Here is a 288,358-nt window from a genome sequence, read left to right on the forward strand (position 1 = left end):
TGAAGCTCGGTTTACATATGTTTCCCCCCATTGTCAACCCCCTCGGTGGTGAACGTTTCGTTGCGGACCTCTCCCGGTTGTTTTATCTCCATTTCCTCCATACTCTTTGTTGATATCATGTATCGACGCTCACTTCTATCATTAGTCGGTGGCGTCACCTATCTTTCAAATAAAATATGTTTTTGTTTTTAATATCATCTGCTAACGCTAGTAGTAGATAGCGCCACTAGCTTAAATTATTCTCACCACTGGCTTGCGGTAGATGACGCCACCGACTAATGATAACTGTTTCGGTTCGTACGTGATTTCAGCCATCAAATACTAATTTGGCTCTAGAAGTACTATTTTCCAAACTCAATCAGGTATACTCCACGAATGTTTATTACTGGCGTCTAATACTAGATGGGGTAAGAGCTCCCACAGCTTCGCGCTGTATTGCTTTTTTAGAATGAAATAAATTATGTGCATCGAGAGGCAAATAAGAACCTGTACGTATCTAAAACCTCCAGTTTTAAATAATTCATCGTAAAGAAAGTAAATTAAAGAAAATTAATTGAACTTTTTTAGAAATATTAACGGCGTTATAATAATAAACCATTTTTCAGGTGATATACGCAACTAAAAATTCGCTAAAGTGTTCAGCATTTAACATTAATAAACTTCATTATCTGATCAATATATGGCCTTTGTAGTTTTCCGTTTTAGAAATTCGAAATTTTCAAAAAGGAGCACAGACTTCGAGTGTAGTGTATATCTAAATCTTCAATCTTAGACCAGTTTCTCAGAAAGTGTCCGAAAAATTCCAAAATATTTCGAGTGTTGCACCCATATTTAGAATTTTTAAACAAACGAATTAAAGACTTAACCAAACCTCAGCATCCACTGAAACCTAGAATGCATATTGTAATTCGCTTTCCAAAAAAAACCCATAAATTCTATCTCAGTTAAGCGCCTACAAAACTAAAATCGAAATGATTCGCCATATTGTTTTTAGGTGAGTGGCCATCTTGAATTCTTGCTCGAAAGCTCGATAACGGCGAAACCACTCGTTCTTAAAAAGTCGAGAAAAAGAGTAAAGTTGGCTAGAATTCTGATCAACTTGACGCGCCTTTGTTCACTTTTAAATTGCAGCCACACTTACGAGGCTTAAGCCTTGTCGTAAAACTCGTCCTAATCACAAGTTAGCTTAGGCTTTTGGCAACGCCCCACCCGCGCAAAGTATGGAATAACCGTATATACGACCGTACTTAAAAAGTCATTTTCTCAAAAACGAATTTGACATCACAAAATCCCGCTTCTTAAATCCCCAAAAAAACCTTCCTCCCCCAAAAGAAAAACAGATAAAGACAACCCCTCTAAGAACTAAGGCATCAGGGGGAAAACCAAAAAAAAATTGGATCCCAACGAAACGTATTATCATTAAATATATTTAAGACAGTCGGAAAGAAGAAATGTTTCTTTCGCGGGAATGAAAGCTTTTTTTCCTGACGCTGGTTCCCCGATAGAAAGTGCCGGACATTCATAGTTAAGGGCAAAATCTGGGCAATTTATGCTGGCTTAAGGCGAGTGTGCAGTTTAGGGTTCGACTCCGGGAACTTAAGGAGAAAAGCGCACTAGATTTAATGTCGTTTAAGGGCGATAGGCGGCGGTGGCGTCGCTCTCGGCCAGCTCAAAGACGCCATTCCAAGGAAACCGCTTTTAAGGGTCACCCTTTGATATTTATGTCAGGGAGTGGGAAACTACTATTTCGGTGGATGGTGTGCTGATATTGTACTAAGAAATGACTTTAGAACATTCGTGATTGAATTATCTTCTTAAAGAGCACTGTTTTTCAAATGGGGCTTGTGTATGGTCCAAGAATCTAAGAGGACCCCTTGCTCCAAAAAATGGGGAAATCAAGGCTAATTTTAGATCATTTCGAACAAACTTGATGTCACCTAGGAGCCACAAACACAACACCCCACACAAGGAGAACGCAACACGTCAAAAGTCGTGGATTTTCTCGCGTACATTTTTCATTGGCTAGACGCTTTTGCGCCTGCTGCCGTCGGAAGGGGAAAATTCGGAAATTGTCTTCCCCCGCCCGTAAAACGTTCAGCGTAAAGGCTCGTGACGCTCGTCCAATGAAATTCGTACTTAACCCTCCATTAGCGTGTTTAAAGGTTAGCTGCGTTCTCCTTGTGTTTGTTGCTCCTAGATGTCACTATCCATTTAGCGTTGCCATAGTTGAAAGGAAATCTTAAAGGGAGTATAAACTTAGTTGTTTATGGTGGATCAACGAATTTCTCATTTCTTCCACCAGGTTTTAACGTCATTAGGAATAAAAATCCTCCCTTTTCTTTTAAGATTTGTAAGAATTTCAGCAAGAAAGTATATGGAATTACTGGTAACTCACTAGTTTATACCTACCATGATCCCCTAAATAGGGCCCTCCCTAAAATGAAAACACTCCCCCTTTCCCATTGAATTTAACGCAATAATTTTTCTTTTATCAATATTCGTTGGATAGTTTAATTTGACTATTAATTCGTGAAACTTTAAATAAAACTCCATTTAATGATTTTAATATTAAACTATTCATAAACAGCCGAAGTGGTGAATAGCTTATTAACTACTGAGTCAAGAAAAATAATTTTAAAGCGCGATTCATATATTCCTCAACAGATGGCGATGCTGTTTCAAATATACGCTCTATAGTAAACTTTATAAGGTTGAACTATAGCACTATACCGGTAACAAAAATGCGTATACCACAACAAGTCATCTAGGTGAACGAGGGAATTTCAAGTTGATTTGTCAACAGCGACCTCTATAGAAACTCATTAAATTATTAAATTTTATTTGCTTTCGTAGGTTAACTCAAATATTTATTTAAAATTAGGTTTTATTTACTCAATGTAATTATGAAAGGTAGTAAATAGGTTATCTAGATGGCTATTAATATAAAATATTCTGACTTATGGACACCGTACGAAACCTTCAGTAATCAAACCTCCTAAAGTTGAATAACCCTGTTGATTTTGATCGTCGTTCTCGGGCGAAGTGGCTCACACGTACTTGCCCCTCTTGGTTTCTGTCTGAAAGACGGAGGCTCGTTTCTGGCGCGCATAAAATGAAGAGGGCGCCTCCGTCGCAGCGGTGGGACGAGGGGGGCGTCGGAAAGACGTTAGTTTTTAGTCTTCTTTTTCTCTCTGTGCGGGAAATATAGACGCCATCGAACAACGGCTGTTAAGATGATCCTCGTTCTCTGATTGGTTCCTTTCTCCGTGCCCCCCTTTGCTTACCCCTTCTTCCCTCTTTATCTCTGCCCTATAACCGCGCCCGAAGTGGGCTTCACCCGTTTACTCTACTTACAGCCATAGTCGCGGCTTTGTTCGCATTGAACGTCGCTATCTCGGATAATATTTTTAATAAAAATCAAATTAATAAAGTTTTATTTTATTTTATTTTATTTTATATTACTAAATTGATTGAATTTTAAATAACTAATGGCTAATTCACAGTCTAATCTTCTATTTATATAAACTAAAATTAAGTATAATCTTAATTAAATTTAATTGCTATTTAATATATTACTTGGCTCAAATTGGCTTTGTATAGACGCTTAAATAAAAACCTGTTCAGCGATTGCCTAGAAGTAGTAATACAGAGAGCCAGGACATACTTGTAAAAGCGTGATATTTTAAAGCGCGCGCTGCTTAATATTTTAATATAGAAGGGCGCGTTCAATTTCGCACGCGCCACCTGAAAGAACAAAATACGCGCGTGCTATCAATTTTAGCTTTACAAATAAAACTAACATAAACACGTACTATTTTATTCAGTGACTCGCGCATGCGCGTAGGGAAGGAAAGGAAAAGGAAGTGGCATTTTTTGAAGAGCCAATTGAAATTTTTACATTCCTTCATTGATTAAATTAAAATAAATTATTAAAAAAATTACTTGATTTTGATTATTTACGATAAGTGTTCAACTATGTACAGGAATTTTTTGAAAGGTAGGCTCCTAATTTTAATTTTTATGTACCCCTTAAAGGCCGACTACATAGTTATTCGGTTTACTCTGTCTTTCACTGGAAGGTGGCTCGCTGCAGCACACGTATGCTATGCAAGCAGCCGACTACCAGTGAGAAACAGAGTAAACCGAATAAATATGTAGTCGACCTTTAAGCCTGATTCACACGATACTAGAAAATAGATTTGGGGCGGCGGCGAAAATTACACGTCAGTGGCGTTGATTTCTTTGTGCGGCGGTGGTGCGAAGGGGCAAAAGTCTCTACCCCCTTTTGAAAATTTGGGAAAAAAATTCCAAAATGTTTTTGAAGGGAAATAAAGTTTGGCGGCGCGATAACTCGGCGGTGCCAGAAAAAATATCGACGACGGCGGCGTTGGATCGGCGACGCTAGGCTGTACACGATACCATTTCATCGCGGGCGACCAAAAGTAGGTACGAACCTATTTTATCGCGCGTGACTGGCAGATTCAGTATACAAAAAGTGGGTGTAAGTGGGAGGAACTCCTTTGAAATATTTCGAAGTTCATTCTGCGCGGCCAAAATCTATTATAACTCGCGGATGGGTTTATGGTTTAGGGGAGTTCGCTTCGCACACCGTGTACATAAGTTTATTGGTTTTATTTCTTCGTGGTTAACATGGCGAAACGCAAGCAAAATTCATCGGAAAACTCGAGCCAGCTTTCGGCACTCCGAACCAGGGCCGTCTTTACGTGATTGGGGGCCCCTGGGCAAAGCGATACGCGGGGCCCCTAATAACTCCAGACAATTTCTTAAAGGCCTAGGTTTTTTTCTGCCTGTCCCCCTTTAAATTAACTTATTGGAGCGCAAATACCCCGGTGGTAGGCCAACCGCTGAACATGTTGGCCTAATTTAAAGGGGGGCAGGCAGAAGAAAAACTAGGCTTTTAACCTCCAATGCAAAGTCCATCTTCGCCCGAATCTTCAAATATTGGTTCAAATAAAAAAAATGCGACGGTCTACACCGTCTATATCACGAAAAGACATGTTTTAGATAGGTTAAAAATTTGTAAAATGTAAATAGACAATACTACAATTTAAAAAATGTGAAAAACAATATTTGTAAGATTCATCTTTTTCACCTTACAAAAGTTGAAAATGGGGCCCTCCAGAATCTTGGGGCCCTAGGGCAGTGCCCTATTTGCCCAATGGGAAAGACGGCACTGCTCCGAACAAGAGGAACAACTAATTGATTTTTACGCGGAAAACGAAAGACCACCATCCGGTTTATAAAAATAAACGGATTAAATTTTCTTTCGATAAGGAATTTTAAGGCAAGTTCTTTAAAGAATGCCGGGAATCTCTTTGTTATTGGCTTTAGCAAACGCAATTAAACAACAAAATGGTATCGTGTGAACCCGGCTTTAGAAGCTAGCAAAATACAGGGTGTTTCAAACGTTATGCCAAATTTTAAGGACTTGTAGGGGGTGAGTTGAGAAGTATGCCTGTTTTTTATTCATTTATTTATTATTTTCCCATTTTCCTACGATGAGTTAAAAGAGCGCCAGAGAGCTTCAAAGTAGGCTGCAACAAACGCAAAACAAAGCAGCGGGGACTTTAAATACTGTTTAAGTTTACTTTTTTTACGCTGGTTACCTCGATTTGTTTACAAAGTCCTTTTTTACCTATCACACGAACCCAAACCTTAATGATCGCGTTTCCCCGCTGCTTGGTTTTGCGCTTGTTGCAGCCGACTTCCAGGGGCTTGTAGGCCACACTTTTAAGCTCTCTGGCGCTCTTTTAACTCATCGTAGGAAAATGGGACAAAAACTGGCATACTTCTCAACTCACCCAATACAACTCCTTAAACGTTTTGCATAACCTTTTGAAACACCCTGTATAGCGTTTCACCTGAAAATTAAAATTTTTTAAATCATATGTAATAAAAGCTACTAAAAATATTTTACGAAATATTTCGAAAAATGGGTTTGAATTCGAAACTCCACAGCAAAATACTAAAATAGCCTATCCCTAAAAAAGTTTCAGTTGAAAAAATCTGAGCTCATTTGTGCTGAAATTTTGAAGTTGGTTTTCCAAAACAATTTCAAAATTTGGAGAACAAATCTTAGATAAAAAATATAGCGTTGTCGGTCCAATTTTAGAGTCCTGGTTTTCAGATAGAATGTACGCTAGCAGTGGTTTCGACCAGAAGTTTATTCGGATAAGAGATAAATCTTTTGAAATTTCTGTGAATCAAACATTTAATTAAAAAACCACCCTCTTAATTTGTTGAACATAAATAAAATGGTCTGATCAGTAATTTCTCTGGGTTGTAAGTTGTAGTACCACTATCATCTGATATGATGTCACCCATGCTTATATCTATAGGTAAAAACGTTACTCTTAAAATGACTGCCATGGCCAAAGTGACGAAGTGGTACTACTCAATAAACAAACGAAAAGTAAATACTGATGCCAAAAGATACATACATATATATATATTACCTATTACTTGGGTATTAGCCTAGCTGATTATTATTATTATTATTATTGGTTGATGCTAAAAGTTACTACACTTTGATCTAAGCCAAGGCACGAAGTAGCTTATTACTAAATTAAAAAAGTTATACGAAAACATCTATTTCGTTGGTGTGAAAAGATAGTACACTTTGAACTCAGTCAAACAAGAAGTTTATAAGTGATGCAAAAATATTCTACACTTTGACTTTAGCTTACTGTTAAATAAAAAAAATTATTTTGAACGAAACAAAATATTTTTTAAGTGCTGATATTTTATTTAAGTTTTTCAAAACGTACGATACAGAATTACACCAAAATCTACACAGCAAAGAAAGTTGTATCAATTGATGCATTACTACAATTTCTAAAGTTCTAACGTTAGTTATCGCTTCATCACTAAACACGCCAAAAATAAATTGATTGATCAATCACTTTTTTGTCTTTTAAAGATTAAACTTTAAAAGTGAAATCCGAAGGTCGCGTCTGTCGTTTTGGCCGATTCAATTTCGTGAAAGGTTCCGCGGGCAGGGATGAATAAATTAAAGAGGGGATCATCCGGGATCGGATTAGCCGAGATCGTCGCCCGCCCGCACGTGACGTCACGTGTCTGATCCGATTATCCGAGCGACTTGGATCCCAACAACGCAATCAGGATCCCAGAGAGAACAGATTAAGATATTTCATTGATTAAAACTGACAGAGAGCTCGAAATCATCTCCTTATTGTAGAGCAGAACTTTCGATGCTACAATTAAGCGCTATTGATTGACTTTTAGGATGAAACGTCTGTAGGAAATTCTATTCCTACTGCTTTATGCCAAATTCCCCATTTGGGGGCAGATAATTTGTTAGAAGTAGATTCTGCTCAACAGGGAAAAAACTTCTATGTTAGTATACTTGAGTGCAGATTTGACTGAGGGTGAATTGGAAGATTTCAAGTTAAATTAATACCATCATTTTTCGACATTTTGTTTGCAAGTATAGTGCTAAGCCTTTTATCTGTCTATCATAAGTAATATAATAACAATAAGTGTGACAATTAGCAAATATTTTCACCAAACTGATTTTGAGAGCTTCTTAGGGTCAATAATAGGGTCTAAAATATACTAAATTTACCAAAGACGATAATATACTATTCAGTTCGGAAGTCCAGGTCGTAGCATAGCGAAAGTGTGAGTGCTAAAAATTTGCATTAAAACAATTCCAAGAGGAGTCATGCTAATTATGTTATTACGCATTTATTTACATAAATTTCATATCCTCTTAAAGGAGGCTTCATTTTGAATTATGGTTGAAAAATACGTTGAAATCATTCGTAGAGGTCGGGAACGGTTAATCATTATCCATGTTTAAATTGATATTTTTGGGGGGAAAATGTAAACAAAGAAATTTACCGCTTAACATTTCGGAAAATGATTAAAAATATGTATTTTTCGTAAAATTTGAGCATTTTATCCAGATTAATTTTACAAATTTATCAAAAAATTAAATGGATAATACAGAAATATAAATTACTTGATCAAAACATTTTTCGAATAATTTTGAGAGCTTTATCTATTGAATAAAAGTTAACCATCCCCGACTACTAATAATTCATTCGTACCAAATTACTAGAACAGCGAAACTATTATATAAAATTAGTTGAAGTTCTTTTAAAAGTCGCTAGATGGCGGGTCAAAATTTGAATTTGAAAATTGGAAAGGATCAGAAGGAATTGAAGAATCGTCTCAATGAGCGAATTCCAATCAAACTGAAAATCGCAAAGGGCAAGTCGGATGAGCCCGGGTGAGCCTATTAAAAAGCTGTCTAGCCAGGTTTGGATTTCAATCAGAAAGCAAGCGGCGAAATTCCATTTGCCAAATTGGCAAAATATTAGCATGGAAAACCGATAAAAACGGCAGTCGACGAAGCCGCCGCTAGTTCCGGCGCACGGTCATAGATGGCGCGCGGGGAGCTATAATTCTCCTAATCCCGTAAACGGGTCGCGCGGGTTAATCCCCGGCAAAAGCGAATTTAGAAGATAGTCGAGGCTAGCGGGGGATGGAAATTCCGGCCCCTTTTTAGTACGCTAACCGGCGGGAAGAGGGCGCCCGCTTCGTTGTCGTCAGGCGAGTCAAAGGCCAAGGGAGCCATCGCGGAGACGATGGGGCCATTACGCAAAATACCCCGCGAAAGGAGGGGGGGGGGATGAGGACTTAAGGTCGAAACTAAAAGTGCCCTTTCGACCATAAAGCGCTACCGCAATGTCGGGAATTGGAACTGTGTGGATAGCTAACGCGAAATTATGGACACGGCGCTCCAACTAGGGTTAAGCAATGATTTTAGGTGAGAAAGGGAATGCAAATTTTTAATTATCTACTTCCCAAATACGCCGCCAACGAACTTGGCGCTGCGTGTAGCTCTCGGACAACTATCTACATTTCAACAAAAGCTTACTGAATTTTCTGAATTATGGATTTTTAAATCCTTATTTGTCAGGGCTGTAAATATTTAAAATATTTCCGTAAAATTTTCCAACTAATGGTAATTAGGAAGATTTTTACTCCAGATGGCGCTACGCAACACTAGGTTTATTTTCTCGCTTATATTTAATAACGGCACGCGGTGAGTTCTAATTAACAAGTGCACAGTACATGAGTCGCGCGCCGTTACTAAAAACCACTCTAGTGTTGTGTAGCGCCATCTACAGCATAGTCGGGGAAAATTTTTCAATATAATAATAATAATAGTATTCTTAAGCAGTTAAGCTAATACCCAAGGCAGCACCATAGGCCTAAGTTAATTAGCAACTTGTATGGTAGGGAGATGTGCTGTAAAACAATTTGAACGCAACACCATACTAGCAAAGGGATAGTAGCCGCTAAGGGGGTCGACACCGCGTCGTCGTTTTTAACGCGTAATGACGTCAAAGGCCCTATTTACCCGTCTGCAATCCACATTTAGCATAAGAGAGCCTGCGTTTAGCTTTAACCTCATTTTATCCGCCCTATTTTCTGTGTGGCATCAATGTAACATTAAAATAGACTTACAATACGACTCCTTTCTTTTTCTCCATGCAGATTTACGCCGCAACATTGTTCCTTGTTACTTGGACCACTGCAAACGGGCGCCGAGTTTCTATCTGGCCGGGTGAAAGGTACTGCGCAACTATAGCGGTTAAAAGGCGAGCCCGTTAAAGCGAACTGCCCCCTGGCGGGAGGAGTGAGAAACCACCGCTAGGAGGCACTGAGGGAGTTAGTGGTGGGGGGGGAGTACGGCGGATTAGAGCGGAAAGTCCCTAAATTCTGGCCAGGATCAAAATCGTTAATTGATTTCGCCAATCTGGAGAAACCGAGGGTTAACTGCGTTTAGGCCTTGCCCGATGCAAAGCGCCGAGAGGGCTTCAACTTGCCATTGTATAATCGCCGAGGCCTTGGCGTTTTTGGCGGGAATGGAGAGGCCCCGAGTCGCTCCACGGGGCCAGGGAAGAAGCTTAGGCTTAGCGAGGGGCTCCTGGCGGGAGCGAAAGCGTAAATAAAATGATAAGTAAATGCCGCTGCAGGATCGAGTCAAGGCTTTTGTATTCCGATGTAGAGAACCTGTGGGTTGGAAAGTCGAAAATAAAACTCTACCAACGAATTTTATTTTAAGAATGAAGAGTTTAAGAGTAACGTGACCAATGGCCTTTCTGCTCAAAATGTCTAGAACGAGAATAATATTTTTATTTATAATAATAGTTATTTAGTTACGCATAGAGAAAATGATTATGTCTAGTTTTTCTCCGTGGCACGAGGGGGGGGGGAGCAGGGGGAGGAGCTTTTTTACTATTCTTTCCAATATTAACAGAATATTTAATTACAAACTTCCAGACAAAACTACCTGTAATAAGTAATAAAAAATGTCTATAGGTGGGGTGGCGGAGTGGTTAGCGCTTTCACCTTGCAGTTAGGGGAGCCGGGTTCGATCTCAGCTTGTGGCACTAGGTGAAAACTTGGAACCTCTCCTTCTGCGTTGAGTTTGCAAGTTATATACCCACTGTTACTTCGATTTCCCCTTCCATAAAAATTTGTAGAGGTTAACGCTAATAGTGAGTGTAGGGAGCTGTTGGCTAGCGTGGCACGAAGGGCTTGCCACTACCCTCCTACGCATTGTAACCCGGTCACTTGAATTAATAGCTTTAAAAGTTTCTAAATGACTTGGGCCAAATTTGTGCCTTGGGTATTAGCCTAGTTGATTATTATTATGGTATAAATTACAAAGAGTGGTAAATAATAGAGTACAGTCAATTATTTACAAAATTAAATTTAAATCTACATTTATCAGTTACACAAAGTAATTAATGTAAATGTTTTTTCTACTGTTTATGAATTTAACAAAATATTACTCACTACTATATACCATTATTGGCCATTATCTACCATCATTTGCCATTTTATTTCAATGTTTGCTATTTTTGGCAAATATTTATGATTATTTGCCGTTACTCGCCATAATTTACTGTTATTTACCAACATTTACCATTAATTGTCATCATTTACTGATATTTACCAACATTTCCCTTTAATTGTCATCATTTACTGATATTTACCAACATTTACCATTAATTATCATCATTTACTGATATTTACCAACATTTACCATTAATTGTCATCATTTACCGTTATAATAATAATAATAATAATAATCAGCTAGGCTAATACCCAAGGCACCACCTTAGGCCTAAGTCATCAAGTGACTTTTGAAGCCATTAATTCAGGTGGCCGGGTTACATTTGAAGTTATTTGCCATAATTTACCAGGTTTTACCACTGTTAACCTTTTTGTGCCATTATTTATCAATATATACCATTATGTACCAGATTTTACCATTGTTTACCATTTTTTGCCACTACTTATCAATATTTCCCAATAATAATAATAATAATTATCAGCTAAGCTAATACTAAAAGCACCACGTTAGGCCCAAGTCATCTAGCGACACTTAATATTTATCGTTGTTTACCATATTTCTCGCTAGCAGTTACCGTTATTTATTATGAACTAAAATACCGATACACCATTACTTACTAAAACATTTACCTTATTTACCTGTTCACAATGTTCTACAAAAAGTGGTGTCTGCGGAACATTAACGGCAGCAGTCTGTGTTTCCTCGAGGCGAGTCAAATTTAATCCGAGCTATCAGCCAAAGTTGGCAAAAGAGGGAGGATAGAATTTTAACTGGCATCTTTTAGCTCGCCACGAGAAGAATAACGAAGAGAATCGGGATGAAGATGCGAGCTTCCGAAAGAGCGATGGTTCAAAGGCGCAATTTCCTGAGGGCCCGGATTTGGGCCAACACTGGAAAAGAGAGTGCGGAACGGAAAGACTTTTGACAAGATGGATGGATCGTCAGCCGTGATTACCGCGCTCCCGAACGCCCTCCGCCGACGCTAGAAGGCGCCAGCGGCTATTAATTGTTTTCAGCTCGGATCAGAACGGACCGGTTAACCGACGGAGAAACCCACATCCCGACTAAGGTAAGACCCCGCCCCGACCATCCTTTCGCGAAGGATGCTTGCCCGATACGCAATACGTACAGGGTGTTCCGCCGAGTGCTGCCACCTGTAATCAGTTTTGGAACTTTCAAAATGGATGATATTCAATTAGGGGAAGAACACTTTTCTGTATTAAAACTCATTTTAAAATGGTCTTGTTATGCAGCTAGATGGTACTACATCCTTACATACTTCGTTAATTCTTCCGCTTTTTAGATATTTCACGACCGCGGGCCCGGGCCCTAGCAAAAAATAATTACAGGCCCCAAGAGAACCGTTTTAAAAGGCTTTAGTTAATTCCGATTTTTACTTACTTCATGACAGCGGGCTCGGGCCCTAGAAAAACCAAAATTCCAGGCCCCAAGAGAACCGTTTTAAAGGGCGCAAGTAAATTCTTATAATTTTTAGTTACTTAACGACAGTGAGCCCGGGAGATACGGAAAAGTAGAACTAGCTACTAGATTTCCATCAAAATTTTCCAAACGTCTTTTCTCATATTCTTAGGCACACGAATACAATCTTGTATCATTGGACTTAAAATTAACGATTTTCCCTTCGACAAAAATTAACGATTTTCCCTTCGACAAAATTAACGATTTTCCCTTCAACAAAAATTAACGATTTTTCCTTCGACAAAAATTAACGACTTTCCCTTCGACGAAAATTAACGATTTTCCCTTCAACAAAAAGTAACGATTTTGCGATCGACAAAAATTAACGATTTTGCCTTCGACCAAAATTAACGATTTTCCCTTCGACAAAAATTAACGATTTTCCCTTCGACCAAAATTAAAGATTTTCCCTTCGACCAAAATTAACGACTTTCCCTTCGACCAAAATTTACATTTTTCCCTTCAACAAAAAGTAACGATTTTGCGTTCGACAAAAATTAACGATTTTGCCTTTGACCAAAATTTACATTTTTCCCTTCAACAAAAAGTAACGATTTGGCATTCGACAATAATTAACGATTTTCCCTTCGACCAAAATTTAACGATTTTCTCTTCGACCAAAATTTACATTTTTCCCTTCAACAAAAAGTAACGATTTTGCCTTCGACTAAAATTAACGATTTTTCCTGCGACAAAAATTTAGGGATCTGAAAGTTAGAATTGAAAGGCAAGCCTAGATCATCTTATTATATAATATCAATATATTTTTCGAACTTTCTAACTAATTTTAGGAGCGAAATTAAAGAAACTTTCAGACCCGTTTATAAATTTTAGTGGATACTAAGACGGTTTATTATCGTTTTACGTGGTTTTAAGAGGGCCCTGATCGTTTCAGGGGCGTCATAAGTAACATAATACTAATAAGTATGGTAATTAGAAAAAATTATAACCGAACCGATTTTCAGAGTTATTGGATAATCAAGGTTTAGTTCAGCACAGAGCCCCTAGTGTCGAAATATGTCGTAGGAAAAATATACTATTACTAATGTCAGGAATCCATACCTCTACTTGGAATGCATATCGCGGCAGATTTTCGTCTCGATGTGGCTGACGGTTTTTGTGACGTCACAATGTTAACTTAACAAACAACAACGTGAGAGGAGAGCGCGCGCAGAGGGGAGATATTTTCTCTCGTAGGCGGGGCCAAAACCGTCAGATTGATCTTACCATACGCGATACGGCAGGGTAAGCATTCCAAGTAGAGGTATGGATTCCTGCAAATGTTGGAAAAGGTTCAGTCAGAAAATTAGCGGAGCAACAAACACAACACCCCACACAAGTAGAACGCAACCCGTCAAAAGTCGTGGATTTTTTTGTGTACGTTTTTCATTGGCTAGACGCTTTAGTGCCTGCTGCCGTCTTCCCCCCGCCCGTAAAACATTCAGCGTAAAGGCTCGTGACGCTCGTCCAATGAAATTCGTACACAACTAGAGGTCGGCGTTTGAATAAGAAATCAAGCTGGTTTCTCACTCGACCGAAAATATGACGGAAAGACGATAATAAACGCCGAGCTGAAAATTGATTCCCATTCGATATACCGCTAACGTTCAACTTTACGCTGCTCATTTTCCGTCGAGTGTGAAACCAGCTTTATACGATTGTTTATATGTATCCATAACCGAGAATTATTCAGAAATATTCGAAAAAAATGATTAATTTTGCATGTTAAATCGTTGTTTAATCGTATAATTTATTCGTATAAAACAAATAATACTAATTTTAATGATTAATTGAAATTTTTCCGGTTAATTTATTTGTTCCGCCGACCTCTATACACAACCCTTCGTTAGCGTGTTTAAAGGCTAGCTGCGTTCTCCTTGTGTTTGTTCCTCCTAGCTGATATTATGTTACTTATGTTGGTACGCGCTACCCTATAAAATTAGAGGGCACACATAGATACACCGAATAGCACCTTAGTGCAGTCCTTAATTTCCAGTAAAGAACTACAACTTTGAACTTTGTAAAATGCTTAATTCGAGACAAAGGTAACGCGATTGAAACACCCTGTGCAGGGTCTGTTCTCCGGAGCCAAAGAGAGAGGTCGTCTTTCCCGTGTCAGACGTTTCTTGATAGATGAAGACCCCTGAGAGACGCGTTTCGGCGAACGCTCGCCAGGCGGCGCCAGCGATGGGAGCTCCTCCCGTAATGGAAAAGTTATAACCGAAGCTATCGTTTACCGCCTATATATACATATATAATACTGGGATGAATTCATAAACTGGGGGAATGGAGGTATCCGCGGGGGATGAGGCGAGCAACCCCTGTTGGGGAGGAGGGCAAATGGGAAGCCGAGGAAACGATGCCAACTTGATAAACCTGGCCGAGCTTTCAATTCCCAAATGATGCGTTGCGTCTTTCGGAAAGAGAACATTTCCGCGAAAAAACCGGAAAGAATACTTTAGGGGAACTTTCAACGTATGAAGTTTATTTCGCGAGGATTTATAAAATGCCAGAAATATGCGTCCGTTATTTACATTCCATTTTGAAATAGCTTTAGGATTAAGCCTATTTACTTAATGGCTCGCTTTAAATATCGCGTTGAGAATTTTCTCGCCAACGCCGCCATCTCGCGCCGATCTTTACAAGCTTTTTTTTATTCATTTGGGACTGAATTTTCAAACCTATTCGCACTAATTTCACAGGTGAAGATATTAAATCAATAGATACATAACTATATATTATACAATAATAAAGTAATTTTTACAAATTATATTATATTTATTTTAAATTAATATATAAGTAAAGCAAAATTTACTAATTTAATAATGTAATAAACTACGCGTTAGCTTCACCCTGAGCACCGAAGCTTCGCGTGTAGAACACTTTTACAGGAGCTGGTAGGTGTAAAATAGGCCAATATATTTCGATGACCACGGTTAATTTAATTCACCCTCCGACACTTTTGAAAATAATAAAATATAAAATCTATAGAATAAACGTTCGAAAACATTTCCATAACAATATATATATTTTTCGTCAAGTGAAACTATGTAATCCCGCGCGCCATATAAAAAGGACAATGCTTTGAAGAAAAACTTGGGCCACACCACAAAGATCCTCGGCTTTTGGAGTCTTCCTACTGTCCAAACAGAGCCGCGAAATAGCGGGGTTCACCTCTCCGAAAACGCAAAGTGTCAGAGTAAACTGTACGCGAACGAGCCATCTGATCCTCTCAAATCTCTCTATGTAAATTCTTTCGATTTTACATCCATAATCCTACCGTCGTTCGATCCTTACCAACCAGAGGGCGCGCGAGGCTTAACCTATCTATACTCGATATGTTTCACCCTTAAAGCCAAAACTACGTATCTGCCAACTAACGTTTTATTGAATAATTGAGATAGTTGATTTCTTAAATAATAATAATCTGCTAGGCACCACCTTAGGCCCAAGTCATCTAGTCTAGCCACTTATAATGCCTTTAAACAGGGGGCCGGGTTTCAATGCGTAGGAGGGTGGTGGCAAGCCCTTCATGCCACGCCAGCCAACAGCTCCCTACACTAACTATTACCGTTAACCTCTACTAGTTTTTATGGGAAGGGGAAACCGAAGAACTCGTGGGAAAACCCCTTTAACCAGTGGGGAGAGAACTTGCAAACTCAACGCGGAAGGAGTTGTTCCAAGTTTTCACCTTGCGCGACAAGCTGGGATCGAACCCGGCTCCTCTTGCTGCGAGGCGAAAGCGCTAACCACTCCGCCACCCCACAGGTGATTTGTATGCTGACAACATTGATGATAATATAACCTTTTTTAAATTAAATTAAATTAAATTTTCTAGATCTTTATAAAAATCTATAGAAACTAGAATTTATAAATATTTCAGAAATTAATAAAAATTATGGATGGAATCTCATTTAAAAAAATTAATGTAAATAATAATTATTTTCATCTAAATAGGCTACACAGAAAAAGGCCAATAATCCTCGAATTGAGTTCGTTTTATAACGTATACATTATTTTAATTTCGAAGATAAAGATCATTTTTTAATCGTGGGAAAAATGGGTTTTTTCATACCGGAAAAAAATCTCTTTTTATTTTGGTCTGAAAAAATCATTTCACCTTTAATACTAGGTTTGATGGCTAAAAAATCATACAACAAATTTAAATAATATTTCTATGAGGATTAAACACTTGATATATTAATAATTTTATATCAGCAAATAATCTTTTCAGTTTACCTAAATCTACTTTTAATTTTGGTGGTCGTTCACCTAGTCATTAATTTTCGTCGAATTGTCCAAAACGAAGATAAAACCTTCTGGCATTGAGCCGAGTGGTATATAGGCTTGACTAGTAACACTTTTTGTCGCGGGCCAAAGCTTAGCATCCTCTCTCTCGGCATATTTTCCCCTTTTTGGCGTGATGCAAACTCCAACAGATGGGGCTACGATCGGAGAGCGGCTCGTCATCCCGAACGGGACAATCTCCGTTAATCCCCCGTCTCGATGCCACCACCTGAGTCTCTCCCCGCCTCCGCTAGGTGGCGCATACCCCGGAACTCCGGAGAGCTCCCACTCGCCTCGTTCCGCGTCCTAGACTGAAAATCCGCTTCCCCCGCGACTAACTTTCGCTGCATCCCGCCACCTAGCGACAATACAGTTTAATCGTCGCTGTCTCATCCTTCGAAGCAACCCTCCCCCCCTCCGAACAAAAATCCCCTTTTTGAGGTAGTATTATAACAGGGGGAGCGCTAGAATTAATAGTACTGGCTGGTGTGGATTTGATAATGTCAATATTGGAAACTGTTTGCGTAAATGTTTTTTGCAAGCTTACATGCCATAAATCGTTGTTTAAAATAATATTTAGAAGCCGGGAAAATATAAATCATAATATCGGAAACTATGAGAATAGGGATACTATGACGTCATGGAACGTCACACATGCTTTTTCCTATAGATAAAAATTATGTTATAATATGGCCGCCATGTCTAAATTTACGAAGGGCAATTATCTTTTACAGATTAGGAGATGTGTTTAGCGAACTATTTTGTCAGATAAATTTCTTTACAGGAAGCTAGGAGCCACAGCTTTAGACCCAATCGACCGAAATCCCATTCGACCGAAGGCGGTTTTTGAGGTGTCCCATTCGACCGAATTCCGCCGAAACGTGCGGTTTTTATGTGTCCCATTCGACCGAACGCTGCTATATAAATTGGCTTTTGCTATGTTTTCAAACCAAAACTGAAATAGTAAACTTAACCAACTCTAACCTAACCTAAACTAACCTAACCTAACCTAACCTAACCTAACCTAACCTAACCTAACCTAACCTAACCTAACCTAAACATGGATCTTCGATAGTACATACCTTATAAATAAAATACCAAATCACCCCGCCAATTGGGCTACATTTTAAAATTCTTTCGCTCGAATGGGATTCGGTCGAATGGGATTTCGGTCGAATGGGAATAAACGGGAGCCACAAACACAGCACCCCACACAAGGAGAACGCAACCCTTCAAAAGTCGTGGATTTTCTTGTATACATTTTTCATTGGCTAGACGCTTTAGCGCCTGCTGCCGTCGGAAGGGGAAAATTCGGAAATTGTCTTCCCCCCCCACCCGCAAAACGTTCAGCGTAAAGGCTCGTGACGCTCGTCCAATGAAATTCGAACACAACCCTTCGTTAGCGTGTCTAAAGGCTGGCTGCGTTCTCCTTGTGTTTGTTGCTCCTAGTTCAAAGGGTTCGAGGCAAAATCATTTGGTTGTTATTTAGTGGTTTAAAACTTGATACGATTCAGTATCATCCTTAGGCACTTTTTTGGTAAAGTTTCCCAAAAGCCCCCTTAGAATATTAAATAAAAAAAGCTTTTATCAAAGCAGTTGAAAGGTTGAATTAAGGGGGCGTAGTTGAGATCTATAAAGGCGCAGATATTGAAAATGTTTAAAGAGTTTTGTTTTTGGAATTTTCAAAAGCGAAATATATTTCTAAGATAATTTCCATCAATTTTCCTCACCTTTAATATATTTTAAAACCCTTCCCTTAAATTGTAGAAGGGGAATTAAAAACTGCTAAAAAAGATTAAAATATAAATGGAAAAGAAATTACTTTATTAGCAGAAACTAGCATTGATTTCAAAGCTTTCGGAAATACCTTCGCCAACCAATGGTAATTATAGTGTTTTCATCCGGTAAATTAGAAAAATGTTCTCAATGGTTTCGTGGACAAAAATAAAATCATAATGTTTGCCACAACTCGTAAGTAATACGCTAAGCCCGCCAAAGTTGAGAAACTACCTTCATGGTCCAAATAGCTCGAAACACTTTGCAACTTTTCTTAGAAGGCATTTTAAATTCAACTAGTGTTGTAAGTCGGAAAATTTTCCTCGGAAAATGACCGAGGCATTTTTTACGGAAAATTTTCCGAATTTTTCCGAAAAAAATAAAAAAAGTTTTCATTCCATGAATTGTCAAATATATTGTTTGCAAATTGAAATAAAGCGGTATTTTCGCCTCATTTTTTCGAATCTGGAAGTAAAACTAAACCTATAGACTAGTTTAAACTGATTAACAATGTATTAATGTTTTGTAGTATGTTTACTGATATTAGACTTTTTATATCGATAAAAAGTTAAAAACATTAAAAACCCTTAAAAGGTAATTTATGTTTCAAATTTGTATTTTTCCGATTTGCGGAAAATTTTCCGCAATTCGGAAAATTTTCCGCATTTTATTTTTCCGGAAAATTAACATCCCTAAATTCAACTAATATTATTTTTGATCGAAGTTGGCCAACGACGAGTATATTATTTCTACCGAGACGTTTTCCAATTGAGTTCATAGTTTAAAAAAATTAAGTCAGTAAGGTATGGAAAGAGTAGTACTAGTAACTTCTTTTAGAATAAAGAATGCACACGTTAGTTACTAGTACTTTTGTTAATTATTTTTTTAATTATTTATATTCTTACATTTTTAATGCTTACGCAAACACCACCGCTGATGAAATTACCCTAAAGCCGTCGCTGTAACAAAATTGTCACTGGTCATACATTCTAGTACTGGGCTCACTTACGGTGTAGCCGATGCCGCCGTATTCCATAAAACTCTCCTAGAATTAGGCTTAGAAGAGCCAGGGATATCTCAATCGAAAGGAAATAGCATGCCCTCGATAGCCCGAATTGAATTTGGAGATGGGGGGCCCCCAAGTTGGTCATTTGCCCATTTTAGTGCTATATGTTGAGCCTAGCGCCGCCGAGACATTTAGTTTTCGGCTGCCGATAACTTTTGATCCCACCGCCAAATTTTGTTTGAGATTTTCTATGTAACTTGATTTTTTTTAAATTTTTAAAATGGAGGAGATTAATATTTACCCCTTCGCGCCGCTGCCACTGAGAAAAATCAACCACAAACCAGGTAACTCGTAAAATTCGGTTTGTCTAGAAATTAATTAAAAATAACGTGTTCGCATTTGGCTACTTTATTTCTAAAACCAAGTAACTCTAAAAATTCATTTTCGGTAAAATTACTCTCGGGTTTATTAAGTTAGTGTGCAAGATGATTGGAAATTTGTTCAATTTAAATATAATATTTAAAATATAGTTAATACATTGGGAGATTGTGTGTACTGAAATGCCCGTGACATCTTGTTAATTCCGTAAACGCATTTTAAATAGGCGAGCCGCGATAGCATAAATTGCAAAGTATACTGGGTAAAATTTATTTCAGGAAACATTTGAGCGTCATCAAACGGTAGAAACCTTCAGAAATAGTCACGTGGTAATCAAATTGCTTTTAAGTTTCCCGTTGAACAACGACTTCCAGCTTCATTATATAAATCTTTAAAAGTTTAACTTTTAAAGAAAATCTTAATTAAAATTTTGTGGTAAGTTATGTTTTTAAATATTTATACTTTTTTAAAATAAAAAACGATTGATTTGTGAAACTTAATTTAAAGACGATTCGGACATTAGTATTATTATTGTGATAGTAATGTTAAGTCTCTGACTAGAAAATTGTAATGAAATGAAAGACTTAAGACTAGAACACGTTTTTAACCTAGGCTTAGTGACGCAGCCCCTATGTTTTGACCACGGGCAACCCCTATCGTGGAAGCGGGTCATACAAGTTGGCAGTGCTATGACGAATTTCCAGGAACATTTTAACAAGTTAGCTAAGACCAAAACAATTTATTATTTATTTATCTAAATATAAGTAGGATATTCCCGAGATCATACGTTATATAAAAAGGCCACAGAATCATTTATATTTTGACGGTGGAGCCACTAACGGAGGTTGAGGAGTCACCGAAAATTTAACCAAATGTTTTCCAAAGATTCTGGCGAAAAGGACTTTTCATAGACCAATAGCTCAAATTTTGTTATATTGTTGAGTTTATCAAGCAGTTATCTATTACGTTATTTTTTTTATAAAAAGTCATATTTTATAAAAAAAAAAAGGTCTACAAACTGAAAAATACAATTAATAATTAAGGTACAGATATAATTTTTATTTAAGTTACCTAACAAATACATTTAAATATATATTTATGTCATCAACCATGCAAGAAACATGTACCCACAAATAACATGGTTGACCATACAGGACCTAACATTTAATTTTACATAGTCAACACGAGAACAGGGGCGTAGTAACGTTCTAGAAGTTGGAGGGGGCAAAGAGAAACTAAAAGTGGTCTGGAGAATGGTTTTGAATTTTTAATGGGGTGTAGCTTCTCCGAATGCATGTGTACTGTTTACTACTATGTAAATTGGCGGGAAAAGACTGAAATTTAAACACAGTTGAGGTTCTTAAAACTGTTTATGCTTTTAAAATGATAATTTGAGCCTTTTGAAAATTTCAACTGACCAAAATGTTGGAGGGGGCAATAACATTAGTTGCCCCTCCCAACATAATTCTAGGGAGGGGCATTGCCCCCCCCTGCCCCTCCCGGTTCCTACGCCCCTGCACGAGAAGTTCATAAATTGGTGGATCCAGCTGTTTATTAACTTCTCAAGTTATCCATGTAAACTCCAAAGGCTAATAAGCCTTTCTATAAAATAAGCAACGCTTGTTGAACTGGTTTTTATGTAGCTCATTCGTCACGAAATACGTAGAAGTTCAGGTCAGTTCAGTTCACTTAATGTTTAAAGGGAATATAACCTCAAGTCTTTTTTAAGATTTTTGATGTTAACAATTTTGGCGGGAAATCACTAACCAGCGCCAAAAATATCTGAAGCCATAGGAGGGAGCGGGAAATGGTCGAAGTGTTGGTGTTCCACACCAAAAACCCTGAGGTTATATTCCCTTTAAAACGTAGAAGTTCAGGTCAGTTCAGTTCACTTAATGTTTAAAGGGAATATAACCTCAAGTCTTTTTTAAGATTTTTGATGTTAACAATTTTGGCGGGAAATCACTAACCAGCGCCAAAAATATCTGAAGCCATAGGAGGGAGCGGGAAATGGTCGAAGTGTTGGTGTTCCACACCAAAAACCCTGAGGTTATATTCCCTTTAAAACGTAGAAGTTCAGGTCAGTTCAGTTCACTTAATGTTTAAAGGGAATATAACCTCAAGTCTTTTTTAAGATTTTTGATGTTAACAATTTTGGCGGGAAATCACTAACCAGCGCCAAAAATATCTGAAGCCATAGGAGGGAGCGGGAAATGGTCGAAGTGTTGGTGTTCCACACCAAAAACCCTGAGGTTATATTCCCTTTAAAACGTAGAAGTTCAGGTCAGTTCAGTTCACTTAATGTTTAAAGGGAATATAACCTCAAGTCTTTTTTAATATTTTTGATGTTAACAATTTTGGCGGGAAATCACTAACCAGCGCCAAAAATATCTGAAGCCATAGGAGGGAGCGGGAAATGGTCGAAGTGTTGGTGTTCCACACCAAAAACCCTGAGGTTATATTCCCTTTAAAACGTAGAAGTTCAGGTCAGTTCAGTTCACTTAATGTTTAAAGGGAATATAACCTCAAGTCTTTTTTAAGATTTTTGATGTTAACAATTTTGGCGGGAAATCACTAACCAGCGCCAAAAATATCTGAGGCCATAGGAGGGAGCGGGAAATGGTCGAAGTGTTGGTGTTCCACACCAAAAACCCTGAGGTTATATTCCCTTTAAAACGTAGAAGTTCAGGTCAGTTCAGTTCACTTAATGTTTAAAGGGAATATAACCTCAAGTCTTTTTTAAGATTTTTGATGTTAACAATTTTGGCGGGAAATCACTAACCAGCGCCAAAAATATCTGAAGCCATAGGAGGGAGCGGGAAATGGTCGAAGTGTTGGTGTTCCACACCAAAAACCCTGAGGTTATATTCCCTTTAAAACGTAGAAGTTCAGGTCAGTTCAGTTCACTTAATGTTTAAAGGGAATATAACCTCAAGTCTTTTTTAAGATTTTTGATGTTAACAATTTTGGCGGGAAATCACTAACCAGCGCCAAAAATATCTGAAGCCATAGGAGGGAGCGGGAAATGGTCGAAGTGTTGGTGTTCCACACCAAAAACCCTGAGGTTATATTCCCTTTAAAACGTAGAAGTTCAGGTCAGTTCAGTTCACTTAATGTTTAAAGGGAATATAACCTCAAGTCTTTTTTAAGATTTTTGATGTTAACAATTTTGGCGGGAAATCACTAACCAGCGCCAAAAATATCTGAAGCCATAGGAGGGAGCGGGAAATGGTCGAAGTGTTGGTGTTCCACACCAAAAACCCTGAGGTTATATTCCCTTTAAAACGTAGAAGTTCAGGTCAGTTCAGTTCACTTAATGTTTAAAGGGAATATAACCTCAAGTCTTTTTTAAGATTTTTGATGTTAACAATTTTGGCGGGAAATCACTAACCAGCGCCAAAAATATCTGAAGCCATAGGAGGGAGCGGGAAATGGTCGAAGTGTTGGTGTTCCACACCAAAAACCCTGAGGTTATATTCCCTTTAAAACGTAGAAGTTCAGGTCAGTTCAGTTCACTTAATGTTTAAAGGGAATATAACCTCAAGTCTTTTTTAAGATTTTTGATGTTAACAATTTTGGCGGGAAATCACTAACCAGCGCCAAAAATATCTGAAGCCATAGGAGGGAGCGGGAAATGGTCGAAGTGTTGGTGTTCCACACCAAAAACCCTGAGGTTATATTCCCTTTAAAACGTTGAAGTTCAGGTCAGTTCAGTTCACTTAATGTTTAAAGGGAATATAACCTCAAGTCTTTTTTAAGATTTTTGATGTTAACAATTTTGGCGGGAAATCACTAACCAGCGCCAAAAATATCTGAAGCCATTGGAGGGAGCGGGAAATGGTCGAAGTGTTGGTGTTCCACACCAAAAACCCTGAGGTTATATTCCCTTTAAAACGTAGAAGTTCAGGTCAGTTCAGTTCACTTAATGTTTAAAGGGAATATAACCTCAAGTCTTTTTTAAGATTTTTGATGTTAACAATTTTGGCGGGAAATCACTAACCAGCGCCAAAAATATCTGAAGCCATAGGAGGGAGCGGGAAATGGTCGAAGTGTTGGTGTTCCACACCAAAAACCCTGAGGTTATATTCCCTTTAAAACGTAGAAGTTCAGGTCAGTTCAGTTCACTTAATGTTTAAAGGGAATATAACCTCAAGTCTTTTTTAAGATTTTTGATGTTAACAATTTTGGCGGGAAATCACTAACCAGCGCCAAAAATATCTGAAGCCATAGGAGGGAGCGGGAAATGGTCGAAGTGTTGGTGTTCCACACCAAAAACCCTGAGGTTATATTCCCTTTAAAACGTAGAAGTTCAGGTCAGTTCAGTTCACTTAATGTTTAAAGGGAATATAACCTCAAGTCTTTTTTAAGATTTTTGATGTTAACAATTTTGGCGGGAAATCACTAACCAGCGCCAAAAATATCTGAAGCCATAGGAGGGAGCGGGAAATGGTCGAAGTGTTGGTGTTCCACACCAAAAACCCTGAGGTTATATTCCCTTTAAAACGTAGAAGTTCAGGTCAGTTCAGTTCACTTAATGTTTAAAGGGAATATAACCTCAAGTCTTTTTTAAGATTTTTGATGTTAACAATTTTGGCGGGAAATCACTAACCAGCGCCAAAAATATCTGAAGCCATAGGAGGGAGCGGGAAATGGTCGAAGTGTTGGTGTTCCACACCAAAAAACCCTGAGGTTATATTCCCTTTAAAACGTAGAAGTTCAGGTCAGTTCAGTTCACTTAATGTTTAAAGGGAATATAACCTCAAGTCTTTTTTAAGATTTTTGATGTTAACAATTTTGGCGGGAAATCACTAACCAGCGCCAAAAATATCTGAAGCCATAGGAGGGAGCGGGAAATGGTCGAAGTGTTGGTGTTCCACACCAAAAACCCTGAGGTTATATTCCCTTTAAAACGTAGAAGTTCAGGTCAGTTCAGTTCACTTAATGTTTAAAGGGAATATAACCTCAAGTCTTTTTTAAGATTTTTGATGTTAACAATTTTGGCGGGAAATCACTAACCAGCGCCAAAAATATCTGAAGCCATAGGAGGGAGCGGGAAATGGTCGAAGTGTTGGTGTTCCACACCAAAAACCCTGAGGTTATATTCCCTTTAAAACGTTGAAGTTCAGGTCAGTTCAGTTCACTTAATGTTTAAAGGGAATATAACCTCAAGTCTTTTTTAAGATTTTTGATGTTAACAATTTTGGCGGGAAATCACTAACCAGCGCCAAAAATATCTGAAGCCATAGGAGGGAGCGGGAAATGGTCGAAGTGTTGGTGTTCCACACCAAAAACCCTGAGGTTATATTCCCTTTAAAACGTAGAAGTTCAGGTCAGTCCAGTTCACTTAATGTTTAAAGGGAATATAACCTCAAGTCTTTTTTAAGATTTTTGATGTTAACAATTTTGGCGGGAAATCACTAACCAGCGCCAAAAATATCTGAAGCCATAGGAGGGAGCGGGAAATGGTCGAAGTGTTGGTGTTCCACACCAAAAACCCTGAGGTTATATTCCCTTTAAAACGTAGAAGTTCAGGTCAGTTCAGTTCACTTAATGTTTAAAGGGAATATAACCTCAAGTCTTTTTTAAGATTTTTGATGTTAACAATTTTGGCGGGAAATCACTAACCAGCGCCAAAAATATCTGAAGCCATAGGAGGGAGCGGGAAATGGTCGAAGTGTTGGTGTTCCACACCAAAAACCCTGAGGTTATATTCCCTTTAAAACGTAGAAGTTCAGGTCAGTTCAGTTCACTTAATGTTTAAAGGGAATATAACCTCAAGTCTTTTTTAAGATTTTTGATGTTAACAATTTTGGCGGGAAATCACTAACCAGCGCCAAAAATATCTGAAGCCATAGGAGGGAGCGGGAAATGGTCGAAGTGTTGGTGTTCCACACCAAAAACCCTGAGGTTATATTCCCTTTAAAACGTAGAAGTTCAGGTCAGTTCAGTTCACTTAATGTTTAAAGGGAATATAACCTCAAGTCTTTTTTAATATTTTTGATGTTAACAATTTTGGCGGGAAATCACTAACCAGCGCCAAAAATATCTGAAGCCATAGGAGGGAGCGGGAAATGGTCGAAGTGTTGGTGTTCCACACCAAAAACCCTGAGGTTATATTCCCTTTAAAACGTAGAAGTTCAGGTCAGTTCAGTTCACTTAATGTTTAAAGGGAATATAACCTCAAGTCTTTTTTAAGATTTTTGATGTTAACAATTTTGGCGGGAAATCACTAACCAGCGCCAAAAATATCTGAGGCCATAGGAGGGAGCGGGAAATGGTCGAAGTGTTGGTGTTCCACACCAAAAACCCTGAGGTTATATTCCCTTTAAAACGTAGAAGTTCAGGTCAGTTCAGTTCACTTAATGTTTAAAGGGAATATAACCTCAAGTCTTTTTTAAGATTTTTGATGTTAACAATTTTGGCGGGAAATCACTAACCAGCGCCAAAAATATCTGAAGCCATAGGAGGGAGCGGGAAATGGTCGAAGTGTTGGTGTTCCACACCAAAAACCCTGAGGTTATATTCCCTTTAAAACGTAGAAGTTCAGGTCAGTTCAGTTCACTTAATGTTTAAAGGGAATATAACCTCAAGTCTTTTTTAAGATTTTTGATGTTAACAATTTTGGCGGGAAATCACTAACCAGCGCCAAAAATATCTGAAGCCATAGGAGGGAGCGGGAAATGGTCGAAGTGTTGGTGTTCCACACCAAAAACCCTGAGGTTATATTCCCTTTAAAACGTAGAAGTTCAGGTCAGTTCAGTTCACTTAATGTTTAAAGGGAATATAACCTCAAGTCTTTTTTAAGATTTTTGATGTTAACAATTTTGGCGGGAAATCACTAACCAGCGCCAAAAATATCTGAGGCCATAGGAGGGAGCGGGAAATGGTCGAAGTGTTGGTGTTCCACACCAAAAACCCTGAGGTTATATTCCCTTTAAAAACAGGATGCCTCGTCCAATTTTCTCTTATGTCCAGTGCGTTTCGTAGTACAACGTCATCGATACGTCACAAGAACGCCAATGCTACTTTATAGGCTTATTGGTTTTTACTCTTGGAATTTCGTCAAGCTCGCTTAGCAGCGCTATCAAACCATCTACAAGGATTTGCTTATGCCTTAATTGCGATCCTTCCTAAGATCGAGACCTCTAGTGACGGGTTTTAGAAGCTTCGAGCGAAGTGGAATTAATCAGGGACCGTATTGACTTCCTAATGCGTTACGGGCTTTTTGTAAATCTTTAAAAATAAATCTAAGGTAATTAAATTAAATTCAAATTAATAGCATTACGACTTCAAAAACGTTTGGAAAATGAGGGGCTGATCGCTATTGGTAATCGGTGGACAAGCCTGTAGCTTTTAATGTACTAAAGTGATTACGTAATCGATTACAAACTTTGCACTACCAAAGACTGTACTCGCTGTAATCGGTGTACAGAATTCAAGGAAGTTGCTAGCACCTCTATCTTATCCTTTTGGGCCACGTAAACGACTAATTTCTAGTGAAAATCACAGCAAAAATAGGACTGTATATTAAGCCTTGGTCGTCACAATTCGTAGTCTAAAATAACATAGACAAATACGTGAAAAGCACCAATTCTTTAGCGCGAGCCTTTCGGTACTACCATGGACCAAGAATCTATAAGGGGACTCACTGTTCGCGATATTTTGACACGGTAAGCGTGTCCTAAATCGGAAGGCTTACTGAGGTACGTCAGCCGCTTTGAAGAGCCTCAAGAATTCTGTTCAACTATCACTACGAGAGGCTTAGTGGGGGCATGGATTAAAAAAAACTAAGGATCTTCAGCAGAGCTAAAACATTAAAAATACCCGTCACAAACGCTATCTCGCGGGCGAAATCGTCAAAACGGATGCAATATTGTTTTTGCTGCGACACACGTGACCTAGGTTAGAGCGGAGGAGCAGACGAATGTTGATCAACGGTTACCACGTATGATTAAAATTGATGATGTTTTCGAATTATAATTATGAAACATTATATTTGTCTTCATCAAACGATGCCAAAGAAATTTCCTATTTAGATTTTTCATCGGGTAAACCTTTCAATTACAAAATTGGCATTTAATTTAGAAAATACATTAACCCTTGGCTGAGTTGGCTCGTCTGTAGTTATAAAATGAAAACCGTTACATTTCAAACACGCTAGGAGAGCACGAAGTGACTGCGTTAATTTGGTGCCGTGAATAAACGAAAGGTGGCGCCGTATTTAGAATTCTTTTTCCGTTTGCTGCAGTAAAGGGGGGGGGGGGTAGGAAGGGGATGACATATACAAGTTCGGGACACCTAGCTACACTTCTTTTAGTAGAGATTAGTTGATTAAATTTTTTAAGGTTAGAAATGAAATGGATTCCAGTTAGTTTGATCTTGGATTAATAATAAAAGCTAACGCTTACTGGATATTTCACTTTCGGTTTTCCGCGTCCACCAAACTTTGGGATTGCTTTCAGCGCCATCTGTTGATTTTTCGCGTTTTGGTGGGACAAGCTTTTAAGGAGGGCGCACGTGTTTCTCCAGTCTCCACGTGGTGGACTATTACCCTATGTTATTCTCTCTTGTATAGAAATTATTATTGCTTGGAATTTTCAAATAAGTACCACATATTATGGTTATTATTATTTACGTAAGTATTAATTATTTATTGTCTTAGATATGAGTTTCAGTGGCTGAAATCAACTTTCGGTGACAAATTGGGAAAACAATGAACATTTTGGGTTTAAACAATGTTTGACTCTTCCCATTTTATAACATTATTGTACCGCATTATACCGTTTAATTAATAAGTAATAACGATTTAACTATTAATAGCTTACAATGATTCCACACGAAGCCGAAAACAGGACTCAAATTTCAAACTGCCGTTAATTAACTTATTTTTGAAATCTCGTGCACGCTTGTCCCACTAAATTGTCAGCCATACGCTGCTCACTGGTTATTTTTACTTAACATAAAAGTTACTTACCATTATCTAAACTTTGAAATAACTAATTTCAAAAATAAAAGGTCTTTAACTTCCTAAGCCTAATCCTTGAACCGACAACAACGGCGCCATTTTGTCAAATTGAATGTGAACGTTCCAGCTTCCAGCTTCTCTACGAACCGACGTCGGAAATCAACTTCAGTGACGCCAAGTTTGTTCACATTGAACTAAAATTCCCAGTATTAACGCGTGCTTTTTAAAGCTTGAACATTGAATCCCCTCAGATTCTTCGTCCATGGTACTACGAACCCCGTCGTCATGACATTAAACACGTCACAGATAACGATCCTTCGAAATAATCACGGGCCATAGGCGTCTTAATGTCATGGCCGACCAATACGCCGTTACCATGGCAACGAACACTAACCACACCCACGACAAATCTACAAATATATCTCCTGGTATACTAAAAGCTTTGAATAGTGACGTAGACTTGACGTAGTAGCTAAACTCGTAGCGATAAAAATACTTAGTCACCAAAAATGTGTGGGCTCTCAGTAAACGTTTAACAGACACACTTTTGCGAAACTTAATTATAAAGTTAGTTAGATTACGCGATAAAAGTAGAGTGGATTATCGAAACATCTCAAACTAAATCTAACTAAAATCCGAGTCACTCAAAATATAGGCTCAAAAAAATTCCTTTTTCCCAAATTGAGAACTTGGATTGAAAGTAGTCTGATATGTCTTGAATAATGAAGTCATTTGAAATCCAAAGCCCCGAGTTCGATACATCGTAACGGGAAATATATTTTTTTCGCTCGACAAATTTTCGACTGAATTGTCAACCACGAAAGAAAAAATATAACTCTGTCTGGATGACTCCAAAAATTACTTTAACTAGAAAAAAAAACCCCGACGGGCAAACGTACAATAAATAAACAACTTCGATAGAAAAAAGCTAACGTTAGAAAAGTATAAAGTACATTAGAACGTCGCCGCGGGTTCCGTCAGGGTCACAAAGGACGCCAAGGCCCGACGGGACGCGAAAAAACTATTCTAATTCGCGTCAACTTGGAGCGATCGAGAGGACGCGTTTTGTAAGCGGCGAGGAAATGGCCGCCGCGTGGCGCTGACAGCTCCTGTCAGCCGCAATCGCCCGGAGACGCGTCGGGTAGGGGGCGCTGCCGCTGACTGCCGGGGCGCGTTCCAATTACTGACCCCTCAGAGGGAGGTCACACACTCTTTGGAAAAAGGCGAACGTCTCTGTATCGGCCGCTCGTGTTATTGTATGGCGAAAGGACGAACATTCGGGCTTTAAAAGATTTCGTAATCTATTATTGTACTTCGAGGAGAGAAGTCTGCGTGTGCGGACGCTAAACCCTAATCAGCCGCGTCAATGTATAGTCCGTATCGACACCTAGCGACGCCTTTCGTAATCCCTTCGAGCGACAATAAACAGACGTTTATTTTATATTTAACAAAAAGCCCATAATTTAAGGACTAGGAAGTCAAGCTCGATAAGGAAAATTTTAACTTAAATTGCTTAGTCGAACCATAAGTAACGTAATATTATAAGTATGATAATTAATAAACATTATCACCGAACCGATTTTCAGATCTATAGACTTATGGTAGTTACTTATGATCAAAGGTTTTTTAATTCCAATTTATAAATTTCACATAAAAATACATGGCAACCCTGTTTTATCGAAAAAGATATTAACATAATGTGAATTGGTTTTTTGTATAATAAATTAACCAATACCAGAAGTAATAATTTTCCACCAAGCAGCGGATATGCACGCAATTTGAGTACTTATCATATATGCTGATTACTAAAGATCAACACATTATTTATAAAGATAAATTATCCGTTTTTCTGTTCAATTTAAGGGTTGGGGTTGCGCATTTTCCAAGTAACAGGATTGTTCATCTACACAACAAATACTGTAAAATTGAACCGAAAAAACTTCTTTTTATTAAGTAACGTATAACCTTCTTGTTTAATTTGGCTTTTTTTTTATCGCGAAGTCATTTACAAATTTTAAATTTAAGTATAAAACTTAATTCTGGCTTCTGGTTTGAGGGAGTTATTTTGAAATTCGGAGACCCTAAAAACTCTAACGAGTTATAATTACTCTAGTCTGAAGCAGTTGTAAAAAGCAATACATAGTGGCGCTGTTGAGTACAACCAAGAATTATTTCAAGTGCCTAAGAATATGCCACCGCGATAATTCTAAGCCCCACGCTTATCAAAATAGTTTTATAAAATGTATTTACCTTCATAACTTCGAAAATAAATAAACAGTTTCGGTAAATATGTATTTAAAACTTAATGTAAGTTAGGAACAACAAACACAAGGAGAACTCAGTTAGCCTTTAAACACGCTAACGCGGTGTTGTGTGCAAATTTCATTGGTTTAGCCTTTACCCTGAACGTTTACGTGCAGGGGGGAAGTCAATTTCCGAATTTTCCCCCTTCCGACGGCAGCAGGCGCTAAAGCGTCTAACCAATGAAATCTGTACGCAACAAAATGTAAATGTGTGCGTTGCTGTTTATCGCTCCTAGATGGCGCTCCCCGAAGTTGAGGAAAACAAGTCTGACTTATATGAGTCTTCCGAAAGCTACCGTATTCCAACCTCCTCAAGCTAAATAAATCTGGATATTTGGTATCCGAATATTTTCTTAGATACAGCGTGATAATTTCCCGCACACAAGTGATAAAAAAGCGCCCAACCAGCCGGGAGGGAAGCGGGTCTGGCAGCTCGGTGAATAATTGAATGGAGAACGTCCATAAAGGAAAAACAACGCATCATCCATCCCCAGCGGCACTTTTTCGCGTCTTCTTCCATCTCATTTAGTTTCGCTGTCGTTAATCACACGCCCACCTCCGCCTATACAGAGGCCTTGAGGCGAGCGCAAAGGCCTCACCATCCCAGCCGCGATCGGACACAAGAGCCAGATAAAAACGAAAATTTCAAGTTGCTTAGGACCCAAATAAATTGCTCTTTCACGAGAAATATTTCACCGTTGAAAAAGTTAATCCAGCTGAAATAGGTTGACATGTAGGTACTGGGCCCCGTGCTGAGTTAAGATTTTTGGTGACACTAGTGACGCTAAGCGGGGGGAAATGTAACCAACCGCTCTTTTTTTATTTGCTCGATCAAACATGCTTGTTGATTTTTATATAAACATGACTTTTTACTTAATTTCATTTTATCTTAATTTATTTTTATTTTTAAATATTTTACGCTTTTTTTTCTAAAAAATTATTAATAATTTGCACGTAAATAGAAATTTTCATTAATGTTAATTCACTTATAATTGGTATTTGTAATTTAGTTGTCTCTGAATTGGCATTTCTACCGAAATTAATTTAGTACGTAATTTCATTGACATATCGGAAGTGATTTAAATCAATTGTTTTTTTTTAGAAAATACGTTTTTAAATTAGACGCTTCAATAAAACAACTTCAAGGATATCGCCAAGAAGTAATATTTCCGTGAGCCAGGACCTACGTAACTGTTTATATAGTGCTTGTTTAAATAATGGAAACTTTTCGCCTTTACGGCAGCAACAAGCGTTCCCCTTGGCGTTCCCTTTTAACCAGGTAGCTTTTTGGACATATTAAGGCTTGGCAAAAACACAACGTTCCGTTTACAGGTGAAAAATTTCCATTATTTCCACAAGCAATATATAAACAAAACCTTGCGGGTCCTGGCTCTCGGAAATATTGCTTCTTGGTGATTTCCTGGAAGGATGATTTATTTAAGCGCCTATTATGCCAAGAAAAAAATTAAATGCAAGACCAACACCGTGGTCGATAATTAAAAATAACGGTCGAAAAGCCGCCAATAAGCTTATAGGAATCCGTCATGTTCGTTATGAAGAACAGCGCTGCCAGGTAAAAACAATTCTCAGACGACAAAAAGAAAATATCAGTTTTGCCAGATTCAGATTATTTGGTTGGAAATACACTGAAAATGGCCAACTTTGGTTTTCCCGCCCAATAAGGAGGTAGGAAATTAATATTTTGTATCGACTACGACTATAGATGGCACCCGGGTATTTTCGTCCTTGTTAAAGGAAGTAGAACACTCCTTGTTTGGTAGGGGGCGCCATAGCTTCTCTCTTTCCTCGCTCATGGCGCTAGTCTAGAACGATAGTAGAAACACCCTATTCTTCTATACTTGAAAGCGTGCCCGTCCTGAAGAGGTTTTCTCACTTGAAACGTATATTGTTTCATATTTAGCGTTTATTTTATAAATGCACCCTTTATTAACATATAAACAACAATATCCGAGCTATAAATTAATTATTTTCATTATAGTTTGGATATTTATTCAAATATAATTTCTTAATAATGAGGTACGTGGTTTTAGATTCACGAAAGGCGTTGTATAGTAGAGAATTTAAAGCACTACCAAAGCGGGGATACTTTGAATGGGATAATTCCTCAAAAACCACTGTATTTCACACTACGTAAAACACGTGGTTAGAAAAATGAGGACAGGGAATTATATATTGCCCCAAATTCCTGAAAAGGATATACTCCCTTTAATTTAAAATAACTTTTGTATCAATGCGTAACTCCGGTGGAAAGTATTCTTACGCAGTCCCCAAACTGCGTCCTGGACGCGAAATGGCAGCTTGGGAGGCGGGCTCGAGATCGACGCCCATTGCGACGAGGCGCGTCACGCGTCAGGCTGACGTCAACCAATGGAGAGTCGAGAAGGCGTTGCATCCGGCGAATCGGCGGGAGCGACGCGTTTTCCTCCCAGCCGCGCGAAGAATCAACTTCGCAAAGGCCGAAAACTAGATCAACCCTCCTCGCCATTGCCCCTCCGCCTGCCTCCCCCTCCCCCCTCGAAACTACCTCTGCCTTCCCCACTCCGCCCCCCCCCCTCGTTCACAGTCGTTCCACCGAATCGGGTTGATCCTAAAAGACATACCGTTTCTGATATTTAACAGAAACATCCCAAGACTGGAAGGCTCAGTCACAGAGAAACTCCTGCTAGGGTCGGCTAACGGCCCGCGACAGTCACGCCAACAAAGCAGTCAAAGATCAAAGATATTTTTCTATTTAGTTTTAAAACGATTCAAGTTAAATATAAGATTTAAATTAAATTTGAAATGACCGAAAATCAGGATCAGCGGCCACCGAGACCGGAAAGTTTGGAGTCAACTTCGTCAATTGGTGGTAAGTACAATCATTTCTTCAAATATTCTAGTTCCACATTTTAATTGAAAATTTACAACGATAAACTATTTTTATTCGTATAAATCTTAATTTGTCTAGTTATTAAAACGGTTTGATCCGTTTTAAGTTTATTAGTTAATAAGATAACGTAACGATTTTACGCGAATCTGCCAGAAATATCTTATTTTCATCTCTGGAAGTTACTTTTTATTTTGTTAGAATTTATTATCATTTTTATAATTGTCAAAAGTTTCTTAAACGTTAGAGGGTTGTGAAAATTTACAAAGCATGTTACTAGAACTAGATTTGGTACCTTTTAATAGCAGTCAAGCTAGCGACATTTTAGTAACGGTAAAACGCCGATTTAAAATTTACATTCCAAGTATTTTTTACGCATTTCGTATTCTTTTAAACCTAATTTCAAAGATATGGATCTTGTAGTATCATACAACTTACAATTGTTAGCTGTATAGCAAAAACCGTAGAATGTTTTACAAATTCAACAATAATACAAGTGTTCGACATTTTCAAATTTGGCGTACGGGATTTTGAATCTCAAAGTGATTTCAAAAATCAGAAACTCATTTTGAGATTTCAGAGCGCCATTTTTGTGTTGATTTCTGGATTTTTAGACTGGTTTAGAAAGTTTGCAACTGATATTCGTCCTGATTCCGTAATTTTAAAGTTTATTTCAAGATTTCTAAAATAATTTATCTCTAGATTGTACGGGATTTATAATTTTGGACCCCTCAGTAATACTACATAATCAAAAGTAAATTAGGAGATAAAATATTTTGTTATCCGGTAATTTCGATTAAATTTGATTAAGCAGATAACGAAAAACGGCTTGAGTAGTTCGTTGTACAAATTATACCTAATTAAGATCATGTGTAAATAACGTAATATTAACATCAAAATATAAGCATGTGCGTTTGATTGGAAGGTCTAAGATTATGTCATAAAATGAACTTAATTCCTTGCGCCATTAACCCGAAAAAAGTTTGACTATGATGTCACATTTTACCGAACAAAAATTGGTTTTGCGTTACTATGAAATGAGCCTATCGTGTGTTTAAGCGTGAATAATTATTCAAAATAAGCCACTTCGGTATCTATAAAGCAACATATGGTCTAGTTTGGCCTACAGGCGCCTGTAGAAGTGTTCTACGTGTCGCACACGGATGTTCGGGAAAAAGCCAACATTTAGGTCACCATCACAAACTGTGTATATGTACCTAATAAGAATAAATTTATATTACTACCCTACGCCATTGATTGAAGAAAATATAAAACATCACGAATTATTGCGTAAGTTAAAACCATTTTATTTAAAATATAAAAATTTCGCCTAGTTTTGGCATTGTTAGTGCCACCATCAAGACTAAAATATTGTGTCTCTCTTACATCGTTTATAAAAACAAATCTGTAGGGTATATCTATATATTTTTTACTTTAAACATTAAAAAAAATTCCAAGTAAAAGTTTAAAACGTCAATTTATAAGTTTAAATTTACACTGTTTACTTGCTATATATAAAGTTTTAAAAGTGTATATATTTTTTTCCCTATATATATCTTGGAAAATTTCAGTGGTTTTCTAAGCTGAATATAAAGTTTAAATAATTTCAGTCGGATTGTTTAATTTAATTTAATTTTAATTTAACGTAACTTTGAAAACTCTAAAACAAGCACGTTTTCTATGTGATAGATTCTTTAGAATCAATAACGCAGTTTCAATAACGTCCAAATATTTCCTAGTAGTACAAATACGGACACCTACAATACTTTAGGCACCTGCTTTTATTTAATCTCAATTGGCCGTGGCGTTACTATTCATGAGACAAATTTGGAGTTTGTATTGATATTCGTTTTAATGTAAAATTATGTTAACGTTGATTATTGATAATGTACATCTCAATAGTAAATTTCAGATAAAAACTTTTACTTTAATTTAAGATTCTAATATTTTCTAGAATTTTAAGCACCATTTTTATCTAATATTTTAGGCACGAAGTTTTTCTAAAGTGTTAGGTACCAAATATATATAAAAAAAAATTTTAATTTTAAATACGAAATATTTTAGGTACGAAATCTATTTAAAATTTAGGTACAAAATGATTATACAATATTAAGTAAATTTTTTCATTTTATATATCAATTTGGTTTGGAAATTTTATAGTTTCAAATTTTTATACACTAAGCTACAAATTGGCATTTCTATAAAAAAAAAACGTGGCCTTCTTGTTTACTGTTTACTGTTTTTTCCCCACTTCTACAATGCTTTCCCAGCTCTCCCATTATACCGAGATAATGAATTCGTTCATAGGTTCAAGAAGTTCTTGAACCTATGGACGAATTCATTGACAAGAACGAGTTGGACTGTAGTAGCGAATTTATGGAAAGGCCTATTCCGCCGTTCACGTTGTAGAGGCATGGCTTAACCTCTCTAGTATAGCTATTAAGTGTAATAAATTATAGTTTTAAATACAAGTACGCAAACACGTGTTCAAAAGCGATCAATTTCAAATGAACACAATGGAGGCGACCCAGGCAGAACACCTTTTGAGGTTAAATCAAACGCGGCGAAATAATAACTTGACATTACACGACCAGGTTTAAGCGAAATATATGGCTTTCACAAACCAGCGTGTGTCGAAAGAAACCTAATTAATAAGCTTGTTTACCCCGCTCGGCGAATGCTCCTCGATGATATAGTCCCGCGCAGTATAGGTTGAAAAGCGCCATCTACTTGGCAAACCGTGAACAAGTGGCTCCTTCTTCTAGTCAATAAGGCTTCCGAGTTTCTAGGAAAATGCTAGAATATGATTCGTCAGACAGAAGGGCAGGTCCTACCTGTAACTCGAGCAGATTTTGGTACGCTTTCGAGGTCCTTTAATAGGTAACACCAATATTATATTTATTTCTACTTCGGGAGAGTGACCATTTTGAGATGATAGGGGGAAGGAAGAACGTTACCGGAGTGCCCTTCAATCGCGTCGGAAGCCTCCGACCTCCAAGAACGTAGACCTGCGATTTCTAAGGAGACGTTGGCCTCTTGTCGGGATGGAGACTGGAAGCGTGGAGACCGGAGGCCTCTAGCCGGGATGGTGTCCGGAGACCTGTAGTTGTGGAGGAGACTGGAGACTGGATTCAGGAAGACCGGAGGCCTCTAGTCGGTATGGTGCCTGGAGACCTGGAGATAGGAGGCCTCTAGTTGCGATGGAGACTGGAGACTAGAAGCGTGGAGACCGGAGACCTCTAGTCGGGATGGTGACTTGAGGACCGGTGACTGGAAACCCAACTTTTCAGTGGAGACTGGAGGATTGGAGACTGGAAACCCAACCTTCCAGTGGAGACTGGAGAACCGGAGACTGGAGGCCCAACCTTCCAATGGAGACTGGAGAACCGGAGACTGGAGACTGGAGACCCAACCTTCCAGTGGAGACTGGAGGACCGGAGACTGGAGACCAGAAGTGTTGCCGACCAATGTTTGGAAGATGTAATTTTTAAGGAACCAATGAGATACTGGGACGATTTGATTTGGTTGGGGGGGGGGGATGAAGCTTCATCTTCGTGCATGAGGGGGATTTTGGAGCAACACTAAAATACATTCTGTTCTGGAAGAAACCATTTTCGTGGCGTGTTATTTCTGTATTAAGTTTAACGATTAGAAAAATATCTGGGTCGAATTTTCTAATAATTACATTTCCTTTTTAGTCTTCACATAAAATTATATTTTAAAGGAACATTTGATATTTCTGAGTGATTTGAAAATTATTATAAACGATTGTAATCAAACCTTTGCTCAGATTTGAAATTTAATTTACACAGCAATGTATTCTAACTTTGATACTTCGTGTAATTTTTGGTTGTTACGAAATAATTTCAATTGGCAAATTAAATTTTTCCCGAAGATATTGTCTATACGGGAAATTATTCTGGTATTTGGAGCATTTTTAGTCGTTCAACGAGCGTAAAGGCTAACATTTGTTGGTGAACGTAGTTCACACGATCCACGAAAAGTTATCGCGATTTCGCGCCTTAACCAGCGGAAAAAAATACTCATAATTATCTAAAGAAAATGCATCTTCTACTGCAAAATATGTCAATTTACATTACAAAATTATTAACGGTTATATTATTATTTAGCTTGGCCACAGACCACCTACACCCAGAAGGACTCGCATCAACCTCGATACAGGGTGTCTCAAAAGTGATTCGGCTGTTTTTACAGCAAACAAAAACTAGCGCGTGAAAATTCTTTATTTTACGAAATTAAGATAAAAAAGTCGTGCGCGAGCCAGCTTCTAGAATACATTTTTTACCTTTAAAACTGCCTCTACTTTCCGTGAGATGGCGCTTTCTTAAAATAGCCGCATCACATTCGAGACATAAAAAAATAATTCCTACCAGCGATACATGTCCCTCTTGAAGTGGTCTGTGGTTTGGCGTAAGTACTTGATTTAAATATTTGGAGCAACTGGATTTGCGAGTCGTGACGATCAACAATATTTTGCACGTGATAATATAGGCCCTAACTTGCTTTGGTCAAAACTGGCAATCAAACCGACTTAAACTGGGTTTAAGGTTTACATTAGCCAATCCAATGTGACACTTAATTGTAGTTGACAGCATTTCAGACCAATCTGACCTTTCTTTTTTACTACCTCTCGAAGACTCGAACAACCCAAATGCATCGATTTCTACCAATGGTTTTGGTGAAGTGGAAATAAATAAATTTTGGAAGGGAACAATTAGAAGCCAAAATTTCATATTTCTAGTGATACCTTCATAAATGAAAATTTATCATTTATATTAACCCTGTCACCTTAGTATAAGCTAGGAGCAACAAACACAAGGAGAACGCAGCTAGCCTTTAAACACGCTAACGAAGGGTTGTGTACGAATTTCATTGGACGAGCGTCACGAGCCTTTACGATGAACGTTTTACGGGTGGGGGGGGGGAAGATAATTTCCGAATTTCCCCTTCCGACGGCAGCAGGCGCTAAAGCGTCTAGCCAATGAAAAACGTACACAAGAAAATCCACGACTTTTGACGGGTTGCGTTCTCCTTGTGTGGGGTGTTGTGTTTGTTGCTCCTAGGTATAAGTTACATTATGATGGTTTGACCACGGATGGATAAATTATTTAACAGAAACTGGGTTAATAAAGATATTGTATCTCAACCATGGCAATTCTATCTTAAAAGTTGGGATTTGTACTATGTACATGGCTTCAAAATTTTCTCAACCACTACAAAAATAACCCCTTTTTGTAATTCCTACGCTTGCAATTTGCATTTCAATCAGTTATATTTGAAATCATAAACGTTTCTTTAAACTACCATAAAATTTAATAGATGAGAAAAAGTAAAATTTATTTTCTTCAAATATTCAAAATAATTTTAAAAATGTCACCGTTTAAATTACTTTTAAAATATGGAAATAAATTACTTCATAATGCCTAATATTATTTACTATCTATACCTTTTTTTGAGTCGAAAGAATAACTTTTGGAACGTTTTATCCAACATTTTCTCATTTATGTTTGATTTTAACAAAGATAATCTAGACTAGATTTTAAGCCATCAATCGCCGGGTCGGGTTTTGATTAAAATTACGTAAAAAGGTGTTGGTGAAAGACAAAAATAATTTTTTTAGGGTGGAGTAAGTTAAACAGTGGTGTTGCTAAACATCTCGGAATTGCAAATTACGCCCCAAAAATATACCAAAACCCACCCCTCCAAAGATAATTATAACTTTCTTTGTATCAAGAATGAAAAACTGTGGTACGAAAGGTTGCGATATAAATTTAATAAAATCACAATAGACTTACAAGTTTGAAGAAATACCTTTTGAAGTTGGTACCACAACTATAGTGGTACCACACTTTTTAATAACAATAACAATTTCTATAAATTAATAATTGATTTTAGAGAGTAAAACGATGAAAAGTATAGCACAAACTTCGATAGATCTCCAAGGATCATCCACCTGTCATGAAAATATTTGACAAATTGAAAACTTAAAACATTTATAATTTTGCTATGACCTTTGTAACTTCCAAAGAGTGAATGTGCACATTGCAATTAGAAATCAAGATATTGTAATTATCGTGATTAGGTACCCGAAAGTTTGATACGATTAAACTCCCCAAAAAATGTTTTTGGACACAATTACACCTGTTCCTCAATTTTGGTAAAAATTCGTAACTTGAGTGTTTTTTGGACAGATTGATTGGACCTAGAATGCCGAATGCCGTATTTACGCGTGGCAGGACCCCTAGGCTTTGAGCCGTATTGGCCCCCCGACCTCTACATTTCACGCGTGGGCCCCTACTTGGCCCGTGCTCTTGGTGGCTAGCCTAATATAATCAATGTTACTGCAGTAACATTGATTATATTAGGGTCTTATGAGTATACAGACTTCAAAGATATTATTTTTGACTCCTATATAGTACAAACAAATGATCTTTGAAAGGACAGTTTTCGGTTACTAGAAGTATATGATTGAATAACATAATAACAATAGGTATTACTCTTCCTATTGTTTTAATGTTAATTATCTTAGCGAACATTATTTCGACAATGACTCTCACCCGGCTCCGACTTGGACTTGCAACCAAACCGAGTAGTATTTATTATCGTCCTTGGTAGTAGCATAAGTAACATAATTAATTATAAGTATGCCCCTGTACCTTTATTCCATTCAAAAAACTTCACTAACGGTTTGTTTCACCACGAACCAGTAAAAAGGTGGACTACGTTAGATTTTAACCTTTTTATTCATCCTAGTAATTTTGGGAGTCACACTATTGGCTAGTAACATATTTATTTAAGCCAATGGAAAACCTCTAAATTGAGAAGGAATTTTGGGTGTCGGAATTTTAGTCAGCCCAATGTAGCTTTATTGAAATTTATAAACTCGCTCGGTTTGTGCGGATGAAGTTAAATAATGAGTAGTTTAGAAAATTAAAAGGTTTGGGAAAATGACCGATACGGTTCGGTTCAGAGATCACTTTCCGAAAATGGAACTAGTCGTCGAAGTGGGATATTCCACGTGGTCAGCGTTTTTAAAACCCATATCAAGCCTAGAAGAGTTAGGCCTAGGCTCAAAAGAATCTGACCCAGGAAAACTCAACCTGAATTTCAACTATTTTTTTCAATAAACCCGCTTCTTTTAATTGACAATGGAAATTTATTTTAGAACCTGAGACTCTTTATTAATTGCATTAACAGAATTTGTAGTTTATTTTAGCTCCTAAGCCTTGGTTGCTCAAACCGGTTTGCTTACTAAAATAATGGCCGTCGGTTTATCAGAAGTAGAGCTAATTGAGCGATGGCATAATCGGCATTTGAGATTCGATGACGTCAAATATTACGTAGGGTACGGATGACGCAATATCTGTGAAACAAACTGTTAGTGAAGAAATAGAGCTAGTGGCATACTTATGAGTAATTATGTTACATATGGTAGTGGTATATTTCGCCTTGGGCAGTAACTCTAAAAATCAGATTGATGATAATTATTATTATAATTATGTGTTATAATTAAATTTATTTTTAAAATTTATTGTTCTTTAAATACTAAACATTTTTAGCGCAAAGTTAGTTTCGTATTTCTCGGTGGAATAAAACCAATTAAAAGAAGTTGTCAGACAACCCAAAGACAGTTTTTTGAATGGATGACGCTTTTGAAAGGAGGTTGAAAAGAGCCATTTTTGGCTCGTCATTTCAAGGCGACAAAGTAACTGTCAACTCGTTAGACGCGACATTTCAAAATCCAAACAAGATCAACCTTATTTCACACATCAATAACCCGAGGCGACAGACAAAACAGAACCGAAAGTGACAAATTGACATCGACTCGGTGTGCTCAGCTGCGCCACTTTCAAATCAGAATCCAAAAGCGCGGAGCTGCTACAGCGCCTCTTCCACAAAAAATCTGGGGTCACAGACGTCGTTGTAACTACCCATCAGCGAAAGTGAATTCACCTGTCGAACGTTTAACTCTAAAATTAAACAAGCCGAACAAGCTACAATACTATCGTTTCACATCCATTCAAAGCTCAGTGGAAGTACGAACTACCTATACTTTAAAGGATTGCCCCAGTATCTGGAAAAGTCGTTGAATTTGAATATGGGTCTAAAAGTCAGGGAATTTTAAAAATTACTCTTAAAATCAGGGAAATGTCAGGGAATTTAATTACGGCTGCCATTAGAAAACCTTTACTAAATTATAGGTTAAAAATTACAATATTTTGGCACATAATAAGTCAGGGAACACTTGGAAAAGTCAGGGAATTTGAATCGCAAAAACTGTGGCCACCCTATGGTTGATCAACTAATTTCATCTATCCACCACTAGGTTTAACAGAAACTAAAGGTTAAGAACAAGTCAGGGAATTTGAATCTTAAGAAACTGCATGTGGCAACCCTACTTATGGTTGATCCACGAATTTCATATTTCCACCACTAGGTTTAAAAGAAACTAAAGGTTAAGAACAAGTCGTAGCGACTAATAGCAGAGGATTTTCCGATTTAGTTCATACTCCCTTTAAATGTCAACGGATTAGTTTGAAAAGTTGTTGTCTAAAACAAGTAATTCTGTACACCCAAACTCTAAATTCAAAAGATTCTGTGCCACTTTAAAGGGACGCTTGATATTTCAAATAACCTTAAAGTGTACGTAACATTAGCGAATAATATCACCGAACTGATTTGAGTTGCTGCGTAATCAAGATTAAGATCAGTGTCTAAATATGTAGGAAGTTAAATAGACTACTAAAAAGAAAATTAGCGTTAATAGGAAGTGCCATTCGAATTGTCATTATAAATAATATACTTGATGTTTGAGAAATATGCTCCACCTGCTAGTTTGCATTTCAACAAAAACTTAATAGAGTAGTGTCAGTGCCACATCACGCAACGTCACCCATGCTTTTTCCTATTGAGAAAAAAACACGCCTAAAATGGCGGCCATGGCCAAAGCTACGAGATGATACTACTCTATAGTGTTACATTGTTAATCAGTTTAAACTAGTCTAGAGGTTTAGTTTTACGTTTAGATTCGAAAAAATTAGATGAAAATTCTGCTTTATTTAAATTTGCAAACCAATATATTAGACTAATCATGGAATGAAAACGTTTTTATTTTTTTCGGAAAAATACGGAAAATTTTCCGGAAAAAGGCTTCGGTCATTTTTCGAGCGGAAGATTTTCCGATTTACATCACTACTTCAACGTTTCATTTTATATTGGCTTAAATTATCTACGATTAAAAATAAAGAATTTATTTCAGACTTCTAAAGGGGTTAAGACTTTTTAAGGTATATACATAGAACAAATTTAAACCTTCCGCTCTCCAAATTCAGTCCTTTTGTGGAGTGGTTAAGCACTTAATTTACACTTTGTTTACTTCATAAACGGTAACAAGTTAGACCATTTAATTATTCAATACGACTCTATATATTAACCATTAACATGGCCAGCTTAAGCTGGTTTGCGCTCGAGGACAATAGTCGAAAAGGGAATTGCGAAACATAAAATGTCATTTAAGTATCTCGACTCCTCTATTTGAGTAATCGTATCTGGACGCCTTAATCGATAACCACTATATTTAAAATCTGTAACCACACTTTTAAAGACTTAACCTTAGTTAAATATTCCTGGTGATTGGAATTTCTTCGCATTATGTTATTTTAAAGAAAATATTAAAAAAAGAAATAACGTAGTATTCAAATACTAGTCTCGAAATTGGTCGATATCATTTTTTTCTTCGTTTAAGGGAATATCAAATGGGTATTCAAAAGGACTAAATGTTAGAACATAACATTTTTATACCTTTACCACCAGGACTGGAAAAGGTTTACTCTTAGGGCTCGTTCCTTTTCAATACCCCAAAAGGTATTGTATTCAACATGAAAGAGTAAAATGGGTCTAAAATAAATTATTAGACCGTTTTCAGTATCCAAATGGTTTGAAATAAATTAAAAGTCCAATTTTGGTCGTTTTATAAACCTTTATTTTTAACGTTGTATCATTAAGAAATTCGAGATAAATTTTTATATTTAGCGCGTTCATTAAAATATTTAACGATTAGCCAAGAAAGTATTTATTTGTACCTCGAATAACTAATTGGAGAATACTCGTCTATTACCGAGTAGCAAACAATTGAAAATTTGGGTACCCGATTAATCAGCTAGGCTAATACCCAAGGCACCACCTTAGGCCCAAGTCTTATATGCCTTTAAACAGGTGGCCCGGTTACAATGCGTAGGAGGGTGGTGGCAAGTCCTTCATGCCACGCGAGCCAACAGCTCCCTACACTAACTATTACCGTTAACCTAGAATAAGCTGATCTCTAAACTCGTCGAGTATTTGTTTTTTCTATCCTCGTTGCTTCAAAGTTCAAGGAGGGGTTTTTACAAATTGGGGGGGGGGAAATAAACGGTACCTACAAAGATATGGAAACTGTGGTTCATTTAAATTAAAGGAATATTTTTCAGCACTGAAACTTACTTTACACTCCTTTTAAATTTAATTTCATAATTACTTGAATAAAACCAGCTTCTAATCAAGTGCTCGATAACCCTACTAATTAAAAATATTACTAGACTCGAATAAGATAAAGTTTCCCCTTAATCAAGTACTAATTTTTTTTTAAATATAGCTAATACCCAAGGCACCACCTTCAACCACATAAGCAATGTTGCTTGCGCGTGATCAAGTAACAGGTGGCCGGGTTACAATGCGTAGGAGGGTGGTGGCAAGCCCTTCATGCCACGCGAGCCAACAGCTCCCTACACTTACTATTACCGTTAACCTCAAATATTATTCGACTCGAATACTCGATTAAAAAAAACTTGGTACTCGATAACCGACTCGATTGTATAAAACTACAGCCCTAAAATACATCCTTAATTGGCTTAACTAAATGTCTTGTAGGAAAATAGCGACCGAAGTAACGCTGAACACTTTTCTAATCAAAGTAACGTAAATGACACGCAGATGGCGACTTCAATCTGAGCCTCGAAATAAACGCCTACTACAAAAGTCGAGGGGTCGGACATTTACCAAAATGCCGTACATTTTGTCGAAAATCGCAAAAAATTTTAACTCACTCTATGGTAAATTAACATTAAAATCCCAAAATTACTTCAAAAAGTAATGATAAAATCGATATAATCTCTACGAAATCCCGATATCCCGCACAAAATAATGGCAAGTGTCCGACCCCTCGACAAAAGTCGAAAATTTGGTTTTCTAGTCTGGAACGAATTGTTTGTTCTCCGTGGAATAAACTAGTTCTTTGTCGAATGCATAAATTACGTTACGAACGGGAAAGGAAAACACTTGTCAAGCTACTTGATATAAGGCTTAATAAATAGACCGTTTTCCGCGGCGCCAAAGCCATTGTGTTTGTGGTTAGGCCTAACGTCGGGAGTGAAAGCTTCCAGCTTCCAAATCTGGGAGAAAGTTTCCAAACACCTGTCCCGTGGCTCAGCGGGCGTTGAATCGCGCGTATCTGCATGGAAATTATCAGCTAGTTTTGCCCACTGTCACCTCATTATATTGATATATTTTTTACCTTATTTCAAAACGAATAGAGTTAAAAAAAAGTTATAGTTGAATCGTAAATTTAAATAAGTAATGGCTTTTAACGCTGTATTTAGTAAGGACGTGTACTGAATCGTTTTATTATCATAAATTAGGAGCTTATTTTATGCAGTATTAGCCTTGAATTCAAGATGCATATTGCTCATTATGAACGAAATATTTGTACAGTGGAAGCATTGTTCCGAGATGGAAAATTGCAACTGGTTAATAGCATGAAAAACTATACAAGGTGTTTCAAAAGTTTATAAAAAAAACTTTTAAGGAGTTGTAGGCCCGTGAGTTGAGATTTCCCCCCATTTTCCTACGATGAGTTAAAAGAGCGCCAGAGAGCTTCAAAGTGTGGCCTACTAGCCCCTGGAAGTAGGCTGCAACAAGCGAAAATTCCAGCAGCAGGGAAATGCGAACATTAAGGTTTGGGTTCGTGTGATAGGTAGAAAAAAGACTTTGTAAACAAATCGAGGTAACCAGCGTAAAAAAGTAAACTTAAACAGTATTTAAAGTCCCTGCTGCTTGGTTTTGCGCTTGTTGCAGCCTACTTCCAGGTGCTAGTTGGCCACACTTTGAAGCTCTCTGGCGCTCTTTTAACTTAAAGTAGGAAAATGGGGAAAAAAACAGGCATATTTCTAAACTCACCCCTATACAACTCCTTCAAATTTTTGCCTAATCATTTGAAACCACCTGTAGATTTTTCAGGACTGGGCAATGTGACCAATAGAGAAAATTATTTTTTTATTAAAGGCATTGTGTTCAAACTTGTACTTTATTGGCTAATATTTTACGGTATTATGGCAAATTAAAGTATACGGTTACTACTCTAAAATAAATACTTAAAACATTTTAATCAAACTATAGTTTTTAGCTTTTTTCGGGCAATATTCCTTTATTATAAAATATTAGACACTTTTTGACATATTTCCCACTATTTTATTTGGTAACACTGACTTGTGAGTGGAAGCTACGAGTGTCAATAACCATACCTATTCAGTATAGCCAATGACTCATTTCTAAATTTAACAAATTTGTTTTCACTGAATTCTGTTTTTCGGAGAAAAGTCAGTTTCCATTGAACTCTAGCGCTTTCGGTGAAAGTTCTATGCTCCTTACAGGATGAAATCCCGTTCGGTTTCAACTAAACTGGAAATCCTGATAAAATTTATTTCCATTTCCACTGATACAATTTCATTCCGTTTCCACTGATTTGAAAAGTTCTATGCATACTAGGATATAATTTAATTCCGTTTCCACTGAATTGAAAAGTCCTAAGCAGGATACAATTCCGTTCCGTTTTTACCGGTTTGAAAATCCTATGCATACTAGGATACAATTCCGCTCCGTTTCTACTGATTTGAAAAGTCCTAAGCATACTAGGATACAATTCCGTTCCGTTTCTACTGATTTGAAAAGTCCTAAGCATACTAGGATACTATTCCGCTCCGTTTCTACTGATTTGAAAAGTCCTAAGCATACTAGGATACAATTCCGTTCCGTTTCCACTGATTTGAAAAGTCCTATGCATACTAGGATACAATTCCGTTCCATTTCCACTGATTTGAAAAGTCCTAAGCATACTAGGATACAATTCCGTTCCGTTTCCACTGATTTGAAAAGTCCTAAGCATACTAGGATACAATTCCGTTCCGTTTCTACTGATTTGAAAAGACCTAAGCATACTAGGATACAATTCCGTTCCGTTTCCACTTATTTGAAAAGTCCTAAGCATACTAGGATACCATTCCGTTCCATTTCCACTGATTTGAAAAGTCCTAAGCATACTAGGATACAATTCCGTTCCGTTTCTACTGATTTGAAAAGTCCTAAGCATACTAAGATACAATTCCGTTCCGTTTCTACTGATTTGAAAAGTCCTAAGCATACTAGGATACAATTCCGTTCCGTTTCCACTGATTTGAAAAGTCCTAAGCATACTAGGATACAATTCCGTTCCGTTTCCACTGAATTGAGAAGACCTGTGTATACTAGGAAAAGGCTTCGTTTGTGCTGAATTCTTAAGTCCTATACCCTTGCCCGATAAGACCCAATTCCGTTTTTTTTAAATACAAAGACCTAGCCTATACCGGATAAAACCCTGTTCCATTTCTACTTACAATTGTTAGTTATAAAGATGTTTCTTCATTTAAGGGTAAGAATCCGTACCAGTTCAAGAGAAAAATTAAAGTATTGACAACTGTCGTCATCGTTGAATTGTCAAAAGACGACGGGCTGGAAAAACGTCACCTGTGTGTTCTTTATATGAAATCTTCTATAGGAAATCTCCAAGAATTAGTATTTCCGATAGCCAGTACCTGAATGTTACTATTTATAAAGTGCTTATTGAAATAATGGAAACTTTTCACGTGTTAATAGAACGTCGTGTTTTTGCTAAGACTTATGATGTCTGGGTAAAGGAAACACTTGTTGCACACCGTACAGGTGAAAAGTTTCCATTATTTCAACAAGCACTATATGAACAGTAACATGCGGGTCCTGTCTCTCGGGAATATTACTCCTTGGCAATTTCCTTGAAGATGTTTTATTGAAGAGTCTATTCACGTCGGAAGACGGCAGTTTTAGGGAACCAATGAGATCCCAGGCTGATTTGATTTTGTTTAAGTGGAATGAGCTTAGTCTTCGACCATGAGAGAGATTCTGAGCAACGAGGAAATAGTCAATTACTTCATTGAACCCTGATAAAATACCCACGTTGACCTACACCTTTTTACTCCCGACAAAGTACCCGCCCCATCAAAGAAAAGCTCCGAAAAATATCGTACAAAGTGGGGACGCAAAGATTATCCCTTGGCTCCGGGGAGAGCGGCCGCCTGCAAATTAAGTAAATTTCCATACAGGAAATGATACAAACGGAAACCTAATTTCTGGAAGTGTTCTCGACCAAAGCTCGACTCTCTTTCCCTTCTCCCGCTTAATGTTTTGTCGCGCCCCCTTTTAGCCGTTTGTCGTTTGGCTCCCCAGGTGGCGTTGGCGCGAAAGGAAGACGCCGAGGCTTAACCGCAATCCGGCGACGCATTTTTGCCCCGCGCCAAATAACGCCGCTCGCGCCATCTCTTTTTCGATCGTCAAATTTAATTTCTCCCCGCCGACTGAAGGCGGCGTTGTTTAGCCAGACGCAATTATAGTTGGCGATGCGGTAGCGTCCGCTTTCGCATTCCCCGCTAAGCCTCGGCACCGCCAACTGCGGCTGACGCGATCGAGGAAGGCACTTTGACTGTCGTAAATGGGAAAATTCGTGAGGCGCGTTGCTCTTAATTCCTTATTAGCATACAGCCAGCGAGAATGAATATTTTTTCTTCCTCTCCGCGAGTCCTTCAGCTGGCGGTGTACCCGGGGAAGAGGCTCGTAAGAATACGAGACAAAAAATAGTTCGTCTTCGGTTTTTTATAAAAAGGGCCCCGGGAGCCTTACAAGCCCGGCTCGAAGGGTAAACTTTTTTCGGGTGGAGGTTCAAAGGGAGGCCTTCTTCGAAAGTTTTATCTTTTATCTTTTCCGACTAGTTTTTTTCGGAGTTTATGGAAATGGCAAAAACTGCGATAAAAATATATAAAGCTGTTTTGCATAAGCTCTGTTTGCCATAGAGCGCCATCTAGCCGTTTCTACTATCTTACACTTTTTTTTGTATTTCTTACTTTTCAAAATTTCTTTCAGTATTTTAGTAAGGTTCTTGTTAGTAACATAACCTCCTGTATATAAATTAGACCTGTTTTGTGCATATTTTTTAAATGGTAAGAACTGAACCTAGCCGCCGCCGCCGAGTTATTTACTTTTCGGTTCATGGCTGACGCCGCCGCCGATAAATTTTAATCCCGCCGCCGAGTTATTTACTTTTCGGTTCATGGCTGACGCCGCCGATAAATTTTAATCCCGCCGCCGAGTTATTTACTTTTCGGTTCATGGCTGACGCCGCCGCCGATAAATTTTAATCCCGCCGCCGAGTTATTTACTTTTCGGTTCATGGCTGACGCCGCCGATAAATTTTAATCCCGCCGCCGAGTTATTTACTTTTCGGTTCATGGCTGACGCCCCCGCCGATAAATTTTAATCCCGCCGCCGAGTTATTTACTTTTCGGTTCATGGCTGACGCCGCCGCCGATAAATTTTAATCCCGCCGCCGAGTTATTTACTTTTCGGTTCATGGCTGACGCCGCCGCCGATAAATTTTAATCCCGCCGCCGAGTTATTTACTTTTCGGTTCATGGCTGACGCCGCCGCCGATAAATTTTAATCCCGCCGCCGAGTTATTTACTTTTCGGTTCATGGCTGACGCCCCCGCCGATAAATTTTAATCCCGCCGCCGAGTTATTTACTTTTCGGTTCATGGCTGACGCCCCCGCCGATAAATTTTAATCCCGCCGCCGAGTTATTTACTTTTCGGTTCATGGCTGACGCCGCCGCCGATAAATTTTAATCCCGCCGCCGAGTTATTTACTTTTCGGTTCATGGCTGACGCCCCCGCCGATAAATTTTAATCCCGCCGCCGAGTTATTTACTTTTCGGTTCATGGCTCACACCGCCGCCGATAAATTTTAATCCCGCCGCCGAGTTATTTACTTTTCGGTTCATGGCTGACGCCCCCGCCGATAAATTTTAATCCCGCCGCCGAGTTATTTACTTTTCGGTTCATGGCTGACGCCGCCGCCGATAAATTTTAATCCCGCCGCCGAGTTATTTACTTTTCGGTTCATGGCTGACGCCGCCGCCGATAAATTTTAATCCCGCCGCCGAGTTATTTACTTTTCGGTTCATGGCTGACGCCGCTGCCGATAAATTTTAATCCCGCCGCCGAGTTATTTACTTTTCGGTTCATGGCTGACGCCGCCGCCGATAAATTTTAATCCCGCCGCCGAGTTATTTACTTTTCGGTTCATGGCTGACGCCGCCGCCGATAAATTTTAATCCCGCCGCCGAGTTATTTACTTTTCGGTTCATGGCTGACGCCGCCGCCGATAAATTTTAATCCCGCCGCCGAGTTATTTACTTTTCGGTTCATGGCTGACGCCCCCGCCGATAAATTTTAATCCCGCCGCCGAGTTATTTACTTTTCGGTTCATGGCTGACGCCGCCGCCGATAAATTTTAATCCCGCCGCCGAGTTATTTACTTTTCGGTTCATGGCTGACGCCCCCGCCGATAAATTTTAATCCCGCCGCCGAGTTATTTACTTTTCGGTTCACGGCTGACGCCGCCGCCGATAAATTTTAATCCCGCCGCCGAGTTATTTACTTTTCGGTTCATGGCTGACGCCCCCGCCGATAAATTTTAATCCCGCCGCCGAGTTATTTACTTTTCGGTTCACGGCTGACGCCGCCGCCGTTAAATTTTAATCCCGCCGCCGAGTTATTTACTTTTCGGTTCATGGCTGACGCCCCCGCCGATAAATTTTAATCCCGCCGCTTTTTTCCCCATCCAAAACACATTTTGGATTTTTTTCCCAAATTTTCAAAATTGAGAAAAAACTTTTGCCCCTTCACACCCAAATCAAATCGGCGCTATGCTCTAAGCTAGCTGCTCAAAAAAATTTACTTCTATAAGTTATCATATCATTAATAGACCCTCCTACGCATTGTAACCCGGCCACCTGAATTAATGGCTTTAAAAGTCGCTTGATGACTTAGGTGGTGCCTTGGGTATTAGCCTAGCTGATTATTATTATTATTATTATTATTATTATTATTATTATTATTATTATTATGTTTAGATATTTCTTCGTCTTTGGAATACTTTCGAAATTTTATTATTATGAAAATATTTTCACTATATTGTACTATCATGGGCTGCACGTAATTCATAACATAACAACCTATTCGCGACCGAAATGACTCTAGGTGGCGTAACGGCGCTAGCTTCTCCAAAAGGTAGCGCCTATGATCTAGCATCTGCTACAGAGAAATTAAGTCATAAGAACGTTTTTTCTTAAATAAACTTAACAAAATTTAAGCAAATGATGCAAAAATTTATAATAAAATGTAATTCACATTATTAAGTCGAATTTACGAATAACGATGAGGAAAAACTAATAGCGTCTGCTTTAGCCGCTACCAAGAATCCATACATCTACTTGGAATGCTATCCTGGCGTATCGCGTATGGTAAGATAACTCTGACGGCTTTGGCGCCACCTACGAGAGAAAAATCCCCTCTGCGCGCGCTCCCCTCTCACGTTGTTGTTTGTTAAGTTAACATAAATATGTCAAAAAAACCGTCAGCCACATCGAGACGAAAATTTGCCACGATAGGCATTCCAAGTAGAGGTATGAATTCCTGCCGATACCTATCTGGGTCACGAATTACATCGGGAAAATGATTTTTTAATTAGTACATATTCCTACGCAGCGTAATTTTAACATTTGACATGTTTATGAAAAGTAGTGCGCGCTATAAATTGTCGAGTCGTGATGAGCTGTACACATCCGCGATTGAGCGGGAAATTATCCCCAATGAAATATCCTAAGGTAAATTTTTCACTTTTTGTGGCCTAGAAATAGTTACTTCTTATGTAAATAATATATATTAAGCTTTTGGTTATACTTAAAGACAGTGACTATCTTGAGACTATCCGGAGGCATTCACAGCCGTGCAGAGGGGGGGGGCAGAGGGAAATCCCCGAGGCCCAGCGAAAAAAGGGCCCGGAAGCATGCCTTTTAGGGACCCCAGTACTATGGGGCCCCTTCACCAGTACTCCCTCTTGAAAATTTCAGTTAAAAGGCCAGCGATGACATCATTTGACACAGGGCCCGAAATGTCTCTGCAGTGCCCTGGGGTGAGGGGTAAGACACTCTCAGATGACTTGTACACCGAGTTCGAGTACTTAGTACTGTTAAAGTTACTGTTACTCTTATTAGCACAGTCAGAGGTACGACAGTGTACACCGAGTTCGCGGAGTGACCTACCCTGGGGACAGAATGGCACGTGAGGGGGGAGTGAAAACGTCACCGTCCTGAGTTTCAATGGCGTCGGAACACGTCAGTTTTAGAGAACCAATGAGAAACCGGGCTGTTTTGATTGCACTTAAAGGGGAGGAGCATGCTGTTAAAAATTCCCGGCCCAAGTAAACCTTTAAAATTCCCGGCCCAAGTTAACCTTTAAAAATTCCCGGCTCAAGTTAACCTTTAAAATTTCCCTGTCCAAGTAAACCTTTAAAAATTCCCAGCCAAAGTTAACCTTTAAAAATTCCCGGCCCAAGTAAACCTTTAAAATTTCAAGGCCCAAGTAAACCTTTAAAATTTCCCTGTCCAAGTAAACCTTTCAAATTTCAAGGCCCAAGTAAACCTTTCAAATTTCCCGGTCCAAGTAAACCTTTAAAATTTCCCAGCCCAAGTAAACCTTTAAAATTTCCCGGACCAAGTAAACCTTTAAAATTTCCCGGCCCGAGTTATAACCTTTAAAAATTCCCGGCCCAAGTAAACCTTTAAAAATTCCGGGCCAAAGTAAACCTTTAAAAATTCCCGGCCCAAGTAAACCTTTAAAAATTCCGGGCCAAAGTAAACCTTTATAAATCCCCGGCCCAAGTTAACCTTTAAAATTTCCCGGCCCAAGTAAACCTTTAAAATTCCCGGCCCAAGTAAACCTTTAAAAATTCCGGGCCAAAGTAAACCTTTAAAAATTCCGGGCCAAAGTAAACCTTTAAAAATTCCCGGCCCAAGTAAACCTTTAAAAATTCCCGGCCCAAGTAAACCTTTATAAATCCCCGGCCCAAGTTAACCTTTAAAATTTCCCGGCCCAAGTAAACCTTTAAAATTCCCGGCCCAAGTAAACCTTTAAAAATTCCCGGCCCAAGTAAACCTTTAAAAATTCCCGGCCCAAGTAAACCTTTAAAAATTCCCGGCCCAAGTAAACCTTTAAAATTCCCGGCCCAAGTAAACCTTTAAAAATTCCGGGCACAAGTAAACTGTTAAAAATAACAAACCCGTACCTGCTAGTATGAAAAAAATACTAGTATGTTCTCAGTTATTGAAATATGTTCCTTGTATCGTCAGTTCTCCAAATAGTAAAGAGCGTAATGCGAACAAAACCACGTGGCAAGTATTTAGTATAAATATATGGTCGGATTAATTGGAACGGGGGGGCGAAACGGATGACGAGGGGTCGAGGGTGGGGGATAGTGTTGGTTCCGGAGATCGGATTTAAGTTGGCCCGGATTAGGAGCCCCGGAAAAGAGCGAGACTCGAATTATCATCTTCCGGGGGAGTGAGCTTCGACAACCTCGCTCTCCGTCGCCGCCAGGGGTCGTTCGGGGCGAATCCCCTCTCCCTCAAATCTCGGAGACACACAATAGGGGGAAGGGGGGGGGGTGGCGATGGGTGCAGCGCGGGGAAAGTCATTGAAAGGGGCGCAGTTAACGTAATTAATTTTCGATTGCCTCCGATGAAGAGCGAACCTGGCGCACCGGAGTTTCGCGGGACGGCGGGCCAATCGCTTCTACTACAGAGACCCCTGGCGCCGCGATAATGCGGAGGGTGCGCCGGGAACGACCCGATATAAAGTTGGACATTGAAGCTAATGCCCGTAAACGATCGCGTTGTAAAGCTCCAATATTTACGGTGGATCACCTAATTTGTCATTTCTGCCACTAGGTGTAACAGAAGCTATAGGGGTAACTGGCGCTAGTTAGGTTAAAAACATGTTAGCATATATATATGTCCCTTTTTTAGTACTATAATTTAACAACACAAGATGGCACTTAAAATGTGCGGGGAGAAGACGTAATAAATCTTAAATAAATAAATACACTTGCATCACTGATACCGTCTGATACCGTTATCCAGTTAAATAATGTTTTTATTAGTCCGAATAGCTACCTAATTGGGGGGGGGGGCTAGAATAAAAAATAAAAATAATTAAAGCCAAAAATTAGTGGATTCAAATTACAGCTAGAGAATAGACAACTAGGTTTCAATGGCGAATCAAACGGGGCGTAGCGATAGTTTTCGGTCGCGAATAGCTTCTTTGTGCACCGACTGTTTAACCTATAGTGCTACCTATTAAAAATGAAGGTTTATAAAACGACTAAAATTGATCTTTTGATTAATTTGAACCATTTAGGTATTTTTAGAACTTTTAAATACCCATTTAATTCCCTTAAACGAAGAGACCAATTTTGAGACTAGTATTTGATACTACGTTATTTCCTTTTAGAATATTTTCTTTAAAATAAACAAGAAATTCCAATCAAGTGGAATAATTAACAACAGTTAAGTCTTTAAAAGTGTGGTTACAGATTTTAAATATAGGGGTTATCGATTAAGGCGTCAAGATACGCTTGCTCAAATAGGGGAGTCGAGATACTTAAATGACATTTTATGTTTCGCAATTACCTTTGCGGCTATTGTCCTCGAGCGCAAACCAGCTTAATCTGGCCATGTTAATGGTTAATATATAGAGTCGTATTGAATAATTAAATGGTCTCAAAATAGAGTTTAAAGGTCTAACTTGTTACCGTTTATGAAGTAAAATGGATTAAACAAAGTGTAAATTAAGTGCTTAAACACTCCACAAAAGGACTGAATTTGGAGAGCGGAAGGTTTAAATTTGTTCTATGGCTATACCTTGAAAAAGTCTTAACCACTTTAGAGGTCTGAAATAAAACCTTTATTTTTAATCGTGGTGAATTTAAGCCAATATAAAATGACCGAGGCCTTTTTCCGGAACATTTTCCGTATTTTTCCGAAAAAATAAAAAAAGTTTTCATTCCATGATTAGTCTAATATTGTTTGCAAATTTAAATAAAGCAGAATTTGCGTCACTTTTTTTTTCAAATCTAAAAGTAAAACTAAACCTCTAGACTAGTTTAAACTGATTAACAATGTAACACTATTAATGTTTTGTAGTATCTTCGATTAACAATAGTAGTGCCTACCTTTATATATCACTCTATAACGTTCCGCGTGCATTTCCTAAGTGTTTTTTACGGGTTCTGCCTTGAAGAAGGCTACGTGTTACGGGAGTTTCGGAAATTCTCCGTTAACTTCGCCGAAGCGGCGCTGCTGTCGCAAAATTTATTTGCTTGTCAGATTTAATCCAAGTGATATATGAAGGTAGGCACTACTATTGTTAATCCAAGGTAGTATGCTTACTGTGATTAGCCATTTTATATCGATAAAAAATTAAAAACATTAAAAACCCTTAAAATGTAATTTATGTTTCAATTTTTTATTTTTCCGATTTGCGAAAATTTTCCGCATTTATTTTTCTGGAAATTTAACAACACTGCTTTGAAGTAAAACCCATATTTCCCGTAAGAAAGTATAGCCTATTGCGTACGCGTCTATAGATGTTTTTCGTAGACGTATCTTGGTACTTGCTCAATCTCTGTATTGAAAGACACATTTTTTCGCGTATAGAGAATTCTGTCGTCGATTCAATGACGGAGGGTGATAAAAAGCAATCTACAAAATGCGTTTACGCTTTATTATTGATGAAGTTAAGCAACCCAAGTTAGAAACGGGAACGTCCACGCATTCCTAGCGCTTTGGTAGCGTTTCGTCAAGTGAACATGGCAGTGCTCTCAAAGCCGCCGAAGTTCCCGTTAAAACATTGCTGAATATCACTCTGTAAGGATGACAATATCTCTCCGGCGCCGCAGATTGGAAATGATTCTGATTTAAGGGGAGGATAACCAGCCTGGGACAGAATGGCAGATATGAGGGACGGAGATTAGATTGCCCTTTGTCCGGGTAAACCGATTGCCACTGACGGGGCATGCCCGGCCAACGTCCACTAGGGTCATGCGGGTAGACCATCTTTTATGAAGTAAATAAAATAAATATACAGAGACTTTCCCTTCAATATTACTAAATATTTAGTAGGGGACTACACTTTTAGCTATTGCGTTACGCTCTGCTGAGTGCTTTGGAATCAAGAAAGTACTGAAAAGGGTCGAAAAATATTTCTACGATTTTGTCAAAACTCCATTTCCCCAAAAGGGATAACCCAGTTTGACCAAAAGTAAATAGGGGGAGAAAGTCTATCACTGCCTTCAGATTTTACCTTCCACCATGCTTGACACCCTTTTTAAAGAGCTAGTGATCACGTGATATTTCTAACCAATAAGGATAGCGCAGTACGCGCGAAGCAGTGCATTTGTGGTATTCCGGTCCGCGCTCAAGATGAAAATTTTGAATTTTATTCCCTGGCAGCCATGTCACCGCCTCGCGATTTCAAATAGTCTCTCTGTCAAATGATGACCATTATTTCCTTCGATAACGGTTGATTTTAATTAATAATTACTATATCAATTGTAAAATAAACAAAAACAACTCGTAGCTATATCTATTATTTCAGTTAAACTTGCAAATTGTTAGGCCTTAACATCGTAGATATACCAATTAGTACCGATCTCTGCTCTTAGATGGCGCCACGCTCTCCACGATTTAAGTGAACGTTTTTCTAGTTACGGTTTATATCTTTTCAAAAGTCGTGTTATTATTTTTAAAAAGTCGCATTTTAGTTTCTATCATATATCTACTTTATTTAGGAACTAATTTAACCAAATTATCGAAAGCAAAAGTTTAATATTGACGTATTTTATAGAGAACTATTTTTCATCGTGGCGGAGTACAACCGATACCTTTGTGTCCCTGTAAAGAGGCTAGGGGGAAGTCATTTCCGAAGCCCAAAAATTTTACCCCTCAAATAAGACGTCGGGCGGTTGGACCCAAGTACCAGACTTTCTCCCCCTATTTACTTTTGGTTTGACTAACAAGGAGCCGACCCGAGGTGATTTTCACCGATTTGGTTTAAAGCAAGTGTTGGCTCTAGGTGAAGTAGCTCTTTTTTCAACAGATGTCGCTAGCGTCGAAATCAAAACCAAAGGCGGGACATAAAAATATGCTTCGCGTTGATTGGCTCGTTTGTAAATTTGTCAATAACTTCAATTATAGTAATCGTTTACAATATATATTATATGGGATATATAATTTGGGTTAAAGTTCACAAAGTAGAGTAAAAGTGGTCTAAATATAATACTCTATAATGGCTCTCTGACGACGTTATTGTTTCGCTATTTTGAATTTAAGCTTCCGTTCCCATTAATAGATGGCTCCACGCTCTCCGCGAAAGTAATTTTTTTCGAAGATTCGAATAGATTCATGGCCATCTCTAATAACAGGGGCCTTTTCATAATACAGGTGGCAATGATAGAGCCGACAGTTGCTTTAAATTCGGGGGATAGGTAGACCTTTCCCAAAAGGAAAAGTTTCGATGGGCTTTAGTTTTGCCATAGCATTGTCAAAAATGTTTTTGATTTCTTAAAATCTACTTTTCCCAATAGAAATTAACATGAAGAAATCGCTGATTTTGGGGGGGGGGGGGGAATATTTAAAAATAAATTGTACATTGGGTAAATTCAGGTTAATTTGGGTAAAATTTTGTCAATTTACACATTATACTAATATTTACCGAAATGTACATGCATATACCCATTTTTATTTTATTTTATTTTATTTTATTTTATTTTATTTTATTTTATTTTATTTTATTTTATTTTATTTTATTTTATTTTATTTTATTTTATTTTATTTTATTTTATTTTATTTTATTTTATTTTATTTTATTTTATTTTATTTTATTTTATTTTATTTTATTTTATTTTATTTTATTTTATTTTATTTTATTTTATTTTATTTTATTTTATTTTATTTTATTTTATTTTATTTTATTTTATTTTATTTTATTTTATTTTATTTTATTTTATTTTATTTTATTTTATTTTATTTTATTTTATTTTATTTTATTTTATTTTATTTTATTTTATTTTTTTTTTTTTCAGTTTAAGCTTACTCACTTTGGAGTAAGCGTTTATTTAAAAAAAAACCTTTTTAAAATTTACAAAGCATGAAATAAAAACAATTAACAAAAAGCAACAAACAACATTTTCAACAACTTTTTCATAACTCTAAAATTTACAGTTTAAGAAGGTGACGCCATTTTCTTCTTTAACTAAACCACTGGATATAAAATCTGGGTAGAGCGATATGTTATATTTTTTGAAACATTCCTTTTCCATGTGTGAGAATTTCAATAAACGCGATACAAAATGATTTTCAATAAGGCTTAAACAGTCATCTGTACAATTATTCATTTTTTTGTGATAACTAAAATAAATAGAAAGCTTACATATACCGAAAATTATTTTAGTAATGCTAGTAAATGGTTTAACACTTGGTCTATAAATCCAGTAATTTACTTCATTTAATTTAAAATCCTTATCGTAGTTTCTGATTAAAATTTCTATTTTGTTTAAAAAGGTTAAAATTATTGGACATTTAAGAAACATATGTTTAGTATCGCCTACAGTATAATTACAGAACGGGCACTCTGGTTTTAATCCGTATAATTTGGAAGCTAACTGAGGGGTTATTACAAAACTGTACAACAGACGCCAAAGAATATTGCTTTCATGATAAGTGAATGAACTACTCCAAATAATTTTACAGTTTATATTGCACAAGTCTGGATTTTCAAGATACTCATTTACTATCTCGAGTGGTTTTTGTTTGTAAAAGGTCGGCACTGGATTTAAAAAGGATTGTAATTTGGAGTTTTCACAGTTCACTATAAGTTCATTTTCACAATCATCAATATTTAGTTCTAAAAGAAAGTTTAGAGATATTGGCTCTCCCAGATTTTCTTTATCGAAAAACTCTGGCGGGAATTCACGAAAAAGATCCGTTTTGATCATAGTGGTTTGACGCGTCAACGCTCGTGTTGTTGCGGCACTGAGATTTTGTCCATTGTTTGAAAATTCAAAAGAGTTTTCCTCGGTGTTGAAAATGTTACGAAAAAATAGGAAACCATCTGATTTCCATTTAGGGTGGTATAATGGGAGGCTTAAGAAGGGGCACTTCCAGATCGGTAAATTTAGTAAACTTGAAAGATTAGAGGGCTTAGTCAGAACAATTGGTAGTGATTTCCAAAAGGTAAAAAGACTTTGATAGTAGCTCGGTAAGTTGTCCAGTAATGGGATATAATCCTTAAGACTAAGAATTGAAAAGTCAATATTCATGTTATTTGTTGATTTCAAATAATGTATTAGGAACTCGAGTTCAATAGTATGACCTCTAGATTCTAATGATTTTTTTATTTTGGTAAAGGCAAATTTCTTCCATTGAATGTTTAAGTTCAGTAGACCGAAACCTCCTTCGAATGTTCTTAGAGTTGTGAACTTGGCCTTACACCAGTGCTTATTTTCATTTTGCCAGATAACTTCTAAGCATTTTTTTTGAACCGACTCTGATAAATCATTAGGTATTTCCATGTGAGGTAGCAAATAATTAATTTTACTTTGAATACTGTTACATAATTGAGCTCTTGCTTTGTACGATAAGTTTTTTACGATGCGTTTAGCGTTTTCTAACGATATATAGATGTCACTGGATATTTTTTTTAAAGATTCGCACCAGAAATCTTTCCCTATTGAAAAAACTAAGCCGAGAATTTTAATTTTCTTGCTGCTCCATGAGATCCCCAGAGGAGAGTCGGTTCTGCCCTTCCATTTACCAAGCCAGAGGCCGCTGCTCTTTTCTAGATTGAAACTAGCATTGCTAGCTCTTCCGTATCTTAGACATTCCGTTTTAATAATACTAAATCCATTTTCTGCTGTCACGAAATTACTAGAGTCGTCAGCGAAAGATTGAAGAACTAGCGGTTTTGACAGGAACGGTAAATTTACTGATTCTTTTTGTAATTTGTCTCGGAGATGACATAAAAAAGGCTCCAACGATAGATTAAAGAGATAGGATGACAGGGGGTCGCCTTGTCTTATACCTTTTGAAATTTTAAATTTTGAGGTTATGACATTGTTTAATTTTACTCTTGCTTCGGCAGTTGAATAGGTTTTTTTTACGAAGTTAGAGATTAATAGGCCGAGCCCAGTGTGATCTAATATTTTATACAGGTAGTTATGGTTTACTCTATCGAACGCTTTCACCTGATCCAGGGAAACTATAGCCAGAGGAGAGTTGTGTTTTTCAAAATATTGTATTACATCTCTAACTATTGCTATGTTAGAAGAAATACTGCGACCTGGAATGCTAGACGTTTGATCTTCATTTATTAAGATGCCTATTACTTTACGAATACGGTTCGCTAGAACTTTGGATAGTATTTTATAGTCCGTGTTCAAAAGTGAAATTGGTTTTTATTTTATTTTATTTTATTTTATTTTATTTTATTTTATTTTATTTTATTTTATTTTATTTTATTTTATTTTATTTTATTTTATTTTATTTTATTTTATTTTATTTTATTTTATTTTATTTTATTTTATTTTATTTTATTTTATTTTATTTTATTTTATTTTATTTTATTTTATTTTATTTTATTTTATTTTATTTTATTTTATTTTATTTTATTTTATTTTATTTTATTTTATTTTATTTTATTTTATTTTATTTTATTTTATTTTATTTTATTTTATTTTATTTTATTTTATTTTATTTTATTTTATTTTATTTTATTTTATTTTATTTTATTTTATTTTATTTTATTTTATTTTATTTTATTTTATTTTATTTTATTTTATTTTATTTTATTTTATTTTATTTTATTTTATTTTATTTTATTTTATTTTATTTTATTTTATTTTATTTTATTTTATTTTATTTTATTTTATTTTATTTTATTTTATTTTATTTTATTTTATTTTATTTTATTTTATTTTATTTTATTTTATTTTATTTTATTTTATTTTATTTTATTTTATTTTATTTTATTTTATTTTATTTTATTTTATTTTATTTTATTTTATTTTATTTTATTTTATTTTATTTTATTTTATTTTATTTTATTTTATTTTATTTTATTTTATTTTATTTTATTTTATTTTATTTTATTTTATTTTATTTTATTTTATTTTATTTTATTTTATTTTATTTTATTTTATTTTATTTTATTTTATTTTATTTTATTTTATTTTATTTTATTTTATTTTATTTTATTTTATTTTATTTTATTTTATTTTATTTTATTTTATTTTATTTTATTTTATTTTATTTTATTTTATTTTATTTTATTTTATTTTATTTTATTTTATTTTATTTTATTTTATTTTATTTTATTTTATTTTATTTTATTTTATTTTATTTTATTTTATTTTATTTTATTTTATTTTATTTTATTTTATTTTATTTTATTTTATTTTATTTTATTTTATTTTATTTTATTTTATTTTATTTTATTTTATTTTATTTTATTTTATTTTATTTTATTTTATTTTATTTTATTTTATTTTATTTTATTTTATTTTATTTTATTTTATTTTATTTTATTTTATTTTATTTTATTTTATTTTATTTTATTTTATTTTATTTTATTTTATTTTATTTTATTTTATTTTATTTTATTTTATTTTATTTTATTTTATTTTATTTTATTTTATTTTATTTTATTTTATTTTATTTTATTTTATTTTATTTTATTTTATTTTATTTTATTTTATTTTATTTTATTTTATTTTATTTTATTTTATTTTATTTTATTTTATTTTATTTTATTTTATTTTATTTTATTTTATTTTATTTTATTTTATTTTATTTTATTTTATTTTATTTTATTTTATTTTATTTTATTTTATTTTATTTTATTTTATTTTATTTTATTTTATTTTATTTTATTTTATTTTATTTTATTTTATTTTATTTTATTTTATTTTATTTTATTTTATTTTATTTTATTTTATTTTATTTTATTTTATTTTATTTTATTTTATTTTATTTTATTTTATTTTATTTTATTTTATTTTATTTTATTTTATTTTATTTTATTTTATTTTATTTTATTTTATTTTATTTTATTTTATTTTATTTTATTTTATTTTATTTTATTTTATTTTATTTTATTTTATTTTATTTTATTTTATTTTATTTTATTTTATTTTATTTTATTTTATTTTATTTTATTTTATTTTATTTTATTTTATTTTATTTTATTTTATTTTATTTTATTTTATTTTATTTTATTTTATTTTATTTTATTTTATTTTATTTTATTTTATTTTATTTTATTTTATTTTATTTTATTTTATTTTATTTTATTTTATTTTATTTTATTTTATTTTATTTTATTTTATTTTATTTTATTTTATTTATTTATAACAAAATTTACAGCAAAATACCTTTTAATAACTTGATTATAGTTATATTTAAATTTATTTAATGGAATGAACTACACTGCAAATTCGAAAGATTCTTGCATCTTACATAAAACCATCCCGGTGAATTGCGTTTTCTCGAATGGAAATTAATAAAAATTAATCATTAATGATCTAAACAATATCCGCTTATCAAGTTTTCTAAAATTTTGTATAAATTTCTAAAGGTGATTCAAGTTTGAAGCTCTAAAATGTATTCTAAATTTATATTTCTAATTTTTCTATGTACTGCACAAGGTATAAAACTTTAAATAAATTTCTTTGGGTCTTTGGAGAAAAAAATTATATCGAAGATGCTATGACCGTGTGAAATAAAAGTTGTTTTCTCCCTGAACATCGGTGCCTGGCGTGTAGAACACTTTTACAGGTGCAAGTAGATAAAATATCGACCACATCCTTAGGAAGCTTTTTGTTTATTGTATATCCAAAAATAATCTTACAAAATTTCGTATGTTCTTGTGGAAAACGTTGGATAAAAAAAAATTGTGCTGATTTTATAATATATTTCATCGGCAAAATATGGTTTATCAATCTCTATAATTGTGGACATGTTTTATTATTATTAATGTACTAAATGTAATTCTCTCGTAGGCCTAAGATATATATTTACTACTGCTAAATTTCTTCATTTTACAAGCGTACATCAAACAAAATCTGAATACCCACATTTTTGAGTTAGCACATTTTCGCGATGAGTGTTTATCCTTAATTGAATTACAGTTTCAGTCTGACTTGGTTAAGAAGTTAGGGAATAAATTATGGGAAAACAATAGGGTCCGTTTAATTGCGTCAGGGATGAAAAACAAAAGATGAACAGCGGCTTGACGCGATAAAGTCGAAAAGCGCCAAGGCCCGATTCGAGCGAACGTAAACAAAGCGCTCAGCCGGATGCGGCCACTGAGCGGGCGGCGCCTGGGATTTCGCGTCGCCGGCCGAAAATCTTCTCGTTCGGTTCTTCACTCCGCATCGATTCGGGCCTTTGTCTCGCGTCGAGGCAGACAAGTTCATTTAATTAAGTTATTCTAATTTGTCGAATCTCGAGGGCTGCTGTCGGAGAGCTCATCTGGCGTCGGCCTCCTCAGACGGCCTTTTCAGGTGCTCAATACTCGAATATGCTAATTTGTACACGGCCCTGTTTCAAAAACAGAACTAACCAAAACTCAGGACCTAAATGCGGTACCTTCCGTTGTACACTATTCTTACTATTCTTACTTCTTAGATCAGTTTTCAGTAAGATTATTTATCTGAGTAGGAATTTTGGTTTCACATATAACCAAAAGTAAATAATATTCGTCTTAGATATTAGTATTTATTTTCTTATATTCCTAATATTGTTCGTTTGAGAAACGTACATTTGCAGTCTTACTCGGATTTTGCAAAATGTTTTGCTGGAAATTCTTTATTATAGAGATTTTTTAAAACTATTTTTCAGGAATAAGATGTTACAAATTCTGATATTTTCAGCTAGAGCGTTGTATATTTACTCTTGTTCAAAGTAGTTTTCAGTTCAGTGCTATTTTAAATACGGCTGTTATCTTCTTACCAATTGTTGCACTATAAATTGTTTTAAGTATGAATTTTTCAAATAATATAGATTTTGAATTTCGCTTAGGCCTACTAAGGCGTCTTCATCTTAGCTTAAAGTGCACTAAAGAATATTAATAGACTATTTTCCCCAAATTAAATAGTCTATTAATATTCTTAAAATAAATATATAAAGATATTCACTTAATTATTTTGGATTTACAATTTTCAAATATGGGTTTGCTCGAATATTTTTGGGTCTAATGATAAACCGTTGATAATTCACTACTTAGACGGCTTAGACCTAACAATGGATTCCGGATGCAAAACCCAAATTAGTAACACAATCACAAAAGTAAATATTTGTATAATGGGGGTAAAATATTTCACACAATAACTATATTTTAATATTAATACATTTGAAAAGTGAACGAATTTTGGAATACCATATATATATATATATATATATATATATATATATATATATATATATATATATATATATATATATATATATATATATATATATATATTTATGGTATTCCAAAATTCGTCCACTTTTTAGTATAATCTCAGTTTAAAATACTCTTTACAAAAAATCAAATACGCGTAAGTCGTTGGTTAGCTATGTTTTTAAATCTTTCATTTAATATTCAAATATCTTTAGGTTTGGCTCAATTCTAGGCACAGGCCAGCCCACAAAAATCGCGTCGGCACAGCGCAGTCTTGGAAATCCAGTTTCGAAAGTTAATCCCCCAATCGGCAGTCGAGGGAAGTCGGGAACCCTCTCTCTGGAACCAGAGAAACCAACAGCCGCAAAAAAGGCGGCGGAAAACAACCAAAGAAGACGCGTAAAAGAAATCAGATCAAACAACCTCATTCAACATCAAGGCTACTCGCTTACGCTCCCCGAGGTATACGCCGCTAAAGATATCTTTTCCCGCGAGAGGGGGCTTACTACTTGAACTCCCGATTTCTTATAGGCTGAGACTCGACTTATATCACCGCCAGGGGCCACCGCGATCGTGGCCTCCTATAGAGAGTATAAAGGTTTTTAGTAGCTGGCGGGGTTAGTGATTTACGCTAAGTCCGCTTCGCGAAATTGAACGCCAGGGGGCATGCGGAGGATACCGGGGGATCTTTACCAAAAGGCGCCATCTAACGGCGCGGGTGGAAGGTGGTTTTAAAAGAACTTCGCTGAAAGGACGCGAAGAGAAGTTTTTGGTGCGTGATCGGCCTAACTCGTATTATCTCGTAGGCCACCGGCGAGCTTTCCGATTTCTCAAATCATGGCCTACGTTATACTATCAGACTACACCCTACTTCGAACCCCGATTTAAAAAAAGACGTGACCGACTTAGGAAGAGGCTCTTATATCCAGGGGACGTTCGCAAAACGCCAGATGTCATATTTAGCCTTTAAAATTGTCACATTCGTTAATTTTAATACAAATTGTACAAACATCGACGCAAAAAATATATCTAGGTGACGCTGCGGTGCCACGTTCTTCCGAGGTAGCGCCTATGATATAGCGTCTGCTATTGTCAAATTACGCTACCTATATATGTCAAATTTAAGGAAAATGCTTAAATCTGGGAGTCATAATTAAATTGCGTACAATAAAAAGTCCTTACGCAACTGGCTGCCAAATAGCGTCTGCTCTAACGCTACCGATCTAGTTTTCGACTGTCGAGGATAGACTTGTGACCGATTTATGACTCCGGCGTTTAAATTTAACCAGTTTCCGGCACTTGTTTCCAGAATATGATTGGTCGTATCTGCTACCACGTAGTAAATCCGGACCGAATTTTTCCAAACATCAGTGTGGCCCTTTAAGTAGGTTATACAGCTATTTGTTTAAATTTACTCTAGTTACCATGATGGAGATATAGATGATTAAATATCATTGCAAAGTCTGATGGTGAACACAAAAACCGACAAAAACTTAAATAATTTTTTCACAGTGTTAATTTGCCGCAAAACTTATAAAATTGAAAGCGCAGGAAGTCCAAAGAGAAAACCAGTGGAAACTATTAACTACACTAGTGCTATCTGGTGTAGTACAAGTAATTTTTGCTAAAGCTTAGAACCAAATATTTCCTATAAAATAATCGTGATAAATCAGGTATCAGATTATCCTTATTTACGTTCAGGTAAAAATTTCCTTATTTTTCCGAAAAATAAGTTATCATTCCATGATTAGTCTAATATATTGTTTGCAAATTTAAATAAAGCTACGGTTTCGCCTCATTTTTTCGAATCTAAAAGTAAAACTAAACCTCCAGACTAGTTTCAACTGATTAACAATGTGGCACTATTAATGTCTTGCAGAATGTTTACTGTTATTAGACATTTTATATCGATAAAAAGTTAAAAACATTAAAAACCCTCCAAAAGTAATTTATGTTTCAATTTTTATTTTTCCGATTTGCGGAAAATTTTCTGGAAATTTTTTCACATTTTATTTTTCCGGAAAATTAATCACTCTAGGAAATTAACATTAAAACAATTGAAAGTGTCATACTTATTATTCGTTATGTTTCTTATGACATAAGTCAGATAACTGTTAGGGTAATGAATCAAATACAATTTGAAATCGAGTTGCTTTATTGAGAGGAATATCAATGATAAATCTGACCTGACTATCAGATTATCTTCAGAATTACGACCCGAATAATCTGATCAGTTATAAACACTATCTGCTTCGGATAAATCAGTATATAATTGTGTCTGTATGTCTGGTCCCTTTGGCGATTTGGTTCGGGACGGAGTGGAGTTTTCTAATCGGAAGAGGAGGGTGCAAATATAAGCCTGTCCCCCGACAAAAGGCGGGTGGCCAAGTTTCTGGCACTGTTATGTGATTGTTATACACCCAAAAGCGGACCCGGCTCTCGTGATGAAGCCGTTTGTATACATGGCCACATATCGACGAGTCAAAATATAGGACTTTACCAAAAAATCCTCGACTTCAAAAGGACGAATATCAATCTACGGAGCGAAGCTTCTAGCCCAGACTTAGAGCGGAAACGTGGTATGTCCCCAAAAACTAGATTTAGCGAAAATTGAGACATCGAGCTGCTCTTCAAAGGGCCTAACAGAGCGGGCCCGGGTCTTGTGTGAGCTTTATATTTTGGAGGTGAAACGCGGAATGAGGGTACTTAGCTGTGGCGTAAATTACGCGGGACGGGCGGGCCCCTGAAGATAACTTTAGATAACCAGTTTCTCGAACTGGCCTATAAGACATTATTTACGACACTGGTAGCTTTTCGAAATTCAGGCCCCCTCAGGCTGCACGGGCCCCGGTAAGTCGTACCGTCTTCCCACCTCTTTCTGGCCGGGTTGTTAGTGCATATATATTACATTCAGGGCCGTGCAGAGACATTTTGGGCCCGGGGGCAAATTATGTTATCGCGGGCCCTTTTAACTGAAATTTTCAAGTTTAAAGGGGGTGCTGGTGAAGGGGCCCCTATAGTACCGGGCCCCTAAATGGCCCATTACCGTTGTTTTTGGCCACCGGTTGATCTCAAAATTCTTCGCCGTGTTAGGGTAGAAAATCGGTGAAATAAGATTGGTAAAACTTCAATCTAAAATCGGTCTATTATTGAAACACGACCTTTTTCATGACCAAGGCTAAGCGCTAAATATTTATATTCATAATACTTTCAAACTAACTGAGCCTAATATAAATGATATTATTAATATTGAAAATTACATTACATTTAATATTTACTGTTAACAAAAATAAATAATAATAATAATAATAATTATCCGCTAGGCTAATACCCAAGGCACCACCTTAGACAATAGAGTAATGGCCGTGCTACGTCACACAACGTCACCCATGCTTTTTCCTATTCATAAAATATTCGCGCCCACAATGGCGGCCATGGCCAAAGCTACGGAGTGGTACTACTCTATAGTCTCGGCAAATAACGTTGCAATTGATTAGTGTATTAGATTAGTAGATTATTTTGCAATAACAAAATAAAAAATTAATAACTTGGTTGTAGTCCCATGTGTTTTGATATTTAAGAAAATAAACTTTGATATATATAGGCATCTTTTGTAAAAAAAACTGAAAAATGTCATATTTGGAGTTGCCATGTTTTCGTTTTAAACGTGCGACTTCATACCATGACCTGTGTAGAAAATTCTCTAGTCGGATTTGAGAGGGGAGGGGGGGGGAGGAGGTTCCGAATTGAAATTGAAAAGATCTCAAGGGTCGTTCAGGGTCTTTCTTAGTCGGTCAAGCGACAAATGAAATTTCAACAGGAGTTTGCGTAGATACAGGTATCAAGCGAATTACCTTATCGAGATAGGCGCTAGCATTTACTTCATATTCATTATTTGATGGAACTGTCTATTAAATTAATCCAAAAATTATTACTTTAAAATTAGAGAGCCAACAAATTAGGCCTTTCCATAAAATATTTCTACGTGCTTTCACTGTTTTTTCTACGTCACACACCACCAATTTCGCTAAGACTAAAGAATAAGTTGGCTGTACTTTTTGCATTTCCCGGTAAGATTTCCTAAACATTTTAGTCACGCAGCTCGGGTTAGACTTAATTTATTTTCGATACTAATTAAATTAATTATTATTGCAATACTCGTATCAACGCTGTGAAAGTATTGTTAATACTTAGATATTTATTAGTTAGTATTTTTGATAAACTACTGTGGCTGTCAACGAAATGTTAAAGTCCCAGGATTTCTTCTGCCAGTTTTCCTTTAAGTTTACTTCCCGCCACGCAAATATCCTGGTGGTAGGCCAACGTGTGCTGCGGGAAGAAAACTTAAAGGAAAACTGGCCGAAGATATCCTAGGCCTTTAAGCCTTAGTTCACAATGCTATAAACTGTTAAACATCATCGAAACCGTACTAAATTTTTCGTTATTTTAAATTTTTAAATCATCTTCTCTTTTGACTAGTTAAGTAAACGAAATACTTTTATACTTTAAAAATTTTATATAACCAATTTAACAATATCACTTGGATTAAATTTAATCCGCCGTGTTTTGTAAATACTTCCACTCGGTAGCAGACGACATACCGAGCTCAACAAGGAGTAATATATATAACGTTGATCTAAATCATCCTTGCAAAACAAATTTCCTTCCCCCTCTAGCATGGGCTAAGACGTCCAATTAATAATTATTGTTATTCCACACGCATTGCAAGCGCCATCTAGCACATTGAAACATAATGTTCGCGACCGAAACGAGTGTAGGTGGCGTAACGGAGCTAGCTTAATTCTCCGAGGTAGCGTCTATGATCTATAGCGTCTGCTATAGACAAATTAAAAAATCATAAGAAAATTTTTTCTTTAATAAACTTATCAAAATATAAGCAAACGATGCAAAAATTATATTAAAATGCAAGTATCATAATTTATAAAGTCCAATTTACGAATAACGACGAGGAAAAACTAATAGAGTCTGCTTTAGCCGCACCTATCTAGGTTTCAACGGCGAAGCAAAGGGGGCGTAGCGATAGTTTTCGGTAGCTAATAGTGCACGAGAAATTTGTTATACTTCTCTTAATTTCCATCGTCCGAAATACTTTAGTTTCGCCTTTACACGATAGGTAGCGCCATGCTAAAAGGGGGTATTTAATTCATATCTTTATAGATTTCATTTCGAGCACGACGAAAAAACATTTTAAGTTAATTTATTCAGTGGCTAGGTCGATGCCTACTTGAGTCTTAGAGGGGGGGGGGGGGCTTTAAATTAAATATTATACCATAAATGTATAATATTGTAACATAAGTGTGACACTTCCTATTCTTCACACGCAAATGTTTTACTGAGAGCTATTCACAAGACAGACTGCATTACGGGCTTCGTCGCCGTTTTGTGTCCGCCTCGCTAGGGGGAGATCATCTTCTTGTGATGACGTCACTTCGTTTCTAGCTCTCAGTAAAACATTCCCCAAAGTGACAAACTTATGGAACAATATTATAGACTTACGGTCATACTTATGTCATTTAACGTTTACTTCTGTCGATATTAATTGCAAAAATTTCCAAAATTTCAGGCTACTCGTCAGTGGCGGCGGACTCATCACGATCCCCGAGCTCGTCCTACGGCGGAGACAGATCCCCCGGGTCCGAGCGCGACACGGGGGCCCGCGCTGGGCCCTCGCCCCCCTCGACCCCCGCCCACTCCGGGTCGACCGGGCCGTCGACCACCGTCTCCGTGCACGGCTTCTTCCTGCCGCATCAGCACCATCCGCACCACGGAAGCCTGCTTCCGATCCAGCCCATGGCGCACCACGGCGGCTCCCCGCACTTCCACCCGGCGCAGATCGGGCCTTTGTCTCTGTGCACGACGTCGGGCGGCCGGGAGCCGAGTCCCCGGCGCGGGGCGTCGACGGGGCCCCCCAGCTCCTCCTCCTCGTCGGGGGGCCCTTCTGGAGGCGGGGCCGGGGGCGGTCCCTTGAAGCAGCGGCCCTCTCCCGGCCTGACCTGCGTCGTTTGCGGGGACACGTCGAGCGGGAAGCACTACGGCATTCTGGCCTGCAATGGCTGCAGTGGTTTCTTCAAACGCAGCGTCCGCAGGAAATTGATCTATCGGTAAATATCTCTTTCGATTTTCCCTACACAATTTTCTAGTTTAAATTAATGATGGAACCATCAAGAGTCATTCGTATACCAAAAAGATATCTATAAAGATATCCGTTTCCATGGCAATGTTAACTTTTGGAAATTATGATTATAATCCAAAATAATGGAGAGGTTAAGCCCTAGCTGCAAACGACTAGGAATGTAGACGTAGCTTCTACACTCTTTCACGTTCGGACCACGCGTTTTCTAGCGTGGACTTAACCTCTTTTTTATAACGCTTAGAACTAATTTTATTTCATTCATTGGTATTAGATATTACTTAATTACCCTTTATATGCCTTGCGCGGCTAGTGATGTAAGAATTATTGACGTAGCGTTACCTACTTAATTTTTACATCATTTACTTTTGATATTAAGAGAAATGGACAATAAGTAATATACGACCAGTGGTTATGTTTTAATTTAATTTAACATGAAATAATAATGGAAGACCGATTTTTTAAAATTCCGTGTTATAAAGGCGTTGTTCTTATCAGAAGCGTAGTTCGCCGTCTTGTATACGCCGCACTTCAGTATGTATGGCGCCATCTACGGCAAATACTATATAAGTAAAAACGGGAAAAATTAATTACAGACGAAGCATTTCTATTTTATGATAGTAGATGGCGCCTCAGTCACTGCGAATGAATATCACGTTCGCATTTTCCCGCGATACGAGATGGTTTTTGAAACGACGAATGCGTGCGCGCTCAAAATTCACTAGCGAGCTTTATACGCCTAGCCGGCTTTAGTGTCCTTAAACCGGGTTTCCACGAACGCTTGTAGCTTGTAAAATTCGGCTTGAGCGAGCAATATTTTGAAATACACGCTCCCGCTAGCCGCTACAATCATGCATGATCAGTTTCCACGATCGCTTGAGCTTGAGCTTGTAGCTCGCGCTTGCGAAACTGGACTGGTACAAGCTTCTAGCGCCGATCAAATACAACTATATATTTCCAGGCTCAAGCCAAAGTTTCGCGCGTCGGGTCTACTCACCCGACTGCAGTCAGCCAATGAATTGGAAATCGTAGTGCAATACCTCAATCCTAGATGTCACCACGAGTCCCGTAGAGAGTTTATTTAGACGCAACGATGATTAAAAATGTAAACAGAAATATATTCTTAAAATCTCTGAAGCCGAAACGAAACGAAATACTCTTAAAACATTCATTTGTTAAAGGGGAACGGCCAAGCTTTTCCAAATATGGCCTTATTTCCGTATCAAAAGATTAGCAAGACGTTCAACATACTACCACGTACCTTTTTTGTCTTGGAAAAATAGCTTTTGGCCCAAAAATAACGCCAGGTGTTTGGGTTTGAATTTTCGCCGCCATCTTAGGGGCTGCCGCCAGCGCCCCTAACCCCGTATGAGTGATTTGCGAACTATCCTTACTTTTAGAATCGCGCAATTTAGGCTTAGGTCACACTGGAACGCGCCGCGCGTGCAAAAAATATTTTTTGCGTCTTCAGCAGCGCCCGCTTTTACGTTGTTTTTCTGTCTCACCGACTTCTCACCGGGTGTCGCGGCGGACGCGCGCTTTTCGATTTCCCGAAATTTCTTTATTTTATTAAAAATTAACCACTCAATATTTTTTGATGCGGTTTTCGCCATAAATTTTAGTTTTGAACGGGCTATAGGGCTATCTAACTGGTTAAAGCTTGACCGTTCCCCTTTAAATAAAATTAATTTTACGCAAATATAAGCTTTAGTCTTTTAACTAGTCTATGGTTGTTCTGTTGTATATCTACTAAAAGGAATGCGTTTCTTCGCGCGTAGGTGCCAAGCGGGCACGGGCAGCTGTGTGGTGGACAAGGCTCACAGGAACCAGTGCCAGGCGTGCCGCCTCAAGAAGTGTCTTCAAATGGGCATGAATAAAGATGGTACGTGTAAGTGCACGTAGTTTCACCAAATACGCACCGATTTTAAATCATTTCTTTCCAAATATGTGATACGTTTCACCATAAGTCTATAATATTGTTCCATAAGTTTGTCACTTTGGGGAATATTTTAGTGACAGCTAGTAACGGAGTGACGTCCTCACAAGAAGAAAATCTCAAAAAAACTTTTGCGTGTGAAGAATAGGAAGTTTCACACTTATGTGACAATATTATACACTTATGGTTTCACTAGGAGCTCGTGTATCGCCATTCGTAGCTTGCTCGTATCGTCGTAGGCTAGAGCCTAGCGCCGCCGATCATTTACTTTTCGGCGCGCCGCCGCCGCCACCGATAATTGTTTTTACCGCCGCCGAAATTTTTTTAGTTTTGCTACGTAACTTTATTTTTTTTCATTCAAAAACATTTTGATTTTTTTTTTGATTTTTCAAAAGAAAGGGGGGGAGACATTTTACCCCCTTCACGCGCCGCCGGGTGTTTTTCGCCAAACGCCTCCGCCGACCGAAATTAAATCGGCGCTATGCTCTACATGAAACGGCCGCTGTGACATTATTTTAACGTCACAGATCACGCGGCAAAACGTTACACGATCCTGCGAGATAATCACGTGACCTTCATGGCGGTCATAATGTCATGACTGACCTATACGCGTTACCATGGCAACAAACACGAGTCACACCCACGAGCAAGCTACGAATAAAAACAGGATAGAGTTGGTTTAAAGGGAGTATAACCCTTGCAAGGAAGGTCAAGCTTTCGTGAATGCTCACTCGTGGCGCGACAGTCTAGAACGTAGTAGAAAATCCTAAATTCGCAAATACTGTTGCGAGGTTTATATAGAAGTATTTGTTGGGAGATATAAGCTTCACCTAAGATGCTTTGGTTATACTCTACTTAAAACATTTATTTATTTTTTGATATTTAATTATCAATCAATAAATCTTTTATATCTCATTCGTGTCCCTTCAAATGAATTGTGATATGAATATAGTCTCCATCTGTTGTTAAAAAAGAAAATGGCCTTTTATGCGAAATTTTGCTGTTTATATTTTCACTCTTGATCTTTAATTTTCATAGTCAATACAGAAACAGGCTAACATTTTAATGAAAGTGGATTCGAACACGGAAAACTAGAACGACAAACCGCCGTCCGTCCTTCCAGCAAACGCTATCAGATAATTACTTAGATTTCAATAGTAAAAACTGCAAAGTTATATATGTCTAATTGTAATATAGCTTATCACTTTAAGGTTAATTTTTGAGAATATTTAGTAATAGCGCCTTCCACTAGATGGAGTAATAGTTATAATCACCCAAAACATGCTCTCAGTTGCTAAATGTGTTTTCTCCAGAATTATTAAAATCAAGATCACGGATTGAAATTATATTAGCTTGCGAAAAATAAAATTTTAGTTAATAAATCATGGCCCATAATAAAAACCTCAGTAAAATAAATTTTCCTAAAAACATGTTCAATATTTCAATACGCCACTTTAGTTCCAAAAACAGGTATCTCAAAATTTTATTGTGAGTAAAAAATAATTTAAAGCAACTGTCGGCTCTATCAATGCCACCTGTATAATGATAGGGCCCTTGTTATTAGAGATGCCAATGATTCAATCCGATTCTTCGATAAAACGTTTTTACTGTAGAGCGTGGTGCCATCTAGGAGTAACAAACACAAGGAGAACGCAGCTAGCCTTTAAACACGCTAACGCAGTGTTGTGTACAAATTTCATTGGACGAGCCTTTATGCTGGACGTTTTACAGGCGGGGGGAAGACAATTTCCAAATTTTCCCCTTCCGACGGCAGCAGGCGATAATGCGTCTAACCAATGAAAAATGTACGCAAGAAAATCCACGACTTTTGACGGGTTGCGTTCTCCTTGTGTGGGCAGTGCTCTGTTTGTTGCTCCTAGGTGCCATCTATTAATGGAAAAGGAAGCTAAGATTCAAAACAACGAAACGATTACGTCGTCAGAGAAGCATTGTAGAGTATGGAAATTAGACAACTTTTACTCTACTTAATATATTCCATATAAAATATATTGTTAAAATTATTGTAATTTAAGTTACAAACGAGCTAATCAACGCGAGGGGTCAAAATGTAGCTTAAGCATCTTGTTTTGATTTCGACGCTAGCGACATCTGTTGAAAAAAGAGCCGACACTTGTTTTAAGTATTTACATAAGTTAACTTATGGTATTTATTAGAGCTTAAGGAAATTCTCTTTCGAAGAACGCAAAAAAGCAAATTAGCTTAAGTCGAGTTAAATGGTTTTGAAACGAAGGTCTTTCGAGTCATAACAAAACAAAATAGAAAATACAAAGTCGTCGTGATCTTTTGCAGCTGTGCAAAATGAACGGCAGCCGCGCAACACGGCGACGATCCGACCAGAATCTCTGTCGGAAATGGACAGCGAGAGGATGATCCGGGATGGAGTGGCAGCCACCGTCGGCGTCTTCCCGCAGAGTTCCGCGGCCGCCCTCGCCGCCGCCCAGCACCGCAGCCTGTTGCAGGCCAACATGCTGGCCGCCGCAGCCGCCGCCGCCGCCACTGACCGACCCAAACTCGAACGCGACGACAACCACAAAGAAGGTACGCCAATTCGGATATGATGAGAGATCTGAAGATATTCGTATTCAGATAGTCAGATCAGTTTAACATTTATATCAACTATTCAGATTATTTTAAGTCTGAAGATATTCGTATTCAGATAGTCAGATCAGTTTAACATTTATATCAACTATTCAGAATATTTTAAGTCTGAAGATATTCAGACAGTCAGATCAGGTTAACTTTTTATAAAACTATTCAGGTTATTCTAAGTCGTAGCTTTCAGTTATCTGAAGATAATTAATTAATCAGATCAGATTAACATTTTATAGAAACTGTTCAGGATATTCTAAGTCGTAGCTTTCAGTTATCTGAAGATAATTTATTAATCAGATCAGATTAACATTTTATAGAAACTGTTCAGGATATTCTAAGTCGTAGCTTTCAGTTATCTGAAGATATTCAGACAGTCAGATCAGGTTAACCTTTTATGAAAATTATTCAGGTTATTTTAGGTCGTAGCTTTTAGATATCTGAAGATATTCAGTTAATCAGATTAGATTTACCTTTTTTACCAATTGTTCAGGTTATTCAGGTAGTTAATTAGTCAATCAGATCAGGTTTATGTTTTATATTCCCGCGAATGACTTAGATAAATGCTTAAGGCTTTATTTGCATTTAAAATCCACCGTATTTAAATGAACATGTATTAAAACCACTGTCTAATTATAATATACATTTTAATCCAAGCTATAAAAGGAACGTGTTGAAAATGCGATATAAGTATTTATTGAAGTATTGCTGTAAATACGGTAAATTGCTCATTTGTTACAGCACTTCAGTATTACCAAAAGTAAATAGGGGGAGAAAGTCTGGTACTTGGGTCCAACCGCCCGACGTCTTATTTGAGGGGTAAAATTTTTGGGCTTCGGAAATGACTTTCCCCTAGCCTCTTTACAGGGACACAAAGGTATCGGTTGTACTCTATAAAATACGTCAATATTAAACTTTTGCTTTCGATAATTTGGTTAAATTAGTTCCTAAATAAAGTAGATATATGATAGAAACTAAAATGCGACTTTTTAAAAATAATAACACGACTTTTGAAAAGATATAAACCGTAACTAGAAAAACGCTCACTTAAATCGTGGAGAGCGTGGCGCCATCTAAGAGCAGAGATCGGTACTAATTGGTATATTTACGATGTTAAGGCCTAACAATTTGCAAGTTTAACTGAAATAATAGATATAGCTACGAGCTGTTTTTGTTTGTTTTACAATTGATATAGTAATTATTAATGAAAATCAACCGTTATCGAAGGAAATAATGGTCATCATTTGACAGAGAGACTATTTGAAATCGCGAGGCGGTGACATGGCTGCCAGGGAATAAAATTCAAAATTTTCATCTTGAGCGCGGACCGGAATACCACAAATGCACTGCTTCGCGCGTACTGCGCTATCTTTATTGGTTAGAAATATCACGTGATCACTAGCTCTTTAAAAAGGGTGTCAAGCATGGCGGAAGGTAAACTCTGAAGGCAGTGCTAGACTTTCTCCCCCTATTTACTTTTGGTATTACGGAGAATACTGTTTACTATCACTAGTACGTTCTCTTGTATTTAAATACTGCTATATTTACTGCTCCCTTAAATTACAAGGGTATCACGGGAAACTGCTACGATGAATACTAAAATACGAAACGCAAATATAGTCTACGCTCCTAATTAAACGAACATTGTTTTGATGAAATCCTTGCAGACGAATCCGGAGGCAGCCCGGTCGAGCAGGTGCGCGAAGAAGGAGAACGTCCCATCGCCGCCATCCACCCGGCCACCTCCATGGCCAACCACGTCGCCTCGTCCTCCTACCAGGACATCGCCCTCTACCCCTGCTCGCCGCACGGAGGACACCAGGAGACCATCTACGAATCTTCGGCGCGGCTACTCTTCATGGCGGTTAAGTGGGCCAAAAACCTCCCCTCTTTCGCCAACCTGCCCTTCCGCGACCAGGTAAGACATCGAACACAAATTTCAAACACACGTTTGAAGACTTTAGTCGGAGCGGAGCGAGCTATCTTTAGTACGAACGAAGCGAAGCGGGCTTTCTTTAGTACGAGTGAAGTCAGCTATCTTTGGTCGGACCGAAGCGAAGCGAGCTGTCTTTATTCGGAGCGAAGTCAGCTATCCTTAGTTGGACCGAAGTGTCATTTTTGGGCCCATATCTTTATACGGTTTTTTGCTTCGGTATTGAAAGCCAGTTAAGCCACTAGATGTCGCTTTCAATGTGGCAGCCGACATTTAAAAAGGTCGAGCGACCAGTTGTTTTAATTTAACCGGGATATTTTTATTGAGAGGTTGGCGTCTATTTCGTCTAGCTAAGCATTCGTCAGCTCCTAGTGAAGGGAAAGGAAGTTGACAGAAGTGGAAAATATTACTGCGTCTCTTCGCGCCATCCAACGACTAATATGGGCTATAGCGCGTACATTATGGTAGACTTAACATTGATTAATTGACTAGCTTAATTAATACACACGCCATCTATTGAATCCTAAATCTTTTATATTTTATATAACTTCTGTTTAAATATTAGGATATTATAAATAAATAAATAAATATAAATTATTTTATGGTTCCGATATATTTAAAATAATTTATAATTATTTATTTATTTATAATAATATCCTAATCTTCAAACAGAAGTTATATAATTATAAATTATTTTAAATAAATCGGTACCATAAAATAATTTGTTTTAAATAATTTCTGAAGTGTAGTTATGAGAACCAGTGTAGATGGCGCAAAAGAGCGCATTTAGATTTTTCAGCAGCCTCAAACACTGACGAACGAGTTGCGCAAAAAACCGAGAGTGCGCTGACCTCTCCGTGAAAAGATCTTGATTTAATCCACAAAGTTCAATGACACGTGAATATCTCCGTAAACGCAGGTGATTCTGTTGGAGGAAACGTGGTCGGAGTTGTTCCTGCTGTGCGCCATTCAGTGGTCGCTGCCCATGGAGTGCAGCCCCATCTTCACGCCGGCGGAGCACGTCAGCAGCGGCGGGCTGGCGTCCAACGGCAAGGCCGCGGCCTGCACCCTGGCCGACGTGCGCACCCTGCAAGAAGCCTTCTCTCGCTTCAAGAGCGTCGCCGTCGACCCGGCAGAGTTCGCCTGCCTCAAGGCCATCGTCCTCTTCAAATCCGGTAAGTCGAAAGCCGCCTTTCCACCAACGCTTGTAGCCTGTCTAATTCGGCTTGAGCGAGAAATATTTTAAAATTCACGCTCCCGCTACAATCGTGATCAGTTTCCACGAACGCTTGAGCTTTAGCTTCTAGCTCGCGCTTGCGAAACAGGATTGGTACGAGCTTCGAGCGCCGATCAGATATTTCCACCTAGGAGCAACAAACACAGCTGCACCCCACACAAGGAGAACGCAACCCGTCAAAAGTCGTGCATTTTCTTGTGGACATTTTTCATTGGTTGGACGCATTAGCGCCCGCTGCCGTCGCGTCGGAAGGGGAAAATTCGGAAATTGTCTTCCCCCCCGTAAAACGTGCAGCTTAAAGGCTCGTCCAATGAAATTTGTACACAACACTGCGTTAGCGTGTTTAAAGGCTAGCTGCGTTCTCCTTGCGTTTGATGCTCCTAGTCTCCACGCTCAAGCCAAAGTTTCGAGCATCGGGTCTACTCACCCATGGACACTGTTACCTCTAACCGGACGGGAAAATCAGCTTAAAAGACGTACCCCCTCACTGTCCGTTTGCGTCCTACTTCGTATTAGCTGAAATAGTCGGCCGTACTCGATTCGCAGGGCAGTCAAGGTTATTCGGAAGAATCTAAACCGCCATTTCCAAGGGAACATTTTGTTAATCACGTAACGAATTATATGGCCTTGACAGCCCGAAACTTTCAAAATTCTAGATCCTTCCCCCCCTTTACAGAGAGACGGCGGCGGCGACAGGTGATTTTGTAATGTGGAAGCTACAGCCTTTCTCGTCCGGTTAGAGATACAGTGTCCATGACTCACCTGTCTGCAGTCAGCCAATCGAGAACTATAGTTGGAAATCGTAGTGCAATACCTCAATCACAGATGTCGCCACGGGTCCCGTAGAGCGTTTATTTTGACTCAATGATGATTAAAAATGTAAACAGAAATATATTAGAAATATATAAATGAAGCGACATACGCTTAAAACGTTCCGTGGAAACACAAAGCTATTGGCTATTCATTTCACGAAAATAGAAATATCTCAAGCTATTCATTTTCAATTTAAATGCGTCCGTGGAAATCGGCCTTAAGGTAATAGCACCGACCGCACCGCCCTCTACTATCAAAGAAGTGAACATAGTAAATAAAGTATTGGGTACCTAAAATGCACGTTTGTGGGTTGATTTTCATCGACTCCGGTATTTGCAATTTGCCTGGGTATAATTAAGCCTCTTTTGGAGCCAAGAATGGTCATAGCTAGGCCCGCTAAATATTTTTTCTCATTCAACTATGCCAAAAGTATATGAACCAAAGTTATCAGACTGCTATACTCCCCATGTTCGAGGCGTTGTCCTTATGAAGGTACATTTTGACCTCGAATTTGAAATTTTGCGCGCTCCTAGACCAAAAACAAAATACGTTTTTGTTTTTATGAAACCATTTTTTATAAATAGAAATAGCTATACCCACAATTCCCAAGTGCAATTTATCGCGTCAAAAGACGGAGATGGAAATTAGCTTTTATTTGACTCAATTTCTCATCATTTTCATAAGGAAAACACCCTCCGATTCTGAGCACTATTTCGATAACTTCGGTTCATTTACTTCTGAATATGCGAAATTATTAATCTGTTCGTGACTATGTAGAGTCGATTAATAGCGATTTACTGACGGTCTAAAGAGTAGAAGGATATGGAGCTCGGTAGAAAACGCCCTAAAGGCCCTTAATATTCAAGACTATCGAAACGTATACAAATATTTACTTTTGTGTATACTTTCAAATTTAGATAAAAATTGGTCTTGGCTTCACAATTGACGCTTTGCGATTTAAAAATGTATTTCGTTGTTTGACACTTCTAATAATAATAATAATAATAATAATAATAATAATAATAATAATAATCAGCTAGGCTAATACCCAAGGACTGTGAGAAGGATGATAAAATACGCGAAAAAGTAGATTAGTCCATAATTAATAGGGATAATATAGCTAAATCCTAAACAAATTTGAAGAAATTAAAAAAACTTACTAATAACTCGTAACAATAGGTCTTCGAGCAAAAAACGCGAAACTCGGATCAAATAGATCTTCGAGTAATAAACTAAATTAAAATTAAATAAAATAAATAGCCAGAAATTCCAACGGTAGACCGGTTTCGTTCTATTTGGAACTCATCAGTACCGTGCGGGAAATCTGGCTGGCGACTGTCAAATCTAAAGGAGAAACTAAGCCTAAACATTAAAAATTTCAAATTTAGTTTATTACTCGAAGATCTATTTGATCCGAGTTTCGCGTTTTTTGCTCGAAGACCTATTGGTACGAGTTATTAGTAAGTTTTTTAATTTCTTCAAATTTGTTTAGGATTTAGCTATATTATCCCTATTAATTATGGACTAATCTACTTTTTCGCGTATTTTATCATAATACCCAAGGCACCACCTTAGGCCTAAGTCATCAAGCGACTTCTTTGGTTGCACTATCTCACGCACTTACGAAACTCAATTTAATCTGGAATTTTTGTGATTGATTTAGACGCGAGAGGCTTGAAAGACTGTCACCAAGTGGAGAACCTCCAGGATCAAGCGCAACTCATGTTACAACAGCACGTTAAAAACCAACACCCAACGCACCCAGTCAGGTAAATGCTCATTCCAGTTTATCGTCAAGAACTCATTTACGCAATGGAGAACGTGCAGTAGTCCCATCAACTGAACAAATGGTTGAGATAAATTAAAGCAAGTGTCGGCTCCTATTTTAAGGTTAGTATCATTGGAGAGCGAGAGATGTCACTAACGCCGAGTTTAGTCGAAATTGAAACCAATTGAGCAAGCAAATTATTCCCTCGACGTACCCCTTCCTTTGATTGGCTTTGCGTAATCACGTGCGCAGTCCACTTAGCTTGGATTGGCTTTTCTGCAATCACGTGTTTCAATCACGTCATCGTTGACTTTCAAATAATTGACAATACGTTTTTGAAAGTCGATAATAGATGGAAGCACCTTCCAGGCGATCTAAGCAATCATAGCCATCTTCGTTACATAGACCCAATCAAAAATACAGAGGGCAACGACAGAGCCGACACTTGCTTTAAGCATCCAACAATTTATGATTGGTTTTTCAAAAATTACGTTTTTTTCATCGAAATTAGTCAAATTTTAAAATTAAATTGCGTACTTAATTACTAGTTTTTTATCTTTAATAGCTTTTAAGATATTGAGACCAGAAGCAATGCCAAAATGAAAAACATTATTCGGATTAACAATAATGGGTGTATACCAGTGGCGTAGCCAGGGGGGCACAGGGGGCACAGGGGGCACAGGGGGCACATGCACCCCCTGAAACGTATGTTCGTACGAAAAAATATTTTTCTTATTTTACTTTTTTTTTCAATTGTGTGCCCCCCCCCCCCCCCCCAACAAAATCCTGGCTACGCCACTGCTGTATATGTGAGCTGAACTGAAGGCGTGGCTAAGTTGTGGGTGGAGACTAGAGCTCAAAAATAAGATCGAAGAAAATAAGTCAGCAAACAATATCAAAATAATGTAACGTTGTTGTAGAATGTGGCCGGAGATTCGGATGGTAGTACAATCCCCCAGAATAGAGAATACCATTCCCGTTGAGCTAATTTCCATTCCCATCCCATTTCCGTTCAAATAATTGTCCTCCAACCATTCCCTTTCCATTGGACGAATTTCTCAATCACGCCCATTCCCGCCCATTCCCATTCCCGCTTATTCCCATTCCTGCTCATTCCCATTCCCGTCCATTCCCATTCCCATTCCCGTCCATTCCCATTCCCGCTTATTCCCATTCCTGCTCATTCCCATTCCCGTCCATTCCCATTCCCATTCCCGTCCATTCCCATTCCCGCTCATTCCCATTCCCGTCCATTCCCATTCCCATTCCTGCTCATTCCCATTCCCGAACTCGAAATTACCTTTTCCACCCGTACCCTAACAGATAAATAAGATATTAATTCGATCCCCGCCCATTCTTGAATTGAATTTCTTTAACAAACGTGAAACACTGTTCTTCCTCGCCCCCTATCGGAGAAAAATAGGCGTAACAGCGACTGCGCGAGTGCGAAGGTATCTCAACGAGCGGCCATGATTAAAAAACAGTAGACGCTAGTCCCGTTTTTTAAACGACTCCTTGTGATACCTACGCGCATGCGCGCAGTGAGTTATTCCTTTTTTTGTCTGGGAGTATTAGGGGAGTCGAAACATAATGGTATTCATTAAGCTACGCTACACCAGAGCTAAAACAACAGACTAGCACGTTCTCATTTGCGAGAATAGGTTCTTCGCTCCGTCTAAAATGTTGCACCACTATATAAGAAATAGCTTCGGTGTTTCCCTCAGGTTTGGCCGCCTCCTGCTGATGCTGCCCTTGCTGCGTTACGTCCCCGCTGACCACATTGAAATGCTGTTTTTCCACCGAACCATCGGCAACACTCCCATGGAGAAACTACTCTGCGACATGTTCAAATGCTGAACCTCCTCTATTTCTTACAATACTTTCTCATTCTTGACACTTTAACTCCTCATTTTGTAAATAAATAAGCCCCCCCCCCAATTAAGCGTTTGATATTAATTCCGGTTTAAATTAATAAAATTTCATCCGTTTAAGTCCTACATACATAATAGACTATTACGATATATCGTTAGAATTCAAATTAGGATTTAAAATTTAAATACTATGTCAATGTAACAAGTTGTTTCAATGAAATTATTTAACTGTGTTTTGGTTGTCTTTTTCCACGGTCTTTTAACTTATAAAACTGAAGTTATATTTTCTACAGTCCTTTCTTGACGGGGTAAAACTAGACCATGGTGACCTTAGGACAGGGTTACCACAGTTCCTATATTTCCTATAATTTAAAGTATTTCATTTTTTCTCGTATAATTTCATTACATTTCCTATAATATCCTATATTTCAACTCAAAAGTCAGAAGAAATTAAAATTGTTGATATTTTACCCTTAGAAGTCTTTAAAACGTTACAGTTTTTAAAGATGCTTATTTCCACCTAGTGTTGTTAATTTTCCGAAAAAATAAAATGCGGAAAATTTTCCGCTATTCGGAAAAATAAAAAATTTAAACTGAAATTACCTTTCAAGGATATTTAATGTTTTTAACTTTTTATCGATATAAAATGTCTAATATCAGTAAACATACTACAAAACATTAATAGTGTTACATTGTTAATCAGTTTAAACTAGTCTAGATGTTTAATTTTACTTTCAGATTCGAAAAAATGAGGCGAAAAAGCCGCTTTATTTAAATTTGCAAACAATATTAAACTAATCATGGAATGAAACCTTTTTGTTTTATTTTTTTCGGAAAAATACGGAAAATTTTCCGACTTACAACTTTATTTCCAACACTGTTCGCCAATAGTTTTCGACTATTTCTATCGGTTATAGAATGTTATACCCCGTTTAAACAATTTTGACAAGCGTTTTAAAATATTCTGTGGTCCCCCTGCTTGAATTTTCTCCATCTGAAAATAAATAAATGCATCCTTGAAAATTCACAGGGTATTGGAATTTTGAAAATCGCTAATTTTCTCAAAACCTATAAAAGGCCGGATTTTGGTATTTGTAAGTTAGGGTTAAATTAAGAAATTTAATTTAAAAATTTTACCTAATTTGAGGAAAAACAGTTTGTAGAGCAAACGAAAACCACTCATTGGTGCCAGATCGCGAAACTGAAATTTTCCTTTTCAGACCAAACATTTCCTAGTTTTCCAAATCCTGGGATACATTCAAATTTACATAAACAAATTACATAAGTAACCAGGGAAAAGTGGGTTTTATTATATATATATATATATATATATTAAAATCATTTAAAGTCATGGTTACAATATTAGAAAAAAAATTATATGCAGAGACACGATAATACATGACCGGAAAATTTTAAAATTAGTATTAAAGTATGATATAAAACAAATCAAAAAACAACGTGAGTATAAAGAAATAAAATACAATTTTTTTTGACTTTATAGACTTTCAAACCGCGGAAATATATAGGTATTAAAAGAATTTGATAAATCAAAAGAAAATCTGAAAAACAAATATGATAGATTATTGTTAGATAAAATGAACAACAACGAAATAAGAAACATTAAAGGGAATATAACCTCAGGTATTTGGTGTGGAACACCAACGTTTGCAGCTCTGGCCGCTCTGGCCTTTGGCTTTAGAAATGTTTGACGCCACTGTACAGGGAAATTTGGAAGATTGAAGGGGTCTTCCATAAAGATTACTTTGCAGGTTATATTCCCTTTAATAAAAATAGATCTACCAATTCAGTCATTAATTTGTCAAAAATAAAATTTAACAAAATTGAATTATTGGAAAAAGGGTTTAGTTTTGCTCCCACGCATGATTCAGTGGTCTTAAAGGGAATATAACCTCAGGTATTTGGTGTGGAACACCAACGTTTGCAGCTCTGGCCGCTCTTGCCTTGACTTTAGAAATGTTTGGCGCCACTGTACAGGGAAATTTGGAAGATTGAAGGGGTCTTCCGTAAAGATTGCTTTGCAGGTTATATTCCCTTTAAAAGACGTATGTGCTGAAACAGAAATAATATTTTTTCGGTTTGACCTAAATGAAGATTAAAAACAGGATATTAGAATGGTAGTAAAAAATTATTTTAGATTAAAAAAAAACGTTAAATAATATACAGAAAAATAAAACAATTAAAATTATAAAAGCCGAAAAAGGTGGAAAGTTAGTAATAATAACCAAGCAACAGGGATTTTTAATACTGTTTAAGTTTACTTTTTTACGCTGGCTACCTCGATTTGTTTACAAAGTCCTTTTTTACCTATCACACGAACCCAAACCTTAACGTTCGCGTTTCCCTGCTGCTTGGTTTGGCGCTTGTTGCAGCCTACATCCAGGGGCTAATAGGCCACACTTTGAAGATCTCTTTTAACTCATCGTAGGAAAATGGGGAAAAACAGGCATACTTCTCAATTCACCCCCTACAACTCCTTAAAGTTTTGGCATAACCTTTTGAAACACCCTGTATACAAGCATTAATAGAACTTCATTACGATTAATTGTAGCGTCAATAAATAGTGTAACTAATAAAACCGAAAAAAAGACAACGAAGTGAAGATTTAAAAGTAGAGAAAAAGAACACAAAGATAATAAGCTATTCACAGCAACCTGCAACGCCGGTATCACAACCAATATATATCCACGGCCACACATAATTGTATTTACACTTAATTGTTACTTCTAGTCATACTTTGAAAACAACGAAAATTCTTTCGATCAGTGTCACTCTTATTTGTTACTTCAGGTCATACGTTGTAAGCATCGCGTATTTATCCGATAAGTGTCACACTTCTTTGTTACTTCAGGTCATACCTTGCAAGCATCACGTACTGCTCCGATAAGTGTCACACTTATTTGTTACTTTTGGTCATATTAGAACGGCCTCCGGTAAGTGTCACACTTATTTGTTACTTTGGGTCATAATAGAACGGCCTCCGGTAAGTGTCACACTTATTTGTTACTTTGGGTCATAATAGAACGGCCTCCGGTAAGTGTCACACTTATTTGTTACTTTGGGTCATAATAGAACGGCCTCCGGTAAGTGTCACACTTATTTGTTACTTTGGGTCATAATAGAACGGCCTTGAAAAATGCCAGAGAGAAATTCGCGTAAAGTCTCTATAACCACGCGTATTTCCAATGTTGGAAGTTGAGGGGGTCCGTATACGCTGCCCAAAAAACCTTACTTTGAATTAAAATTAAGCAACGTAATTGCAATTCTAGGATATATGGAAACCACAGCTATTCAAAAATATAACTTTCATGAAAATCGGACTTAAATTAAAGAACGTTATGTCGACTTTCAGGCGGAAATATAAAACCACGAACATTGGGGTTCCGTAAATAACCCCGAAAACTATACTTACATTTAATATTTACTGATATAACCGACGTTGTAGTTCCACTGAATCCTAACCTATCCAATAATATTTTTGTTAACGTCACTGGACTTAATTTTTAACACAATATCAACCACACAAAGCCAAACTACCGAAAACGATAAATCGGGCAATGCCCAACTTCTTGGGCTCCGATTTGAAAACTTTATGAAAGGCTATCAATGGTAATGTATGTACATTCGAACGAGATATCATTGACTCTTCTAGTTATAAACGTTGAAGAGGTATGCGCGACACGGCGGCATCGGCTACACTGTACGTGAGACTAATACACACAAATCCTTAGGATTGTGTGTAAAAACCGGGATAGCGGTTCTTCTCTCAGTGACGAATTTTTAATTGTGACCTGTACAACGAAGACCATTAAATACGATCCCGTTTATGAACTAACTTCATCAAGGAGGGGATAGGAAAAACACGTAGTCCCGGGAAAATTGTGCAAATTATTTTGTAGGCGGCATGGCTCTATTATTCGTTGCAAAACCTTTTCGAGGAGAGTGGAAACATAGCTATTCTGTGACAATGGCCGTGACTCTATCCCCACAGCACCGACTTTGATGACATCAATTCCGGGTGGGTACTTCTACCCACCATACCCACATTATCCGCCGGCCCTGATCCTAACCACCTTAAGCGCCTGAGCCTTTTGTCCCTTTCTGATCGCCGCCTTCGAACTGACCTCATTGAAACTTTTAAGATTGTACATGGTTTCTATGACTTGACCATAGATATAGGAAACGTATATAAAGGTCTAGATAAAATATTTCAAAGGGAGTGAATACGGAGGTGACAGCTAGCAGAAACGCGTAATTTCTGCAGGCTATCCTTATAAGGCGCTATCTATCGGTAAGAAAGCTCGTGCTATCGTCGCGAGAGCCATTGTCTCCGGCTTTAAAATTATACTAAAAGTCAACAACAGATGGTGTCTAAAGACTACGGCCTGCGGAAAGGTCAAGCACTTAGTACTAAAATGCTATGAGACGTTTGGACAAGTTTCGGGGCTGGACCTATTCTAGTCATTCCCCATTTCCCCCTTGTAAATATCGAATTAGTTTTATCAAGAATGTATTTATTTATACTCGGGGAGAATGAATATGTCGAGATTATTTTTAGCGTTTCTCCAATTCCACCCGTTGGGGCCATAAAAATCGGATAACAAACTAGAACGATTTTTGAAATTTTGTCGCGGGTTCCGATTAGAACTTTTAAAAAACCCTGCCTTTGGCCCATGCTTTTCGTTTGGCTGGCAACGAAAGTTACGCCATCGGTGCCAAACTGGTGAACTAACACTCTATTTCACCTAAGATTAAATGGCCGACTTTAGCTCGACGCTAACGCGGTTTTTTTTACATCTTTAAAGTAACTTATGTTTAATTAAAGTAATCAAATCGTGTAAGAGTACATACTCAAAAGAAAACATATCTTTTCACAGGTTAGTGTTAGAAATAGTTTTCTTTTTACCATAATTTCCAATCGCTAAGAACGCACTAGAAAACGCGTTTCTTTCAAATCATAGAAAGATTGTTTTTTAAATAAAAAATGAAGAATGGTTCAAAATTCCGTAAATAAATATTTAAGGAGTAATTACTCAAACAAAAACATATCTTTTCACAGGTTACTTTAAGAAATAGTTGTTTTACGAGCAATGGTTATGGGGAAAACCGGTGCACAGTAATGGTTTATCGCGAATATCTACGTTAGTATTGTATGTACGGCTATAAACCCAAGTATGTTGTGTTGTAATCGTGGTTTTAACGTTGTACCTGAAACGCGTCTTTCAATTTTGCGCCTTCGTTGACTTAAAACGCATCCGCCGCTCTTCATGTAACCGCGTTTAAAATTTACCACCCAGCTAACTCTAGTTATTTTTGCAATAAATCGCTTGAAAATGAGCCTATTGTGAAGGTTGTGTGAGACAAAATGATAGGAAAGTCGGAATAATGGGTCACTTCAATTTAAGTTCATATTGATTGCCGTAAAGAATAAATCCAAAAGACCAGTATCAATGCTTTGAAAAGAAAACACGACACCGATGAAACTGTTCGACATGTAGAACGCGAGCGAATCAACCTACCAAATGATATAAGAAATTTTCAACATACAAATTTTCACGTTTATATGAATTTAAATGTAATATAAAATCGTCTTGAAAAACCGTTTATTGCTTTATAACATTCAAAAATAATATTAAAATTATTAACATTAATAATATAATAAGTTTGCGTTGTCAACGCGCGTATTTTGAAACGGAAAAATCCGATTACTATTGTTAAATCAAATCTTGGATTAATAATATGATATTCTTAATACGAAACAAATAACAGAAATTTTTGGCCTTCAAATTTTCGTCTACTTTAAAGAATAATTCTGAACGAACCAATGGATGAAAAGTTATGAAACTAGCTTTTAAATAAACCTTGAAACTTATTTCAAGTCATATTATAATTCACCGATGACAAAATTCGTGAAAAGTATTAATATCGTTCCGAATTACAACCTACTTTCTAAAATCTCATTTTTCTTTCTAATACGCGCGTTGACAACACAAACTTTACCTAGACGAGCAGATGCTCGGTTATCTACATGGTGCGGGAAAAATATTATTTTTGAATGTTATAAAGCGATAAACGATTTTTCAAGACGATTTTATATTACATTTAAGTTCATATAAACGGGAAAAATTGTCAGTGGAATATTTCTTATATCATTTGGTAGGTTAATTAACGTTTAATTATCGCCAACTTTACATTAATTTCAATGGGGTGGGGGAAAACCTTTAACCAAGTTACGCGCGAGCGCACCTCTTTAGGCAGCGCAGATGGCGTTACTGTCGTTTTAGCCAAGAATCTAATCGGTACCTTGTCAGCCATTCGATTAAGCGTTCTAGTTTGTTATCCGATTTCTATGGTTGGGGCCCCCGGTATGCTCCTCTGCTTTAATCCAATAATACTGCAATCTCATTGGTTCTTAAAAATGACGTTTATCGACGCGATTAACGCTGCTGCGAGGACGCAAAAAATAAGACCCCCGTCCTTTTTTCCTCCCCCCCCTTAACGTGACGGCGTTAGGGCCTCAACGTGTCCGTCGATAGTCTCAACATATTCATTCTCCCTGAGTATAAATAAATACATTCTTGGTGCCACTATGATTGAAAATAAAGCGCCATCTTTATTTTCAATATCGAATTATTCATCTATAATATTGTTTGATTTTTCAGTTTAGATTTTTAAAGAAGGCTTAAAGGGAATATAACCTCAGGTATTTGGTGTGGAACACCAACGTTTGCAGGTTTGGCCACTCTAGCCTTTGACTTTAAAAATGTTTGGCGCCACTGTACAGGGAAATTTTAAAAATTGAAGGGGTCTTCCATAAAGATTGCTTTGCAGGTTATATTCCCTTTAAATAAAATACAAGGGTGCCAACTCAACCAAATTAAGTTTATAAATTTAATACATTTTTAATAACTTCGGTTTTGAAGTATTCCCACCTAGAATTTCCCTAGATTTTACGAATTTTCGGTCTGATTTACCTTTTACCTTTACCCAAGGTTCGTAAAATTAAAGCCCTCCTTTGCCGAATTTTCTAGGTCAAAATTTTCATTGATGTGGGAAATTTCACCCGATCTGGCATCCCTGAAACAAACTATTTTCCACGTAAATGTGCCCTACAGAAAAATGTATTTTATCCATGAAATACATCTATAACCAACCAAATATAAGATTCTATATTGCGCCCAGACCATTTGACCTAAAAAAACTCGTTATATTGGACATTGTAGAGACCATGAATAACTTTAACGTCTCAAACTCTCAATGAGATCATTTCTTGCACGCCTGTCCTTAAGGGAGAATAAATTTAATCGTTTAAGGCACTCTTCGTAAGAAAGAGTACGCATACCATTAACCAATTTCGTTGTTTTTTTTTGTACTCTCTCGATATGCTCAATATCTTTGACTAGATGGGGTGACCAAATACTCGAGCAGTATTCGAGATGAGGGCGAATATATACATTGTACAATATTGTAAACGCAGCGCCGGCCCTAGGGTAGAGCAAGCGGAGTTGTCACTCTAGGCGCCAGGACAGCGGCCAGGTGGAAAGGGGCGCCCAAATTCTTTTTGAGAAGCGCGGGGCGGCATGGCAACAATCGAAAAACAATCTCGCTCTACCCTGACCAAGGGCTAGGGCCGGCGCTGTGTAAACGACTTAACACTGAAATGCGAAAAGGAACGGCGTAGTAAATAAAGAGCGCGCATACCACGAGCAGCAGCAGCACGACTATGAGTAGCTCCAAACATACGGCCACTGAGCATAACCCCAAGATCACGGACTACAGTTCGAGGTTCGAGCCTCAATCAGCCTACCACCAAACGGTGCCCAAAACAGGGGTTTTTATCCCCACAATGCAGTACCATTGACTTAGAGGCGTTGAGTAAGTGTCGTCTGCTAGCAATAATTTATAAAACAAACTTTAAAAATATTATTGAATGAAAAAATTTCTATATCAAATGGTATTTTTCCGAAATTATTTCAAATTGTAATATTTGAATATGTACCCTCGAGTACAGAAACGTTAATTACTGCTTAATAATTTTTATATATGACCAAATAACATTGGTAACGTCACTTTTTTCTTCACCTTGGACACTTTATTAAAATATCATGAACATTTCAAAATTATCATTTTTATAGTTTTTGAAATAAGTATCCAGGTTGTCGTTGATATCATGATATGTTAAATCTAAACTTCCAGCTGACGGCCAAAATAACCATTCGGAAGAAGTGACGCCATCTATTTTCTTATGCGTGAAGAAAAATCATTATATTAGGTCAGAGGGCAACCCCTCCAGACTGCACACACGTGTTTTTGTTTACAGCATTTTACAATGGAGCCAAACATGGAAGTATTTCTATTCTCAGACTCCAACACTTTTCAGGATGAAGTTCTAATTAAAACAAATCGAATTACCAATTTGAAATCAAAAGGGAAAGGAATTAGAACTGTAAGGGAACAATATTTGAGGAAAGATGTTCACTGTCGAAGCTTATTATGTGCCCATATCAAGCGAGAACATGATGAAAACTGCTGGTCAAAAAATGAAAATACAAAACACCGTATGTACCTGTAAACGGGATATGACTAATAAAATAGTTATTCATCTATAAAATATAATTTCAGATGATAGGGGAGGAAGTCTGCCTATTGGCGCCACGCACTACCTCATTCCGTGTTATGATATTGTAAAAAATTATTTGGAAATATTAGAATTACCTGGTCTAACGTCTGTTGTATTTCTACAGTCAATAGCTAGCATGGTAGCACTAATTATATAAGAGTTTTAAAATTTTCCGTCTAAAATAATTGCAACATTTTCAGATGATTAATGATGTTGGTAAACGTCACTACACAAGAATTTTAAACATTGTGCGAGATGGAACCAAAAGTTCCGCAGTTTTTCTCAATGAAATTGGATTAGACACACATATTACACGGACCAATAGCCAGTCAGTTAAGGATTGGTTGATAAAGTTGGTGTTATTATTATATAAATTCATACATATTAAATATATTCATTTGGAATTTTAACCACTAATGTAGCATTACCTACAAAGCTGCACGGTGGTTAATGGAACATTTACATGGTTTGATGCCTTTGGTGCTAGTAACGGAAGACGATGAAGTTAGTACAACATTTATTGAAAATTTTAATTATTTTGTAACAATATTAACGTGGTAACATGTATAGATGATTAAAAAATTTGGAAACGAAACAAGTAACATCTTCGTTGTTCATTTAAAAAAGTACTTGGAAGACTTTTGGCCAGATTTTAAACAGGCTGAAGAACTGTATGAGTCCATTAAGATGAATTTGGAGGATGATTCGCCCAAAGAGTCGGAGAAAATCTATAGCAATTACCTTCCATCTGATTTGGTAAATGTGGGAGTTAAAAGTGGACGTTACTATGAAGGCAGGCTTCGTGTCAATAAATACAACTCTCAAGATGAAGCATTCATTTCCGTAACAAAGTATGATTCCATCATTGGTTAAGCTGAACTATTAATATTAATTAAATGTCTTCAAAAGAATTGGAACTAAGGAATCTGTTGATGTCATCATTCAAGGAATGAAACACAGAAACCGAGCTATTCATGGAGACGATGTTGTTGTAGAAATTATTCAAGATGCCGAAATCAAATACGCTTCTCCTTCAGCCAAAGGTTTGTTGATTTAGACTTTTAATTTATCAATTATAAATGTTGAAATATTGGTTCAAAATTTTGATTTTGGGTAAATATATTAGACTACGTCTTTACTCGAAGTGGGGAATAATCTACTCTGTTCTTTAACCTGAAAAGCTCAGTTTTAAAATACCAATATAACCCCTTTCTATGAAACAAAGGGCTCATTTCTATCTTCAATAGCCCAATTTGATTATCTCAAAGATCCCAATTTGATTATCTCAAAGATCCCAATTTGATCATCTCAAAGATCCCAATTTGATCATCTCAAAGATCCCAATTTGATCATCTCAAAGATCCCAATTTGATCATCTCAAAGATCCCAATTTGATCATCTCAAAGATCCCAATTTGATCATCTCAAAGATCCCAATTTGATCATCTCAAAGATCCCAATTTGATCATCTCAAAGATCCCAATTTGATCATCTCAAAGATCCCAATTTGATCATCTCAAAGATCCCAATTTGATCATCTCAAAGATCCCAATTTGATCAACTCAAAGATCCCAATTTGTTCATCTCAAAGATCCCAATTTGTTCATCTCAAAGATCCCAATTTGATCATCTCAAAGATCCCAATTTGATCATCTCAAAGATCCCAATTTGATCATCTCAAAGATCCGGAAGAAATTATCTCAAAAGATTCCGATTCTATTAACTCAAAACCAATTTTTCTGCTCAGTATGGTGACAGTATGATGTTTCTAGGTTGGAAACAATTACTTGTTGGACAAGTAGTTGCAATAATTCAACGACGGTGGAGAGATTATGTCACTGTTTTTCAAGATGATGATGTAAACTTATAATTTTGAAACATTAAAACATATTTATCATTCATGAATCTTACAGGATATAACGAATAGTAGAGCCAACCATGTTTTGGCTATACCGTATGATTACCGAATTCCCAAGATACGAATTCGAACAACACAAGCAAGAGAACTTCAAGACCACCGCATTGTAATACGAATTGATCGGTGGGAGATTGATTCCAATTATCCACAAGGGCATTTTGTAAAGTCTTTGGGTCCAATTGGAAATCTTGAAACGGAAATTAGTGCTCTGTTAATTGAACATGGTGTCTCAGTATCATCGTTCTCCAAAGGACTGGTTAGTTGTAATAAACGAAGAAATCAAGATATGGAAGTAACTTTAATGTCTTTTTTAGCTCGCTGAACTTCCCGTTGTAACACCTGACAAACCATGGTCTATTGATGAAGAAGAAACCGTGAAACGCAGAGATTTGAGGGCTAGTCATTTACTTTTCAGTATTGATCCGAAAGGTTGCGAAGATGTAGATGATACATTGTCAATTCGGTTAGTTGAATTAAAATGTTACTATTTATAAACACATTTCAAATGATCTTTCGATTAGTGAGCTTCCAAACGGTAATGTTGAACTTGGAGTTCATATTGCTGATGTAACACATTTTGTTCGGATGGATTCCTTGGTTGATTCAGAAGCAAAAGCCAGATCAACTACCGTTTATCTCGCTGACCGACGATATGACATGTTGCCTGCTGTCTTGAGTGCAAATTTATGCTCTTTACTTAGTGGAGTTGATCGGTAAATGTAACAGGAGAAAGCGGTTTATCAAAGAAGTAACTTTTAATATTTTTTTAGATACGCTGTTAGTGTTCTATGGGAATTAAATGATAGATTTGAAGTTGAAAATGTCTGGTTCGGACGCACAGTGATTCGATCTTCTTATAAGTTGTTTTATGAGGTTGGTAAATTTGAATGGTACCCTTTGTTTTGAAATTGAAATACAAGCATAAAATACGATAATTTACGCTAAAATCAACAAGTTAATTAATTGTGACATAAATGAGGTACTGAACTAGCAAATTAGTTAAGATATACTTCAGTATCGGACAATGGACTTGAAATCACAATGTCTACAACAATATGGTATTAGTATATCATCGTGTCTAAAACACGGCATTTATAACTTAGGTTGCCCAATTGATTTTGGAAGGTAAGACGTTTGTTGAAGTAAGAGAAAGTATCAAAGAATTGAAAGTACTGACTTACGAGGAAGGAAGGAAGAAGTAATTTCATTACCAAATAAATTTCAAATTGTACATTATAAAACTTTAATTACTTGGAAACAGATTTAAACAACTCAAAGGGACACTTGAGTGCTTAACGGTAATCGCCCGAACTCTAAAAGAAAGGCGACACCAAAGTGGAGCAGTTGAACTGGATAGTTTGGAAGTTCAATTTGAATTTGATGATGTTAGACAGAACCAAACCGACACGCCTAAGCCTAAAGAGGTTCGTATTCTGTCTTCAGTAAACTATTTTTATAATGTCAACTGCCTTAATTCTAATTAATTTATTACAGCATCTTGAAATTCACGAAACAGTTGCTGAATGCATGATATTTGCTAACCATTGGGTTGCTAAGAAAATCTCTGAAGTGTTCTCTCACGAAGCTATTGTACTTACATTTTCTATTTTTGGTTTTCATGATTGCTTAAATCTATTTAAAAATAATTAACGGTAATTTTTTTCTTAAAGCTGAGGCATCACCCTAATCCAAGAATGAGTGATCTAGAAGAACTTAAAATGATCGTCTCCATGTTGGGGCTAGATTTCAATATCTCATCGAATAAACAACTGAACGAGTCTCTGAATAAAGTTGCCAGTTCAACAGATCCGCATTTAAATTTGGTAAATTAAGCATTACATTTTCAGAAAAACAGCTAAAAATAGCAACACGAACTAAGAAATAGCACAATTAGTACTAGTTAAGAAATACACAACCTAGTACTAACTTTATAAGGCACAATCAATTATGGCAATTTTGGAAAAACTCAGTGAAAGTATAAAGTAACAAAATTTTTGTTATAACAATTGAGTAACTCTTGAGCAGGCTTAAATTTTTCTTAAAATTAAAAAGGAAGCTTAAAGGGTCACAGAATCATTCAAAAATTCAGACGGAATTTTAGCTGGCTCGTCCTTTTCCATACCTTGTGATACAGCCAATCAAGTTTTGGCCTTTTTTCAGGCCTATTTCCGAAATTTAAACAATTCTGTGAGAAAGTTATATTTAAAAAATTAATGAGATAATTTTTTTATGGTAGATTTGTTAAAGGGAGTATGAACTAAATTGAAAAATTGTTTGCTAACACGTAATAAGACTTATTTTTAGACAATCACCCCTTAGCTTCCATTAAACCTGGTGGCCCCTGTAGCTAAGGTCTCCGCCCCCCTCTGAGAAACCCTTTTGGGGGCCCCTATAATCAGTGGTGTTTATAAGGGACGAGTGGAGGCCCTAACATTATGGGGCGGTTTGCGGGGGCCCTATTTATGCCACTGCTGATGGAATTGATGTAAAATTTGTTGATCCACTGAGCATGGTTTTTTCGGACCGTTTTGTGCTACAATTTTTATTTCAAAACCAAAATGGTTTTAAAAAATCAGAATTGATCCAGTCTGGCTGGTTCCAGCCAATTTTGATCTTGGGACTCATTTTACAATTATCAGACCTAGTACATAATCAAACCCTTTCACTCATTAAAAATTAATATTTTGAATGATATTCAGATACTTCGAATTATGACAACACGGGCTATGTCTGAAGCCAACTACATTTCAACTGGCTCATTTCCAAGCAACGAATATTACCATTACGGATTAGGATTGGAAAAATACAGTAATAATTATTATAATTTTACAATATAGTACCCATGCCCCAGTAGCCAAAACTATTTGGGCCAATTTTGGTATTTGACGTGGGCTAACACGCTTAAACCTAGGAGCAACAAACACAACACCCCACACAAGGAGAACGCAACCCGTCAAAAGTCGTGGATTTTCTTGTGTACATTTTTCATTGGCTAGACGCTTTAGCGCCTGCTGCCGTCGGAAGGGGAAAATTCGGAAATTGTCTTTCCCCCGCCCGTAAAACGTTTAGCGTAAAGGCTCGTGACGCTCGTCCAATGAAATTCGTACACAACCCTTCGTTAGCGTGTTTAAAGGCTAGCTGCGTTCTCCTTGTGTTTGTTGCTCCTAGCTTAAACGTCGCGCCTTTCTTGTTCCACTATTACGCCAAACCATTAAAATATTCCTTTCAACCATGAATATCTTATACAATTAGGTAATCTGCCCTGAGTCGCTAGGATGGTAGGGGCTTTGTTATTATAACGTCGGTCATGCGCCCGAGGATAGATACCGACACCGCGAAATTTTGAACGGCGCCGGCGATCCGGTCATTTACCACATAGAAATCTCATAGGTAACTAGAATGCTGCCGCCTACGGCCGAGCTTGACGCCAGTTCGCCTTGAACCTTCAGCCAATGAGAGGCCGTAGAGTGGTTCCGCCAAGGAGGATTATTCAAGGAGGATAATAATCCTCCTTGGATCCGCTACTATAGCGGGAGATAGGTGACGTCATTCTCTCTGGTGACATTAAATTCTTGGCAGAACCACTCTTTGAGCTCTGATTGGCTGAGATCTGGCTATCGTCTGCCACGGCGTTTGGCCCATTTGCCAGTTACACGGCAGCATTCTAGTTACCTATGAGATTTCTATGATTTACCATCGATGGCGGCGCCGCTATCGTCGTGCGCTGACTTTTTTGTCGGCGGCGCATTGAACCAAAATTTAATGGCGGCGGCGGCGGCGTTTATATGAAATCTCGTTTTCATTGTAGGAGGTTTTAGCAATCCCTTTTCTAGGAGTTTAAGACGTTCGCGGTAACAAGTAGAAAATAAACTGTCTTTTATTGGCACTAGCAAAGTAATACTTGAAATGTGATAAAGAAAGAACTACATTTTTGTTAAAGCTGCAAAGAGACTGATTTCAACGGAAAATCTGGTAGCCCTGCTAAAAAATACTATAAACCGTCGGCGGCGGCGCAAAAAAACAATCGGGGTCTAACCAATGAGATAGAATAAATAGAGGTCCAAAGAAATCTGGGATTCGCTTGACGTTTTATTTGAGTAGGAGAATTAGGCTTAAGTTTCAATTTTATTCAATCGTGTTGGCGCCATCTGTTTCTATAAGCAGACACTTTTGCCAAATATATTAAGGTTTAATTTTCCAATAACACGATAGATGGCGCCAACACAATTTGATTAAGTTCATTTACTAGGCCTAACTCTCCAACTCAACGAATACTGTCCCGCGAAACGGTAGGTCCTGGAAGGCGGATTTGAATCTCTATTTATTCTACCTCATTGGGTCTATCATGGGCAACGTTTTGAAACTTGGCTAGTTTCATTGACAAGTCTTAGCGCGAAATTTATTTATAAAATTTTTAATAATCATCTTTTCTATAGGACGAAGATATCTAAAATTATTAACAGCAAATACCTTTATTTATTATAATCAACTAATTTTGTAGTAATATCGGTATTTTTCTGAAAATGACAAGTAATTTTCAAGGCCGGCTAAAACGCGTAATCCCAGAAACGTTGGGTTCATGGAGTCAACGACAAACTTCTGTCTCCTGATTGGCCAAAGTGATTACGTAAAATCATACCCGTTCTTCGTCTATAGAGTGTTGTCGTCTGAAACCCTGCGACGTCACCATTGTAATTTGCCTATTGATAAAAAACGTTAACTATCATGGCGGCCACTATTAACACTACAGCTGTGACGTTACAAAGTTTCAAAATCGTATCAGAAGACAACACTCTATTTTAAAATGCAGAAAGGCACTGCCCATCCTAACCCCAGATGGTGAAAAGGCTAAGTTATAGTTAGACATTCATGATAGATATGAATACATTCGCTCACATAATTAAAACCGACACATTACCATTCGGTGTAGCCATGAATGTATTCATTTCAACCATGAATATCGAACTATATCATTACCCTTACTACCATCTGGGGCTAAGATGGCCGGTTCCTTCCTGCGTTTTACGTAATCACTTGAGCCAATCAGGAGACAGACATTTGTCATTGACTCGATTCACAAAACGTTTCCGGGATTGCGCGATTTAACCGGCGAAGAAAATGACTAGTGATTCTTAGGAAAATACCTCTACTACTACAAAATCAATTGATAATCATAAATAAAGGAATTTGTTATTCATATTCTTACCTATTTTCGTTCAATCAAAAAGATGTGTATTAACATTTTAGAAACATAATTTAACGCTAAGCCTTGGCACTGAAAGTTAGTCAAGTTTCAAAACTTTGCCCTTCAATACAATTTTTGAGCGGCGGCGCGTGACCGACGTCATTATAGCTAAGCCCCTCCCACTAGCGACTGAGGTCCGACTACCTAATGCAGTTCGATATTCATGGTTGAAATGAATACATTCATGGTGTAGCTTATTGACAATCGTGAACGCGTTAGATTGCATTACGTTTTAGACAGCTTAACCCTAGGTAAAAATATATAGGCGTATGTAAATCTCAATTGATGCCAGCTCGCTCACCCGACCTCTCCATGTCGAAGAATTAAATCATCGATTCGAAAGCGCCGTCAAAAATTGCAGTGACAATGCTGTCTTCTCGTTTCCCAAACCACGTTATTATGTAGCCCCGTTCGTAAAATTCCATGCAAGTACCAACGGTTTCAACGTTAAACAAACTTGTTGGCAAACAGCCTGTGCTACTGGGGGCAAAGATGATATAATAAGTGTAAAATATTGTAACAATATTATAGACTTATGATAATATAGACCTCCGTACCCTAGATACGAATTCTGAGAGCTTTCTGATTTCAACGAAGCGTTTACCCACTTACGGCACTTGACCTCCGAAAAATCGGTCTCCATCGGTCGCTGCCAACTTTGATGACGCGCTGTTGCGCGAACAGCTCGTCATTTAAGTTGGCCGTGGTCTTTGGTGCTTTCTCGTAGCTTCGTACGCATACGCCGTAGCTAAGCCCTGCCTGCCTTGAAACGGCCGCCATGACTGTAGTTTCACGTCACAGATCACTCGGTTAAACGCCACACGATCCTGCAAAATAATCACGTAACCAACATTGGCGTCTTAATGTCATGGCTGACCTATACGCGTTACCATGACAACGAACACAAGCCACGCCCACGAGCAAGCCACGAATAGTTCGTAACTATAGAGTGTTGTCGTCTGATACGATTTCGAAAACTTGTAACGTCACAGCTGTAGCGTTAATAGTGGCCGCCATGACAGTTACCGTTTTTATCAATAGGCAAATTACAATGGTGACGGCGCAGGGTTTCGGACGACAACACTCTATTGAGTAAAGTTTTTCGGAGTTCCTGCAGGATGTCGGTAAACGCTACTGACTACGCGAGAGGCAGTTATTTCGAATCTAGGGTACGAGGCTTATATTATCTTTGCTGGGGGTTATGTCCAAAATGGAAATGAGAAACATTGCGAATTTCCTTTCCAGCCCATTTTACGTCCCCAATTCGTCGATACGCCGACATAATTGTGCATCGCCTTCTGCTTCTGGCTGTTAGTGAAGAAAGCAAAGATTTAGAAACGGATGTTTTATCGAACGAAGAGCTTGAAGATCTCTGCCATCATATTAACAACAAACACAAGGTCAATTTAAAACATTTAAATTTGTATAAAATTTGGTTTTAATTATTTTATCAACATTAGGCAGCTAAAAATATTCAGAAGGATTCTGCCAATCTATTTCAAATTTTATTTTTTAAAAATCTGGAAGAAAATGACGAACGGCGACAAGCCGAAGGGGTAATTTACAACCTGAAAAATAACGGCGTTGGTGTGGTCGTGCCCGAGTACGGGATGAAGGGTCACGTGCCATTACGTAATAAAGAGAACAAAGTAGCGGTGATCGTGGATGGTGAGGTCTTGTGGAAAGACGGACAACTGGTACAGTCCGAAGGGAAGATTTCTGTTCAAAGTGACGGCTATTACCAAAGTTACAAGCACTTCGACAAGCTAATGGTAAGTTGATTCAAGGATCCTATATGTTAGAAGGATAGGTAGCCCTCCGGCCAGCCCGTGTTTTCAAAACGCCGGCAGCGCCGTCGATATTACGAGAACCTCTAAACGTGGAACGTTTTGTTTCTATTCCCTCAATGACAAATTTGGCGGTGCTTCCTCTATGTTTTGTCCTTGACGGAATCTAAAGACGGATTCTCTATAGCGCATGACCCACCGACGGCGCTGCCATTTTTCGTCCCTCGCCTCATATCCTTCTAACATATAGGATCCTTGGTTGATTGTTTCACCGTAAGACTATAATTTTATTTGATACTTGCTGGGTTCCCGGGTAAAAATGCCTATTTGTATAACCAAGGAAAAAGTGCCAGTGACGAAACTCCGACACATTCAAACCAAAATAGAACGCTGCAATAACTGTCTCCACGCATGGCACCGTACTCAATATAACCAACTGGTTAATGACAATATTAACCAATTATACGTTGACTACATAATAATTTGCCTTTTATTATACGGCCTAGTGTCTATAGAAGAGACTTAAAAAAAATTGCAATAGATACCTAATTATTAAATTAATTCAATTATTTAAAGTTGTTTGGCCGTCCGTAATCGTCGAAAACCACAGTCAGGGTACCATGAGATAGTACACCGAATGTGGTCGACCTAAGTTGAAAACTGTAGATTCCTATAGCGGACAAACATATATACAAACAATCTTTTTATATTAGATGTATAATAGTAATTATAATCAGCTAGGCTAATACCTTACTGACTTTTAAATACATTAATTGAAGTATCTGGGTTATACCACGACCAACTTTGATCACGCGCTGTTCGCGCTACAGCGGCCAACCCAATCGCCTTATTTTCATGAACAAGAATTTTTCCAACCTCACAGATTTTTTATGTTGGCTTCAATGCAAAACGGGTTTTATTAACGCGTCTTATACGCTTAATTTAAAATATCACATGTATATCGGCAACTTTTGCAATTGAATGGTAATAATACATGTTACTTTATTAATATTTACAAGTTTTGTCCAAGGACTAATTACGTAAAAATTACAATAATACAATTTTAATATGAATAAGTTTGAGTTCCCCGCCTTTGGTCTGTATAAAAAACTATTCTAAACAAAATATTCCACTTTATGCGAAATTTATAAATTGGAATTATAAAACTTTTGATCATAAGTAAATACCATAAGTCTATAATATTGTTCCATAAGTTTGTCACTTTGGGGAATATTTTACTGAGACCTAGTAACGGAGTGACATCATCACAAGAAGAAAATCACCCCCTAGCGAGGCGCTGTCAAAGGCTACGTGTGACGCGTTAGCAAGCGGACGCTAAACTGCGATGAAGCCCGTAATGCAGTCTGTCTTGTGAATAGCTCTCAGTAAAACCTTTGCATGTGAATGGGCGTAAATGGGCTCGAGCGATTTCGCGCGTGCTGTCTGAAATAAAAAAAAATGCGCGAGCCTTTAACGCTAAAATATTAAAGAGCGCGTGGAACATTTTAACAAGTTGAATAAGACATGAATTAAAATTCGACGAGTCACTCTTTTTATAAAGATCTAACCTTCAAAACTGAACTGAACTCCTACGTGTCACGTGACGAAAGCGATACATTAAAACAAGTTCGGCAAGCGTAATGACTTTATAGTAAGGCTTATTACGCCGCCATGTTAGGGTGTAAAATCATGTAAATATGTCGGCTATACCTCACAATGTGAAGGTACTGTCACGTGCAAAATAGACGTTTCAATAAAACCTGTTCAGCGATTTTCCCTAGAAATAGCAATACATAGCCAGAACATACTTATAGACGCGTGATATTTTATAGCACGCGCTGCTTAATATTTCTATACAGGAGAGCTTGTTCAATTTGGCACGCGCCTCCTGAAATAAAAAAATGCGTGAGTTCTATTAACTTTTTCCTTACAAATAAAACTTGCATAATCACGTGAATTTTTTATTCAGTAGGGGGGACAAAAAGAGAGAAGCATTTATTGAAACGACTATTGGCTCGTGTGAATACGCCTTTAGTTTTTATTAAGTTTGTCCTTTTCGCCACCAGGTAGCGTTCGCAGCTTTATCGCATTTCATTTTTTACTTTCGTCTATTTCCAGATGAAAATAGATATTCAAGAATCGCGAGCTCACGCGCCAAAGTTTCAATTTCAATTGATGGGTCTCAAATCTGAAACCACACCCAATTCCATCAAGAAAGTTGATGTAGTTACGGAAGTTAAGAGCAAATTAATGGACAGTCAAGACAAAACAGCATCGCAAATCCGGCCCATCAATTCCAAAAAGACTTTGTATGAACTTATTTTAGAAATGAAACAAATGTCCCTAGCTATACGTAACAAACCGGTCTCTACATAATGTATTTGAATGTTTTTGTAAATATGCAGCTTTACTAAAATTAAATTTTTATTCTCGAGATGGCGCGGCTCTCATTTTATTATGTAGTCGGTTTAATCCATTGAGTTGGGAATATTAATCTAGAGATCCAATCAAATCTGTTCCCCGCGAAACAAGTTTTTGAAAATCACGAATGTGCCGTCTCCTCTAAAATGACGAGAAAACATTATCATATGACCCATGGCGCCATCCATTATTTTTGCCGGAAAACGCGTCTTAGTTGAACGAACCATTGAGAGATAGACGGCGCCACGGGTAGAATGATAAAGTTTTCTCGTCATTTGGGAGCAGACGGCAGTATTCTTATTTTTAAAAACTTGTTTCGCGAAATACTGAAATCCGACGTTTTGATTGGACCTATAGATTAATATTCCCAACTCAATGGTTTAATCCCAGGTACAGAACACTGCTCCAGATGGCGCTGCTCTCAGCAGAAATCTAAGGCAACGCAACGCCATCCTCAGCGGCAATTGAAAACTTGAGGTGTTGAGTATAACATTGTTGACAAGCTCTTGCCATTCTTTGGAAATTGGAACAGAAAGGTAACGATGGTCGGGAAATCTTAGCCTCCAACCTTTTTTTACGAAGTAGCCAAGGCCTAATGAAAATAGGCGCTTACATAAAACAACTTCCAGAAAATTGCCAAGAATAAATATTTCCGAGAGCCAGGACCTGCAAGTTACTGTTTATACAGTGCTTGTTGAAATAATAGAAATTTTTCACCCGCAAATAGAACGTCGTGGTTTTGCTAAGCCTTAATACGTCAAAAAAAGCTACCTGGTTGAAAGGAAACACTTGTTGCGCACCGTAAAGATGAAAAGTCTCTATTATTTCAACAAGCACTATATAAACAGTAACACGCAGGTCCTGACTCTCGGAAATAATACTTCTTGGCAATTTCCGTTAAGATGAATTATTGAAAGGTCTTATTGAAACGCCTTCAAAAGCAAACAAGATGTCATGGACATTTAGGTACACACAATCCCCTCGATGTATTAAATATTTTTAATATTAAAGTTATATTTTCAATCATCTGAAACATTAACTTAATAAACGTACTATAATACCATAAGATGAATTTAGTCGAAAATGGGCGTAATAATAATCAGCTAGTCTAATACCCAAGGCAATCACAATCTCGTTTAACACAACTAAAGGCCCGTTTCTAAAGACTCCATTAATAATAAACCATATTTCAATCACCCTGTACATAAAACTAGTAAGTGCACTATAACAACCGAGGTGTAAATTTCACCAAAATATCAACCGCCCTGTACAATAACTTAATTACCCTGTCTTTGAACATAATCAGGATAATAATTCTTAACAACCAAATATTCACAACGCTTTATCAATCACCCTGTTCATTAGGAAAATTATTTCAATCACCGTCTACATCAATTTGATTTGCACACTATAACCACCTATAAGGAATTGTTACCAAAAACACCAATTTCTCAACAACCTAGTGCATTAACAACGATCCTAATAACCTCATTGGTGTATTAAAAAACACCATGTATAAGAAAATGAACTCCTAAAGTACCCAATATATCATAGCCAAAACCTGTATAGCAATACCCAAAATGTCACAACATAGCATAGCTAACACCTTATCTAACAATCCGAAAGTATCCAAGCCCTGTACAGGGTGTAAACAAAAAACGATCCAGTGCTAATAACTCAAAATGTGTCTAACAACGAATTTGAAATTTTCAGGACATACAGAACATGCAGGGGGTAACTTGACCACGGGAATTTTCATTACCTTGAACCATGTCTTCAAGGTCATTCAAAATTTATTCCGAGAACCATTTCACTAAATCATTGGTTCTCGAGATAAACTTTGAATGACCTTGAACCATGATTTGAAGGTCATCTGAGTTTTTAAATTCAGAAAGACCCTTACCAGATGAGATTGTCTAGCAAATTTTGATACTCTAGCACGAGTACTTTTTGAGTTATTAGCCCTTCAACCTGGTCTCTAGCTGGTACATTATTTTCATCACAACCTTATGGTTTTGTCTAAAATCCCTCGACTTGTTATTGGTGTAATTAGGTATGACCTTGATCACGTGGTTCAAGGTCAATTTTTTTTTGTTTCAAATGCCCCCCTGCACGAGTTACGTGACCTGAAAATTTCAAATCCGTACTAAAATTAAATTTTGACTTGTTAACACCCTGTAGAAGACAATGAGCCTATGGGGCCACTCCGTAGAAACTTCCAAGGTCGAAGATCAAATATTTGGAGACAGATGCCGCTTGTATTCTGAATATTGAATTGCTACGAAATTCAAATATCACAATAGTGCGTACGCGGGTTGTGAGGTCCCGCGAATTGGCAAGAAAGCTCACTTAAAATTAAAATTTCTTAATGCAAATGATCAGCACTGACTTAATTAATAATGACAGCGACGGTTGGATATTTTCTGTCGATTGATGTATGATTTACTTTTTTACTACAAACTGTTTCGTTAGTCATGTCTCGAACACCGGCGGCGGCGGCGGCGGCGGTGGCGGCGGCTACGTACCAGGTGAAAATAGAACATTTTACTTTGGCCAAATAACGATGAAATACATAGAATTGGGAGATGAAATTGAGTATACGTGTTGTAATGATGCCAACGAATTTCCTGTTCCTAAACTACGCAATCGCTTTGCAACAGACTATCATTAACGGATATCTTTCAGTGTCGTACTTACATTTCCTATGTTACTTATGTTAATAGTAATCTAATTTTTCATTAGTTACTGTCAAGGGGATTTTAATTATTGTTAGTAAATTTAGAAGATAATATTGTATAAAGACAACTCTTGAATCTGCGATAGTGAGCTGACCGATGCTTGTTCAGACTAGTGCGTCCAAGATTATTTTCGAGACGCTCTAGTCCAGTCGACGATATACCAAATCCTGAAATATGTTTAAACAGCTTTTTTTTTCAAGTATAAGTTCGACAGTGATTGAGTAACTCGTGAAACTTTCAACAAGATTGCTCTTGGCCACGTCAAAATGGATCTTAAAGTTTATCTTTTTCCTATCGCACCACAGTCTCTTGTGACTGCCTTTCCGATGAAAATAAAGATTTATTACAAAAATAAAGCGATTACTATGACCAGACTGACTTTCTGATAATGTGTAATAGCGCAATTGCTAGTTTGCTACGAACAATATCCAAACCAGAGTAGTTATTCAACTTTTTATGAGGTTGAATAACGATTCTAAACCAGTAACAAAAAAGCACGTTCTACAATACGTCAGAATTTCACCCCCCCCCTCACCTGGATGAAGGAGGCGTATTGTATGTTGATTTGTGACTTGGTCAACAGCTCCCTCTATTGCAGATATATTGAAGATCGTGAAAAATTAAGAAAATATTTAATAATAATACATAAATTAAGCAAGCCTGACTTATTCGAATGAATCCGTAATCCAACCTGCTAAATTTAATAATCTTGTCCAGACGTTTACCATTTGTTAATACAGTCTCTCAATATTACTTTACGAAATTAAACACACGATTTCAAAATTACGTTTATTATAAGAAAATAGGGGGAGCGTTTTTCTAGTTACGGTTTATTTCTATTCAAAAGTCGTGTTATTATTTTTAAAATGTCGCATTTTAGTCTCTATCATATATCTACTTTATTTAGGAACTAAATTAACCAAATTATCGAAAGCAAAAGTTTAATATTAACGTATTTTATAGATAACTATTTTTCATCGTGGCGGAGTACAACCGATACCTTTGTGTCCCTGTAAAGAGGCGAGTGGGAAGTCATTTCCGAAGCCCAAAAATTATACCCCTCAAATAAGACGTCGTGCGGTTGAACCCAAGTGCCAGACTTTCTACCCCTATTTACTTTTGCTTTTATACCCTAACATAACGGCGTATTTTCACGTGCAAATTGAATTTTAAGATCCATCAACTAAAACCAGTTCAACGATTTCCCTAAATATAGTAATACAGAGAGCCAGGACATACTAGTAAAAGCGTTTTATTTTAAAGTGCGCACTACTTAATATTTCAATATTGAAGAACTCGTTCAATTTCGCACGCGCCTCCTGAAAGATAAAAATGCGAGCACGCAATCAACTTTAGCCTTACCAATAAAACTAACATAACCACGTGACGATTATATTCATCGACTCGCGCATGCGCGTAAGTGGTGGGGGGGGGGGGGGGAGAAAGAGAGCGGCATTTATTGAAGCGTCTAAATTTAGAAATAAAATAAAATAGCCAGAATATCCAACGATAGGTGGAGGAAAAATGTACTTTAAGATCTATTTAGTAAGAGTTTCGCTTCTTTTATTTATTCTCAAAGCACTATTGGTCTATTTAACCTTTTCGCCTCCTTTTCATGATGGACTTAGGTACCTTTTCACGTGTTTTGCCCAATGAGATAGAATTAATAGAGATCCAAATTTGCCTTCCAGGACCTACCGTTTCGCGGGACAGTATTTGTTGAGTTGGAGAGTTAGGCTTAGTAAATGAACTTAATCAAATCGTGTTGGTGCCATCTATCGTGTTATTGGAAAACTAAACCTTAATATATTTTGCAAAAGTGTCTTCTTGGTGTTTGCTTATAGAAACAGATGGCGCCAACACGATTGGATAAAGTTGAAACTTAAGCCTAATTCTCCTACTCGAATAAAACGTGTCCCGCGGATCCCAGATTTGTTGGTGGTTATTATTAATTTGGCTACGACGTATGACGACGATGCTACGATCAAGCTTAGTAATGTCTAAGTAGTACATGTAAGATTTTTAAAAACCTTGATGTCTAAGTACATTCTTGCCAATAGATTTTCGGAATAGAAACTAATTTATATTTTTCTTGTTCATTTGATGATGGGCTTTCCGAAAATGTAACTCACTTGATGAAATATTTACCATCGTTAAGTAAGTTAATTAATATAATCATAAATAATATTTTTGGCCTATTTTAATTTAATCAAAAAGATGCGTATGAAAATTTGACAAAATACATTTCGCGCCAAGCCTTGGCAATGAAACTAGCCGAGTTTCATCAAAAGGCTGCCCGTCAAAACAATATTTGAGTGGCGTAGTGTGACGAATACCCTCCCATCCTAGCTACGATATTCGTAGTTGAAATGAATACATTTAAAGGCCGATTACATAAATCTTCGGTTTACTCTGTCTGGCCCTCAAGGGGTCGGAGTGTGCAATAACTGGTGGCTTTACCGGGGAGTCGGGGTCCGGCTCTTGTAACCCGTAAGGGCGGTGGCACACTGGGAGATGTTAGCTCCGTCCAAAGGGTCCTATCTCCAACCTCCGACTTCGGTCAGGTGTGGGCTGGATACTGGGCTTCGGCCCAGGCTAATGGCGAGGGGCCGGGCAAACTGGCCGCCTCGGCGGATTGCGTAGCCTGCTGTGGGGCTGCGGGCCTCCGTATGAGGGCACGGCGGACCCATCTCCCGGCCTTTTGGAGCTCCACCGGGATCTCCGGTGCCAGCTGTGCCGGGTTTTGCGGGCTGCCGTGTGCCCGCCGTTCCCCTTTAGGAGCTCTTTCCAAAGGGCTTGGCTCTCTGCCTTTCTAGGTAGGGTGTCGGCCGGAGTTGCTAGAGCATCCGTTCTCTATCCCACTGCTGTGTGCGAAGTGGCGGGCTGGTCGTCCCATTGTTGCACCTTCTGCTGGGTTGAGCGGCTTGCATCAGTAGTGGGGTTCTGCTACCCGTGCTGGTTTGTCACCTGTCCGGGCTTGTGGACGCTGGCGTAGGGCATTCTGAAGATAGGCCTCCGGTGGTGTGGTTCTTTTCTTACCGGTACACCGGGCTATAAATTCTGACAACATGTTTACTCTATCTTTCACTGGAAGTAGGCTGACTGCATGGCACACGTGTATTGCAGTAAGCCTACTTCCAGTGAAAGACAGAGTAAACCGAAGATTTATGTAGTCAGCCTTTAAGGGAATGGCTACGATGTCGCTGGTGGTTGAATGGAAGGTGAAACAAATGGTATTGAAGAAAACTGCAACGTCCACAGCGAATAAGACAAAATCTTTATTAACAGCGTCTTACATGGTGGTGCAACAAGCAATTGAATTACAAAGGAAAATTTATGTTTTCCCCAACACATATGATTCATTGACAGGGGAAATCATACAAAGCGTGGCGGCGATTTTAATGCACTATTTAATGCTTATTTTATAATATGGCTGTATATAATATATATGTATGTATATACTTCAACGGCAACCCGCGAGAAATTTTGCTACTCGGCCTACTATACACCTTCAGAATCAAGTATTTTAAATTTTAAAAACAAAACTACGCGCGTCACCGCTCGATGGCGACACTAACGCGTTTCTCCCAAAATTTTACGTGATTACTGTTTCGCCAATTCTCACATTTTAAACATTTTTGTAAGGCCTAGGCCTAATTAACGAATCTTAATTCAGAGTTCAATAGAAAATATAATTTTGATTTTAAAGAAACCAATATACATTTTTTTAGTTAATTATTGGAAGAACGAGGAACATGATGAAAAATAGAGAAGATAAATACTTTCATATTTTAGCCTTAGTCTACTAAATTTCGCCATTTTTTCTAACTTTTAAGTAGGGTCTTTAGGTATAACTACGTAAAGGTAGTCAATAGTCTAGGAACAATTAAATATTTGTACATTTTGGAATTAAAGTAATAATTACTCGATGGCCCTGCTTTAACCGTGGCTTAATTTACATTACAGACTGTATTAATTAGCTAAATAATTAATTAGGAACTAACTCAAGAATAATTAAAATTCTGTTTTCTAGGCGTTACTCTACCTACACTTTTTTGATTAGTCGGGTTGTTTTTTGGTTTATTTTTTGGAATTTTTAGGCCTTTGTAAGCTATATTATTTATAGTTGTCCAAAGTTTCAAATAGTTTACCATAATCTATGTACAAATTTCTCGCGTTGTTAGTTCATGGCTAATATAAGATAAAATTTAACTGAAGGAAGGTATTTGAGATTCTCCGTCGTTTTCCAACTTCGTAGTTGATATTTTTGCATGTAGACGGAGCTTGGTGTATCAGTTTTTATTAACAAATAGTGGCGTATTCTCCAATTTTCAAGTTTTAATGAAAGCAATAAATTAAACATATTTGCGAAAATTGAAATTAAGTGTAAATACCGACACTGCAGAGTTTTATACAAATGTTTTCAGATTTCTTCTAATTTATATTCCTGGTAAGTCATCGAGGGAACGGATTTTTGTTTCTAAAGATGGTTCGTGTAGATTTTAGTTAAAAGTGATTTTACTTTTTCCCTACCGAAAATATTTTAGTTTAGTAAAATGGCAGGTCTTACCGTTGTATGGCAGGCGATATTGAAATGTTATGACTAATACAATTTAGTTTTTAGTTCGGGTTTTGTTTTAGTTCAAAATACCCATTGCCTCGAAAACTAAGTTAATCGTTCCGCGTTCAGCGCCATCCGGCGACCGATACGCGAAATATTCAGTACCTTTATCAATTCTTAATTCATACTCATTTTTAATGCGTATATAAACATCCCAATATAACTAAACTAAATAATTAAAACTAAGCCTTTAAGGTGTTTATTTTTTGGACTTTTACATTTTTATTTTTAATTAAAATGGCTGAATGTTTAGACGTTTACGATAAGTCTTTCTTAAAGAGTTTGATAAAGAGAGAGAGGTTTTGAGAGTTATGTATAACCATAAGTTCATAACTTATGTACCCAGGGATTCTTCTACGGAGAATCTAAATATTTTTTGGCTATTTTTTTTAAATATTTTATACATTTTTTTATTTTTAATTTTTTAAATATTTTTTTTACCCTTCATTTTTTGTTAACCCTAAAGTTTAGCTGTGCATTGAGACCGAGTAGCATATTGTTCAATGTCGATGTTCATTTTACAACTCATGGACAGAAGTAAATTAATTGAAACACCCAAATCCTAAAGGATAATATTGTCTGAACATTGGAAAACCATATGAGAATCTTATGGTAGTTTTTGACAACGAATAAATTATAATTAATTATAATAAATTAAAAACGCCGGTTGTCTTAATCAGTTCAAACCGGAGCTTTAATCTTTGACGTTGTCATTTAAATAAGATTTCGTAATCGACGAAATTACCGTTTTCCGGCGATAGATGTCACTAATTTAGTTCATTGTTTTTCTCTTCGAATTCCCGCAAATTCGAACGTTTTGTAATTATAATTTTATGTTTCAGCTAAGTACTATGTAATATATATATATAAAACTGACGACTTTGGTATGTTAGCTGTGTCTTTCGAAATCAAAATTCTTCAAAGGAAATTTTCACAAAAAAGCGTAGCCTGTTTCAAACGCCGCCATTTTTGCTCCACGTACAAAACGCCATCTATCAGTACTATTTGTTACACATACGTTTTCACATTCTTTATATTAACGTTTCCATTTTAAAAAATGTCTAATAAAAACTCACGTAAAACTTCATTATTATTATATAAATATGCAAAAATGTACCCCTAAGTTAAATATAGATAAAAATGAAAAGGAACTTTTTCGTAATAAATAATTTGACCGAAGGAACTTTAGGCACAACTACGCAATCGCGTCGGAAATTTGACCCATTTTATAATGAATTAATTAATATCATACGTGGAATTAATTAAGAACCGCCTGAAGAAATATAACAATTCAATAAAAATATTTCACCATTTTGTTTCAATCCTTTCTCGAATCGTCGTAAGTATCCTTTTTAATCATTCTCCAAAACGTCTTCATTTTAATTCCAACTTCAGGCACTACGGGGAGCTTCAATCATTTCACCACAATTTTAATAATATTTCCTACTAATCATGACGGGGTCAGATTCATTTTTGACGCGATTCACTCAAAAAGGGGAAAGCAGCGGCATATCGGTTATTTTTATGTATTTTTTCATTAACGTAGTTCATTTCAGTTCGGGCGTGACCCGAAATAAGCGGGGCGGCTCATTTACGTCACGCCGCGTCATCTGGCGGAGACCGTTATAAATAATCGATATAATTCAACTTCCCTCAGCACCCGAAATCGTATATACAATATCACAAACACCACAATTATAGTCCGCACATAACCATTCATACATTTTTCATTAAATTTCAATTAATTTAATATGTTTCCGCGCGAATTTATAATAGTTCATACTCGTTAAAACGAATATTTGTTTTTGAGAAATTGGTTAAATTAGCCTACTTAAATTTATATTTTTTATTCTTTTTTGATAAGCATTATTGTTTTTAGTTTGTCAAGTTTTTAAATAAGTTACTAACAGTTAGTTTTTCATATATATAATTTGTGGTTTTAAAATTCGAGCCGATACGCGGCGCAGCTTGTTTCATGATCTTGTAGACTGATCGTACAACGGCTGGCGGATGGAGCGACATCTATTTTAAGTTCGGCCAATAACTCTTGGTTCATGGCCATCCAGTAGCCAAGAGTGTCCGTTTCGTAGGTTGGTATAACCGTGACTTCCGCGTCTTTATTTTCCCAAGTGCGTTTGGCCTCGAGCAGAGCGTTGAAGACCTCCTTGCTGGGGTTGGAACCGGAGAATACGTAGTAACGAGCCCGGACCCGTTGGAAGAATTCCACGTTGCAATAGTAAGGGTTGGCGTGGTGAGGAACGTAGGTTAGATCCATGTAAACGGGAGTGATTGCCTCCGCGCCTTTGACCTTGTTGGTGCCGACCCCGGTTTGTTGAGGTTTGGTGTGGGTTTTTGAGGGAGAGCCCGTTTTGGCGTTGTCCAGTGAGGATCGCGAACCTCGCTTTTCGTCCAACTTATTGGAAGCTAACTTGCGAGCGGGTGAGCCTCTCTGTTGCGCGCGAGGTTTGCGGGTTTTGGTGGGTGATCGAGTGGCAGTGGCGTATTCAGGGGGGTCCGGCGGTGTTGGCAAACCCATGGGCTTACCCCAATCCTCGAGGTGGAATTCTCGTTTGGTTGTGGATGGGGATGATTCGGACGTAACGTGACGCGTTACGGTGGTAGTGCTAGATACGAAAGAGGTGGTCATTGGGTCGTCCCGATTGACGCCGTTCGTCTTCGGGGTTTCTTCGCTAGTGTCCGGAGCGTCTTCGGTTTCGTCCGCTCCGAAATCGTAGAAACTTGATGTCATGCAATCACCCGTCGGATCTGCCTCGCTCTCGAAAAGCTCGGCTTTGGTGTCTTTGTGGTACTTTGGCGAGGCGAACTCGAAACCTTCGGACCTCAGTCCTCCTTCTCCCTCGAGAAGTCTCTCCTCCAGTACGGTCCTCGTAACAGTAGTTCCAAGGCCGACAGCAGATGACTCCAGATGGCGAGCAACGCTATCCCGATCGCCTCGAAAAGTTCGGCTAGTGATAGTGGTAGTTACGACGCCATCCTCACCGATAATTACTTCTTCCTGACCTTCTTGATCGGGTATGGCTACCATCCTCTGTTCGGTCGTGAAAGTGTCCCACTCTCTCTTTTGGCCGTTGGAATAGATCCTGTTCTCGTCAGGAATCCCTGGACCTGTAGATCTCTGGACGCTGTATTCGGTACTGAACTGGTACGGCGGGGGTGATGCGTCTCCTACCACCACGTCAGTCACGCTTTCTTCAATGTCACCAAGTACTTTGGTGGTAGTGGTGATAGTTCGAGTTTCAATCACTCGTACATGGCCACTCTGGTTACGGGTAGAATCTCCGTTGGGTCGGGCGCGAGAGTCCATGGGGGATTGTGGCTCCGAAGGAGTGTTCGCTTCGGACAAAGTTACCAATTCAGCAAAATCGGCGCTGACTGTGTTACCAAAGACGGGTTCCTCGACAACAACACTGGATCTATCGTCTTCGTCCTCATCCTCGGCTTCTTCCACTAGAACGTGGTCGTGGTGAGATCGTTGAGATTGGCGACCAGAACCGGATCCAATGTGTTCGTAAAAATCTCTCTCGTCGGGTGGAGTGGGATAGCGAATCATTTCCTCGTCAGTTTGGTCAGTTTGTCTCTCAACAATCGACAATGGTCGGGTGGAAGAACTCTCCTTTTTCACCATTTTAACGGTCATGTCGGAGCCGCCCCCGTCGATGTGTATGGAATATCCACCAGCTTGGTCTTCCTCAACTACCTCCGGCGATTTGGATCCACCGAAGAAGCTGCTGACCTTATGGCTGATGGATTCACCCAAACTGGTTATGCTGGCCGAAGCTTTGCTCATTATATCACCTTTTGTCTTGGAAGCCGAATCGGAAAGGTCCTCGTTGGAATGGTGACTAGAATGGGCTGATACTCCGGAATCGTGCTTTTCAGAATCAGCGATGCTCGATTTGGATGTCTCGTGATCGCCACCAGTATAATCCCTCAGGTCTCCATCGCCCGGTATTCCACAAACCGGTGACGGTGTGGACAGCTTTCGCTCCTCAAGGTCGTGTTTTGATGATCCCGCGTCTGATAATTGACTGTCGTCCCTATCGTCTTCGACGTCGCTCGCGCGAGCCGTTTCGGCGTCCGAGTAGGTTTTGTTCTCCTTGGTTTCGTGTTCTTCCGTCGACTGCACGTAGACACGTTTGCGGGTGATTTCTATATCAGTCGAATCACTTTCGGCTTCCCCTTGACCGGCCAAGGCGGCTTCGATAATGTCCGATTCTCTCGGACCTTCGTCCTCGACCTCATCGTCGTACATGTGAAGCTCAATACGTGGGGAAGGGGTTCTTGTAAAGGGTTCTTTATCCATGGATAGTTCGCTTTTTGAATGTTCCAAATCCATTGAAGCGGGTGTGTGTTTTCCGCTAATTGCAATTGGACATTCTGGGGTTTCAGGTTTCGATTTTGGGCTTCCGGTTCTACTGGAGTCACCATAGTGAATTCCACTAGATTCGACAACAGTGACGATTGTTTTGGTAACGCTTTCTTCAATTATTCCTTCGAGCGCTGCCGATTTGCAAACTGATTCGCCACCAGCTTCCGGTTCCGGTGAAGGGGTTTTTGACAATGAGTCTTTGTCCATGGAAGCATCCGAAGGTGCCGGAGATGGTGATGCTTTGGCTAGTTTTTCTTCCACATCCGTCTTTGTCGGTGCTGGAGATGGTGTTTTTGATCGGCACTCTGACGGAGCGGGTGAAGTGGGTTTGAATTTATCATCGGCAACTGACGGTACTGGCGAGGGAGATTTGACTCCGACAAATGCTGGTGATTTGGATTTAGTATCCGATGGGGCTGGAGATGGTGATTTTGACTTGTCTCCAGTAACAGATCCTGGTGTTTGGGATCTACCTTCCGATGGAACTGGTGACGGAGTCGTGGGTTTCTCTTCATCGGCTTTCGATGATGCCCTGGACTGAGGAGCACCTTTGACAATAGATTTAGATTCTTTCTTTTCTATAACTTCTTCTGACAACGCCTTGGATGAAGTTTTGTCATCCTCAGAAATTGCAGACGCTTTTGATGCTGCTCGGTCCTCGTCAGTTACAGAAGTACGAGATGGAACTTTGCCTTCCTCGGCGATTGAAGATGCTTTTGAGGAAATTTGGTTCTCGTCGGCTGCTTGTGATCGTTCACTTTGGTCCTGAGAATGAGAAGACGTCTTTGATTTAACAATTTCGTCATCCTCCGCTATGGAAGAGGCTGACGACTTGGATCGAATTGGTTTATGTATGATCTCTTCTAGAGGGGTTGGGGATGGTCCTCTCTCCAACTCTAGATCTTCAATTTCGGCTGTAGTCGAGGCCTTTGATACAGAACGCTGGATTGGAGATGGAGCAATGAGGTCATCGTGAGATTTTGAAGGAGTGGCTTCGATTTCGTCCTCTGCTGCGAAAGTTAAGAAGAGGGATATATGTCATTAAATGTGGTCAATAAAATTGAACTAGATGGATCTTATAATTTTGAGGACGTGATTTTTAAATACAGGGGTAAAATGTACATCGTTAACAGTTATTTGCTCAAAATAAAAGATAAATACCTTTGGGTAATGAGGCCGGCTCAGCTTCCACTTCTTCTATATCAATTTCTTGTTTATCGGAAACTTTATCGTCAGATTCGGGTTCTTTGATTACCGAAGAAACCATTGACGAAACTTTTTCACTAGCTTCTGACTCAGCCTTCGACGATACTTTAGATGGCACCTGCTCTTCCTCATCTACTCCAGAGGTCGCTTTAGATGGAGCCCGCCCTTCTTCATCTGCTACAGACGACGCTTTAGATGGTGCCCACTCTTCTTCATCTGCTACAGATGACGCTTTAGATGGCACCCGCTCTTCTTCAGCTGCTACAGACGACGCTTTAGATGGGGCACGCTCTTCTTCAGCTGCTACAGAAGACGCTTTAGATGGGGCACGCTCTTCTTCAGCTGCTACAGACGACGCTTTAGATGGGGCACGCTCTTCTTCAGCTGCTACAGACGACGCTTTAGATGGGGCACGCTCTTCTTCAGCTGCTACAGACGACGCTTTAGATGGGGCACGCGCTTCTTCAGCTGCTACAGACGACGCTTTAGAAGAAGCCCTCTCTTCCTCAGCTGCACCTTCTACAATAGCTGTCGCTACTTCTTTTTCTACAACGTCTTCAATCGCTACGGATGATTTTCTGGAATCGCTTTCATGAACAGAAGAAACCCTTGATGGGACTCGTTCCTCATCTTCGGCTGCCACCGAGGATGCTTCAGAAGCTGCACGGTCTTCTTCAGCTGCTACAGACGACGCTTTAGATGGGGCACGCTCTTCTTCAGCTGCTACAGACGACGCTTTAGATGGCACCCGCTCTTCTTCAGCTGCTACAGACGACGCTTTAGATGGGGCACGCTCTTCTTCAGCTGCTACAGACGACGCTTTAGATGGCGCCCGCTCTTCTTCAGCTGCTACAGACGACGCTTCAGATGGGGCACGCTCTTCTTCAGCTGCTACAGACGACGCTTTAGATGGCGCTCGCTCTTCTTCAGCTGCTACAGACGACGCTTTAGATGGGGCACGCTCTTCTTCAGCTGCTACAGACGACGCTTTAGAAGAGGCCCTCTCTTCCTCAGCTGTACCTTCTACAATAGCTGTCGCTACTTCTTTTTCTACAACGTCTTCAATCGCTACGGATGATTTTCTGGAATCGCTTTCATGAACAGAAGAAACCCTTGATGGGACTCGTTCCTCATCTTCGGCTGCCACCGAGGATGCTTTAGAAGCTGCACGGTCTTCTTCAGCTGCTACAGACGACGCTTTAGATGGGACACGCTCTTCTTCAGCTGCTACAGACGACGCTTTAGATGGCACCCGCTCTTCTTCAGCTGCTACAGACGACGCTTTAGATGGGGCACGCTCTTCTTCAGCTGCTACAGACGACGCTTTAGATGGCGCCCGCTCTTCTTCAGCTGCTACAGACGACGCTTCAGATGGGGCACGCTCTTCTTCAGCTGCTACAGACGATGCTTTAGATGGCGCTCGCTCTTCTTCAGCTGCTACAGACGACGCTTTAGATGGGGCACGCTCTTCTTCAGCTGCTACAGACGACGCTTTAGAAGAGGCCCTCTCTTCCTCAGCTGCACCTTCTACAATAGCTGTCGCTACTTCTTTTTCTACAACGTCTTCAATCGCTACGGATGATTTTCTGGAATCGCTTTCATGAACAGAAGAAACCCTTGTTGGGACTCGTTCCTCATCTTCGGCTGCCACAGAGGATGCTTTAGAAGCTGCACGCTCTTCTTCAGTTGCTACAGACGACGCTTTAGATGGGGCACGCTCTTCTTCAGCTGCTACAGACGACGCTTTAGATGGCGCCCGCTCTTCTTCAGCTGCTACAGACGACGCTTTAGATGGGGCACGCTCTTCTTCAGCTGCTACAGACGACGCTTTAGATGGGGCACGCTCTTCTTCAGCTGCTACAGACGACGCTTTAGAAGAGGCCCTCTCTTCCTCAGCTGCACCTTCTACAATAGCTGTCGCTACTTCTTTTTCTACAACGTCTTCAATCGCTACGGATGATTTTCTGGAATCGCTTTCATGAACAGAAGAAACCCTTGTTGGGACTCGTTCCTCATCTTCGGCTGCCACAGAGGATGCTTTAGAAGCTGCACGCTCTTCTTCAGTTGCTACAGACGACGCTTTAGATGGGGCACGCTCTTCTTCAGCTGCTACAGACGACGCTTTAGATGGCGCCCGCTCTTCTTCAGCTGCTACAGACGACGCTTTAGATGGGGCACGCTCTTCTTCAGCTGCTACAGACGACGCTTTAGATGGGGCACGCTCTTCTTCAGCTGCTACAGACGACGCTTTAGAAGAGGCCCTCTCTTCCTCAGCTGCACCTTCTACAATAGCTGTCGCTACTTCTTTTTCTACAACGTCTTCAATCGCTACGGATGATTTTCTGGAATCGCTTTCATGAACAGAAGAAACCCTTGATGGGAGTCGTTCCTCATCTTCGGCTGTCACAGAGGATGCTTTAGAAGCTGCACGCTCTTCTTCCTCGGCTGTGACCGAGGACGCTTTGGATGGGGCACGCTCTTCTTCCTCGGCGGCGACAGAGGACGCTTTGGATGCCACACGCTCTTCTTCATCGGCGGCAACAGAGGACGCTTTGGATGCGGTATGCTCTTCTTCCTCGCCGGCAACAGACGACGCTTTAGATGTGGCACGCTCTTCCTCGGCCGCAACAGAGGACGCTTTGGATGCGGCACGCTCTTCCTCGGCAGCAACAGAGGACGCTTTGGATGCGGCACGCTCTTCCTCGGCAGCAACAGAGGACGCTTTGGATGCGGCACGCTCTTCTTCCTTGGTGACAAAAGAGGATGCTTTGGAGGCAACACGCTCTTCGTCCTCAGTAGCTACAGAGGATGCTTTAGATGGAGCATGCTCTTCGGCAACTGATGACGCCTTTGATGGCGCTCTTTCTTCTTCAACAGGGGCCGACGTTTGGGATTTTGTGCGTTCTTCTTCAGTGAACTCTGCAACAGTCGGTTGAACAGCCTCAATGTCGGCGGAAGTCTCTTCCTTCTCAACGCTGTCTTCAACGGCCACAGAAAATTTTCGTAACGATTCTTTGGACTTCTCTAACTCTTCTTCCGCGTGTTCGGAAGGAATGGGTGAAGGTCCTTTTTCCAACTCAAGTTCATCCATGTCCGCTGTCGTTGAGGCTTTGGATATGGAACGTTGAATTGGAGATGGGGCGATGATATCGTCCTGGGATTTAGGAATGTGTTCAACGTCATCGTCACCTGAAAGACGACATAGAGTTTTATATTATTTGAAACATTTCCAGGTCTTTAACTTAAAGCAAACATCAAATGCCTTTACAACATTTAACATAAAATATAAAAGCTCTGTTCTGCCGTTATTCGTTGAAGAATTTTTAACTTCACGATACCTGGGTGTTATCGAGATAGATACATAAGTTATTAACGGTTAATTTAAAACCAACCCGAAGTAATCCCCAAACCATAAAACCCTAAAATTAAAGGCAAAGGAATGGTTTCAATTTTGAAATAAGAGTTATGGTTCAACGAAATTTAAAAATGTATTCGTACGTGACTTGACTGAAGACGAAAATCTAAAAGAACAATTGTTTAAGTCTTAAATTGATCCTATTAAGCATGACAAATTATAAAACAAAATTTCTGCAGAAAGGATAACATTCTATAACAAAGATTATACTTTTAGCTTTAGACGAAAAGCGTTCAGATCGTTCAGACGTAAGTTTCGGTAAAGACGGGGAACCCTCAAATAAAGAGGATGCCTTTGACGCAGATACGTCTTCATCTTCAACAATAACAGAATCTTTAATTTTGTTTTCTAATCTTAAAGATGCTATAGATGAAGCCCGTTCATCCTGCGCAGTTTCTGCTTTAGACGACGCCCTTGATGATGGGGCTCCTTCGACTACACCAGTTGCTAATTGCTTTTCTACAATTTCTTCCGTTGCAATAGAGGACTTTATCGAAACACTTTCCGAATGACATGATGTTTTGTATGCAGTGCGCACTTCTTCATCCACGGATGATGCTATTGATGGGGCGCGTTTTTCCTCCGAAGCAACGGAAGATGCTTTTGAGAGTGCAAGTTCTTCTTCCTCAGCAGTAACTGAAGATATTTTTGATGGTGCGCATTCTTCCTCCGCAGCAACAGAAGATGCTTTTGAAAGTGCGAGTTCTTCTACATCAGCAACAGAAGATGCTTTTGAGGGTGTGCGTTCTTCCTCCGCAGCAACGGAAGATGCTTTTGATGGGGCTCGTTCTGCCTCTCCAGCAACGAAAGATGCTTTTGAGGGGGCGCGTTCCTCTTCCTCGGCAACAGAAGATGCTTTTGATAGGGCGCGTTCTTCCTCAGCAACGGAAAATGGTTTTGAGGAGGCGTATTCTCCCTCCACAGCAACCGAAGATGCCTTAGATGGGGCACGTTCTTCCTCAGCAACCGAAGAGGCCTTAGAGGGTGTGCGTTCTTCCTCCGCAGCAATTGAAGATGCTTTGGATGGGGTGGGTTCTTCCTCAGCAACGGAAGATGCTTTTGAGGTGGCGCGTTCTTCCTCCACAGCAACGGAAGATGCTTTTGATAGGGCGCGTTCTTCCTCAACAACGGAAGATGGTTTTGAGGGGGCGCGTTCTCCCTCCACAGCAACCGAAGAAGCCTTAGATGGCGCACGTTCTTCCTCAGCAACCGAAGATGCTTTTGAGGGGGGGCGTTCTTCTTCTTCGTCTAAAGCCGATGCTTTAGATGAAGCCCGTCCTTCCGATGCAGTTTCTGCTTTGGACGATGCCCTGGATATTGGGGCTCCCTCGACTAGACCTCCTGTTATTTGTTTTTCTAATATTTCTTCAATTACCAAAGAAGACTTTCTTGAAACACTTTCTGAAACGGACGATGCTTTGGATGCGGCACGCGATTCTTCTTCAGTAACGGAAGTTGCTTTAAATGGGGCTTCTTCTACCTCCCCAGTAACGGAAGATGCTTTTGAGGGGGTGCGTTCCTCTTCCTCAGCAACGGAAGATGCTTTTGATAGGGCGCGTTCTTCCTCTCCAGGAATGGAAGATGCTTTTGAGGGGGCACGTTCTGCCTCAGCAATGGAAGATGCTTTTGATAGGGCACGTTCTTCCTCAGCAACGGAAGATGCTTTTGATGGTGCTCGTTCTTCCTCTCCAGCAACGGAAGATGGTTTTACGGGGGCGCGTTCTTCCTCTCCAGCAATGGAAGATGCTTTTGAGGGGGCGCGTTCCTCTTCCTCGGCAACGGAAGATGCTTTTGAGTGGGCGCGTTCTTCCTCCACAGCAACCGAAGATGCTTTTGAGGGGACGCGTTCCTCTTCCTCGGAAACGGAAGATGCTTTTGATAGGGCGCGTTCCTCTTCCTCGGTAACGGAAGATGCTTTTGATAGGGCGCGTTCCTCTTCCTCGGAAACGGAAGATGCTTTTGATAGGGCGCGTTCCTCTTCCTCGGAAACGGAAGATGCCTTAGATGGGGCACGTTCTTCCTCAGCAACGGAAGATGCTTTTGAAGGGGCTCTTTCTTCCTCCACAGCAACCGAAGATGCTTTTGAGGGGGCACGATCTTCCTCCACAGCAACCGAAGATGCTTTTGAGGGGGCACGTTCTTCCTCCACAGCAACCGAAGATGCTTTTGATGGGGCGCGTTGTTCTTCTTCAGCAGCAATTGAAGATGCTTTAGAGGGGGAGCGTTCTTCTTCCGCAGCAGTCGAAGATGCCTTAGAGGGGGTGCGTTCTTCCTCAGCAACCGAAGATGCTTTTGATAGGGCGCGTTCTACTTCCTCAGCAACGGAAGATGCTTTTGATAGGGCACGTTCTTCCTCAGCAACCGAAGATGCTTTTGAGGGGGCGCGTTCTTCCTCAGCAACCGAAGATGCTTTTGAGGGGGCGCGTTCTTCCTCAGCAACCGAAGATGCTTTTGAGGGGGCACGTTGTTCTTCTTCAGCCGCAATTGAAGATGCTTTAGAAGGGGCGCGTTCTTCTTCCGCAGCAGTCGAAGATGTCTTAGAGGGGGCGCGTTCTTCTTCTCCGTCTAAAGCTGATGCTTTAGATGAAGCCCGTCCTTCCGATGCAGTTTCTGCTTTGGACGACGCCCTTGATATTGGGGCTCCCTCGACTACACCTCCTGTTATTTGTTTTTTTACAATTTCTTCAACTGCCATAGAGGACCTTCTTGAAACACTTTCTGAAAATGACGATGCTTTGGATGCAGCACGCACTTCATCTTCAGTAACGGAAGGTGCTTTTGATGGGGCGCGTTCTTCTTGTTCAGTAGCAACCGAAGATGCTTTTGAGGGGGCGCGTTCTTCTTCCGCAGCAGCCAAAGATGCCTTAGAGGGGGCACGTTCTTCCTCCCCAGCGACGGAAGATGCCTTAGAGTGAGCGCGCACTTCTTCATCTAAATCTGATGCTTTAGATGAAGCCCGTCGTTCCGATGCAGTTTCGGCTTTGGACGACGCCCTGGATGTTGGGGCTCCTTCGACTACACCTGCTGTTATTTGTTTTTCTAATATTTGTTCAATTACCAAAGAGGACTTTCTTGAAACACTTTCTGAAACGGACGATGCTTTTGAAGGGGCGTGTTCTTCTTCCGAAGTAACGGAACGTGCTTTGGATGGGGCTCGTTCCTCCTCAGCAACCGAAGATGCTTTTGAGGAGGCGCGTTCTTCCTCAGCAACCGAAGATGCTTTTGAGGGGGCGCGTTCTTCCTCAGCAACCGAAGATGATTTTGAGGCGGCCCGTTCTTCTTCTCCGTCTAAAGCCGATGCTTTAGATGAAGCCCGTCTTACCGATGCAGTTTCTGCTTTGGACGACGACCTTGATATTGAAGCTCCTTCGACTTCACCTGCTGTTACTTGTTTTTCTAATATTTCTTCAATTACCAACGAAGACTTTCTTGAAACACTTTCTGAAACGGACGATGCTTTGGATGCAGCATGCACTTCTTCTTCAGTAACGGATGGTGCTTTTGATGGGGCGCGTTCTTCTTCTGAAGCAACGGAAGATGCTTTTGAGGGTGTGCGTTCTTCTTCTGAAGCAACGGAAGATGCTTTTGAGGGGGCGCGTTCTTCCTCAGCAACCGAAGATGCTTTTGAGGGGGCGCGTTCTTCCCCAGCAACCGAAGATGCTTTTGAGGGGGCGCGTTCTTCCTCAGCAACCGAAGATGCTTTTGAGGGGGCGCGTTCTTCCTCAGCAACCGAAGATGCTATTGAGGGGGCACGTTGTTCTTCTTCAGCCGCAATTGAAGATGCTTTAGAAGGGGCGCGTTCTTCTTCCACAGCAGCCGAAGATGCCTTAGAGGGGGCACGTTCTTCCTCAGCAACCGAAGATGCTTTTGAAGGGGCTCTTTCTTCCTCCACAGCAACCGAAGATGCTTTTGAGTGGGCACGATCTTCCTCCGCAAAAGAAGATGCTATTGAGGGGGCGCGTTCTTCCTCCACAGCAACCGAAGATGCTTTTGAGGTGGCGCGTTCTTCCTCCACCGCAACCGAAGATGCTTTTGAGGGGGTGCGTTTTTCTTCTTCAGCAGCAATTGAAGATGCTTTAGAGTGGGCGCGTTCTTCTTCCGCAGCAGTCGAAGATGCCTTAGAGGGGGCGCGTTTTTCCTCAGCAACCGAAGATGCTTTTGATAGGGCGCGTTCTTCCTCAGCAACCGAAGATGCTTTTGAGGGGGCACGTTCTTCCTCAGCAACCGAAGATGCCTTAGAGGGGGCACGTTCTTCCTCAGCAATCGAAGATGCTTTTGATAGGGCGCGTTCTTCCTCAGCAACCGAAGATGCTTTTGAGGGGGCACGTTCTTCCTCCACAGCAACCGAAGATGTTTTTGAGGGGGCACGTTCTTCCTCCACAGCAACCGAAGATGCTTTTGATAGGGCGCGTTCTTCCTCAGCAACCGAAGATGCTTTTGAGGGGGAACGTTCTTCCTCAGCAACCGAAGATGCCTTAGAGGGGGCGCGTTTTTCCTCAGCAACCGAAGATGCTTTTGATAGGGCGCGTTCTTCCTCAGCAACCGAAGATGCTTTTGAGGGGGCACGTTCTTCCTCAGCAACCGAAGATGCCTTAGAGGGGGCACGTTCTTCCTCAGCAACCGAAGATGCTTTTGATAGGGCGCGTTCTTCCTCAGCAACCGAAGATGCTTTTGAGGGGGCACGTTCTTCCTCCACAGCAACCGAAGATGTTTTTGAGGGGGCACGTTCTTCCTCCACAGCAACCGAAGATGCTTTTGATAGGGCGCGTTCTTCCTCAGCAACCGAAGATGCTTTTGAGGGGGAACGTTCTTCCTCCACAGCAACCGAAGATGCTTTTGAGGGGGCACGTTCTTCCTCCACAGCAACCGAAGATGCTTTTGAGGTGGCGCGTTCTTCCTCCACCGCAACCGAAGATGCTTTTGAGGGGGCGCGTTTTTCTTCTTCAGCAGCAATTGAAGATGCTTTAGAGGGGGCGCGTTCTTCTTCCACAGCAGCAAAAGATGCCTTAGAGGGGGCACGTTCTTCCTCAGCAATCGAAGATGCTTTTGAAGGGGCTCTTTCTTCCTCCACAGCAACCGAAGATGCTTTTGAGGGGGCACGATCTTCCTCCACAAAGGAAGATGCTATTGAGGGGGCGCGTTCTTCCTCCACAGCAACCGAAGATGCTTTTGAGGTGGCGCGTTCTTCCTCCACCGCAATTGAAGATGCTTTTGAGGGGGCGCGTTGTTCTTCTTCAGCAGCAATTGAAGATGCTTTAGAGTGAGCGCGTTCTTCCTCCACAGCAACCGAAGATGCTTTTGAGGTGGCGCGTTGTTCTTCTCCGTCTAAAGCCGATGCTTTAGATGAAGCCCGTCCTTCCGATGCAGTTTCTGCTTTGGACGGCGCCCTTGATATTGAAGCTCCTTCGACCACACCTGCTGTTACTTGTTTTTCTAATAATTCTTCAATTTCCAAAGAAGACTTTCTTGAAACACTTTCTGAAACGGATGATGCTTTGGATGCAGCATGCACTTCTTCTTCAGTAACGGAAGGTGCTTTTGATGGGGTGCGTTCTTTTTCTGAAGCAACGGAAGATGCTTTTGAGGGGGCGCGTTCTTCTTCCGAAACAACGGAAGATGCTTTTGAGGGGGCGCGCTCTTCCTCAGCAACGCAAGATGCTTTTGAGGGGGCACGTTCTTCCTCAGCAACCGAAGATGCTTTTGAGGGGGTGCGTTCTTCCTCAGCAACCGAAGATGCTTTTGAGGGGGCGCGTTCTTCCTCAGCAACCGAAGATGCTTTTGAGGGGGCACGTTCTTCCTCAGCAGTCGAAGATGCCTTAGAGGGGGCGTGTTTTTCCTCAACAACGGAAGATGCTTTTGAGGGGGCACGATCTTCCTCCGCAACCGAAGATGCTTTTGAGGGGGCGCGTTCTTCCTCAGCAACCGAAGATGCTTTTGAGGGGGCACGTTCTTCTTCCACAGCAGCCGAAGATGTTTTTAAGGGGGCACGATCTTCCTCCGCAACCGAAGATGCTATTGAGGGGGCGCGTTCTTCCACCACCGCAACCGAAGATGCTTTTGAGGGGGCACGTTCTTCCTCAGCAGTCGAAGATGCTTTTGAGGGGGCGCGTTGTTCTTCTTCAGCAGCAATTGAAGATGCTTTAGAGTGGGCGCGTTCTTCTTCCGCAGCAGTCGAAGATGCCTTAGAGGGGGCACGTTCTTCCTCAGCAATCGAAGATGCTTTTGAAGGGGCTCTTTCTTCCTCCACAGCAACCGAAGATGCTTTTGAGGGGGCACGATCTTCCTCCACAAAGGAAGATGCTATTGAGGGGGCGCGTTCTTCCTCCACAGCAACCGAAGATGCTTTTGAGGTGGCGCGTTCTTCCTCCACCGCAATTGAAGATGCTTTTGAGGGGGCGCGTTGTTCTTCTTCAGCAGCAATTGAAGATGCTTTAGAGTGAGCGCGTTCTTCCTCCACAGCAACCGAAGATGCTTTTGAGGTGGCGCGTTGTTCTTCTCCGTCTAAAGCCGATGCTTTAGATGAAGCCCGTCCTTCCGATGCAGTTTCTGCTTTGGACGGCGCCCTTGATATTGAAGCTCCTTCGACCACACCTGCTGTTACTTGTTTTTCTAATAATTCTTCAATTTCCAAAGAAGACTTTCTTGAAACACTTTCTGAAACGGATGATGCTTTGGATGCAGCATGCACTTCTTCTTCAGTAACGGAAGGTGCTTTTGATGGGGTGCGTTCTTTTTCTGAAGCAACGGAAGATGCTTTTGAGGGGGCGCGTTCTTCTTCCGAAACAACGGAAGATGCTTTTGAGGGGGCGCGCTCTTCCTCAGCAACGCAAGATGCTTTTGAGGGGGCACGTTCTTCCTCAGCAACCGAAGATGCTTTTGAGGGGGTGCGTTCTTCCTCAGCAACCGAAGATGCTTTTGAGGGGGCGCGTTCTTCCTCAGCAACCGAAGATGCTTTTGAGGGGGCACGTTCTTCCTCAGCAGTCGAAGATGCCTTAGAGAGGGCGTGTTTTTCCTCAACAACGGAAGATGCTTTTGAGGGGGCACGATCTTCCTCCGCAACCGAAGATGCTTTTGAGGGGGCGCGTTCTTCCTCCACAGCAACCGAAGATGCTTTTGAGGGGGTGCGTTCTTCCTCCACAGCAACCGAAGATGCTTTTGAGGGGGCGCGTTCTTCCTCAGCAACCGAAGATGCGTTTGAGGGGGCACGTTCTTCCTCAGCAGTCGAAGATGCCTTAGAGGGGGTGCGTTCTTCCTCAGCAACCGAAGATGCTTTTGAGGGGGCGCGTTCTTCCTCAGCAACCGAAGATGCTTTTGAGGGGGCACGTTCTTCCTCAGCAACCGAAGATGCTTTTGAGGGGGTGCGTTCTTCCTCAGCAACCGAAGATGCTTTTGAGGGGGCACGTTCTTCTTCCACAGCAGCCGAAGATGTTTTTGAGGGGGCACGATCTTCCTCCGCAACCGAAGATGCTATTGAGGGGGCGCGTTCTTCCACCACCGCAACCGAAGATGCTTTTGAGGGGGCACGTTCTTCCTCAGCAGTCGAAGATGCTTTTGAGGGGGCGCGTTGTTCTTCTTCAGCAGCAATTGAAGATGCTTTAGAGTGGGCGCGTTCTTCTTCCGCAGCAGTCGAAGATGCCTTAGAAGGGGAGTGTTCTTCCTCAGCAACCGAAGATGCTTTTGAGGTGGCACGATCTTCCTCCGCAGCAACCGAAGATGCTTTTGAGGTGGCGCGTTCTTCCTCCACAGCAACCGAAGATGCTTTTGAGGGGGCACGATCTTCCTCCACAAAGGAAGATGTTATTGAGGGGGCGCGTTCTTCCTCCACAGCAACCGAAGATGCTTTTGAGGTGGCGCGTTCTTCCTCCACCGCAATTGAAGATGCTTTTGAGGGGGCGCGTTGTTCTTCTTCAGCAGCAATTGAAGATGCTTTAGAGTGAGCGCGTTCTTCCTCCACAGCAACCGAAGATGCTTTTGAGGCGGCGCGTTGTTCTTCTCCGTCTAAAGCCGATGCTTTAGATGAAGCCCGTCCTTCCGATGCAGTTTCTGCTTTGGACGGCGCCCTTGATATTGAAGCTCCTTCGACCACACCTGCTGTTACTTGTTTTTCTAATAATTCTTCAATTTCCAAAGAAGACTTTCTTGAAACACTTTCTGAAACGGATGATGCTTTGGATGCAGCATGCACTTCTTCTTCAGTAACGGAAGGTGCTTTTGATGGGGTGCGTTCTTTTTCTGAAGCAACGGAAGATGCTTTTGAGGGGGCGCGTTCTTCTTCCGAAACAACGGAAGATGCTTTTGAGGGGGCGCGCTCTTCCTCAGCAACGCAAGATGCTTTTGAGGGGGCACGTTCTTCCTCAGCAACCGAAGATGCTTTTGAGGGGGTGCGTTCTTCCTCAGCAACCGAAGATGCTTTTGAGGGGGCACGGTCTTCCTCAGCAACCGAAGATGCTTTTGAGGGGGCGCGTTCTTCTGCCACAGCAGCCGAAGATGCCTTAGAGGGGGCATGTTCTTCCTCAGCAACCAAAGATGCTTTTGATAGGGCGCGTTCTTCCTCAGCAACCGAAGATACTTTTGAGGGGGCACGATCTTCCTCTGCAACCGAAGATGCTTTTGAGGAGGCGCGTTCTTCCTCCACAGCAACTGAAGATGCTTTTGAGGTGGCGCGTTCTTCCTCCACAGCAACCGAAGATGCTTTTGAGGGGGCGCGTTGTTCTTCTTCAGCAGCAAGTGAAGATGCTTTAGAGGGGGCGCGTTCTTCTTCCGCAGCAGTCGAAGATGCCTTAGAGGGGGTGCGTTCTTCCTCAGCAACCGAAGATGCTTTTGATAGGGCACGTTCTTCCTCAGCAACGGAAGATGCTTTAGATGGGGCGCGTTCTACTTCCTCAGCAACGGAAGATGCTTCTGAGAGGGCGCGTTTTACTTCCGAAGCAACGGAAGATGCTTTTGAGGGTGCGCCTTCTTCTTCCTCAGCAACGGAAGATGCTTTTGAGGGGGCGCGTTCTTCTTCCTCAGTAGCAATTGAAGATGCTTTAGAGGGGGCGCGTTCTTCTTCCGTAGAAGCCGAAGATGCCTTAGAGGAAGCGCGTTCTTCCCCCACAGCAACCGAAGATGCTTTAGAGGGGGCGCGTTCTTGTTCCGAAACAACGGAAGATGCTTTTGAGGGGGCGCGTTGTTCCTCCACAGAAACCGAAGATGCTTTTGAGGCAGCGCGTTCTTCTTCTTCGTCTAAAGCCGATGCTTTCGATGAAGCCCGTCCTTCCGATGCAGCAACCGAGGATGCCCTGGAGGAGGCACGTTCTTCCTCCCCAGAGACAAAAGATGCCTTTGAGTGAGCGCGCACTACTTCTTCCTCTAAATCCGATGCTTTAGATGAAGCTCGTCCTTCCGATGCAGTTTCTGCTTTGGACGACGCCCTTGATATTGGGGCTCCCGCGACTACATCTGCTGTTGTTTGTTTTTCTAATATTTCTTCAATTACCAAAGAGGACTTTCTTGAAACACTTTCTGAAACGGACGATGCTTTGGATGCAAAATGCACTTCTTCAGTAACGGAAGTTGCTTTTGATGGGGTGCGTTCTTCTTCCTCAGCAACGGAAGATGCTTTTGAGGGGAGGCGTTCTTCTTTCGAAACAACGGAAGATGCTTTTGAGGGGGCACGATCTTCCTCCGCAACCGAAGATGCTTTTGAGGTGGCGCGTTCTTCCTCCACAGCAACCGAAGATGCTTTAGAGGGGGCGCGTTCTTCTTCCGCAGCAGCCGAAGATGCTTTTGAAGGGGCTCTTTCTTCCTCCACATCAACCGAAGATGCTTTTGAGGGGGCACGATCTTCCTCCGCAACCGATGATGCTTTTGATAGGGCGCGTTCTTCCTCAGAAACGATAGATGCTTTTGAGGGGGCGCATTCTTCCTCAGCAACGGAAGATGCTTTTGAGGGGGCGCGTTCTTCCTCCACAGCAACCGAAGTTGCTTTAGAGTGGGCACGTTCTTCCTCATTAACCGAAGATGCTTTTGAGGGGTCGCGTTCTTCTTCTTCGTCTAAAGCCGATGCTTTAGATGAAGCCCGTCCTTCCGATGCAGTTTCTGCTTTGGACGACGCCCTGGATGTTGGGGCTCCCTCGACTAGACCAGCTGTTATTTGTTTTTCTAATATTTCTTCAATTATCAAAGAGGACTTCCTTGAATCTTTTTCTGAAACGTACGATTCTTTGGATGCAGCACGCACTTCTTCTTCTGTAACGGAAGATGCCTTAGAGAGTGCGCGTTCTTCTTCATCCGCAGCAACCGAAGATGCCTTTGACGGAGCTCTTTTTTCTTCGGCGACTGACGACGCCTTTAATGGAGCTCTTTCTTCTTCGGCGACTGAAGACGCCTTTGACGGAGCTCTTTCTTCTTCGGCGACCGACGACGCCTTTGATGGAGCTCTTTCTTCTTCGGCGACCGACGACGCCTTTGATGGAGCTCTTTCTTCTTCGGCGACCGAAGACGCCTTTGACGGAGCTCTTTCTTCTTCGGCGACTGAAGACGCCTTTGACGGAGCTCTTTCTTCTTCGGTGACCGACGACGCCTTTAATGGAGCTCTTTCTTCTTCGGCGACTGAAGACGCCTTTGACGGAGCTCTTTCTTCTTCGGCGACCGACGACGTCTTTGACGGAGCTCTTTCTTCTTCGGCGACCGACGACGCCTTTGATGGACCTCTTTCTTCTTCGGCGACTGAAGACGCCTTTGACGGAGCTCTTTCTTCTTCGGCGACCGACGACGCCTTTGATGGAGCTCTTTCTTCTTCGGCGACTGAAGACGCCTTTGACGGAGCTCTTTCTTCTTCGGCGACCGACGACGCCTTTGATGGAGCTCTTTCTTCTTCGGCGACCGACGACGCCTTTGATGGAGCTCTTTCTTCTTCGGCGACTGAAGACGCCTTTGACGGAGCTCTTTCTTCTTCGGCGACCGACGACGCCTTTGATGGAGCTCTTTCTTCTTCGGCGACCGACGACGCCTTTGACGGAGCTCTTTCTTCTTCGGCGATTGACGATGCCTTTGACGGAGCTCTTACTTCTTCGGAGACTGATGACGCCTTTGACGGAGCTCTTTCTTCTTCGGTGACCGACGACGCCTTTGATGGAGCTCTTTCTTCTTCGGCGACTGAAGACGCCTTTGACGGAGCTCTTTCTTCTTCGGCGACCGACGACGTCTTTGACGGAGCTCTTTCTTCTTCGGCGACCGACGACGCCTTTGATGGAGCTCTTTCTTCTTCGGCGACTGAAGACGCCTTTGACGGAGCTCTTTCTTCTTCGGAGACTGATGACGCCTTTGACGGAGCTCTTTCTTCTTCGGTGACCGACGACGCCTTTGATGGAGCTCTTTCTTCTTCGGCGACTGAAGACGCCTTTGACGGAGCTCTTTCTTCTTCGGCGACCGACGACGTCTTTGACGGAGCTCTTTCTTCTTCGGCGACCGACGACGCCTTTGATGGAGCTCTTTCTTCTTCGGCGACCGACGACGCCTTTGATGGAGCTCTTTCTTCTTCGGCGACTGAAGACGCCTTTGACGGAGCTCTTTCTTCTTCGGCGACCGACGACGCCTTTGATGGAGCTCTTTCTTCTTCGGCGTCTGAAGACGCCTTTGACGGAGCTCTTTCTTCTTCGGCGATTGACGATGCCTTTGACGGAGCTCTTACTTCTTCGGAGACTGATGACGCCTTTGACGGAGCTCTTTCTTCTTCGGCGACCGACGACGCCTTTGATGGAGCTCTTTCTTCTTCGGCGACCGACGATGCCTTTGACGGAGCTCTTTCTTCTTCGGCGATTGACGATGCCTTTGACGGAGCTCTTACTTCTTCGGAGACTGACGACGCCTTTGACGGAGCTCTTTCTTCTTCGGCGATTGACGATGCCTTTGACGGAGCTCTTACTTCTTCGGCGACTGACGAAGCCTTTGACGCAGCTCTTTCTTCTTCGGCGACTGACGAAGCCTTTGACGCAGCTCTTTCTTCTTCGGCGTCTGACGAAGCCTTTGTCGGAGCTCTATCTTCTTCGGCGACTGACGAAGCCTTTGACGGAGCTCTTTCTTCTTCGGCGACTGACGAAGCCTTTGACGCAGCTCTTTCTTCTTCGGAGACTGACGACGCCTTTGATGGAGCTCTTTCTTCTTCGGCGACGGACGAAGCCTTTGACGCCACTCTTTCTTCTTCTGACGGTGCTATTGAGGAAGCTTTGGATGATGTTCTCGACGCTGGAGCACCTTCTACAACGCCTGTTGTGATTTCTGTTACTACCACTTCCTCAATACCGGCGGATGACTTACGGGACACACTTTCTGCCCGGGAGGACTCTTTAAAAACTTCCGTTATTATATCTTTGGTCTCAGATCTGGATTGACGTTCTTCTGGGACACTTTCGGAGGGGATAGGCTCTAAATCCTCAATATCCGCTGTCGTTGACGCTTTGGATATAGAGCGGGAAACCGGGGGTGGGGCCATTATCTCCTCTTGGGATTTCGTAACAATTTCACCCTCATCTAGAAAAAGACAGCAGTAAATATAGTTCATATTATGAGGGCATATAGGTGGCGCTGATGAAGTTGATTGTGATGGTATTAGTATGATTATGGTTGATTGTATTGCAAAAATTTAAAAAATATCGCGTTTGGTTAATAAATCCGTTGAAGGTACTGTTGACCTTACGCGTAGATACTACATATCTATCTTTGGAAATTACAAAATTTTACTACAATACAATCATTTTTTAAAACAGTCGCGACAATCTGGGAAAGATGAAACACTTGTTTATTATCTTAATGATTAAATGGACTCACTCTCACATATTTGCAAAAGCGTTTTAAAAATAAACTTATTTGTTTCAAAAATTTTGAAGCCAAAATAAGATATTGTTTTTAATAAGCAGAAAAAGAAATTCAGTGCCATAACTTTGCAAAAATTGATTTATTTCTGTTCATTTTTTTAATTTATATCAATTTACAAAAATAACACATAGGTCTTAATTTAAGGATTAGGTTCACACGTTAGAGTTTATAACCTTCGAACAAAAGGTCAAATGTATAAGCAAATTATAATGTAAGCAGTTTAAATTAGTAACGAAAAAATATCAGCTTGACCTATAGAAGCGTTTTAATAACTAAGGTAAGTGCTATTTATACGCTACCATAAAACTTTGAATTGAAACCACCCCTATGAATTATTTCCGTCATCAAAATAGTAGCGATTTACAAATGCTTTAGGGAGCTCGAGGCGTTATCTATGTTTAAAATCAGCACCGTCTTACGTCGTGTTCTAACTTGAAAGCGCAATTTAAAGGTTTTCTTGTAACCCATAAATAATAATTAACATGCAACGCGATGCAGTACAGAGCTTTTATTAAAACCAAATAATTTTAAACCAGAAATTCACTAAGGATGCTTTTTGAGGTAGGCAATAAATGATATACTTCTGATATTAATAAAACAATTGACAAAATAAGAGCACAACACAGACAGACAACATCCACACATTTACATGCAAGTAGGATTGTAGACATGTTTAGAAACTGTGAAAATGACACAGCAAGGATGAAAATGACGGTCACAACTGTAGAGCGAGTCAAAGGGGCTTTAAATACTTTACCGATCTACGCAATTTAGAACATCAGAAACAGAATACCTTTGAGCGCTGGTTGATTGCACTTTATACGCGTCGGGTCTTAGTGACGGTCTTAGTCAAGTAATGGCACTTTTTCATTTCCAAAGATTTTAGCTTTCTACAGGTCCGCTGCTCTCAACATCCAGAACCAAGGATATCAAACTATAACCAAAAATATACCCAAATTCGACTGCGTTGGTTCAATCTAATTACCTCTACAGTCAGATGGCGCCGGCAGTCGTATTCCTTAGAGATGCGCTAATCGTACTACATTTTTAGAACTCGAGAATTACCCGAGTCTATTTCGATAGTGATTATTTTAAAATAGAAAAAATCCATTATCGACTTACAAAAACCAGGTAACTTGCGCTAGGGTGAATATTTGTTCTCAGTTGCGTAGCTAAGTTAATCATTATACACATTTTGGGTCGAAGAAATTTCCCTCGCTCTACAATTACAGTAACCAGTTTACCTTTCACTGAAAGTGGCTGTTCGTCTTTCTCCACCGATTTGGATTCTCGTTCCACGCTTTCGGCTTTTGACGGTGCCCTCTCTTCCTCGGCAACGGAGGAAGCCTTGGACCTTTGAAGCTCACTTTCTATTTGGGACGGAGCCACCTCGGCTTCAATCTGTTCTTCGATTTGCAAGAGAGATTTTTGCGACAGATCACCCTCGGCTACCGATGACGCCTTGGAAGCAGATCGTTCAATGTGTTCTTTGAGTTCGTCACCTAAGGATATGGATTTAGAGAGTTCATCTGCTAATGATGACGCCTTCGAGTGGGGCGACGGAGTTTTCTCGTGTTCTATATGGTCACTAAGTTGCAAAGATTTGTGAGACTCTTCGTCGACTGAGAGTAGTCTATCGACCAGCTTCGGCTGCTCATCTTCGACTACTGAGGCCGCCTTAGAGGGAACTCTTTCTTCTTCAGCCACAACGGAAGGTACGTTGGATGCGGCGCGTTCTTCTTCCGCAGCAACGGAAGATACTTTGGATGAGACGCGTTCTTCTTCTTCCGCAGCAACGGAAGATGCTTTGGAAGCGGCGCGTTCTTCTTCTTCCGCAGCAACGGAAGATGCTTTGGAAGCGGCGCGTTCTTCTTCTTCCGCAGCAACGGAAGATGCTTTGGATGGAGCGCGTTCTTCTTCTTCCGCAGCAACGGAAGATACTTTGGATGAGACGCGTTCTTCTTCTTCCGCAGCAACGGAATATGCTTTGGAAGCGGCGCGTTTTTCTTCTTCTGCAGCAACGGAAGATGCTTTGGAAGCGGCGCGTTCTTCTTCTTCCGCAGCAACGGAAGATGCTTTGGAAGAGGCGCGTTCTTCTTCTTCCGCAGCAACGGAAGATGCTTTGGATGGGGTGCGATCTTCCTCCGCAGCAGCAGAAGATTCTTTTGAGACGGCGGTTTCTTCTTCGTCCTCTGCAGTTACGGAAGATGCCTTGGAGGGGGCGCGATCTTCTTCCCTAGGAGAAGAAACTCTTGACGTTGGTGCGCCCTCGACAACACTTATGGTTATTTCTTTTTCTATTATTTCCTCTGCAGCCACAGAAGATTTCCTTGATACACTTTCAGCAACAGAAGATGCCTTAGAAGAGACGCGATCTTCATCTTCGGTGGCGACTACAGAGGACGCTTTAGATGGGTCACGCTCTTCTTCCTCGGCAGCGACAGAGGATGCTTTGGATGGGGCCCGCTCTCCTTCAGCAGCAACAGATGACGCTTTAGATGGGGCCCGCTCTTCTTCAGCGGCAACAGATGACGCTTTAGATGGGGCCCGCTCTCCTTCAGCAGCAACAGATGACGCTTTAGATGGGGCACGCTCTTCTTCAGCAGCAACAGATGACGCTTTAGATGCGGCACGCTCTTCTTCATCGGCGGCGACAGATGACGCTTTAGATGCGGCACGCTCTTCTTCATCGGCGGCGAGAGATGACGCTTTAGATGGCGCACGCTCTACTTCCTCGGCGGCGACAGACGACGCTTTAGATGCGGCACGCTCTTCTTCCTCGGCGGCGACAGACGACGCTTTAGATGGGGCCCGCTCTTCTTCAGCGGCAACAGATGACGCTTTAGATGTGGCACGCTCTTCTTCATCGGCGGCGACAGATGACGCTTTAGATGCGGCACGCTCTTCTTCATCGGCGGCGACAGATGACGCTTTAGATGCGGCACGCTCTTCTTCATCGGCGGCGACAGACGACGCTTTAGATGCGGCACGCTCTTCTTCCTCGGCGGCGACAGACGACGCTTTAGATGAGGCACGCTCTTCTTCCTCGGCGGCGACAGACGACGCTTTAGATGCGGCACGCTCATCTTCCTCGGCGGCGACAGACGACGCTTTAGATGCGGCACGCTCTTCTTCAGCTGTGACGGAGGATGCTTTAGATGGGGCACGCTCTTCTTCGGGGGCAACAGAAGAGGCCTTGGAGGGGGCGCGATCTTCCTGCCTAGGAGAAGAAGCTCTTGATGTTGGAGTGCCCTCGACAACACTTGTGGTTATTTTTTTTTCAACTATTTCCTCTACAGCCACAGAAGATTTCCTTGATACACTTTCAGCAACGGAAGATGCCTTAGAACAGACGCGACCTTCTTCCTCGGCGGCGACAGAGGATGCTTTGGATGGAGCATGATCTTCTTCGGCGGCAACAGAGGACGCTCTTGATGCGGCACGCTCTTCTTCCTCGGCGACAGAGCACGCTTTAGATGGGGCACGCTCTTCTTCGGCAGCGACAGAGGACGCTCTGGATGAGGCACGCTCTTCTTCCTCGGTGACAAAAGAGGACGCTTTGGATGGGCCACGCTCTTCTTCGGCCGCAACAGAGGACGCTTTAGATGGGGCATGATCTTCGGCGGCAACAGAGGACGCTCTTGATGCGGCACGCTCTTCTTCCTCGGCGACAAAAGAGGACGCTTTGGATGGGCCACGCTCTTCTTCGGCCGCAACAGAGGACGCTTTAGATGGGGCACGCTCTTCTTCCTCGGCGGCGACAGAGGATGCTTTGGATGGGGCATGATCTTCTTCGGCGGCAACAGAGGACGCTCTTGATGCGCCACGCTCTTCTTCCTCGGCAACAGAGGACGCTCTTGATGCGCCACGCTCTTCTTCCTCGGCAACAGAGGACGCTTTAGATGGGGCACGATCTTCTTCGGCAGCGACAGAGGACGCTCTAGATGAGGCACGCTCTTCTTCCTCGGCGACAAAAGAGGACGCTTTGGATGGGCCACGCTCTTCTTCGGCCGCAACAGAGGACGCTTTAGATGGGGCATATTCTTCGGCGGCAACAGAGGACGCTCTTGATGCGGCACGCTCTTCTTCCTCGGCGACAAAAGAGGACGCTTTGGATGGGCCACGCTCTTCTTCGGCCGCAACAGAGGATGCTTTAGATGGGGCACGCTCTTCTTCGGGGGCGACAGAGGATGCCTTGGAGGCGGCGCGTTCTTCTTCTTCCACAGCAACAGAAGATGCTTTTGAGACGGCGGTTTCTTCTTCGTCCTCTGCAGCAACGGAAGAGGCCTTGGAGGGGGCGCGATCTTCCTGCCTAGGAGAAGAAGCTCTTGATGTTGGAGTGCCCTCGACAACACTTGTGGTTATTTTTTTTTCAACTATTTCCTCTACAGCCACAGAAGATTTCCTTGATACACTTTCAGCAACGGAAGATGCCTTAGAAGAGACGCGACCTTCTTCCTCGGCGGCGACTGAGGACAATTTAGATGGGGGGCGCTCTTCTTCCTCGGCGGCGACAGAGGACGCTTTGGATGGGGCACGCTCTTCTTCAGCAGCGACAGAGGACGCTCTAGATGAGGCACGCTCTTCTTCCTCGGCGACAAAAGAGGACGCTTTGGATGGGGCATGATCTTCTTCGGCGGCGACAGAGGACGCTCTAGATGGGGCACGCTCTTCTTCCTCCGTGGCGACAGAGGACGCTCTTGATGCGGCACGCTCTTCTTCCTCGGCGACAAATGACGACGTCTTGGGTGGGGCTCGTTCTTCTTCGTCAGCGACAACAGAAGACGCATTGGATGGGGCACGCTCTTCTTCTTCGGTGGCGACTGAGGACGCTTTAGATGCGGCACGATCTTCTTCCTCAGCACCGACAGACGATGCTTTAGATGGGGCTCGCTCTTCATCGGCTATAGACGACGCTCTTGAAAGCTGCTCCTCGTCCGAAATAGATGCTGACCTTGATGGTGCAGTTTCAGTAATCGTAGGTGCTTTTGCTCTTTCCACTACTTCCTCTTCGACAGGTTGTGATTTATCAGATTCAGCTTCCGATTCGGCTTTCGATGGTGCACGCTCGGATTCAGCTTTGGATTTGGGTCTTTCTTCGGTTAATTCCGATTCGGCTTTGGATGACGCACGTTCTGACTTGACTTCCTCTTCCTCGAAGATAGATTCAGCCTTAGATTCGGCTCGTTCTTCCGCGGCTGTCGATTCAGCTTTGGATGACGCACGGTCGGACCTGGCTTCTTCGTCTTCGGCAACCGATTCAGCTTTGGATGACGCACGCTCAGACTTGGCTTCTTCATCTTCGGCAACCGATTCAGCTTTGGATGACGAACGCTCAGACTTGGCTTCCTCTTCCTCGGCTACAGATTCCGCCTTCGATTCGGCTTGCTCTTCCGCGGCCGCCGATTCAGCTTTGGATGATGCGCCTTCAGATTCGGCGGCTTCTGATTCGGCCTTCGATGAAGCGCGTTCAGATTCGGCGGCTTCTGATTCAGCCTTCGATGAAGCGCGTTCAGATTCGGCGGCTTCTGATTCAACTTTTGTAGAAACCATCTCTTCAACTGCAGATTCTGGCCTGGACCTTGCCTCGTCTAGTTCCGATGGTGACCTCAGTGAAGCGCTCTCTACAGCCATGGGCGCTACAATTGGTTGAAGTGTTTCTTCGGTTACCGATTCTGCTTTGGATGAAGCCCGTTCCGACTCCACGGTGGATTCAGCCTTCGAAGCAGCTCGCTCTTCTTCGGCTACCGATTCAGCCTTTGAAGGGGCTCGTTCTTCTTCGGATACCGATTCAGCCTTTGAAGCTGCTCGTTCTTCTTCGGCTACCGATTCAGACTTTGAAGGGGCTCGTTCTTCTTCGGCTACCGATTCAGCCTTTGAAGGGGCTCGTTCTTCTTCGGCTACCGATTCAGCCTTTGAAGCGGCTCGTTCTTCTTCAGCTACCGATTCAGCCTTTGAAGCGGCTCGTTCTTCTTCGGCTACCGATTCAGCCTTTGAAGCGGCTCGTTCTTCTTTGGCTACCGATTCAGCCTTTGAAGCTGCTCGTTCTTCTTCGGCTACCGATTCAGCCTTTGAAGCGGCTCGTTCTTCTTCAGCTACCGATTCAGCCTTTGAAGCGGCTCGTTCTTCTTCGGCTACCGATTCAGCCTTTGAAGCGGCTCGTTCTTCTTTGGCTACCGATTCAGCCTTTGAAGCTGCTCGTTCTTCTTCGGCTACCGATTCAGCCTTTGAAGTGGCTCGTTCTTCTTCGGCTACCGATTCAGCCTTTGAAGCGGCTCGTTCTTCTTCGGCTACCGATTCAGCCTTTGAAGCTGCTCGTTCTTCTTCGGCTACCGATTCAGACTTTGAAGGGGCTCGTTCTTCTTCGGCTACCGATTCAGCCTTTGAAGGGGCTCGTTCTTCTTCGGCTACCGATTCAGCCTTTGAAGGGGCTCGTTCTTCTTCGGCTACCGATTCAGACTTTGCAGGAGCTCGTTCTTCTTCGGCTACCGATTCAGCCTTTGAAGCGGATCGTTCTTCTTCAGCCACCGATTCAGCCTTTGAAGCGGATCGTTCTTCTTCAGCCACCGATTCAGCCTTTGAAGCGGATCGTTCTTCTTCAGATAGCGATTCAGCCTTTGAAGCGGCTCGTTGATCTTCGGCTACCGATTCAGCACGATCATCCTCCACGGCTGATTGCGCTTTGGATTCGGGCCGTTCTGACTCGTCTTTGGATTCGGGTCGTACTGACTCGGCTTTGGATTCGGGTCGTACTGACTCGGCTTTGGATTCGGGTCGTTCTGCCTCGGCTTTGGATTCGGGTCGTTCTGCCTCGGCTTTGGATTCGGGTCGTTCGGACTCGGCTTTGGATTCGGGTCTTTCTGATGAAGCCTTCGAATCGGGTCGTTCCAATTCCTCACATATGGACTTAACTACGGACACAGCACGTTTATCATCATCTTCTTCAGCAGGCGCCTTCTCAGCTTCTTTTAGCTCATCTGCCAAAGATGATACTTTTGACGCTCTGGATGACGTCCTTGACTGAGCGGCGTCTGTTAACGATACTCTATCGGGAATAATAGCTTCTTCTCCAGCTTTAGATGACGCCCTTGAGATATCTTCAACTTCTTCCGAAGGAGCGGGTGAGCCAGGAGCTGCTCCTTCCACAACAGCAGCCGTTTTCGGTGCAAGAAGCTCTTCTTCAACTTCGGGTGACGATATGGGTTCAGCTATCTCAGCTTCGATAATAGGAGCTTCATCCTCTTCAAGCGGTTGCTGTTCTAGACTCTCGTCTCTCTTCAGTGGCTCAGACGTGGGTGATTCTTCTATTGACGGTGTATGTTCCCGCTTGGAATCGGTGTGGTCGGATTCCGGTAGAGACTCAACGGGTGACTCCTTGGAACGTTGTTCATCGGGTACAATTTCGTCGGACATACTTTCCCTTTTGTACGCTTGAAGGCGTTCGGTTGTACTTGGGCGTGAAGGTGCGATGTCGTCTACCTCATCTCCGCTCTCTTCAGCCGCTTTGGTTTCCTCCTCCATGTCCAGAGCTGCAGTTTCGTCGGCTTCCTTTTCTTCCTCTTCGGCCACTTCGGCGAATTCAGAAGTTTCCTTTTCGTCCACGGCAATTTTTTCTTTGGACGTCTCGTCCTCCAAGGAATCGCCTCCAGCTTCGCTGATTTGATCCTCTTCATCATCAGCTGCTTTAGGCGTTGCCGCTACTTGAGCAACTTCCGCCTTTTCAATCGGTTCTTCGGCGACCTCTTCTTCCCCTTCCGATTCTTCCTTGGGTAGGTCTTGTTTTTCAGACTCCTCTATTTCTTTTTCTTCCACTATATCTTTTTCTTTATCCATTGCCTCATCGTCACCCTCTTCCTCAGTGACAATTTCGTCTTCTTTTTCTTCCTCCTCCGTCTCAATTTCGTCTTTTTCTTCCTCTTCCGTTTCGATTTCATCTTCTTGTTCGTCTTCTTTCTCATCGACATCTTTCTTGGCCTCCGCTTCCGTTTCGATTTCGGCTTCCGTTTTCATACGCTCGCCCCCTAACATTCCCAGTTCTTCGGCGAGTATTTCCTTCTCGGGTGCCTCAATTTCGTCTTTCTCTATCTCTTCCGCTTCATCAATTTCCTTCTCATCAACGCCCTCACTTTCAATATCTTTATCCAAGTCCTTCTCTTCTATGTCCTTTTCATCAACGTCAAGATCGAGTCCTTCATCTTCAAGGTCATCTGTTTCGGCCACCTCTTTTTCCTCAACTTCAGCTTCCTCTTCTTCCGTTTCGGCTACTTCATCGTCTTCTTTTTCCGCCTCGTCATCAGCTTCTACTTCAGACTCGTCTTTGCACACCTCACCTTTTACTTCGTAAATTTCGACCTCTTTCTCATCCAACTCAGCTTCCTTCTCTACTGGCTCATCTTCCTTAGCAAGCGCGACTTCCACCCCGGCTTCGTCTTCCGTTTCTTCTTCTTCAGCTGGGGCAGCGTCGACTAATTTGGCCTCATCTTTGGAAATAATTTCTTCCTCTACGGCCTCACCTTCTTCCTCTTCTTCGGGGGCCGGAGCGCCTTCTACATCTTGAATAGTGGCCTTAACAAGTTCTTCCTCAACGGCCACTTCCAATACTTCATCCTTTTTAAGCTCTTCTTCAGCCGCTTGAGCTATAAGTTCGGCCTCCGTTGGCTGGTCCGCGACTTGGGCGGCTACAACGGCTGTGGCGGCGGCGGTTGCACCGACTACCGCAGCGGCCGCTGCTGCAATGGCTAATACAGGCTCGGTTGATTTGGCAGGTTTCTTCACCTTCTTAACCTCCGTCTTCTTTTCATCTTTGTCCTTAGCTGTTGACCTCTTAGCACCTTTGTCCGCCTTAGCTGGAGGCTTACTCCTAAAACCGGGTCGTAAGTAATGTCTGGGCGACGCAGGTGACGTTTTGGCTCTGATCTGTTTGGCGGGACTGGTAGGCGGAGTTGAGGGCCGGGCTTTAGTCAAGTCCACACGCCTGGACACAACTTTGGCTTCGACCGCCCTTTTATTGGCAACTTCTTTGACTCCTTTCGTCTGCCTTTCAGGAGACCTTCTGAGCTCTGTAGTCCTGGTTGCCAATGGTCTCCTGCTAATTGGTACCCTTTTCATCGGTTCCTTCTTATCGTCGGGTTGTTGAGGTCGTTTAGGAGTAGCCATCCTTCGAATAGGTCCTCGAGGTGGCGTGGCGGGTGGTTCCGAGGCGACGGGTGCCGGAGCGGTTTTGCGTTCAATTGGAGTTTCTTTAACCTCTTTCTTCATGGTCTCCTTCTTAACGGGAGATTCTTTAAAGATTTCTTTCTTGGTTTCTTTGACCTCCTTCCTAACTGGCGATTCCTTTATAATTTCTTTCCTAGCCGGCGAATGTTCCTTGCTGCGTCGGATTATATTCGCTGGGGATGGCGCTCTAGGTTTGCTAATGGGCATCCTTGGAGTTGGTTTTTCTGGTATAACTTTGCTTTTCTCCGCGGCTTTGGCCGACTGTACAGTGACAACTGGTCGTTTAAGCGCTTCCAAGTGTTTTAGTTTCTCCAACCCTTCCAGTATCTTATTCTGCGGCGCGCTACCGGGGAAGAGTATCCTCGTGATCGTGTCCTTGGGGTCTGATGGCTTCCAGACCAACAGGGCGCATATGGACATGGCGTGGGATAACGGTATTGTCAACTCCCGATCCTCAAACTTCATGCCTGTTTTGACGAAAGTGAAACTTTCGCGGTACGAGGCCCATTGATATAGGAAGTCCTTGAGTTCGCGGCTTTCCTTGGGAGGGCTGATGACGTACATTTCGAGGGTACCGTGACCGACTTTGTGGTAGAGTGTAAATGGTTCCATGGAACTGGCACGGTAGCAGAGATGAGGTTTGAGTTCTAAGTGATACAAGTTGTCCAGAAATTCGTGTCCTTTATTGATAACGCTGACTAACAGCTCGTCCTTGTCTTTTTGCGTTTCTTCGGAGGGCGAATATTTGACCTCCGCGATGTTGCAGAAAACGTAACCGATTTGCGGGTAGACGTGGTCCTGTTGCTTCCGCTTAAACATGGATGATATTCCGCAGAGGTTGCTTTCGCTGAGACGCGTCACGAGTACGGCGTCCAGCCTGTCCAAATGTCGGATGAATTCCCAAAAGCACGGCTTACGGTTGAAGCCGCCGTCGACCAGCATGTTGAATCCGCTGACTCCAAACAGAGCGCAGTCGCCCTGGCCGCCGGGAAACACGTACAGCGTTGGTCGGTGGAATCGAATGTTGCCAACGACGGATGAAGACTTCATGATTTCTTCGAGGGAGTTGCAGACGAGTGTGTTTTCGAGGCATTCTATCAGAGCGGCCGAACCGGGAAGACTCGAAATCTTGTCCGGAGGGTTGATAGCGATCGCGGCCAATTTGCTGAAGCTTTGTTTTTCCAGGTGCACCCTGTTCCAGTCTCCCTCCGGAGTGCAATGGACGTGCACCGAACACGTCGGGTATGCGCGGAACATCCTCTGAACGTCGATATCCTAGAAGGAAAGGAACAGACGTTAGCCATTCTTCTAAACGTAACCCAACGGTTTGGTGGTTGCGCTTCAAATATAGAAAATTACTGAACGACTAATCGATGCGGTGTAACAATTAATCGATTTTTACGGTTTAATCGATGAATACAATAGAGATTTGACACCATACTTGGTAATTAATTCTCCGCTTCTGTTAAGTGTTTTCAATCTGTGTCTCTATGGTTTTGTTTTATTGTTCAACCTTCCTTACGAAAATGGCGGAAGAAATTTTATTCCAAAATTGTGTCCAATACAATGTATGATTTGATTAAAATTATTTGATACCAACAAAATTGTATTCTAACTGGATGTGTCTTAATTCCAGTTAGATCAAGCCATTTTCGTAAGAACAACAAATCCTAACTTTTACTGATTGGGCCGAGTCTGGGAATAATAAAGCCTAAGTACTTCAAGACGGAGTTTTACCAAAAACATTATTTATTGAAACTTTGGGAGAATGACCTATGTTGAGGCGATTTTTAGCGTTGTTCCAAGCCCATTCTTGCCCTAACCGTAAGCTCCTTCCCCCCCCCCCCACCAAATAATCGAATCAGTCCTGGAACTGGGTGAAAACTCCGAATAACTCCTTCCGCGTTGAGTTTGCAAGTTCTCTCCCCACTGGTTTAAGGGGTTTTCCCTCGCGCTCTTCGGTTTCCCCTTTCATAAAAACTTGTCGAGGTTAACGGTAATAGTAAGTGTAAGGAGCTGTGGTCTCGGGTGGCACGAAGGGCTTGTCACCACCCTCCCACGCATTGTAATAACCCGGCCACCTGAATTAATGGCTTTAAAGGTCGCTTGATGACTTAGGCCTAAGGTGGTGCCTTGGGTATTAGCCTAGCTGATTATTGTATCTCATTGGTAAACTAAATCTAACGACAGCGAAGTTATTCACCCCCTTCTCGTACCAGAGAAACATTTTACCAGGATGTCCACCTCTTCATTGGAATTACAGGTATACGGCTCCCAGGAACAAACCTTATAAAGGCACTAGCGCTACTATTATCGATTTTTCAATTGTTGAAGTTGAAGTCGGTGACTGCGACTGGATTTTACGGTGTAAATAACAATTTGGGGGCCCACAAATTAACTTACGATGGCTCTTCCGGGAGCGCCTTAAAATAGAATAGTGGGCCCCAACTAGCTTATAGCCAATAGTTGGAGTAGGCAAATAAATTTTAAAATCATTTATTACTGCTCAAAATAAATTTGAATTTTATCACCGTTTTGGCGCCAATATTTGGGCGTATTAAGGGGACAAATTTCCTATGCAGAGCTTATTGTTATCATTTACACCTGATCAGACAATTATTCAATTTTTAATTAGTTATTTGTAAAGCTACTGATTTTATTCGAAATCAGCGAGCTTTTCCCTGTTTCTTGAAAGGAAGTATGAATTAAATAAAAAAACCGTCTTCTACTACGCGCTGCGACTTGTTTTGAACGTAACCGTGCCAATCATCCGTAGCTGCTGTTAAACCTATGCTGGTCGTAATGTGAAATTCGTTGATCCACCAAAAACACTTAAGGCGGATGCACACATAGCCTTCGCGCGCGAAATTTCGCTGGCTAATCGCGTCGCGTCGCGTGACTTAAATAGAATGGAAGTCATGGCGCATGGGCACGTGCGCGAAAATTCGTAGGCGAAATCGCTTGCGAACCGTATATGTGTTTGGGCCTTAAAGTTCCCCCGAGCTCTTCGGATTCCCCTTCCATAAAAACTGGTTAAGGTTAACGGTAATAGTGAGATAACGGCATGAAGGGCTTGCCACCACCCTCCTACGCATTGTAACCCGGCCATCTGGATTAATGGTTTTAAAAGTCGCTTGATTACTTGGGCCTAAGGTGGGACCTTGGGTATTAGCCTAGCTGATTATTAGTATTATTATTATTACTCCCTTAAAAGAGTTATTCAGAGCCCTTAAAAGGCCGCAAAAGTGGTGTGGGAAGAACTATATGGCAGAACCGGCTCCAAGTTGCACCGTGAGACTGAAGCTAGTACCTTTGGCGTGGTATGGTGACGCAACGGGCGGACCTTCTTCGAAATAGATCATGTTACATTTCACACCCTTTCGCCAAGTTTACCGGGGCAGTTGGAACAGATTCTGCCACTTGGGTTTCCCCTAAATTCAAGGTGGGAGCATCGCGTATGACCCTTATAGAACCGCAGTTGTCTCAAAGCTGACCTGGAAGGTGTTGGCGAAGTCCCGGAACGAGAAAGCGCCGTCTTGAAGGATCCAAGCGCCGCTGCCGGCGAAACTGTGCCCGGCGTGGATCAGGTGCTTGTGTCTGGTCGTCGAGGCCAGTAGGTTGCGAAGACATTGTTTCACCGTGTACACCTCCGGGTTCAGCAGAACTTCAACGGCTAATTTTTCAGTGGCGTGTTGGATGAGCATATCTACCCGAAATTAAATTCGTGAATTAATCTTAAGAAAGTTAGATTAATTTAAAAAAACGGTGAACAAGCTGCCAAAGCTAACGGTGAAAAGAATGCGCAAATATAGCAAATGAAAATTCACGCCTCCAACTTGAAATGTTTCTTTCGGATATTGAATAGAAAACACCAGTGTGTTTTCATGGCTTGAACAAGCGCCCACACGGTTCCTACAATATTTTTACATTTAAATTGTCTGATTATTACCTATTTTATTTGACCTTATTAAGGTCAAAATTTATTAAATTTTAACTTTATATTTTAATTTAAATGTTATGTTTAAACTAAAAACTTTATTGCACCAGAACATTTACAGATTTTAACAAGTGCCCTTGCTTTTAGCCAATAACGTTTTCGAGTTTCTTTACATTCGCGACTCTATTTATTTTATTATTATTTGTTATTAATTAATTTAAAATCAATTAACCTAACAGTATAAAATGTATCTTTCTTTTGACTGTAAAGTTGTTCTTTTTTGTTCTTAATAAAGACAAAGAGATAACGTTATTTGGATCTAGACGTTTTGCAATAACTAACCAAAACTGTTCAATTTAGTAATTTCATTTACTTTGTAGTTGTCTATGCGAATTATTTCAATACATAAGTGGATAAGTGGGTTATTTGCTTACAGCTTTTGGCGGTTCATTTAACTTTTATTATAAACTAAAGTTTCATTTAATTTCATTTCTGTTACGTGTGAGCCATTGGTTTGCCGCATTCAAAATTATAACTCATACGTTGGAGGCATGAATTCCTGTTAACACTAAGATTCAAGATTCTCAGGCAAAAATAATTCGATACCTAATTAGTTCCAAAAATCAAGTAAATCGTCTTTATTATTTTGGAGGTTTTTCAAAAAGCATTTATACCAAAAATAGTTTTTCCACTATTTTAAAAATGTCTGGCGTAATAATACTAATTCTGAATACAATTAATTCAATTTATCCTAAAATTATTGTTGACCAACCTTTTTTGGAATTAGGTTACGAAATAAAATCTATTATACAAATATACAGAGTGTTTCAAAAGGATATGCAAACATTTTAGGGAGTTGTAAGGGGTTAGTTGAGAAGTATGCCTGTTTTTTTTTTCATTTTCCTACGATGAGTGAAAAGAGCGCCAGAGAGCTTCAAAGTGTGGCCTACTAGCCCCTGGAAGTAGACTGCAACAAGCGCAAAACCAAGCAGCAGGGACTTTAAATACTGTTTAAGTTTACTTTTTTTACGCTGGTTACCTCGATTTGTTTACAAAGTCATTTTTTAAATATCATACGAACCCAAACCTTAATGTTAGCATTTCCCCGCTGCTTGGTTTTGCGCTTGTTGCAGCCTACTTCCAGGGGCTAGTAGGCCACACTTTGAAGCTCTCTGGCGCTCTTTTCACTCATCGTAGGAAAATGGGGGAAAAACAGGCATACTTCTCAACTAACCCTCTACAACACCTTAAAAGTATTGCATAACCTTTTGAAACACCCTGTATAACATAAACCCATCTTCCATAAGTATGACACTTCCTGTAATTCACGGGACAATCTATGCTGGGACTATCGCGACAGATACTTGATAGTGGGCTTCGTCTCCGCAGCCTTTACTACTACCTCGATAGAACTATCGCATAGTGACATATTGCCGTAAGTGCCTTATACTTATAGACTTATGGTAGAACGGGTGAAATAGATTAGAGTGAGTTTCATAGCGAGATAAAGCTGACGAAAAGAGTAAAGGTTGAGGGTTCGCGAGACATCCAGTCCAGACCACTTGAGCGGATTCCCTCGTTAAATTGGATTTTGGAAACCACGCCAATGCCAAACCAAAATAAAGCCAACGTTTTCACATTTTCAGTCCGGGCAATTGAACCCTAACTCGCGATTGTCGCTAAGGCCATTTCTCTTTGGGTTTTGCTAAAGTTTGATTCTATGGTTATTTCGACCGTACAAACCGAAGTCCCTAAAGTAGTCAGGAATACAAAATTTTTTCTTTTGTTTAGCCGTTTCATAATTTCGTATTAAATTTAAGGATTTAAAATAAATGTGAAATATATAATGTTTATTGACTGGGTAATTTTTAAAAAAATTAAATTTAATAAATAGAGATTTTGATTAACTTGGGCAATTGTAACAAAATTATATACAAATATGGGTTTTAAGGGGTCAAATATCAAACATTTTAAACCCTTAAAATTAATAAAAAGAGCGTAATCTTTAAAATGAAATAAACCCTAGTCTCTACGATAAATCGTTCGAGAGAGTTCAAAAAGTAAATATTCGAAAAATTGCTATTATTGTGTCTAGAAAACGGCTGGATGGATCTGAAAATCTCAAATTCAGTTTCTTCGGTTAAAGTAAAACGATAAACCAATTTTGAGAGTGGACACCTGTAATCGCGACTAAGATTTTTTATCTAATTATTTTGACTAAACAATTAAATACCGGTCCAAATATAATTAATTTTCGAAGAATTGTGACTGAGAACAAATAATTATGTGACAGAGAACAAATAATTATTACTAAAGTTTAAAATGTTATCAGAAAATTTACGAATGTTAAATAATTATTAAAACATTGTGACTAAAATAAATAATTGTCTAAGATTTATGACAAATATTAACTAATTGTCGAAAAATTGACTAAAATTTAATAACTCTCTAAGAATTGTGACTATAATTAAATAGTTGTATAAGAATTGTGACTAAAATTAAATAATTGTCTGGAAATTGTGACGAAAATTAAATAATTGTCTGGAAATTGTGACGAAAATTAAATAATTGTCTGGAAATTGTGACGAAAATTAAATAATTGGCTGGAAATTGTGACTAAAATTAAATAATTGGCTGGAAATTGTGACTAAAATTAAATAATTGGCTGGAAATTGTGACTAAAATGAAATCATAGTCTAAAAACTGTGAAAAAAACTAAATAATTGTGTAGATATTGTGACTATAATTAAATTATTATTAATATAATTGTCTAGAAATTGTTACTAAAATTAAATTATTATTAAAATAATTAACGTTAATCATTATAATATTTGAATGCATTAATTGACTAATTATAACTTTTAAATATGGCACAGTTCCAATTTCCAATCGAAGGTTTTATATAAAAAGGACTGATAAAATCCTTGCGCTGGTTGTACTAGAAATAATGCCCTTCTAAAAGGTTGCAACTTATTCTAGCGAAAGTAATCGAGCAGCTACGCAAGCATCTAGCCTAAAACCAACTATTAGTGCCGTGCTTCGGCTAAAATAAAAACCCAAACCAAAGATTTATAGCTGGAAGGGTGCAAAGAGAAAGGAATTGCGAGAAAGAGAAAGAGTGTGTAACACTGAGAGGATTTTTACTCGGTAGTCCATTACCGGATCCATCATCCACCTCGGCATATTTGCAGACATTCTCAATGCCCGACAAATCGCAACCGGTCAGCTCGACATCCCAGGAAAGTAAACCTGCAAAGATACAAATAGAAAAGAGATTGTACAACAACGTTCAACATTCAACTCGAGTGTTTCCTAAAATAAAATTTAAAAAATTGATAAAAATGTGACCAATTTTGATTTTTTCGTCAATTTTTATCATTTTTTTTTATCATTTTGATATTTTAATTTTTTTTCAATTTTGTAAAATGTTTCATGTTATTTTCAATGGGAAAATTTCCATTTTAAGTTGTCAAAAACATTTTTCGTTGCCATGGCAAAACCGTTGCCCATTGAATAAAATCCCTTTAGGATTTTTCAAGTTACATCAAGGTCTATCAATGCCCAGAGTTTGAACAAAATCGGTGTGTAACACCTCGGGTAGTCTCCTTGTTAGTTGACCAACTCAGTTTCCGAATCGACTTTTTCGTTAGTATCTTTACGAAACAAATTGGTCGTATATTTTTCAAAAATAGTCGTCCTAGTTTTAAAATATTTTCGTCAAAAAAACGTTCCACCAAAACGTTATACCTTTAATCGAGTGGAGAAACTCGGTTGGGCAAGCAAGTTGGGCTAAAACATTCGATAGATTCCCAAGTTTATAATTACGTTTCACGTAAGTGTGTCAGTAGAATAGCAGCTCTATTTTAGTAGACTTCAGACAAAGTCATTTTACCTAAGAACTTAAGTTAGTTTCACAAATTCTGACACACCTTTGGAGACTAAACTATAGAATTACTAATGGGAATAGACATTAAGGTAGACATTCTCAAATTCTAACACCTCTTTGGAGACAAAGTCTATTCAACTTAGCATAAATCTAGAATTACAAGTTACTGTTTCACAAATTCTTCAGAAATAAAAGTCCTTTTATCAGTAAGAAGCGAATTCACTCGCAAAACTAAGTAAGGTGGAACTCATTTTTAATCCACGCGAATTACAACGCCTAAAGTCGAGCCAACGCGTTATCTCAAAAATTCAAAGCGCCAAGGCTTAACATTCTTCTACCTTCAAAGATCCAATTTCGATTCAAAAGTTATTGCGCAGCAGGGAGATTGGGCGGACGGAGTCGAAAGAAAAACAACAAGAAATTGTTCGCGAAAAGAAAAAAGTAACAATGGCATCTTCGAAGTTTTTATTGTAGCAGATAACGGCTCTGGAAGATTTATGGTAAATTTGCTTTTCTTGAGTGGGCCTAGCTGAGAAATGACGCTTTTCTTAGGCAAGAATATCCTGTCTTATGAAAGGACCCTACTTGACCTATTTTGGAAGCGGACTATTATCGACCCATTCTATTCCGATACTCCGTCAGGACTCGGGAGATTAATAGCGTCGCGGTTTAATTAAAACAACGGAATTCTATTATAGATATTCTAATAGATGCCGTTCTGATGCCGAAATTTCAAATGGCACGATCAAAAAACAATGCCTAATAATTTTAATGTAGATGGATGTGCCAAATTGGCCGCTGATAAATCTTAGAATGAGATTAGATTGCAATTAATTTACCGGTATATGTCAGGACTTACTTTCATAAGAATGGATGAACAATCTAACAATAGAAACTATACCTAACGTCAGTTTTGGAAAACTGTCTTAGGTGACCTTTTCAAGGCTAAAATTAAACAATTTTTTCTTTGTTTTATTTTTATCAGAAGTTGCTGTGTAATGGTAACTCTTCATGTTATATTTTTTACTAAAACTAGTGTTGTGCGATATCTAACCGATTATTACCGATTCCAATATCTAACCGATTTTTAACGATTCCAATATCTAACCGATTTTTACCGATTCCAATATCTAACCGATTTTTAACGATTCCAATATCTAACCGATTTTTACTGATTCCAATATCTATCCGATTATTACCGATTCCAATATCTAACCGATTATTACCGATTCCAATATATAACCGATTTTTACCGATACCGATACCAATATCTAACCAATACCGATATTTTCCAAGTGGCGCAATCTGCCTTGTTTTTGAGAATATCGGTTTTAAAATATCGGGTAAAATCGGTAATTTAGACGCGAGCCGTTTAATCGGGAAAATCGCGATATCATATCGGTTTCGGTCCATCACTAACTACCACCATATTATTACATCGTTTGAGTTTATCACAGTTAAATTACCCTCATAAAATTGTCAGGATAAATTTAAATTTCATGAGCATTCTCTGACTTTTTGGGCCTGTTTTAAAATTTCCCAACTTTCTTTAATTCCGTTTCCCTGACTTGTTCGTCTTCCGTTAACAAATAAATGACTGGCAGTCGGCGTCTGCTACAATTTCTGTCACAACGCCTTTGAACTCCGTTCATCCGAATACATCTTCATATTACACTGAACAACAAAGAAAATGTTTCGGGCTCAAAATTAGCTGATCACAATGTATTTTTGTCTGCTGAACACGAATATGACAATAAAAAGTGTCGGTTAGTTTTAGTTTTTGAGATACAGTCATAGTGACTGTTCAAGTCATTATAATAACCGATTATCATTTTACTTCAAAACATTAGAAACAGCCCATAATATATTAATGTCTATGTATTATATATTAATGTCTATGTATTATGTATTAATGTCTATGTATTATGTATTAATGTCTATGTATTATGTATTAATGTCTATGTAATATGTATTAATTTCTATGTATTATGTATTAATGTCTATGTATTATGTATCTTGGAAACGGTAGTTATTTTAAAAAAATATTGCCATATTCGTTTTTCTGGACCCAAAAATAGTCAGAAATAGTTCAATTGGGTTAAGAAACATTCCAAAACATTTTGTTTGTTGTTCAGTGTTACTTAAAAATTTTTTTAATAGCAAATGTATATTTGCAAAAATTACAATTCTAATGGATTAATGAATTGATTAGTTTAGTATGCGATAACAGAAGTACGCGTATTTCAAATTAAGCATCCCGTATTTACTAGCCGTCCAGGCCTACGCGCTACGATAACACTGAACGGAGGAAATCCCAATATAGTCCAAGCCCATTAATCGTGGTGGTCAAGGGCCGAGGCCCAATAGTTAGACCCCGTTTAATCCGTTTAAGCTCTCATTATCCCAACAACAAAACGCTAGTGGCGCCTCCTGGAGGTAGACGGGGAAACTCGGAATAGGCCTTGGCTATCACGAATAAACCCAAAACCCTAAAGGCCACCACCACTCTACTATATTGAGTTATTCCTCAAAACTAATTACGTCCAATGGGCCTAGGGGCTAGCGATAGTGGCGACATCCTCCGGAGCTACGACGACTTAGTATATCGTCCGCTACGCTACCAGACACGGCGCAGACTGTAATAGGTCATCGGACGATAACAGAGGGGCGGAGTTATCTGTTTACATGGCGGGATGCGGGGATCGAAGGGTGCTATGTTAGCCTTGGTCTAGTTCGTCTTAGGCCTAACTCTAGTCAGCCTCTCCCAGCGTCAATCTGAACGACGATAATTTTAGGGTTAGCGCTTGTAAAAGAGAGATACTTTACTGTTTATATTGCAGGCGAGCTTTAATTAGCTTTGGTCTAATCTGGAAAACGGTGGATGTCTCTTTTTTAAAAGTTGTTGTTTTTCTCTAGTTCTAGATCTCAATTTTTTTAGGTCACTAAGCCTTTGACTTCATTTGCATTTAAATCGGTTAATAATTTGGTGAAAAACATTGACTGGAATTAGTAATACCCACATTTCACCAAGTTATTTTAGTAACAAAAAGACTTTTCAAAGTCTGATTTTAGTTGAAAACCGCATTGCCTCGAGCCTTTAGTGATTTCAGTCTCACGTGACACGACGTCACAGAGAAAGAAACCTGCACAAAATGGCCACATTGTTCCGAGTTTTATCTGGCATTATTTATGTCTAAAAGCACATTCCATAACCACACATTATACTATATTAGTTAAAACACATTAACTGATTTTAGTTATACCAAATATATATAGCATATTGCTCAAAACCTTACTTTGGCCCAAAACACATTTCTTAAAGGCCTAGGTTTTCTTCTGCCTGTCCCCCTTTAAATTAGGCCAACATGTTCAGCGGTTGGCCTACCACCAGGGTATTTGTGCTCCACTAAGTTAATTTAAAGGGGGACAGGCAGAATAAAACCTAGGCCTTTAAGGGAGAAAACTACAGTGGCCATTATCTACTTTCGCGATATTTCAAGCTGAACTCTTTTAATTTTGTATTTTAACTTATAAAATTAATATTTAAGTGTAGAACAGCCTCTTGTTTAGTGACTAAAATAATTTTGCCAATTTTAAATTTTAAAGTAATTAAGTTATTACGTTTTAATTCGGACCCCCGGAGCTAACCAAGTTGCGAAAGCGCCCAAACTACCCTTTAGTTAGGACCTGATATCTCGTTAATTATAATATTAGAATTATCAAAATAATTTTAAGCACTAGAGGAAGGTTCAATCTAATAAGAAAAATATTATTCAATTACGTAATTGTTAAAACAGAAAAGCTTGAACGAAAAAGAGGCTTATACCGTATTGTTCCCCTTAAAATCCAGAAAAACGTTTCCGATATGTACCAGTTAGCGGTCCCTAAATTAAAAGCTTTGTGTGCAAGTGAAAAAGGATGGCGCAACTGACCTTCTAAAATTTATTTTCGCGTTTTTTGTGTTTTTCATCATAACAGCAATAGTCAAGCTAACTAGAACTTTGCAAAGGTTTTTAAAGGATTGAATTTTTTTGAAATCCAATTTTGAACGGCGCGGCGTTTGGAATGTAGAGCTGAAGAATGTAATGAAAAATGCGGGACATAAAACTTTCAGAGCGGAAGTGACGTTTGCAATAACAAGGAAATCATTCGCTGTCGCTCAACTGCCGGAATGAAGAGAATTCCAGTTATGAACAGGATTCCCCGACTTTTAACTACGTACGCTTATTTTAGCTATTTACTAAGACTGTTTTTACACTCACAAGGAGAGTACCCGAGGTGTTTAATGCCGATTTTGTTCAAAGTCGGCCGTAATGTAGACCGATATGAGATATAAAATTTGCCAAAAGGAGACGTTGCACTACCCATTCGATTTCCCATGGCAACCGAAAATGTTTTTGACCACTTAAAACAAAAATAAGATTTTTTTCCTTATTTTACTCAAAAATTATTACAATTTTTCCCTAAAAATGTACCAATTTACCCAAACTTGATGACATTTACCTAAATGTGGTCCAAATTACCCATTTCGTGATTTTCACACTATTGAAAAATTTTCCCATGCTTTTTTAAACTTTTTAAAATGGATAATTTTTTGTTTTAAGTGGTCAAAAACATTTTCGGTTGCCATGGCAAATCGAATGGGTAGTGCTACGTCTCCTTTTGGAAAATTTAATATCTCATATCAGGAATACATACCTCGAACTAGGAATGGTTATCCTGCCGTATTCCCTATGGTAAGATCTCGGGGACCGTTTTCGGTGACGTGTATGATAAAAAATTCCCCTCCTCGCGCGCGTCTCCCCTCTTTAGGAGTTTTAACCCCGCGCAACCTCCCGTTTTTACCGTTTATTCCCATTCGACCGAAATCCCATTCGACCGAAAGAATTTTAAAATGTAGCCCAATTGGCGGGGTGATTTGGTATTTTATTTATAAGGTATGTACTATCGAAGATCCATGTTTAGGTTAGGTTAGGTTAGGTTAGGTTAGAGTTGGTTAAGTTTACTATTTCAGTTTTGGTTCAGTTACTTTTCTTGACTAGGTGAAGATAAAAATATAATTCATGCTCATTCCAAAAGCCAATTTATATAGCAGCGTTCGGTCGAATGGGACACATAAAAGCGTTCGGTCGAATAGGACACCTCAAAAACCGCCTTCGGTCGAATGGGATTTCGGTCGAATGGGACTAAAGCGTTTTTACAACTGTAGTTTTGTTGTCAATTAAACTCGGTAACTCTGGGGAGTTCAGGATATTTTCGTTCGGAGATTTTTAAGCCAATGAAACTCGTAAGAAAAAACACGTATGCTCTGACGTCAAAATGACTTAAAAAAAACGGTCCCCTAGATAGAGACTAAACTCGGCCGATATAATCATTCCAAGTTCGAGTTATGTATTCCTGCTCATATAGGTCTACATTACGCCCGACTTTGAACCAAATCATCAATAAACACCTCGGGTACTCTCCTGGAGTGCCACCTCTAATCAGATAGAGAGATATAGCAGAAGTATTCACTAGCAATACTTTTTAAGGCGGGAAAGAAACTAGCAAGGGGGTACTCGAGTGGTTTTGAGAAGACTGGTCGACTTCAGCGCCACGCCGTGGTCGAGTTGTCAATTTTACAAATTCGTGATTTTTTTAAATAAAAATAGGTCGTGTATTTTAAAATTTTACTACTTGAAGCTTCGGAAATATGTTTTTTTTTTGTCTCATAAGCTTATTTACATTTCCGCAAAGGCTTAAAGTCAAAAGATAACGCAAAATTTCTGGCAAAAGGGCCGCAGAATCATTTGAATTTCGCTATTACTAGCAAGATAAAATATCTCTCCCACCTTTTTTCGCCGCCAGATGTCAGTAGGGGAGGCTTCCCCAAAATAGCGGCTTATTAACGAATGTAAACCCGGGCAAACCAACGGGACTAATGAGGTACAATATGACACAACACTAAAGCCTCTCCCTGAAGAGGACTTCCCACCCAAACAGAGCCTGCTTCTAGCGACCGCGCCCAAAATCCACCTTCTGTTCAATTTTTGTTCCCGCCTTTTAAAGCCCTATTTTATTCTTCGCGGCACGTTTTTCGCCGCCAAAGGCTTAAGAACGTTTCCAGATAAGTATACTGACATAGTGGTCTGCTTAATTTGACATTTTATTTAATTTTTTTTCGCCGCCAACTTATGAACCATTAATTTGAACTGACAAATTATATTGAAGTTGACACGATATTAGTATTCTGATCAAATATATTTATATAAAAACCTCGAAAGATGTGTAGTTTTAAGGGGTATTAGTATTTTAATTATTATTAAAATCTACTTTTGAAATTAAATGTCAAATTTAAAGTAACAGCAACGACGTATTAAAAGTGCATGCCAGCCTTGTTTTAAATACAAGGTAACTAAGACTTCACAATGGACTAAAAGCTCTTAATTATTCTATATGTATTAGCGTGTTATTTAGTCTATGGGAGCTTGAGTGCAAAGTTCGATATATTTCAAATCTTTTTTGCTGTGTGGATGCTCTTACTTAAAATATGAATACGCCATATCTTCAGTGGCGTAGTGAGGGTGGCACGGGGGGCGGCCCATCCCGGGTGCCACCCGTTTGGCCGTGATTTGGGGGTGACACCCCACCGTTAAGAAAATAAAAACTTACACAAACTAGAGACTAGTAAGTAGCACACCACGATAACCGCCCCGGGTGTCACCCATGTTAGCTACGCCACTGCATCTCCTGACTAGTTAATAAAGTTCTGTGGTGCTTTATTTTAAAATAATGGCGACCGTTTTAACCATCTTTTGTTTTTCAAACAAAACATTTCAGTTAGTAAATACAAGAGTCACTTGCTAAATTTCTCACCGCCGTGGGTCGCCACTGTCGGCTAAACTATGCTTCATCAGCGGAAGAAATCAAAACCTATAGCTCCGGCGTAAAACTAACGTTTTAGTCCGAGCACCAGAATTACCGCGGGAATCGTAAAGCCGCCGATAGATGGCGCTGAGTTCAATCAAACGGGTAAATAAAAAGTCGTCCGCAATCAAATCAATTCGTTCTGGGGCGCAGTCGCTGATAAAAGGAATAAATTCTGGCGGACAAAGAAAGATTAAGCAAAAGCGCCGATAAAAGAAGACCAAAGAAGCGAGAAGGACAAACATTTACTTATCTAATATCGAGCGAATCAGTTATACACGGGCTCTGTATGCAGTGCAGTCCTTTTCAAAGGACTCACCAGCGCCCCCTGTGGGCTATTGGCAGCAATATTGCCGCGTACCGCCACGGATAATAAAGATAGTGGCGAGGGGTTGAAAACCGTCATCAATCTGTCAGTGCTGTCCTTATAAAAATTATACAGAAACAACGTTTCAATGGGCATACGAGCTAAGCCTTTTCCATAAAAGTTCGTGATTGAACTAGCGGTGCCCCAAGCAGACGATGGATTAACTCAGTCTGCTTTGAGGACAACTGACTGGCGGTCATGAACCTAGCGGGAATTGGCTTAGCTTATTTTTCAAAACAGATTTTGGATGATGATAACCACATCGTCTTAAATTTTATTATAGAAGAAACATTTAATTTAATTTAAACCATATTACTAAAATTTATTAGTTATCAAGAACCACATTCCTTACAGGGAAAGTGTTATTTTACTAAAAAAAAACATTTTTTTTTATTATTAGTTGAAGTTTTATTTAACACATTCCCCGAATTATTATTAGGTCAAATAACATTCTAAAAACCTTATTTAAGTATTATTTGGACAACAATTTAAAAAATCTTATTTTTGTTCCAAAAACACATTCTCAAAAATGTTATATTTAAAAAAAAAATCACATTGCTCAAAGCTTTATTGTATATCAACATTATTTTGGTAAAGAAAAATCCATTTTATACACAATATCAATTTTTTCTCCAAAAACAAATTTCCTTAAACTTTAGTTCAGTGAAATACTTTCGGTAAAATTAGAGGTAAGCACTTGAATCACGGTAGACTGTGCAGTCGTGCTCGTATAAATAACACGCTCTATTATCAGGACGCCTAGGATAAATAAGCGTGTCTAGGATCTCAAAACGCCTCGTCTACTCTACTTCGCTTTACTTAAAAATAAAGCGCACTAGCTCCGCCACTCGGTACCTTCCCGAGTAATGCGTTCTTATCGTGAGGCCGGCTATTTTGGAATGGGCGAGTAGGGCCTTAGATTTATCTTTCTGGTTCGCGCTATTCATGACCATTACTTCCCCTTTTCGGAAGAAATCTACAGTCCGAGTGGGAAAAGGTCGTTACTCTGATTTTTTCCAAAATTAACCCAAAAAACTGAGATCTTCCAGATAAAATATTGAATTTATATTAGATAAATAATTCAAATTGTTGTAGCATTTACAGAATAACACAAGCAGGGAAGGTCAAGTTTCCATCAATACCCACCGGTGGCGCGACCATGTAAATCATGAAACCCATTTTAAAAGCTTAAAATCGCCAAGCCCATTTTAAAAGCTTAAAATCAGGTAACCCATTTTAAAAGCTTAAAATCATGAAACCCATTTTAAAACCTTAAAATCATGAAACCCATTTTAAAACCTTAAAATCATGAAACCCATTTTAAACTTTTAAATTACCCGAAAAACTCATTTTTGGAGAAAACACATTCCCGCACTAAAGTAGCGAAATTAACATCCACGTAGTTCCGTAAGCCTCGGTCAAGAAAATATCGATTTAGTTGCGACGGCCGCCGTTGGCGCGCTGGCCTCCTCTGGCGATGTACAATTTGGGATTTCTACCCCGTCTGTTTACGCGTCTTACTTCCGGCCCGGCAATCGATATTTCGGCGTGAAAGGGTCAAAGGTAAACTACACGATCCAGTTCGAACTCGGCCCGTATCGGGATCAGTTTGATTAATGGTATAAAAGGCCTGCTGGTTGTTATTCTTAAACCGTCGATGCGTTCCTCGAGATGCCGGCGAAGACAAAGCGGCGCGGAGTGAGGAATCTAGACAGAGACCTATTCATCCGTAATAACGCGAGCCGACTCTTCTTCATCCTACCCTCACAACCTTTTTGATCGATGAGCGCCATCTACTCTTACGGAAAGGAAGTACAGTTCGTGGACTTTGTTGTAAGACAGACATTGACTAAACTTTCCGTTGCATCGAGGACTTTAAAACTCCCTAAAAAGTCCTTTAAATGAAATCGAACTTTTAAAGCAAGTGTCGGCTCTATTGTTGCCCTCTGTATTTTTGATTGGGTCTATGTAACGAAGATGGCTATGATTGCTTAGATCGCCGGGAAGGTGCTTCCATCTATTATCGACTTTCAAAAACGTATTGTCATTTATTTGAAAGTCAACGATGACGTGATTGAAACAAGTTATTGCAGAAAAGTCAATCCAAGCTAAGTTGACTGCGCACGTGATTACGCAAAGCCAATCAAAGGAAGGGGTACGTCGATGCACCTACTTTTGAGGGAATAATTTGCTTGCTTTCAATTTCGACGAAACTCGACGTTAGTGACATCTCTCGCTCGCCAATGATACTAACCTTAAAATAGGAGCCGACACTTGCTTTAAATGATATCGTTATCCAGTTTGAGACTTTCGAAAACACTATATACCAAAAGTTTAGTTTTTAAAGAAAATAAGTCTTAACTGGTAATGAACATTATTCCTATTTCCTCCAAGTGGCGGATTTTGGAAACTGTTGAATAGAATTGAAGTCACTTGATGACTTAGGCGTGTTAGCCTAGCTGATTATTATTATTATTATTATTAAGCAGACAATATTTTAACCGAGCTTCTATGCAATTTTTCAGTCATTGAAGAATAGGCTTCGTGCGTTGTTTAAATTTTGGTCATAAGTAACGCCGCCTACCGACCGAATTTTAAATTGAATATATGGAAGCTGTCTGCTCAATCAAAATTCCATCTATGAACAGCAGCTGAACGTTCAACCGAAAAACCTCGAAATGCAAAATTCGTCTGCTATTTTTCACATAATTAGTTGATGGTTATTAAGGCAGATGGCGCTATATTTCCTAAACTCGAAGCCAAGCATCTTTTGAAGTAAATTAATGATAAGTGCATGGAAACCCTGCTAAAATATCGTCTGCTTTTCCAATTCTATTAATCTGCTTTCAAAATCCGCCGCTAGGAGGAAATAGGAATAACGTCCATTCTGATAGACGTAGAATCTATTTCAAGTACATTTTCAAATGCAGTGTTGATTGACCATGAAGTGAAAGGTAATCTTTGATATATTAAAAATTTTAAAGACTGCCGTAGATGGTGCCAAAATAAATATTAAAACTTCCCATTAGCATTCTTATCAAATACAACAATATTCAACGTCCGTGAATATAAAGTGTTTCAATATCTTACGCATTTATACAAACGTCGAATGCTAAGGAGCTTCATTCTACTGATGCACAAACGCAACTCTAGCATAAACTACGAAGAATCTAGTTTTAAACTAGGTCGTCACTAAAAGTCGGAACGGACATTTCTGGCAGAAACTTGTCACGCTTCGTATGATATTTAATGTATAAATTAAAATAGACGAGTACAAGTACAATAATATTTTGGAATTACTTTTATTTCTTGATAAACCACATCAAAAACCCAGTATGTGCCAAATGTCTATTATCTGAATTCCCAATAAATGCGGTTAAACATTTTCTTATTTTGGCAAACTGGTTTTACCACGTGAGTGTCGAAGATTCTTTTGTGAAAACAGTAATTCTCAACTTTATTTGTTTCATAGAAATATTCGTTTTTTTGTACATTTTTTTGGAAATGGAAAACCAATGCATTCCATTTTCTCTATTTGTTGGAGCGCGTGATTTGCACGCGCTTCAATTAGCGATTTCAAGCTGACACTGCTATAAACAAAGAAACTGAGAGCAGTATGGAAATTTAGTCCCGGAATATGTCAGGGCTAGTCACTTCCGGTAATGTTATGTCGTAGGACTAATTGAAATATTATTAACAGCGAATGGTTCCTGATTATTCCACGGGTCGGTCACGCCATTAGCGGCGAACAATTCTTATTGCATAGTAATTTGACTGGTTTCCCACGCGAGCTACGGATATAAGGCTGAGAAACTCAACAATACGACCACGAGATACCAAAAGGGGAGGACCTTTTCAAATTTCATCCAAATTCGAAGTTCCTTGATACGCCGCAAACGAACTTGGCGCTGCGTGTAACTCCCAGATGGAATTAAAAGATCAAAAGCCCAAGGGTCGTCTAGCCTTAGGTTAAGGTTTATTTCTAACATAGCATATAGGTACTTATTCACCGAGACAGCCGTACTGTACAGACTCTTCCAACAATATTCAACCCCGAAAATAGATCAGAACAAACACGGCAGTGGAAAGAGCCCAAACAAAGGGTATTATGCCCCGACCCTGAGTGCTCTCAGAAAGGCAGTCCCTGCTCTCTGAGTCACCATCAGTGAACCCATCTCGACCTCGAGTCCGGTTAATAACCAGGTTAAATGACGGAGGAAAGCTGCCTCCAGTGTTCAAAACAATCCACTTCAAAGAAAGAATAACATAGCCGAACGGGTTAGGCCAATTCACAAATTGGACCAAAGAATCTTTAAATGGGCGCACTCGAATCAGGAATTATTTGAACTCGGTAGGCGTGTCTTTAAAATAAGGGGTGGTGCTCAATTATTTATATTCAAATTTCGATCAATCATCACATGATCGAAACTAGCTTTGCGAAGCTATTTGGGGTCATTTGTTATGTTTGATACATGTGTAGTAATGACGTCATTTCTCAGGTTACTCATTCCAAAGTCTCGTTTGTAATACCTTTGAAAAGCTAGTTTTAAAACTCAGTAATTTTCTGTTTGCACAAGACGCTTTCGTAACAGTGGCGTCGCTAGGGTGTTTTAGGCGCCGCTTGAGCCACCTGAAAAATTTCTGAAGCGCCACCTAAAACTCTAAATTTTCCAATTCTTTTGGCGAAAAGTTTCTTCAAAGTTAAAAATGGTCATCAAGATTTAATTTTTCCAGTCGGCCTCAATGTTTCAACTTTACAAACCTTTTTGAGAGCCCCCCCTCCCCCATATCACTCAATGGGACGCCCCTGACCAGTGCTTACGGCTTAAGCGCCAACAGTTTTGAAATCCTGGTGACGGCACTGTGAATCTAACTAAATGAACTAGATCGTTCCCCGTAAAAACAAACGCTTTTCCGAGTCCCTCAATACACATTTTAGTCAATATTATTTGTATAAAATTGATCTGCAACGTCTGAAATAGGGTACAGTTGGCCAACTAAGTCGTCATTTCGACACTCCCTCTGAACGAGAGCGACATCTAGCGGTTTAAATCGATACTAACGCGGCCAACGTCGCTTTAAATCGAAGAAACGTGCTAAGGGTATAAAAAAAGTTGTTTAAGACTTTGGGCACGCTCGATGACAAAAAAAGCGAAAACTCCAAGAGAGGTCGCTCTTAAAATCTAACGTAACGTTACGGGTAGGGGGCGCTCGTTCTATCACTTCTTAGCGCCTCCACTGACATCTATTGGTTAATCTTTTCAGCGGTCGACACGAGAAAGGTGGAGTGAAAAGTTCGACAGTCATTTTCTAAAATAGGAGCCGGCAAAGGTGCTTCGACAAAAGAAAAAACAGAAATGGCACTCCAGATTTTATTTTACCCTTCATTTCTTTTCCTATGGCTCTTCGCTATTTTCACGTACGCCCTTATTACGAAACTACTATATTGATGTCTCCCAAATAGGGTTGATTCTCTAGTCAAAAAGCCAGTTTATCAAATGATTGAACCAGTTTATTTATAGAAAAAGCTACTAGATCATTATTTCCTGGGACTAGTTTATTAATTATAATTTTGCAAATTGGTCAAAGAGAACAAATCTAAATTTCTTTGGAAACATCAACCGACTGTTCCCAAAGGCTGGTTTATTAAGCCAAAACCTAATTTCCTAGTTTTTAAAAAGTTACACCAAACCGTTGAGCAACTAGGTTGTCCAAACAACTTGCTTAAAATCACTCCTTCAAGTGGAGCTATATGATGTACCTTGGCAATCTTGTTTCCTTTCTTTGGGCCCGTGCAAGATTGATTCGAGCTCAAGCGCAATTTGGAGTGAGTGAGAAGAAAAAGCTTGAAATAGTGAAAATAGTTCACGCGGACTTCTCCAGAAAGAGAATGGCATTTCTTTTTACTTCTGTGACATAAAACAAGGGGGCGTTAAATTGATAGACTTGGTCTATCGGCGTCGGCCCCCATTCAATGGTGGTCAGTCCAGACATTAGGTTAATGGCTCCCTCTGGGGCTTTTCTGATTAAATTGAACGGACGCTGCAAATATCCATCAATAGATTCGCTTTCTTTGCAATTTAGTTACGACCCAATTGTGCAAAACTCTAGAAAATAACCAGGATTCAGGTTGAATAAAATAGCTCGTGACTGAAAAGACTTATTTGTCCTTCAGGAGGATTTTTGGTCCATTTCCTAAAAATAACGTTATATTGACCATGAATTCTATAAGCGAGTTTCAATAATATTTGACGCACGTGCGGTTAGATGAAAAAGCAGACGAGGATGCTACTTTGACCTCAGCGTGACCAATAACACTCAATTCAATTGAAATTAGAAATCATCAATATAACACATTGTAACATTTTTGGAAACTAGGAACTCCTTTACGCAACTAAGAACGTAAAAACGTCTGTAGAAGGGTTAGCTATTTATCTGTTTTGCGATACTAACTCTTGTCATGGTAAAAAATGATACTTGATAATAAATAACTAAAATTAAGATTAAAATATGGATGCCGGTATTAACATTAAAGGCTTCAATAATATTTGTAAAAAGTTAATTTTTATAACATTAAATAAAATACTTTTATCGTCGTAAGTTTTCTGAAATTTAGTTATTTATTATAAAGTATGAAGTTTATCTGTTTTGTGTAAAGGATTTTGATTGTAAGAAAATTTTGTCAATTTAATTTTTTAAGGATTTATATGGATTTTGGATTTAAAATCCGGTTTCCAATATTTTATTTATTTTATTAAAGATTTTAGACAGAATTTATATCGCATTTAAGGATTTAACAAATAAATTTTAAAATTTCTAAGCCTGGTTTCTAAGATTGTTTTCTAAGTGTGATATTGTATTCATTTGCGAAATTAATTACTTATTTAATTTAATTATCATGATTCAGTTCTATAATATACTAAGCGTTCTCCGCGGACGTTTTTTATTGAAACGGCTTCAACTGTCTCTTTGAAACAGGCTTTAAAGCAAGTGTCGGCTCCTATTTTAAGGTTAGTATCATTGGCGAGCGAGAGATGTCACTAACGTCGAGTTTAGTCGAAATTGAAACAAGTTGAGCAAGCAAATTATTCCCTCAAAAGTAGGTGCCTCGACGTACCCCTTCCATTGATTGGCTTTGCGTAATCACGTGCGCAGTCAACTTAGCTTGGATTGGCTTATCTGCAATCACGTGTTTCAACACGTCATCGTTGACTTTCATATAAATGACAATACGTTTTTGAAAGTCGATAATAGATGGAAGCACCTTCCCGGCGATCTAAGCAATCATAGCCATCTTCGTTGCATAGAACCAATCAAAAATACAGAGGGCAACGATAGAGCCGACACTTGCTTTAAATTTGACAAAATCTAAAATTAAAAAGCTTGAATAAAACCTCCAAAGGCTGAAAAGCGCGTGAATTGAAAACAACACCTTTATTTGTAGAGGTAACAAATTGAATCGGTGCCTACCAAGAGGAAAGGTAATTTTCATCTCCCACCGGCCTGGAAATGGAGATGCCTAGCAGCCCACTCAAAATCTTGATTAGATTTATATCAAGGCCTGACTCATTGCTTGGAATTCAAGATATACTGCCTAAAACTTGTCGCGGGGGTTGCAAAGGGTTACGCTTAAGCTAAGGCTTAAGCCTCGGTTGAAACGGTACAACGTATATGTAATTGCAATCCCGAGCTCTCACCCTTCAAAGTGTTTTATTAACACGTCACAAACAGATGTCGCTTTATACGAGTGAAAAGATTTCGAATTCTCTCCCCGTCGCGGCCAGGGGCGCTTCGGTCGCCCGCTCTCGCCGCGAAAGTGTAGCCATCTATACAATGGCTATTCCAACAAGAAACGTGTTTCGAGATATATTGGGCTTGTAAAACTGCCCGTTTTCGGTCTAGCGGAAAAATCCAGAATCCAGAAAAGCTATTTCAACTTTCACGTTATCTTTAAGCCTTTGCTAAAATGGAGGAAATTTACTTCATTTTAACGAAACACTGTCCTTGTTTAGATTTGTCTCAAAGACAGGACCGAGTGTCAAAATACCTTCACCGAATCTAAGTTGACAACGTCTTAAGATTACAATAAATTAAGATTCACCCTTAATTAAGACGGCTGCCTTTAATACCGACTCAATTCGCTAAATGGCGCTTTGCACGTGGATGTAGATCAAATATGCTAGCTATCGACCAGCGGGCTCAATCCGATTGGCCATTTAGAATCATTGATAATGTATGATTAATTATCCGTTTTAGAGTTAAGTTAGTTTATTGGAGAACGTATTATAATAATGATGAAATACGCAAATCTTCATTCAAACAAGCGATAATTCTAGGTAAACATTGTTGTCCAACCCGATTGGACAATTCGTAAATTGCTTCGAGTTTTTTTTAAATTTATTTAAAGCTATCCCGATTTATCGCGTTAAGACTTTGATAAGACTTAAGGCAGGAAATTATATATTATACCCTAGGAATGTCTAAGGTAGACAATAGTGTCCCTGATGGTTCTCATGGAAACGGGCGTGGTTTAAGGCTCAGATTTTCACTCCGGACGGTGGACATCCAATACATTTGAAAATTCATGTCTTACAATTGTTAGATTAAGCCCCACCAGTTTCTAAAGACGCATTCGTAACACAGGCCCGTCTTAAGACCTTTTGGAGCCCTGGGCTAAATAATTTCTTAAGACCTTTGCGATAACCAACGGTCAGCCTTTATATGTCCATTATCTAAATTCAACTACGCAATAACCAAACCAAAGCTTTTAATTTCAATAAGTATAACATAGGCCTACTGAAAATAAAATTTTTACTGACAGCGGTTAGGTTTTAGAAATTGTTGGTACCGTATGATTAGTTAGACGTAACTTAAAGGTAAATATTATTTATGCTAATTTAATATTTTGTAACTAAATAAACCCTAATCCTTAGAGTAATAATCAGCTAGGCTAGGCTAATACCCAAGGCACCACCCTAGGCCTAAGTCATCGAGCGACTTTTAAAGCCTTTTAATTCAAGTGGCCGGGTTACAATGCGTAGGAGGGTGGTGGCAAGCCCTGCAAGCCACGCGAGCCAACAGCTCCCTACACTAACTATTACCTTTAACCTCTACAAGTTTTTATGGAAGGGGAAACCGAAGATCTCGGTGGAAAACCCCTTAAACCAGTGGGGAGAGAACTTGCAAACTCAACGCGGAAGGAGTTGTTCCGAGTTTTCACCCAGTGCCACAAGTTGGGATCGAACCCGGCTCCTCTTGCTGCGAGACGAAAGTGCTAACCACTCCGCCACCCCACCTTTTAGAGGTTGTATGGCTGTCCTTTCCGGGGCCCCAAAACTGAATGGGGCCCCTGGGCTGTAGCCCATTTAGCCCATGCCTTAAAACGGCCCTGTCGTAACACAGTGCCAAATGACCTATGCCTAACCCTAAAGCTTGTATATATTTATATTTATATTCCATCGAAGAGAAGACAATGAAAATTATAAAGTTAAAGTTGAAAAATGTTTGTTAGCCAAAGCACATCGATCAAATACCGAATTTGTTCTCCATTCACACTGAACAACTCGGCTGGCCAACGTCGTTGGGCTAACACGTGAATAAACCTTGGTAAAGTAGGAGGTTTGCAAAATATGACTCGAATGCGAGCAGTAACTGTCCATTTGGTATAAACGGAGCGTGATAAAGAACTATTACACACAATTTCCTACGATTTTTTTCACTCGATTAAGTGCCAGTAGAACGCGAATTTCCTATTAAACGTGTTTTTTATTTCATCCTGGACGTCGGCTGCACTTTTTTTTAAGGTTCCTGGAGCCAAAACGGCACCGAATAATTCCCAACTAGACATATTGTACTTTATTTTTTCTCCGTGACGTTTTTGTCGCGTAATATGTAGGTCAACGAGTGCCGAGGAACTAAAAATAATGAATATATTCATACGAATTGATTGCTATTGCCAGATTTCATTCATTCCTTCAATTTAATCCGAATTAAAATTTCAAGGTTTTGCTGTTCACCCATTTCGTCATGTACGCTTTCATAATAATAATCAGCTAGGCTAATACCCAAGGCACCACCTTAGGCCTAAGTCATTAAGCGACTTTTGAAGCCTTTAATTCAGGTGGCCGTGTTACAATGCGTAGATTTCAATTCAACTGTGGCGTAAAAGTCATTCTTTCAGGGGACAGTGGTCTAAGTGTCCCACCCTAACCACAATAAAAACTAGTGCTAAAATTAAGTGTAGCTCAAAAGTATAACTCTACGGGAATAAGAATTTGTTGTAAGCAGTGATGAATTGGGGCAGGTTGCTCTGTTATATGTTGTCTAAATAATCTTGATTAACAATTTTATCATCATTTATTTTAATAAGATATATTCATGATTTAATCATACAAGGGTGTTCCAATAAGGAATTGGGTCCCTTAAAAATGAGATAACAAGTAAAAAAATGTTAATGATCTGGAAACCGATATTTTTTAGACTGTAAGTAGTTTCTAATTAAAGCAGGTGGTGACTTCCAACAAAACCCCTATTACAGCGAAAAAACGCCCCCTATCGTAGACACAGCTCAAAATGTTTTAATACGGCATTTTCTCAATTTAACAAACGAATCAAATTACTTCATCTACTACAATCTCTGTTGATAGAGTAATTGTATTTAATTTCGCAGTTTTGACTATGGTCGCCATTTTGTGCAGGTTTTTTCTCGAAGCGAAAAAGCACGGATGACGTCGTGTCACGTGAGACTGAAATCCCTGAATAAACATAATGTAGGCGTGTACCGTATCATATTTTAACTTAAGTTCAATCGAAAAGGTGTTAGCTTTGGGTTAAAATTTGACGCTTGCCTCGGTCCTAAGACGGTGAACGTGTTCAATTGGAGAGACTAGTACTTGAATAGCATCGCAGCATGCCACGCTGCGAATATACCACAGTTATTTAGTCCCCGATTGTAAGCTTCGGAATGCTCAACCAATCGAACCTAATGCACTAGATTGGACCGCGAATTACTACACTAGAGTTAGCACTCATAATTAATTACCGAGATATCTCATAATCAAGTAATTAAGATTATTTAAAAATGTTCGCACTGGATACCCGTTTTATTGTACGAGCCGAATATCACTGATGTCACTACTTTGTAAAGTATTCATTTACTACAATATTTTGTCCGGATAATGGGAACACCACCAACGGGAAATTATCAAATTTGAAATTAATTATTTATTTTCTAATTGCGCATAGTACGAATTCTTTCGGGCAGAAAATTATCAAATGTTTAAAATATTTGGCCCAAATTAAAGCCGAAATATTTCGGGTTTCCGAGGTTTGAAATACCTCAGACCACCCCGTTGGTTGAACTAATCAATAAATATGCTCAGTACAGGGCGTTTCAGGTTTATCAGGTCGCCTTCTAAAGTTAAAATAGTGCAAAGATAAGAGCCAACATTTTTCTCCAACCTAATTGTCCCACCCAGTTTTCAAACCGAGTTGCAATGAATTATTTATTTTTATTTATTGTAAGGGAGAATTGGAAATTACAATATTTTAAATAATTACTGCTAAGCCTTGTTTGTAAAAATCGGGCGTTTTGTTGGCAAGTTAAAAGAGACGGTTTCTTTTCTGACCGAGGCTTAGCTCCAAATATTTAAATCTAATAATTTTCATACACATCATTTGATTACAGAAATCTAAAGGATAATATTAATGTTAAATACTTTTGATAATGTAAATTAACATTTTTTTTAGTAGAAGAGGTATTTTTTAAAGACTTTAACGCGCGAAATCTCAGAGATTATTTCATGGAGCGTGTGTATGCAATGTGTTTCTGGAAACTCGAGTAGTAAAAATGCGTTCACCAAAGAAGTTGTCTCTTGTGAATACCCCTTTAGCAAGATGTGTTTTGTCAAAGACAGTTGGGTTTAAAAGTTCGCTCGTCTGAAAGGAATTGCTCCGCGTTATTTAAACAGTTCCTTAAAAAGGAAACACACTGTACAAGAGGGCGAATCTGTACATTGCATAAAGCCCTAAAGCGCCTTTTAAAAGTACACTTCCTAGCTCCCTCCGCTGGAATTTCTTTTTTAAGCCTTGTCGTCTTTTCTAAGCCTCTAAATCCAGGCAAGGCAGTGCGCGTAAAAGTTTCCATCCATTTTCCAGGTACAAAGAACCGGAGCTTCCATTATATAGTGTTTTGGCATTCTTTTTCCCCGCGAAGGAAGCGAGCTAAGTTCGCCCTTTATCATTTCCATATTTAACTAAGCCTCGGATAAGCCTCGGCCCTTCACCCGAACGCGACGCGTCTTTATAATTTCGCCGAGAGCCGCCGACCGTGAAACGAAACTCCCCAGTCGCCTTTCACGACTCTTTTCAAGTTTCTCAATTATAAAGTACGCTGTCTGCGGAAAATTTTATGCCAACTTGGGTTAGATAATTAAGAAATGGTCTACTCGTTATCAGAAGTAAATATTAAAACTCTATTTTAATGGGGAAGTATCGTTTTCATGGAAAATATTTCAATGAAACCTTGAAAACATATATATATATTCTTTGTGCTATCTAGGAGCAACAAACACAACACCCCACAATCGTGTTTGTGGCTCCTAGGTGCTATTGAAAAGGTTACCATGGAAAAACTACTGTAAGCTACAGATTGTAAAATCCAGAAATTGTGAACGTTTTCAAAATCCGATTCCTTAACTTCGTCACGGAGTTGGAAGTAACGCATATCCGGTGCGCAAGGTTTCATTAAAGAAAATATATAGTTCTTAAGCCCCATTTTCATGCTCGCTGGTAGCGGATAAAAATCGTCAAAATTCGCTTCCGCCACTCGCAAGCGTGAAAATAAAGCTAAAATATCTGTTTGAAACAGATCGAAGCGGAAAGTGAAAAAGCGTATAGCTGAAGCGGATTTTGACGATTTTTACCCGCTACCAGCGAGCATGAAAATGGGGCTTTACGTTACGTAAGCTATATAGCTTATCACCAGTAGCTGAAGTATAGTAATTCTTGGTCCCCTTTTTTACGCGCTGCATTTACTCTTATCCCTGGAATTAGGCTGTGCCTGAATTTCCCTGATTCAGCGTAGAAGTCTGAGCTACGGTTATATTAGTAAATAAAAGCTCTTAAAAATCGTCGACTAAATACGCGATAATCATGCAACATTTCGATTTAAGGCTGCGTCCGTAAACTGCCAGGCAGAAATTTTGCTAATTTTAAAACAAAATCTTCTACCTAGGAATTTCTCCAATATAAATTACGATTGATATCATAGATTTATGCCTTCGAATACAGTAATTACGGTCACTTTAGGGCCCCTTAAAACGATGGGACCCTAGGTTGGCCTAGGCGGAAATACGGCACTGTCTACGTACCCAATTTTTACAGGGTCATTAGCAGAATAGGGATTGGTAATTCACTCTTACGACATATAATACACTTCTGGTGACCGTATATCTCGCTTTGAAGCTATTTGTGTAAAACGTAGGGTGATAAGTAAATGTCCTAAATAGCAAAGGGCAGAGGCGTCCCAATAATTGGGGGTATAGCCCTGCCCCCTCTACGCCAAATGAAATGGCCCGATTTCGGTAACCGCCAAATAGCTGTTCCAGATAAGCCCCTCATTTGAATAATACGCCTTCCGCCAGTTTTAGAAACCGAGGCTTAGCGCGTGAGACGAAACGGCTGGGCCTTGGCTGCGAAACTTAATAAGGCGAAATCGTTCCGCTTCCATAAATAGAACGCCCCCACGCGGTTCGTGCGCGAATTAATATGAGCATTCGAGTCCCACCTATAGCCGTTGGATTTCGACCAAATTCGTAATTTAGACTAATCGTTCGATTAGCGCGAGGTCTCGCCGTCTCTTCGGATTGAACAGGGCCTAGCCGAGGCCCGCTATCTACCCGTATCTAAAGCCCCATCGATCGCTCATTAATATTACTCGCAAAACCAACATTTGTATGTTTATTGACGTATTTGTAAATTTGTGTCAACGGAAATCCAAGAATATTTCAAATAAATCGACTGTGTTTAAAGTTTAATGTTCGCATTTTTCATACCTTGCATATCGCCCAACGTTTCGTATGTATGAAGGTTTGGGGTGTTGGTTTTGATGGCATATATTTAAAGCCACTGAATTTTAGTCTGTTATGGACAATTGACGTAGATAGTACATAGATCAATTTTTAAGATTTAAAATGTTTAATGGAATATTTTTTAATTTATTTTCATTAGTAGTACATTAAATTTGTTTATCCCATTAAGATATTGTATGGTAGGTATTTATTACATAAGGAAATTGGGTTTTGTCGGCTTAGGGAAATTGGGGTGGACGGTTTATTCCACTGGGAAATTAAAATTAAAATCCATATCTCTTTGGAAAATATTTAACTAGGAGCAAAAGTGACATAATTCCTAAAAGTGTGTCAATCGGACCTATTTCTGAATGAATGATACTAGCGAAATACAAGTTGGGAAGGGAGAAGGGGAAGTATGCCTTGGGGAGGGAAGAAAGTTAAAACCAACAAATAACGCCTCCTAGTGAGGAACTAAGTAGCACTGGTCAAAGTTAGTGTATTTTTTTATTTTTCGTCGTTCTGTGGAGACGCTATCGCCATCTACCTACGATATAATAACATAGACTAAAAAAAATCCAGAAAGGTGACAATAAATAGTCTTTTATGTGGTCGATCTCGAGTCGAGCATTCATTAAAGGGAAACGGCCAAGCTTTTCCAAATATGGCCTTATTTCCGTATCAAAAGATTAACAAGACGTTCAATATACTAACACGTACCTTTTTTTGTCTTGAAAAATAGCTTTTGGCCCAAAAAGTTGAAACGCCAGGTGTTTGGGTTTGAATTTTCGCCGCCATCTTAGGGGCTGCCGCCAGCGCCCCTAACCCCGTATGAGCGATTTGCGAACTATCCTAACTTTTAAAATCGCGCAATTTAGGCTTAGGTCTCTTATAACTGGAACGCGCCGCACGTGCAAAACAATTTTTTCGCGTCTTCAGCAGCGCGCGCTTTTACGTTGTTTTTCTGTCTCACCGATTTCTCACCAGGGGTCGCGGCGGACGCGCGCTTTTCAATTTCCCGAAATTCTTTTTTATTAAAAATTAACTACTTAATATTTTTTTACGTGGTTTTCGCCATAAATCTTAGCTTTTAACGGGCTATAGGGCTATCTAACTGGTTATAGCTTGACCGTTCCCCTTTAAGAAGGGGTAAAACACTGGACAACTTAACATTTCGGATGAAAACAAGTCAATTAAGCCCAAAAGTTATTTAAAGATAATATAAAAACAGTTTGTTAAACCTTTTATGTCGTATACTTAGCTCAAATTTATGTACGAAAAGACACGTGAGAAAATATTTTCGAAATATTTCAGATTCGTGGCGACAATAATCACTCACCAACAGCAAACCGCGAGAGCGTGTTTGGAGGTGGGAATCTGGAGTCAGGGAGATAACCTTAGCTAAAGATCAAAGGTCACCGCGATATTTTAAGATATGTAAAAGATAATCGTTTTTACACGGATCGTAAGTTGGATCGTATTTTATCGTAAAATCGTATTTTTGCCGTACGATCCAGCCTTCGGGTCTTTTATCGTACCGAGGGTTCAACTATCGTACAAATACGATCCGGATCGTACATCTGGCAACTCTGTCCGAATAGCTCCTTCCACGTTGAGTCGGCAAGTTCTTTCCTCATTGGTTAGAGGGGTTTTCGCACGAGTTCTTCAGTTTCCCCTTTCCATAAAAATGTATAGAGGTTAACGGTAAAAGTAAGCGTATGGAGCTGTTGGCTCACGTGGCACGAAGGGTTTGAAATTTAACCCGGCCACCTGAGATTAAGTCGCTAGATGACTTTGGTCTTCGGTGGTGCCTTTGCGGGTTTCATACCACTATAGGGAAAGCGATTTTCCAGATATTTCCAGGTCTTCCCATGGATGTTTCACTGATTTTTCCAGGTGCAAAGGCATCTAACGTTTTAAGATAACCTATGACGACGCAAACCTTACCCAGTATAGCTCTCAAGGTCATTGCTAACTTATCCAATATTTTCTTGGTATAGGGTTAATCGTTTCATTATTGATATTGAAACGAAATTGGTTTCATATTACTATATATGAGTCAAGTAATAATAATAATCAGCTAGGCACCACCTTAGGCCTGAGTCATCTATCGACTTATAATGCCTTTAAACAGGTGGCCGGGTCACAATGCGTAGGAGGGTGGTGGCAAGCCCTTCATGCCACGCGAGCCAACAGCTCCCTACACTCACTATTACCGTTAACCTCTACACGTTTTTATGGGAAAACAAATCTTAAATACGAAAAACTTATTAATGTCAATTTGTATTCTTTAGGGCGAAATTTCATAACCCTCGTAAATTCCCCTGATTTTTACAAAAAAAAAATAGGAATTTCCCTGTATTTTCTGTCGACAATCTAATTCCCTTATATTTCCACGTTTTCCAGGTCAGTATGAACCCTACTTGGGTATTAGTTTAGCTGATAATTATTATTATAATAATTAATAATGAAAACCGTTCGAATTTGAGCGGTCGGTGGTTTTTATAAAACAGTTAATTTCGTAAATTTTTAATCTACCTAATTAGATTTTGAATAATTGAAACGTATTAAAACCTCAAATCACAACCAAACCCAACGTAACGAAATAGGCCAACTGACTAAAAGCAGTAGAATCGCTCTCGATCGGGAAATAATCCACTTAACAACGACCAAGAGAAAAAGGTTTTGTTTTCGCGTCATCCATTATTGCGTATGTCAGGCGAGGCAGGCAGGGTGCATTTTAATTAGGCGCGTTTGAAAAACGAGTCTGCACGCTTGACCTTGCGCGACAACCAACCCTTTTTCATAAATAAAAGCCATCACGGTAAGAAAGCAAAACGCGACCCGCCAGTCGCGCCCGTTCTGAGTTATGGCTCACTTATTGGAACGGTTAAGCCTCGGCTAGTTGTACGCGCTACGGACGTGATCGGCGCAAAGGCTTAAGCCGATTTCTCACGTTTGAATCGGCCAGCGTTGGACATTTTAATTACAAGGCCGCGTGTAGATGGCGTGAGCAACGATAAAAATGGTAACGAATGTTACAAGTATAACGTCGTAACTCGCCTCTTTCAAAGGAATCAGTATGGGGCTCTGAACCTAGAAATCAATTCGATGATACTTTTACATATCCCATAATTTAGTACGTTTTGCAAAGCTTGATTTAACCAGAGTATATGCTATTGAAAACTCGTCCGCTAACACCCGTTACGACGGGTTTTTGACGTAACTAGCGACAGTTATCCTGCTTCTGTTAACCCTAGTGGCAGGATTGTTAAATTAGGTAATCCAACATAAATATGGATATTAATACCCCTCGTTGCGCGAATACGTCTGGAATATTTCAGAGGGACCTTGAAATGAACATTACAAACTAAAACACAAAATAAACTAAAATAATTCGTTTGGCGAGTCCAGGGTAAGTATAGAACGGTTAATGCCGAGATTACCACGTTGACGTACATTTGGTGATTGTTTAGGATCATAATACTAAAAATACGCTATAATGAAGCCTAAAAATAATAACCTATATTCAATATTTATTGATCAATTTCAAATTTAGGCAATAGAAAATTATAAAATGGATTAATATAACACGCGCAGGTACCTTTAATAGGAATTCAACAGAAAATAGGCAAAATTTTAAATTCCCGCCGCTGATTTACCGGAAATCCATGCTAGTAAATTTCCGCCAAATGAACTAAATATTTAGCATTTCTTAACCTGCAACTGACGTCGTGAGTATAACGAGTCCTACACTAACGTCATTTCAATAGTTTCACATCAAGCGGAACTTAAAAGTGCACAAAAAATATAGGCTAAGCCTTCTATAATTATATCAAGGTGAAGTTACCCTTAGAAAATTAACCGATGGAGAAAAAATGCTTTGTTAGACGCGACTTTTAAAAGATGGCGTTAGAAAAACGGAAAGTCGTCTATATTTGCTAAATAAAAAACGCGATAGAAAAAGCTATCGGGAAGAACGGTTTTTGTTGGTGCTGAGGTCCGAAAGGAAAAGTCATTAGTCGCTTAGTTCTTCTCCGCGTCGGCGGAGGGCGCTCGGAACAAACACGAAACTTTCTTGGTATTTTGGCAAACAAAAGAAGCGCCCTCTTCATTCCGTTCATTTGATTAACGCCCGCTTCCCGCAGATTCGATTTTAGCCCCCTCTGCTGATAATCAATGAAACTACGCTCCGTCCGAACCCCGGGAAGTATCAGGGCTGCCAAATTAAAACGAAAATAGCCAAATATCACGAGAAAATAGCCAAAGAAGATAAAACCTTATTAATGGTAATCGTCTGCTAATACAATTTGTTTCTAACGTACCTAGTAGCTGTTAAACGTGCTGGCAGAAATATTAAATTATTTCATACTCCCTTTAAAGCAAGTGTCGGCTCTATCGTTGCCCTCTGTATTTTTGATTGGGTCTATGTAACGAAGATGGCTATGATTTCTTAGATCGCCGGGAAGGTGCTTCCATCTATTATCGACTTTCAAAAACGTATTGTCATTTATTTGAAAGTCAACGATGACGTGCCAATCAAAGAAAGGGGTACGTCGAGGCACCTACTTTTGAGGGAATAATTTGCCTGCTTAACTTGTTTCGTTTCAATTTCGACTAAACTCGACGTTAGTGACATCTCTCGCTCGCCAATGATACTAACCTTAAAATAGGAGCCGACACTTGCTTTAAGATTATTCCACAGAAATTTTATAATTAGAATTAGGTAGTTTATACGCTCTACGTACACGTTTTATTTCTTGGTGCTTAATCTTAATAATATCCTAAAACATATTTAACAAAGTGGGAATGCCAAAAGAACAGGGATGTAAGAAGAAATTTTCGCCGCTAGTGGCGTGACTATACTAGACGTCTTCTAAGAAGACGACACCTTTTTATCTCATTGGTAGTCTGAACATCGTGTTTTTATTACAATAGAGAGGTTAAGCCAACACCAGAAAATGTCCAGAAAACGTGTAGAGGGAACTTGTAGAAGGTGCAGGCTGTACACACAAAGGTACGTCTGCAATCCTACAAGTTCCCCCGTTCACGTTTTCGGGCGGTGGCTTAACTTGTCTATTAGTGGTCTTGACGCCTTTTTTGAATGAAAATAAACACACGTCTGCTAATTTTTTCAGTAACCAAATATCAATAACAGTTTAAAAACTTTTAACCATTATAAAAAATAACGTGAATAAAACATGACTAAAATATAAATATTTATTTCTATTGCGAAATTTATTTAAAATACTAATATTTCATAAATAATAATATGCGGATATTTAACTGAACTAGCTGATCTCTCTAAGAGTTTTATTTTAGGGTTTAATCGCATTAATTTGCGAAAAAAGTAGCCAAAAAGGCTGATTCGGATTTTCACCAGGCAGCCCTGCAATAGAACGTAGATGCGGCATAATTCTTTGATCTTTTCGCGCGTTCCGAAGCTTCGCGAAAGGCAGGGTTTTCTCGGGGGTCAGGCATCGATTGCTTTATTTTTCGGATCGGAAACACGACTGGCCACCGAGTAACTCTTTCCGATACCAGATGGCGACACCAAAGCGAAATTTTTATTTTCGGTTGTTACGCAGTCAGATCGTGCCTGAGAACAAACCTGATGGTGCCGAGGTGACCGAGGCTACTAAGGTCGCCATTGCCTCAAATCGCAACTACGGTAATAAAAGTTTGTAAGTACAACGGAGAGATTAAGCCGGACAATAAAACGTGTAGGGAGTACGCAAAAAACGTGTCTAACATCCTGAATGTGTTTTATCATTTACAATTATAATTGGTATGGGCCACGTAATAATTTTAAGATTATTTGTCCACTCTTTATGACCATAGTGGTATTGGTAATTACAAGTTAACAAGCTAAGGAACCACACATGCCCAAGTCATCTAGCGACTTGTACATCCTTGTTAATGCGTAGGCGGGTGGTGGAAAGCACTTCGTGTAACGCGAGCTAACCAAGCACGTAGATATAGAAAGTCTAAGGGGGGGATGAGTTATAACACAACCAGATGAAATCACGAGCGCAGAGAGCGCGAAATTTTTCGTTAGCAATAACGCATATTTAAAGTACTGGCTAGACTCGGGACGAGTGACAATGACATTTCCGCACGTGTATCAAACGAAGTTTTTTAATACATTTGCGAGAAAATGATAATATTAATGATCCTATTAATATATTTAATATATTAATATATTTTACTGCACGCTGCGTTGCCGATATTTCAATTCATTTTTACGTCTTACTGTTTATTTCTTATTGTTGCGCTCCTTTCGTAAGAAAGGAATCGAGTCCTAAGGGGGGGGGTTGAACCCCCTAAACCCCCCCCCTTATATACGTCCTTGCTCACTATTAACCTCATCAAGTTCTATGCAGCAGTACTATATACATGGACCTATATTTTACAAACATATTGATAAATTTCTATATTTGTAAACTTATTATTGTCCATGGATTTTATTATAAAGTAAGAAGGAAAATAAATGAAAATAAAAGAATTACACATGGAAGTATTTTTAAATTTTAAAAACAATTTTCTTCTAGCGTTTGTCTGATTATTATTAGACTCGCTGGTCCTGGCTCTCGGAAATATTACTTCTTTACAATTTCCTTGAAGATGTTTTAATCAAGCGCCTATTGTTTTTAAAAATCTTAACTTGGAACAAAATGAGTGATAAAGAACGTAAAAATCAAGATAAAATTTTCGCTTTCTACGTATACACGCCTGTCTTCAAAATTACAGTAGCCAATCATCGCAAAGATTTTTGCGTCTACGTTTGAAATTTGAGTCGTCATTCGTTAGGTTCCCCAAGAGGATCGCGGGAAAGCATTAAGCCCAGCAATTTCAAGCCACGACCAATACGGCGAACCGATACCGCGGAAAGTCACCAAGTTGCGTCCCATTTATCACGAGCGCATCAAACTATTGAAAAATGATTAAAAAATAAAGTCTATTTCGAGAGTCGTTCATCAAAGATATTCTTTTGCCAAGTCGGAAAATGATACGACGTGTCTATAAGACTGGAAACAGAGGCTAGAAAGGATGACATCCGGTGATTGATGTCTTATTAAAACGAAGAGCGGAGCAAGATTAACGAAACGCGATGCTGCCCGATCTCGTTTATCAACAGCGACATCATTACGAAGGATAACTGAGAACGTGCCGAAATTAGAAAATACGCATTGCGGACGCTAAAAGTGAGACTCTCCTTAGTAGCAAACTGCGACGATCATTGTAGGAAAACATTTATGAAAATGTCCAAATGAGGGCGCGGATAATATTGGAACTAGTCTTGTTAATTTTCCCCGAAAAATTTCCGGAAAATTTTCCGCAAATCGGAAAAATGAAAATTGAAACATCAATTACTTTTTAAGGGTTTCTAGCTTTCTATCGATATAAAATGTCTAATATCAGTAAACAAAACAAATACTACAAAACATTAATAGCGTTACATTTTTAATCAGTTTAAAGCTAGTCTAGAGGTTTAGTTTTACTTTTAGATTCGAAAAAATGAGGTGAAAATGCCGTTATATTTAAATTTGCAAACAATATATTAGACTAAATAAATTATGTAAAAAAAATTGTAAATTGGGTAAATTCAGATTAATTTGGATAAATGCATGTACATCTTGGTAAATACTAGTAAAATGTGTAAATTAGGTAAAAGCTAGTAAAATTGGATAAATTTGCGTAAATAAGCAAAATATTGGTAAATTCAAGTAACGTTTTCCCAAATTTATCCAATTGAATAACATTTACAAATTGTCATTCCATATCCGAAATTTTGTCAATTTACTTGCATTTACCTAATTTACACATATACTCATTTTTACACATTTCAAATAATTTAACTCAAATATACTTGCTTATTTTTCCCAAATTTACACGCATTTACCCAATGTACATTTTTTTTTAATATAATTTATTTTTTAATATTTTCAAATTTTTCAAATGCGGACCCTAAAAATCAGCGATAGAAAAAAGTAGATTTTAAGTAATCGAAAACATTTTTTGTTGCCATGGCAAAACTAAAGCCCGTAGAAAATTTTCTTTTAGCGAAGGTCTAATTATCCCAGGAATTTAAACTCGGTGAAAATCACCTCGGGTCGTGGTCTTGTCAGTGCGGGTCTAAATTCTCTAGTCATAGCTACAGGTATTGTTCTACCATGATCCTCGAGAGTACGAAGAAAAACTGCCGCTTAAATGAATTCTTGGTTCGATTGCGATTGGAAGGAGTTTGGAGCCTTTTGAAGAAGGGTACGGGTACCAGATTTGAACAGCAGGGCGTGGCCGCACTACTCTCGCAGTTATTTATAGCAGAGCTCTGCTTGCACGGTTTGGTCTGGCCGTTTGGGAAATAAAAGCCACCAGACGAAATCCAATCAATATCATTCTTCGGCGGAAAACCCACGTATACCTTTATCACAACGGCAAATAAAACGCCTCTTAATTTCTGCATATCAGGACTTATTTATGGTACAACCTTGACCGTTTATTTACCTAATACCAGAAGTAAATAAAATATATCCCTATACTAAATTCTTTTTGGGGCCAAATATATCATATCTAAAACAATTAAATCAAATTTTATTTTTTAAATATGAACGTATCCATACGCTGTGGCAAATTTATACATTTTACGAAGTAAGAAACGTTGTAATTTGCCCCCAATGCACACACTTATTTTTTAACGGTATTTCATATACTTCTGTTAATACTTAAGCCTTGATTATATTAAGCTCGTACAATAAAAAGTGTAGGGCAAAGGTCTAATTAATGTTAATGTTAATTTTCTTTGAATAATCTTAATTAGATTATGAATTACGCCATGAAAAATTTATCTAGCGAATATTCCACGCCTTCTCCGTACACGTTTGAGTGTTCGGGGCTTAATCTCTATTTGCTTCGCTGTTGTCGGTGAATATCTATGGAGAGTTCTGAGTTTGACAGGATAAAGCGTATCCTAATGCAAACAAATTTTGCTGTCAGGAAAATACGCAAAAAGCATTATCGAAGAGCCTTTCAGAGCTACGAATATTCAGTAAATTTATGAGTGTTGTCTAGAACCCTAGATTTTCAAGTGTAATGCATTACATTAACTAGAATAGTTATAATTCCCATATTTCTGAGTAATTATTGGCGATATTTAACTTTCATTTCGTTCTAATTTGTGCTAACACCTTTATTAAATTACCTATCTTTGTAATTTATAGATTTTTAAATAGGTTATAAATGAAAAATCACTTTTCGGTATTCAACAATTTTGGGCAATAGATGGCGGATCTGTCTCTACGTCAGCGGTTCATTGGGGATATATCAATGGCGGCAATCGCGAAACGTGCCGTGATAAGGGTCTAAAAGGCAAGATTTAATATCTGTCGATTACTTTGGACATTATCGGAGATTCGAACAGAGCCAGATAACGCAAAAATAAATGTTCTCCAATAATCCGAACTAGGAACTGGCGCAGCTGGCCCACTTTCGCCGACAGCCTAGAAAGAATAATAAATAGCCTACTTCAATTCTTATCAATAAGAGATTTTTCTCTCGTGACGAATATTTCCAACACAATATATAATTAAAATCTAGTACGTATCGCGTTTATTAAAACATATCCTTTTTTTCTGAAAATATAATTTCAATTTTTGTAACTGGCTTACTGAAGGAAAAACGTCAAAAAACAAGTAAAGGTCTACCATAGGGGCCCATGGTAACGTACGACGATAGGGCAGTAGCGACATCTTCTTTTTCAAAAGTTCTACATCTAAAATAGTATTTTACTTGGTAGAGCAACCACGCTCGGGTTGATAAATGCCACAAAAACGCGTCTAAATCTCAAATTTGAAAAATAGATACCTTCAGAAACACAACTATTTTTTCTAATAGTCAGTTTTACGTTCTGATTAATCATTTTGCAAAGATAAGTGTTAATTTTAAGATTTAAAGCGATGAAACTCCGAATAAGCCTTGGCTACGGCGGATTTCTCCCGCGTGGTTCTAAGTTTTAAAACGTTCGCGCACGGCTCGTGCGCATTCATCATGCATTTCGCGAAATTTATTTCAGAAATGCATAGTTGAGGACGTAGCCACTAGGAGGTACAGATTTTGAATACCTACCTCTTAATAACGGGTATGTGATCGTCAAAAATTTGGCCTAGACCTTTGCTTATGTGAGCCTTATGATAGGCTTTTGTTTGCTTCTGATAAGACTTAGTCAACCAGTGGCGTAGCCAGAAATTCTTCAAGGGGGGGGGGGTCGAGTATGTGTATGTTAAGAGGGGGTCGAGAAGGGGGTGGGAATTTAGTACAGTCAAAGGTAGACCCAAGGGGGGGGGTCTAGACCAGGAAACCCCCACTTGTCTACGCCACTGTAGTCAACCATATTCATTGTCTACTTGTGCAATTCGACTTCGAACCCAAATGGTTCGGGTTTCGTACATACTCGTCAAGAAATGTAAAAGCGATTTAGGCCAGTTAACCGGTTAAGAAAACTACTCTTAATTCTTACGAATAATTTCGATCGCGATAATAGCCCTAAATAACACGACCATCCATAAAAGATAACGTTCTCAGTTGTCAAAATAAGTTCACAATAAACGTATTTCAGTTTTGAAACCATATAAATAACGAATTAACCTGCATTTATCCCATATGATACGCCATTTCAACTGCCCTAAACTTCCCACCTGCCACCTAGCAACCAATAATACCACAAAATATTATAACGAAAATGGCGAGGGGGACACACGAACCAAAGTAACAAGAGATAAGGAATGAATCACCACGATATGGTTTTTGGAAAAACTATTTCGCGCTTTTTCAAAAAGTTATTTTTTCTCCAAAACTTGCTTAGTATATATATATATATATATATATTTGGTCATTGGGAAAGCCCTCCATCGATTGCTAAGCCTTGGTTAGAGCATGATGCGACCCCCCCCCCGCGGTTCCCAGTCTTGGGCCATCTTTTTCTTGTTTTCCTCAAATCGAATTTGGCTTCTTTGACTTCGAGAGAAAAAAATTTCATTTCGAAGATCGAGCGGAAACCTTTTTTCGGTTTTTTACCGCGTCCCGAAATTCCCACCGAGAGGAACGGATTTAGTCGCGAAGTCGTCACTACCGCAGTACCACTGTGGTGTTTTGTCTCGCGAGACTTAGAACGTGGCACACGTATATCTCCTAAGATAATAGCATTTAAAATTAATGAATTTGGTAGTAGCAAAATTAGCAGTCACAAAAATAAAATTTTCGCATTCCTTAAAATTATCTGCTAACAGGTGCTACGACTTGTTTTTAACCTAACTAGCGACTATCACCAATAACTTCTGTTAAACCTGGTGTCATAAATGTGAATTTCGTTAATCTACCATAAATATGGAAGCTCATTTTGGTTTTATTAGCGTAAAAACCTGAGCTTATTCGTGTTATTAAATACTTGTTTACGAGCTCTACAAATAAAGTCAAAGGCCTATAGCATTTGCTCAGGGCCGTGCACAGAGGTCTCGCGGTCCCGGGCGAAATGCATGGGCGAAACTGACGTCGTGAGTGTAACGGCCCTCCGGTATATACATCCCTATGGTAAACTATTAGCGGCCCTGGGCGACCACCCTGCTCGCCCCCCCCCCCCCTAAGCACGGCCCTGCATTTGCTACAGAGCGCAACTTAGCGTTTTTTGAGTGGCCCAACTTGGTTCCCATTCTTTCTTTGCCGTCCGCTGATGCAGTTTTCAAAAATCAGCGAATGGTCGTTTCACGTCTAGCCTCTGGTTATTATTCTTCCCCTCAAAGCGTCGGAAAGCAACCGAGAAGCCAATCATTGGTACGCTTCGGAAGACTACTTTGGTGGCGCCATCTATCGCTCTGTTTTCCTGCCCTCGACGTTGGCCCCCGTAAAGAAGCTTTCTCCTTAAAAGCTTCTCGCCGAAAAAGCTCGCCTCTATAAATCTGTACATTCGCCAAATTTACGGGGAAAAAACATACTGGGAACTCTATCAACTTCACCCGTTTGTGGTCTTTGATGTTTACTTAGGATTAAGCCTTGCACATAGTTTGTACACTACGCGCTGCTGACGGTATAAGCCTTGGCTTCATTTCTAATGTACTTTTAGGGTGTTACTGATGAAACTTTGATGTAGTTTTGATATTTCTCAGTGTCTCACCACAACTATAGAACTACTTCATTCTTTTAAACTTTTAAAGAAATTCACATATTTCAACGTTTTAGTATCTTATTAAATGAACCAAATATTTGTCATCATTTTCGATTCAGAATGTAGCTACGAAAATATAATCTTCAGATAATAACTATGTACAATCAATTTTTAATCGGAATGTTTAAAATATAACTAAGAACGAGGAATTCTGAAATTCTTAAAATTTTCGTTTTATAATTCATCTAAGAACGAAGAATTCTTGTAAAATTTAGAATCTATTTCAGAACAAAGAATTATCGCGATGTTCGTAGTAAAATGGAATATTTAAATGTAATATAAATAGAACTCTGACGCGGTCGGATAAGCCGCTGGATATATCAAGTATAGTAAAACAACGGAAGTTAATTTATTGATTTTGTTGTTACTTTAAGAGCGAAAACTTCTATAATGGAAGATGCCTTTTATGTCCTTTTATATTAAATTACGACCGGAAATAGAGCCGCCCGCGCCATCTAGTTGTTTCAAGCGCTACTATTTTTTTACGAAGCCAAATAGCTCTTCAGTCCCGAGGGCCCCAGAGTCTGAACTCCGAAAATTTCATTAAAAAGTCAAAAAGTCAAGCATTTATTTTCCAACATTTTTGCCAATGTAATAGTTTGAAGAACTAGGCTTTTAATCCAATTTTCAACTTCTATTAATTTAAAAATTAAATAAATGTTAATAAGAAATGTGTAATACGTAGATTTAATTAAAACGGTGGAAATCTTTCTAAAGGAACTAATTGTTAAAAAGCCATATTCGAGATATGAAATTTTAGAAAAAATTAATCGATCTAGAAAAATTAACAATTTTATATGAATACTCAAACAAATTAAACCAGCGATTTTTTATTTATGGGCAAATAAGCAAATTTTTAACAAGACCTAATTCAATCTTTTTAATCGAAATAACCGGTTATTAATAATGAAATTTTGAAAATAAATTAAAAAGGAAAAAAAAATAGTTATAAAAAATTATAAAAATGGATATTCGATTTTGAAAATGAAAATTTAGTTTTTAAATGACTAACTATCTTTTAAAATTAAACGAATTTAGATAAGAAAAATATATAAAAAGGAATAATGGACGTAAATTCATAAATTAACATTAATATAATTAACATCAATTAAAATTACACCACATTCCAATTTTTATAAAATTGAAAACTACATAAATTCACAGAGTCTGGATGAAAATCACCCCGAAAATACTGACGTCTAGCTTTTTCTATTATTAAATCAAACCCCGTCGTGTGTTCTACGTCACCTCATTTTCTTTGGGTCAAATTGGGGAAGCCACACCCTTAAAGCCAGCCTTATCCCAAGGTTAATAGGGGGGAAAAACCCGCAATCGGTGGACATTTTTAAAGGTTTCCTTGTTGCTTAACAACGCTCGGTGGTCGCCATAGCAACGCAATTTCATCCATTGATGACGTCATTTCGTCCCTTATCTCAGAATGGAGTCGTATATTTTCGGGCAGACCATCTCGGCTAAAAATAAGGCCAGCGTAATATTTTACCCCACCAAAGAAATAAAAACAATAAAATTTGGCGGGTTTCTCGGCAGAGGGCGCCCTGGGAGTGTTTTTATCGGCGGCAATAAAGGAAGCTACCCAAAAAACATCGACAACAGGCCTAAAATGTTGTAAAATTCCCAATAGCCTATAACTAAAAACCAACGTTACCGCGGGTAACAGAACCTAGAAGTACGAGGGTGACGTAGCCTTCCACGGCAGTACCGGGTTAGGGCTCCTTTCTAGCCTACCTTTATTGCTATGGCCTACAACCCGCACTTGTCTCGCTTGTATTGGCCCGAATGTAATATATAACAATTGGCCAAGCTACAGCAGCGACATGCGGCGGCTTTTTACGTTAGGCTGAAAAACCGTGTAAAAGAACACGCTATTTTCGAAATTGGTTTTCTAACGTTTCCCGTGATGCGTCACGCGTCTTGCCGTTTTTCACTTCCAATATTGGTCGCCGCGAAAATATAAATCCTAATGAAGTTTGATTAATAATTTCGCATCAAAGTACAATACTTTTTAGTTTGAAAATACCAAAATCCAAGCACGGGAAAATATACTTCATCTTCTGACGTCATACGTTGCTAACTATGGGTAAACGTACGTTTATTATTTGACTAAAGAAGAAACTATTTTGTAGACGTTTATTATTTGATTAAAGAAGATTAGAGCTAGGTACTAAAATTTAAATGAAGTGGCGTGCTAATGGTTAAAATATGTCCCAAAATTGACACCACAGAGTTCACAGTTTATCGCCTCTACACTTCGCCTCTTTTGACGTCAGAAGTGGAATAAAAAATTCAGAAAAATTTCTAAAAACATTTGTTTCCACGATTTTTGCTTGAAGTTATTATTTCTAATTAGGTATTCAATCTGTTTTTATGAAATTTCGTAGGACCATATTCAATGATTGCAGTCTCACGTGGCACGACGTCATCCATGACTTTTCCGCGGAAAATGGCGGCCATAGTCAAAGCTACGAAGTGAAATTTCTCTATATTGAAATGTGCTCTTGGTAATGAACCAAAAATTAGTTTCGTTTCAGTCTTTCAGATCTTGTTCAGACTGTCAGACAACATTAAACTATTACCAAATAAACTATTTAATTTAAATTTAAATTAATAAAAATAGATTGAAATAATGTGTGTATTGTTGGTTTATAGACCTCAGTAAGTAGATTGAAAAGCGCCATCTTGTTTTAAAAAGGTGTTCTTTGAGCCTTATATGGGACCCTATTTTGCAAATTGGCTCATCTTTCCGCTACTTAAAACTCTCATTATGTAAATATACAATTTTTAACGGAAAGATAAATATCTGTGTAAAATTTAAAATATACATTTCGTCATAAAACTCGGTGTAAGTTATATTTAGGTGAAACACGTAACTTTCGGCCTCATATGAATAGTTTTCTAAACGTATTTATACTCAGAGAAAAAGGTATAGTTTGATGTAAAGTTATTTTCGCTCCGTCGTATTTTCTGCTATTTTTTATTACCTGAAATTTCCATTGAATAGAAATTAAAACAACAAACAGTTAAAAGTGCACAAGAAATTATTATTAAAACAATTTCTTGTGCACTTTTAACTGTTTGTTGTTTTAATTTCTATTCAATATATCTCCACAAGTAGCTAAAAATTCTTTAAATTATGAAATTTCCATTTTAAAATAAAATAAAAATAATAATCAGCTAGGCTTATTCCCAAGGCACCACCTTAGGCCTAAGTCGTCAAGCGACTTTTGAAATAATAGTTAAGTCTTAAGTGGTACAATCGGTCAGTTGTTCTCTGTGGCAAGAGTAAAAACATTTATTTTCCACCAACAAATTATGAGACAAGTTGACGCGTTACTTAATAATTTATATTATTTATAGCCTAAATGACGCGGGAATTTTAAACTTTACGAATTGTTTTCCAAATTACAGCATAAAGAAAACGCTTTAGAAGTAAATTTAAAAAATTATTTTATTGAAATACTACTTTGCGGTTTAAAAAACCGGAATTTATAACTCAAGTAAAGCGTTTTAAATTTTATAATATTTTTCCTATGGTTAGTTTTACTCCGTACCAATAGATGGCGCCGTGATACATTTGTACGGCCCTTGATAAAAGTTTCATATCTCCCTTAGCGCAGCTGATATAGGGTCTCTGATTTTAAACCTTTATTTTTCTCGGAATCCCTGAAATTTTGGGAATTAAACAATATCCCGGGGATCGGTGGGCCAAGCCTCCCGCGTTTGGAAAACCAATTTTTGGAAACCACAACCCTTCAGATTTCAAATATATCATTTTTATTTATTAAAAAAAAAATATTATTTACAGTAATAATTAATTTATAAAAATTAATTATTATAATAAAATTTATATTTATTCATAAACAAAACTGCAGAATTATCAATTTATTAATAAAAAAACCCAAATATGAAGTAGAATAGGCTAGATAATAAATTTTTTAATTGAGTTTTTAACCTTTTTTATAAATTTTCTGAAATATTTCCGTGGGATCCCGGGAGTCATTTCGCGGAAACCTGGTACACGGTACTACACGGGTTGGAAGTAGAGGTGGGAAAAATAGATAAATTAGCTGCCAAAATTTCGATTAACCATAAAAATTGCGGTTAACTGTTTATTTATAGATATTATCTACGAATAGAAAGGGATTTATCATGCAAAAAATAATTTTATTTTTCGGATAATCGTCAGGTGTGGATAAAAAAGATAATGTTATTAATTATTATCCAAACACCGATCTCTAGTTGGATGCCACTGCGTTACACCAAGAACGAATTCAGGTGAGCAGAGCATATTCGTCGCCGTTAAAACAAAACCACGTATCTCAAGTTACGTGGTAAAAATTGACACATTTAGATTCTATACCCCAATTTACATATATAACATTAAAAATATTAATAGGTTGCAATTGAATTTCTTTTTTAAATCGAGAAAACATTTAAACGCATCTTTGCTATTCACAACGCATTTCGCGCAAAAGCACGTAGCTCGCTTATTTTCAGGTCCTATTTCACTTCATGACGCGAAACCACGTATCTCTACAAATTCCCCTATAGCAAAATATTTTTAAATTAAAATCCTCATAAATTCAATATTGAAACGAAATTATTTAACTATAAAATAACCTCACATGTAAAAACCTAACACGCGATTTCACAAGTCCCTGCAAAATTAAAAATCAATTTTTCTCAAAAAGGCCACCGAAAAGATGCGTGATTTTGTTTTAACGGCGACGATATGTGGGCTGCAGCCTGTTCAACTCGTGAGCCCCGTCCACTCCACCTTTTCAAATTGATCTTCCTCCCACGACCACAATAAGCTGATTCTGCGGGAATCAGGAAAACTAAGGCTACAGTTGCTGTCACACGTTCTCTGTTTACCTAAATGCGTTCTTGGTGAGTACAATGAAATGGCATTCCAGGGATAAACGTCGCTCTAAAATGGCACCATAAATAACCGGGTGATTAAATATATAGCGTGCTCATTGCAAAAGCTGATTACCATTCTTAACTTGACCCACTGAGAGTAAATTGGCGTCATGACTTTTAACGATCGGAAACCAGTGTGGCGTTTAAGACTTACAAGTCTTACATGCTTTCGGAACTTTAATAGTCAGTCAATGTTACCTGAGATTAAAAACATACGTGTACTAGGGTTTCGTAGCCTTTAGTAAAGGTGTCAGACTCGGTTCATTAGGTAGAGGGTGACCGTATAAGATATCTTAGTGTAAAAATAGAGTAACTTATTTTATTTCGAAATTAAGAAGTTGGAAAGTATTCAACTAAAATGTGAAAAATAATAAAATATTTTAATTTAATTGAAATTTCTTGCTATTTTTGTTCAAAAACCTAAATGTTTTAGTTGTAATTTATAATAAATTGTTATTTTCAAAGCGAATGTTTTTAAGGAACCGTCATGTATATTTCTGATTAAATATTAAAATTATTTTTTTAATTTATCGAGAAACAATAAGACTGAAATTTTACCGAAAAAAACACATGTTATTATAAAAAGTTATCGAAAAGTCAATTCATTCAGAAGAATTTGTTCCTATGTTTAAACGTATATCTGTTAAAATTTTAGTCTAAGCCTCTAAAGTATCTCTAAAACGACATTTAAAACTATTTTGTTATAAATGTTTAAATATGACAAAATAAAATGTTATTTAAAAGTCAATTAATTAACATTTAGGAAGAAGAATTAAACGTACATCTGTTAAAATTTTAGTCTAAGCCTCTAAATTATCTCTAAAACAACATTTAGAACTATTTTATTATAAATGTTTAAATACGACCAAATAAAATGTTATTTAATTGTCAATTCATTAACATTTAGGAAGAAGAATAAAACGTACATCTGTTAAAATTTTAGTCTAATCCTCTAAATTATCTCTATAACAACATTTTAAACTATTTTATTATGTTTAAATATGACCAAATAATGTGTTATTTAATTGTCACTTCATTAACATTTAGGAAGAAGAATAAAACGTACATCTGTTAAAATTTTAGTCTAAATCTCTAAAGTATCTCTAAAACAAACATTTAAAAATATTTTGTTATAAAATTCTTAACACTGGTTTGCAGCAGCGTCAAGTTGAACAAAACAATAGTAATACTATAATTCCTGCGCCCGTTCTCAACAGCATAACTTAACCTCCAAGCTTTCTGTGAAACGTCAAACGAAGACAAAACTGTCATTGTTGAGTTACCGTATTCGCGCACTGAGTCAAAGATACGCGTTTCCAAATGTCATTAAGGCAAGCATGACCAACGCTCACCGTCCAGAATTAGACATACATTTCCGACTGCCGTTGAAACGAATGGTCTATTTAAGACTTGACGAGGGCTCGGATTCGTAGCGCGTACATTTCTCAAGGTAACACGCGCCCTACCATCGACAACTACGAGATTTGACAATTGTTCCATATCAAGTCGTTAGAAAAATGTCGCCCTTTAATAGATTTCACAAACGAAGGCAACAAAATGATTGCGAAGAATGCGGAAGGCCCGTACAATGACTAGAATCATTTTCAAAACACACTAAAGGTGGAACCAAGTCCGCGGGAACCATTCAAACTCACGTGTACATTGCTACAGGTATAATCATTACAGACCAATTTAGTAGGAAATAGTTGTCGTTATGTGTTCATTCAATGATTTAGAATGTTTAACCTATAGTATTATAATTGTTTAGTTATTAAAATACATTTACAATATGACACTGAAATATACTTCATTATTATAATACAGTATAAAGAATGTTATTAATTTAATGTATCCGTCATTTTATAACTAAATAATTTTTAATATTATTTTATTGCTGATTTTCCTGATATTTCCAGGTTTTCCCACTGATAATTCCCTGATTTTTCTCGGAGCAAGATAACCACAATTAAAACTAATAAATAAATAAATTTAAATATTATTTGTGCAAAAATGTAGATACATTTTGTATAAGAAAATGTATTGATGTAAATTTGTACTCATTTGGGAAAGCTTTCTGAGTTCCCTGATTTTTACGAAAAAACGGGAATTTCCCTGATATTTCGTAGTTTTCAATGTTTTCCAGGTCTGTATGAACCCTGTAATAACTAAAAAAAATTGCCCTTAAATTGTTGCAGGTTTAATTATATTAATTCTTACAATTTTTATATAACAAATTTCGAATCTCATTCATTGAACTGTGCAATGTCAGAAGTATATAAAAAAAAAGTATGGAAATAATTTGATTTAGAAATTCTTAGCTAACCCTTGGTCTTGCAAAAGTTGGTAAGTACAAAATGTCTCATAGGGTCAACAACTGTAGGAAATTTCATCTTCCCCCAATTGACCAAATTGCATTTAAACTTGATTAAATTAAATTTTTAAAATCAATTTAAAGTTTTGTTTTTCGATTTTTCATTTTGTAAAAGATTTCACAGGGCGGACCCTTAAAATCCTTCAGATTCCCATGTTATTTTCAATGGAAATAATTCCAAATCATGTTGTCAAAAACGTTTTCGGTTGCCATGTCAAAACAAAAGCCCGTCGCAATTTTTACCTTGCAGGTTTTTTAAGGTACATGAAGGTGTACACTATACCCGAGTTTGAACAAAATCGGTGATTATCACCTCGGGTCGTCTCCTTGTAAGTTGGTTATCAAACACAGTTGCCCAAGTTAAGTAGGCCTAAAATAGAAATATGCGATTGGTACGTACGGGCATCCCGCGCTTAGAGGGGTCAAATCTAGAATTCGACCATAATAGAGTCATCCGGGAAGGCCTAAGCCAGAGCCGCAACATTCGCGGAATTTATACAGCGAAAGTTCGCCAAAAGTCATTCGCAGAAAGTTTCCAGAGACCATTCAACTTAAGCGTCAATGGAGTTAGCGCTACTTTCAATGGACCTAGTTTCGGAGACTTTTCTATGAATCAATTTTGGAGTCAATATATATTCCGACTTCGAAAATGACGCTGCCGCCATTCCGGCATTTTATCCCTCTAAGGACCTCGAACGAAAGGCGTCATAAAAGCTTACAGAATCGCGCCGTGACCAGTCAGATGCGAAATAAAGTTACTGATGTAAAAGATGTATTAAATACATTATTCACGTTATACCATAAGTAACATAATAATAATAAGTATGACACTTCGTATTGCTTTAATGCTAATTTTCTAACCGAACCTTTTTTCGGCACTGATACTCTCTTCAAGCTGTGACTTGGACTCGCGACTTACCGTTTTGGATGACTCCTTTTTGATAAAAATTTAAGCCTAATATCGGAGAGCACGTTCTGGAGTGATAATAAAAACATGAGCTCGTGGCGCCGAGAAAAACTTTGATAATTTTTATCATTTTAGCCTAATATTCCGCCTATCTATCGGAAAACAGATATTTCGGCTTAGCGGAAGTCTCACGAATTTTAGACACTAGAGGGCTCTGTACTGAGAAAACATCTTGATTACGCAATAACTATTAAAATCAGTTTGGTTGTAAATCTCGTTAATTGTCACACTTATTGTCACCCTTATTGTTATTATGTTACTTATGGCCAACTCAATCCAATTGCTCTTAATTGCAGTGATTGATTGTTGGATTTAGCGCGTTCTAATAATGTGGAAAACTTCTAATTTTTGACGTTAGATGGCGGATCTGTCTCAGGATAGAGACACTGTAACAAGTCAGGGACGTCCAAAAGATCGATTTTAGAGAAAATGATATGTTTCAGATTTCTACACGTTACTCTCGTAAATTTTGTTTAAGATTTCTACGTTATTCACGTTATACTAGGAAAAATACTTTACTGGCAATGGCACGCTCTGCTTACCTTAATATCGATTTGAACGGCTAGATGGCGTTCTAAATGTAGGAGGAGTAACACATTTGAAATCGTGGCCAACTCAAGTCAATTGCTCTTTATTGAATCACTTATACAATAATTGATTGATCGATTAAACCAGTTATAATAATGACGGGAAATTAAAATGTTTGACGCTAGATGGCGGATGTGTCTCAGGGTAGAGAAATAAACTAGTAAAATTCAAATGGCGGCGGTTCAAATCAATATATTGCTCCGACCAAAAACCAAAGTTTTTATTCTCGGCAAAAGGTTATGAAAGGAATTTGGGAATAAATTTTTGGCAGGATCCAATTTTGTAGTTTCTACATTTTTTATGGTCGCGGCTTTCGTAAAGTGCTGGCAATGCTACATCGCACGTGTAATTTATGTATTTGGAACTTTAATCTCACTCGACGTCTTCGCAATTCGCGTCGTCCTATTGGATAATTTTACTGTATAAAGATATATTTTACGGGTTTTGACATTTTGACAAGACCTAGTTTGCCAATTTTGAAGTGCATTTAACCGAATATTAGATGGGGTCAATTTTAGCACTTCTGACTATAATGCTCCGTTCGATTTACCAATCAACTTTATCCTGTGGAAATGGTTAGATTAAACTATGACATATATCCTACAAATTGCAGAAGCCTCTGCGCGAGATATTTCTATAATTAATTTCTGGAATTTTAGTTCGACAATTCTGGCCACTAGGTTCTCTCGTATCTGGACCCCGTTGCCTAGGCAACAGTAAGGTTTTAATCTCAGGCGAGAACCACTGATAAATATGGCTTCGCGAAGTGCATACTGTTGCGCATTAAAACAAATTTGGGATGTAATATCCTTTTTCTTAGTTTCTCTAAAGAAGATTAATTTCCAGAAATTAAGAAAAAGAAAGCTGAAAACACACATTTCATTAATTTAAATGTTTTTAATATTAATTGTGGTTTGGTCTCAGTGGAAAAAGTTAAACCTAAAGTTTTGAAAAAATACGGTAAAATAAATGGGGTGGAATTTTAAACCGTCTTTGCCACTTAAAAACTGGACACTAGCCAGGGAGGGAACACCGGATTGGTTGGTATTGGAGCATGCGCAGAGACCAATTTTTAACTGTCGCCGAGTAACAAATTTGTAAATCGTGATTCTTCGTAGAGCACGTGGCGCCATCTAAGTAAACTGACCGTTATATTTCGGGAATAAAAGCAACACAAAATGGTTGCTTAACTGTAAATTTACCTATAACTTGAATTCTTTAAATTAAAATACAAATTATTAATTGAGATCAATCGTAATAGACGAGAAAAACGATTGAATTGACTTCAGTGACAATTAAAGTCGCGAAGTGGGGAGGCTGGCAGCCATGCTGTCACGAAACGTTTCCCCTTTTTTCCTACCCCCAAATTCAAAAACCCTTCCGAGGCTGGGAAGCCGTTGGAATTTATTTTACCGTCTATAGGTCCAGATCAGAGAGAAGCAGAAGCAAAGAAAAAAGTCGCCGCGTTGGAAGGCGTTCATTTACCTGTATAATAACGTAGACAATTGTTTAGTAAATCATTATAAAATATAATTAGGTTCTAGCTATTTTGCTCCAGAAACGTATTTTGTGGCTTGAGAAGTTGAGATCACATTAGAGAGATGGATACTTTATCATTAAGATATATCTTATACACTTTTGATACTAATATTAATATAATTTTAAATCGTAAAATATATTAAGCTCATTACAGGTTTAAATTACTCATAAAAATAAATACTTAAAGCAAGTGTCGGCTCTATCGTTGCCCTCTGTATTTTTGATTGGTTCTATGCAACGAAGATGGCTATGATTGCTTAGATCGCCGGGAAGGTGCTTCCATCTATTATCGACTTTCAAAAACGTATTGTCATTTATATGAAAGTCAACGATGACGTGTTGAAACACGTGATTGCAGAAAAGCCAATCCAAGCTAAGTTGACTGCGCACGTGATTACGCAAAGCCAATCAATTAAAGGGGTACGTCGAGGCACCTACTTTTGAGGGAATAATTTGCTTGCTCAACTTGTTTCAATTTCGACTAAACTCGACGTTAGTGACATCTCTCGCTCGCCAATGATACTAACCTTAAAATAGGAGCCGACACTTGCTTTAATGTAGTGAAGTTTAGCTTAGCTTTTTATTGTACGGGACTTAAGGTTTTTTCTAGATGGCAGCACCTTCCAGAAATTCTAAGCAATTAGCATACTGTATGGACTACGTATGCCATCTGTCGGTGACATTTTGAAATAGCACCCAAATAAATACTATCTACCATTTGTTTCGCACACGTATAAGTTAAGCTAGGTTGGCAATGCTGTCTAAGCAATCTTCCGTTCTCGTTTAAACGTCTCGAATAACTCGTTGAGCCAAACAGGCCCTCTAGCGGGAAACTGAAGAAAAGCAAGAAACTTCATCCTCCGATATTGATTTCAGTTGTTTTTGTTGTCGGTAGAACTCGAAAGAAAAAGTGCTCGGCGACTCGGCTAAGGACGATTCGGCAGCCAGTGAGGCAGACCAGGCCCTAACGCGGATATCTCCGAGCTATTCCATGATCTACAAAGCTGCCATCTATCGATCTTCCGCTTCAACAATCAGCCGGAGCGTTACGGCAAGTCGAAACAAGACGCTCAGGCCTAAAAGCCATCTATGGAAAACTCCTAAAATTGTTCAAAGCTCATCATTGTCCAAACCGATAGAGGTAACCAATGAGGTTGAATAAATAGAGATTCAAATTCGCCTTCCAGGACCTACCGTTGAGTTGGAGAGTTAGGCCTAGTAAATTAACTTAATCAAATCGTGTTGGCGCCATCTATCGTGTTATTGGAAAACTAAACCTTAATATTTTTAACTATATAATACTAATTTACGAGACACGATACTTCATGAAGTATCGTGTCTCGTAAATTAGTATTCTATAGTTAAAAATTTAAACTTACACCATGGCTCAAAAAGAATTTAAGATAAAGAATTAAACCTTAATATATTTTGCAAAAGCGTCTGCTTATAGAAATAGATGGCGCCAACACGAATGGATAAAGTTGAAACTTAAGCCTAATTCTCCTACTCGAATAAAACGTGTCCCGCGAATACCAGATTTGTTTGGATCTCTAGTTCATATTCTACCTCATTGGAGATAACTGAGTACAATCGTATTTATGAGATCTAGTAGCTAGATCTACTACATACGCCCCACCTACTTAAAATTTCGTGGTGACCTCTGTTGACTGGAGATGGAACTAGTTTCAAAGTAACCTGTTTTTTGGGTAAAATGGCTAGCGAAGATGGGGTGGGTTTTACTACTTTTTATTAGGCCTCAGATTTAGGGCTGCAATACTTAAAAGGGATTTATGGTCGTTCAACGAATTTAAAATTTCTGTCCAACGAATCCAGTTACGTTAAAACAAGTCGATCTTCCGACTTCGTTAGTATCATAAAGGATAATCCGCAAAAATACAGAATTTTCTTCTAACGTTTCATTCAAATTTTATGCTTTATCTTCAGTAAGACGTTATTCAACAAATTAGCAAAACATAATACCTACAGATGGTGATTACTACCCATAACTAAAATAACGCTCCATTGACAAAGAAATATAAAATATTCTTCCATCCGATCTTGAGAACGGCCGAATCTATTCGTCACCCACAGCAACAACAGACACAAATATGACAACTTCACATTCCAAAATGTTAAAAGTTAGGGACCAAAAAACCAACGAAACAATTCAACTGAGTATATTCAAACTATTCTTCGAAAGAGCTTTAAAAACTTTCCCAAATAGTGAAAAAGGGAATGAAACTTTCTGGTAGAAAAAGCAATATAATGCTCGGGGAGTTGGGAATTTTAAAACTAAATGAATAAAATTCGCATTAACCATATTTGAACCTCCGGCGAACAAGAAATCATGGAATTTTGGGCGCGCTCTTAACATCGTAACCATTTTAATCAGGCGAAAATGTGATAAATTTCGCGTTGAGTTTTCTCAGGAGAAATCAAGATGGCGCTGGCGACGCTGCGGGGGAACGTAATAAATGGCTGCGGCTTTTCCTGGGGATTCGCGCGAAGGGGTTCGAGATGGCGTGACAGAATACGGCTCTAGACGCCAGCTCGACTCGCGAGAGAGAGTCAGGGCTTCAAATGTCAACCGAGACTCTCGCGACTTTGTCGATATTTATAGGTCCGAAACTAAGTTGTCGCGCAAACGAAGAAATCCGGCCCATAAACAAAACCAAGAACCAATTTATGCAACTGAGAACATACGCGATAAAGACATTTTTTTTTCAAAATGGTTTATTCAGTCGAAGGTTAAGAAAGGCTAAATATCTAGTACATATGGCGGAAAGATATTAGATTCTGGTAAATCGGCATAGGGAATTTCGAATTTCGTATATTTTCTGTTGAACTCCTTAAGGTTCCTACGCCTGTTATTTTTGTCAACTGCGTAAATTTCTAAGTGTTCAATAAATATTTAATGTAGATTATTATTTTTACGCTTCATTATAGCGTATTTTTAAACAATCATCAAATCGCACGTGGTAATCTCGGCATTACTCGTTCTATACTTACCTTAGGTATTCCTCACTTGTAGTACAAAAAATAAATTATGACAACTATTTTAAAATCTTATCTATGTCAATTAATAAATAATCGCTTTGAAATCTAACGCAATATACGGTATTTTCCAAAATTACATAACGCGTGATAGTGTACTTAGAAATTCAACCGTAAACTGGCCAAATTCGAAATTCCCGCCACCAATTTACCGGAAATTCGTGCTGGTATCTTTCCGCCAATTCAAATGGATATTTTGCCTTTCTTAACCGGTAACTGGGTATAGTTTAGTTATTTTCATAATGAAGAAGGGAATTTAATTGAAAAATTTTACGAATTTTGAAAAAAGAGCAATTTTTTGTATATATTAAATTCATTGACGCAAACTATAATAGTGTTGAGATCCGTAAAATTATTGATGAATATTTTTCCTAGTCACGTATTAAGCTCAAAAATAGACCTTTTTCGTCGGAACCTAACGTCAAAAACCTGATTTGAACTACTTTTAACATAAAATTTGAAAAGTAAATTTTTGAGGCAAATCGATCGAACAAATCAAATTATTATCTTCTTTATACAAATCATCATTGTTTTAATTAAGTGTCTAGAACTCTGGGCTTCAGGAATGATCCCCCTCAATCCATTTCGGTTGATTTGAGTCTCTAAGCCCCCCTCAAATCGATCACGATTCAATTATGGGTATTTGAAATCACAATTAAAAATAATATGTAACAATATTTACGGTGCATTACACTACGGGCCTTTCCCGCTCGGTTTCACCATGGACCCAGAATTTAACGGGAGTCACTGTTCCCGATATTTGGACACGGTAGGCGTGTCCTAAATCGGAAGGCTTACTGAGGTACGCCAGCCGCTTTGAAGCGCCTCAAGAATTCTGTTCAACTATCACTACGAGAGGCTTAGTCAGGGCTTAGGCGACAGTACGTGCGAGAAAGTTAGGTTAGGCTTAGTTCATTAAATTTTTTAAGGTTAGAAATGAAATGGATTCCAGTGAATTTGATTAAAAAAACCTCGGCCATACGCGGCTTACTTACTTAACACAATAATTAATTACCATTACTTAAACTTTTAAAGAAGCAATTTCAAAAATAAAAGGTCTGTAACTTACTAAGCCTAATCATTTAAAAGCCAACAACGGCGCCATTTTGTCAAAATTGAACGTGAACGCTCCAGCTCCCCCGAGATCTTGGGTTTCCCCTTCCATAAAAACTTGTAGAGGTTAACGGTAATAGTGAGTGTAGGGAGTTGTTGGCTCGCGTGGCATGAAGGGCTTGCCACCACCCTCCTACGCCACCTGAATTAATGGCTTCAAAAGTCGCTTGATGACTTAGACCTAAGGTGGTGCCTTGGGTATTAACCTAGCTGATTATTATTATTATTGATTATTATTAGCTTCTCTACGAAATGACGCCAGAAATCGACTTCAGCGACGCCTAGTTTGTCCACATTGAACTAAAATTAACCGTGATTTTCCTATTCCCAGTATTAACGCTTGCTTTTTGAAGTCTAAACAGTGAAACCCCTTAGATTTATTGGAAGTTTGGAACGTTCAAACGAGAATGCTCCTCGCGCCGTTATTAAAACTAAAGCGGGAAAGCCCCCTAGTGTTGCGTAGCGCCATCTTCCGCATAATCGCGGTAAAAATCTTCCTCATTGTACGAAATTATCTCGATTAGCAAAACGCTTTAGTCAAACGCAGACCCGAGGCGTCATTCATTATTCGCGTCTTGTAAAGTTGAACTGTTGAACGTTGCCAAATTGAAGTGGGACCAAGGTAAACTGCACCTTCCGTTTGAAGGAGAAGCCGGGGCGAGATTCCCCTCGGGGGGGGGGTGCAAAATGTCGCCAACCTTCAGTGACAGGCCAAAGACGAAAGCGTCGCTCGGCACTTGACGGCTCAAAAGTCCAGGGAATCTTAGAAAACAGCGTTTCCCGCTCGCTTTCGCGATGTACGGAGCAACCCCTTAATGTTGTCTTCCCCTCGCTCCTATTCGCGCAGAGACCCCTAAAAAAGCAAAACGAAAGTGATAAGACTGATACGGATAACAGCCTTACGTTCTGAGCGCCCCTTAGCGAGATGTTACGCCTGTTTATTTTGTAAGTGTAACGGGGAGGGGGACTCCGGACGCCAACCGGAACCGGAAAACGCCCGAAGCGTCGCGGACGAACGCCATCTATCGAGTGAGGACGCGAAACGAGAATGGCGTTATGTTCGCTCTCGGTCGTGCTACAAAATAAACCCTCCTTCGAAAAAATCGCTATCTTTTCAAGAAATTATTCTCAAAAAACTTATCAAAGTTTTGACAATTTAGAACAGAGCTTTTTTTCGATGTGGTGTGAAAAGAAGAACTGTTGAGAAGAAAGACAAAAAAAAATATTCAGTTTTAAAATAATTAACTTTTCGAAAACTATTTGTTCATTTTTCGATAGGACACATTATTCGAAAAGTGTACACTTTTAGCACTTTTTCAAACCGTAACTACATTGTAAACCAAACAATAACATTTTAATAATATCAGCTAGGCTAATACCCAAGGCACCACCTTAGGCCTAAGTCAACAAGCGACTTAGGTGGTCGGGTTACAATGCGTAGGAGGGTGGTGGCAAGCCCTTCATGCCACGCGAGCCGACAGCTCCCTACACTAACTATTACAGTTTTTATTGAAGCGAATATAAGGTACACTGATGCCATAATTGAAATTTTGTCGCACTCTGCACTACACTGAATGCCCTGATATTTCTGCCTTATAATACTTTGAAAAAAAAATTCTAAATTTCTAAATTAACTTTGTGGAAGCATTCCACTAAAGTTAATGTAAATGTCTCATAACGTAGAATGTGAAGCTACGTACCTCTATCAAGCTTTTTAATTTATTCAGATATTACTTATGTATGTTGAATCACTACTCAGTTTACATTTACTCTAGTCTACCTCGAACCAAGGATATTTACTTTAACTAGAAAGTAGTCTTAAATGCTAAGCATCGTCTTTGGCGATGACGTCACAACCGGAAACGCTTCAAGCCCAACGGAAACTCACCCCTTTAAAGTTATTTTTGTTCAAACCGATAACGCGAATTTTGCGTACACTCCACGTTTGTTAATATTTAAATGATTATAAAGTTCCTGTATTTAAAATACCTTTTATACTTTAAAACAACTTCAACGGTCTTTGAATATTATTCAGAAGAATGATACAAAGTATTTTTAAATATTGACAATCATAAGTGTAATCACGTAAAATAAGAGACATTCAATAGGAAAAAACAGTACAGGATTAGCAAATCCATTAGATTTGTATAAAGAATGTAGTTGCTAGGTTTAAGTGACGTCCTTCAGCCCAATCGGAATTTAAACTAGCCCAAAAAAGGTCCCACCGTCAAAAATGTTTTTTCGAAAAATAGCCCAAATTCTTACCAATTTTATAGCCAAATTTTCACAAAATAGAATTGAAAATTTCATAGAAAAGATAATTTTCGGTCAAATAATTTTGTGTTTTTAACATAATTGTGGTCTAATATTAGGGTAGTAATGTTTACCCCCTGGACTTCCTCGATGCTGCTATCGCCTCGTTTTCATTCAACTTTCAGTCCGTTTTTCACATTTTACCGTCTAATTATTCACTGGACCGCTGGTCAGCCGCTATTTGGTGGAAACCACAAAAACCAGCCTTAAAATCCGCCTCCCGTCCACGCCTTTTCCCCGCAAAACGCTTTGAAAATAGCCAATCAGGCGGGAAAACCACCAATCTGGCAAGTCTGGTTGAGACGAATTTTAGTGTTGCCCCCTTAATACTTTTCGATATTGATGACCTATAAATCCTATAATTTCAAAATTTCTTTGTCAGGTTCGGGAATTCGATATAATATCAGACTGAAAAATACTAAATTTATGATAAAAATGAATAAATGTGTTTTAATTATTTTTAATATTTCAGTTTCTTTCATTTAAAATTTCATAAAAATTGAAATTACCACCAAATACAATGTGTCCTATAATTTGGACTGGAAATCTATAATTTCTAGTCTTTGAGTCTATAATTTGATTTTGGCTGGCAACGCTGACGGACTCCCACTTCCAAACACGCTCTTGCCAGGAATCGAAAATATCTCGAAAATATTTTATCACGTTATTTTTTCCAACATAAATGTGAGCTAAAGTATACGACATAAAAGATTTAACAAACTTGTTTCAGCTTAAATGTTAAGTTGTCTAGGTGTTTTCAGTCGTACAATCATTCTTAAGGTCTATTCACACGAGCCAACTTTTTGATCCAACTAGATGGGTCAACTTTGAGTTGAGTAAACTAGTTGGTTCGTGTGAATAAAAGTTCGATCACTGATCCATTTTTGCTGACTCAGCATATTGATTTGAAAAGTTGGCTCGTGTGAAAAGGTCTTAAATCTAGTAAGATTTGTGGAAAATCCATAGGTGTTTTTCAAAGTCGAAGGATTTAAATTTAAACAAAGTTCAATAGTGTAATTCTTAAAATAAATAAGCGGTTTTCCATATTTTGCTTTTGAATTGATGGATTTAGTGGACTGTTTTAAAATTCCAGTATTTTTATAAAATAAAAAACCATTGCATTTTACGGGGAATTTTCGATATTATTGTGAATTTGTTGATTTCATTTTCGAGGATAATTCTACAAACTAAAGTTTAGTAATTTTGTAACATAGAAATTCAGTATAAACCCATTAGTCCCAGGGTTCTTTTCACTAGAGCCAATCGCATCTTTATGATAGAAAGTGCAACAAAATATATTTTCCATTTACCGACCACCCCTTCGATTTCACCTCAGGGCAGGAATAGGTCTAACCCTAAATTAAAAACAGCTCGCCCCTCAGAAAATGACAATTGTAACTCTCGCGCATGCGCAGTTGCCTCCATCGGCGGTCGCTGTCAGAGACACGAAGAAACTGAAACTAAAATTTACAACTAGAATACGGTCACTGATTTTTGTTCGGAATCCAGGATGGCGCCCAAAATATTATCTAAGACGGCTAGGATGTCAACGAGTGGAAAACATATTATTATTAAAAACCTTCCTAAGGAAAAAGCTAAATCTAAAGTCGGAGAGACTACAAAGCCCGCTAATGTAATTATTAAATTAGCACTAAGCCTAATAACTGTTCTTCTAAGTTCCATATTTATTATAGATCGATAGAAGAATTCAATTTCGTATTAGTCCTAATATAAATTAAGTCTGGCAAATTTATGAAACCAAAATGAGTTAAAGATCTTTATTAGAGTTTGATTTAACGTGAAAATATTGGTTCTAAATTGACAATCGTTGAATTGTGATATCCAAGTTGATATTAAATTTATTTTTCAATATATTGTAGATTGGGAAAGCCAAGATAAAAATTAAACTTAAAGTTTGCATTGTCTGTACACCGCCAGACTTAGTTTCCAAAAAAAATCAATATTTAAATCATTTTTAATTATGATTAAATGATTAAAATGATTAAATCCTGATTGAAACGATTAAATCGTAATTAGTATGCTTAAATCGAGATTAGAAATTAGAACGAGAATCGAACACAATTGCGATAGAACCACCAATATTCATAATTAATATTAAATTATCGTACTTAAGTTTTAATTTTAATTATAAAATCTCGATTCAACCGATTATATTGATTAAATCGTGATTGAAATGATTAAATCGTGATTAAAATGATTAAATCGTGATTAAAAAGATTAAATATATTTGAAAAGATTAAATCCTGATTAAAAAGATTAGATCATGATTAGAATGATTAAATCTGGTTTAAATCGTGATTAGATTGATTAAATCGTGATTAGATTTTCTTATCTTGATTAGATTTTTAAATCTTTATTACCCTGATTTAATCACGATTACCCTGATTTAATAATTTTACTATGATTAAGACGAACCCAAAATGGAAGTGACCTGCTCTACGACTTTAATTCAGCGTTATTCTAACAATAAAATTCTTTAGCCATGTAAAAAGTCAATTAGAATTAGTCTACCATAGACTAATTCTAATTTCGAATGTGTTTTCCTTCGTTTAGAAACGCAGCAAGAAAGGCAACGCGGCGAAGAAACGGCCAATATTTCCCAATTACATTTTCAAAGTTCTGAAGGAAGAACACCCGGAGATGAGTATCTCAAATACAGCCATGTCCATCATGGACAGTTTCATGAACGACATCTTCGAACGGATTGCTTCGGAAGCTAGCAAACTGTGTCGCAGAGCCAAGAAGAGCACCGTGTCTGCTCGCGACATCCAGTGCGCCACCCGTCTAGTCTTACCAGGGGAATTGGCCCAGCACGCCGTCGCGGAAGCCACCAAGGCGGTCACCTCATTTTTCAAGTCGGGTTCGAAGGTTGGCATAAAACGGGTGGCCTAAGGCTTTTCGAACTACATTGTAATACATTTTTCAAAATCGCGGTGTTAAAGGTTGCATCATGTAATTCTCCAAATCAAATTAAATATTCTTTTATGTCAATAAAATAAAGTATTTTTTTAAAGCAATCTCCAGAATGGTTTGGTTATTTTCATAAACATTATAACATGGTTGCCACAGTACGTGGAAAAGTCAGGGAATTTTAAAAATTAGTCTAAAAATCAACGAAATGTCAGGATATTTAATTTTGGTGGCCTATAGCAAACCTTTACTAAAATATAGGTTAGAAATTACAAACATTTGGTACAAAAAGTCGGGGATAATCTCCGGAGTTTTTCAATGAATTTGAATTTGAAAAACCTGGTAACTCTGTTGTAAATACTTTTAGATGTCTAATTTATTACGGGACAATCTACGAAAATAGATGCCATTAAAGTTTTGTACAAACCGGAGAAAAGCAAGTTAAATAAAAACATTTGTCGTTTCTGAAGTTGGTGTATTATTAAAGACAAATATTTGTTAACATTGTTTTTTTTTTGGTCGGCGTTTCAAAGCAAGCGGTTCTCCTTTTTGAACTTCGATCCGCTAAACCCATTTTGGGCGTGGGAACCGTTGTTTTTATTGTCTCTCGTCTGACCTCCATTTTTATTTGAATTTTTGAATGATAAAACACACTGTCTGTCGCCTTAACTCAATCACCGGTGAGGTTCACTAAATATGAAACGTTTCAAGTTGATAATTAAAAATTAGTGTAAATTTCATCGGCTTTACCCGGTTAAGGGTTCTACATCTTTTACTTCGTCACAGACGCCGGCAGACATTTTTCATACAAAGTCTAGGGGGAGGGGGCATTCTTCCTTACTCATAATACCATAAGTAACGTAATAAGAATAAGTATGACATTTCCCATTGATTCAATGCTAATTTTCTAACCGAACCTTTTTTCGACACTGACACCGAACTAAGTATATTATCGTCCTTGGTATTACCGAACTAAGTAGTATATTATCGTCCTTGGTATTACTATATTTATATTTGGGCATATCTTAGATACCAGCGGGCTCTGTGCCGAACTAAACCTGGATTGCTTTATAACTCTGAAGAAAAGACAGTGACAATGTTTGATAATTGACATACTTTTAGTTATTATGTTACTTATGATAATACTAAACCGTCTTAGTCATTTAGTCTGATTTGGAAAATGAAGTGCTTTAATTAATATTGATTTAAATTAAGTTATATTTTCTTGACAATTATTTTATTTAAGACCTTTTACTTGCGTTTATAATTGCGACAAACATTTTGCCAATTTCAAATAAGGTTTTTAGTCAATTTATGTTATTCAGCGATTTCAGTCTCACGCGACACGACCTCATCCATGCTTTTTCGCGTACAAAATGGCGGCCATAGCAAAAAAGCTACGAGGTACAATTACTGTACTATGATATTGGAATTTAGTACAGCTTAAAGGGAGTATGAACTTCCATATTAATGGTGGATCAACGAATTTAACATTTCTGCCACCAGATTTAAACGAAAACTACGGGTGATTGGCGCTAGTTACGTTAAAAACAAATCGTTGGTCGTGCTAGCAGACGATTAGTTACTTGGAATTAATATTTAATATTAAATTTTAAATTCGTTCTCAGACCCCGAAAGAGATTTACAATCAACAGTGTCTGACGGCGTTGTATTTAACGTATAATATAAATAATAAGATAATATCATTATCGGGATTATTTTAATATAAGCACAATTAGCATAATTTACTAATTAAATTTTTTTTATAAAGTAAGGCAAAATTCACGAAATAACGCCTATAAGTGTTTTGTATTTAATTATACCGGTCACACTTATGAGTATAGGTAGGTATGTTACTTATGATAAAATTAGGCCACGGGAAGTAAGTATTAAAAAAATTGAATTTTAAAATGTAGAAATTAAAATAATAAAGGGGGTCTTTAAGTTTGTTACTCTCTGTTACGAGGGTGGTCGAAAAACCGGAATTTGTTAACAGCAATTAACCATAAATATTATTGATTTGGTTTTCGCTTACAACTTATTGTATCCCTCGCTTAGTAAATTAATTACTAACTTTCATTTAACCTTGAATCCGTGAAAGTAAAACTAACCCAAAAACATTCGATGTTCTCAGATGCGTAATTGAGTTCATTATTTCTAGAATTTAAAAGCAGATTTCAAAGCGAAATATAGCCATTAGCAGTGGGCCATTAGACTTCAAACTTGGACGCTTTCAAAGTAATTAAGAAACGGGCATATACTATTCAATTCAAAGTCTCACCAAATCGAAATACTATCGATTTCCATTTCCCCCGAAAAAAAAACTGTTAAAAAGCGGCTTCTAAAACGGAATAATTTTTAAAATATCGAGTGAGGAAAACGTTAAGCCTTGGCTGGTGCAAAGGTCAAAAAATCCGAACGGACCGAATTTTAAAAAAGCCGAAAACGTTGAGGTTGCTACAGCAGCTGTTGGTCATGTTTATGAAATTTCTTTTAAATGAAATAAATTCGCTAGAGCAAGATCTTTATCAAAATGAAACGGCCCTAATAAGAAGAAAAAGTGAGAAAACGATTTTCACCCCATCTATCTTCAGCGGTGGTAAATTCTATCGGCCGAGGCCTAGCCAATTTCCATAATAGCGCTATTAGTTATGCGTGATTTTACTGATAATTTATTTTTCTTTGAAGGTATAAAAATTCGTTTATAACTCTACCATTTCGTATTCCCACTTTTCATTGGAATTAAAATCAGTTTATATTATGTTTTTTTCGTATATATTTATGTCGTGACGTTGTATTTGACCCGTAGGGCCATCTATGGCAGAAAAGTAACATTAACATGGGAATGAATAAGCGTTAATTATTTCTGGAATTGTCAAAAGCTGTAAATGGTTACTCCCAGAACTCATTAATGCAACTGAGAACATGTTAAGAGAGCTTTACCTTTATTTTCAGTAAGAGAGCCAAAACCAGGTAACTCGGCTTAAGTTAATTTTCTTTTTGGCGTTTAGCAACAGAGCATTTCTACTGTCATTTAGAACCAAATTATGATTTTCTTATGATTTTAAAAAGCATTGCATTAAGTATATTTTAAAACTTGAATAATTTTCCATAAAATGTTCTAGGTTTACAGGTTTTCCACAATATATCCAGAGATTTTCCGTAAAAATTAAGGTCAAAATAAGATAATTTTTATAAATTTAATTTTTAAATTACTTCAACTTTCATTTGAATACAAAATTTACTCTTCAGGTTACGTGTTAACCAAAAATCGTTTTATTGCGTCGTTGGAATTACAAAATTTTAAAAATTAAAAGTAATTTAATTTAAATTTGTATTTTATTTGACAACGACCCCATAATTTACGGACTGTTCAATAAAGCTCGTCGAAAAATTACATATGTTGAAAAAAATGTAACATGATTGCTTGTAGCTCCCCAGAATGCAGGCGCATGCGCGGTGCGTATCTATAGCCACTAAAATAGTAATCTGCTTAGTCATTTCGGTGACGTATAAAAACGAAATGTAAAATTTTTTCAGATGTCTATTTTCATAAATACGTCTTAGATTGCTTAAAAAAAAACATAATACTTAATCAAAGTGTTAAGCCTTTTCCGTAGTTTAAAAAGACTCATCTGATGATGGGCGTGCATTTCATCCTCATAAATAAAGATGCACGTTCTCAGTCGCGAAAACGCGTTCTGCTTATAAACCAACTTTTCCAAATATAAATGCAAGCACAACACGCGATAAACAGGGCAACATAAAAAATGTAAAGAATATCAGGAATAAAATATATATTTATTTTTTCTCCCGAAAACGTTAGCCATTTTCGATTTCGTTCGGGGAGATTTAAAGTAATGTTTTCGGTTTTTTTGCAGCTTTGATTTGATACATTTGGCGCAGAGCCCCGATCGATTCGTAAAGCGAGTTTTGCCCGAGTTCGCGCAACGCTCCGCGATAACAGCGAAATAAGGATTTGTATGGCCAGCGTCAATGGCGAAGGGAGAATCCATAATCAAGTGTTCGCCCATTGACGACCAAATGGAGGGGTTCTTTTGCCCAAGATTTCGGGACGATCTTTGATGGCGTGTTTTCCGGTTCGAGACCAGTCGCCGCCACTCTCAGATATTACGCCGATACTATCACAAATTGGTCTGGCCATCGTCCGCGCGTTCCATCTCTATTTTTATCCCGAATTTTTTCCTATTTTCAATCCATTTTTGGGGTTAAAAAACTTAAAAGGGAACCATTTAGTGAACAAAGAATCGCAACAAGATCAGCGAAGTGGAGTTAAGTAGACGGTAGTAAATGAACGTAAGTTATTGACGTAAAACGCAATGCTTATGAGACGATAACTAAATCGAAGTTACCATCCAGTACTTTTCACGTGGCCAATCCATTCAAAGCGGCGTTTTAACATTAATCGAGTCTATTGACTTAAAAATGTCAAATCTAAACTTTACACTGCGTACGAAAATTTATTTATTGATAAACCATATTTTTGTGATTAAATTGTTTAGAAAATCAATATATATGACGGTATACGTACCACACAATTTTTTCTTATCAAATGTGTTTTTAAAAATTGATCCTGTGTTGGTTTAAAGAAAATAGCATTAGTACGATAGGCAGATGCATACTTATCTCGTTAGAGATATATTATGTACTTAAGGTGTTATTTATAATTTGTAATTACACGTTTTTTGGTATTTAACCAAAATTAAAATTCGGAAAACGTGTAGAGTTAAACTTGTAGGATTTGTACTGTGCACTCAGCTACAAGTTTGCTCTACAGGGTGGCTTAATCTCTCTATATATTTGGACCCTCCCAATATTGAGTCTATATTTTGTCACTTCCAATTTGGTCTTTAAAAAAATAAATTACTTTTACAAATAAAAGTAAGAGTATTTTATTTGTCTGGAAAAGTCGTCGGTCCTGGCAGCGAGTTCAATATTTCCCGGTCAACAAGGAGAGCGGACAGCGTGAACGAAGTGGGTGGACCTCCCATCTCATCTCCGTCCATTAGTTCTACACCAATCAAGAACCAATCGATAGTATCGAGCAGCGGTCATCGCGTTCCACGCAGTCTGAAGAGGCGCCCCTACCGGACAACGTCGGAAACCAGAGATAGCCTACTTAGATATCGATACCCACGGACTACCGTTACACCGAAGGATGCGAGGACAGCGAATTTGGGGGTCCGTCCGGGATTGAATTCCCTATCTCGTCTCCTCTCATCCGGAAGAGTGTCAAACTCTACAAAATGAATGAAAAAGTGAAAATGGCCTACGTTATCGAAGGCGGATTGCGTGGTTCGACTATAGCGTTGGTTTAAGGCGGACCGTGCCTTTGGAGGCGCTTTCAGGTGGCGTTAAAAGGGTTATATACGGGTTGACCAAACGAACGATTGAAAGGGACGTCAAGGCAACCACGGACGTTTCGTCAGGCAGGGCTATTAGAGGGCCCAGAATTTCCGATTTCTTCATTACCGATTTAACCGCTAGATGGTATTCTCAAAGCGGGTGGAGTTGAAATTTCGAAACATCAACTTAATACGATTGGCCTATCCGAAACATTTCATTCTGTCTGATTGGTTGGGTCATTGTAGGACGCAATCCTCAATTTTGGCCAGTTAGATAAATCGTCACAAATATTTGGCATTGTTATGAAAGAGCTTCCTGGGCTTCAACCTGCCAGCCACCACTGACAACTAACACAATTTTCAACATTATAGCAAAGGCTTAAGTTTCCCAACGTTCGCTTACACTACCAAGTTAATTTGGCGGCTATTGCAATCATCGATTTGTCAAAATGTCAATATTTTTATTTGTTGCTAGCCGACTATACATTCCACCCCACCCCCTTTTCTAACGGATCCCAGGTTTTGATAAACTAAATTCGGTTGATGAAATCCCAATATTGAATTTCACTCAAGCCCAGATGGCAAACTAGGCCTTGGCCTTAATTTACATCGAAAGTTATCTTCTTGGGCCTGGCAGGTTTTGATGCTATCTCTAAAAGCAAAGCGATGCTTGGGCGTAATTTGTTTATATTGCCGCTAGGTGCGTTGCGTATAATAGATTATGGTGGAATATAGATGGCGCTATCGGTGTTGATAAGCGGTGTTTTAGGTTTAGCTTTCACGAAAACCTGGTCTTTTATATGAACTTAAATAAGGGTACCATAAACAGGTAATAAAAAATGGGTAGTATCAGAAGTATACACCATATTTCTTAAGGTTTTAAAGATAATAGTGTGGGTGTTGTATTTTTTACCTTTCATGAACTAAATGGTTGCTTCTCTCGTAATATACCTCTCAGTGGCGTAGCCAGGGGGGGCACAGGGGGCACATTCCCCCATGAAACGTATGGTCGTACGTAAAAATATTTTAATTTTTTTACTTTTTTTTTCCAATGGCGTGCCCCCCCCGAAATAAAATCCTGGCTACGCCACTGATACCTCTGGTAGTATTAAAAAAACCACATGAGTTATTCTAGAACTACTTTAAAATGAGAAGTATTTAATTTAATTACTAATACAACAAATTAGTAAATTTTAAAGTTGTACTTTAGACAACAGATGTCGTTGCAATATATATTGCTAAATTATTAATCCGCGAGTCTCCAATTTCTAAGACGATTCCCGCATGTATCATAAAAGCAAAATAAAAACAAGGTCATTAACCGTAAAAATACAGACGCAAATTTCCGACATTATCCCTGGTAGGGGGCTCACTGCTAAGGCCGGGAATAAAAAAACCCTATTAATAAACCCGCTTCCTAAAACCTTTCAATTTGAAAAAAAGAGGCATAAATTTGAATAAATACTTGGCCGCCTTGCTTACAAATTTCTCCCAAGGCCGTATTTATTTCAAATTGCCGAAGCCGAAAGATAGCGGAGGAAGAGAAGAAAAAAGAGATTTCGATTTAAGCCTCGGCCGGGCCTTGGCGCAGGTAGGGCGGCGGATACCGTCAGGATGCATCATTAAAATAAATCCCAATCGAGCCAGGCTCAGCGGAATCGAACGCATTCATTTGCATAAAATGGAAAAGGGGATTGTTCGCGCCACCTAGCGGGGTCCCTCCTCAACGAGTTGAAGCTTAGAAGGTGCATTTGCAAAACGCTGATTTCGTAAGACGATAGATGGGGTTGCTAAATTAGGAAACGCCAGTCGATAAAAGGCGAACCAGATGGAGTCCAGATTTATATCGATGCCTTCCAATTGGGAGGGGCACTATAGTGTCTATGGCTCCGAGGCCAACACCCTTTCGAGGTGTAAGAATTGGATAAATGAGAACTGCCCTGCCCTCTTCTCATTGAGGAAGAACCTAAGTAGGAAACTGAGAACGTATCACTTAAAAAGGATATCGGATATCAAGCGCGTAACTCGATCGATTTACAAAATGGCCGGGGCTAAGCCTGGAATTATACAAATAGAGACGCCATTCATCTAGCCATTAAATTATATATGTACACACTCGGAATGTCTAAGGCAGGCTGTAGTGACAGCGAGGCCCTAAATGGGTTAGAGTGTGCAATAACTGGTGGCTTTACCGGGGAGTCGGGGTCCGGCTCTTGTAACCCATAAGGGCGGTGGCGCACTGGCAGATGTTAGCTCTGATCAAATGGTCCTATCTCCACCTCCGACTTCGGTCAGGTTTGGGCTGGATACTGAACTTCGGTTGAGGCTAACGGAGAGGGTCCAGGCAAGCTGGCCGCCTCGGCGGATTGGGTAGCCTGCTGTGGGGCGGCGGGCCTCCATATGCGGGCACGGCGGTCCTGTTTCCCGGCCTTTTGGGGCCCACCGGGATCTCCGGTGCCAGCTGTGCCGGGTTACTTGGGCTGCTGTGTGCTCGTCGTTCCCCTTTAGGAGCTCTCTCCAAAGGGCTTGGCTCCTTACCTACGTAGGTAGGGTGTCGGCTGGAGTTGCTAGAGCATCCATTCTAAACCCCACTGCTGTGTGCGAAGTGGGGATTGATCCACCCATTGCTGCACCTTCTGCTGGGTTGAGTGGCTGGCGTCAAAGGTGAGACCATCAGTAGTAGGGTTCTGCTACCCATGCTGGATTTGTCACCTGTCCGGGCTAGGTGGACGCTGGCGTAGGGCACTATGATGATAGGCCTCCGGTGGTATGGTCTTTGTTACTAGGTACACCGGGGTATAAATTCTGACACACTGTAGTGACAGCGATGATTTCCATAGAAACTGAAAAGGTTAACGGCCGAGATTTTAACTCGCAAGTACCAAGCTAAACTCGGAGCCGTTTCCACATTAAGCCTTGGCTAGAATAGAAGTTCACTTACTTAATTTATTTTTTAAATCATATGAATGTTAATTTATGCGAAGAAAATCACCAATAAATTCATGGTGAAAAGTTACTTAAATCCATTTTCTGGTAAGTTGATTTTTCGAGTGAACGTCTTTCATTTTTTATCGGCGGCGGTGGCCATCCAATGCATTTCAAAACATGTGTAACGTTTTACTTTAGAAGTAGTTTAGGGCCCGCTGGTTTACCTAAGTGAATTAACGGCACTGTAGCAATGAAGCCTTACACATTCCAAGTAGATATTTATATAATTTCCGAATCTCATCTATTACAAAATATACTAGGCCAAGTATCAATCTGGAAAACATTTTCTTCGAATTGTATTCCGACTTATTTTAACTAAAAAAAGTATCTTCTAAAGACAGTGATAAACTATTACATTACAATACTTGTACTTGCAGTAGTTGTTGCGGTGCAACTCGGTTGGATAAACTAGGTTTGCCAATAAGTTGTTTTAAGATATTAGAGCAATTTATTTCCGGGTTTCACCCTCTGTTTTGATAAAGGGAATATGAACTTGCATATTTATGGTGGCTTATAGAATTTCACTTTCTGCCACCAGGTTTCACAGAAGCTAGGAGTGATTGGCGCTAATTACGTTAAAAAAGTCGTAGCAGACGATATTTTGATTTCAGTTCATACTCCCTTTAACCAAAAAATCAATCCAAGTTCACGCCTAACAAATTTTAAATTTTGTAGTTTTACTCAACAGAGGAAAATGCGGAACAGGGAAAATAACTCAAGTGTGAACTAAGCTGAGTTTATGAAGTATCACGTAAGCTTTATTTTACCAAATTGCTCTTTCCAGAGAGATTTTGATCATGGCGTTATTAATTATACCGGAGCGTGTAACGTAAGCAAGGCTGCACTTTGCGTGAATTCGTTAGTTTTTAGTTCATTAATAAAGTAATGTAGCTATACAGGGTGCTTGTGCAGAAACAATAAATTCGATTTTTTCCTCACATTTATTAATTTTTCGCGTATCATTAACTAATTAATTATTAGAGAGGTTTAACCAGCGTCCGAAAACGTGTAAGGGTAGCTTGTAGGAGGGTAGACGTGCCTTTTTGTGGACAGCCTTCACCCCCTACAAGTTCCCTCTACGCGTTTTTCGCTGCGGGCTTAGCCTCTCTTTTAAAATGATTTCAACCGATGTTGTTCAAATTCTCGGGTTAAATAGGCTTTAATATAAATTGAAAATTTCTAGAAGGAAACTATTTCGTCGGGTTTCAGTTTTGCTACTTTTGCAACGGCAACCAAAATGTTTTAGACTGAAAGTTTAACAAAATAACATACAATGTAAATTAGACTGAAAGTTTAACAAAATAACATACAATGTAAATTAGACTGAAAGTTTAACAAAATAACATACAATGTAAATTAGACTGAAAGTTTAACAAAATAACATACAATGTAAATTAGACTGAAAGTTTAACAAAATAACATACAATGTAAATTAGACTGAAAGTTTAACAAAATAACATACAATGTAAATTAGACTGAAAGTTTAACATTTCACAAAAATTAGACTGAATGTTTCACAAACAATGTAAATTAGACTGAATGTTTCACAAACAATGTAAATTAGACTGAATGTTTCACAAACAATGTAAATTAGACTGAATGTTTCACAAACAATGTAAATTAGACTGAATGTTTCACAAACAATGTAAATTAGACTGAATGTTTCACAAACAATGTAAATTAGACTGAATGTTTCACAAACAATGTAAATTAGACTGAATGTTTCACAAACAATGTAAATTAGACTGAATGTTTCACAAACAATGTAAATTAGACTGAATGTTTCACAAACAATGTAAATTAGACTGAATGTTTCACAAACAATGTAAATTAGACTGAATGTTTCACAAACAATGTAAATTAGACTGAATGTTTCACAAACAATATAAATTAGACTGAAAGTCTCACAAACAATGTAAACTAGACAGAAAGTTTAATACACAATGTAAATTAGACTGAAAGTTTAATACACAATGTAAATTAGACTGAAAGTTTAATACACAATGTAAATTAGACTGAAAGTTTAATACACAATGTAAATTAGACTGAAAGTTTAATACACAATGTAAATTAGACTGAAAGTTTAATATATAATGTAAATTAGACTGAAAGTCTAATGTTAAATGTAAATTAGAGGGAAAGTTTAATATACCATGTAAATTAACCTGGTAAAATCAGATCTTTAATTTTTATGAATTTTGATCATTTGATTTAAAACACAAGTTTTGTATTGCAGCACCAACAATTTACGTAAACTTTCAAAGATTATAAAAAAATACATAAAACTTTAATGACGCGATTAAACACTAGGTGGCAGCGCCATTTTGTTATTTCGCAAGCATCCTCGTTTGAAGTTCTGCCACAACATGGCAGGCCAAACGTCATAGCCACCCCTCCGTGTTTACTGCAATATTCCACCCCGCTTACACGTACAGTCAAAATATTTGACGGAAACCCTCCTTTAGCTCCCCCTAGCGACGGATTTATTCTCCTCCATTCGCACGCCAGAGGTCGCCAAACGCGTAAAAGCAAACTGCCAAGTGTGGCCTTTAAAAAGCGGAGCCCGGGCCTGTAATCAAAACTGGTATTTAAAGGCTTAGAGCAATTAAGAACAGCCGCCACCGCTCGCAGCGCCCTTAATTCCCCTGGAGGCAAAAAGACCGTACGCCGTTGCCATGGAAACCCCCTAACACCCCCCCCCCCGCCTTTTAGCGAAAGCCCCGGAGACTGGATGGGTTCTTATTTTTAACGGTTCTTGAAGTTTGGGTTTTGGAGGGATGGTTTGAAAGCGCCATTAGGCCAAAGGAGATCGGGCCTGCGCCTACAAGCAAAACCATTCGTCTTAGGCAGAAACAAAAAATGACCGTTAACAGAGAAATAAAAAACTAACGGCGAACAAGATGGGCGAGATCGAAACAATTTCTTTGCCAGTGTTCCGAATACATAGTTTGCATCCCTACGTCATCAATGACGCAGCTCCATGTATAGGTATATGCGCTAAGAATAAATATGTAATTTGAGCAAGAATGAACCGTACAATGCCGCCATTTTGCTGGTGTAGATTTCTTAGTAAAACGCGTTGGTTAACACTTTCAATCGTCGGTTTACGGATTTTAATTATTTTCAAATGATTAAGAATTTAGTTACACGTTAAAAATGATTAACGGCCTTTTTAAAATTTGTTCGAGTAGTTCGAAGGAAATTGTCAAAGGCCTAAATTGATAAACTTTGCCAACTTCTTTTCGAAGATATTCCACTCGTCATTTGCTATTTTATTTAAATAACCCGGGTTTCACATCTTCTCTTGGTTTGTTTAGGGCCTTTCACGATATTAATTTAAAATTTTAAATCATAAATTTAATTTTCGTACGTTTTGTCGCTTCGATGAGATGACCAACAAAATGGCTACTAGTATTTAGTAGTTACGCGCGAAATTGTTCGAATTTTTTACTCCCCCTTCCGGTTTCCATGGAGACCATATGCCCCTCCCTTAGGTGCAAACTATGTATTGGGAAAAATGGGAAAATATCTGAAAAGTATTGTCAGCATATAAATGTAAAGTTTTGATATTTCTATTGATATTTTGTCATATTAATGGTTTAGAAAATATAATTGAAATTACTTCTTTTAACAAATTATCTGCAATATCTTCATTTGCCATTATTGGCCACTATTTGCATGGATGTCAAAATATAATATCAACTAGGTGTAACAAACACAGCACCCCACACAAGGAGAACGCAGCTAGCCTTTAAACACGCTAACGCAGTGTTGCGTACAAATTTCATTGGACGAGCCTTAAGGCTGACCGTTTTTCGGAAAGGGGGAAGACAATTACAGAATTTTCCCCTTCCGACGGGAGCAGGCGCTAAAGCGTCTAACCAATGAAAAATGTACACACGAAAATGAACTACTTTTGACGGGTTGCGTTCTCCTTGGTGGGGTGCTGTGTTTGTTGCTCCTAGATATCAAGCAGGAATCCATACCTCTACTTGGAATGTTTGTCGCGGCAGATTTTCGTCCCGAAGTGGGTGACGGTTTTTTGAAGTCACTGTGATCTTACCATACGTGATATGGCATTAGAAGCTTTCCAAGTAGAGGTATGGATTCCGGTATCAAGTTATTTGAACCAAGAACATATCTATATGACGAAGAATATATGAACTGAGCTATTTATCTGATAAGTCAGGTCGCTTGTAAAAAATTGGGAGAACGTTTAACATAATACCTGGATTAAATCGATAAATAAATATTTGATATTTATCGCGTTAAATAGTATTAAATACGTAAAACTTGACTGAGTTGAACATTTAGCCATGGTGACCTTTTAAAACTATTGTTCGAAAAAGTTGATGCCAAAAGTCTTTGTTCAGATAATTATCTGCAATGCGACAAGATTCATTGCTGAACTATTTGGATTCTGCAAACTGCCGTCTGCTAAATGGTGGTTCATCAACCAATCTAAAGATGGCGCTAGTGGTAGTAATAAGCAAAGCTCTTTCAATTTTACAAACTCTCATCTGATAAATAATGGTTCAGCCAACAATCTAGAGATGGCGGTAGTGTAGTTAGAAAATTTAGTCTGCTATGACAAGAATTTAAAATAGAATATAGAATTTTGACCCCGAATAAGTGGGATAGCGTATAAAATTCGATAGCAGGGCTCAAAGTTAGCTCTGTACATTCTCCGTTACTCGTACGAGTTGTTGGAAGTGATATTTTTAATATAACGAGCTGAACGGCAATCATATATTTAATTAAATCAAAACGAACGACATAATATATTCCAGTGACTGTTTAATGAAAGATAAGAACAGGCTTTAATATCGCAATCGTCCCGAATGCCAGAATTAAACACATTGTCCCATTTAATAACGCGCATTGTATCTGCCCCCTGGTGGCCGACGTCATAACTTGTTAATTCGTCAAAGCTCCCACAATGACGCGCAATAAAAGGCGCGCGATCAAGTCCAACGAACGGGGCTTAAGAGGAACCGAGGCACCCCCCAAAATACCGGGAAAGCCCGCGGGGGCCCCTACGCGCGCCCTCTGGTGCATTTTTGTAGCACCCCCTGTCCAAAGAGCGCCATCTATTAATAGAAAAAATAAGGGCAGTCTCGTTCAATAATAGATTCGCTTTTCCGTTCCATAGAATGCCTAATGAGGAAAATATGGGAAAGCGGCGAATAGATTGTCATCTCCTCCACCAGGGGTCGCTCCAAAATTCGAGAGAGCGGAATAGATAGGGGGAACGACACGGAAAAAGGCCTATTAATGTCCTCAAGGCCGTAGACGAGAAGATGAGAGCTTCCGAATAAAGAGTCTTTGCAGAATATCAGAAATAATGATAATAATGAAGGAGGACTTAAAGGGTCATTCTATTGTAAGGATTATTAAATTGGCAATCAACCGAAATGGATTTAAAATTATTAAAAAGTGCGTTTCAATTTGCCCGACCAGAGTATTATTCTCAAAAATTAAAAGAAAGGGAAATTTTTAAAATTTCGCCGATTTTAAAGAAACAAAATCTATTTTTTTTTATATTTTTTTTTGCTGACACAAATTTTTAGATTTTTTAATTACTATGTTAAGATTATGATTATTATTTTTCTAAATTTAGGAAAGGAGTAAATTCGAAAGACAACGTTAAAAAAAAGAGAACATAAAGTCACCTCTTTATATTTTCGGTCGGGGTAGTTCAAAATCCATTTTGCATTTTACATTTGGCATTTTGAGTTTCTAGGAAACTATTTTGTATTTTGTGGGTTTGATGTGTGGAAAAACCGTTTCAAAATGTTTTTACTCTGGTACCATCATCGCTGCTCTTGTAGAGAAAGTTCGTCTGCTATTTACTCCCAAGTAATCATAGGTAGCGATACTCAATGACTCACTTACTCAGAAGCAGACAAACATTCGTGCAGTGCCACAGCTTTATTTCCCACGCTGGCTTTATATTTTACATTTAGAAAAACCAATTTTCAAAAACCATTTTATATTTTAGATTTAGAAAAACCAATTTTCAAAAACCATTTTATATTTTAGATTTAGAAAAACCAATTTTCAAAATGCATTTTATATTTTACATTTAGAAAAACCAATTTTCAAAATGCATTTTATATTTTACATTTAGAAAAACCAATTTTCAAAATGCATTTTATATTTTACATTTAGAAAAACCAATTTTCAAAATGCATTTTATATTTTACATTTAGAAAAACCAATTTTCAAAATGCATTTTATATTTTACATTTAGAAAAACCAATTTTCAAAATGCATTTTATATTTTACATTTAGAAAAACCAATTTTCAAAATGCATTTTATATTTTACATTTAGAAAAACCAATTTTCAAAATGCATTTTATATTTTACATTTAGAAAAACCAATTTTCAAAATGCATTTTATATTTTACATTTAGAAAAACCAATTTTCAAAATGCATTTTATATTTTACATTTAGAAAAACCAATTTTCAAAATGCATTTTATATTTTGCATTTCGAGTTATGGAAAAAGTATTTTGCATTTCACAATTTGCATTTTGAGTTATAGGTGAAGTATTTTGTATTTTACAATTTGCATTTTGAGTAAAAAAAAGCAATTTGAACCCTGTTGACCCTTCATTTCTACGACAAAATTAAGTTACTTAATAAACCTGCTATTAATATTAAATTAATAACTTAATAAGTTGAATTTGTGGTTGCCATTTTATCAGGAATATATAAAATATTTCAACCACACTACGTTTAAACTAGAGTTGTAAGTTGGAAAATTTTCTGAAAAATTAGCTAGGCCTTTTTTTCTAGAAAAAATCCGTATTTTTTGGAAATAAAGAAAAAAAAAGGTTTTAATTCCCTGATTACCCTAATATTGTTCGCCTCATTTTGTCGAATCCAAAAGTAAAACTAAACCTCTAGACTAGTCTCGAATATAAACCCTTCAAAAGTAATTTATGTTTAAATTTTTTATTTTTCCGATTTCTTAAAATTTTTCGCAATTGACGGATTTTGAAATGACGGATTTTGAAATGACGTTTTAGCGCGCGAACTTACAGATACATGTCTTGGGCACACAGCCTTCTTTGCGTGCTTTTTTGACCATAACATGTAGAGGTATTTTCACGCGCAAAATGAATTTTAAAAGCCGTCAATTTTATTTTTCTTGAAAATTAAGCACTGTAGTTTAAACCGATCGCTTTACTAATTCATAATTGTAACATCTTCGAGTTCCAGTTTATAGAATATAAACTATTTGGAAATTAGTTTTTGGTTTCAGATCTCCGAAGTCTGCTCCGCGTAAAGGTAGTCGCGGTCCTGCCTTATCGCCAGTGCGCGACAGGCTATACTACCCACGCCAAGGCTTAGGCTGACTTTTGCGTCCTACGAGAGCGAACGAGGGAGGGGGATCGTTTCATTTCCGGCCCCTTTTTTAGTTCCTTTCCCCGTCGGAAGATGACGTCGTAAAGAGGGCAAAATCCTCTCCGAAAATTGTCCACATCCTACACCAAGGCTTACAACTCATTTACGACTATTAAAGGTCCCTATCTGCCAACTAGATTCTACCAAAGATTCACCTCTACTAGACCTATATTTCATACAGAATTTTAAACCTATTAACTTGGTTTTATATATATATTTTTTTCGTTTCGGAGGGTGTTGAAATGACAGAGGTTTTATGTGGGAATTGTAAATTTTACTTAAAGTTTTATAGCGCGGGATATTAAAGAGGTTAAGCACGCACTATTAAACGTGGAAAGAAAATTGTTTAAAATTTTCCACTACCAAATAAATATTTTTTTTTTCAAATATAATGTAATAAGGTTTCATATGAATTAAATATTCGTTATTTGCAAAGTGAAATAATTTCAACCTATATAAAATAAATTACAACCATGACAATAGACGCTTCAATAAAACATCTTCAAGGAAATTGCCAAGAACTAATATTTTCGAGAGGCAGGACCTACAAGTTACTGTTTACATAGTGCTTGTTGAAATAACCAGGTAGCTTTTTTTGACGTATTAAAGCTTAGGAAAAACACGATGTTCTATTAACACGTGAAAAGTTTCTATTATTTCAACAAACACTATATACACATTCACTTGCAGGTCCTGGCTCTCGGAAATATTACTTGGAAATTTCTAGATTTTTCTAAGGACCGCATTTGAGGGCTCTATACACTTCGTAAACATTTGGACAAGTGAATAAACAATCCCTGTATTTTCTAAATTTCAAACCATCCGAAACAAATTAACTTACTATTTACTTAAATAACACAATTTAAAATATAACTCTGTTTGAATGTTACTTTTAACCAAAAAAAATGGTGCGACCAGGGCTCCTATCTCGGAAACCCAACCAGTGGTAAATCGAATTCACGAAGTCAGTATACGGTATACCCGACACAGAAACATGAATAAAACATAGCGGTAACGAAACCGACAACTCTCAAGGTTCACTACGGAGAGAGAAATTCGATTTTTAGGCCTAACTTGGGCACGCCGAAAATACCACATTATTGTTATAATCCCAGATCTTTCTTCTCCAATCAAGAATTCCGTGGAAATAACACATTCTGTTCTATCACGAGCTAAGTAAACTTCACCCGAAGAAATAGACAACAAGTTGGCCACGTACATAATAGAAAAATCGTACATAAATAAGTTATGATTATTACTTGGGTTTACGGGATTATAAGTTACGTAATATCTGAGAAGAGTTATTTGATTAATATATCAAATTATTAGGGTGACGAAAAAATATCGAAATAGTTCAAGAAAATGACAACGCCTGGCGCTATGTTAACTAATGTTTGTAAAAGGTTAAAGGAACTAAATCGAAAAATCGTCTGCTAACACTCGCAACGATTATTTTTCAAACCACCCCTAAAACCTGGTGCTGCTAACATTAACTACGCCTTGTTTTAACGTAACATGGTGTCAGAAATTGCGAAATTCGTTGAGCTACTATAAATATAACGTTCATATTCCCTTTAAGCAACATAATATTGGCTGAATTTGTAATTTGCGCATTGCACCAATAGAAAAATTAAAAATTACAGATTTCTATAAACTTGATAATTCACATTTGTCACTAGTGAATATTGCAGTAAGATAAATAATTATGAGCAAGTTTAAATTTTGGTCACAAGTATCGCCACCTACCGTTCAAAATTATCTGTGCACAGCAACTGAAAGTTTGAAGGGAAAAACATTGAATTTCAAAAGTCGTCTGCTATTTCTTCTGGATTAGTTGACGGATATTAAGGCAGATGGCGCTGTATTTCCTAATCTCGAAGTCCACATGTTAAATCTAATTACTGGTGACGTTATTTGGAGTAAAATGTCTTTCACTCAAAGGTACAAAAAATGAAAAATATTTATCACAAAGTTTCGTTTAATCGAGAACTGCAGTGAAAGATTTTTAGATAAAAAGGCTTAAAAACTATCGACGGGTGTATTAAATTCTACTTTATCCTAAACGCTTCAAGAGAGACGACAAATTTTCGAGTCGCTTTCCGAGCGGCTACATTGACAGCGGAAGAAATCAGAGCATAGCTCCGGCCATAAAAATGCTTTTCTCTCGCGGGAGCCAAAATGTGGAAGATTCAGTAACCGTTAGAGCGGCCGAAACACAAAAGCTTCGTAACTGAATTTCGTCACCCATAGAGAAAGCGGCGCCCCTGGCGGCGTAAGAAAGAAAAATAGCCTTCCACGCCATGGATCAGTTCACTCTCTCGCCAGATAAAAACTCGATAAATATTTATGCTCGGGAAAACTTCCAACTACGATCCACCGAAACCTTCCGAGCCGAACCAGCGCTCGAACGTAAGAAAGTTACTGGGCGGATTATCATTTCGGACTTATTTTAGGAGTACAAACGCCGCTTTGTAACCCGGGGCCAGCTGCTTTTCCACCGCGCTTCGGGGGACGTTAGAGAATGGCGACGCCCGGCTGGGTTGGCAATCGCATTCGCTCATTTTCGCCTCTTCCCGTTTCCAAATTGAATTGAGCTCTTTTAGACGGGATTTTCATCAATGTTGCCCTCAGATAAGATCAGATCGTTTATTTGTCTCAAAGACAGGAGCGCAGTGCTACCAGAAGATGACATTATTTGTCTCAAAGGCCCGAGTGCAGTGCTAACAGGAGATCAGATTATTTGTCTCAAAATCAGGAGTGCAGTGCTAACAGGAGATCAGATTATTTATTATTTGTCTCAAAAGCAGGAGATCAGATTATTGGTCTCAAAAGCAGGAGGTCAGTGCTAACAGGAGATCAGATTATTTGTCTCAATACCAGGAGCGCAGTGCTAACAGAAGATCAGATTATTTGTCTCAAAATCAGGAGTGCAGTGCTACCAGAAGATCAGATTATTTATTATTTGTCTCAAAAGCAGGAGATCAGATTATTGGTCTCAAAAGCAGGAGGTCAGTGCTAGCAGAAGATCAGATTATTTGTCTCAAAGGCCGGAGTGCAGTGCAAACAGAAGATCAGACTGTTTGTCTCAAAAGCAGAAGCGTAATGCTACCTGAAAATCAGATTATTTGTCTCAAAAGCAGGAGTGCAGTGCTAACAGGAGATCAGATTATTTATTATTTGTCTCAAAAGCAGGAGATCAGATTATTGGTCTCAAAAGCAGGAGGTCAGTGCTAACAGAAGATCACATTATTTGCCTTAAAGGCAGTAGCGCAGAGCTACCATAAGATCAGATTATTGGTCTCAAAAGCAGGAGGTCAGTGCTAACAGGAGATCAGATTATTTGTCTCAATACCAGGAGCGCAGTGCTAACAGAAGATCAGATTATTTGTCTCAAAATCAGGAGTGCAGTGCTACCAGAAGATCAGATTATTTATTATTTGTCTCAAAAGCAGGAGATCAGATTATTGGTCTCAAAAGCAGGAGGTCAGTGCTAACAGAAGATCAGATTATTTGTCTCAAAGGCCGGAGTGCAGTGCAAACAGAAGATCAGACTGTTTGTCTCAAAAGCAGAAGCGTAATGCTACCTGAAAATCAGATTATTTGTCTCAAATGCCGAAGGGCAGAAATAAAATGTATCTCGTATTCCTACAGTATAAATGGGCAAAGGTTAGACCCTATTTTAAATAAAATTACTATGAAACCACCCTCATATATTGGTTAAATTTTTAAACAAGCCATTGTAAACATTGGAATAACGATATGCAAAAGGAGATTAGGCATTTCTATAACATAAGCTACGCTTGTTGAACTTGTTTTTATTCAGCTCATTTGTCACGAAATACGTAGTTCCGTTTATGCTTAAATACAGGGTGCCACGTCGAATTTACCGTAGTAAAAAGTCATCGATACTTCGCAAAAACAACATCAAAACAAGAAGACCAATGTTATATCATAAAAAGGCCTATTAAATGGAGTAAAATCTAAATCCGAACGTAACTAGCGCCAATAACTTCCATCTTCTTTAAAATCTGGCGGCAGATATGTGAAATTCGTGGTTCCACCAGAAACATGGAAGTTCCTACTTCCTTGAAAGGGGAAAAATGAAATATGGCCGCGCCCAGCAAAATGTCGCGCGTAATGGTGAATACTGTCTTGGTCATCCGGTTTCGTCCCATAAACTGTTTCATCGTAGCGGAACACATTTGCTAACTTTCATATCACGCCTTTTTGCGAAATTGAAAATTCATTCTTAAATAAGAAAATGCGCTTACTTTACAGAATTAATCTTGAGAGCAGGGCTTAATTTAATTTGAAATATTGGTTTACATTAATTTAAAATAATTATCGTTTCTGTAAATTTAGTTTAATAATAAGCTATGCTAATACCCAAGGCACCACCTTAGGCCTAAGTCATCAAGTGACTTTTGAAGCCATTAATTCAGGTGGCCGGGTTACAATGCGTAGGAGGGTGGTAACGGTAGTTACTGATTCACCATTACCTAAAAATTTAATTTAAGTAGAAATATACCAAAATTATTCTCTTACATTAAATTAACTAAAATTTTTATTTTGGAAAATATTCAGTTTTGGAGGAATAAAAATTACAAAATATATGCTAAAACCATTACAATAGAAAATAAATCGGCACGAAATAAAAATTAAATAGTAAATAAATTTAACTGAGATTTAATTTAATTTTAGATAATATAATCAGTGGAAGCCAAATATTGATCAATTATACTGAAAAATAACCATTTTTAAATTCAACTTCATAAATAAATATTTTTATAAAATAAAAAGTAACAGCTCTGTGTGGAGGTTAATAATTCATTTAAAAACGTAAAATATCGATTACGTTTTTTAAAAAAAACATAATATCTCTAAAATTGGGTTTGACGCATATACGACGTTCTTGCACGTAAGAACCACTCTGTTGCATCATCCTTAAAAGGCTGTTGCAACTTATCCCGAAATAGTTTGATCCGTTTTCCCGTTAGATAAAGGGGAACTGAAGTTGCAAGATGAGTCGGCGTTGAAGGACTTTCGCTTTGATCTAGTCAATTCCCGCAAGTGGCTACGTTCGTTGCGTTTCAACTTAAAAGCTCCCAAATTAGAATTACTATTTGGACTAGCGTTGCGAAATTTCCGCAAAATCGATCCTAGATGGCTCTTACATTAGAAATTTTAAAAAGCTTAATTTTCGAACAAATTAGAATTTTCAGTTTACATAAGAGCCCAATTACTCAATAGGCGCACTAGTCGTCTGTAGGGGCATAAAAACTTGCACAGTATAAAGAATAATTAACTTCTAAAGAGGGTCTTATATGAAAATTGTGCCTAGGGCCTCGAAGGAGCTTAATTCGCTACCGAATAGAGCCACCTAGAGGTCAACTCGAGAAGCACATAATCTACTATATTTGCTATTAGACGATTTACTATTAGGAAACAAAATGTTCTGCTTAGCAGCCGAAATTAAGTGTATGAGTTTAAGGCATTGGTCGCTAAGTAGCTCTTTAAATTGAAAACTCTTTTTTGATTTAAAAAATTAGGCCTTAAAATTTTATTTTCCTAAAAAATATTTTTTTCAAATAAACGAAAATTTTAAATTAAATTTCCATTTTGTGGTTTAAAACCCCACGAAAATTAAATATATATATATATATATATTAGGATTTAAATTAGGAATTCAAATTTTAATCCTAAATAGTTTAAAACATGAAATTTAATTTCCTACTCCCCTTTAAAAACACGAAAATTACAAAAAATATTAGCTTTTAAACTAAGCATTAAAATTTTTATCTAGCTGAATTAGTTTAAATTTTAAAATTAACTTGCCGTTTTCTTTTAGGAACACCGCGTAAATTTAAAAAATATTAGGTTTTAAATGTTTAAAATTTTTATCTATGTAAAAAATAAATTCTTAATGAGGTAAAATTTTAAAATTAAATACTATTTTAATTTTTAAAATACCGCAAAAATTTCGAAATTCCATTTTTTATAACAATTGATAAAATAGTGTTTGATCAAATACAAACGCCTTATATTATGTATATAGAGAAGAACCAAACGAAAGCATCCACTCCTATTAATTAAAATTGCCTAAATCCGCTTACAAATTAAACTGACTCATCTAATAATCAATTTGGGAGAGGGCGTTCTGGATAATTAGCTATTTATCAATTGGAACTTTAGACGCGCTCCGTCATCTTTCTCAGTTTATTCTAACTAGTTTCCGGTTGAGTAACTTCGCGAATAATTAACTTCAAGCAGCGACTCGCCAGAAATTCCGAAATACGTTTTCAACACTCAAATTAATAATACAGTTTCACGGTATAGCGCTTAAACGCTGTAATATTTAACTCAGATAATAATTTTAGTTTTAGCAAAAGTTGAATATATATGCATCTCGGCAATTTAACTGTGGAACTTTTTATTTGCTCGAAATTTAGCGCCTGAATTACTCCATCTGACAGGGATGTTTAGTTATTTACAAATTATATTTTCCTTCTGTAAAACTAATTCACTTATCTTGAAAAATTAGCGGGGACCGATTATTATTATTATAATGGATTATTATATGTTTCAATCGATAAACTTTAGCAGTATAGGGAGATGTAATACTTTTTCGTTAAATATATTTTTATATTCTTTATGGTTTCAGTTTACTGCCATAGGTAGCATAATATTCTCCAGATTTTAACAATAAGACTAGTTAATTTTTCGAGCTAATAACAAAATGGGTATTTATCTCGTGGGACTTATGCTACATACCGCTGGTTTTAATTTACTGACATTAAGTATAATTATATTCTACTAGTGTTGTTAATATTCCGGAAAATAAAATGTGGAAAAATTTCTTGAAAATTTTCCGCAAATCGGAAAAATAACAAATTGAAACATAAATTACTTTTTAAGGGTTATTAATTTTCTTAACTTTTTATCAATATAAAATGTCTAATACCAGTAAACATACTACAAATAATTAATAATAAATTGTTAATCAGTTTAAAGCTACATGTAGTCTAGACGTTTTGTTTTACTTTTAGATTCGAAAAAATGAGGCGAAGATGCCGTTTTATTTAAATTTGCAAAAAATATTAGACTACTCATGGAATTCATAATATTTTTCGGAAAAACACGGAAAATTTTCCGACTTACAACACTATATTCAACTGATATTAAAATAAGCATATACATTTTGAGCTAGAAATAAATACGTTATGTTATAGAAATACGTTATATATTACTTGTTTTAGTTAAATGTCATAAAATAGCATAATATTCTATGTATTTTAATATAGACCGACACGTTAAAAAGTGGCGCAAAAAACCAGGAAGCGCGAGTCACTCTGCAAATTGGAACGTCTAGAGAGATACTGGGAAAGACCTTTGGATGACTCAAGATTGGTGTCTTGGTGAGAAAGACGAAGTGAACGAGAGGAGTTGAGTCACGTCTCCAGAACGGAGCACTCAGCGACAGCCGCTAGTTTTGAAGGCCAGGAAATTCCCCCGTCTCTCGTTCCCGAAGTCGGAACTAGAACCGCCGAAGGTCTCGGGTTAGGACAGGGACGATGAGCCGCCATTCTATTCTCATCCGCCTTCGCCCGTTATAGTTCTGGCGACTGACGTACGCGGGAATAGAACTAACGCGAGCTCGATTGAGTTGATTCTGCCGACTGCGACAACTTTTGCAACAACCGGAAGACCGTCTGCAACTAGGAACATTTTTTTTATTTTCATCTTTTATCTTTGAAGTCAGTAAGACGATGTCAGCGAAAAATGCTCTAAGTTAGTTATAATCGTGCATTTGTAAACCGTATGTCTCGATAGCAGCGTCATGCGGCGGTAAAAGAATGCAAGAGTAGTGTAAACAACCCGAAAATTGTGTCAATCCATTCAATATTTTTATTAAACACGTATAAATATTTATATTTTAGTTTTATACAGGGTGTTTCAAAAGGTTATGCAAAATTTTTAAGGAGTTGTAGGGGGTTAGTTGAGAAGTATGCCTGTTTTTCCCCATTTTCCTCCGATGAGTTAAACGAACGCCAGAGAGCTTCAAAGTGTGGCCTACTAGCCCCTGGAAGTAGGCAACCAGCGCCAAACCAAGTAGCGGGGAAATGCGAACATTAAGTTTTGGGTTCGTGTGATAGGTAAAAAAGTAAATCGAGGTAACCAGCGTAAAAAAGTAAACTTAAACAGTATTTAAAGTCCCTGCTGCTTGATTTTGCGCTTGTTGCAGCCTACTTCCAGGGGCTAGTAGGCCACACTTTGAAGCTCTCTGGCGCTCTTTTATCTTATCGTAGGAAAATGAAAAAAAAGGCATACTTCTCAACTCACCCCCTACAACTCCTTAACATTTTTGCATAACCTTTTGAAACACCCTGTATAAACTTAAGTAGTTTTGGCTACACGATAACATCAATTGATCTATCTTTTCATTGTAGTATACTGTTTGATGTTATTATATTCTTTGTAAAACGTAAATAAAACATTAATTAAAAAAATTAAAAGATCAAAGTGTAGTATCTTTCGTATATCGTGACGTCCATAATTAAAATTGGAAAAATATCTTCAATACATACACGCAAATGATAAATTACTCAAAATAGTAATTTTCCAAATAGCCGAAATTAATTTCCAATATTCCTTTGAATTTTCAAAATCCTACCTTTTATAAAATTGACGAAAAATGGCACGATAGAACATATTGCCACACCCAAAATTCTCTTTAAGAGGCTTTCATCGAAGTCATTTCAAAAATAAATACTTTATCTTTTGTTTGTGGCCGTTAAATGCGAAAAGTAGCCGAAAGGGGCGCTGCGTATTCGAGCGTAAGGGCTTAAAGAGCTTTGTTTGGATACGGAATCTATGACGCGTGACGAGAAATTCTCTAACAGCCAAACAAACTGAAAAGCCAAAAAATGCATTCAGACTCACCAGTGCCGTTCAAAATATTTCTTCCTCATTCATAAACATTAAAAATTGTTTATATATACAACGACCTACCAATAAATTCAATTATAAAGGATAGAGTAATTAATTATGCATAATTATACTTTTGACGTTTTTATGTTTATCCCTTAATAATTTTAGTAAGTTGGAAAAATTAAGATTTCAGTGGCGTATTCTACTTTCCCTCTGCGCGAAAGGGGGAAGGAAAAATGCCACCCCCGTGTGTTTCAATCGCGTTGGAAGACTCAGTTTTGGAGAACCAATGAGATATCGGGTCGATTTGATTGATTTTTAAGGGGAGGACCTTACTGGATCGAACTCGAGGTCCATTGATAGAAACGCTAAAAATCGGCCATCAGCAAAAATGTTTTAAAATAAAATAATAATTTTTAATTTTTGTTAAATAGTAGAGTTAATTTCATATCATTCTTTGAAATCAAGTAAATAGGTCTTACCATAAAATAAGCAACGCTTGCTGAACTTGTTTTTATGAATTTCATTCGTCACTAAATACGTAGAAGTTCAGTTCAGTTCATTTTATGCTTAAAAACTAGGGTAAATTCGACGAGGCACTATGTCCAGGGTTTTTCGTAGTAAAACGTCATCGATACGTCACTCACCAACATCAAAACCACAAGGGCAATGTTACTATTGCGAATTCCAATTTCAAAAAAATTTGACGTTCTTTAAAGTAATCCAAACCAGAGTTGGACATAAGGCACTAGTCACGGCTTTTGACTACTAAAATAAATGCTCTGACTACTAAAATTAATAGAAATCTGTGGGCTCACTTGTCAGGCTGACTACTTAAAAATTATCCTTATGTACAACCCTGATCCAAAATAGTGTAATACTCAATAAATGAAAAAACTTTGACAACGATAATAATAATAATAATAATAATAATCAGCTAGGCTAATACCCAAGGCACCACCTTAGGCCTAAGTCATCATGCGACTTTTGAAGCCCTTAATTCAGGTGGCCGGATAATAAGTACACCATAAAACCAATGTAATTATTATCGTTGTCAACAGTTTTCATTTATGATAAAATACGCGAAAAAGTAGATTAGTCCATAATTAAAAGGGATAATATAGCTAAATCATAAACAAATTTGAAGAAATTAAAAAATTACTAATAACTCGTACCAATTGGTCTTCGAGCAAACAAAAAACGCGAATCTCGGATCAAATATATCTTCGAGTAATAAACTACATAAAAACTAAATAAAATAGCCAGAAATTTGGAATTTCTGGCTATTTTATTTAGTTTTTATTAGTAAGTTTTTTTAATTTCTTCAAATTTGTTTAGGATTTAGCTATATTATCCCTTTTAATTATGGACTAATCTACTTTTTCGCGTATTTTATCATCTTTCGCACAGTCCATAGGTGGTTTCTTCTAAGTTTTCATTTATCACTATTAATAAAAATATATATGATCGAGCAGAATAATGGCTCTGTAGATTGCTCGTTAAAAATCACGGTACAAGCTAAAATTAAACAAATTCAAAATCCGTATCCATCGAAGCGTCGCTAATTCGGCTAATTGCGACGTCATCTTGTTAGTCCAAATTCACCTCACTTCTATCCCATCTGGTCTAAAAATAGCGAAGAGTCGTATTTCGCCTTTTAATCAAGTGTCGCGCATTTTCTTAATCAAATATAATTGTCCTTTGCTGTCAGTACTGGCGGCTGCTACCAGAGGGAGCCATTCGAGACAATAAGAAGATCGGAATGCCGAGAATAATGCCTCTCGTACAACAAAGCCTTTATTGAATTAGTCAAAAGCGTACGGCAGACTCATTTGCATATAATATTTCATCCTTCGAAACCAGAAAGCTTCGAACGTGGCTCGATTGCCGTTGCAGATTCTAATTTTTCGAAGCATTTTGACGAAGACCAATAACCGAACTAGTGACGCGAAAATTAGATATTTCGATGCAATAATATGACAACTCTAAATTTTTAGTTTTTGGTAGAAATTTTGACATGTAACAAGAGCCAATGTTTAGCCAACTATTGTCGACCTACGCGTTTAGGTTTATAAAACATAAATAAGTTTATACTTTGGGTACTTGAGCATGAGCACCAAATTAATAGTACTTCTTACGAAAATATTTCTACTAATACAAAATAAAAAATTAAATGTCAATAAAGGCGTGTAATGTCATTAATGTTATAATATTAAAATTATTATTTTAACTAATCACGAAAACGGATATTTATAAATGTTTCTCAAAACAAAAGCGAATAAAAATAAGTTGCTAAAGCGTTTAATAATTAGGCATTTTTATTGTTTACTTAACAAACTTAGCATTTTGGTCTTTCTATGCGACAGTCAATCTGACATAGCGTTATCAAAAGGTCACTTTTCTTGGAAAAGTACAACTTATAAAAGAGCCTTGCACGAAAAAAATCTAAAACAACTAGATAAAGATTTAAAATATTTCTTTTGCAGTAGCAAGAATTGAACAAAAACAGTTAAACTGTTTAGTCATCAATCTTAGAGTTTCGCGTATAATTTTTTTACTGTCCAGTATTTTTCACTATATTCTTGACTAATTACTATCTGGTTTTTTCACCATCGCAACATTGATCTGTAGGCGCAATGAAAAGTAATTATATAAATGAACGCCAAAAGTAAATATCTTTAAAAGCCGGTAGACGCGAGATGTGTCAGAATAGGCCCGAAAAAGGGCGTGGTCGGGTCTTCTTTAACCCTTGGCGCGTGCCTCCAGACACGTTTAATCCCGTCTTGGTTACCCCCTGTTTCCTTCCCCCTTCCGCCGTCAGAGCCGATCGATTTTTAGGACATCCTGAACGACGATGCAACGCCAAAGAGGAGATTGCCCCCAAGTTCCATCTTCTCACTGACCCTACGTGGACGCTCTTCCAAGACCAAATCCAAGTAAATTAAAACAGTACATTTTTTTGTTTATAGTCCCAAATTACCCAAGTTAAAATTTTTATAATTTAAAATCACATTGATTTTTAAACCTTTAGCCTTTGTTTCCTATCTGTGTAAAATAAATTTTAAATAAACCCGAATTAAACTAATTGCTACTTAAAATTTTCTTTGATTTGAATTTTCATTACTTCATTAATTATCTAGGAACGTTTTAATTAATTATTTGAGGTGCGATATATTTAAATTAAATTGATTTAATTTAGGTGTAACCATTTAATACTACCCTAGCTAGCACCATTTTATAACCACAAAAAACGCACTGATTTAATAAAGTGTTAAAATTCACCGCAAAATTTTAATAGATTTAATGGTTTTTAATACAAGTTTTAAAATAAAATTCGAAATTTTTATTTATTTAAAAAACCCAGATAAATCGAGATAGGCGTTTTCGCTTTTAAAACAACAACGTATAGTCTAGAACGTATTGATTCTAAATTTTACCACGAAGAGATAAGCTTAGGGGCTTAGCTCTCCCAACCTCCGGGATTATCAAGTCAACATACAGGCGATCCTGGACCAGAGAGAAAGAAATGAACATATAGACCCAGAGATTTATCACCATCTATTCATTCTCTTTCAGTTCGCGTTAGCCGTGTCTTTTTAGTCCGCGCTACTTGCGGAGACTCTTCCTGGTCCGCGCTAGCAAAGGCTATTTTCGGTCCGCGTTACTAGCAGAGGTGGTTTGCAGCTCGCACTACGTCGAATTTCAGGCTCTTTTCGGTCCGCGTTACTAACAGAGCCCGTTTTCGGTCCGCGTTACTAGCAGAGGTTATTTTCGGCTTGCTCTACGCCGAACTCTCATTTCCTGGTCGTATAGCGTTACCAATAAAATACTGTTTATCGAACCACTTACGAGAGGTTGGAATTGCCATTTTGAAAGGACGGTTTCGTTTTCTAGGGTGTCAAAGGGGATCTTTTTGTTGGTCACATCCCCGGCCAAAGGACCCTTGCCGCTTTCGAAATTGCCTCTTTTACCCTCAGCAATTGATGGGCTTTTTGTATGGGATAAATAGAAAGTGCGTTAGCTGGTAATGGCTCTATCAGTCAAACCCAAATCGCTTAAGCTCAATTTACTAATCCTTATGAAGAGGTTAAGATTATGATAACGGGAAGAGCTGGTGAATTTCATAACACGAGTAGTTTTATATCATGTTTATTTTGAGGTTGAAATAAGCCTAGTGTACTCCGTCTACGCTCATTATCATTATTTTGGAGCTCTATTAAGAGGTTAAATGTAATTAAATACGTTAAATTTATTAATTTAAATGTTTTATTTGCGAAATACAAGTGGTTTTGTACCAAAAAAGTTATATTAACAAAGAATTTTTAACTCTTAATTATAATTTCCTGTATGACTTCAAGCTTGTATCTAAATTGGGCGAGGCTTAAATTTCAAACTAGAAAAAGGCGCCATCTATCTGCAAGATAAAATATATTCAACAAAAATAAAATAAACAAAATAAGCATTTTAAAAACTGGGTTTTTTTTTTAAAAGTCTCGCACAAAATCAAGAATTAGTTTTTTTATTATAGTTAGTTGCAAAATGTCTAATGAACACGGGCTCTAAACTTCCAAGTTTCAGATAAATATGGACCCCCCCCAAAATAACACCTCAAAATAAGGATAGAAACAATTATTTTAAGCATTAATAGTAAAATAGCTTATATTTCTTTTACGTTCTCTGTAACATAAATTAAGTCTTAATAAAAAAAGATTTATCAATTCACTTTTTTGTCCTTTCAATTTCAATTTACGCGTAACAGTTTGTATAATTGACGAACTGACCTATAAGACTTACTGACATACTATCCAATTCCACAAAAACACAGCGGAAGAAACCGCTATTTTCTAAAGAATAAATATATATATATATCAGAGCCAAATCGTACACGGTCAATTTAATAGAAAACGACACGGTAGCTAAACGTTACAAAAACGGAAATTGAGCGTCCAGAAATTCAGCCATGCATGGACAAGTTTCACGGAGAGAGAGTTAGTCACAAAACTCACAACATTAACGGTCCTTTCGTCATTCAGAACCGGTTTCAAACGCCATCCGTGGCAGCTGAGAAGTGACATAAATACCACTCTCCGAGTCTCGCCAAAAACACCCATTTTAAAATCGAAATCGATAGCGATTTTAGTTTCGTTTGGCGGAACTGAGTGGAGATTAAGCCCCTACAATCGAACGTGTAGAGATAACGTCTAGACGGTGTTTAATATCTGGGCATTGCTTTTAAGCCTAGATTCAACACTGACCGGCCACTCTAGCATTAAAGGTCGCTAGATGACTTTGGCCTAGGGTGGTGCCCCGGATATTAAGCCTAGCTGATTAGCTGATGTTATGTAATGTTATAAGCTCTCATGTTCTAACTAGTGAAATCATTTATGTAGAGAAAATTAACTGATTTACACGTTATTCCTACGCGTTTCAATACAAGATATTCCTAGGCGTTTCATTACGCGGGATTAATCTCTATATTGTATTTTAAAGTAGAATTTCTGAATTAGAATGAAAGGCTTAAAGGCCTAGGTTTTCTTCTGCCTGTCACCCTTTAAAATTTACTTTCCTTCCAAACAAATACCCTGGTGGTAGGCCAACGTGTTTTGCTGAGGGCTTATCACCACGGTATTTGTTTGGAAGGAAAGTATATTTAAAGGGTGACAGGCAGAAGAAAACCTAGGCCTTTAAAAGAAGTGAATAATGTTTGAGAAATTTTTATAAGATCTACCGTTCTTAGTGAACCATTTAATTTCCGATTTTGTTGAGTGTTCAAATTTGTGTTTGAAATTTCAAATCCCAGATAGATCATGCAATTAAATATTTATTTTTCGGAGGATTTAGACTTTCAAAAAGTGTGATTTTGATATTTGTATTTAGAGGTATATTTTTACATATTTGTGAACTAATTAATAACTTATATAAAGCAACTTATTCCCTTTTCCATAAGAACTTGTGTTGGGAGCTGTTGGCTCGCGTGGCATTAAGGGCTTGCCACCACCATCCTACGCATTGTAACCCGGCCACCGCCTAAGGTGGTGCCTTGGGTATTAATCTTATATATATATATTGGGTAGTAACCCGGCCACCTGAATTAAAGGCAATAAAAGTCACTAGATGACATGGGCCTAAGGTGGTGCCTTGGGTATATATTGTAAAATATTAACTACATAAGTTACACATGTCGGAACTCTTAGAATTTGGCGATTACTATAACTTGTTTCCAAGGAAATGTATGAGATATTACCGAAGGCCAACTTAAGGGGCCAATAATCTCTGAATTTATCCAGGAGGTTTCGCCAAACCTTTAATAAGAAAAAATAAAAAGAGCTGGTAAAAGCCAAAAAAGGACTTTTGACGCGGCCATCACAAACATAATCTTAGATGTTGGAAGGACATTAAGACGATCCAACGAGGAAGCTAATGCAATTCCGGGCAGGCGGCCATTAGAAATATCACACGGAGAAGATGCGACCAGCATTCCGACACAGAACAGGATGGGAGACATACGGGGCTGCCTTTAAATCGAGTATGGCTGGGAGGGTGAAGCCAGGGGGAAGGGACAACCTAAGCCTCGGTCTTCCACCCCCCCTCCCTCCCTGCACGCGCTATAAAACATTACGCGTTAGGCCGCTCTCACCCAGCACCCACCACTTCAGCCCACATAGCCTCCCCGTTCCAAAACTGCGGCTACGTGTTCAATGTTTCGTCCAGAGCTAACTGCTACCGACACTTTTTCGCAGTCGGACAAGAAGGCCACGCGGAATATAAGTCACTCATTCGGGAAGTCGACAACGCCCTACGTGGCGCCACCCAATGGGGCCAGTGCGTATTTCTATGTTGAAATCATAGTGGATTTTTGCCCTAACGCGAAAGAGGGAGAGTAATATCGTCACCGGGGTGATTTGATGCGCTTTAGGTGGAAGGAGCTAGCTTACTGTTAGACTGTGAGGTAAATTTGGAGTAAAGCTAAATATTGTCTCAACATAGTGATTCTCCCTAAAGATAAATAAATACATTCTTGATTTAAGTATTAAAGCCTTGGTTTAGAAAAACAGCCCCTTAGAAATGAAATGCTTTAAAATACCCAACACATTGGATGGATCAACTGTGCCTACGGGGTTGGTTACCCAAATTGGGAATAAATGTTAGCTCTTGTTAATATAATTTACACTGCACTGGTGTCCTCTAATTAGATCAAAAATGAACGGCAACTTTTCGAATAAGAAAAATGATCGTCCAAGTCCATCTAATTTTAGTCTATGTTGGTGACGTCAGTAAATGGAAGAATTCAAAGTTATTTGGAATGTATTTGTACACGGAATCTAGCTTATGTTTGGACCACATTTCAACAGAATTCGAGAATAATTTACTACGTACAATGGTGTTAAAATATGTTGCACCATCGACGAAAAAATATCCGATTGGTTTCGCGCCGTCATAGGCCTATTCATATTTGAACAACGCAATCTTCATAGTTTAAATCTGAATAAATCTTAAGTCACAACGCAAATAAATCCCTATCTAATCCAAATCCATATCCAATGAGGGCAGCGACGACGACACCTTCCACCAATCGGCACAATTTCTTAAGTCGTGTACGACACAATTTACGGCGCACCCAAAAATCTTCGATGTAACGATCATCCGCGAATTCTTTTATCCGTACCCATTGCGGCATTTTTTTTGGAAAACTAGAATGTTCCAATATATTTTTTACGTATAGGCGATACAAAGAAACTACGGACGTTATACAAATTCGGAAATATTTGGTGAAGCACCTCAAAGGCAATCGATTACTTCTACGAAGAATTTCTCTACGGGGAACGTGAAATATAAATGAAGATTTCCAGTGCTTTTATTACACCGAGGGGAATAGAATACCGCCACCAAAGTTACCAGGACCTTTGCTTACCGCCGAATACATCAAAAGTTTGGGAAGTATTGCTTCAATTATTAATTTTGTCGCTAGGTGGCATTTTGTTCGGGAAATTAGGGAGTTCAAAATGCCATCTTTACCTTTGCTTATTCGAAATACCTTCAAACGTACAAAAAAGTAACTTTAATTCATAAATTAGTCACTAGATGGCAGTCTATGTAAATATCGCGTCAAACTATGAAAATCCAGCTAAACTTAATATTTGGATGAAATAAAGTCATTTTAAATTAACTTAGTTAATTCGCATTTCTCTTAATTGCATAGTTGTAAAGTCTATACTTTTTACAGTACTATATGACCTTGAAAATTTTGCACCGTACTAAAATTGCGGTAAATGCCCCTCCCTAAATATTTAGTAAAAACGCTCCGCCTTACAAATCTACGCCAAAATACGCGATTTGACCCTAGAATAGCGCGGACTTGATGCAAATTTTTACTTTAAATTACGAAAAAAAGATGGCACCAAGCCGTCTACGTAGCATTAGTCGGCGAAAATCTCGCCTACTAATCGTTAAGAAATAAGCCTCGGTCAACTGCAAATGCGCATGCGCGAGAATTACATTTTTGTCCGCTTTAAACCCTTTAATCGCGAAACGACACCAAACGAGTGTCAACCGTAAAATAGCGCTAAGAACGCGTCCCAAATTCCCCACGTAAGATTGAAGAATAGAGCAGACAAAATAGACGAAACGCAAAAAAGGGTTAAAATAGGGTTAGGGTGGGAAAAAATGAAAGAGTAACGTAAAAGAGTGTTCTTTTACCTTTGGAGACTTTCTGGATGATGCGTTCTTTCTGTTCCGGGCTGTATGGCTCGCTAACAATTACCAGCAGATAGCAGCCCGTCAGGGTGGGAGCTTGCGGCCTGGAGGGCGGCCCGCTGTCCTCCATGGCTCAACCCGGGGTCCGAGCCTTTCGGGGGAGCGGATAAGTTCCTGGAATGTCTCGGGGAACCGCTAGACAGTCTCGGAGAAGACGAAGGGACGAAACTCCACTCAGAAGAGCAACGGTGAACTTCGCGTCTTCCGTGTGGCTATAGGTCCAGCCGGCGAATGACGCTCGGGAGTCAGGCGAGTCTCCTCTCACGCGAAAAGGCTCGCTGCAGTGGAGACGGATCACGTGACTACTTCCCCAGTGCCGCACGCAGTTGCCGCGCTCGGAACAGCTCGGCTCTTTCCGGAAACTGGCCGACGTTGCCTTGGAAACCGTCACGCCGCCGCACCATTCTCTCTCGCTCCGTCGTCACCGTCCCGTTATTCTACATTGCAGGGTTGCTAGCTTGGCTCCGTTGACCGCCCAATTGCGCGGGTTGCGATGCTTGTCTTAGACGGCCATTTTTGCACACATATAGAGGCCTGTAAAAAAGAACAAATTATAAATATTGCTATGGGAATTTAAATGTACAAACATTTCGGTAAAATATATGGTTGTTTTGCCCTAGTCACCGTAAATCTATCCAAATTTGTCCGAGTCACTTTGATAAATGCTACTTATTTTTTTTTTGTTTTAATTGTTTACATAAAACAAAGGTAGTTGATATTTTGACAACTGTTCCAAATTATTAGGAGGGATGGTACCACCATTGGCAATATAGGGCTGCCATATCAGTGATTATATGAAAAAAATTACTCTCTTTCGACCATTTTTTATTTTTTACCAAATATAGTTATTTTATATTTTTTACCCTCAATTTGAATTTAACGATTTACAATAACTTTCAAAATAAATAATAATAAATTTTAAGTTTAATTTTAAAAATCTTTGAAAAATAAATATTTCGTTAAGTTGGGCGATTTTAAGAGGCAAATTGGGCGGTTATTGTGTCGTACGTGACAGCGCTGCTCTCAATACACGGTTTCCTATAATAGTGTATTTCTTCAATGACCAAGGCCTGAACACGCCCCATTTGAACCCTTCCCTTACGAATTGAACGCTACACCGACTATATCCAGAAAACGCGAAAACCCGAATATTTGTTTTTCTCAAAAGCAATGGCCGTTGAGGTCCATCGCGTCTGAATCAAGGCATTCCTAGTTAAGACATTTTTTTCTTTATCTTTGATTGGTTTTGGAAGCGTAGACGGCATTCTTAAAAAATGCCCTTTAGGTCCGAAAATAGGGTTTGCCTTTTTCGCGAGGCGTTTCGCCGTAGAGCATAAAAATGAAATATGAACGATGGCCAGCGGCCAAGACGGCCAAGACGGTCAAGATTGCCTCCTTTTACGATATTACGAATTTCGTCTAGCCCATAAAAAGGAGGTATTTTGGGTAACGCTGGACTGGCGATGACGGCGCTGACAAAGTTGCTTCCTTTCTGTCATTACTTAGCAAAGTCTATCGTTTCATTTAATTTCATTTGTGGACGAAACTCCTCCGTTTACAAATTTTAAAAATATTCCGCGTAAACGAATTCTTGACAAGGACATGGTCAAGTGATAAAATATATTTAACCTTCAATTAACCACGTGAGGGAAAATATAGTAATAACAGAAGTATATTATTTTTTCTTACGATATAAGTATCCAAACCTGATTCCGAAATGTAACGGTAAGATTTAAAATATAAAAAATAAACTGCAAAATGGACATTTACTTATTTATAAATAAGTTTTTCACCGATATAAAAGCTTTAGAGCAGAGGTGATCGGGAATGCTATTCTGTAAAAATCAAAAATGACCAAAAAATCTCGATCCGTCAAAAAAGACAATGCGCATGACGGAGAAGGGGCGGATATCGAAATATCAAACTATCGATTGTGTAAGTTCAATTTTAAGTAGTGGCCGTATATAACGCTATATCCGGTAGTTGAGTCAAATCATTAACTAAATGCTTAAGCGGACGTAAAATACCTGTTTATTTTTAGTGCCCAAGACTTAAATTGGCACCATCGACCGTAGCATTTCATTATAATCACTTACGTCGGCATTACAGACCACCACGATTTGGAATTTGACCAATACAATCGATGGTTTGATATTTCGATGGCAATAAAAACAACGATATTTAAAAGTACACAAGATTATAAATATCGTTGTTTTTATTCAATTTTTAAATAATTGTCCCGCACAAGTAGCTAGTATAAGTTTAAACCCTTACAATCTTTAATATGGAAAATACATTAAAATGTTTTAATAAAAATGACTAATATAAGGAAGGCAACATCGAACCTGAGAATGGTGACCTTGACCTTCAAAATTATTTCCTCAAAAATACATTAAATCTTTTAATAAAAAACAACTAATATAAACAAGGCAACATCCATGCATAAATAAAACGATAAAATGAAATTCTTCTTTTCGGTAAATAATTTACGAACAGGTAATACAGAGTCGCTTACTTTTAAATTTTAATACACCTCTTTTTTTTCTCGCATTTTTCGTCGAAGCGCTACCGACAAAAAAAACCTTGACATTGGACTGCAGTTAAGTATAAAATCGAAATTTAGAAAGTCAGACGGACTAGACGAGAATAAAGCGATCTTTTCGCGCTTGGTCAGTTGCCTTCCCAACTCCTACGAATTAACGATTTCAGAGGTAGTCCCCAACTGGGCGCCGATCGACTGCTGCACTTGCAAATTAATTACGCTACGCGAAGGGCAAATCGAAATAAATCCTTTATAGAACACGTTAGGAACGATTTTAATTTAATTAATACTTCGGCTTGGATCGTTTCAACGACTTTTTAGAACTAAATGTTAGAAATTAATAATAAATTTATATTATTCCAAAAACTACCCTAAAATATTCTTATTCATAAGTCCACATTGTAACTTCAACGATCAATTAAAAGCATAGAGTTGTTAGGTATTTGTCAGATTGTATTATTTCTACTGTCAGTTGCAGCTAGGAGCAACAAACACAGCACCCCACACATGGTGAACGCAACCCGTCCAAAGTCTAGCATTTTCTTTTGTACATTTTTCATTGGTTAGTCGCTTTAGCGCCTGCTGCCGTCGGAAGGGGAAAATTCGGAAATTGTCTTCCCCTTTTCCGTAAAACGTGCGGCGTAAAGGCTCGTCCAATGAAATTTGTACACAAAACTGTGTTAGCGTGTTCAAAGGCTAGCTGCATTCACCTTGTGTTTGTTGCAGGGAGCCAATGAAATAGCGGCTGATTTGATTTTGTTTTCAAATATTTATTTACCTTGAGCTTAGTGCTATCTAGGAGCAACAAACAAAAGGATAACGCAGTTAGCCTTTAAACACGCTAACGCAGTGTTGTGTACAAATTTCATTGGACGAACCTTTACGATGAACGTTTTACGGGCGGGGGGGGGGAAGACAATTTCCTGATTTTCCCCTTCCGACGGCAGCAGGCGCTAAAGCGTCTAACCACGGAAAATAGGTGTAACTATAAAGTAAATTTGGTCTTAACCAACTTGCTAAAATGAGAAAACAAAATCACGTGGCTACCATATCACAGCCAACTTCGATTCGGTAACTCGTGTTCTTAGTTGGCCGTGCGACGGTAAAGAAAAAAAATATTCCTTCCAGATACTGTAGACAGCTAATCAACTTCCACTTTTCTATTACAAAATGTTCTAAACAATAATAATAATTAGATAATTTAGATGAATCGATCAAAATTTAAACCGCTATTAGCAAAATAAAATAAATAATAGTTCGTAATTCTTAGGATAGATGGCGTTGCCGTTCTCCACAAAGTCACGTGACTACCATATTTTTTTAGTCCCCCTAGACTTTATAGTTTCGCTTATTGTACCCAAGAAAATAGATGACTTTTGACGGGTTGCGTTCTCCTTGTGTTGGGTGCTGTGTTTGTTGCTCCTAGGTGCTACCAAGCATGGATGTATTCTAGGGATAGTGACTATTTGGGAATATTTTTAGCGGTGCTCTACCAGTAAGCTCCTTACCCCTTTAAAAATGTCTTAATGGTTCCCTGAAGTCTTCCAGACGCGATTGAAGTCCAGGCCGGTGACGTATTTCATCCCCCCTCTAGTGTCGGATAAACACAAACATCATTTTTGATATTGAGATTTGACTATACGAAGAAACAATAACAATACAATCAAATAATACTTTTTATCTATACAAAATTTAAAATTTATATAATTCATAAACTTTGATAAAAAGTTCATGAATTAATGATAAGATTGTTTAACAATGTCACACTGGAGCGACTGTCGCGCGTCTTAATATAAACATATACGCAGGTGACTTTATTTACCCGGATTAAAAAAAACCCAAATATTCACGGACTGGATGAGAAATTCTCCAAATACGTATTTACATCTTTTAGCAAACTACGTTTGAAACTGAGGTTAAATTAAAACCATGTGACAAGTCACAAAGTTAACATTGTGGATCGCAAATTTTGGATTTGTTTTTATGGAGCTGGGAAATTAGGTAGAGAAATATTGATTAGAATAGCTAGCGTAAAAAATTCTTAAGGCGCTTTAAAATGTTCAAGTCTCTATGCTTGAAATTACCTGGAATTTTCAAAGATTAGTAGCAGCTCACCGATATTTTTAATGATTTATTTATTCGTAATTTATTTTCTTTATTTAACTTAATTTTTAATTTTTTTATTTATTTAATTTTGTTTTTATTATTTTTATTTACTTTTTTATTATTTGTTATTTACATTTTTTATTATTTTTTACTTTTTTTATTATTTTTTATTTGCTTTCTATTATTATTTTTTATTATTATTATTTTTATTTTTATTATTTCGTAGTAATTTATACTATCTTTAAACACCAGCGTTAAGTAGGTGAACCTGCCAAACTTATACTATTTTATTAGTTATGTAAATACTGATAAGACATCTCCTTAAACAGATTTTTATTTTATTACTTTTGGACTTAATTTTTTTTATAGATATTCGTAAGCTATGTTGAACGAATTCTTTCAAATTCTCATTTTCTCGGGAAAAAATGTAAACAAAGAAATTTACCGGTTAATATTTCGGAAAACGATTAAAAAATATGTCTTATTCGTAAAATTTGAGCTTTTTATCAAAAAAAAACGTCGTTTTTCCGATTAATTTTACAAATTTATCAAAAAATTAATCGGATAATACAGAAATATAAATTACTTGATCAAAACGTTTTACGAATAATTTTGAGAGCTTTATCTATTGAATAAAAGTTAACCATCCCCGACCTCTGTTGATAAGAACGTAAAGGGAATATAACCTCAGATATTTGGTGTGGAACACTAACGTTTGCAGTTCTGGTCACTCTTGCCTTTGACTATAGAAATGTTTGGCGTCACTGTACAGGGATATTTGAAAAATTAAAGGGGTCTTACATAAAGATTGCTTTATATTCCCTTTAAGACATCTTGCTATAATCCCGAGAATTCGTACGAACATAAGGCATTTGGCGGGTCTTCATTCGATTCAAACTACGACTTATTCGCCATTGATTGAGAAGAATATAAAGCGAGGCACGTCGAACATCATGTCGCTTTAAGAGATGATTTAGCGCTGCTGATGATGGAAATTACCTATTTAAAAGTTCAAGCAGAATCGGCCCATAAATAACGCTTTGCTTAACGACCTCCGTCCAAACCTATTTTCGCCGCTACTCGCCCGATGTGTGTCTACAAATTGTTGCCACGATTAGGCCTCGTTCAAAAATGATGCGCTAGATTTTGGAAATCGGTGCACTTACGCGTACAGGGTGATTCAACTTCATTCGCAACTACTAGACTCGTCTCCCATATTTCTGCCAGATTGTAAGAATATATTCGAAGTAGTTTATGCAAAAAGAATCTAAGATGACCACGCTCTGAAAATATGAAAGTTGAAAATAGACTTTTAAAAGTAATCGAAATGCTAACCTTTTGGTTATATTTTAACATAAATTATATTAAAGGGAATATAATAGTGTTGTTAATTTTCCGGAAAAATAAAATGCAAATTGGAAAAATAAAAAATTGAAGCATAAATTTCTTTTTAAGGATTTTTAATATTTTTAACTTTTTATCGATATGAAATGTCTAATATCATTAAACATACTACAAAACATTAATAGCGTTACACTGTTAATCAGTTTAAACTAGTCTAGAGGTTTAATTTTACTTTCAGATTCGAAAAAATTAGGCGAAAATGCTGCTGTATTTAAATTTGCAAACAATATAGAGACTAATCATGGAATGAAAACTATTTTTTATTTTTTTCGGAAAAATACGGAAAATTTTCCGTAAAAAAAGCCTGGGTCATTTACCGGAAAATTTTCCGACTTACAACACTAGAATATATTTTCCGCGGAAAATTTTCCGACTTAGACTTACAAAACTATTTTAACATATATTATAATAAAGGGAATATAACTTGCAAGGCAATCTTTATGGAAGATCACTTCAATTTCTCAAGTTACCCTGTACAGTGGCGCCAACATTTCTAAAGCCCAAGTCAAGAGCGGCCAGACCTGCAAACGAGAGGGGGGGGGGGGGCGAGGAAATACGTCACTGGCGTGTGCTTCAATCAAGTCGCAAGACGTCAGTTTTAGGGAACCAATGAAATGCCTGGCTGAATTGATTTTGTTTAGGTGGAGGAGCTTAGAGCCATATAGCCTAGTCTTTATCCCTAACGTAAATACATTCTGGGTCAAATACACTCTTAAAAAAAGGTGTATTTTCTTGTCCCATATTTAACACCTTAACAGGTTTATAAAGGATGTTATTCTACACATTAAAAAGCAGTTTTCCTGCTAGGGTGTTTATTTACACTGTTTGGGATGCTTAGGTCCTCCGTTTTGGTTACTTTGTTATACTTTGTGGTATAAACCTATTCTCTTCAGGGTACAAGACTACTCCTTTTAGGGTACCAAACGACTCCCTTCAGGGTGCTACAATACTCCCTTTAAAGTGTTAAAATACTCCTTTTAGGGTACTAAACTACTGCCTTAAGGGAGCTACACCCTTACGAGGTGTTAAATCACTCAATTTACGGGGTAATATAACACCCTTTATACACCTTTTCAAGTTTTTAATTTGGGACAATAAAAATCCCTTTAGATCGTTTAAATTAACATTAAAGAGTGTTTTTTTTACAGATATTACACCCTTAATATACCATTAAAACACCCTTTTTTTAAGAGTGTACAATACGTGTGTGTGGTTCGATTTATGTTTTTACAAGTTTTGTGTGACTTAACCTGACCATTAACAGATCTTAGTTAGATCTTTTGCAATTTAGGACCTTAGTTACGTTCAACTCTTTTACAACTTTTATGAAACGCAGTCGTTTGAAAAATTTGAATTTTTTTTTTTTTGACATCCACACATCGGTGTCGACCCAAGGCCTTAGACACCAGCACACAATAACTGATTAAGCAGGGCGAGATATGTGTAACGGCCACGCCAACGGGGGGATACGTGGGGACAGGGGTGGGGACACCCGTGGCGGAAGTATTCCGACCACCCGTTGGGGGATTGGTGGTAGGCCTCACACGGCCATCCACAAACTCTGCCTCCCGGACGCCTGGGATTACAGGAGTGAGCCACTACTCCCGGCGAAAAATTTGAAATTAGGGATGTTTTATTATTAATAGACCCCTACGCCGCGAAGTAGGTACCGGCGCGCCACCGCCGCCGATGTTTTCTAATCGCTCCGCCAACCAGTTGTTTAACAGGGTTACCAGATTTCCCGTTGATATCAGTCTCTTTATAAATATTTAATTTTTGTTCCATGGTAAATTATTTAAAATATGTAAATATTTTAAAAAGAACCGCTACTTCGTGGAGTTTTTAAAAACTTAATTTATTTAAAATTTGGGAGCTTTTGGACCACGGTCCTTCGTCAGCTAAGCGTCGAATAATAATAATTTACAATAAGAACATCGTTGTTGAAAAATTACACATTTTTTACCCCTATTATTTTTTAGGATTTATCATTATATTATTACTTTTTTAATTTAAACCCCCCCATCCCATTATGTTTACGGTCCCTGTATCCAAATTTAATTCCCCCCTATCTTATATATAGATAGATCACGTGTTTTTCTTCAGTTTTTACATGTACTATCAGTCTCTTTGCAGCTTAAACAAAAATGTAGTTCTTTTTTTAGCATATTTCAATTATTACTTTGCTAGTGTCGTTAAATTTTGGTTCAACGCCGCCACCGATGAAAAATCAGCGGATCGCCGCCGGTCAAACTTTTGTCTAGTTTTATACTTGCAAATAATTTATTCAAACCTAATTCGAATTGTAAAAATAATATTTACAACAATAGAAACACAAATTAACAACAGACAGTAAAATATAAATGAACACACTGTACATAAACGTTGTACGGGGGGAGGGGCGGAGAATCGAGAATTTAACCGTTTAATGTTTCTTTTGGAGGAGGGATAAAATGTGCCGAATGTTTTAATGGTCCCTGTAAATGATACTTCGCTGTCCGGGTTTGAAGTATGAAGCGAAAGACGTCGTTATGGGTTTTACTAAAAATTTTCATTTCATATTTTACATTTACTATTATTATTATATAAATTTCAAATATTAATGATTTTTCGATCTGACAAAATTGTGGCCTACCACGAAGAACGCATTGAAGCAGGCAATCGCTTGTTTAGAAAAAGTTTTCAATATATCTATCATATCGATCGATCCAATTTTAACGACGGTCGAAGAGTGATATGTTTAACTGCTAATGCGAAAAGGTACTTAGCTAAACGATCGAGAAGAGTATTAAATTAAAATAAATATAACTTAGTTATTAAAATATACAAATTACAATTTTAAACAGTTTTTATTGCACAAAGATGGCCTAAAGTCGATTGTTTTAATTGTTTTTAACATTGTACAATAAGTACCGTTGTTTTTAAAGATTGAAATTTGTATATAAAAGTAAAACATTTATACGAGGTCATCTATTTTGTAAATAAAAAAATTCTACAGTCTATACATAAATGTTTTATTTAAGTTTTTCCAAAAGTGTAAAAGGATTAAGCCAATAACTATAATGATAATATTAACAAGTTAAGCCAGCAACAGAAAACGCGCAGAGGAAATTTGTAGGAAGTGCACACAAAAGTTTTCGGGCCCTGTATTAACCTCTCTAATATATCATTTGATGTATTGTAAATATTTTCGCAAAAAAATAGTCAATCACTTTGAAACACATCATTTATACATGTATAATAATTATAATTATATTATATTATTTTTATTCTTTTTTGAAGTGTAAGACTAACTAATTATAATTATATTATATTATATTATATTATAAATATTATAATTATACTATATTATAATTATATTATAATTATACTATATTATAATTATATTATAATTATACTATATTATAATTATATTATATTATAATTATAATTCAATTCAATTCAAATTTTGTTTATTCTGTTTAAAAACATGTTGGTTACACTTTTAAAATTTATACAGTGGTTAAGTTTCTTATATTATTTTTTATATTGTTACAGAAAATAGCACAAATGTTTTACATATTTGTCATGTTTTTAAGTTAAAAGTTTAAACAAAATTGAGCAATTCGGTTAAGTATTAATGTCAATTTATTTCTTATAATTATAATTATATTATATTATAATTATTGCATTATTACTTAATAAGTATTGCAACAAAAATCATGACGTTATTAAGATTATTTTATCTAATATTTCGCATTAAAAACCATATATCGATAAATAAGCCTTTCTGTGAAATAAGCTACGCTTGCTGAGCTTCTTTTTAAGTAGCTCATTATAAAAACGTTGTTTATGCTTAAAAACAGGGTGCCTCGTCGAATTAACTCTTATATCCAGGACGTTTCGTAGTAAAACGTCATCGATACGTCACCCGTGACGCAGCAGCAACATAAAAACCAGAAGGCCAATGTTACTTTATAAAAAAGAATATTAGCAACAGTCGAGGCAGTCTCCGGACTAAAATTATCTCCTTAATCATCACTCTTCAACTTGGCCCAAGCCACAGAATGGCCAACCATTATGTCCTCAGTTGCCTAAATAAGTTCTCTATATAGTTTTAAAAATTGGGCATTATCGATTAACACACTAAATTACAATTTACCTCCAAACATGTGCAAACTTTTAATAGTACCTTCGACGATGAAATCGTGAGTCAGCCTAACAAAATTCAAAGCTACAAACTCAACCGCTGCTCTGGCTGGCAGGGATAAACTATTAAAATCGAATTGACTATAATATCCCTTCCAGCGTATCATCTAACAGCTCTCGGATCAGTGACTCCTCATAAGTACCCCTCTGTTCGGACATCGTTCCCTGAAATAACCGTAGAAGGTCTCTGTTTACCGTACGTACCGCGTGGGGCCGCTATTAACGTAACGTACGGTACGGTACGTAGTCAGCGGCATATGCGGAGGGCGGGAAACACGGGTGATTATCGCGGTGGGAAATCAACCAAGCGGCTCCGATAATTGTCAAAACAAACACAAATGTTAAAAGAACATAGTGAGTTCGTTATCTAATCGTGACAGACGATTATTCGTCAATGGTGTCTGCAGCGACATCTGTACTCCAGATTATAGTATGACATCATGGACGATGGTTCGGATGCGATTATTTGGCCATTAAAAAAAACTCTACTTCGTAATTATGAACGAATGAATTAAAATTGAATATGGCACTTTTAAAAATAAAATAGGATGTGGCTTAATACAAAATGATAGAAAATGCGTGGCTTCATGTAAAATGATAGAAAAGACGTGGCTTAATACAAAATGATAGAAAAGGCGGGGCTTAATATGAAATGATTGAAATGTCGTCACTTCATGTAAAATGATAGAAAAGACGAGGCTTAATACAAAATTATTGAAATGGCATGGCTTCATGTAAAACTATGGAAAAGGCGTGGCTTAATACAAAATGATTGAAATGGCGTGTCTTCATGTAAAATGATAGAAAACACGTGGCTTAATACAAAATGATTGAAATGACGTGGCTTAAAACAAAATGATAGAAAAGACGGGCTTAATACAAAATGATTGAAATGGCGTGACTTAATACAAAGTGATAGAAAAGGCGTGGCTTAATACAAAATGATAGAAAAGGCGTGGCTTAATACAAAATGATTGAAATGGCGTGTCTTCATGTAAAATGATCGAAAAGACGTGGCTTAATACCAAATGATTGAAATGACGTGGCTTAAAACGAAATGATAGAAAAGACGTGGCTTAATACAAAATGATAGAAAAGGCGTGGCTTAATACAAAATGATAGAAAAGACGTGGCTTAATACAAAATGATTGAAATGACGTGGCTTAAAACAAAATGATAGAAAAGACGTGGCTTAATACAAAATGATAGAAAAGGCGTGGCTTAATACAAAATGATAGAAAAGGCGTGGCTTAATACAAAATGATTGAAATGGCGTGTCTTCATGTAAAATTATAGAAAAGACGTGGCTTAATACAAAATGATTGAAATGGCGTGGCTTAATACAAAGTGATAGAAAAAGCGTGGCTTAATACAAAATTATAGAAAAGGCATGGCTTAATACAAAATGATTGAAATGGCGTGTCTTCATGTAAAATGATAGAAAAGACGTGGCTTAATACAAAATGATTGAAATGACGTGGCTTAAAACAAAATGATAGAAAAGACGTGGCTTAATACAAAATGATAGAAAAGGCGTGGCTTAATACAAAATGATAGAAAAGGCGTGGCTTAACACAAAATGATTGAAATGGCGTGGCTTCATGTAAAATGATTGAAATGGCGTGTCTTCATCTAAAATGATAGAAAACACGTGGCTTAATACAAAATGATTGAAATGGCGTGGCTTCATGTAAAATTATAGAAAAGACGTGGCTTAATTCACAATTATAGAAAAGACGTGGCTTAATACAAAATGATAGAAAATGCGTGGCTTAGTACAAAATGATTGAATGACGTGGCTTCATGTAAAATGATAGAAAAGACGCTGCTTAATACAAAATGATAGAAAAGGCGTAGCTTAATTCACAATTATAGAAAAGACGTGGCTTAATACAAAATGATAGAAAATGCGTGGCTTAGTACAAAATGATTGAATGACGTGGCTTCATGTAAAATGATAGAAAAGACGCTGCTTAATACAAAATGATAGAAAAGGCGTGGCTTAATACAAAATGATAGAAAAGGCGTGGCTTAATACAAAATGATAGACAAGGCGTGGCTTCATACAAAATGATAGAAAAGGCGTGGCTTAATACAAAATGATAGAAAAGGCGTGGCTTAATACAAAATGATAGACAAGGCGTGGCTTAACACAAAATGATTGAAATGGCGTGGCTTCATGTAAAATGATTGAAATGGCGTGTCTTCATCTAAAATGATAGAAAACACGTGGCTTAATACAAAATGATAGAAATGGCGTGACTTCATGTAAAATTATAGAAAAGACGTGGCTTAATTCACAATTATAGAAAAGACGTGGCTTTATACAAAATGATAGAAAAGGCGTGGCTTAGTACAAAATGATTGAATGACGTGGCTTCATGTAAAATGATAGAAAAGACGCGGCTTAATACAAAATGATAGAAAAGGCGTGGCTTAATACTAATAAAGAAACTGATGTAAACAATGTGATATCGAAATTAATCTTGGTGATCTAGACCTTCATATTTTAAATTAAATATAAATATAAAATAAATATTATATATATAAATTGATGATGGTCATAAATATTTCTTTCGTTGTGTCTTATTTTCTTCAATTCCTGGGATGAATTGTTTTTCATTAACCTTAATAGAAGTTAGAATAAATTTTAATTAAAACAGTGTAACATTTTAGGAAGATCCAGGCCATTGTCGAATAATGACCCAGACCATTTATAATTTTAAAGAAGTTAAGCCACAAAGGCCACCTCGACGAAACGTCGCCAAAGCACTACGAGAGCCCAGACCTTCCCGTTCATCATTTCGATTACTTAACCTCTCTTTCTTTATCGTGTACGTAAAATCTGCGTATGAAAAACAAAGAAGTTAAGATTGTAAAATAAATCTACAGATTACGTCAAGAAAATGACTGTATTTCGTGCCATATCCTAAGCCTAATATGTCTAAAGGTGGACCCGGTTAGTCTTAGCGAATGCCTTTAAGAAAGCCCGTATTCTAAACGTATTTCGCGGACGTATTTTGTAGGTGGCGCGGCTCTCTATTAAATAAGTAAATGAAAAAGATAGGTCTCGGATGGCACCATAAATAACGTGGATATGAATCTCCGGCCTTTGCAGGAGACGAGGACAGTCACGCTCCACAGCGCCGACTGTTTAGACCCGCAAGAAACTGCGGACTTCATTTTTTTAAAAATTTTCTTCCCCAGCCCTCTTTTATTTTGAATAATTAAAAATCTCTTGTCGAAAAATGCGCTTTAGGATGCCGGCTGTTTCAATTTCCTCTTCTCGTTGAAAAAATGTCTGCTTTTTTGTTGGCCTTCGGGTTGGACAAAAAAGCTTTTAATTTTAATGAGTTTCCCCCAGATGTATTCCTCCGGTTTTTCTTTTTTTTAAATATTCTTTTGTATCCGTATATGGAAAAAGTTTAATTGCTAGGAGTATTTTTCGTTTTCGTTATCGTAAATGTAAATTATTACGATAACTTTGAGCTTGGCGATTAGTTTGGAATGTTTGTAATTGTTATTACTTTTATTATACTGCGGTTAGACATTTTTTAAATAGTAAATGTACTTTGTTTTACTCGGGTAGATTTAAAATTAAATACAACGTTAACCTTGTTTTAAATTTAGTTCTTATCAATTTGAAAATTTTTATCTTGATTTTAAATATAGTTTCTACAACTTTTGTTAAATTTATTATTTAGGGATGTATTGAAAAGCTAGATCGTTTATATTTTTAAAATATACCGTTTTATTTTCTCAAAATAATTTTTTTTTGGATTTTCAAAATATATCGTTTGAGTATTTTCAATATATATCGTTTGAGTACTTTCAAATATATCATTTGTGTATTTTAAAAATATAACGTTTTTGAATTTAAAAATATAACGTTTTTGAATTTCAAAATAATATCTTTTTTGAATTTCAAAATAATATCTTTTTTGAATTTTCAATTTTTTTTTGTATTTTCGTAATACCCCGTTTTTTTCCATTTTTCAAAATATATCCTTTTTGTATTTTCAAAATACATCGTTTTGTATTTTCAAAATATATAGATTTGTTATATTCAAAATTATATATTTTTTGTATTTTAAAAATTATCGCGGTTTTTTAAATTTTCAAAATTGGTTCAGAGCGCATTTCCAATTTAAACCCTTAAATATTTTATAAAAATTATTTAAAAGGGGCGTTACAAGCCATTGTTCTTAATACTTATATCGACTTATAGATTATGGTTTTTTATGTTAATATGACAGTTTCCAAACTTCTAAGCACGTCACAACTTTAATTTTTTAATTCGCTTATTTTGCAGCCGAAACGTGAATAGGTGTTTCTATAAAATTCGGGAGGTCACGTGTAAATGTTTTTTCTACGTCACTATCTTAAGTTATTGTAGATAGAGAGCGTGCGAAAGGCGCGTGCCAATAAAGCACTAAAAAGCTTAAGCTCGTGACGCGGGAAAAAACATTTTATACATTTAATTTTTTTATTGATTTATTTTATAGTAACACCAAGAATGTATTTATTTATATTTAGGAAGAATGATTATGTTGCGACAATCGCCGGGCACGTTGAACGCCTTTCCCCCGTCTCGCGCGGGGGGGGGGGGGGAGACAAAACGTCACCGGCGTTTGATTACCATCGCGTTAGGTGACATAAATTTTAAGCAGCCAATGAAATACCGGGACTATTCGTTTTATTTTAAGCGGAGGAGCGTACTGGGGGAACCAACGGGTGGATTGAGAGAAAGGCTAAAAAACGTCTCGACATAAACATTCTCCCTAGGTATAAATAAATACATTCTTGGTAACACCTATTAATTAAAAGACGAAGTTTCTTACTCGCCTCTGGCTATTGGAAATTAATTTGAGCGTTACTCTATCAAAGCAGCGCGATATTGAGGGGGTCCATTCCCCATCTGGTGGCACAAAACGATACTAAACAATCAGAGAGTCCCTTTAGATTCTTAATAAATAAAAATATGATTTTAGCTATGGTAATGGTTAGTGAACCATCTGCTAAACGCGATACAGCGTCATTACAGCGGAGTAAACAGAGTGTGACTGTACATTAATTAACGATATCTCGGGCTATGCTTGTAGCCCAAAAGAAATACATTAAATTCGTTATCCGTTCAAATTTTGTGGAACCAGTGTTATCCGAGTCGAGCGTCTCAGAGCGATTGTGTGTCGCTGAATTATAAGCCTATTTCCCCTTCAATAAAATTCTATCTAGGTACGCGCCCAAAACTATAACGAGAAGAGATACACTCACTTAATGGCAAAACGACATAAATACATTTTCACTCTTTTACCGAATGTATTTATTTATAGCGAAGATACATCTAGGAGCAACAAACACAAGGAGAACGCAGCTAGCCTTTAAACAAATACGAACGGAACAATTATTCATTTTATTTTGCTAATGGCCGTTTAAATTTGGATAATTATCTAATTATTATTATTATTATTATTATTATTATTATTATTATTATTATTATTATTATTATTATTATTATTTAAAACATCTCGTAATAGAAAGGCGGGAGTTAATGAGCCATCTGCAGTAGCTCGAAGGATAATTTTTTTAATTTCCGTCGCACGGCCAACTGTGAACACGAGTTACCGAATCGAAGTTGGCTGTAGTCACGTGATTTTCTCTTCCCATTTTAACAAGTTGGTTAAGACCAAATTTACTTTATAGTTTCGCCTATCCTGAGAGTTTTCTGTTTGATGGTTTTGTAACGAAGCGATTACCCACTTCCGGCACGTGACCTCCGATAAATCGGCCTCGATTAGTTGCTGTAAGGTGCTATCACTGCCAACTTTGATGACGCGTTGTTGCGCGAACATCCCATCATCAAAGTTGGTCGTGATCTTATTTTTATTTGGTTACCATGGTACTGACTACGCGCTAGGCAGTTATTTCGATTCTAGGGTACGAGGTCTGTTTATACTTAAATGGCCAGTTCTGTAGCTTGGATGAATGAAACACAGGGATATTCCACAGCAGCAAAACGAGGAAAGATTGCTATGAAACCTCTATTGGTGAAATCGACGCCCAAACGGAAATGGCTAAAGCGCATATGTGCTCTATCTAATTAGAGAAATAAAAATTGTCAGAAAATGTCGCAATAAATATACTATAAGTTAAAGTAAAATTTATTAAGTAATAACAGAAGTAAATGAACCGAAGTTATTGAATCGGAGGGCGTTTTCCTTATGAAAATGATGATAAAATCGAGTCAAATAAAAGTTAATTTCCAACCCCGTCTTTTGACGTGATAAATTGCACTTGGGAATTGTTGGTATAGCTCATTGAATTGGGAATAATACTGCTAGAATTACAATTACGATTTCGGTTGCCATGGTTACGCGGGACCTGTTCTGATAAGACTGTACGAAATTCATCTTTATAATTAGGTGGTAGCGCCATCTATATTTTGTAAAGTTATATAGCTAAAAATAAATAATTAATAGCTAACTCACCGTAACTTGAGTCAAAAAGGATCGTGTTGCCAGAATAAAATTATTTTTAAACAACTTCAAAGGTTTGTTTGTTACGAGAAAACATACATTTCAATTTCGCATCAGATTCGCGAAAAAGTTCAATTGCAATATAGTTGCCACCACTAGAGACAGATGCCGCCACGGTAAAACGATAAAGTTGATAATGTCTCCTTGTTGAACGAAATTGGTCCCGCACCAGCCAGATTTAGTTGTACCTCTATTTATTCCCAACTCAATGGTATAGCTATTTCTATGTATAAAAAATGGTTTCATAAAAACAAAAACGTTTTTTTTGGCCTAGGAGCGCGCAAAATTTCAAATTCGAGGTAAAACGTAACTTCATAAGGAAAACGCCTCCAACATGGGGAGTATAGCAGTCTGATAACTTCGGTTCATTTACTTCTGGTAATAAGTCCTACTACTTTAGTATGGAGTAGTGATAAAACAAAACAGTGGTGGCTCCAGGATTTTCGATGTGTATTTATTTAGTCTCATTTTTGGTGTGGGTATAGATATTTTTTTTTCAAAAGTGGGGTCCCATTTTCAACTTTCATAAATATTACTGAAGCTTCTTGAAATCTTAGCCTACCCTTGGCGTCACCTCTGAAATCAAACAGCAGGCAATCCAAGAACTGTAGAATTTGAACCTCAAACCAATGTTATCCTACTAAATAACCCATAAAAAATAAGGCGCATTGGCATAAGCTATTCGACAATCTGAACTATTTTTAATAAGATAAAATTCTGGTTTCGTGTTTGAGAAAAGGGATTTAAACTTAGTGCCTTATTGCTTCGAGGCGTCAAAATACGAGTTTTACAGTGAAGAAGAACCACGGAGGAATTGAGCTTTTGGGGGATCGCGTATTAGACTCAAAGTGAAAGGGACCTTAAACACGTCGCCTTGATTCAAATTAAAAGGGAAAATTTCTGAAACCATTAGGAATAATTTAATGGGAAAACGGACGCGAAGAGAAAAATTTTCAGGGGACCGGGCTTCTCTGGCGAGGCTTAAGAGTCTATTGAAAATGGAAAGGAAATGGAAATGGAAATGCCCAGGTCCATCTCGTAATTGACAGTTTTTGGGAATGCCCATAGGCGGAACTTGCTCTTGGAATCGTTTCATCATATTTATCTATAGGAAAATGGTCACGATTAAATTGGGTATATTTCAGGCTTAAATTTTTTGTAGGTAAGACTTAAATTTGGTATGTGTTATGCTTAAATCCGTTGTATGTAAGGCTTAATATTGATATGTGAGGTTTAAATTTGGTATGTGTTATGCTTAAATTCGGTATATGTAAGGCTTTATATTGATATATGTGAGGCTTAAATTTGGTATGTGTTATGCGTAAATACGTTATATGTAAGGCTTAATATTGATATATGTGAGGCTTAAATTTGGTATGTGTTATGCTTAAATACGTTATATGTAAGGCTTAATATTGATATATGTTAGGTTTAAATTTGGTATGTGTTATGCTTAAATTCGGTATATGTAAGACTTAAGTTTGGTATAAGTAAGGTTTAAATTTGGTATGTGTATATATGCTTAAATCCGGTATACGTAAGGTTTAACTTTGGTATATAAATCTTATATTAGCTATATGTTAAATCCGATATATACAATTAATATGATATTGTAATTGAATATAGAATACTAAATTAAAAAAACATACTACATATATACGTATATATATAATTACCTAAATTAATATTAAATATCAAATTTAATCAGTTTCCAGTATAAAATTTAGATGTTTTATTTAAATTTAAATAATGGTCTATTCTCTTATTTAGTATTTGAAATAAAATTGATTTTTGTAGTATTGTTGCATTAACTTTGGGTAAATTTGAAAACGTTAAAATCTTGCCCTTCAGTATAAAAATTAGGTAATGCCAACTATTAAAGTGACCACGTTTATTTCTATATAATGGATGACAAAAATGCGACAGTAAAGGCAGAATTTCTTGGTCGCTTTGGATATTTAAATTGTTGAAGCGAAACGAAACAGAACTCCCCCTAGTGGCCACTACCATCACTTCTCGGACTCTCCTCTCGGACAGTTTTCATATACAATAATATACACCAAGATATATTCGTAGTTTTTCTCTCGCATCAGGCAGGAGTAGAAACTAATTTGGCGAGCTAGTTCAGTAAGAACTGGGTATTATTGTTAGTGTCCGTGAATTTAGCAGAAAATTTCATCAAGTTTCAAATTTGTAAATCTTTTTAACACGATGCCAATATTTTCGTTGGCCTACATAGTTTTCTACAAAATAATGTGACGAAAAATTTACTCGCAATGCTTAGAGTAGAAACTAAATCGAATTATCACCTGCTAACTCTCTTAAGGACTAGTTTTTAAGGAAATTACTGATGAGCTCCAAATAGTGAGAAACTGGTCAACCGCTGGAAATTCTGGCTATTTTAATTTAATTTTAATTTGTTTTGGACTCGAAGATAAATTTGGTCCGAGTTTCGCGTTTTAATTTTATTCTCGAAGACCTATTGGTCAGTGTATTCCGTAAGTTTTAAAATTACTATAAATTTGTGAGGTTTATTTTGCCCCTTTTTTATTATGGACTTTTCTACCTTTTCGCGTAATTCAACTACTAGGTGGTTTTTATTACTTAACTAGGAAAATCTCAAACTGTTCTAATAGATTTTGCGGTTTTCGTTTACGTGTCACGATTTTTCGGTGGATTTCAATAAATTTTGCACAAAATTTCCGTGATTGCCTACTTTTTATATTATTGATTACTTGAGTTATTACTTCCTCCATCGATTAACACAGAGGGAATTAGAGGTCGGCGTTCGATTAACTTTTATCCATGGATAAAATAAGTTCGGCGATATTTAAATAATATTTATTTAAATAACCAATATTTGAATAATAATTGTAAAATGTTTAAAGAATCGAAAGTGGATAAGCCTATTATTTAAACAAAACAAACAATTATTTAAATAAATACCATTTTAATTCAAATAAATGCTTGGTTGCGTAAAAATCATAATTAAATAAGTTAAAATGATATTCTTTTTACCAACTTTTGTTAAATAAATAGGAAATTTTGTGGATAATGAATAAACAATTCCGAGCACTAGAGGGAATCACACAATCAAAGCTAAAAAAGAAAATTACAAACTCACAATAAGAAAATTCATAGTATAAAGGTCATTTTGTTTGGACAAGTGTTTTTTTACGAAACCTATTTAAGGTAGAAATTCTAAATTTGTTTATGGTTAAGTTAATACATCGGGGACATTGATTGGTGAAATTTCATCGTTTTCTGAAAATAGTTTCACTTCTTTAGAAAAATTATTTTTTCACCACTAGGTGCTAGATCAATTTTGTCAATTGAGAATTTGTAAAGCAGCATCTGCAATCTACGAATACCTTTGGTTCGATGGAAATAGACCTATTTTTCACTGAAAACTTGTAAAATTGACATGTTGGGCAAGCACTTTATTACGAGAGCATTTATAATAATAATCAGCTAGACTAATCACCCTACGTCATCAAGCGACTTTTAAAGCCATTAATTCAGGTGGCCGGGTTACAATGCGTATTAGGGTGAGAACACAGTTTTTGTCGCATCCCTCGTAGAGTGCATAATTAGGTGGCTGTAAAAAGCGTGTTTAGGAAATTATTCGCAAATATAGGTACCATCCATACAGAGCTACGCTTCACCAAGGACGGGGATTGTCAAAGACTTTACGACTTCTGTAACTGGCTGCTCAATGCGGTGATCCCCAATTTACGAGCCATGGTTTTTTTTCTAGAGATGGATCTTTCAACCATCAAAATAATCACCTATCGCAAGACGAATACCCTCACTGGGGATTCGAACATCCTCACCAAGTTCAGTTCCAGCGCTTATATGTTTGGGTTGGACTCTTAGGAAATCTTTTCATTGGTCCAGTGTTCTTGACTCAAAATTCCAACTACAAGAACTATTTACGTTTTTTACAAAACGAGTTTGCAGATGCAACCTTCCTATGGCTTAAAGGCGCCGAATTTGGTTTCATCAAGAAGGCACCCCACCGCGTTATCACAGAGAGATGACTGAATTACTGAACAACGAGGTTCCTCACAGATGGATTGGTAGAAATGGTCCAGTTCTTTGGCTTGCAAGGTCTCCCGATCTGACATTTACATTTTATTGAAACTAGTCCAGGTATTCCTTAATTGGAGGTTTTCGTCGATTCCTCATAATAAGTGAATGAGTGCGTATCTTTGCTCTCTCTTTCCCGGAGCAAACAAGTTTATTTTTGATTGCCCAATTTGTCATCTTATTCAGTGAAACATAAGCCTTTTTTGTGACGGGTGGGACAATTCAGTCCGCTGGTCCATATGATTAATCAGGTGTGAGATATGTGTTGCGGCCACGCCAACGGGGGGATATTTAGGGATAGGGACGGGACACCCGTGGCGGAAGTATGACAACCACCCGTTGGGGGATTAGTGGTAGTCCTCACTAGGCGATCCACAAATTCTGCCTCCCAGATGCGAGGGATTACAGGAGTACGCCACTGCTCCCGGCATATAGGTATTTTTCCATCGAACCAAAGCCCAAGGGTATTCGTATATTGTAGATAATGCTCTATAAAATCTCAATTGACCAAATTGATCTAGCACCTAGACTCCAAGAGGTAAAAATATTATTTTTCTAAAAGTGTGAAAATATTTTCAGAAGAAAATTCAACCATCAATGTCCCCCGGTGTATTTACTCAACCATAAAAATTTCAAATTTCTACCTTAAACCGTTTTCGTAAAAAATCACTTGTCCAAACAAAAACTCGTCCTGTATAACCAATGAGTGCATTTATTTCATATAAAATGTTTATGGTAAGACGATCAGCGAACTTGGTTGAATTTAGTCCCGGTACGAGTGGGAGGGGAGGAAAACACTTCGGAACATTGATGAAGGAACGTGGCCTAAAATTTGGAAGACTCGGTTACACTAGCGCCATCTACCCGCCAGCGCACCGTACTACAAAAATAAATACGAATATTATTCATTTCTTGGCGGATCCGCCGTATGCCGGAGTCTTTAAAATCGCCCAAAAGAAATAATTCCTTCGTAATCGTGAAAATTCGATTAATAATTACTTAGATTTACATTTTATAGTTTTCCTAAAGATCTTTCAATGTAATTATTACTAATTTCGTTGTTAAATCGTTTTTTTACTATTTTCATTCAACTAATACAACTAAGCCTTGGTGTTCCAATTTCCGAATCCAAATATCCTTTAATTTAACTAGAGCTTCATTATATCATAAATTAAAAATTCTTTATTATATGATTATAATTACTGGAAACCTTAATTAACACAAATTAAATTATATGTTTGAAAGCAAAATTATTTACGGTAATTAATAGAAATATTTATATTTCTTTAAAATATGTAATACAAGAATGATATGAAATGAATCAGAAATAAACCAAACCCTTTCGTTCTTAGACATAAAAAAATAAATTAAAAGTGAAAAAAATAATTTCCAACTTTCGATATATCAAAAACCTACACACTCTAAAAATTATTTAAACTACAAGTCATCCCACCCAAATATCATAAAATTAAGCATTCTAAAAAGTCTATAACAGAAAATTGAAACAATATCAGATAACCCCATAAAAGATAAAGAAATATATTCAAAACAATTAGAAAAATGTGACTACCCAAAAAATCTAATCGAAGATATTTTTAATTCACACATAATAAAACAACCTAAAATACCTAAAAATTATGAAAACATGCCAATCCTCCCATATGTAAAAGGAATAACAGAAAAAAAACAAATAGGCAATTAAAAAATATAAATATAAATTTAAAAAGTAAAAAATCAGAAACAATACAGACAATCCTTATAAAGAATAAACCTAAATTAGATAAAAATAACGAAACCGGTATTATATATAAATTAACTTGCGAATGTAAAAATTTTACATAGGCCAAACTAAAAGAAAGTTTAAAATAAGAAAGCGTGAACATAAAAATGTATAAAGATGGGAGACAAATATAATGGAATTGCAAACTATATGGCCGACAAAAGGGCATAATATGGATTTTGATAACGGTGATATTGTTTTTAAAGAACAACATTATTTTAAAAGATATTTTAAAGAGGCAGTAGCAATTAAAATTATGAGAGAATTAAATTTAGACAAGGGTAAAATCTGTATTAAAAATTGGGGAGACCTAAAAATGAAATCGTAAAAAACTTGTTGTATGAGAGATGTTAATCTTTGTAACGATATATAAAAAATTCCACAAATTGTAATTCAATCTGTAAATTATTCAGAACAAAATACCGCTTGACGAGGGGTCTCGAAACCGAAAGCTCCGGTAAACGTGTAAATAAAATTTAACTGTTTTTAATAAAAATAAAAATACCATGAAGTGTCAGTCATTTATTAAATTAAGAATGATAAATTTATATATTTTAAAATACAAAATACTGTGCTGCTTTTAAATATAAAACAATGCCACTTCTTACAAATGTAAAAATTTAAGTTTTCTAATCCTTCTCTCATTTCTGTCAGACTTGCAGTCCTTTTTTCTCATAGCAGCTTTTGTTGCAGCGTGCTCTTCATTATATGAAACAAGTGAACGATGAATTGCGCATTTTTCAAAAAATGTCGGGCTTTTGATTTGGTCTCTTCGCACATTAAATTTGGCATTGGCATTATTTTTAATTTATAATCCAGTTTTTCCATCAAGTTGGTTTTATGCATTTTTCGATTAAAGAGCTGCTCAAAATATCTATTAAATTATTCAAATTTCATGATTGCATCTGCAAATTCTGTAGCTGGCATTTTGAGATTTCCACATTGTTTCTCAGAATCATTTAAAATTATAAGCATCTCGTGGTCACTTTAATAAAATAATAATAATAATAATAATAATAATAATAATCAGCTAGGCTAATACCCAAGGCACCACCTTAGGCCCAAGTCATATAGCGACTTTTAATGCCTTAAACAGGGTTACAATGCGTAGGAGGGTGGTGGCAAGCCCTTCCATTTTAGTGGTTTTTTCACCATTAATATTTTACAGTTTTCACAATTTTGATGCATCTCAATCATTTTTTCCCAGCAAACATTAGTTGACACATTTTTGTGAGCAAGTGGAAGGTATTCAACTGACGGAGGTGGTTTAACTTCACTAAACTGATCACAAAAAATAATTTCTTGATCTTGCACTGAACTTGACAAAGGGTTTTTCAAATGAGTACCCATCAGTTCAGTTAACTTGACTACATATTGCTCATCTACATCCTTCCAATTTGATGTGTCAGATTTTGAAAGACATTATGAACACATAAGTTTACGGAAAGTGAACCTAAATTGTTGACATGTTGGGTTTTCGTTGCTTCCAATCAACCATCGTTCTTTGGTAAAAACAGTTTCAAGAACATCTTGGTTGAGGTTTGAGGTCAGGATATATTCTAATTTGTGGTAATCAAAAAGATCAGGACTCAATTGCGGAAGGCAAGAAATCGCAATTCGCCAACCCTTGATTTTCTTTTACGCTATATCAAAGAGCGCGTGGAACATTTTAACAAGTTGAACAAGACGAGTAGCCCTTTTTATAAAGATCTAACGTTCAAAACTGAACTGAACTCCTACGTATCTCGTGACGAAAGCGATACATTAAAACACGTCCGGCAAGCGTAATGACTTTATAGTAAGGCTTATTGTTTAGGGGAAGGAGCTTTCTATTAAAACATGGCATGGATTGCCAACAACGCTCAAAATTGTCTCGACATGAAGCGGAAATTAACAAGTTCTTGATTTTATCAAGTTGAAAAACTAAATCCAACCAACAAAAATAAAGCCAATTCGGTTGTCCAACAATGTTTCGCAACCAGAGCTAGGCTACGTATCTCGGGTATCCGTAGCAAAGCAAATCTAATGTCTCAATTTAGAGACAAATTTTTCCCCACACTGAGAAGTTCCCATTTTGTACGCAGCGCGGAGAATATTGGAAAATTGCGTAGGGTGCTTATTTATTCCATTTGGAGGCGTTCTCGCAAATTGAAAAGAGTGGTGGAATTTGGAAGGGAAAGAAAAGCCCGCCCGCCAGGTGTGCTCAAATAAATTCTGTTTGATGTATTCAGATTTACCTCGAGTGCCATCGACAGTTCCTCCCCCCCCCCCGACAGGTTTTCTTATTTCGAAGGTTTCCATATTTAGCGGAGTTCGTAAAACGCCGGGGAGGTTTTATTATCATCCCGAGTCGTAGCCACTGTCGATGTTCTGCCCAAATATGGACTTTATCCAGCTCTTTCTTACGCCTTATACGGGAAAGGTCATCACATAGATGAGCTTGATATGCCTGATCATAAATATTTTATTATCTCTTGCTACAGAACTTATCTAATATATCTCTTACTACAGAACTTACCTAATATATCTCTTACTAGAGAAGTCATCTAATATATCTCTTACTACAGAACTTATCTAATATATCTCTTACTAGAGAAGTTATCTAATATATCTCTTACTACAGAACTTATCTAATATATCTCTTACTAGAGAAGTTATCTAATATATCTCTTACTACAGAACTTATCTAATATATCTCTTACTAGAGAAGTTATCTAATATATCTCTTACTAGAGGGAGTTATCTAATATATCTCTTACTACAGAACTTATCTAATATATCTCTTACTACAGAACTTATCTAATATATCTCTTACTAGAGGGAGTTATCTAATATATCTCTTACTAGAGGGGGTTATCTAATATATCTCTTACTAGAGGGAGTTATCTAATATATCTCTTACTAGAGGGAGTTATCTAATAAATCTCTTACTAGAGGGAGTTATCTAATATATCTCTTACTAGAGGGAGTTATCTAATATATCTCTTAGTACAGAACTTATCTAATATATCTCTTACTAGAGGGAGTTATCTAATATATCTCTTACTAGAGGGAGTTATCTAATATATCTCTTACTAGAGGGAGTTATCTAATATATCTCTTACTACAGAACTTATCTAATATATCTCTTACTACAGAACTTATCTAATATATCTCTTACTAGAGGGAGTTATCTAATATATCTCTTACTAGAGGGAGTTATCTAATATATCTCTTACTAGAGGGAGTTATCTAATATATCTCTTACTAGAGGGAGTTATCTAATATATCTCTTACTACAGAACTTATCTAATATATCTCTTACTAGAGGGAGTTATCTAATATATCTCTTACTAGAGGGAGTTATCTAATATATCTCTTACTAGAGGGAGTTATCTAATATATCTCTTACTACAGAACTTATCTAAAATATCTCTTACTACAGAACTTATCTAATATATCTCTTACTAGAGGGAGTTATCTAATATATCTCTTACTAGAGGGAGTTATCTAATATATCTCTTACTAGAGGGAGTTATCTAATATATCTCTTACTACAGAACTTATCTAATATATCTCTTACTACAGAACTTATCTAATATATCTCTTACTAGAGGGAGTTATCTAATATATCTCTTACTAGAGGGGGTTATCTAATATATCTCTTACTAGAGGGAGTTATCTAATATATCTCTTACTAGAGGGAGTTATCTAATATATCTCTTACTAGAGGGAGTTATCTAATATATCTCTTACTACAGAACTTATCTAATATATCTCTTACTACAGAACTTATCTAATATATCTCTTACTAGAGGGAGTTATCTAATATATCTCTTACTAGAGGGGGTTATCTAATATATCTCTTACTAGAGGGAGTTATCTAATATATCTCTTACTAGAGGGAGTTATCTAATAAATCTCTTACTAGAGGGAGTTATCTAATATATCTCTTACTAGAGGGAGTTATCTAATATATCTCTTAGTACAGAACTTATCTAATATATCTCTTACTAGAGGGAGTTATCTAATATATCTCTTACTAGAGGGAGTTATCTAATATATCTCTTACTAGAGGGAGTTATCTAATATATCTCTTACTACAGAACTTATCTAATATATCTCTTACTACAGAACTTATCTAATATATCTCTTACTAGAGAAGTTATCTAATATATCTCTTACTAGAGGGAGTTATCTAATATATCTCTTACTAGAGGGAGTTATCTAATATATCTCTTACTAGAGGGAGTTATCTAATATATCTCTTACTAGAGGGAGTTATCTAATATATCTCTTACTACAGAACTTATCTAATATATCTCTTACTAGAGGGAGTTATCTAATATATCTCTTACTAGAGGGAGTTATCTAATATATCTCTTACTAGAGGGAGTTATCTAATATATCTCTTACTACAGAACTTATCTAAAATATCTCTTACTACAGAACTTATCTAATATATCTCTTACTAGAGGGAGTTATCTAATATATCTCTTACTAGAGGGAGTTATCTAATATATCTCTTACTAGAGGGAGTTATCTAATATATCTCTTACTACAGAACTTATCTAATATATCTCTTACTACAGAACTTATCTAATATATCTCTTACTAGAGGGAGTTATCTAATATATCTCTTACTAGAGGGGGTTATCTAATATATCTCTTACTAGAGGGAGTTATCTAATATATCTCTTACTAGAGGGAGTTATCTAATATATCTCTTACTAGAGGGAGTTATCTAATATATCTCTTACTACAGAACTTATCTAAAATATCTCTTACTACAGAACTTATCTAATATATCTCTTACTAGAGGGAGTTATCTAATATATCTCTTACTAGAGGGAGTTATCTAATATATCTCTTACTAGAGGGAGTTATCTAATATATCTCTTACTACAGAACTTATCTAATATATCTCTTACTACAGAACTTATCTAATATATCTCTTACTAGAGGGAGTTATCTAATATATCTCTTACTAGAGGGGGTTATCTAATATATCTCTTACTAGAGGGAGTTATCTAATATATCTCTTACTAGAGGGAGTTATCTAATAAATCTCTTACTAGAGGGAGTTATCTAATATATCTCCTACTAGAGGGAGTTATCTAATATATATCTTACGAGAGAAGATTCTAATATATCTCTTACGAGAGAAGATTCTAATATATCTCTTACGAGATAAGTTGTCTAATATATCTCTTACAAGAGAAGTGTACTAATATATCTCTTACTAGAGAAGTGTACTAATATATCTCTTGCAAGATAAGTTATCTATATCTCTCACTAGATAAGTTATCTAATATATCTCTTACTAGAGGGAGTTATCTAATATATCTTTCAGGAAATGTATCTAATATATCTTTCAGGAAATAAGTATCTAATATATCTTTCAGGAAATGTATCTAATATATCTTTCAGGAAATAAGTATCTAATATATCTTTCAGGAAATAAGTATCTAATATATCTCTCAGGAAATAAGTATCTAATATATCTTTCAGGAAATACGTATCTAATATATCTTTTAAGAAATAAATATCTAACATATCTCTTACTCGATAAGTTATCTAATATATATAGATATATATATTTTATCTCTTGATCCTGCTAATGTTATTGTTTGAAGCATGAACCTACGCCTATTTTTCCAATTTCATTTCGGAATTAGTTAATAATTAGTTCACAAGTATTAAACCAGATGGCTCAACGTATGAAATCGAAATTGGCGTAAATCTCGGACTTTTATCTGTTTGATAACACTGATCTAAATTTGATGGTTTAAATCCGTTACCAAGTCATTTTGTGTCCTGATTCAACATAAATATTACATAAAATTCTTATTTCCAGCCCTTATACGACCTTGTTTCAGTTTTTCAATTTCTAAATTTGACGTATTTTTATTTATTTGGAAGTTATTTCCATTCGCCTATTTGTAGTCATCATATTATCAAATGTATTTCCAATCTCCGAACGTTATTTTCTTATGGTAAAATAAAATACACGGAAATAAAGTAATTCATTTTCATTCGTTTCTGAAATGTTTTGTCGCTTTAGTTTTATGCTGTAATAAAGAGATGAAGTTCCTACCCTCGAACGCGTAGGGAGATCGCGTAGAAATTTCAAAACACGAATGGTTGTTTTTATTTTTTCTGTGAATAACATCCTTTTCACTAAAACTCAAAAAGACAATGAACTTTGAGAGCGGGATTAAAAATCTTCTCAACTCAGTCCCTTTCCTTTAGTATAAATACATTCTTGGTTACATATTTTTAAAAAACAGGGTTGCCATGCTCTTTTAATCACATAAGTGGAAGTCAATGAGGTATACAATACATTTAAAATAAAATTTTCCAAATATTTTTTAACTAACAAATTATGTTAATTTACTTTAATAAAAGTATTTCATACTGAAATCGCCAAGATGTGTACTAAAATTATTAAAGGGGAACGGCCAAGCTTTTCCAAATATGGCCTTATTTCCGTATCAAAAGATTAAGAAGACGTTCAATATACTAACACGTACCTTTTTTGTCTTGAAAAAATAGCTTTTGGCCCAAAAAGTTGAAACGAAAAATAACGCCAGGTGTTTGGGTTTGAATTTTCGCCGCCATCTTAGGGGCTGCCGCCAGCGCCCCTAACCCCGTATGAGCGATTTGCGAACTATCCTAACTTTTAAAATCGTGCAATTTTGGCTTAGGTCTTTTATAACTGGAACGCGCCGCGCGTGCAAAACAATTTTTTTTTGCGTCTTCAGCAGCGCGCGCTTTTCGATTTCCCGAAATTTCTTTATTTTATTAAAACTTAACCACTCAATATTTTTTGATGCGGTTTCCGCCATAAATTTTAGTTTTTAACGGGCTATAGGGCTATCTAACTGCTTAAAGCTTGACCGTTCCCCTTTAAACTTAAATATTTGGCGCTAAAAACCTGGCATTCTTCAAACCTTATTCTTATTTTCTCCATTCTTACGAAACAACTCGTGAATAGACTCTAAATCGAATCTAATAATATTTCTGGTGACCTATATTTCGAGCTGTAACAGCCAAGTTCCTGCCTTTGGCATTTCCAACAGATAAACACTAATTTCATAGACTAAGAAATGCTTATTTCGAGTACAAAGTCTGTTAACTAAATAATAAACAAAGTCGAATGTAATCCTCACCCTGAACACAATTGTATTGCAAGTAGAACACTTTTACAGGCGCAAGTAGGTGAAAAATAGGTCACATTTTCAAAAAGCACATTTTTTCAAAATCAATTTTGATTTTGAAAGAATTGGCCTTTTATTTAAATATTGAGGCTTAACTTGGAAAGTTTGACGCGTGGGGCAATCCTTACTACATGAACGATATTACTTCCGAAACCATTTACTCAGTTTACAATCGTCCAGAAGTAAGTAAAAAACTCTAAGAAATAAAATTGGCGAAAAACTCGATTAAGTTTCAATTACCCGATTCGAAAGAGTTTTTTACTCCCAATAAAATGCGTCAATAAAATAAAGTTGGACGTCTTAAGCCCCGGCACGGGACGTGGGGTCTTTGCCGGTAAGACTGCCGAACTCGGAAGTTAAGAGTTAAAACTGCGCCTTTAAAACCGATGGGAATTCCAGACTTGGCCTTCTAAACAAGTTGATCACGGCCAAAATACATTTTCGGGGATCGTTACTTTAAAGGTTAAAGTTAAACTAAGAAACTGTTTCTATTACCCAGTTCATTTGGCAATGAATATTATTTAAATGCAGATCCAACTCTTATCTTTTACTTAAGTTGAAATTATGGTGAATGGTTGAATATTATAGCAGTTTCATAATGAAAGATATTTAGAGATTTCTGAATTTATTTTGGGTACGTCAAGTTGATAAATATTTCTACAACGATGAAAGATTTCTGACATAGGATACCTTTTGAGTTAGTTGAGTTAAAAAAAAACAAAAAAAACTTCAAGACAAACCGTAGAAACTGGCTGGTGTAATGTGCACGTCTACAAGTCATAAACTTAAAACTTTATTAAAAAATTCCGTTAGTCTTACCTTGTAAACTTCGCCTTGAAGATTTCTCGGCCGAAATACCGCGTATCGGTTTTAAATAAATAAATATATATATGTTATTTCCCCCAAAGGTTGTTGGTATTTTTTACCTCATTGGCGTGGTTTAATGTTAAAACTTAAGTCTTTGCTTAGGAACTGAGCCAATGAATTTCCCTATGAAATTCAAAAGTTTATTCTCATCCCTCTAGATATAACAGCCATTATGCAAAAGGTCAAAATGAACGGTCAGTGGCCATCATCCCCCCATCACAAGAGGGGGGGGGAGAGGAAATACGTCACCAACGTGTGCTTCAATCGCGTTGGAATACGTCAGTTTTAGAGAACCAATCAGACAGGCTGATTTGACTAATACAAAGGAGAAGGAGCTTACTGATAGAGACTGAGAAGAATTGGTAGGCACGCTAATAATTGTCCCAACATAGTTTATGTTTTGTTACAGCTACTGTAATGGATAATTAAACGTATTAGAAAAACGAGTAATACCAGAACTGTTTAAGATATCGCTTACGAGAGGCCATGAAATTGAAACATGAACCGCCGCCAGTTCGACGAAGATTCCATTAGGCGCGAATATGTCATCATTAATAAATAATTTTATCGATGTAATAGCTTTAGAAACTCTCTGTGTGATGAATTTCACCCAAAAATCATTTTTAAAAATCAGTGGGAGCCTGCGTACGTATATATGATTCAAGTGAATAACGCTACTTATTAATAATTAATAATAAGCTAAACTAATACACCAGAAACTAGTGAATCCAATTACCGGCGGCCAGGTTAAATTGCGTAGGAGGGTGGTGAAATGTCCTTCAGGCCACGCGAGCTAATAGCTTATTATCCTCAGCAAGTTTTTACGTTAAGGGGAAACTGAGAAGTTCAGGGTAGAGCCTCTTAAACCAGAACTCGTAAACTCGACGCGGAAGGAATTGTTCCGAGTTTCCACCCAGTGTCCCGAGCTAGGATCGAACCCGGCTCCTCTTGTTGCGAGGCGAGTAATAACTAGGAGGAACAAACAAAGAGAACGCGGCTAGCCATTAAACACGCGAAGGCAGTGTTGCCTACAAAGGACATCGCACTTTTTCTATGGGATTTGGCTTTCGACAGATTTTTTTCAAAATGAAACATGTTGCTAAGCTTGATCAAAGGAGCAAAATTGTCTCTTGCCATTTTTCCCTAGCTCTTATAGTTTGTCCAGTATCAGCGGTCAAAAGTGGACAAAACTTAGTATAGTCTATTTGTTAAAAGGAGTCACGGCCCATCGGTTAGCGCTCTACGCTCGCGCGTCGCTAGTCCGGGCTCACTATCAATAGAGGTTTCTTGCCAAGAATTTTACACCTCTACTTCATTATATCTTTTCTCGCAACTTATTATTCGATGAATTTTCGTACGTGGAATTATTTATATTATTCAATATTTTATGAGCAATAATAAAATAAAAGAAATACTAAAGAAATCAGAATATATATGATTAACCGTTTCGTTGAATCCCACATTCAACACTCGCTCATAGGTAAGAAACAGTCCCACTCAACAACAGATCAAACACTTATTTATCGTTAAAGCACATACTCGGTTAAAGTCACGGACTCACGGTCACACGACAGTTAAGACTCAATACTTAACTATTTATCTACAGAGTTCGTTCATCGTGCGATCAGAAAGTCGTACGAACAGAACGAAACCAAATACGAAGCTCGGTTTTGGGAAGCACCCGGAATTTCGGCAAGAAACCTCTAATGATAGTGAGCCCGGGCTAGCGACGCGCAAACATAGAGCGCTAAGCGATGGGCCGAGACTTCTTTTAACAAATAGACGAAACTAAGTTTCGTCCACTTTTGACCGCTGCTACTGGCCAAACTATAGGAGCTAGGAAAAAATGGCAATGGACAATTTTGCTCCTTTGATCAAGCCCAACAACATGTTTCAATTTGAAAAAAATCGGTCGAAAGCCAAATCCCTTAGAAGAAGTGCGATGTCCTTTCATTGGACGAACCTTTACGCTGAACGTTTAACGGGCGGAGGGGGAAGACAATTTCGGAATTTTACCCTTCCGACGGCAGCAGGCACTAAAGCGTCTAACCAATGAAAAATGTACACTAGAAAATGTTTGTTGCTTCTAGGGGCTAACCACACCGCCACCGCAATTTGTACGGTATCTCAAGTTTACAAAACTAAGTCGGTGTCGGAAACGACAGAGGCATCGGTCCGGACCAAAGTCGAACATCGGCGCCGTGAAAAGGTCCGCAGCAAGGTAGAGTTACTCTTCAGCGAGCGAAAAAAGAAACATCTTTTTTCTCGAGTTGGAAAAATAATAAATGGGGAGTACAATGCGAGGTGAGAAGAGTGTTCCAGTTTTGTCCGTTCTTCGGGGAAAAGACGGAGTGCTCTCTGCCGAGGCACGTCGCGTTGTTATCGCCCCCTGCCAGAGAAAACTGCAACTACATAAAGGAATCAGGCCCGCTGCCTTATAAATATTTCCAAAGCCCTACCGTGGATATTTTTTGGACGGATACAGGGTGTACTCTCACGAGGTACAACGGAAGATGATCTCGGAAGATCATTACTTGATAATTATCAGTACTACTAAAAGTTTATAACAGATCTCTTACGGGAGATAATGGCCAAATGAACCCGGCCACCTGAATTAATGGCTTCAAAAGTCGCTTGGTGACTTAGGCCTAGGGTGGTGCCTTGGGTATTAGCCTAGCTGATTATTATTATTATTATTATTATTAAACATATACTACATCATGCAATTTATTTAAAGTCGTAGAAACAAATAATAACATCTCAAAACATTTAGTAAATTGTTGGCCATTGTCTTTCCCTCATCAGTATCTAAATTATCGGGAAGCACCGCGCAATTACTAAATCTTTAAAATATCTGTAAAAAAATGTTAAGATCAACCCAGTATTCCAAACGTCAATCTCTAAAATTTTAATATACTAAAAATTATCAAACGAAGGTTAGATTTGGCAAAACAATGCCTTACAATCCACACAAGTGATTGTTAAAATATGTAACAATAGCATTTATCTGAAATTTAAAGGAAGTAGTGTTGTAAGTCGGAAAATTTCCATGATTAGCCTAATATTGTTTTCAAATTTAAATAAAGCGGTATTTTCGTCTCATTATTTAGAATCTAAAAGTAAAACTAAACCTCGAGACTAGTTTAAACTGATTAACAATGTAACACTATTAATGTTTTGTAGTATGTTTACTGTTATTAGACATTTCATATCGATAAAAAGTAAAAAATTAAAAACCCTTAAAAAGTAATTTATGTTTCAATTTTTCATTAAGGAAACCTACATGAAGAGTGTATATTTGAATATATTGCAATATTATAAATGCAATAATTACAAAATCAATAATTTTGAGGTTAACTTACAATGTTAGATACACAATAGACATCGACCTAATATCCATAAAAATATCAGAACCAAACCCGGAAATGAAAGAAAATGAGAAAATGTGCTAAAAATGTATAACTCATAAACTCCGCATACTTAATTTGCGAAAAAGATACACTGTAATAACCAATAAACCCCACTAAATATAAAAATGGAATTCAATATTGTTTATGCCAAGATATTTTTATCAAAAATTAATTCAAGATATTTACACTTTTTCGTATAGAAATATTAAAATCAGCGAGTGGGCAATTAATCACAAGATCAATATTTAAGAAAATAGTCTTCTTTACCTAGTTTTAGTTTATTTTTATTTTAAAGGCTTACAGACCTCATTTACACATTTTGAATTATCGATCCATTAATGAAGTTTCCTTGGACAAGTAATTACTTTGGGGAATTTACTTCGCCAGCTTATTTTTTTATTGAAAACTAAAAAGTAAAAATAACGCTCAGAAATTATTAAATCTGAAAATAAAATTGACTAGTTTAAGCCCTCGCTTCGTTTCCTGAAGGTTCTTAAATATTTTAAAATTTGTGAAGTGTTTTGATTCGAATTTATAGCCATCAGAAAAAACTAGTGGCAATTCTGACCAAATTAAAAGATAAGCTACTACCTCAATAAGCTTTTCGTTTTTGTAGTCAAAATTTAAAGCTTCTTTAAGACTTAGGACCAGGGGTTCTAAAATGTCTAAATAAAAAAAATCATTTTATAAGTTTGAGATTACAAAGTTTATATTAGTAATTTTTTATTATAAGTATATTTTGCAGATAAACATTATGAAGGTCGAAACCCCCGTTTTGAAGGTCGATATCGGGCATTTGGACACGCCTCTGCTTTAGACTGTTGGTGTGTATAATCAACGCGAAGATATTCCCATTGATATTTAAAAACACGCGAGATTCAGAATTAATTTTATCTGAACGTAAATAGACTTTTTCCTAATGATCTGATCCAACTGTTTGTCATTTTATGCTCATCAAAGAAACCGTCTTCATCAACTGCGTTCAAAGGGATTTACCGACCACCCACGTCGACACTTTGCGCGAGATAGATTATTAATGACTAAGCGAGAGCTCGTTTATGCAACAAAGAACGTACGAGTTTATGTTATTCGTTTCTTATGGGGGATTTGTAGAATTGGGATTATGTAGAGATTTTGTCACGCCACATAAAATAGGACCATTGCAGCCATTCATTTTCGCTCATTATGTCCGACATTGTCACTTACTACCCAAAATCAACTAAAATTAGGATAAGATTGGTAATTTTGTCACTTTTGCTAAACTTTTAGTTGCTCAAACAATTTTACCACTCCCCAAAATTTCTTCCAGACTGAATATTTTGGGTAGTACCGAATTTCACCACTCCCCAAAAGTACTTGAAAACTGAATATTTTGGGTAATACTCAATTTCACCACTACCCAAACGTAATTCCAGACTGAACATTTTGGGTAGTACTCAATTTCGGGTCATTCCATGACAAATCAGCCAAAATTGTTTAATTTGTCCACCATCCCATCTAAGATTTCATTGAAATTTCGTATATAGGGTACTTTACTCCGGAAAAGTCGATTTCCAAGTTTTTATTATTGTACGATTAAGGGATTTCGAGTTTATTTTAAAGGCATGTTTAGGTACTTTTTGTTAAAAAAAAATTCTATTCTGATACGTTCTAATATTAAAATGCAGTTAAAACATTTGACCTTTGACCTGAACCAGTTAATCAATTTTTAAAAAATATTTAATATTTTTTCGAATTCCCCATATGTGATTTAGTAAAAAATGCTAAAATATCAAGGTGTTATTTTTAGTTTTCGAGAAAAATAAACTTTTCTCCAACACCAATTCACAAAAAAGTTATTTTATTTTTTAAATAACCTTCTATTTTAGAAGTTGACAGTTTTATTTAATTATTTGCATAGTTTGAAAAAGCCGTTTGAATTTTAAATTTATCTTCTTGACTAATTACGTGTAGACCTTAGACTAATTATAGCAACTGCAATGGGGAGCTCAATTTTGCACAGAATATTGTCAAGGGGAACCCAGCATTGATCTTTCTTCACAGGCCAGGAATAGTGATCAGAATAACCAGATGGACACACGCAAGATACCTTAAAGTCTCCAAATTCCAATGAAATTTCCTCAACTACTGCTATATAGTAAATATTATCGTAAACAATCGATACAAAATCCCCGTTTGAGATATCACTGAAGACATATTGTGCTTCGACATTCTCATTATTTCGAGATACTCTGAATGTTTTCATATCGTTCCATTGACTTTGGCAAGGCATTACTTTTCTCGGATTTTGGCGCCAAAACGGTTTAATGGGAAATAGCGGATGAATACATTGTTTAAAAAGCTATTTTTCTTAAAACGAGCAAATTAAACACATTGCCCTGAAATCACTATACTAAAATAGTATTGGGAGCCTTTAGTCTCGACGTTTATCGTCATGTATAAACAAAACATAAAAGGGACTATTTTTCTGTTTAGATTTCTACGCGTGAAAGGACCTTTGCGTTCAAATATGACGACTTGTATAGATCAAACCTACAGAAGCGTACTTTCCCCTATTTTCTTCTGGTATTATATTATAGAAAGAGCTATTGGGGCTAGAGAAAAGTTTATTTTTCTCGAAAACTAAAAATAATACCTTGAGATTTTAGCATTTTATACTAAATCACATATGGGGAATTCGAAAAAAAATATTAAATATTTTAAAAAAAATTAGTAACTGGTTAAGGTCAAAGGTTAAATGTTTTAACTGTATTTAAATATTGGAACTGTTCAGAATAGAATTTTCAATTTTTATTACGAAAAGTACATAAAAATGCCTTTAAAATAAACTTGGTCCCGTTAAAATCGGACTATTAGTGGAAAAAATATATATATATTTATGTTTATGGGTCAACGTCATTTTTTACCATTTTTGCCCAAATTTGGTATCGAATATCTCGAAATCGGCTAATCGTCCAATAATAAAAACTTGGAAATCTAATTTCCGCACTAAAGTACCCTATATACGAAATTTCAATGAAATCTAAGATGGTTGATTTGTCCAGAGAGCATATAATAGGGGAGGCCTACTGAGATAGGAGGCTAGGTAAAAAAGAGTGTAGTCTGGTCTTCAATGCGCATCCTAAGGATTTGTGTGTATTAGTTTCACGTACAGTGTAGCCGTTGCCGATGCCGCCGTGTCGCGCATATCTCTTCAACGGTTAGGGCTAGAAGAGTCAATGATATCTCGTTCGAGTGTACATACATCGCCATTGATAGCCTTACATATATTTTTGAAATCGAAGCCCAAGAAGTTGGGTATTTGCCCAATTTACTGTTTTCGGTAGTTTGGCTTTGTGTGGTAGATATTTTTTAGAAATTAAGTCCGGTAGCGTTAAAAAAATAATATTGGATAGGTTAGGATTCAGCGGAAATATATGATAAGTATGGTTTTGGGGTCATTTAAGGGACCCCAATGTTCGTGGTTTTATATTTCCGCCTGAAAATCGACATAACGTTCCTTAATTTAAGTCTGATTTTCATGAAAGTTATATTTTTGAATAGCTGTGGTTTCCATATTACCTAGAATTGCAAATACGTTGCTTAATTTTAATTCTAAAAGTAAGGTTTTTTGGACAACGTGTACGTACCCCACTCAACTTCCAACATTGGAAATACGCGTGGTTATAGAGACTATTAGCGAATTTATCTCTGGCATTTTTAAGGCCGTTCTAATATGACCCAAAGTAACAAATAAGGGTGACACTTATCGGAGTAATACACGATGCTTACAACGTATGACCTGAAGTAACAAATAAGTGTGACACTTATCGGCGGCCGTTCTAATATGACCAAAAGTAACAAATAAGTGTGACACTTATCGGAGCAATACGCGATGCTTGCAACGTGTGACCAGAAGTAACCAATAAGAGGGACACTGAACGTGTGACTATAAGTATCAAATAAATGTGATACTCAACGTCTGACCAGAATTAACAAATAAGTGTGACCACAGAAGTAACAAAGATTATAAGTGCAAATAAGTATGGCCGTGGATATATATTTGTTATGTCAGTGGCGTTGCAGGTTGCTGTAAATAGCTCAAACAAACTTAACACATCAGGACGATTGTGTGTATTCCGATCGTCGTACGTCTTGTTTATCTAAGCGAGCCCGTTTACGCTAAAATATCAAGACGCGAGTAACAATTTGAACAAGACATAAATGAGTTTATGCTAGCTAGGAGCAACAAACACAGCACCCCACACAAGGTGAACGCAGCTTGCCTTTAAACACGCTAACGCGGTGTTGTGTACAAATTTCATTGGACGAGCCTTACGCCATTGCTTATGAGAAAAACAAATATTCGGGTGGGGGGGCGGAAGACAATTTCCCCCTTCCGACGGCAGCAGGCGCTAAAGCGTCTAAACATAAGTAACATAATAACAATAAGTATTAAAAGTAACGAGATTTACAACCAAACTGATTTTCAAGATGTTTTCTCAGCACGGAGCCCTCTAGTGTCTAAAATACGCGAGACTTCCGCTAAGCCGAAATATCTGGTTTCCGATAGATAGGCGGAATATTAGGCTAAAATGGTAAACATTAAAAATGTTTTTTTTTCGGCGCCACGAGCTCATGTTTTTTTATCACGCATGATTCGCACGCGAGCTTCAAAACGAATCCAAAGCCCCTCGCGACTCCAGCACGTGCTCTCCGATATTAGGCTTAAATTTTTATCAAAAAGTAGTCATCCAAAACGGTAAGTCACGAGTCCAAGTCACAGATTGAAGAGAGTATCAGTGCCGAAAAAAGGTTCGGTTAGAAAATTAACATTAAAGCAATAGGAAGTGTCATACTTATTATTTTTATGTTACTTATGGTCTAACCAATGAAAAATGTACGCAAGCAAATGCACGACTTTTGAGGGGTTGCGTTCTCTTTGCGTGGGGTGCTGTGTTTGTTGCTTCTAGGTGTGTGGGATGCTGTGTTTGCTGCTCCTAGGTGTGTAGGGTGCTGTGTTTGTTGCTCCTAGGTGTAGGGTGCTGTGTTTGTTGCTCCTAGGTGTGTGGGGTGCTGTGTTTGTTGCTCCTAGGTGTAGGGTGCTGTGTTTGTTGCTCCTAGGTGTGTGGGGTGCTGTGTTTGTTGCTCCTAGGTGTGGGGTGCTGTGTTTGTTGCTCCTAGGTGTGTGGGGTGCTGTGTTTGTTGCTCCTAGGTGTGTGGGGTGCTGTGTTTGTTGCTCCTAGGTGTGTGGGGTGCTGTGTTTGTTGCTCCTAGGTGTGGGGTGCTGTGTTTGTTGCTCCTAGGTGTAGGGTGCTGTGTTTGTTGCTCCTAGGTGTGTGGGGTGCTGTGTTTGTTGCTCCTAGGTGTGGGGTGCTGTGTTTGTTGCTCCTAGGTGTGTGGGGTGCTGTGTTTGTTGCTCCTAGGTGTGGGGTGTTGTGTTTGTTGCTCCTAGGTGTGTGGGGTGCTGTGTTTGTTGCTCCTAGGTGTGGGGTGCTGTGTTTGTTGCTCATAGGTGTGTCGGGTGCTGTGTTTGTTGCTCCTAGATGCTAGCGTCTATTTCGTTGACAATAAAACTTAACAAACGAAAGCAATGTTGCCATTAATGGTTAGTAAAAAATGGCAGTGCCCATATTTTAGCTTCAAACAAAATCTGTAGACTTGGAATTAATTTCCAAAATCACCACCTAGTAGTGATTTTGGATATTAATCCCATATTCCTCGAGTCATCCTATAGGAAACTGATATTCACTTGTTTGAGTATGAAAGGGTGAAGATTTGAGTAAAATTTTAATATTAAATATTGATTAGTTAAAATTTTAAACAAACCATTGTATTTCGGTGAAATAACGATATCTCACTGATTAAGTAAATATTCCATTTAAAATAATGCTATATTTTGAAAAATAATCTCTTAATGTAGGCTACCTTAACTATACAAGTTGTTTCAAAAGGTTATGCAAAATTTGTCGAAAGCTGTAGGGGGTGAGTTGAGAAGAATGCCTGTATTATCCTCATTTTTCTACGATGAGGTAAAAGAGTGTAACCCCTGGAAGTAGGCTGCAACAAGCGCCACACCAAGCAGCAGGGACTTGAAATACGGTGTAGGTTTATATTTTTTACGCTGGTTACTTCGGTGTGTTTACAAAGTCCTTTTTTATCTATCACACGAACCCAAACCTTAATGATCGCATTTCCCTGCAGTTTCAAACATAAATTACTTTTGATTTAATTTTTAAGTTTTTTTCATTTGTTTAACTTTTTGTCGATATAAAATGTCTAATAACAGTAAACATACTACAAAACATTAATAGTGTTACATTGTTAATCAGTTTAAAGCTAGTCTAGAGGTTTAGTTTTAATTTAAGATTTGAATGTTCAAAACAATATTAGACTAAGCATGGAATGAAAACTTTTCTAAAATTTTTTTCCGCTGAAAATTTCCCGACTTACAAACTAAAAAATATTAATCAGCTAGGTTAATACCCTAATTCAACTAGACAAAATTTTATAATTTCGACTTCTCCCACACTGAAAGCGCCATCTTGTGGGGATTTTCAGTACTAAAACGAGGCGAGTGTTGTATAGCCCAATAATATATTTTGTAGATCGTTTGTCGAACAAGATATACGATATAATGTACCTCATCACATTCCAATCCTCCCCAACCATCCACCAGAGGGAGGTTTTGGTCTCCCACGAGCGCAAATAAAGCGGGGGGAAGTGATCATCCTTTCCCCCTCGATCCCCATCCTCTTTAAAGCATCGTGCACGTCCTTCGATTAGAAGAGGCAAGCCTAATCAAGTCGCGCCCGAAACTCGTTAAAAAGTTGGGACTGCGAAGTACAAATTAAGCAATAGGGTCACAACACGTCAGTACTCTACTCTCTTGTTTCAACTTATTTTGGCAGTGGACTGCAAAGGTTAGCAACCTCGATGTTAACTGCCAGGTAATGACGCCATAGTAATATTAATTTATTTAAGGCTCTATTTAAGCCTCGGCTTTCGACTCATACATAAAGCTTTGTAGACACAAAATGAAAACCTTTGTTTGAAATGCGAATTTCTTTAAAATCCAGAAATCAGTCTCAAAATCTCTAAATCCGTACTAAAAATCCAAAATAAGATTTAATTATCTGAAGAATACGTACCTCAACGTGAAGTGTTAAACTTGTGTTACGAACGCCACCTAGCGGGATAGATTGTTTTCTGGACCCGACAAATAAATCACCATGGTTACCAACCAAGATATTGTTTAAAATCCAGGGTTACTATGGGAATATAAATAAAACCTTAAACAAAAAAGAAACGAATACTTAATGTAGAGAGAAATGGTTTGAAGTACCTCCTTTAGTGAAGATAATTAATTAATCCATGAATCAGAATCTCAAATCAGACTATCAAAACCTATTTGGTATCGAAAAATCACTTACACAAACTTCTCAAGTGTACGACACCTGGAATTTTTAAAGATTTTTAGAACTGCACGACACCTAGAATATTTCAAGTTTTTAAGAACTGCATGACACCTAGACTATTTCAAGTTTTTAAGAACTGCATGACACCTAGACTATTTCAAGTTTTTAAGAACTGCACGACACCTAGAATATTTCAAGTTTTTAAGAACTGCACGACACTTAGAATATTTCAAGTTTTTAAGAACTGCACGACACCTAGAATATTTCAAGTTTTTAAGAACTGCACGACACCTAGAATATTTCAAGTTTTTAAGGACTGCACGACACCTAAAATATTTGAAGATTTTTGGAACTGTACGTCACCTAGAATATTTCCAGTTTTTAAGAACTGCACACCTAAAATATTTGAAGATTTTTGGAACTGCACGTCACCTAGAATATTTCCAGTTTTTACGAACTGCACACCTAAAATATTTGAAGATTTTTGGAACTGCACGTCACCTAGAATATTTCCAGTTTTTTAGAAATGTACATTACAGATAACGAACACATTTAAACTTGAATATTGTAAAAATGTAATAGTTACGTTACTTACTTTAATTTCAAAGCTGCACGACACCTAGAATATTTCAAGTTTTTAAGAACTGCACGACACCTAGAATATTTCAAGTTTTTAAGAACTGCATGACACCTAGACTATTTCAAGTTTTTAAGAACTGCACGACACCTAGAATATTTCAAGTTTTTAAGAACTGCACGACACTTAGAATATTTCAAGTTTTTAAGAACTGCACGACACCTAGAATATTTCAAGTTTTTAAGAACTGCACGACACCTAGAATATTTCAAGTTTTTAAGGACTGCACGACACCTAAAATATTTGAAGATTTTTGGAACTGCACGTCACCTAGAATATTTCCAGTTTTTAAGAACTGCACGACACCTAGAATATTTCAAGTTTTTAAGAACTGCATGACACCTAGACTATTTCAAGTTTTTAAGAACTGCACGACACCTAGAATATTTCAAGTTTTTAAGAACTGCACGACACTTAGAATATTTCAAGTTTTTAAGAACTGCACGACACCTAGAATATTTCAAGTTTTTAAGAACTGCACGACACCTAGAATATTTCAAGTTTTTAAGGACTGCACGACACCTAAAATATTTGAAGATTTTTGGAACTGCACGTCACCTAGAATATTTCCAGTTTTTAAGAACTGCACACCCAAAATATTTGAAGATTTTTGGAACTGCACGTCACCTAGAATATTTCCAGTTTTTACGAACTGCACACCTAAAATATTTGAAGATTTTTGGAACTGCACGTCACCTAGAATATTTCCAGTTTTTTAGAAATGTACATTACAGATAACGAACACATTTAAACTTGAATATTGTAAAAATGTAATAGTTACGTTACTTACTTTAATTTCAAAGCTGAACTTGTTTCGAGAGCGAATTTGTAAGGCTTAACCTAACATGGCAATAGCGATTGAATCGACTGCATCTTTTCGTAGTACCGCGTGAGGTACCGACGCTAGAGGGTGTTTTAGTATCTCATTGGAAAACAGTCAATTCAATTCCCGCAAGAATTCGTTAGCCATTGTTTCGGAAAAGATTTCCCTCTTCAGTTAGGCCCGCGCTTCGTTTTAGTCGGCTGCCCAATTGCCGCACTTCAAGATCCATCTCACTCCTCCATTTAATAATTTAACCCTATTTGGCGCTTAATTTATTTTCACAATCGAATTCCTTAACTGCCAAATAACGTGAGATAAGGAACGATACGCCCTGTATTTGGTTTAAATAGCTTAAGCTAGATTGAAAAGTGCCATCTCGTGTCAAACATTTTAACAAATTGGCCTCGTCGTTTTAGCACCGATTCACAATATTCGTGAGGGGAAACCAACATTTTAACATCCGATTTTAACGTTTTTACTTAAATTTATTTAAACTTAAACGGAACAATTAACTACTGATAAAAAACTTCAAACACTAATTTAAGCGTTGTTTAAGTCAAAACAAAAAACAAAGTTCAACTGAAGAAAAATTCGTCATACAAAGAATCACGAAATAATAGTTATTTTTAACGTTGTAATGTATCGTTTGTGGCGCGACCTTCGCAGTGACGTTTGCTAACGTTTTTCAAGTTCAAGGTCAAAGAAGCCCGGGTCGCGACGCCAAATGGCCGAAGTCATTCGTCTTCATTTTCACACTAGTACATTAAACACGGTTTTTAGATTATTTAAAATTTTAACTATTCCAACCGTTGGCGCCATGCAGTAAGTTTTCGTGTAATTAAAAATCGGTTCTTAATGGTATTTGAGAATAGTGATTTTCAATGCTAAATGTGTGTCGAACTACGATACATTCATTGCATGGTTTCTTAGTGGTCCATTGAAAAAAATCAATATTAAATTGCAGTTAAATGATTCTGGAAACTAAGAACTGAAATAAATAAATAAAAGTAACACGTGTAGTTGCGCAAAGAATACTTTTAAATGTTTCAATTCAAAATCTACTAATCAAAGTAGAATACAGTAATTAGCATTATTTTTAACAGCCGTACCACATTACTGAGGAATAGGATTGCTAATCTACATTCTTCGTAGTACAGCCATTATGGAACGGAAACCCAAATCGAGATTTCCCTCCGCAAATTAGCACGATATGGTTTTTACGAGCTTAAGTAATCAGTCTCTAAATTGCATCGTTACGCAATATTGAGAAACGAATGCAGACTATTAAAATTTGGTCCTTGGGATCCTTTTATGAAAAAAATTTCCAAATTACTTTTAATGTAGGATAAACTGTTTTTCAGATATTTCATATTTTAATAGTGCCGAAAATGGTAAGAATGGCCTCGACCCTCAAATACTGGGATGAATATATTTTTAAATAATAGAGCGATTTCATTGCCATAAAGCCTATTTTGAATTATTTTTATATACATTTAATTATTATAGTATTTACTATTTAGAGTGGGAAATTTTTGACCTTTTACACCAATTTTGGGAAAAACTTAATATTTATTTTCAAGTTTCCCGTTTGCGCCTAAACACGAAATCAGTAATTTGAGTTCTAGAGAAAAATATTATATTTCAATGAAACATGATATTTCCTCGACTTCTTTTCGAAACTATCCATTTTCGTTAATTAAATCTGTATTAGGTTATTAGTTTAATTTATGTCCTGGCGAATAATTTCAATTCGTAAGTTTGTTTCCACTGTTTGCTGGAATACGTTTTTCGTTTCCAGCTATTCGTCGAAACCAAACTAACAATCAAATATCTAAAAACGAAAAACAAAGCCGTTCTAATACTATAAGGGTACGTTCAGAAACGGTCATCAAAAACACAATCTCGGAGGTAAGGTTTTTGACGTCTTGAAGTCAAACGCGTCGGTGTTTACGGTTTAGCTGGCTGGGGAGTTAAAATTATACAAAGTAGTCTTAATCAACAATTCTACTGATTTGGTCAAAGGCCTATCATTTAATTGGAATGCCTCAGCTACTGCAATGGCCGTTTTCGCTTTTTAATAAAAGACTGATCGTTGCAACAATAAAGAATATTGTCGTCCACCATTTTGTCAAGGACCAACTCATTAATTATTGAAAATAATACTGTTCACTTCCTCTGATTTTTGGGCCCCGTAACATTTATAGCCGCCATCTTTAAATAACACCGTTCAGTAACTTCCTACGTCACTATGACGACAAGCACTCATCAAGAAAACATCAAGTACAAAACAAATTTTCCAGATTAGCGTTACTGAACGTACTATTTATTATTTATTTTATTACCCTGTAGACGCTTTAAAGGACAACAACACTGCCAAGTTGACTTGGGGGATGACTTCGACGCACTGGGGAGGCAAAGAGCAAAGGGTACTTAGCCTCATTAATCCAGGAAGTATTCGGAGTATATGCAGACATCAGCCTGTTCGCCTCGTGATTCCCGGAAGAAAAACCACGCCCCTCAACCTTTCCCAGTGTAATCTTTCCCCCTTTTTATCAATAAGGTAAACACTGCTGCTCTCTCTCCGTGTAGGCGGAGTATATCATCCGGGAATCATGAAAACAAAGTTTATAGTTGCAGTCACACATTCTCTATTAACCTCAATACATTCTCGGTCTAATGTTTGCGGGCCACCACAGCAGCAAATAACGATCGCGAAGACAAAGGCCGAAATTTTGGGAGTCGACGTGTAGTCTACGCAAGCAGGGCGTCGCGCGCTGGGCTCCGGGCCAAATGGGATAAAGGGGAACCAGAGGGGGGGGGGGGCTAGAGCCAGATGAAGAAGGAGAATAATATGCAAATTAGTGGCCCTACTTGCCACTACCCAGTCGAAAAACACGAATTCGTACACCGACAAAAAACAAGCGAAAATCAATTCAATATGAAAAGTCGAAAAAGGGGGGTGTAACTGGTTCACCAGCCACGAACTCGCGTCTTCAAAAATCTTTATTTCATTGGAAAAAATATTGGACGTTGCTAAGGATTATTCGGTCACTTTAGGGACAAAATAACGTATCTTGTAAAAAGAAAAATATTTTCTAAATTTGGACTCCTTTCGCATTGAGAGAGCTTTCTATCGATTTCAGGGGCGTAGGAGCCCCGCGGGGGACCGGACCTAGCTTCTCATTTTAATGGCGGGAGTAACTAATGTTATTTAACCCCTCCCCTATTTTGTGATCACTTTGAAACGAGTTAAACAAGCAAAAATGAACCTAAGACGACCAAAGTGAACACTTACTGGAATTTTACGTTTTTCACACTGGAGCTTACAAGCCAGTTTAGGTCGGTTTGAATGTTAGTTTTGACCGCCGACGATAAATCTGGGTTTACACGTGCGAAATCGCTTTACCCCGGTTAGTTTATAGCCAAGGCTTAACCTCATTTCAAATTATGACCAGAATTTTGAAAATACTAAAATGTGTCCCAAAACATTAGTTAATCGTGGCTACTATACATACAGTAATATTATTGGAAATTATTTCGAATTTTATCCCCATTATTTTTGAAAATACGAGCAATTTGACTTCCCCGCCTGGTCGTTTTGAAAGCGATTCTAAGCGAACCGATTTGGACGAGTTGCTTCCCGAACCAACACGAACGATTTCTCACGCTGGTTTTCGAAATTAGTTCTCTAAAACGAAGCGATTTTAGGGGAAAGTGTGAACCTTGCTTAATTCAAACTACTCCATTCTTAATTAAATTAACTAAATTAAAAATCGTCTGTTGCGACTTCTTTTTAATGTAATTAACTAGTGCCAATCACCCCTATCTTCTGTTAAGCCTAGTGGCAGTAATGAGAAATTCGTTGTTAGTGTGTTAGTTCATACTACCTTTCAATCTATCTAAAAAAGTGAATACACGGAGTTTAAGTTGCTTTGAACGCTGATCGGTTCAAATTGGTACTAAAGTTTAGGGTGCTTGGGTTGTTCAAATATATTAAGGTGCCATCTAGCGTTGTAAATCGGTACTAAACGAATAAATTAAGCGTGTTTTCGTTATAACAGACTTATCTCTAATTTCGGTCACGTCTTTTACGTACTTTTAAAATTCTAGTAAATTCGTTATTTGGAACATGTTGGAATAGAATATACATATAATGCGTATCGACGAAACTGGCTCGCTATGCATAACAAAGTAAGACTTTTAGAAATGACACGTTACAACAGTAAGTAGTTTCCATCGCTACACAGTTTACATTTACTCTGACCCATTTGAAATAAACTATAGTGATAATGATTGTATAATCACAAATAGGCCCATACCAAAAGTAATTTATCTTTTGGGGTTTTACCAAGAATGTATTGAAGTTTCTAAGAATATTGGACTACAGGATTCTGATTCCCATCCTCGCAGCCTTTGTAGCTTAAATTCGTCTGCTTTCCCATTCAAGTTTGCTATATGGTATGACCTTGAATGCGCCTTAAATGCAGACGAACTTTCTCCACAAAAGCTGTGAGGATGGTACCAGGGGTTAATACTATGCTGAAATATTCTTAGTAACTTCAATACATTCTTGGTTTTACAAAAATAAATTTAGCTCTTTGTGGTATCAAAAATAATTAGGCTCTTTGTTGTACCAAAAATAATTTAGCTCTTGGTGGTACAAAATAATTTAGCTCTTGGTGGTACCAAAAATAATTAAGCTCTTTGTTGTACAAAAGTAATTTAGCTCTGGGTTGTACCAAAAATAATTTATCTATTGGTGGAACGCAAAATAATTTAGCTATTGGTGGTACAAAAATAATTTAGCTCTAGGTGCTACCAAAAATAATTTAGCTCTTGTTGGTACAAAAATATATTATAAGTTAGTACTTGCTGGTGAGGACCCGAAATTATTTTAACAGGGTGACGTCAGGGCCGCTGTTGACGTCAGTAATCGTAAGCATTTTATAGAATGGAAACTCAAATCTTTAATAGTATATTGCAGATAGCTGAAAGGTGTGGTCGAAAAATTTGCTTAAAGTCTATTAAACTCTAACCAGTTAACTATTCAAAAGCTCTTTTTATACACTAAAATGTATACAGGTATAAACATAAAAGGCTGCTCTTAACATCACGAGACTGAGCGTTATTACAAAGTTTTGGTCTTGTCCGCGTACTTCTCTCTCAATATATATATTATAAACTTCTGGTAGCAATCGCAGACTTGTTAATGCTAGGCTATAACGTAAAGGGCGAAATATTATCACTAAGCTCTTCCCAACCTTTATAAAATCGCCTATTGCGGGTAGATACCAAAGTTTGCAACTAAATTGAGTGATCTGGAGATAAGGACTTTAAGCACTAAGATCGTTGAAGTTCCGCTCCGACGATGCACTCTCTCCCGAATTCCCAAACACATTATTGGCAACTTCGGCCGCCTGAAATAAAGGGCAGGAACAGCGAGGCTGCTTAACAAGGGAATACCGAGATTAAGCCCCGTGAAATTAAACGTGTACAAAGAACGCTTAGAGCGGTTAATTTTTCCACGAAAAAGATTTTATTATCGTTCTAAATTCGTCGTCTCACAACCATTAAAACCTAATTAATTTCGTACGAATTAAATTTACAATGGAAAATCAAACTGGTATAAATTTGGCCTCGTCTTCGAGTTGTGTCCACGCGTTTTATTGCGCTAGCTTAATCTCGGTAATATAGTAGGATAGAGAGGGGTGCAGGCTGTGGGGGAGGAGAAATAAGAATTTATTTCATCCGGGAAGCGGCCTTCCGACTGAACGCTTTGGAGCCCCTCCCGAAGAAGCGAGGTCCTAAAACGAGGTCCTAAATATGGGGGTTGCAAATTGAGGTTTATTCCTTAGTGCTACTCTCATCAAAGGGCCTCCATCCGAATCTTGCTTTTGTAGAAACGCTAGCGCCCTTCCAGAGATGACTCAGATCCTCGCTTAAGTAGTTCATGGCGAGATTGTTTCGATGGCCACTCACTTTAAGATATGACAATGGGCTTAGAAGATACGGATGATTGTCCCTTCGTCTAATTGAATTAGCTTAAGCTTCTTAGATTAATCGTAATGACACTATTAAAATGTTGATCAATACAAAGACGATAGCCTTCTTCCTAGCATCGACATTGGTCTTTAAAAACCAAGAAAAACCACTCTCAAACCAAATTACGGACAAAGTAAAACCTATTCATTTGGGCTGGTCTCGACAAACACATTTACAAGCCAAAGAAGATATTTCTTCGAGTTGGTCTTTACGAACCAAGAAAGCTTTCCAACCAAGAACCAACCCCCTAACGAAAGAAGTAAAATTGGTCTTCAGGAACTAAGGAAAACCCCTTTTATAGCCCACTTATGCGTAAAGGAAAATTATTTTAAGTGACTGTTTAGGAACCAAGGAAAACACAATTATGAATAAACTAAAATTACATTGCCTGACTCTTTAGGAACCCAGAAAAATTACAAAGGAACTAAAATGATTTTACCTTTTTCTTAAGGAACCAAGGAAAACCCAATTACAAATGAGCTAAAATTGCTTTACCTTTTTCTTAAGGAACCAAGGAAAACAAAATTACAAATGAACTAAAATTGTTTAACCTTTTTCTTAAGGAAAAAAGGGAAAACGCCTTTTCGATCCCACTTACCAAATGTAATTATGAAATTACCAAATGATTTTGCTTCGAACTCTGAACCCCCCCTCCCCCAACCCTTTGAACTATTTCAATTCAATAAAAAAACTTTATAAAAACCAAATATCACCGAATACATGAAAAGTGGAAATCATTCATCCATAATGATAAAATAAAATATCTGTGCACTGTCAACTGAGTAAGAAGCATAATCTTTAATTCACCCATACATTAATTACATTATAACAAAACATTAATTTACATATTCTTTAAAATATATAGGCCTATATCTATAATGAAAATGTGCTTTATCCAAGTAGAGACAAAAATGAATTTGGGCCACGATTACAATGAATAATGGCTTTATAACACCACGAGCCAAAAATAATGAATAATTTAAAGAAAGCCAACTACTAAGCGACTCCTTGTTTCCTAAATACGACTTTACCCGACCAAAACATAATTTCCACTTTTTGATTTTTGTCCACCTAAAAATAAACGATATACCCGGTCTCCTTTACATAACCCATACAGACCGATTTCACCGTCACCAAATATGGACGCCGCCATTACGATTCATTGTACCTTCCACAGCGCTTCTACTATTACAATGGCGGCCTTCAAATTCGGGCCCGTGAAAAAGGTCCGAAAACGTCGGATATTACAGGCTCGCTTACCTCTACAGTCTACACAATCATAAATTAATTTTGCACGAAAATAAATTACTCTTATCCCTTAAATCGGCAGAGTAACTATGAAAGGGGGGAGATAAAATTATTATTTAAAGTTCATCTTTGGCCGAGAATAATTACTCAAGCTGGCCCTATCTGTGAAAACGCGACGGCCTCGAAACGACGGCTACCGCTACTGAAAGCGAAAACTACGGTGTCCTTTACGCTGGGCGTTGGTCAGTCGCTCACCGAAATAATAGCCCAGGTCTATAAAAAATGGGGAAAGCCTTGAGCTCCCTTATTGATTGTATTCTTCAAATTTGTGGTTATATAATATTGCTTATTTCAGTTATTTACAATATGAATTGCCTAAAAACTCGTTTATGCATTTGACTTCATCTATTATCATAGGTAACATTATTAATTTTAAACGTAATAGCTTGTCACTCAGAAAAAAACAAATGATTAAGAACACATTTAGGCTACTGAGAATGTATGGGTCGAACCGTTTACAAAAAGAAGAATTACCAAGGGCGTTTTTAAGGGGTTCAAAACCCCTCCAGAAATGTTTTAAGTGTCAAGAAAGAGGGTGAAACTGTAATTGGCTTATAGGTGTAAAAAGGGGGTGTACAATTTGAACCCCACCCGAAAAGAATAATGGATACGCCCTCGAGAAGTACTACCAATTCAAATTGAAACAGTAAAACCATATGTCAGTTAATTTACCCATTACTTTATTATGACCTAAAACGTTAAATTCAGTGTTAATTAAAGTTACACGAAATTAATTAGAAGTTAAATTTAGTTTTCGGTAACTTAATAACCTTTATCAGTTAACATACAGCAGTTCACGAGAAAAGCTCACTTAGTGGGTGACTATTTCGTCTGCTATTTTTCGTTTTTAGGGACCAGTAATCGGCTTGCAGACGAAATTCTATTAGCGTTGTCCTCTATGTAAACTGTAAAGTCTAATTATACACGATTTATCGTAAGATGGCGCTATCCTATTGAGAAAATGAAGTGTTTTCGTTTCTAATAGAATATCGTGAAAGCGGGCGTTGTCGGCAGACGCATACGTTCTCGGTGAACTAAATACGTTCTTGCTATTATTAAATCAACTTTCTTTGCCTTTCTTCGAATTAAGATATACAAGAAAAGAGAAGGTATGTTGTTAGACTACGTTTAGCGAATAATAGTTTGCCTACAGAATTTAGGAATTTGCCTGGAGGTACATTCTTAATAATCCAACAACTTGCAAGACGACAGCGCAACCATTGCCCGTCAGCTGCATTTTTATGAAGGCGGCTAACAAGTAGACTTTCCTTATTTTTCTGCGTCAAACGCAACCTTCGCATACAGCCTCGAAGAATATTGATTTAAATTTACGTTATCCACTTGCCTAGAGCTTTGTTGTAATAACTTTACCAAGAACCTATTTACGTACGCGAGAACTTCGAATCAGCTGAGTTTTCATTTCCACGTAGTAGGGACTGACGAGGAGACTACCCGAGGTGATAATCACCGATTTTGTTGAACCTAGGTGGGTATGTAGACCTTATGGTAACATGAAATTTCACCAAGGGAAAAGTTGCAATGGGCATTAGTTTTGCCATGGCAACCGAAATTTTTTTTGCAACACAGTCTGTATATTGTCCCATTGAAAATAACAATTGATCAATTTTTACATATTTTGATCAAATTGACCAAAATTCATCAAAATATCATAAAATTCATTTCATTTGTCAATTTTGATCTATTTTTTTTTGGTTTTGAAATTTGAAATTTTTTTAAAATATTTCACAGTTTAGTCAATGAGAAAATATACATCTGTGTTGTCAAAAACATTTTCGGTTGCCATGGCAAAACTAATGCCCATTGCAATTTTTCCCTTGGTGAAATTTCATGTTACCATAAGGTCTACATACCCACCTAGTTTC

General features: G+C 37.8%; 3 protein-coding genes and 1 pseudogene across 5 annotated transcripts; 3 read left to right on the forward strand and 1 right to left on the reverse strand.

The window, feature by feature from the left end:
- The first annotated feature begins 64,587 nt into the window (after positions 1-64,587).
- LOC149921184 (photoreceptor-specific nuclear receptor-like) lies at positions 64,588-83,281 on the forward strand. Its single transcript, XM_090162124.1, has 9 exons — positions 64,588-64,632; positions 64,945-65,023; positions 70,314-70,851; positions 72,659-72,762; positions 75,127-75,375; positions 77,094-77,344; positions 78,279-78,534; positions 81,073-81,178; positions 82,902-83,281. Exons 1-9 carry the CDS (start codon positions 64,588-64,590, stop codon positions 83,032-83,034), a joined length of 1,761 nt encoding a protein of 586 aa, XP_090018250.1. The 3' UTR covers positions 83,035-83,281.
- Positions 83,282-91,344: 8,063 nt separating this feature from the next.
- LOC149921185 (DIS3-like exonuclease 1) lies at positions 91,345-103,071 on the forward strand. Of its 2 annotated transcripts, none has more exons than XM_090162760.1 (19): positions 91,345-91,624; positions 91,689-91,825; positions 91,887-92,038; positions 92,109-92,190; positions 92,257-92,537; positions 92,596-92,729; positions 93,458-93,543; positions 93,599-93,859; positions 93,918-94,066; positions 94,125-94,316; positions 94,374-94,476; positions 94,707-94,801; positions 94,865-95,027; positions 95,098-95,193; positions 95,274-95,426; positions 96,303-96,411; positions 100,094-100,248; positions 100,309-100,620; positions 102,754-103,071. In XM_090162760.1, the coding sequence occupies exons 1-19, from the start codon at positions 91,396-91,398 to the stop codon at positions 103,009-103,011; spliced, it is 3,147 nt and encodes a 1,048-aa protein (XP_090018886.1). In that variant the 5' UTR covers positions 91,345-91,395; the 3' UTR covers positions 103,012-103,071. The 2 variants fall into 2 exon arrangements, with proteins under 2 accessions (XP_090018886.1, XP_090018887.1); XM_090162761.1 differs by having other exon boundaries at positions 92,314-92,537.
- A 5,979-nt stretch (positions 103,072-109,050) lies between these two features.
- Positions 109,051-236,621, reverse strand: LOC149921186 (uncharacterized). The gene is made up of 10 exons (XM_090162125.1): positions 236,094-236,621; positions 148,582-148,686; positions 144,995-145,206; positions 133,529-142,775; positions 128,305-131,939; positions 121,534-123,030; positions 119,637-121,407; positions 118,622-119,200; positions 115,967-118,489; positions 109,051-115,815 (listed from the first exon to the last, which is right to left on the reverse strand). The coding sequence occupies exons 1-10, from the start codon at positions 236,218-236,220 to the stop codon at positions 112,355-112,357; spliced, it is 23,157 nt and encodes a 7,718-aa protein (XP_090018251.1). The 5' UTR covers positions 236,221-236,621; the 3' UTR covers positions 109,051-112,354.
- Positions 201,312-202,751, forward strand: LOC149921187 (histone H2B pseudogene; annotated as a pseudogene). Its single transcript, XR_016477383.1, has 2 exons — positions 201,312-201,401; positions 202,343-202,751. The product of XR_016477383.1 is annotated as a histone H2B pseudogene (transcript).
- Positions 236,622-288,358: the final 51,737 nt, after the last annotated feature.

Source organism: Leiobunum rupestre, chromosome 11 (genome assembly GCF_980474605.1).
Source record: "Leiobunum rupestre chromosome 11, qqLeiRupe1.1.hap1, whole genome shotgun sequence".
NCBI lineage: Eukaryota > Metazoa > Arthropoda > Arachnida > Opiliones > Sclerosomatidae > Leiobunum > Leiobunum rupestre.

Bases quoted from the DNA above. Each gene is read 5' to 3' on its own strand.
- LOC149921185 (XM_090162760.1), top strand. From the start codon at position 91,396: ATGGAGCCAAACATGGAAGTATTTCTATTCTCAGACTCCAACACTTTT. The intron at 94,477-94,706 runs GTTGGTAAATTT...TTTATAACTTAG, and splicing joins CTTATAAGTTGTTTTATGAG to GTTGCCCAATTGATTTTGGA. The intron at 100,249-100,308 runs GTCAATTTAAAA...TATCAACATTAG, and splicing joins ATATTAACAACAAACACAAG to GCAGCTAAAAATATTCAGAA.
- LOC149921186 (XM_090162125.1), bottom strand. From the start codon at position 236,220: ATGGAGGACAGCGGGCCGCCCTCCAGGCCGCAAGCTCCCACCCTGACG. The intron at 121,408-121,533 runs GTGGAGGAAGAT...TCCGTTTCCGAG, and splicing joins CAAAAGCATCTTCGGTTGCT to GAAGAGGAACGCGCCCTATC. The intron at 118,490-118,621 runs GTGCCACATCTA...CCGAGGAAGAAG, and splicing joins TGTTGCGGCCGAGGAAGAGC to AGCGTGCCCCATCCAAAGCG.
- LOC149921184 (XM_090162124.1), top strand. From the start codon at position 64,588: ATGGATTCCGGATGCAAAACCCAAATTAGTAACACAATCACAAAA. The intron at 64,633-64,944 runs GTAAATATTTGT...AAATATCTTTAG, and splicing joins TTAGTAACACAATCACAAAA to GTTTGGCTCAATTCTAGGCA. The intron at 72,763-75,126 runs GTACGTGTAAGT...GATCTTTTGCAG, and splicing joins AATGGGCATGAATAAAGATG to CTGTGCAAAATGAACGGCAG.